The sequence below is a fragment of the Podarcis tiliguerta genome, assembly GCF_965153285.1.
Source record: "Podarcis tiliguerta genome assembly, chromosome: 5".
NCBI classification, from domain to species: Eukaryota; Metazoa; Chordata; class Lepidosauria; order Squamata; family Lacertidae; genus Podarcis; species Podarcis tiliguerta.
Window position 1 is genome coordinate 34,407,574 of NC_139538.1, and position 203,710 is coordinate 34,611,283.

Sequence of the window (203,710 nt, forward strand, 5' to 3'; positions counted from 1 at the left end):
GCTGGGTTTCTACAGCCACTCTGAATAGCTCCCAACAGAATATTAAACAGAATAAAACATCAAACATTAAAAACTTCCCTAAACAGGGCTACATGTAGATCCACCCTTTATTAAGGTTTTTCTGCCCCTTCTCTCAGAAATAGAGTGGGGCAAATAAATCTAAATCCCTATTGCCTGGACATGTAGCATTATACCAACCACACCCGTACAACGTGAATTCTATATGCCACTATGACTGTATGTGGCATACCACACAGTGCAGCCTGGCTTAGTTCATTATAAGCCCCCTTATTTTGACAGCTCAAGTCAAACAGCACAGCCACAGATTTACTGAGGACCTTGCAGGCTGTAATACAAGACCAGGTGGACTATAATACAGTGCCTTTGAAAAGAAAAGCTATGCCAGAGCTTCCCCAAACTTTCATGTTGGTGACACACTTTTGAGACATGCATCATTTCGCGACACAGTAATTCAGTTTTACTAGCAAACCGGAGGTTAAACTAACCCCTCTCCAGCCTTGGGAGGAGTGAAGGGAGTGTTGGTGCAACACACCTACACACTGCAGCCGACACACTAATGTGTCGCGACACAGTTTTGGAAGCTCTGGGCTATGCCCTTGACCACCATGGCTTTCAGCCAACAGTCGAACTGTTCAGCATCTATTCATATGATGCTTTCCCTTTGAAAAGCCAGTTGTGCTAGTGCTATAGCCTGTACCATTGTGCACTGCCATAATTTGAAGCATTAATATAATTTGCATTATTATATCTAATAGTTTACATGAAATGCTGACAATCTTGTTTATGTTTCTGCCAGGCAACTGCCAAAGGGGAGCTATATACACAATAAAGTGCTGTTTGTTCTTCCTTTAAAAAAAATAAATACCTGAGAAGGTAGATAATTGTGCAGGTTTGCTGTGTTCAGCGCCGGTTTATTGGCACTTGTTGCTGACATCTCTTGTCAGTAACAGGTAATTTTGCCAGTGTCAACAAAGTTTAATAAGTGTGAAAGTCCATTAGGATGAATCAAAGCCACTTAGAACATCTACTCACAATAATCAAAGCACTTGCTGGAAGCGTGTTTCATCATATGTAACAGTAAACATTTGACGAGAACCTAGGATAATTGCATTAGTTACTTTGTTGTGGACTGAAGTGTCATAAGCTGGGAGGAAGCCATTGAGTCTCACTTCCCTAGGCTGCTTAAATCTCATTGGCTTTAATGGAATTTAAGCAGCTAAACTACAAACAGGATTGCAACATTACTCTTCAGTGTTCGCCTTATCGAGTAATGCGGAGATTATGATGTGGCACAACCCGATACATGTTTACTCTAAAGTCGGTTGTGCTATATTCGGCGAGGCTAGGGAGAGCGCTTAGGATTGCAAGCTAAATCACGTCAGGAGATGCTGGAGATTATGACAATAATGAAATGGCAGAGTATAGGAATGAAGGTCCATGTCTGAGTTTGTGTCAGGTGTCAGCGGGGTCTTGAGCTGCAGTTGACAGCAGTCACAATCCAGCACCCGACCCTTTGCTGAATCGTCATGCGATTTTCACTGGAAACCTGGCAGACTGAATGTTGTACTTTGAAGGCTGCAGTGCCAACCTGTCAGAGCATCCATTTAACTGACTCCAATGTTTAGGGGCAGCCCCTCTTTACCAGGTCCTTAAAGCATCAGCCCCAGAGCTTGCTCCCAAGCACATGCATACAAAAGAATGTTTGCAATTGTTCTCTCTCTCTAACAATTGGGATTGGGACCACGAGGCAGAAGGAGGGATTCTTACCCTTTCCCCTATGCCATGTTCCAACTGAAAATTGCCACATTACTTGTTTTGACCTGAAGCTGCTATTTGCATGGAACAGCAGCTTCAGGGGCAATTGTTTGACATGGGCTTAAGCGTTAACCTTCCCCTTGTACTGCTGTTCCAGTCTAGACTGAGGTGCCTGGCATCTGATTTTGCTAAAAAGAGAGAGGCGGAGACAAGTTCAGTTGTAAAATCACATTTTAAAAGAGCATGGGTAGCATAATGTGCAGTTTGACTCACAGGCTGTGTACACATACATTGAAGGTGCATTTGATGCACATTGCTTCCCTGGGAACTATACCCTCTCTCATATAGAACTACAATTCCCAGCACCCTGGAAAAACTATATTTCCCAAGATTCTTTGGGGAAAGCCATGCTGTCAAGGCAAATTGTACACAGATAGCTCAATCAGTAAATCAATAATCTCATCCAACTCTGATTCATCTCTGGTGCGAATATGCTGTATATGCTAGTCAGATCCAGTCCAAGATGTTTTGCTGTCTGAGGTAGAACAGCAAATGGTTATACACACACTCTGACAAGATGTATCATACTCAAGTCTGGACAAATTATTTCTGACACCCGAAGCAGAAAATTGCACCAGTACCGCCCCCTGGGAGTAAAAATACAATAATAATAAATTAAATAAACAATTTGCTGCCCTTGCATGACACCCAAAAACAACCGCCTCAGGCACCTGCCTTGTTCAATTCAACTAGCCAATGGGAGGCTGGCCCCAGTTCCCCTTTGTTGCTTGCTGCCTTGGAAGCTGTCCTGTGTCTGGTTTTGACTACACACCCACCTCTGGCTTCTCTGATCTTTGTCTGCTGCTCTGGAACTTAACTCCAACTATTTTAGACCATGCATCAGTTTCTGGGCACCTGAGTCAGATCTCCTTGGCCCTGGAAGCCAACTACATGGAGCCTGCTGAAGCCTGGCACTCAATTTTGGGGAGAGTATAGTCTATGTATGAGTAGGGGGTGGCCTTTGGAAGAAGGATGATAGATGCCTCATCCTTTGTCCTCATCACATTTTGAGGAGTCCCATTATAAAACCATCTCCCTTGCTATGACTTGTGCTTTAAGGTAGTGATGTGTCCTACTAAACACAGGACTCCTTATTTGAAGGGCTATATGGCCCAATCCCAGTTTAAAGAGAAAGACCCCTAAGAAGGAAATGCAGGATCCTTGAAGTTGCCTATCAGCAGTTAGCACATGGGCAGCAAGCTGAACATATATATTAGTCTCAGTCTGCCCAGCTGTGGCAAGGCTTATATTTATTTAAAACATACTAATTATTTCTAAATTTACTGTGAGTGGAACTTAGGTGAAATCTATACACCTATTTTAAAAAGCTGTGAAAATGCTTTTTTAAAAAACGTTTTGAAAAATTTATTGAATTTGCCATAGCTCACTGTCGCCATCTAGTGTCATATTTGTATACTGCACTTTACAACACACTTAAAATGTTTTATTTGCAGCTGTATAGCTGAGTCCTTAGTTTAGCACCACACATTACGATTACATGTGACTCCAGCCAAACTATGGTTTTGCTATTCCTGTGTGTGATTCAGATTTGTGTTCATTCAATAATTCCCTGTCTCAAATCCTTATTTTATCTAATCATTGTTATCTTGTGAACTGCCCTGAGATCTTGTGATGAAGGGCTGTATATAAGTCACATAATTTTTTCATCCATATAAATGATGTTTCCTCTCTCTTGGTGGTGTGCTTCCTCTTTTTGAATGTGTTTAGTTAGCCATCCACCTCTAACCATCCACCTTCAAAACCAACACTTTGAAAGCAAAGGTTGAAAACCAGTGGAAAGAAAATGGGATATATTGTTTGATAAGCAAAAACCCACTTAGATTTTTACAAGTGTTTGGGAATTCCAAACCACACCCCCCAAATTACACTGAGACTGTTGAAATCATTAATACATGACTTGAAAGATTCATTGAAAACTGCAGGCTTTGCCTTTAACTCGGGGTTTTAGAAGTGTTGTGTAATGTACCTACATTTTTTGTAAGCATTTACCACTGTGACTGGCTCTTATACCTTGTAAATTAGGTACTGCTTTGAAAATGTAAAAACACTCCTACGCAGTTAATCATGGCTGTCTTTTCCAGATCTCTCAAGTTTGGTTTCAGAGAAATTGTTCCGTTAAAGATTTGATAGGAGCTTTAAGTATATATAGTATATATATTTCCATGGTTGTCCCTTACAACCGTTTATCCAATAAACAAGAGAATCTGAAGCCTATTTTTGTTGCTTTGATTATAATTACCATGGTACCATTTGGGCAGACTGGAAGTTGCACCCAAGGCTACTGGAACAAACAAACCAAAAAAGTTATCTCCAGTCCCTTCCCACAGTTTTGTTTACCCCGTCAGATATATTGGGGCAAAATCCCATTTTATCCTGATAGCCCTGAATGTCCCTTGGAGGAAAGTAGGATAAAAATATCACAATTAAGTAAATTAGATTCAAAATACAAATGTACCCAAATCACAGTGAATCAAAAGAATCGCATGGTATATACACCAAGTGCTGTAGCCCATATATATGGAAAATTGGCAGCATGAGAGAGTCAGAGTTATTGCAACAATTGCACTGCCCTTTGCATCAATGTGGTGCAACATGGTGGTGATGAACCTGGTTTGGATGCAACACCCAATGCAATCCATTGACTTTACACGAATGAATCTTGGCTACAGCTTGAAGTTAGCAAAGAGAAAGCCAGGCTGGGACAACACGGAAAGCCAAACTTTTGTTATGTCAGCATGATGCAGGAGTAGCAAAGCAGCTGTGTCACAGCCCTTGTGACATGCGAACCAAGCTATAGGTTGCACTAAACCACAGCATGTCCTTTTCAGACGTAACAATAAACCATGGTTGGTGTTAAACAGGAAGCTGATATTTCCAATTTCCTTCTCACCGTCACATCAAAAGTGGAGAGGGGCAGAATAATGTGCGCTCACAGGGCACGAGCAGGTTCACTTAGGTAAGTGTTTGTTTGGTATGACATCTGAACTGGACAATTGAGGGTGGTTGTCATCCGCATGCTGTGTTTGATAGCAACAAGAGGGCGTTTTATGGGACAGGGAGTGGAAATGTGACACAAACACTAGTTTATTTTACATTCTTCCATATGAACCAAGGGTAAGGAGCTTCTGGCCCTCCAGATGTTGCTGAAGTGTGGCTATCATCCCTGACCATTAGCTGACAGGAGCTGGACTCCAACATCTGGAGGACCGCAGAGCATAGCTGTCAAGCGTCCCTTATTTGGCAGGACAGTCCCTTATCCCAGCGCCATGCCCCGTTGCTGTCCTTTACTGATGATGTCCCTTAAATAATCTACTGAAGGTAATGGGGCCCTTTCTATGTCCAGCTGTCCTTTGTCAACAACAAATGGTTGCTATTTTTTTGTGTTGAATATATGCTATATGGTAATTTATGGACCTAATAGGTATCTAAAGCCATTTGCACGCAACAAAATATGTATTTTATCAAAGTAATTGTTGATCCCTTATTTTGGCTGCTGGTCCCTTATTTTCAAATCTGTAAATTGACAGCTATGCCGCAGAGTCCTCACCCAATAGAAGCCATACTTCTTTTGTTTATTCCAAGCAGCTAATTATGATTTAAGAGAGTATCAGCATGTCGACCTCCTGATAATCAAGGTAGCTTCCATCATACACTACACAAACCCAGTTAGGAATGACCCTATGATTTCAGCAGTACCAATGCCTATGACTGCAGGATTGCAGCCTTATACTCAATCCTAAATGCCTTTGCTTGGAAGGACTTGCTTCTGAGTAACCAAGTACAGAAGGCTCTGTTCAGTCATTCGAACAATGCCCCCCACCTAGACTTGGTATTAATGTTGTAGTTTCCCTTTGTGCATGTCTTTGTATGCTTACTTTTTCTGCCCAGGCCTGCGGAGTTCCCCTTGCTTTTTAGACACCACAGATTGTTCTTTCTGTGATGCCTACTCGTACCTTGTGCCAAGTGCTATGGCCCCTGTTTATCACCCCATCACATTGTAATGCCTGAATCAGCTGTTCAGGAGACAGCGTTTTCCCTTAGTGACTGACTGAGCAGTGCTCTTTGTGGCCGGATGGATTTTCTGTCTCTCGCTCTGTGTCACTGGCTTTCTCTTTGTTGGTCTCTCTCTTTATACATCTCCTTGTTTCATGTGCTCTTTTGCCCCCTCCCTTTTTCTCCTCTAGGTCTCTTAAGGGACAATTACCGTTTCACTTAAGTGACTGTAGGTTGCTGAAATCTACCATTTACGAGCCATTTCGTTTATATTTTTTTCACCTTGATTATCCAGTCCTGTCCTTTTATTCAAAATGCTGTGTTTTTCCCCACCCAGAAAAGGCTCTCTTAAAAATGAGCATCCTTCTCAGTGTGAAGGAGCAATATAATGCCTTGAAACACTTGTACAATGGTACCTCAGGTTACAGACGCTTCAGGTTACAGACTCCGCTAACCCAGAAATAGTACCTCGAGTTAAGAACTTTGCTTCAGGATGAGAACAGAAATTGTGTGGCGGAGGCGCGGCAGGAGGCCCCATTAGCTAAAGTGGTACCTCAGGTTAAGAACAGTTTCAGGTTAAGAACAGACCTCCAGAATGAATTAAGTACTTAACCTGAGGTACCACTGTAAACCCAAAAATAAACAAGGACAGCCACATGATTTTGTGTCCTGTATGTGTGTTTGTCGACAGAATGCACTTATTTATAATTTGATTTATATAAATATTCATGTACCACCTACTGCACTAAGTCTCAAGGTGGTGTACATAGATATACAGTGGTACCTCGGGTTACATACACTTCAGGTTACATATACTTCAGGTTACAGACTCCGCTAACCCAGAAATAGTACCTCGGGTTAAGAACTTTGCTTCAGGATGAGAACAGAAATCATGCTCCAGCGGCACGGCGGCAGTGGGAGGCCCCATTAGCTAAAGTGGTGCTTCAGGTTAAGAACGGACCTATGGAACGAATTAAGTACTTAACCCAAGGTACCACTGTATAAGGAAAATTCAAACAAAAAATTGCAATACAGTTAAATAAAGTGCTGATAACCCAACAGGGCACATTGACCAAGCTCTAGCTTTCCCACTGGATGTTTAATTCCTCTAAGTATATTTTAAAGAAGCACTGAAACGTCTTCAGTTTTGCTGCTTGTCAGAGCAGAGGGGAGTTGGTTCTGCAAAAAAGGAGCCAGTGCAGAGAAGTTGCTACCTTTTGTGATTATTCACAGCGGAATGGGTCAATAACAGTCCCAAGACACCCAAGCTGCAATGGTGACAGCCCAAAATGAAACAAAAGGCAATTGTTGGTCTTTTGTACCAGTAACAGTAAGGTGCCCGCTTCCTTTCCTCCAGGAATGATGGAGAACCTGCTAGACATGCCACTTTTCTGTAAAATCCGTGACTTGGCAGAGAGAGAAATGACTCTTTGGGGACCACTGCTTCTTTGGTCTCCCGTTTTGTAATTTACCTATATTTACCCTTTTCCTCTTGTCTTTTTGTAGGGCTGTGACTAGGTCTCCTCAACCTGGAGCAGCCAACAGCTTCTCTTCCCCTGAGTGTTGTCCGTTTTTGAGATGCTGCTAAGATTCTAAGGCTTGCTTTTAGAGCTTGAGCCCCTTGGCCTCAGAGCAGAGATGTTTTGAGCGGCCATTGACATTTTGAATCTGTGGGGATTAGTTGCACTAATTAGCTGTGCTTCTAGGCCTCAGTGAACTCATTGCCTCTAGCTGAGCAATCCAGGGCATATTTGCTTAGAAGTGATATTCAGTAGGACTGACTCCCAGGTGAGTGTGCGTAAGATTGCAGCCGTCTGTGCACAGGTACAATGGCACAGATATAATTCTATTCTCCTTCTACCATAACTAACCAACAGTCCCCCTTGATAAACTAGGAGTCCACTGCAGTTCCTCTGATATAAAGGAAAAGGTACCCCTGACCATTAGGTCCAGTTGCGGACAACTCTGGGGTTGCGGTGCTCATCTCGCTGTATTGGCGGAGGGAGCCGGTGCTTGTCCCCAGACAGCTTCTGGGTCCTGTGGCCAACATGGCTAAGCCACTTCTGGCAAACCAGAACAGCACATGGAAACGCTATTTGCCTTCCTGCTGGAGTGGTACCTATTTATCTACTTGCACTTGACATGCTTTCGAACTGCTAGGTGGGCAGGAGCTGGGCCAAGCAATAGAAGCTCACCGCATCACGGGGATTCAAACTGCCGACCTTCTGATCGGCAAGCCCTAGGCTCTGTGGTTTAAACCACAGTGCCACCCTCATCCCTTTCCCGATATAGTACGGTAAATGTCTTTTCTCTCTCCTTTTTTGGCAGAAACCTCACAGAAGTCTAATTTGTAGCCAACTGCACTGGTTCGCTGCAGCCTGCTCCCACGGCACTGTGGCAAATTGTGCACCCTGCAGGGCACAGGCTGTTCTTGTTCTGTACCTGGTGGTCTAACTTTTTAAACAATTGATACTGCAGCAAAGCACTGATATTGACACATTTGCTTACTTGGGGAACGAAGAACCTATTGGGAGACAACTCTAGATATGTCTGCCCTTGCTCACTCTCCCCTGCCTTCCTATTGTTTTGGATCTACAGAGCCCTCTGACTCAGAACGCATATCCCTGTCTGGAAACCAGGACTATAAAAGTGTTGTGTCAATTCGAATACTGTATGTTTTTTAGAGCAGCTCCTGATCGGAATCAACGCGTCGTAAGCCAGTCAATCACGATCTTAAGGCGATGCAGTGACGATGGAACAATAGCTGCTGCCCTCAAGCCTTTGGAGGCAGTTTATACAGCGAGAGCTTTTTGGAGTTGCGTACGTTGCACGATCCCCAGATAGCGGGGGAGATCCAAGATCGATCTCCTCCTGCGTGCGTAGCGGGGAGACTATTAGGGCCGATAACAGACAGCATTTCATCCTGTACTGTTAAAAGCGCCCCCAGAAAACTCCGGCACTAATGCGGTTTCGTAAGGAGACCACTTACTGGAGTTGGATGGGGGGGAAACCGCGCTTCACCTACCAGCCATGGAAAGCATGGGCCCGCAACCCACTGCCTTACTCTTTAGCAGAAGCGCGCCGGCCACGTGAGCGAGTGGCTGCCGACAAGCCTGACAATGGATCTCCCTCGCCCTGTACCGCCCGATTCCCCCCTCCGCCTCCTTCCCTCCCCGTCGCGATAGAGCCTTAATTCGCTTTGGCAAGACCCAACGCTTTCCGATGGGAAAGAGAAGCGAGGGGGGGGGGGGAAGGACCGTTCCAGAAAACGCTTCTTTCTTCCTCCCGTCCCACAGTAAGAGAGAAAGTTGCAGCGTTGCTTCGGATCTCGCTGCTGCTGCTGCTGCGCATAAACGCGCCGGTTGCTTCTTTGGGGGGGGGGGCCGCCTGCGACTCAAACAATGAGCAGCCGCGATTTCTGAAAGGAGACATCCCACGGCTGAGTATGTTGCTAAAGAGGGGGCGGAGCATAGGTTAGGGAGCGCAGGGGGGGGGGGACGCTACACCCTACTCTGATTGGCCGTCGGGAGGCGTGATGCCACGTCCGGCGGGGAAGCCCTGCCTTGCTGTGTGGAGCCTCCTCTTTCTGGGTCTGGCTTTCTTTGCAGGTGGTGCCGCCGCTACTGCTGCTGCTGCTGCTGCCGCCGCCGCCTCCTTGCAGCCACCGCTCGCCGGCCGAATCGGACGCGCACCGAGGCGCGTGCCTCGCGCAGTTGTTCGCCGCTGCCTGGGAACAAGCGGCAGCTCCTCCTCCTCCTCCTCTTCTTTCCAGCCTCAAACTTTCCCGGTCGAGGCTTGCAGGCGTTTGCATTTCTCCTCGGCACCCCCATTAACTCCCTCTCCACCTCGGGTCAAGAGATGCAGCCTGTCGTTTAATAACCATGCAGTAGTTTTAAGGGTTTTTTTAATATATATTCTACACACACAAAAAGGAGGGAAACCGGACCGGGTCTTCTATGCAAACCTGCCCCTTATACACTCATCCTCCTCCTCTCCGTCTGTGCCGTGAGAGCAGCAGCCGGCGCGCGGATTTAATTTCCTGGGATCTCCTTTTCGAGCGCTGCCTTCCAGCCGCCGCTTTCCTGAAGTGAAAACTCGGCCGCTTCTCTCCCCTCGCGCCCCACCTTGGAAGCGACTTGACCCCGCGGCTTTTCTGGGCCACCTTGCGCCGCCGCCTGCACCGCTTGGTTTGGCTGGGGATTGCATTGTTCCTTGCCCGCCCCTGGGGGTTTCCCCCGTTGCTTGTTGGAAGCGGAGCTGGGAAGGCAGGCAGAGGGAGGAGATGGCCAAGGGAAGGTGGGACTGAGCGACCGCGTCTCCCTCACCTCTCCGCAACCCGCCGGATCCCTTGTCTTGAGAAGAGAGAGGCGGCGGCAGCAGCAGCAGCACAGCGAGGCCGCTTTGGGATCGCCCGCTGCAGGTTCTTCTCCCTCTTTGGGCTACGAGGGCAGGATGCGTTTCTTCCCGTGGGGATTTTGGCTGCTGTGGGTCGCCGCCGCGTCGTCCTCGTCGGCTCGGAGCGACGGCGGCAACAAGCCGAGGAGCTGCGCCGAGCTCCGGCAACTCTATGGGGCCAAAGGATTCAGCCCGAGTGGGGTGCCCCAAGCGGAGATCTCGGGTGAGTAGATGCGTCATTTGACTAGTTCTCTGCCATCTCCGCCGTTATCGGCTTTTCTGCCCCAGGGCTGCTTCTTCAGCCCCTTTTGCCCCATCTCCGAGCAATGTGGGTAGCCAGGATCCTCAGCGGGATGCATGACTCGGGCAGGCTTGGTAACTAATCCGATGGAGGACGGAGAGGCGCGGGAGTAAACTGAGTCCTGTAATCCATATCTGAGCCTTGAGACGCGTGAGCCTATCCCTAAAGAAGACAACTGTCGAGCATGTGCAGAGTGCCACTCCTTTCCTATTGCATTTGTAGACGAACTCAGTGCTGGGCTCTGGGGGCGAAGGTGGGACTTGAAGAAGGCTTTGAGCTCCAGGATTTTTCGTTCTAAAACATGTGCACCGGGTGCAGGAAAGGGGTGCTGTGTACAGCAGATCCTGTATTGAACTCCACACTGCTTTGTGTTCTGAAAGGTAGCGGGGGGGGGGTGTGGAGTGGGGAGATCTTACTGATGCAATTTCTGTAATTCATCCATCTAACAAACCATTCTGATGTTGGTGTCTTGAGTAGCTAGTTTAGGGGAAAGACCCAAGGCTCTTTGCCTTTCTTCTCAACCCCCACCTCCCTCTATTCATCACCTTACCATTTTTCCATTTCCTTTTGTCAGCTGCAACTTAACCACCGCAGTATTTCCTGGAACTTTGTGTTGAGTTTGTGTTGAGATGGTTCTTGCAAAACCAGCATCTGCTGAAGATTCTGCTTTTGAAGGGAGGGTTGAGACATTTTCTCTGTGAGACATTTACTTAAAACCAGGTAGCCACCACCAAAACATATCATTCCCGGTGCCACTGCTGCCTCAAAATGAGTTTCATTTGTGGTGTAGAGGGCTCTCTTGTCTCCTGCTTCCAACCTCTTCTGCTAAAGGCGATGTGATATTGGGGGGGGGGGGGTCATTTGCTGTGCTTGTAAATAAACAAATAAATCTGCCCTTAGCATAAGGCTGTAATGCAGTCTAGAGGATTTGAGCCAGAAGTGTGGTGTGGATAATGAAAAACTCTTGTGATTGGTTTCAAAGTTAGAGAATGCCACAAGGTAATAAGAAAAGAGATGGTGTGCTCCATCTTTTTGAGAAGGAAGAGGCTTAAAGACCAGCTGGCAATTTTTTAAAAAGACACACGAATGCCCAGCTGTTCAAGGAAGTTAACGGAAGATGCAGATTGCGGTAACTCCTGAAAGTTCGTTCCAGAATTCAGTTTTATTATTTCCTTAATTCCTCTGTATGTATTGGAGGCTTTCCTTTTTTAAAAAATGAATACATTTAAAGGTATTTTCTTATTACCTGTATCGAAACATGCAAAATATGCAAAAATACAAAAGGTCTGGGGGAAATAGTTCATTTTAGCTGACTTGTGTGAACTTTCTCATTGCAACACAGCAGTAAGGTAATCTTAGGGTAGGCATCAAAGCCAAACCACAGTGTTATTCCATTAAAATTATGCTCTACAGTCAATTTCTGACAGTGGGTTGTATCCGCTACTAGGGATGCTTAAAGTAGACCCTTATAAATTGAAGCACAAAAGTAGCTTTAGCCCATTAATTTCAGTGGGTCTACTCTGAGTAGAATTTGGTTAGATGGAATCTGTTGTTTGCTCAGATGTAAATCCCACTGGTTTAAATTGAACTTGCTTCCAGATAAGTTTGGTTAGGGTTGCTGTTCAGTAGTATGCCAGGCAGACCTAATAGTTTTACATTAATGTTGAGGAAGCAGTTACATTAGGTGGTATTTTAAGTTTTGCTCAGAGTAGACCTATAGAAATGAGTGGAACTTAGTCATGCCCATTAATTTCAATGTATCTGAGTACGAATGATGGTGGATACATACAGCTCATAGTTTCCTTCATTGAAATATGGTGAGCTTTGAAAGAATGCCCCCTACAGAATGGTTTCAGTTGTCTTGTTAGTTTGCAGTTATTCACAGTCCCTCCTGGCTCCTTTGCTTCTTCAGGGATGAAATATTTTTAACTTTGATAGTCAAGCATGATGTTCATAAGATTTGGACAAATACTGCTTTTTAACTTTCTGCAGGGTGAGATTAGTTGCTCCCTAAGGCTGTAATCCTGTGCATATAGTGTTTGGGAGTAAGTTCTCTGGAAGTCATTGAGACTTGCTTCCAATTAAACATGCATAGGATTGGCCTGTGTGTCTTGTATTTGCAGCTGCTCACATGGAGTAAGCAGATAGTTGAAGCGGGATTTTCCTTTTCTTGGCCATTTGAACCAGGGGTGGGGAACCTATGGTCCTCCAGATGTTGCTGGACTTCCTTCAGCCAGCAGGAATGATAGAATTGGAATCCAGCAACATCTGGCCACTGCTTCCTTATCCCCGATTTAAACAAAGGGCTTAGTTCAGAAGGGAGTTTTATTCCTATAAATTATACCAAATGCAGACTGGAACTTTTTCTAGGTGTAGCTCAGCAGCATTAGGAGAAAACTGAAGAACTCAAGTCTATATGGGTGCAGTGGTGCAAGTTTTTGGTGCAAGTTTACCTATTCAGGATCCCATTACTTGTACATATTTAATGCAACTGTTTAGGTACCTTGTTACTATGTTTCATGTCCAATCGCTTGGCAGCCAAGTGGTTGGATTTAAATTGAGGTAGTTTAGACCACAGTTCTCTTAGAAATCTGTAAACATGCCTTAAACACACGTGCACTCCAACTGCTTTAAAGCATATTGGTTTGTAATTTAATAGACTGCCTTTATACAAACTAGGAGCATAATCCAAGCCCTTTGATCATGTGTCTACATGTCCTTTGCGCTGCTGAATTTGTGAGCCCCTTCCTCCTCAGTCTGATTAAACAAAACTATTACTCCCCTGCCACCCAAAAGGGAAATTATCCTTTGCCTATTTATGAATCTCAGCCAACCCATTTCACACACCCATTGACATCAGGAATAGCACGTGGACCAATCCCACTCCCAATCTCTTGAGGACCCCCTATCTCCAACATCTCCTCCATCTCCAACATCAGCTTATCTAATTGGGAGAGTGAAGGAACTGGGTTATTAGAATCTCAGCCAGAGAAGAAATTGGGCCATAATGCGTGCCCTCAAATGGAAAGAAGCATTTTGGTCTACCAGAGTTCATACACAATCCAAATTGGGCAACGACAAACTTCAGCAGTGTATACGTATATTACAGTGTGAGTGAGATTTCTGTCTTTTCCATCTCTGTACAAATGAAAGGCTATGAATCAGGAGTCTTAAATTCTGTTTGGCTTTGGTAGCCATCCAGAATTTGTGTTTGACACCAACTGTGCCCCTCACCTGCGAGAGAGAGGGGTAGGATATTGATTGTGGCGCCATGCTGAATTTTGAAAGCCTTCCCCACTGGGCAGTCAAGACCCAGTGTGATTATGGGGGAAGTTCCTTATCTAGCAAATGGGAAGCTGGGGAGAATTCTAGGTGGGGAACCCATCCCTGTTGCATTGAGGCTTGACGTTACGTTGTTGGTACTTCCCAACAACAGTTTGAGAACTGAACCCTTTATAGCTATTGGATAGTTAAGAGAGCATAAATAGGAGTAAGATTATCCATATGTTTTCAGCTAATGGTGTTGGTAAGACTGTATGCCTGTGATGACTTGTGGCTGCCTGGGTCCCATAGCATACCTACAATAACACAATACAATACATGGCTTTTTGTGTCATTCATAATGCAGTCCTCAGACATTTTTCTCCCCCTGGTTCTTTTTTACACAGAAAACAGCCTCTTAACTTGTTGCATGTGAGAGAAAAGGGCCATGATTCATTTTTATGATGAAGTTATAATTTTAGTCTTTGACATGCTTGTATTATATTCAGATTTTATTTTAAATAAATATAATTTAAAAATACTTACAGAAATTCTAAAAATCAGAATGTGATTCATATACAGTGGTACCTCGGGTTAAGTACTTAATTCGTTCCGGAGGTCTGTTCTTAACCTGAAGCACCACTTTAGCTAATGGGGCCTTCTGCTGCCACTGCGCCGCTAGAGCACAATTTCTGTTCTCATCCTGAAGCAAAGTTCTTAATCCAAGGTACTATTTCTGGGTTAGCGGAGTCTGTAACCTGAAGCGTATGTAACCTGAAGTGTATGTAACCCGAGGTACCACTGTAGTCTTGTTTACTTAAAACAAACAAACAAACAAAAAACACAGCTTCTAAAGTTTGTACCTACCTTGCTTGCCACAAAAGGTATATGCCTTCAGGATATGATCATGCAGTAACTGATTCTACACGCACCGTGAATATTTTTTGCTCAGGTATGGCTTTTGTGTGTCTAGTCTTAAATCCATTGTCTTATTCCAAGAATCTAGAATCAAGAACAGTTAGAAGTAATGGGTTGGGCTAATTATAAGAACCACTGTTGTGATGTCTGACGAATATATATGTAAATGACAAGGTGTTAAAATATACCTTTTGATAGCAGGAGCAGTAATGTTACATACATACCATTATGAAAGCTGGTAGAGGAAGTACACAGTGGAAAATGAGAGAATGAGAGTGTGCTGTCTTATGAGCCATCTGCTTCTAGCACTGCCAGCTGTGTACTTAAAAAGGAATTCTTCATGTTCCTAGTTGGTGGTTGCCATATGCACTTCAAATTGGTAAAAATTTAGAAAGTCACATCTGTGTTGTGCTAATATCCGTCTAGTGACTGCTATATAAGAGTCAGTGTGTTTTGATAGAGCATGTGATAGAGCACTGGGAGCTGACATGTAGAAGATTTTAAGGGGGGGGGGGTGTTGGCGTTTCCAAATGCAAGAGTTGTACTCAAAGTGAAGAGCTGTAAACTACCGTATTTTTCACTCTATAACACGCACCCGACCATAACACGCACGTAGTTTTTAGAGGAGGAAAATCCGTAGGCGTGCCACCCGTAGGCATTCCCTCCATAACACGCACAGACATTTCCCCTTACTTTCTAGGAGGAAAAAAGTGAGTGTTATGGTGCAAAAAATACGGTACTTCACTGCCAGTCCTGTTTCCAAACATACCGCTTTACCCACTGCACGGCACTGCCTCCTATTGCTTTACTCTTTTTCGTATCCAGATCCCCTCTATACTCACCTTCTGCTTTCCTTCAAAACCTATTGGCAGTTTCTTCCCATCCCAATCAAGTCTCTGCAAATGCTTTATTCTGATCACTGAATCCTAGACGTAGTGTTCCTCCTTCCTTTCGTCTCTGAGCTAGGCTCATGAGACTCCTCATTAGGTACCCTTTGGAGATTGCTGTTGCTAACTCCCTTTTTCCAGGCTCCCCCCAGCCCCACTATGTGGTTTGAAGAAGGAATTGGCATGGGGAGACGGCTCTCTAGAGTGCCTGCAAATATGCAAATGCATTGCTTATCAAGAGCTATTTCTGTATCTGCTCACTTTCCTGAGCTGTTCTTAGAGCCGTCTGAGAGTTCCATATGCTTCATAAACTACCCCAGTCCCTGTTTCATATGTTCTTTTTGTCTAGAAAGCTGCACACTGCTTTGCTTTTCTGCTGTGATGGCCCAGTAGGCATTGATGTAGTTGGGCTCATGAAAAACTTCTAAGGAAACCTAAGGCTGCTAAGAAAACGTAGCAGTCCTTGAACAAGCGGACAGATCATTTTATGGATTGCTTATTGGCAAGCTGAAGGTGCGGCCAGCCAGATGGAGAGCGTTCACAATGGAGAGAATTGAGCACTGATATCCCATAAGGATTTACATTGCAGGTGGTGGTAATTAATGATTTGCAGTCAGCAGTGTACAATGAGGTAATCACACTTGCTAATGATACCAAATTGCCCACCAGATGTTTTGCCTGCCAGCAGCCTGCACTTTGCACTAGTTGCAGCTTCTGAATAGCCTTCAAGGGCAGTCCCGCGCAGAGCACAGTACTACTGCCCACCCAGTAGTGGACAGTGGAGGGGATTCGTCAAATACCATCTCTGAGATATCCTCCATCAGCTCAGTCGGGGAGGCTGCTGGGCAGTGGGTAGGTGGTATGCCATCAGCATCCCTGCTCAGGTTTCTCACCTAATATAAGATACCAACCCTCACAATTGATCATAGAGTGGATTGGCTTCCTGGAGACAGGAATGGAGTCTCTATGGATGTTAGCAGCTCCCTACATTGGTCTGGATTGGTGCTTCACTTAGTACTTAAGCGGACAGAGCTAAAACTCCTTGAGTCTCAGTGGTGCACACCATCATATTTAAATATATAACACATTTATTCTACTATTTACAATTGCCACATTTTGAAAAGAGATGATAGAGCTGGAAAATGTGACCAGGGGTTTGTAACCCTTTCCATGTAAATAGACTTTAAAAACTTTCCTCTTTAAAATCTTTTCTAAAAAAACTTGTTCTCAGAAGTAATGCCCTTTGATTTCTATGGGATATATTCCCTTTGTAAGGCAGCAATCCCATGCATGCCATATTGGGTCATTTTAATTTAGAAACGAACAAAGAATCTATGATTAATGCAGAACATAATGCCAACTTTGTGGAGAGAGTGTATAGAAATTCTTTCAAAATTGCTAGAACTCAGGATGAGCCAACAGTGCGACGCGGCAGCTAAAAAAGCCAATGCAATTCTGGGCTGCATCAATAGGAGTATAGCATCTAGATCAAGGGAAGTTATAGTGCCACTGTATTCTGCTCTGGTCAGACCTCACCTGGAGTACTGTGTCCAGTTCTGGGCACCACAGTTCAAGAAGGACACTGACAAACTAGAACGTGTACAGAGGAGGGCAACCAAAATGGTCAAAGGCCTGGAAACGATGCCTTATGAGGATCGGCTAAGGGAGCTGGGCATGTTTAGCCTGGAGAAGAGGAGGTTAAGGGGTGATATGATAGCCATGTTCAAATATATAAAAGGATGTCACATAGAGGAGGGAGAAAGGTTGTTTTCTGCTGCTCCAGAGAAGCGGACACGGAGCAATGGATACAAACTACAAGAAAGAAGATTCCACCTAAACATTAGGAAGAACTTCCTGACAGTAAGAGCTGTTCGACAGTGGAATTTGCTGCCAAGGAGTGTGGTGGAGTCTCCTTCTTTGGAGGTCTTTAAGCAGAGGCTTGACAACCATATGTCAGGAGTGCTCTGATGGTGTTTCCTGCTTGGCAGGGGGTTGGACTAGATGACCCTTGTGGTCTCTTCCAACTCTATGATTCTATGATTCTATGATTCTAGGATCATCCCATAGAATTGACTGGATGTAGGATCAAGGCAAGCAAAAGATTATGTAGTATACATTGCCATGGAATAGTGTGCTGACGGTTGTATCCTTTATAATGATTTTTATTGCATTTTAGAGTTAACAATAATAACACAATTCTTACGTCTCTTGTGTGCACCAAAATAAAATAACAAGTAATGAAATTTTTAAAAATGGTTTTCATTGCATTTTAGAAGACGATTGCTTTTTAAAAAGAGTTTTAAAGGGGTCAAATTCATGGTTTTATGGCTTTTGCCTCTGAACAAAGATTCCATGTATATAGTCATGGGTTACAAATAGGGCTGTCAGATGACAAGCTGGGGATCCTGCGGTAAAAGTTGTCCCTATGGCCACCTTCTTCCACAGGTCCCTTTGCTTGCTTTTCTCTGTCTCCTACTTTTGCTACTCTAGGCAGAGGAAGAGGTTGGGCAAAGGAATTGATGGACAGTGAGGAAGGGTTGGTCTGGCAGCTGCACCCTAGTACAATAGAGCAGCAATCTGCTATGAGCTTCCTTCTGACAACTACCGTTAGCTGGCTGCCACTGCAGGCAAGATGGTGGAGTAGATGGATATTTGGTCTGATGTGACGCTGCTTAATTGATTTTAAAGCAAAACCTGTTCAAGATAATATATTTAAGAGGTAAGATTTTTATCTCGCCCTCTTTGCTGATATATACTCTTTTGTATGAAAATGGTTACCGTATTTTTCGCCCTATTGGACGCTCCGGCCCATAGGACGCACCTAGATATTTTTTTTAGGGCGGGAATAAAGGGGGGGAAATTCCCCCCCCCACAGGCACGGGGCTGGGGCGGGGGGAGCCTGAGCTTCCCCCGACCCCAGCCCCCAGAACAGGTCAGAGAGCGAGCTCTGCACAACCTTTGGGAGCCCAGAGCGGCTTCTCACCGGGCTCCGGAGGGTTGTGCAGAGCTGCGCCGAGCCCGGGAGTGCAGGCAGCTCTGCGCAACCTTCTGGAGCCCGGCGCGGCTTTGCGCCGGGCTCCCTAGGGTTGCGCAGAGCTTCCTGAAGCCTGGAGAGCAAGAGGGGTCAGTGCGCACCGACCCCTCTCTCTCTCCAGGCTTCAGCGAAAGCCTGTATTCGCCCCATAGGACGCACACACAATTCCCCTTCATTTTTGGAGGGGAAAAGTGCGTCCTATAGGGCGAAAAATACGGTACTTCCTATCTTTGTACTACATCAGACTCCATGGGTGATTCCTAGCCCCACCTGGAGATGATAGGAAATTGAACCTGTGATCTTCTACATGCAAAGCAGAATATCTATTACAGATGTAAAGGAAAGTTTTACAAATATTTCAAACAGTTGCTGAGGTCCACATCAAGCCTATTAGTATACAGTGGTACCTTGGGATGTGAACGGGATCCGTTCTGGAGCCCCGTTCGCATCCCGAACGGAATGCAAGATGCGGAGCGCAACTCGGACACGCTCAGCCCGAAGTACATTCAACTCGAGGTATGATTGTATAGGAGGTATAAATTACTATTATTAATACCATTAATGGTTATATTTGCACTAATGTTTAGGCAATACAGTCATACCTCGGGAGAAATGTGCTTCAAGTTAACTATTTTCGGGTTGCGCTCCGCGGCGACCCGGAAGCAATAGAGCACATGACTTCCAGGTTTCGCTGTGCACGCATGTGCAGACGGTCAAAAGGACGTCACGAGCATGTGCGGAAGCAGCAAAGCGCGACCCACGCAGACACAGGTTGCGTTCGCTTCAGGATGCGAACAGGGCTCTGGAACGGATCCCGTTAGTATCCCGAGGTACCACTGTATATTTTCTCCAGATGTTACTGTTTCTTTCGATGAGATAGGTAGAAAACATGCTATGTACCCCTTATACCAGGACTTTGGACAATTGTTTTTAAAAAATCATTACTAGCTTTACATGGCAAGCAAAACATTCTGCAGTGCTGGTATATAATTCCTTCTTGAATTAAACCTGCCTGATTATAATCTTCTGGGCAATCCCAGTATTTTCACACAGTTGCAAATTTCATCTCAGTGGGTTCCAATGAAGGGCTGACTTGCCCTAAAAACTGAGGAATTTTGTGATCGGGTCTGAAGAGTACTGAAAGTGTTCAGAGCTGCAATTTACAAAATGCAGACCTGCTTATGCAGGGGAGAGATTGTTTTTAAAACAAAATGTTTTAAATTGATTTGCTTATAAAGCATATTGTTTGAATTTTGCTAAACTCATGCACAAAACTCCCTTAGCTGTGTGCCTCCCATTTGCATTTTCAATGGGCCATTGGGCATCCTCTATCTTCCATGGGCAATTGGCTTCCCTAGGGAGTTTGCAAGTCTAATTGTTCAAAACACTTTTTCTCATGACAACCTTTGAACAAAAGTGGAAGTTGCCAACCAAATTGCTTACCTTCATCTTTTATAAAATAATTTGTCCTAGATGAATCCCTCAGAGTTTTGCCATGATAGTGTTGGAGAACCTCAGAGTTTGTGAATCCTCCCACTGAAATGAGGGGAAAGGACAAAATCACACAGATTTTAAGTCATGGGTGGGGAACCCTTTTCAGCCCGAGGGCCAATTCCTTTCTAGGGAATGTTCTGAGGGCCACATGTCAACGATAGACAGGATCAGAGTCAAAAGTGTGTGAAGGAACAATGGTAACATTTACAGTAGCCTAATTTCTACACATGCACCTCTCTGTCTTCCCTGCAGATAAGTAAGAGGGATTATCAGAGCTCAATGACATATTTCAACTGGGGAAAATCTCTGAGGGACAGTGATGTGGGCTGGGAAGAGGTCTGTGGGCCAGATAGTGTGGACTGGAGGCCGAAAGTTTGCTGCTAGGCCTGAGGTTCCCCAGCCCGTTCTAGCATATGAATTCCTATCTAGTTCTATTGCTCACCTTGGAGATTTCTCTTGCCTTATTCAAACACAGCTTCTATTTTAGCATTCATTGCACCTGAATCCCTCCCCATTTCCACCCACAAAGTGCAAGTATTGCTGTGACTTTTGAGATTCAGAATGCAATCTCAGGCATACCTAGCTGTGAGTAAACCCTGTTGAACACAGTGGGACACAGTAAGCAACCAAAGAATCTGGATGCACACCTCTTCTGTTTTAACGTGTGAGAATATTATGCAGTATTATGATACGAGACAGCAGATAGAACTGTTTGGAAGCATCACGAGATCATTGCCAGAGGGACATTGCTGATTTGCAGGACTATGTGTAGTGATGGCTTCTGACCATTATGAAGCAGAAGTATTGCTTTGTTCTACATGGTATTGACACTGAGCTCAGATATTAGATATACTTGTCCCTATCATAGGGGAAAATGTGCTCTCTACTTTATGCAGCTGACAGTACACTTTCCCCTTTGCTCAAGTATTACTCCATTGACTGCTGGCAGCCTTGAGTCGATTTTGTAAGAAAGTTAATGGAGTTAAAACTGAAAAGTCCCCTTTAAATCAGCTGTTCACACTTGTGGTTAAATTCCCATATATTTCAACAACAAAAAAGCAAAGAAAACCATATTATCGAGCATTGAGAATTGTTAAAATCTCAGTTCTGCTGCAGTGAAAACTGAGAAGACAACAGTAGGAATTCTCAGATTCTGGAGAGTGTTTGGCAGCATGTAGCTGAAATAAAATTAAAAATTAAAAAAAATTGTCCAGTAGTGCCTTAGAGACCAACTACTGGACAATCTATTATTATTATTATTATTATTATTATTATTATTATTATTATTATTATTTCAACTGAGTCAGACCAACACGACTACAGTGGTACCTCGCAAGACGAATGCCTCGGAAGACGAAAAACTCGCAAGACAAAAGAGTTTTTCGTTTTCTGAGTTGCTTCGCAAGACGGATTTCCCTATGGGCTTGCTTCGCAAGACGAAACATATTGCGCCTTTTTTTTAAACCGCCAATGCATTCCTATGGGAAACCGTCAATACACATTGGTGCTTCGCAAGACGAAAAAACTCGTAGAATGAAAAAACTTGCAGAACGAATTAATTTTGTCTTGCGAGGCACCACTGTACCTACCTGAATCTGGGAGCATGTAGGTTCTTCCCATTTAAAAAGCCTTATTAGGGCTGTCTAAGCAGTACCTGAATTTGGGGGCACCATGGAACATCTGATTGTAATTATTTTCAGAACAAACTTTTGTGAGCTATATTAAGTGTGCCTTTATACACCCCTTCAGTCTTCTAAGGAGTTGAAACTTAAAGTCTCCCAGGAGTAGTAAGAGTTCAGTTACACATTTTAAATTATCGTTTCAAGGTGTTGTCTCTGCCAGAGGAAAGATTACCAAAAATATGCTTGCTAGAACAAATTCAACCCAGCATGGCTAAACCAAATACCTGATACCATAAGATACTGCAGATGATTCATACATATCCCCCCCCCCCCCCGAAAACTACTTTCACGGATGATGGATCTGGAAAGTGTGCTTCTAAGCAGGAATTCAGACTGATAGGTGTGGTGTACATGCAGAGTGATCTGTCTCTGGCCGCTGCTGCAGACTGTCCCTGGAATATTGTGCTTTGAAAATTATTTAATGGTTTTGAATAAATACGCTCTAGAAAGCTCTCACCCATCTCGGGTTTCAGTTAATGCCCTCCACAGTTTTAGATATTGCAATACTTCTTACCATTTGCAGACATGGGGAAATGGAGGATTTGTTCTGTTGCTCTTTAACAGGGAATGTGAGGATCAAATTCCTCCCTGAGCTGTTGAAGCGAAGTGAGCATCGATCTTACTAAATAGGAGAGAAAGAGAGAAATGAAAAGATTATTTGCTTTTAAATAATGAGTTTAGTCAGAAAGTGCCACCCTTTCTTCTTAGCTGTGGCCATCCTGTCTCCAATACTACACAGCCACTATGGCCTTTTCCTCCGTGGAATTGCGTGTCGAGGACCCCCAAGACACCCCTGAATAAAAACACGTTCACACATCATTTTTGTTTTGGTTTTTGGCATAATTTTGGCCACAACTTTATTGAATTATAGTAAGTGAGTGGTGGCTTAAGCATTGGTTAGTGACTATCTGTTCCCACTTAGAGGTAGGAACAGAACTGACAACCACACCCGTGCGGAAGTCAGTAAGGGTAAGCAATTTTGGGAGAGGAAAAGCTGGGTGCCAGGCTCACACCTCTCCCCAAATGCTCCCAGGGGCTCTTGCATGGCCCTAGCCCTTTGTCAGGGATACGGACAAAAGCCTGGCGAGCCCTTGGATTCCTTTAACGGAATACCCTTGCAGCAGCAGCATTGAAGGGGCAGGCACAGCCAACCTCATCCCCTCCACCAACCAAAAAATTAACCAATGCCTAACCGCAACTTAGGGGACGCGGGTGGCGCTGTGGGTTAAACCACAGAGCCTAGGGCTTGCCAATCAGAAGGTCGGCGGTTCGAATCCCCACGACGGGGTGAGCTCCTGTTGCTTGGTCGTGGCTCCTGCCAACCTAGCAGTTCGAAAGCACGTCAAAGTGCAAGTAGATAAATAGGTACCACTCTGGAGGGAAGGTCAACGGCGTTTCTGTGCGCTGTTCTGATTCGCCAGAAGTGGCTTAGTCATGCTGGCCACATGACCCGGAAGCTGTCTGCGGACAAACGCTGGCTCCCTCGGCAAATAAAGCGAGATGAGCGCCGCAACCCCAGAGTCGGTCACGACTGGGCCTAATGGTCAGGGGAGTGATGTAATATGCCTGTGTTTGCTTGTCTGTCTAAATCACTGCAAACTTTCTATGTCTGTGCATGATGGTGATGTGTATCGAAAGGGATAAATCAGCAGGATTTTTATTTGTTGTTTTTTTGGCTGGAACAAATCTTTATCAGCAGTTAACCAACACAGATTTGCAGAAGCAAAACAAACATTGCCGAATGATTCCCTGTCTGGGAGTTTAGTTGGTGTGCACACTTGGCATGTCACAGGTATTTGTTCCTCATATCTCCATGCAGCCCTTTCTCTACGGTTCACTTGGGCAATGGAAAGCAGAATGTGGAGAGGCCACTGTGTGCTTATGCAGGTCCACAAAACGTGTTAAGTCTAAGGCGAGATGGCATCAGGACTCTGGCCAAGAGCAAATTCTGAACCAGGGACCTGCAGAAGCGTGTCAGTCCACCTGTATGTCACCACCACGCTGTGGCCAAATAGGCAGGTCCTACCAATAAATCAGGGACGCGGGTGGCACTGTGGGTTAAACCACAGAGCCTGGGACTTGCCGATCAGAAGGTTGCCGGTTCGAATCCCCGCGACGGGGTGAGCTCCCATTGCTCAGTCCCTGCTCCTGCCAACCTAGCAGTTCGAAAGCATGTCAAAGTGCAAGTAGATGAATAGGTACTGCTCCAGCAGGAAGGTAAACGGTGTTTCCGTATGCTGCTCTGGTTTCGCCACAAGTGGCTTAGTCATGCTGGCCACATGACCCGGAAGCTGTACGCTGGCTCCCTTGGCCTATAGAGTAAGATGAGCGCCGCAACCCCAGAGTCTGTCACGACTGGACCTAATGGTCAGGGGTCCCTTTACCCTTTACCTTTTAACCGCAACTTACAAGTTGTGACGATTTGCTACGCAGTAGGCAAAACCCAAATGGCACCAGCCAATCAGCCAAATGGTAAAATTCCTACCAGGCACCTGCTCCAAAGCAAATGACCCCATGACAGGCATAGCAAAGTAAGCGCAAACAAACCCTAAATAAAGGGAGGGTGGGTGGGTTATCCGATGTGCGCAGCGAAAAGAAGAAGCTCAACGCTGTACACAGGGACCAATATAGCACCTCCATCAATCAAATAAAATTGCAACAATCAATTTTCCCCAGCAACATTGGAGGTGCCCAATCAAATCCGTGGCCATCCAAACTAACCCGCCCAGCGATAGGGAATGTCATTGTTGCTCCCACCGCAAAACATGCTCTCCATGAAGGAGAATCCGCTTTGCCTAACCCTAAAGCAGGCATAGGCAAACTCGGCCCTTGAGATGTTTTGGGACTACAACTCCCATCATCCCTAGCTAACAGGACCAGTGGTCAGGGATAATGGCAGTTGTAGTCCCAAAACATCTGGAGGGCCGAGTTTGCCTATGCCTGCCCTAAAGCTATCCAAATTTATGGCCGTTAATATGGCTTGTGCAAATTCCATAGATTATAATGATGTCTTGCGTGAAATGCCTCCTTTTTTTTTTTTCCTGAACCTTTCAACATTCAGTTTCACTCGATTACCCCAGGTTCTAGTACTGTATTATGAGAGAGGAAGGAAACTTCTGTTCAATTTCTTCACACCATTCCTAATTTTGTACACCTCTGTCATGTTCTTCATACTTCCTTTCTTCCCCTCAAAAAAAAAACTTAAAAGCTCCAAATGCTTTAAAATTTCATTTCATGTTCCATGATAATTTTAGTTGCCCTTTTCTGAATCTGTGCACCATACTTTGAATGTTCTAATTATACACAAATGTGTTACGAGTTGTGGCTCAAACAAATTTGTCACTGGTTTTCTTGATGCAGTCGGAGGAGCTACTACTAATATATCATCGAATCAGCTCTTAAAAGTATCAGCTCGGTGTCCTGCGTTGTAAATGTTTTGAGGCATGTAGTAGTTTCTGCAGTGATGCCTTCTGCAGGCATCTGTCACAACATACTGCAATCAGTTAAATAATAATTCCATAATCTTTATTTCATTCTATTCATAAACAAACAAGTAGATTGCCCAGCTTTTCACAGTGTTAAGGTTTATTTTCTTCCTTTCCCCCATATGGGACATTCTTCTTATAATACATCTACACTGAAACAAAAATTTTAGAACGCTGTGTCAGTGATGGATGCAATAATGTCTCTAGCATTTCATTCCCATGGAGTCAGGTTACTTTGTCAGATTTAGTATTATGAGAAACAGGTGGAAGCTGCAACAAATTGGTGCAGTGTGGCGTGCTCCTGTTCAGGCAGCCAGCCAACCACTCCCCCTCCCAACAGATCCATCAGCACTCCATGCCCACTGGGTGTGCTCTGTTCTCATTGGACTGTTTTCAGTGGGTCTCCTTTGGGTTTGTTATACTTCTGCAAACCTTGGGCTACTCCTAAGCCTGCCAATACCTCTCTCATACCTTCATAAGGATCCATACTTGGATAATGGGTTTCGCATATAGGAATATGCCTCTTTAGAGAGCAGGCACTCAAATGCTTATCAGTGCATGATGAGTGACCAAACTGCAAGCTAGGGCAGTGACTGCAGTTTTCAGTAATATGTAGTCAATAAACTTTAAAAATAAAGCAGCTGCTTACATAACAAGATACTTAAAATGCACCAGTTAAATTTTTTAAAAGACAGTGCATTAATCTCATTTGTACTACTTGCCTAAAGGCCATAGAATGCATTTCTTTGTTCCTTCATGGGTTTTTTTTTTTATATGCTAAGGAGTATGGGATAACTTGTAAAAGTTTGGCTATGGCAGTGCATAACAAAAACATGCTTTCAAGTGCAACACTGCTGACTTTTCAGAAGTAGATTTTACAGTAGTTACAACGGGACAATTTGATCGCAGTTATATACCCTATCAACCGTTTATTAGACTAAAGCACAGATGCTTTATGGCAAGTGATGTTGGCTTGCAAAAATAGCGCTATTTTATAGAACTGTAAACTATGCTATATAATTGAGTCAGTATGCTTTAAAAAACATTATTTTATATTTTCGCCCTCATCCAGCTCCATTTGTGCCAGAATGGAAATCCCACCAACTGAAAGTAATTATCACCTCTTAGTGTATTGGCTAAAATCAAGTGTAATGTAAAAAGTATTTCAGTACTTACTGACTGCTGGGAGGACTGGCTTTTGAAGGGTGGGCGTTGAGAAGTAATTCTATTCTGTTAAACATTTCAGAGGGGATCATTTTTAGGTAGGTGGCTGCTAGGAAGGCCTTTTCCTTGCAATGGAAACCCTACAACACTCTCATGAGCTTCTCTTTGTCTAGCATATTCATTGAGCGACCATTCAGAGTTTAGCATGAATTAGGGGCATGTTGGCACATGCTAGTCAATTGCTTACACCTCTCTCATTCCTCCCTGCAGCTGGGAGCAACAAGCTGTGAGACGTGGCTTGCCATGACGTACCAGCAGTGCTTCATTGGGCTGAAATCCTATGTCCACCCTATCGGATCCTGTAGTTCTGGCTATGCAGTCTGGGGAAGGGGAGTGGGAGAAGAAGTGAGGTTTCAGCTGCTGGGCTAATGAAAGCCTCTCATTGTTGGGAACAATTGGGGCATTTGGAAATCAGTTTCTGTCCTTACGCTGCCCAAGGGCAAAATGTCAGGGTTGTCATTGCCCTCCCTGTTGCCCAGACAGCAAAGAATTTAAGCAGACGGCAAATAATTTTGCTCTGGAGGACTAATTGGAGATTTGCACCCCTACCTTTATTAAAGAATTGCACAGCATGAGGGTGCCCAGTCTGGCCCCATCCTTTGGCCAGCTGTGGGAAGCTTTCATGCCCACCATCACCAGAAAGAACACTACTGTAATGTTTGCTTTCTACCTATCTCCTCATTGCCTTTTTCTTTTTGTATTCTGCCTGTCAGGCTTTAAGCCTGTGGCTTACTTCTGAGTAGAAATGAGCAAGCTGGGGGGGGGGGGGGAGAGATATCTTGCATTTGGTTCCTCCTTTGAGATTTTAACGGGGGTTTTTTCTTTGATGGCACCGAGTTACTACAAGCTGCGTAAACTGCAGAGAAAGTTTGTCAGGTACAGTGCAGTCAGGGTGCTGAGGGAAGAGAAGGAGCAAGATCACATGGATTCTGTATGTAGCCCTGCAGGAAGTTGGAACCACGTGCCGTAAATTGAACAGATTGCTCTGAAAACTTTGGAGCCTAAGGCAGAAAACCTGAAAAGCATCACTCATCCACTGGTGCAAAATAAAAGCATTTATTTTATCATCTCTTGGTTGTTTTTTTAATAGTTTATCAAAACCTGCTGAGTAGTAGGTCTGGCTTTGGAAAATTTCACATGATTGAGGCTTAAATCTTCTTTCCCTTCAAATGATGACAACTCTAGATAGCTGCCTCACCAAATAGATGTTTGTGAGTTTTCATTTATATGGATGGGAAATACAGTGAGTGGTCAAAATTGACAGCACAGTGAATGTCCAATACCATCCTCTTTATGGTAATGGCTTGGTTATATGCAGTTACAAGAACAGTTGTATAACCCAAGTCTTTTGTTTAAAAAGCATTTGCTTCAGTAAACCACACCTTATGCCTTCAGTGAAGATCCCCTCCTCACTCTTTGGATAAGTTTCTAGTGGGATTCCTTGCTTAGACAGCTTTTTTAATATTAAAAAAATTGGTAAGGCCAAAACACTGTTAGCAAGTGTAAGCAGTAGGCAAGCAGTGATTTATGAGCACAGGGAAGTTTATTGTGAGATTAATTAATACTATTCATATCACTCTGCAGTGCTTGATGATTCATGGATGTAGCTTCTTAAATATATAAAACTTATCCTCCCTTTTCACTTATCCACATGCCCGGATCATATTTAACTTGCATCTTTTAATAGCTGGATGGCAGAGGCTGCAATGCTCCCTCGCTCCCTCTGTCAGATTCATGTTCCACTCACTGTCTAGGTAACCCCAGCAAGGAAATCATCCACATTAGATTTCCTTCCAAGAAGATGTCAGCATGCCATGTTTAACAGCATCCCAGCAGCATGCTGTAACACTTACGTCGTTTCTGCTTCCATCCAGTAAGATAGGGGATTCTGCTACATCCAGAAGTTAGAGTAGTAGACTGTCATATTGGTTACTTAGAAGTAAGAAGGACCTTTTTTTGGCTTATGAGTAGGGATCGATGGGTGGAATAGCATTGGGCAAGATAACCTGTGTTACTTGCTGGGTGAGGTATCTGATCAGTTATGGTGACAATGCAGCTATAGTTTTTGCCAACCAGCGCTTCCCAGCCATCGTTGAGAAGCCTCTGGTTAACAATTTTGGCTACTGCTTTGAGAAGTTCTCATTCCAAGCTTGATTCAGTTTAGGGTTAAAGTGAGAAACTTTGTTCGCATAATAGGTTTACAGAGCCCCATTCAAGGAAGTGGATCGTGAGTTCTTTATTTTATTCACATACTACATTTAGTGATGTTAGGTTGTAGCTTTGCTGGACATTCTTCATATTCTCAGAGGAACAAGTTAGAAATAAAAATAAATCAACTTTTGTGAGTGATCAGTAGGTGAAGGCTGCTGCTCTTAATCCCAAAGTGGAGAAATGTGCCTACTTTATTTCTGCCCAAAACGAGAGGATGCTTTGCTGTCAAACTGTATAATGTACCGTACATCTGTAAAGTAGATTTTTAATAAGAAGTGTATTCTCTCAGCACAGATTTTCTTTGTATTGATTGAGTTATACAGTTGTACCTTGGAAGTCAAACGGAATCTGTTCTGGAAGTCTGTTCAGCTTCCAAAACTGCAAGCCAAATGGAAGTCCCACCAGACGTTCGGCTTCCAAAAGTAGTTCACAAACCGGAAGTCACTTTCAGGTTTGTGGCGTTCAGGAGCCAAAACGTTCAGGAACTAAGCTGTTCAACTTCCAAGGTACGACTGTATATGGGGGAACTTTCCCCCCTCAACCACTTGAGGTGACCATTTGAAAGTACAGAATGCTACTGAAATCCAGAATCTCCTCATCCCTATTGGGTGTTTTAGTGATGTAACTGTGGGCTTCTTTCATGCATTTCGGAAGCTGGACGTGTGTGTGCATTGCCTTTTCCCTCCATAGTGGTACGTGGTACTCATGTAAGTTAGCTGCTGGTCTCATCATGTTGTTGTTGTTTAGTCGTGTCCGACTCTTCGTGACCCCATGGACCAGAGCACGCCAGGCACTCCTGTCTTCCACTGCCTCCCGCAGTTTGGCCAGAATCATGTGGGTAGCTTCGAGAACACTGTCCAACCATCTCGTCCTCTGTCGTTCCCTTCTTCTTGTGCCCTCCATCTTTCCCAACATCAGGGTCTTTTCCAGGGAGTCTTCTCTTCTCATGAGGTGGCCAAAGTACTGGAGCCTCAGCTTCACAAACTGTCCTTCCAGTGAGCACTCAGGGCTGATTTCCTTCAGAATGGATACGTTTGATCTTCTTGCAGTCCATGGAACTCTCAAGAGTCTCCTCCAGCACCATAATTCAAAAGCATCAATTCTTCGGCGATCAGCTTTCTTTATGGTCCAGCTCGCACTTCCAAACATCATTATTGGGAAAACCATGGCTTTAACTATACGGACCTTTGTTGGCAAGGTGATGTCTCATCATGTACTGCTGTAATTAATGATACAGCACAGTCTCAGCAGCCTTCGTGGTCAGGTATGTGAAGGCCATCATTTCATATGCTTGCTTCAGCCTGCCTGCTGTTGTTTGAAAACAATGTTCCATCTGAATTCCGAGTGGTGTTAACATAAATATTCAAAACAAAGGTTTAGGTTTGAATGATGGTGTCTTGTATTAACATTGGAAGCACGCTTATGGGAAAGTAAACAGTTCTGTATTCACCTTCTGGCTTGTACTTTTCCTTCTTTCTCGTTTGGATTTTCCTGTTGAGCCATTTCATCCAAAGTTGTTGAAATTTGAATGATTAAGGCTGGATTGAGTCAGCACTTTATTCTGTCTTCTTAGTGTTTCCTTACCTGTTAATTTCCACAATGTGAAGGCTGCTTCTGGAAATCTAGCTGAATCTAGCAGAAGTTTAGAGCATTTCTGTGTTAATTGTTTCTATACAAAACCATTTCCAAACTGGGAAACTCAGATTATTGTGGCAATTTTGTGTGGTATTTTCCTGCAGTTTTCATGGAACACGCCCCCACAGGTCACACAATGAAATTTTGGATGGCATTTTGTCACACCGCACCATGTGGGAACAGACACATGCATGCGCAGAAAGGGGGGTGACATACCCAGTGCTGTTCATTGTTGTGCCACACAATACTCACTATTTATCTACTTGCTGCTTGGTACCTATTTATCTACTTGCACTTTTGATGTGCTTTCGAACTGCTAGGATGGCAGGAGCAGGGACCAAGCAACGGGAGCTGACCCCGTCGCGGGGATTCGAACCACCGACCTTCTGATTGGCAAGTCCTGTGGTTTAACCCACAGCGCCACCCGCGTCCCAGGTTGTTTTTAGAAGTGTCTAATTATCACATATTAAACTAGCTTCAATGGCTCTTGTTTACTTTCCTGAAACTTCTCTAATTTTTCTTCCAGGGAATATGTAATATTTTAGAATATGTCATTAGTACAACTGACCGTAGAAGCAAATATTTCATCTAAGTGTGTTTTATCTTGCAAGTAAATGGAAAGCTGCTAATGTGAGATTTCTTTCTTTTTTTACCAATGAAATGTGCAGTGTACCATATTGCTTGTCACTGAATTCTGGGTCAGCTGTCTAGGGTGTTGAATTCTATCCTTATAAGTAACATTCCTTTTTGCATTGCAGTGAAGCAGTCTCATGTCATAGTCATAAATTAAATATTTTACTCTTGTTACTGATAATGTTTAAGAGAGCACTTAGGTCTGAAATTCCTAAATATAACTGCAACATAAGTCATGTGTCTGTATCCCACAGAAGAGATACCCAGCTTTATGATACAATTGCCAGCAGCTTTCCACACCTTGGCTTACTGAATTTGAATTGGCTGTTCAATTTCCATCTAGAAAACACCATTTATAAAGCAGCCCTTTAGAGAGGAACCCAAAGTAGGATAACTTGGTGTGAATCTAAGGACATATGAAATTCATTGATTATAAACAGTAATGTTGCTGAATTCTGGTGGAAGGTCAGAAACAACTATTTTACAATGAGTCAAAATCCCTTTGAATTTTGTCTAGGCCTCCAATTGTGCTTAGGCTACTCTCCTTCCCCAAATCTTACCTTCCAGGAGCAGGGAGAAAAGGCAAAGCATTGAACGGTGATTGTATAAAGCCAGAAAGCCTTACAAATAGGAAGTTTACAGTGAAAAGATCCATGACTGTTGTACTTTGCAATGTCTTGTGGACACTTGACAAGGGAACCACTGCTCTGTCTTCTCTCTAGTGCAGGGAGTGAGCAAAATCTCATTTTGGCCAAGTGTTGGAGGATGCAGAAACTTTTCTGTCTTGCCTGTAATTAATAACTTCCAAAGAACCTCAGGGAGGAATGTATGTGTTCTTGGGCAGCCTCCTCCTTGCTCACAGTGAATAGAAATTCCAGAAGTATGAGATTTGGAACATAACCATCCCTCACACAGACACACACTTTTGAAATCCAGGCCCATGGTGACACCTTCAGAATTTGGATATGGCTTATAACCAGGTTTGTTGTATAACAAGGCAAGGGGAAGGAGAAAAGCCCACAACGAAGACACCTCCCTAAGTTCTTGGCAGTCTGCAGCAGGGATGGTTAACCTGAGTTCCTCTGAAGGTTATCCATCTCCTGTCAGCCCCAGCTAACCTGGTCAGTGGACAAAGATGATAGAGTTGTAGTCAAGCCACATCTGGGGGGCCACAGGTTTCCAACCCCTACTCTCCAACGAAAACTTCTGAGCTTGCTAGAAGCATTGGCAAGTGAACTCTGGGACGCATCATTTTTCTTAATTCTTCTTTGCTCATCGAACAGAAATATTAATATTTTTTTAAATGCACTTCCCAGTGTTCTAATGGGACTTTGCAGAAGGCAGAAAAAGCCCAAACTTTCTTTTTTTCCATGACAATGGTTGGAAAGACCCAGTTCATTCTGAATTTGAGGTGGGTGGGTTTTGCTCACTGCTATCTCTGCTATCCAAACTATTTGCTTGATGGATAACACACACAAAAAAGTTCTTTTATAATCCACCCCCTCTTTAACTCCCCTCAATTACATTTACTTAATTACTGAGTTTAATTTGGTGACTAATGAGCTTTTCTTGCTGTGAGGCAGGCAGCATTTCAGCGTGTTTCAGAGATTGCTACATGCGGAACCTCATCTTTCCTCTAGAGCAGGGGTGGGGAACTTGTGAACATGTTAACTCCAGCTCCCTTCAGCCCCTCCCCTAAAGGCCAGTGGTCACTTGTGATCCAGAAACATCTGAAGGTCTACAGGTTCCCCTCTCCTGCCCAACAGGCTCTAATGAACTGATAAATAAATTCTGCAGTGTGCTCACATCATTTGAAAGTGTTGCAAAGTTGAAAAATGCTTAACACCACTTAAAAGAGATCCAGTTTTGATACCATTATGTTCTTTACCTGTAGGCATTCAAAATACGCCAGGCACCAGGCTCATTTTGCATCTGGCTATTGGCCACTTGAAAGGGACGCGGGTGGCACTGTGGGTTAAACCACTGAATCTAGGGCTTGCCGATCAGAAGGTCGGTGGTTCGAATCCCAGCGATGGGGTGAGCTCCCGTTGCTTAGTCCCTGCTCCTGCCAACCTAGCAGTTCAAAAGCACATCAAAATGCAAGTAGATAAATAGGTACCACTCCAGTGGGAAGGTAAATGGTATTTCCGTGTGTTGCTCTAGTTCGCCAGAAGCGGCTTAGTCATGCTGGCCACATGACCTGGAAGCTGTACGCCGGCTCCCTCGGCCAATACAGCGAGATGAGCACCGCAGCCCCAGAGTTGTCCACGACTGGACCTAATGGTCAGGGGTCCCTTTACCTTTACTATTGGCCACTTGTGACCAAGTGAAGATGCCCGGGTGCCAGGATGGCACCAGATGTCTCCACCATTTGAAGGTGCATGCCTGGGCATTCTTGGATCTTGACTTTTTTCACACACTAGCAACACATCCTATAGAGTTCTATCCGCTTATTCTATCTGCACAATCAGAATGAATTTCAGGAACCAAAAAGTTGTATTGAAAAATACGACTTTTGAGCCATTTGGCCCCAAAATGGCAACTAGGCATTCCGTTTTGGCGACTGTAACCCTTGTTTAAGGAGCCATTTGGCACCTAGCGTATATACCTGAGTTTCTAACACTTCCTGCAAGTTTCACTTGGTTAACATTTTGTTAGAATGAGCTTTGGTATGGTAGAGGAGACAAAAAATGTACTTGACTTTCCCATGAGATCTCTTGAATTCTAATGTTTTTCAAGATGTAGAAAATTTCAGACCTTTCCACTTGGTGTAAAATTCAGAATAATTTTTTATCAAGCAAAAAAGGGTGAGTTTAAAATAACAACAGCATCTTCTAAGTAGGGGGGAGTTAGCATGGTGCCCTTCACAAGCTGGATGGGACCCATGAGAGTTGTAGTCAACAACACCTGGAGGAGACTACATTTGCTATACAGTGGTACCTCGGGTTAAGAACTTAATTCGTTCTGGAGGTCCGTTCTTAACCCGAAACGGTTCTTAACCTGAGGTACCACTTTAGCTAATGGGGCCTCCCGCTGCCGCTGCACGATGTTATTTCTCATCCTGAAGCAATGTTCTTTACCAGAGGTACTATTTCTGGGTTAGCGGAGTCTGTAACCTGAAGCGTCTGTAACCTGAAGTGTCTGTAGCCCGAGGTACCACTGTACCCGCTTTGAAGGCTTCTAAGTGAAGAGGTGTTGGGCTGCAAGCTTTTATCCCAATCCAGTTTGTTGGTCTGTGGTTACTCAGTGGTGAAAGTTATCTCTGCTTATTCTCTATTAAGGTCTTTGAGTTGAGCACTGGAATTGAATACTGGTTTCAGGATTAAGCTCTGCTGAAAAAAGAAGCCCTTGAACTGGCTTTCAGGGCCCCTTCACATGTTGCAGTGTTAATGGGTGTTAAGCCACAGAGCTGGGTGTGTGTGTTCATCAAAGAAGGTACCTCTGATACACATGCCTATAGCTTTCACATTTGGAATGCCATAGAAACATGCTGTGAACAGCAATTGACTCCAGCTACCCAGCATGAGCTGCCGAGATGTTTGTAAGGTGAAAGTTTGTGTACGCATTTTGCAAAGGTTGCTGTTCTCTCAGGTACAGAATGTGAGCTTGTAATAGGTTATGTGTGAGGCCGCCCCGGCTGTGCAGTTAAAACTGCCTGGAGTTTTCAAATGGAAAAGAGAAGAATGCGGGTGTGAATGCTTACTGTTGCTAGAGTGCTCGAAGTCATTTAAAGCATTTTAACTTGTTGTGTGAACAAGCCCCTTGAGTCCTTCTACACATAAGTTGGGAACAGAGGATAGAGTTTAGCCCTTGAGTGTCTGTCACCTACCTTCTTTGTAGGCATCAGTGCATGCTGGCAGTTATTTTCATGGGTTGAAAAGATGCCTGGAGTTGTGTTATATCCATTGCTTTATTTGAAGACTGTTTTCAAGCCTATGGGAAGTAGGCCATCAGCTTATACTTTTTTTTTCTTGACAGAAAATATTGTTTAATAAAATTCAATAGTGCAGCTGAATTTCATTATTACAGACAACTTTGGGGAGTGAAATGATAATGATATTTTCTGACAATTCTGCCCCCCCCCCCCCCGGTCCCATGAAGGAACTTAAATTGTGTATTCTGAAGCTCTCTTGACACAAGCAAAGCTCTGGGGAGCAAACACCCCTGGGCCTGTTCAGAAACTGCTTCCCCCGCAAATAGAGAATTACTGCAAAAGCAGCAGGAACAAACCTCTGACTTAGTCACACCTCCTGTCAACTCTTAGCATGTGTAGAATATCACATTCAGAATAAGTTGCCTGCAGCATCTTTCAATCTCTCTTCCCAATCAGTTATCTAAAATATTTGTTGACTGCTTTAAAAGATTCTAGGGCAGCGGTTGAGAGGGAAGATGGTTCGCAGGATCAAGGAGGTCTTTGTACAGCTGGATTCAAATGTTTTACGTTCTGTGGCAGTTTTCATCTAGTCACGCCCATCTGCCAGTTGCAGTTGGGCCAAGAAAGGGTTTGCAGATTCCTTGAACCTGCAACTAACAGCTGATTGTTGGTGCTCCAAAGCAAAGTTCAGAGCTACCAGAAAGTGCAGATCATCAGCTGATTGTGGGCTCTGTGCAGCTGGTATGTGCTGCACTGGGGAGTTCCTAGTGGGAAGTCTATAATGCAGCCAAGTGTTCTGGAGGAAACAACTTGGATTCAGAGTGCTTCCTGAAGTGCTGTTGATTTGAAACTGCTTCCTCTGGAAAGAATGACACCAACCCCCCAGGCAGATCCAGTTCTCCACCCCTGTTCTATCTGTGGCTTGGGGCCAGTAGGCATGATTTTGCTCTCCTCAATATATTAACTGAATGTATGAAAATATGTCCTGGGACAAGCATCTGATCTGGCTTCAGTCCCTCTCTTAGGGCAGGAGTAGGCAACATGTCTTCCAGAAGTTGCTGGACTACAACTCCTATATTCCCATGGTGGCTGGGGCTGCTGGGAGTTAAACAACAACATCTGCCTTAGGGCATGCCATGCTGGTGAAAATTACGGTCAAATACTTGAGTAGACGTGTATGTTCTCTTATTTTTGTAATTCCTTTCTTTCTATTCTCCTTAAGTGCACTTTTTTATCCAGAAGTTGGCATTTAAGAAGTAAGCCCTAAAAGTTAGCATTCAAGTAAAGCATTCAGCTATAATGCTAAGGCTGCTTATTACCAAATGTGTTCCAGTGACATCGCAAAGGAGTTGTTTGTCAAAACAGAATGTGTACAGACACCCAGGGGCAAAAGCATCTTTATTTTCGAAGTGCCAAATCCCATTGGCCTTCATGCTTCATGTGTTTTGGAAAGTTAATAAAGTAGAAGCGATATATTTGGAAACATTAGGAGAGGTAATTAATGTAATAAAGCTAACTTCCTTCTACTATCAGGCAGAGGACTGGAGGAATTTATAAACAACAAAAGGAATAAGCTATGCATTAAACAGCTTGTATCTAAAGCATAAATGCAAGAAAAAGAAAACTGCAAAGGAAATTGCTAGGATAGGTAAATCTTGCTGAATGTATTCTGGTTATAAGACATTTTTGTAATGCCAACAATTTTAGAACTGTGAAGAAGCCATTGACCATATTGCAGTAGGAGAGACAAGTGTTCATATACAGCTTCAGTGAACATGTGAACAATCCTGAATGTGCTAGCTCCACACCTTGTTGCTGTTCCAAGCAGCCCCTATGAGTTGGAGGGTCACTGTATGCATGGTGCTGTACTCACCATGGAGGTTTTCCATACATTTTAGAACCCTGATTTCCCAAGGTTCTAAAATGCACTGGGGGCTTCCATTAATACTGGACAGTCACACATTTGTAGAGGGTGATGGGGTGGAACTAGTGTGTTCATTCCTGCCCCCACAGAAGTGAACCTTAATGAAAGCTCCGGAAAAGTCTTCATTCTGTTCATTAGTTTGAGATCAACTTGGACATACTGGTTAGGATACAGAACTGAAGAAGTTTTGGTGTCCATTTTGAAATTGTTGAGTTTAAGCTCAGCATCTTCAAAGGAGAGTAATTCAAAGAGGAAACTGAGGGTAATTCAAAATGAAAATAGATACCATTTCTAGCTTCTGCCGTATGAATGGAGAGAGCTGGTATCTTCAACCTTTTCAGACCCAAGACTCACTTTTAACCCAAACATGTGTATGGGAACCTATTCCTTAATCTTTTACCATATACAGTGGTACCTCGGGTTACATATGCTTCAGGTTACAGACTCTGCTAACCCAGAAATATTACCTCGGGTGAAGGACTTTGCTTCAGGATGAGAACAGAAATCATGCTCCGGCAGCGCGGCAGCAGCAGGAGGCCCCATTAGCTAAAGTGGTGCTTCAGGTTAAGAACAGTTTCAGGTTAAGAACAGTTTCAGGTTAAGTTCAGACCTCCAAAACGAATTAAGTTCTTAACCTGAGGTACCACTGTACTTGCATTATAGTAGTGCCCCACAACCGTCTAGTGGGTCCCATCTCACCCACTGAAGGTCAGTGTTACAGAGTAGTTGTCAAAGGTTTGAGCTATGGATGAAGTTCATAGTCACCATTAATTAATTATGTAGCTTAGGCAAGCCACTGTCTCTCAGCCCAATCTCCACCTGCAACATGGTGACAATCTCTAATTTAACAGGAGATTCTTAAGAGTTACTGACAATGGCCCATTTTGCACATGGGAGCAAACCATGATTCCTGGCTTAGCTTTACATTTGAACTGGTAATTGTGGTTTGTTTCACTCCCAACAAACCACAGTCGGTAGCAAAGTTTTGTTCTTGGCTTACCAATCAGTGTTTGTTTAAGCAAAACTGTCCATGATCTCTGGTTTGTTTCCTCTGCGTACTAGCAGGGAGGAGCAAAATAGCCCATATTGGTTCATTCATGGTAAATCATTAGTTAGCGTTTGGCATGATGTGTGAACTGAGCCATTGTATATGAAAGATTCTCAAAAGAATTTTATAGATGGGGGCTTCACTTTACCCCGCATGCTGTCTAGCATCAGCCACTTGCGGAGCTATCTGGAGATGTGGGCTGAGGTGGCCCCAGTGTGCATTGTGCAAAACAACAACAACCCGTTGCTGTGAATCTCAAGTGGGGAGAGTGCAATTGCATTCAGGCCCTGCGTGTGGAATTTCTGTAGGGATCTGGTTGGCCACTGAGAGAACACAATGTTGGACTATATGGGCAATTGGCCTGATCCAGCGCGGCTGATTTTATGTTCTGATCTTACAAATCCATATTCTTTTCTTTTTACTTTGGCTGCCTAACTTTTACACAGGAATGGCAGGAATGGCTTTGTTTTGTCACAGGGTTTGGCATGTTTCTGACTATTCTTGCGGTATAAAGAGGTTTAAAACATTTACACATGATTCATGGTGAAGGCCAGTCTCTGGAATACCTACTTCTTTTGCTTTTAGTATATAGAAATAAAGTTCCCAATACTTTTCTTTGCTAGAAAGGAGCATAAGCAGGTTTCAGAGTGCTGCAGAGTTAAATTTTCAGTTAAGAAGGCAAGAGATGGTTTCAGTTTTTGTCATGTGTAACAAATATAATTTGAGGGGAAAACACCCTTTTTGTACAATTATCCTTTTATACCTCAGACAGGGCATTGACGTACAGTTTAGTTTTTCCAGAAACATGTCATTATTACAAGATGTTCAGGTTCAGAAAAGCAGAAGCTGGGACTGGTGTAATTAACTTGAAGTTTTGACAGTCAGCGCCGGGCCTTCAATACAGAGGGTCCCGACACCCAGACCCTTGACAGGCAGTGGGTTTTGCTGATACTTCTCAGAAGATTTGCCAAGCTCTTTTTCATGCCTGTGTCATTCTTGTTTAACTACTTTCTGATGGGAAATTTCCTGTTCCCTCTACACAGCTGGCAAACAGGCCTCCACTGTAATGCTATGTAGAAAAACAGAAATCTGTGACTGTTGTGTTGGAAATCTTTCGAGTCATCATATCCCCGCGGATAGGTTCCTCCCACCTCCTTTACTGAGAACATAGGGCGCTTCTTAAACACAACTCCCATTTCAAACATTTCAAATTACTTTTAAGCTTGTACAGTGGTCCCTGCCTTATTTGCTTCCTCAGTGAAATTTTAGTTACAAGCTTCCCCAAACATCCTATAGGACAGTCTGCAACTATGTACAACCAGGAATGACTAACTGGCTTCAAAGAACATTTAATTAAAGGTTACATAATGTATTCTCTGTTTGGAATACAGTAATTGGATAAGTCCATAAGGATGGGAAGGATTTGTTACGTTCTTCAACAAAAATGACAAATTCTGGGCCGTTGTCTAGCAAGTTTCGTATTTAGGAAAAACTGACTTCCATGTTTTGTATAAACGATGCTGCATTCTGTGACGTTTCTTCCTATTTATTGCCTATAGCCCACTTTTTGTTCTAAGGGAAGCCCAAAGAAAGCAACTCTGTTACCAAACTTATCTGGATAGTCAATATAGTAAATACACAGCACATATAAAAATATAAAGCAAGTCAAAGTCACACCCTTGTCAAAACAATAATACAGTGGTACCTCGGGTTACATACGCTTCAGGTTACATAAGCTTCAGGTTACAGATTCCGCTAACCCAGAAATATTTTTTTTTAAAAAATGATATTTTATTATTTCACAATCAATAAACAAAGAATACAAATCAACAAATACATCAAAGAAAAAAGAAAAAAAACAATACATACATTGTACATAGACAAAAAAGAAAAAGAAAATAGAAAAAGTTAAAAACAAATATTGTGTCTTTATATTTTTCAGCATTAACTTGGCTCTGCGACTTCCCCATACCTTCCCACTCTGTATTCTAGATCTTATATTCTGACAGTAAACTCTTTCCCTCTGGCGTATCTTTAGTTCAACTTAGTCATATTATCTTAACAATCATTGCATTTCCATATGTCTTAAAAATTATTCTTTCTTTATCATTAAGTTTTTATACTAACATTCTTTTAAATTCAATCTGATGTTAGATTGAATCTAACCCAGAAATATTACCTCGGGTTAAGAACTTTGCTTCAGGATGAGAACAGAAATTGTGCTCCGGCGGCGTGGCTACAGCAGGAGGCCCCATTAGCTAAAGTGGTGCTTCAGGTTAAGAACAGTTTCAGGTTAAGAATGGACCTCCAGAATGAATTAAGTACTTAACCCGAGGTACCACTGTACAACAAATATTAATTCCAGAAGAATTCATTTGATGATTAGAGCTTCCTTCTGACCTGGATGGCGATTCTATGCCTCCACTGTCAGAGACTTTAAAGACTTTTTAGGGCTTTAAAAGCAGGACCTTGAACTGGTTCATCTTGGTTTTGCTACATTTGTCCACCTCCTAATAGATTATGTCCACCTCATTTATCAATGACTAAGAAGGGAACCAGTCTGGACCATTGTGCGCTGTATTGACATCTGCAGCCACCCAGGTCAAGAGTGAATAGAACATAATGGAAGATGCACATCTACTTGTAATTGTATCACTTGCCTGTGTGGTACCCACCCTGTTAGGTAACAAGGGGAGCACAGAAATAAAGCCGGTCGTGTGTACTTCAGCCAGAGCTGTACTAAAAGTTCTAAAGTGCCTTTCTGTCCAATCGATGCTCAAAGCAATTTGCGACGCAAACGTTTTGTTGAGGGAACAGTGGCATGAGATGCCAAGCTGTGCAAGTAAAGGGCTAGCATCCAGTGTTTCCAATTTCCAGTTCTTCCTTCCAAATGAATATTAGTCATTCTCGGGGAAGCGTTTTTGTCTCGTGACAAATGAGAGACAGCTTGCTGTGACTCAAGCAGAAATAGCTCTGCTGGACAGCTGGTGAGTCCAGGGTGGCAGGCATAAGCTGGGGGGGGGGGAGTGATGTAATATGCCTGGGTTTGCTTGTCTGTCTAAACCACAGCAAACTTTATGTGTCTGTGCATGATGGTGATGTGTATCGAAAGGGATAAATCAGCAGGATTTTTATTTGTTGTTTTTTGGCTGGAACAAATCTTTATCAGCAGTAAACCAACACAGATTTGCAGAAACAAAACAAACATTGCCGAATGATTCCCTGTCTGGGAGTTTAGTTGGTATGCACACTTGGCATGTCACAGGTGTTTGTTCCTCATATCTCCATGCAGCCCTTTCTCTATGGTTCACTTGGGCAATGGAAAGCAGAATGTGGAGAGTCCACTGTGTGCTTATGCAGGTCCACAAAACGTGTTAAGTCTAAGGCGAGATGGCATCAGGACTCTGGCCAAGAGCAAATTCTGAACCTGGGACCTGCAGAAGTGTGTCAGTTCACCTGTATGTCACCACCATGCTGTGGCCAAATAGGCAGGTCCTACCAATAAATCAGGGATGTGGGTGGCGCTGTGGGTTAAACCACAGAGCCTGGGACTTGCCAATCAGAAGGTTGGCAGTTCGACTCCCCGCGACGGGGTGAGCTCCCATTGCTCAGTCCCTGCTCCTGCCAACCTAGCAGTTCGAAAGCACGTCAAAGTGCAAGTAGATAAATAGGTACCGCTGCGGCGGGAAGGTAAATGGCATTTCCGTGTGCTGCTCTGGTTTCGCCAGAAGTGGCTTAGTCATGCTGGCCACATGACCCGGAAGCTGTCTGCGGACAAACGCTGGCTCCCTCGGCCAATAAAGCGAGATGAGCGCCGCAACCCCAGAGTCGGTCACGACTGGACCTAATGGTCAGGGATCCCTTTACCTTTACCTTACCAATAAATCAGTTTCATAAAGAAAACTCATAACAGCATTGGGCCCAAGCTGCCCTTCCCTATTGGGAATGTACTCTGAATTGGTTACAGTGGTACCTCGGGTTAAGAACCTAATTCGTTCTGAAGGTCCGTTCTTAACCTGAAACTATTCTTAACCTGAAGCACCACTTTAGCTAATGGGGCCTCCCGCTGCCGCCACGCTGCCAGAGCACGATTTCTGTTCTCATCCTGAAGCAAAGTTCTTAACCCAAGGTACTATTTCTGAGTTAGTGGAGTCTGTAACCTGAAGCGAATGTAACTGAAGCATCTGTAACCCGAGGTACCACTGCATTTTTCACAAATACTACAGTACTTCTTTTGGTGTTGGTAAGGTTGGGTTAAGACAGGCATAGGCAAATGTGGTCCTGCAGATGTTTTGGGACTACAGCTCCCATGATCCCTAGCTAACAGGACCAGTGGTCAGGGATGATGGGAATTGTAGTCCCAAAAACATCTGGAGGGCCGAGTTTGCCTATGCCTGGGTTAAGATATCAGATTTTGTCTAAAATCTCACACTAACCACCTTTACAGGTGACCTTCATCTTGGTTTTACTACATTTGTCCACCTCCTAATAGATTACATCCACCTCATTTATCAATGGCTGGATAAAATGTTGTCTTGCTTCACTTCTGTGCCATTAGTAACTTGATTTTTTAAGCCCTGTGTGGTGCGGAACTCTTGGAAGCTGCAGGGTCGTTCTTTTTCATGTGAGATTTCCCCCTCGTAATTATGTAAACTACGGATGACATACTTTACATTGAAGCTTACTTTTGATACTTACACTAGTCGATTACTTACCTGAAAGCATCTATGTGAAATTGTGGACTCTTGTCAAACAGGTTTCCAACTTGTGTGAGGCAGTCTATCTACATTCAGCTGAACCTGAGTAAGAGCCCTCTGTAGATCTACCCTGCTCGACATCTAATGTTGCCTGCAGTCACACCAAAACTCAAATATGTTGTAGGACAAGGAGGAGTGTGTGTGTGTGTGTTTCTGTGGTACTAACAGCAGCTCCCGGTGTTCGCTGCTGCTTTGCTTCTGACCTGGCCCCTTTCTGGGTTGGGGAGTTGTCAGCCAATTGTGGGCCTGACAGCACCAGCAGCACTTACTGCAGCCCCATAGGGAAAATAGTCAAAATTCACTGGGCATGTGCATGCGGCAGAACTATCAGCTCCTGGTGTTTGCTTCTTTTTGCCAGCCTTTGCTTCTGGGCAGTCTGGACACAAGCGGAGAGGCGATGAGAGGAGCACGTATCCGTAGCGCTAGCAATTGCTTGCCTTTCCCGCTGCTTTCAGAGCCTGCATGCACAATTTGACATGCTGGTGAGTGATGAGAGGCAGTTGGTGGCTCAGGCTGCAGCTGACGTGCTAAGAATGATTGGCGTTGTGGTGTGGTGGGGAATTTTGTTGTGTGTACCAGGGGAAGCAGGTGAACTGGGTTGACAGTGGGAGCCATAGGCTTCAGAGTGGGAGTCCACGGCTATTGGCACCTTTCAGCACAGTGCCTGGCGCTGATGGGAATTGTAGTCTAAAACTTCTGGAAGACCCCATGTTGGGGAAGGCTGCAGGAGCCTGCAAGACAAAAGCAAAACTGCAGAACACTGTGGCTTCCCATACCTCTTTGCCAGGGTATCGAAATTAGCAGGGCACTAGGCACATTTTGCACCTAAGATTATCCATTTGTGAGCACCTCAAAAAGTCTGGGTGCCATTTTTAGCGCCCAAGGATTGCCGAAACGTTTGTGCTTTGAAGCCTCAAAGTATATGTTAAAGATAGACAATATGTTAAGGAGTTTACGGAAGTTTTTAATGACTGATGTTTTAATGTATTTTTAATCTTTTGTTGGAAGCCGACCAGAGTGGCTGGGGAAACCCAGCCAGATGGGTGGGGTATAAATAATAAATTATTATAATATTATTATTATTATTTAACAATAAAGAGTAGAGTGTTTTGAAAACTGAAGTATGGCGCCAGTATTTTTTATTGTAAGCACCAAATTAAACATGTCTTAACAATTTCTGATAAAAATGTGGTATCAACATTGTATCTCTTATGGGAATTGGCTCCCCCCAAATGGCGACGAGACATTCTGTTTTGGCGAGCGCAGCCAAGGTCCCAGGAGCCATTTGACTCCTAGCTTTTCTCTTCGGAGAAAAAAAGGCAGTCTGCTAAAGCTGTGGCTTTGCCCAGTTGCCTGCCATTATGATTTCTTCATTCATTTTCCTGCTACTGAGACTTGAGATTCTTTGGCATTATTACCCTTCTAATGACTTTCATTGCTAATTTATTTTTAAGTGCTCCCAAGATGGTTGCAGCTTCAAAGGCTCATAGGTGGCTTGGCAGTTGGAGGAATCTTCCTTACAAAGGAGGTGCTTTGTTAAACGTGCTTGGTTTCACTTTGTTTAAAATAGACTGCTCTCTCTCTTTAGCCTTGGCAGTAAATTTAATATTTCAGTTACCATTCCTGTAATGCTAATTTCTTTAGATCTGAAGTACACAATGTTTGGAATTAATTTGCTAGTGGCCTCTTATGCAACATATAGCGGTTTATCCGCTGCTAAACCATGTAGGAGCGACAAATGAGTTTTTTGACCTCCTAGCCCCTTAACCAGTTCTAGCCTGTACCTTTTTAAAGCTCATCCAAATCACTTGAAGTGTCAGGCAAGGGTTGAGGAAACACATTGCTGGTTGCATGGTTGCAAGGATCTTGTCCGGAACACATCAACTGAAACTGATCCCAGGAAATATAAAAAAATAAAAAAAAATTGTCCAGTAGCACCTTGGAGACCTACAAAGTTCGTTCTTGGTATAAGCTTTCGCATGCATGTACACTTCTTCAGATACACTGAAACAGAAGTCACCAGACCCTTATATATAGTGGGAGGGTGGGGTGGGGTTTTTCTCAGGAGGGTAGTAGGAGATGGATGATTGACTCAATGGGTATGGTAAACCTGTTGACAACTACTGCGTATGGCATTATACTTCTTCTGCCTTTATACTTGAGAGTGGAGTGGAGCCCAGTGTTTTGCATTAAATCAAAGGTCAATTCATTGCCAAATCTGGAGAATTTTGTCTGAGCAGTTTCACATAAAACTCTTTGACTATTTTATTTGCATGCCACTATTGCAAGATAGGGACACGGGTGGTGCTGTGGGTTAAACTACTGAGCCTGGGGCTTGCCGATCAGAAGGTTGGCGGTTCAAATCCCCGTGACGGGGTGAGCTGCCGTTGCTCGGTCCCTGCTCCTGCCAACCTAGCAGTTCGAAAGTACATCAAAGTGCAAGTAGATAAATAGGTACCACTCTGGCGGGAAGGTAAATGGTGTTTCTGTGCGTTGCTCTGGTTCACCAGAAGCAGCTTAGTCATGCTGGCCACATGACCCGGAAGCTGTACGCCGGCTCCCTCGGCCAATAAAGCAAGACGAGCGCCGCAACCCCAGAGTTGGCCACGACTGGACCTAATGGTCAGGGGTACCTTTACCTTTTATTGCAAGATATGAAATTGGGAATGGTCATTTTGCTTTGAATGATACCCCCTAGAAATCTCTTATCTTTGGCCATCAAAATATGGTGCATTGACTCAGATAATATGGTAAGCGCACGTTTTCTTTTGCTTTAATCAGCTGGAATGTTAAAGGCACACAATATCATTTACCAATCGCCTTGTTGACCACAGGAAAACGGTAAGTTCTTGCAAGAGCATACATATGTTAACGTTTGAACATCAGTTGGTGTGCTGTCATTCGGCCATGATGTCATCGTTTGATAGCAGGAAACAATAAACCTGATTAAGACACTGTCTCTCTCATCAAAGCAGCCCAAACAGGAGGGAAGCAACGGAGAACTGCAAATAAAATGAAGTTAAAATGCATGCATAACATCTGTGCGGAAAGAAAGCAGATACGAGAGGCGTATTCTGAGAATATAATCCTCATTTCCACTAGCTTTAAAATTGCAGATGGAGGGGTAATATATCAAATATTTCTGAAGCGTGGGATAGGCTGATCCCACATCCATAAAAGTGCCAATTTGCACTGGAGCTTAAGAACAGATCTTTTCCACTGCATTCACCAAGTTAGAAATATGTGATAGAAGCCTAAGGAACAAACTCAAATTTCTGTTTGATACCATATTGTTCTCCCCCACCCACCCAAAAGAGGTGAAGGAGGCAGGGATGGAAAGAAAAAACAAGGGCTATATCATTGGCATATATTTAATGATGAAGCCAAAAAGGGTGCAATTTTTTTGGACATTTCCTAAGATAGGACCCCCTTTCAGAGTTTTTTAAGTAATGGTTTTCAAAGGGGGCAAAATGTGCTCTGCTGGATCAGACCATTAGCTGTTCTTACAGAGGCCACTTTGATGACTGTGGGAAGCCTGCAAACAGGACCTGAGAGCAAGAGCAGTCTCCTGCTGTTTCTGGCAACTGTTACTAAAGAGGCATACAGTGGTACCTCGAGTTACAAATGCTTCAGGTTACGAACTCCGCTAACCTGGAAGAGTTACCTCGAGTTGAGAACTTTGCCCCAGGATGAGAACAGAAATCGTGTGTTGGCGGCACAGCGGCAGCAGGAGGCCCCATTAGCAAAAGCACGCCTCTAGTTAAGAACAGTTTCAGGTTAAGAACGGACTTCCGGAACGAATTAAGTTCGTAACTAGAGGTACCACTGTACAACCACCAGCTGTACTCAGCACAAGTAAACTGTAAATCTAAACAATGGCAGGCCAGCTATGGCAGATCTGCTTGAATGCAGCAAGTTTGATTAATCTTTGTGGCTGGAAATCGATCATAAAATTTTTGCGTGATGCGCCAGCATTTGCTAATGCGTAATAATGGTGACGGGGATAGTAAGATGGGCATTGTGGATGGAGCAGTTGTGTACATGCAAACCCTGCCTCAGGCTTGCATGCTGCTCTTCAGATCTTGGAGCAATTAGCACAATGTTTGGTCGAGGATTTTTAAGCATGTTTAGTTGAGTATACTGAGAAACTCCCCACGGTTGGGAACCTTGAGAAACCAAGGTTCCCACCTCATGGGAAAGTTTTAAGTGCATTTAACTGGAAGACTGTACACATAAAAACTCTTCAGACGTTCACTCCAATCACACAAAGAACTGCAGAACAGCCCTGGGGCGTTGCAGCTGGGACCAGCATGTGAACCCATGCCCAGACTACAGTTTAATTATTTGCCAGAACATGGCTATTGACAGTACTGTAATGTACCTATAGGCCCACTAATTCATAGAATTGTGGAGTTGGAAAGTAGCATGAAGGTCATCTAATCTCCTGCAAGGCAGGAATCTTTTTGCCCAACAGGGGGCTCTACTAACTGAGCTATCTCAGGGATAATTCATTACAGCTTGCTTTCAGGAAGGGGCAGGTATCGTTGTGTTACCCCCATCATGCGTCTTGTCCCCCCTTTAATGCATAAGGCATCTTTGTAGAAATTAAACTCTGGCCTTCCTCTTCTTTTCCATGGACTTTGCTGCTGAAGTGGTACAAGGAGCTCGCCTGAGCTTCCCGGGACCAAGGAAGGTAGTATATGGGTATTTCCTTGACACCATTACATTGCGGTGTGCGTTTTCTCTTTATTTCAAAATGATCACGAGACTGGAAACTTGCGAGGGATTCTATCAACAGATACCTGACCCCCTCAGGTTACTGCAGCAAGGAAGTGGACTGTGAGCTGGCAGATGTTTCTGTTCGCTGCCAGTTTGCATTAATTTTAAGGGACTGGGAATACTTGTATCTGCTGAAACCACATATTTATGCAAACTGTACCTGTCCTTGCTACTCAGCTGAAACTTAGTGTCTTACTTGTTCTAGCCTTATGACATTTCTGGTTATAATCTCTGTTCTGAGCTAAATCTAGGCTATAGCTGGTGAAAACGCAATGCCAGCATGTTCGCCCATTGAATAGTTACTTTTGTGCATGTGTTGCTTTTAGATTTTTTTTGCCGCTAATATATTCCTCCTTTCTTCATTGAGTCCATGCTGCTTTTCAGAATATGAAGTGCTTTACAGCTTCACTTTTTTATTGATCCTTGCAGCAGCAAAGAGAAGAGTGTGTAACTTTCCTAAAGTGTACTAAAGTGACATATAGAGTCTCTGCCTTGACTGAGCAATACTGGTCTTCAGTCATAGAGCCTGCTTATACAGCATCCTCTTTTCCTTTCATCAGAGTACTAAGCTACTTGTCTTCATACACCTTGCCTGGTTTCAGCCCACTGACTTGAGGACTTGAATAGCATATTCAGGGCCAAACTGTGTGTGACATTAATTGCCCAGCGTATAACTTGGGTGCATAACTTTCATTTCAAAAATGGCAAGTGGACCTGTGTGTATAATCTGGATACTGGCTTGCAGGAGTGGCTATGGCTTTTAGCACTTTGCTCCTTGCTGCAGTCCTGATCTGGATTTCTCCCTACCCGGCGCCTTCAGTATGCATGGGGGAAATGTCCCTTTTCACTCCAGTGTTGGCTTTCTCCTTATGCAAGATTCACACATGGTGGCTTCAATACGGATTGGAACTGCAACTGGGGTGAAAGGGTTAAAGCCCTCCTTATCCTTTATGGCATGGGCGGCACTGTGGTCTAAACCACAGAGCCTAGGGCTTGCCAATCAGAAGGTCAACGGTTTGAATCCCCGTGATGGGGTGAGCTCCCGTTGCTCAGTCCCTGCTCCTGCCAACCTAGCAGTTCGAAAGCACATCAAAGTGCAAGTAGATAAATAGGTACCATTCCGGCGGGAAGGTAAACGGCATTTCCGTGCGCTGCTCTGGTTCGCCAGAAGCGGCTTAGTCATGCTGGCCACATTCTGTACATCGGCTCCCTCGGCCAGTAAAGCGAGATGAGCGCCGCAACCCCAAAGTCGTCCGTGACTGGACCTAATGGTCAGGGGTCCTTTTACCTTTAGCTATCCTTTATGTAAGAGTCCAGATCTGAATCACCCTCCCTCCACTTGATATTTCTGAAAAACACAATGGCATATGCAATTTGGCCCCAGGGTGCCCACCCATACTCTCCATTTCTTTTGTCTACAATTGCCATGTTTTATAGGTCTCCAGTTATATCCTGTGTTATAGCTGAAGCCTCAGGCAGCTAACACTGATGTATATTAAGAACAAGGAGTATTAAAAGCAACTAAGAGCAGCAGATGAAATGCAATATAAAAGCAGCAAATGTTTTTGAGGAGGCACTTTAATAATAATAAATTATTATTATTAAAATTATTATTATTATAAATATGCCTGGCACACATGACTCTGGGGAGAGTTCACAGTTAGGATGCCACCAACAAAAAGGCCCTTTCTCCAATAAGCCACTCTCAAGCCTGTGGCTTTACTGTAGATACTAAATTAAAAGACAGCGAAAGCTCAGAATGGCTTAGGAATTTGATGGTCAGAGAAGACAGTGCAGGCTCATTTTTCAGCCACAATTAATAGTTTTATCTTTATCAAAGTGTCTGGAAATCCTGACTGCCTGTGATGGTTGTTTTCAGACTATATCCTGGGAAACGCTGAAGTTCCTTGTAAGCATAAAGGGTTGCTCAGTTTTAAAAATCATTAATGGATGGCAAGTGATCCTGAAAGAGAGCTTGCCCACCCCTTCCAATGTCCTCCTGCAGTTTGTAGCATTGGCCATTCCCTCACATGCACATTCAGAATATGGTATATTTCTGATCCCCTCCCCACCTCCAATACTATACTGAGCACAACTCTACAATGGAGACCTTAGATGATGCACCTCAGATTAGAAACATAATGGTGTTGTACATAATTTCACATTAGACTATCCTGCATGGTGTATCTGACATAAAAACAAGCTATTCTCTTGTTCAGTACAGTGCTCACTTTAGGATTGCTTCTATTTTATCTCTGCCTAGGTACTGCAGTTTAATTCCACTTGCCTTGGACATATTAATGAAAGTCAATTTGGAGTTATTTGTCTGGCAGTTCCTGGCAGAGGAATACAAAGGTGTCTGAAAGGTTTACTTCATCCTAGACCGCTGGGGATTTCCGGGCTCAAAGGAGTTCATTCACTGAGCAGTAGTTGCATTGCTTCAAGTGATTTGGGTAGGAAGGAAAACTGATTCCAAGCTGCCCGAATGAGACTACAGGGCTGTTTTTTGCTGAATAGGCTACATTGACATCAGCAGGTAGACCGAGACCAGAGAGCTTGTTTTGTAACTATTAGCATGGCCCAATGGGGAACAGGGAGCAGAAGCAAGCAATTCAAGGTATCGGTTTCACCTTTTTACAGGAGGTCTTTTGCTTCCATTTAAAAGCCGATGTGCATCATTAAGCTGGCTACATTTCAGTAGTAAGGTAAGTGCTCCCTGTACAAATGGTTCATTTCATACTCTTTAGAATCTGCAAAATGACTCTGTGGGCTTTTGCTATGAGGAGCCATGATGGAGCCAGGGATGTGTTTGCTACCAACTGACTGTATTGAAGAAAGGAAGTTCATGTTAAGCCCAGTGAGAGCATCCATAAAAACCTTTAGAGAGAGTGATATCAGTAGATTCCTTGATTATATCAGTAGATTCCTTGTGCTATTGGCTGTATAGATTTCTCATTATACTGGCTGAAGAAAATGACCATAACTTGCTTATAAGTTTGCCTTGCATTTGCTTAGGACACTTAGGCTGCAATAATGAACACACTTTCCTGGGAGTAACTTATTTTGAACTCGGGACATAGGAAGCTGCCTTCTGTCAGACGTTTGGCCAATCTGTGTCAGTATTGTCTATGTTAATTGGCAGTGGCTCACCAAGGCTTCAGACAGGTGTCTCCCAGCCCAATCTGGAGATGCCACGATTTGAACCCTGGGACCTTATGCCTGCCGAGTAGATGCTCTGTCACTACGAAGGCTTACCTCTGAGCAAGCATGCACAGGATTGTGCTGTCAATACCCCAGCTATCACAAAGACTGATGGGAGCTTTGAGTAGATCCCCGAAATACCTTATTTTTTTCTTTAACTTCTCATCTCTCCCACCTCCCTCTCATTTTACAATACATTAAGAAACTGCTGCCCTAGCAGACTTTGAACAAGCTTCTTCTATTTTCTTCTTGGCTGTAGTTTTTCAGCTGGCCCTGGCTGTGTTCATCCTAACCTAAAGCAGTTTAAGGAAGCATTTTTTCCTGCACTTTGGCTAAGATCTGAATTTGTGTTTTTCTTCTGTGGCAAGTGATACAATGGATGAACTTTTAAAACAAAGCAAAGCAAAGATTTGTTCAGATAGAAAGCCTCTTCACTTTAAGTTTGATATTTAGTTGGCAGACAGGCACTGAGCATACATTAAATGCAGAGCATGTAATGAAAGGGGAAGGGAGGGGAGGAACCAGAGCAGTATTATGAAGCAGCCTTTGAGAAGATTGCATTGATTTTCCTATCAGTTCTTATATCAGTTTAATATGCCCAAGTAGAATCCAAAACAATCTCTATGGCAAGTGTTGCTCCATTTTATGGGGAGTGTGGCTAATCCTCTTCTTGAGCTTGGAGCTGAGGAAGAAGGAAGGTCCTCTTCCTATCTCTCATGATGCAGTTTTTCAGTGAGCCTCTGCTTGAACACCTCTGCAGCTTAAAGGTAAAGGGACCCCTGACCGTTAGGTCCAGTCGCAGACGACTCCAGGGTTGCGACGCTCGTCTCGCTTTATTGGCCGAGCGAGCCGGCATTTGTCCACAGACAGCTTCTGGGTCATGTGGCCAGCATGACTAAGCCGCTTCTGGCAAACCAGAGCAGCGCATGGAAACACCGTTTACCTTCCCGCCGGAGTGGTGCCTATTTATCTACTTGCACTTTGACGTGCTTTCGAACTGCTAGGTTGACAGGAGCAGGGACCGAGCAACAGGAGCTCACCCCATTGCGGGGATTCGAACCACCGACCTTCTGATCAGTAAGCCCTAGGCTCTGTGGTTAAAAGATGTGGGTTGCGATGACCACAAACTTTGACTAGGCACCAAGGCCAGCCGAGATTTGTGATCCACTGCACAGATATTAACACCATTTTTAATTCAGTTCATTTGAGTATGTTAATATTGGCAAAACATACTTTTGTATTAAATGATAACCCAGAAGACCATGTGTACTTAGCACAGAGCACTGCTTAGTGAGAAATAGCTTTATAGTTGTTATTTAAATGGGCACAACAACTGAAGTGATACATGGGAAACTGGAATGTGGAGATAAGTTATCAGTATACCAAGGTCATATATGCAGCACAGCTGTAGCGTAAGATTGCTAAATATCACTTCTCTTCAAGTTATAGTGCCATCATCCACATCTTTCCATTCCCTTCAGAAATAATGGATGTTGCTTATAGGGTGATCCTTATTTTTGAAACTTTAATTTAGTGACTCTTAGTAGAACGGGTTTTTTTTTTTAAATAAAAAAAAAACTATTTCCATTTCAGTGCTTTTGAGCAGAAACCATGTATATCACCCATCATTCTAGCAACTTAGCCTAACCAGTCTCAGCAAAAACATCATCTCAGTTGATAATTTTGAGATCTTAATGCCTCTAATTTTCGTGTTACATGGCTTTACAGTGAAAGCTGGAAATTGCATTAGGCATAAACCAGAAATATGAATTCAGCCTGCTGAATCTGTCCTAATCCCACAGGTTTCAGTAAATTTGTGCCAAAGGCAGACCACAATATCTTGGTGTTATGCACGGCTGATCAGCTCTGTCCTTCAAATGCTATTAACTTCAGCCTGGTTAATCTATACTCCTGTACATCGAATGCAGAATGCTGCTGGCTGAAGGATTAAAAGAGAATTAAGTATTTGTTCCCTAATCCTAAATGTTTATAAATCAGTATTAATTACTGTAGAGAGGGAAGCAGTCATATTTGGGTTCCTATAAAGGGCTTACATCTCAGTTTTTGCCAAATAATTTAGTGACGCAGCCAGCTCATAAATACAATGTAATATAAAAGCAGCAGAAGAGAACTCCTATTTCCTTTCCATGCAGTATGATCTGTGCATGCTTTCTTTGCTTAATTAGGACTAATTGCAGTCATTACGGAGCATTATAAATTAAAAGCAATTGAAGGGTTGGGTGCGTTCCACGGAGCTGAAGGTGAATAAGGATCACAAGAGAGCTGTTGGGGGGAAAAGGCCCGGAATAGAAAAGACATATGCAATGCACGCATCTCTCCGTTTCTAAGAGTTGGATTTATGTTTGTGCCCAACCTGCTCAGTCTACTGTGCAGGCTTAGAGAATTCAAGGACATAATTATTTCAGTCACATAGCAGATGAGATGTAGGGAAATCTATGGAAGATGAACACCATTGAAGTACTGCAATTTGTCACAATACTGCAGATGGCATCAGATGCATTACACTGTCACACAGTGGAGCCAAATGAAAAGTGGAGAGGGGTGTTTTTGTTTTACCTTCCCCCCATTGAGTAGAAAATATCACAGACAGTGTAAGGGACTGCTTCCAGCCCAGCCGAAAGGACTGGATATGCCACAAATCGAGGGCAGCGTCTCCTGTAGGTTTTGTCCTCAGTTGCAAAAATATGCATGAACCCTGTTAGTTGGCACAGATGTGATGGGTGGATAATGGGCATGTAAATTTCCACTTTCTCCTTTTCAAAGACATGGGAGCAAGAATAAAATGAATGTTAATGTGATTGCAAGTGCAGATTGTGAATATGCCACTTACTTTTGAAATTAATTACAGAAATTTTCAGCGTATGATGGGAAGACAGTAGAATGGAATGCAGGGTAGAGCCGATGCAGAACAGGGAAAACAAGGCCACCCCAATACATACCCCCTTTCATGCATGACCTCTTGTGATACTTAACACAAATAGAGCACTCAGAACGGTGCTATTCATGTGCTAATTCTGAATGATGATAGCAGGTAGAAAACCAGCCAGGTGGAGCTGCCTGCAGCTGCTGAGTGACAGTGGCAGGCAAATTCCCACTCTTTCCTTTCGGCAGGGATTCTCTTTCTATGAAGGCTTGCAAAAACAAGCATAGGTGCAGAGGTGTCATTTGACAGCTAAACTTCTCTTGTCTCAGCTGTCAACATAATTTTCTTAGAGTTGCAAGATACTCTGCATCTTTCTTTGGAACGCGTCTCTTGCTGCACATTCCCAGATTTCATAATAATGTCTGCTGCTGTTGCTCGCTCCCCTTTTAAAGTACTCTACTTGACCCTTCTCTGCCATAATGCCATTCAGCAAAGGCATGGTGTTGTGGTTACAGGATCAGATAAACACTTCATTTGCAACCCTAATTCATTTGACCCATCAACACCCGTAAAAGAACTTTGCCCTTGCAATCAAGAGGTCTTCTGTACAAGTTTGTTTTTTGTTCTAAGACATGAACTATGACTTTCGCATTATAAATGTTGGTTATATGAGATTGAGATTGAATGGGGGAAATCACAGTCGCTAAATCCTAAAATTAAGTATTTTGGGGTTTTTGACATTATTTTCATTTTATTTCAGTATTTTTGGTTTGGAGAGGGGCAAATGTCCCTCTATCTCGACATATCTCAACTGTGGTGATGTTCAACTTAGTTTCAGAAAACATCATATCATGGAGTGTTTGGTGAGGTTTAATCCAGAAGAAGGGTCTGAATGTCCTTTGGAAGACTGTGTCCTTGGAGGCCAGCAACATTCAAATTGTTGGAAATAATACCAATGAAAATTCAAATCCAATTTTAAATGTTTCATAGGTTGGTTAATTCAATGTGCTGTGCTGAGCAATCAGCATGTATTACAAAATTTTACATCAGAATATTGCAGAAAATAATAGATTCCCCCCCCCCCAAAAGCCCTAGTATAGATAAGTGCTATTCAGCAAGGTGGAAACCTAGGATTGGGTTTACACGATAAGATGTCTGGTGCAATTGCAAGCTAGAAACAACATACATATGATTATTAGGATTCCGTGCATCTCTTATCACACATATAGCACCCTATGTGACACATAGTGTGTGTGAGTGTAGGAGTCATGTTTATATTTACACTCCATGTAACACTGTAAACACATGGCACCTATTTTGTGTGCATAGCTTCTAATAGCAGTGTGGGAAAGAGCCCTTAGCTGTTGAAGGTGCTCTTGCACACACAGTTTCATTAGCACTGAAGTGGTACTGTATACCACAGCATGGTACTGTATACCATGTTGTATTCAATGAGCAGCCAGCACCAGTGCTGTATTCAGTGTGGGGCAGTTGGTGGACTAGTGCTGGCTTGAAGCGCTGGCATTCGTGGATTTGAAGGGCTCGGCTGTGTAGTGAATGAATGTGCAAATGCGCCATTCTTTTACAGATTCTATTGAAGTTAATTACTGTGCAAATCTACATCAACTGGTTAGCAATTGCCATAGTGAAGGGATACGAGAGCCTAGGAACCCTTACCTTTAATGAGCGCAGGAATGTTTAGCTTGAATGAGCCAAGCAGCAGAGAATTATATCCACCCCCACCCCCAAATAAAATGTACAAGAAGCACAGACTGCACTTAGTAATGAAAACATTATGAAAAGCAGCCACTCTTGTGTGCTCTATCCGCTGTGTCTATCACCTTATATGCCTGCTCATACTGGCTTATTTATGACACAGTCTAACAGCTTTCAGAGTTTGGTTGTTTAAAAAAACAAACTTGTTTTAGATGTCTTCAGTGTTCCTCTTCTAAAGCCCAGGAGACAAGAGAGCCTTAATCCTCTCAAATTTAAGATAAAAAGGTTTAAGAGTTTGTATTCTAATGAGTTTGGGGTCAGACTAAAATTGGTGTTTGAGATTTCCGATTCCCCTCCAAGCCTTTGATTTTAATCGTAAGATGAGATTTTGCAGAAACGGGAGACTGCTAAAATGGTCAAACCAGTTTCTTTGCTAGCTAGCCAGGTCAGTTAAATATATGTTTTTGTAGTGTAAGCTTAGGGCAGTGAGTTGTCACAGAAACTAATTGGCTGAAGACCTGTCTGGATGATGAGTGGAAGGTGATGTCATCAAGGTATTAAAAAAAACCACACACAGAGAGAATAAACTGAAAGTCTTGGAACTGAAGCTGAAAAGAGACACAGAGGCCGTACAAATTCTCTGGAAGAATCCAAAATTGTGGCACTGATGACCCCGCCCCAATAGAAAATTAATGATGGAGCAAATTCTGTTCAAGTGTTAATTCTAGTAATAAACCTTATATTACAGAAATGCCATAAGTCTCCAGAAACCTTCCTTGCAAAGAACCAATCCCAAGGTATGGGCTGGGACCTTTGAAACTTCTCACTGCAATACCATTGTTGAAAATACTAGTACGCCCATCCATCCGTCTCAAAACAATGGAGTGCTCTTCTGGGGGTGAAGTCAAACTGCTGCATTAACAGCACTGAAGTGACCTCCCGGGGTTCAAACCAGGGCAGTATGTCTGGAGGTATAGGGCCATCCAGATGAGAAGACCTACCTCTCGGCCTTGCTGATATGGAAACACCATTGTAGAAAATCCAATGTATTATTTTTATTTAAAACATGACTGAAATCAGCTGTTGCCAGTCTTAAAAAGCGACTTAAAGTAGCTGTCACCAACACTTTTGAGACCATGGACACATTTGCAGACTGGAGAACCTTCCGCAGGCACCGCACATTCACCACAACTGAGCACGACCACAGCTGAGCACACATTGTAGTCAAGTTTTGAAAAGCATGTGCTCTTGTAATTAATGACAGAGCATGGACTGATCAGTCATACCTTTTGTATGGGGCTCTAGGTATTCTAGGAAAAAATTGACTTCCAATTTTTAGTTAGTTGAAAGCAGTGTGCAATAGTATACTTCTGTCTACTTAAAAAGAAGACAATACCCTCTTCCCTAAGTAAGTTTTTTCTTCACTTGAATTGCTCTAAATCAGAACATTTTCAGGCAGTTCTAAGTCCTATAGAATAGAGAAGGCGAACTTTGCTGGCCTTCTTTTCAACCTTTCTAACAGATGATTTATGAAAGTTTTGGATATTGCAAAACAGCCTATGAAAAAGCGTTATTGAATTACTCTAAACCAGCCTTCCCCAACCTGCCGTCTCTGCTATGACTTCAGTCATCCCCAGCCAACATAAACAGTGGTCTGGAATGATGGGAATTGTAGTCCAAAACACCTGGACTACAAAACAGCTTGCAGAAGGCAGATAGAAAATAAAATATCTGCTCATATGTTAACTCGTGTTTTATAGAGATGGACGTTTCCATCTTAGGAACTATTTCTGCATTCTGCTTAGTACAAAAATGTATGTCTGCTTCCAAAATGAAAGCTTAATTTCTTTTTCTGGCTAACTCAAAATTGCTGATATGGTCATCAATAACACTAGTTCTATTTCGCTATTTACAGTATATGGGGCAAGTGCATTGTCGTTGCTACAAAACATTTATTCTACAGCATGCATAATTGCTGTCATTTTAAAAAATAAATATTGTGTATTTTAACCAACAACCATTCTCATGCTCCCCACCTCAAAATCAACTGATTTTGTAAGTTGTTCATAATTGGTTAATAAGCTAGTCAAATTCTGTGAGTTGGCATCTTTGTGTTATCTTTTCACAGCAGCCGTGTGTTAGTATTTCCATCGACACACTTTCTGAACTAATGATGAAAATGCACGATTAGATGTCAATAAAAGAAAGAACGCAAATTATGTAATTTCTGAACGACTGTGAAAGAAAAATGTGTGTATGAAAAAGCTGCAGGAGGTTGAGAGAGATTATATATTGGAACCTTAAAAAAATGGGTGCCTGATTTTCAAATCTAAATAAAATTTGCGGCTGCATTTTGCTGAGTGGTGTCCCAGATCACTCATGTATCAGGACATGACTACACAAAAAGTTCCTGAAATTCTGATTTGATGTTATAGTGCCTAACTAGAAACAGTATCTTTTCATCCGTAGTATACTGAAGTAGGAAGCCAGCCACGCCAACCATAGAGTACCCGCTGGTTCTACAAGGGCCTCTGATGCTCTGAATTAGAGCCATGCACAAAAACTAAAATGTGGGCAGAAGAAAAGCTTATACAGTGGTACCTCGGGTTACATACGCTTCAGGTTACATACGCTTCAGGTTACAGACTCCACAAACCCAGAAATAGTACCTTGGGTTAAGAACTTTGCTTCAGGATGAGAACAGAAATTGTGTTCCGGCGGCGCGGCGGCAGCAGGAGGCCCCATTAGCTAAAGTGCTTCAGGTTAAGAACAGACCTCTGGAATGAATTAAGTACTTAACCTGAGGTACCACTGTACTGTCTACTAGCAGGGACAATGCAGGTGTGCTGATGTTCCTGGTCTGGCTTTCATTTATTTGATTTATAGGCTGCTCTGTTCCATGGCCTTTGCGGTCCCCTTGTGTTTCTGGCATAGACTATATATAAAGCCTCTCCATGTAATGATGATTTAGACAGAGAAGTGACTTTCAGGAGCACTCTTATGATTGGAAAATGTTTCATGGGAAGCAAGCAATCCTCTGGCAGTTTTTGAATGCGTATGCAAGATGGAAGGCAATGGAACTCCTCTCAGGCATGGAAGACACTCAGTACTAAATACGGTACCTATCTTTAGAATCATTTCACACTACTGTGTTTTATTGGTCTTCTGAATACTAATTTAATAGAAATAACATCTTGGTCACCTGATATTTGTTCATTTGGAGTATTATTATTATTTATTCGCCTTGTTCCAACATTAACTAGCACCTTAAGCTTGCAGTGATCTGATGTTTTTTATGTTTTAATGGCTCTCTAAACCTTAGCAAATTGATTGATCTAGTGTGTGTTGCAGCATGTAAATAATATCATCATCATCATCATCGGGTGGATTCCCCAGAGTGGCTGGGGAAACCCAGCCAGATGACCAGCGTATCAACAACAACAACAACGTAGCAGAAGATAGCTCCGGGGCACAACCTTCTAGCCCAAGCTGAGCGTGTTTAAATGTCATTCATTTTCAATGGAGCTAGTTGTGGGACTGAAAAGCCCTTAAGTTTGACTGGATGATGTCCCAGCTGTCTAATTTAGAATTTGAATTGTTCATAAATAGCTCCAGAGTGGCATGGCAAATGTAGCAGGTACAGCACTTTTTCTTTTTTTGTTATTATTCTCTGTCTGAATTATAGCTATTATTAGGTTTGTGGGGACTCTTTATTTTCATCTTGGTTTTGTTCCTGGCTGTAGCCCAGCTTTTTCCTCTGTGAGAAAAGCCATTCTGCTGTCAGCTTACCTCACAGATCTAGTGAAGATGAAAAATCTGGAGGCTAAGCTTAAACAGTGCTCACTTCTGGTTTGTTCATTATGTTGCCAGATTTGATCTGCACCCCCTGGTGCTTTTCTTCCAGAACTCTGTTTCATTGTGAGATTTTGTCAGAGAAAAGTTTTCTCTTTTGGGAAAGGAAAGAAGAGGGAGGGGGAGGGCCGTTCAACTGAATGTGCTAATGCATGCCAGTAGAAAGCCATCCTTTCAGGGGCAGAATTTTTTTTTTAGTTTATTTAATATAAATGCAGCCCAACAAGATCTGGAGCTTTGACAAATCTGCCTATTTCCATTCCATGTTATTTTCACATATTATCATAATCTGCTTTTTTTTTTGCAGATTATAAAAAGCATGAAAAATTGCATTTAAACTGGATGCTGCATGTTATGCACATACTTCCCCTATAACGCAGTTTCCCATGAAACATGCTTCTTGTGTGCAATTTAAAAACCGAAACTACATCGTAAATTTTAAAGAAGTATGTAATCCAATGGACAGTTGAGTTCTAATCCACATATAAGTCCGGGACTGGAAAATTTGGTACGCTGTAAAATATGGAGTAAGATTCAAATAGATCTCCCTTAAATTAAGTTGTAATTTGTTTGTGTCAATGTTTTTGTGTTAGGTGTTGAACTTCATGCTACAAAACAGCTTGAGAAATCAAGGAAGCCCTGAAGAAATTGCAGCAGAGCTTTTCCTTCACACACACACACACACACACACACACACACCCTCCACACACAAAAATACTCTTGAGTGCTCTATAGCAAAGGTTACGCTTAGCTGCTCAGTTGTCCCTTCTGAATTGTCAGCTTGTCGAGGGATCTTGGTTATGGGATTCCACTGCAATCTTTTTCAAAGCAGGCCTTGTTGCACTTTTTATAAGGAAAATGTTAGCTCCGTGACCTAGAAAATGGCAAAGGTTTGTAGCTGCCAAACTTGTGCTTGCTGTTATATACTTTGTGCTTTCTTCTCCATAAGTTCCAGTTGATAAAGAAGACTTTCCCCAGGCTAACTACGCATTTTGTGTGTGGGGGGGGGGGGTGTATTATGGTAATGCATTCAAATTTTGGAAGTGCCTTAAAAGCAGTGATATTTTGTATTAACAGATGCGAAAGAAAGAGGGGGCTTTGCCCTGCCAGATTTAAGGTTGTATTATGAAGCTGCAGCTTTCTGCTGGTTAAAAGATTGGTTACTTCTTGAAGATACGGATGTCTTGGATTTGGAAGGTTTTAATAATGCGTTTGGATGGCATGCATATCTATGGTATGATAAAGCTAAGATAAATAAGGCCTTCAAGAACCATATTGTCAGAAAATCAGTTTTTAATGTCTGGACAAAATATAAAGACTTACTGGAGAATAAAACTCCGAGGTGGCTGTCACCCCTGGAGGCCAAGGCTTGGAAAAGAGCCAATATGGAGGCCAACTGGCCAAAATATTGGGAGATAATAGAAAAGGATGGTGACAACTGGAAATTGCAGAGTTTAGAAAAGATGAGAGACAAAGTGCGAGACTGGTTACAATATGCTCAGATTAAAGAAGTGTTTAAAAATGACAAAAAGCTAGGATTCCAAGTGGAAAAGTCAAAGTTAGAAACTGAACTGTTAGAACCTAAGACTAAGGTACTTTCAAGAATGTATAACTTGCTGCTGAAATGGAACACACATGACGAAATGGTAAAATCAACAATGATAAAATGGGCGCAGGATATTGGGTATAATATTATGTTTGAAGATTGGGAAAGGTTGTGGACCTCTGGGCTGAACTTCACTGCATGTAATGCGTTGAAGGAAAATGTGATGAAAATGATGTATAGATGGTACATGACCCCTGTTAAACTGGCTAAAATATACCATTCGTCTGATAGCAAATGTTGGAAATGTAAGGAAAATGAAGGAACATTTTTTCACCTCTGGTGGACCTGCCCTAGAGTGAAGGCCTTTTGGGAGAAGATATATAATGAATTAAAAAAGGTGTTTAAATACACCTTTACTAAGAAACCAGAGGCCTTTCTCCTGGGTATTGTCGGCCAGAGTGTGTTAAAAAAGGACAGAACATTCTTTATGTACGCAACAACAGCAGCAAGAATATTAATTGCCAAGAATTGGAAAACTCAGGAGCTACCCACTGTGGAAGAATGGCAGATGCAACTGATGGACTATATGCAATTAGCCGAGATGACCGGCAGAATTCGAGACCAGGGAGAAGAAAGGATGGAAGAAGATTGGAGGGAATTTAAGATTTATTTACAAAAATATTGTAATTTGGCTGAGTGTTGAATTGGATGCCAGTGCAGATAATTGTCTACCATTAAATTAGATTTAAGGCTGAATTATATGTCAAACCAAATTAAGATTATTAATTAAGATGAGTTAAATGATAATTTGTTTGAAATTAATTTAATAATGATGTAAGTGTATGCGGGAGGTGTGGGGGAGTCCCATGTAACAATTGAGAGATGTTAAATGGACAATGACAAGTTGTGCTTATCTAATATATGCTTTATTTGAAAACTTCAATAAATATATTATAAAAAAAAAAAAAAAAAAAAAATAAAAGCAGTGATATTTTGGCCATGGTGATGCATGCTCAAGTGACCTCCCAGTTGGATTATTGTAATGCATTATATGTGGGGCTGCCCTTAAAGACAGCCTGGAAGCAACCAGCTAATCTAGGCTATGGATGTTAGAATTTGACCTGGTTCATATGGGTTGCTTACATTACACAAGAACTCCGCTGGTCACCTGTTTGCTTCCTGGCCCAATTCAAGGTGCTTCTAAGGTAAAGGTAAAGGGACCCTGACCATTAGGTCCAGTCGTGACCGGCTCTGGGGTTGCGGCGCTCATCTCGCTTTGTTGGCCGAGGGAGCCGGCGTGCAGCTTCTGGGTCATGTGGCCAGCATGACTAAGCCGCTTCTGGCGAAACCAGAGCAGCACACGGAAACGCCGTTTACCTTCCTGCCTGAGCGGTACCTATTTATCTACTTGCACTTTGACATGCTTTTGTTAAAGGCTTAAATGACTTGAACATGAAACACCTAAAAGCATACCTCTCCCCAAAGCAGCGTGCCTGTGTCATGAGTTGTTCTGCTGAAGCTGTTCTCCAAATGCCTTCTTTATCAGAAGCATGCTGTGTGAACAACAAAGGAGTGAACCTTTTTGGTGGTGGCGTCCTGGTACATACACGATCCTTTTTTGGGCTCCATGTTAAGACATTTTATACTCTGTGATGCCTTAGTAGACTGTATGTTTGAATTCAGGTGTGGGGAACTGGAGCCTGCTGGTGGGACAAATCCTTACCTTACCCGCTGCAGGCCCAGTTTGACAGGATATTGGGACTGGCTACCTGTCAATTGTGGTGTCACGTGACCCATTCCCCTTTTCTCATGCAGATTGATTTCAAAGATGGAACACTTTGCAAGCCTCCGCTTATTAGCTGTGCATGCACACCCCACTTTTGGTACAAGCTATGTCTTTACTTGTCCCTCACCTGAGCACATGATGTGCAGGGCACGTGGGCATAGTTCGGCTGAAATGGCCTCACCAGCTAAATGGGGGAGCTGGGTGGATTAATTTGATCTGTGGGTCAGAGGTGTTCTCCACAGCTGTTTTAGCTGTTGCCCCATATCAGTGCTAATGCTCATATAATTGTTTTATTGTGTAATCTAGTCTTCTATGTTGTTCTGCACTGTGGGACGTGGGTGGCGCTGTGGTCTAAACCACTGAGCCTCTTGGGCTTGCCATTCGTAAGGTCGGCGGTTTGAATCCACATAACAGTGTGAGTTCCTGTTGCTCTGTCCCAGCTTCCGCCAACCTAGCAGTTCGAAAACATACCAGTGCAAGTAGATAAATAGGTACCACTGCAGCAGGAAGGTAAACAGCGTTTGGCCACATGACCCGGAAAACTGTCTGTGGACAAACGGCCTGAAAAGCAAGATGAGTGCCACACCCCATAGTCACCTTTGACTGAACTTAACCATCCAGTGGTCCTTTACCTTTTACCTTTTACCTGCCCTGTGGGAATATTGGATGAAGGGTGGTGTAATCCTGTTTAAAGTAATATAAAGAAATGATTGAATGGAGGGCTGGTGATGGTTGCTTTTCAGTATATACATTTGTGTGCCCATGTGCTTTGTACATGTTAGGTACATGTTTATACCTTTTTCTACCTTTATGTGTTAGGAAATCAAAGAATAGCTACAGATAAATAGAGAGATTGAGGAGTGCAGATACTACATCGCCTGTTGCATTTTCACAGTTTGTTTACAGGAATAAGGTGTGTTGAAATAGGAAGGCTTCTAAGCATTTTAAAGCGTCATTTTGTTAGATAAGTGAAGACATTTCAGGTAGCATGAAATAAGGCATGCCATTTAAGTCTTCATACTCCTGAAATTCTGATAGAGAGGAAACAAAATATTGCAGATAGCTACCCTTTAACCAGTGTTAATGTGCACAGTATGCTAAGGGAAGTTGTGAAAAATTGAAAATATGTTATCTTAGAGGCTTAAGATTGTACATTAGATTAGCAAACTGGGAATGGAAGAAGTTGAGGATTGATATGATGGAGAGTTGACTGAAGTGGAGGAGCGGTTAAGGGAAAGCTGGAATGGATCGGGACCAGCAGCTGAAGCACCAAGGAAACTGGGGAAGAAGACTTGCCCTCTCTGCCCCCTCAGCACTTCTCACTTGCTGCTGCAGCCCTCCTCTGGAGAGAGGGATAAGTCAGCTGTGAAGCATCTAGTGTAGGAGAAGACCTTGCGGCCCCCGAACTGTGTTTAAACTGAGCTGCTCTGGCCCCCTGGAGTGCAGAAAAATGTAGGATGCTTCTCGTTGGGGGGGGGGCGTGTTGTGTGACCAGTGCTGCTTATGAGCTCAATTTTTTTGCAGCATCCAAATGATTCAAGTGCCTGCCTGTATCTGCACCCCAAATTAATCAGGATATACTGTTTCCATGGAAAAGCCCGTCATTTTTTAAAAAAACTGTTGTCCATGTTTCCTTTTACAATATTTGGAAGCACTGCAGCATGTAGTGCAGGTTAGTGCTATTTCTCTGTTACCTTTGATCCCACTAAGTCCTAATAAGTCATTTTAAGTCCTAACAAGTCTTGCCCACTAAGTACTAATATTTTTTAAAATGTATTTATTTATTATTATTACCCAGCCCATCTATTGAATTTGTCCTGTGTTTGATATAGTTAATTATTTTGCCTCTCTTGAATTTGATAGGGTTTGTACTTTGATAAAAAAACTGAAGTTTGTTGTGAGCAGCAGTTCACTAACTCGCTAACGGAACAAAACTGATGTATTTTGCATTGTACAGAATCAAGTAATGTAACAAAGGTATAAATGCTCCTTTTACAACCAGACTGATTGTAAATGACTGATTCCTTCTAGGATGTGAATTCCTTTTTCTTCTTCTTTTTAGGTTCATCCCTTTTGCTGCTACAACTTCAGTTTAGAATTAGATTGGAGATAAGAACCAGTGTCACAGTCAGCCCTACACACATCATGCTAAGCCAAACCATGACTTATCAGGCCCGCATGGTGTGTGGACTCTCAGAGACAAGCTCACACCCACTTTGCTCCTCTGCTGTTGTTTCAGTCAGCGCAGCAGCTGAGCTAAAACACACTATACATTGGAAGCACGTTTTCCCTCTCAGAGAATTATGGGCACCTCAGTTATTTATGGTTTGCTGGGAACAGTGGCTCTGCAAAAGGTAAACCACAGTGCCCAGAATGCTTTGAGGGACATAGTGTTTTGAATGTGCTTTTAAGGTATAGTGTGTACGCAGCCTCACTGTGTCGTCTGAACCTGGGGTTGTGGTTTAGCTCTCTCCTCCTGAGTCACAATTTGTAGCCAAGAAACTGGTTTCCATTGCATATTACCTGCAGCTGTCTTTTAAAACAGAATGCTAAGTAAAGATGAGCAGTCATCAAATGTTTGTGTGTTTTTAGGATGTAGACACGTTAGGACAAGTTGAGTATATTAAATTAAGCTTCAAACAGTGCTTTCTTGGGAAACCCACCTTGGATATAGATAAGCCTCTCTCTAAAGGAATCATTTGAAGAATTGCCCCTTTGTAATAAGTTGCTTGAAGGCAAGATAATTAATTTAATAGTTCAGGAAGTGAAGGGTTAGCAGTGGCATCCTGTGTCATTGTGATTGCTTGCTGTGGGTGGAATATGCTATCTTCCAGGCTCATATATATATTTTTTAACGGAACAACGCTGTCTACCCTATGAAACCTGCTGAAAGAGTTATAAAAACAACTCACAGTTGAAAGAGTGCACTCAATTTAAGGACCACACCATGTTAACATAAAGCAGAACAGATTGAAGCCACCTTAAGGTGAGATAAAGCAGGATTGAATGGAAAGAACAGTGTGCTGTGATTTGTATTATTGAGTTCTCTAGTCAGTAAAGGGGTGTTCTTAGCAGGTTGTACAAAGCCAGGCGTAGAAAGGTGAAATCAGTGTCTTGTGGCTAGAGTGTTTGACTAGGACCTGAGGGACCGGGATTCAAATCCCCTCTCAGCCATGAAACTTGTTGAGATGCGGCACTCACTATTTCTCAGCATTAAAACATTAGGTTGTAGGAAAAACCATGTATGTCACACAGAAGCAGGGCCGTCAGATTCCTTCCTAGAGAAGATTACCGGTAAGGGCTTTGACAAAGCCCCCCATGATATTATTGCGGAGAAGCTGGTATTCTAGGCTGCATCAACAGAAGTATAGTATCCCAGTCAAGGGAAGTAATAGTCATATTCTGCCTTGGTCAGACAGTACTGTGTGCAGTTCTAGGCACCACAATGGAAGAAGCTGAAATGTGTTCAGAGGAGGGCAGCCAAGATAATCAAGGGTCTGGAAACCAAGTGTTATGAGGGACGGTTGAGGGAGTTAGGTATGTTTATCCTGGAAAAGAGGAGACTGAGAGGAGATATGAGAGCCATCCTGTTTTCTCCTGCTCCTGAGAGTAGTACCTGAGCCAATGGCTGATAACACCAAAGTCTGATCCCCATATGGGACATCTGCTTCTTCCTGCCTTGCAGGGGGTTGGTACCAGAAGATCCTCGGGATCCTTTCCAACTTTACAGTTCTATGATTCTAAGTTACAAGAGGGGAAATTCCAACTAAATATCTGGAAGAACTTTCTGATGGTAAGAGCTGTTAGAAAATGGAACAGACTCACTTAGAGGGTGGTGTACTCTCCTCCTTTGAAGGTTTTAAGCAGAGTTTGGATAGCCATCTATCATGGATGCTTTTGTTGAAATTCCTGCATTGCAGGGGGTTGGACTAGATGACCCTCGTGGTCCCTTCCATCTCTACAGTTATATGATTCTATGTCACTTGGAGCTCTTTAGGGGAAAGGTGGGATATAGGATGGGAAACCTGTATTCCAGATGTTGCTGGACTACAACTCCCATCATTGCTGGCTGTTAACCATGCTGACTGGAGCTGATGAGAGTCCAGCAATATATATATATATATATATATATATATATATATATAGCCACATCTGTATACCCTTTATACAGAGCCAGTGTGGTGTAGTGGTTAAGAGCGGTAGACTCGTAATCTGGGGAACCGGGTTCACGTCCCCGCTCCTCCGCATGCAGCTGCTGGGTGACCTTGGGCTAGTCACACTTCTCTGAAGTCTCTCAGCCCCACTCACCTCACAGAGTGTTTGTTGTGGGGGAGGAAGGGAAAGGAGAATGTTAGCCGCTTTGAGACTCCTTTGGGTAGTGATAAAGCGGGATATCAAATCCAAACTCTTCTTCTTCTACTACTATATAAGTGTATTTTATCACACATCTGACCCAGATGCATTGTAGGAGGTACAGTTCTCCCATTATGCCCAAGCATCCAGCTTGCAAAGGGCTATATGCACCCTTGTATCACATTATGATATACAGTCATACCTCGGGTTGAATATGCTTCATGTTGAGCGTGTTCGAGTTGCGCTCCGCGGCAACCCGGAGCGCAGTAACGGAGCGTGTTACTTTCGGGTTTCGCCACATGCGCAGACGCTCAAAATGACGTCATGCGCAGAAGCGGCGAAAAGCCGTGCACAGACGTGCTGTCGCTAGTTACGTTTGCTTTTGGATGCGAACGGGACTCCGGAATGGATCCCGTTCGCATCCCAAGGTACCACTGTACGCTATCATAATGTATCACATAATCGCCAATGGTTGCAAGGGGAGAGCTTCTTCAGAACAAAATAACAAAAACCCTCTTCAGTCTTGACCTTTCTCGGGCAGAAGGAGGATAGTAAACTCCCATCTCACAAGTTCAAATTTCAAAGGTCGACAAAAGTTCAGGGCGCTGTTTTGCCACACAGTTCTGTATGGTTATTGGAAAATAATAAGAAATAGTAGAAACAACAGGGGAAATGGCCATTTAATCACTGATGCTTAGTCTTTGTAATATATGGTTTTCCTCTAGGAGGCATCTATTGTTTGCTCAATGGCTCCGGTGGGCCCACCTCAGCAACTTTGCTTGATGCTGTGTTGCATGTACTAATTCATCTTCTTTTCTTTGCGCTTTTCACGGTGTTTTTTGTAGTTCCCTTCAGCATATAACACATGGATGTGTGTGTTTGGGGTTTTTTTCCAGCTTGTTTATTATTGCCCTTAATTTGACCTGGTCCTGGCTTTTATGGCAAATGAGTTTCTTCATAATATCTCACCCCACCCCATCTCTTGCGATTCTCATGGGTGACATCTAAGCTAGAAGTGCCCGAGGCCGGGTGGTAAATACCTGTTTTCTGAAGAGGCAGCAGAAAATATTGCCCATATATATTGTATAGCATCCAATTATCCTGCTCCTCTTGGATCCCTTATTGAAAGTTCTCGGCTGCTCAGTTAAACGGGTGGCGGGGAACCTCTAACCCAGAAGTCTAATTAGATCTGCCAGACCTCGGAGATTGTCCTCTCCAGCCAATTTGGGAAAATCATGCCCACCTTTCCTACACCTGACATGGGTAATCAAGTTGCAGGTAAAATAAAGAAGAAGAAAAGATATATGCTTTTAAATTTTCTGTACGCTTTAGTGTCGCCTTACATGGCAACACAAAAGGGCAAGGAATTTTTTTAAGTGCAGGATCTCGCTCTGCAAGAGTTGCTGTAAGTTTCAGTTCGCTTATTGGTACTTACAGCAAGAGCTCCTCTGCATCTTCTAACTGTTCTCTGATGCATCTCATTACATCCAAAAAGCAGCAACATTAATTTGTGTTTTTCCCATCTCCCATCAGCTGCCAAAGGCTGATCAGGAGCATCTAAAATTGCACACACCTCATATTAGTTCTGATTAATAAAGAGTTCAAGAAAACCATATAACTGCTTACTTCATGCAGAATATATATATATTTATTTGTTACCATCAAAGGCTGTGTGGATGTGGCTGCCTTGTCACAAGGCTGGAGATTCTTTTACTTTGCTTTATTTGAAACATTTCTTCACCTTTTGAGTGCAACAGAATTTCAAGGCGGCTTAAAAACTTACTTTTAAAACATATGAAAAGCTCATCGAACAATAAATTAAAATAGAACAAATAGGTAGCCGTGTAAAAACAGCAGTTGCTGAATTGCCTGGGCAAGCTACATTTTTGTTTGCTGCCTAAACACCAGAAGGGAGTGTGCTTAATATAGAAGATTTGTGGAAAGGGCATTTAATCTGACTGCCGCCACAGGTGAGATTCGTGTCCCAAATTACCACCCACCTAACCTGCATAGTTCTTGTATTTAGAGCCTAAAAAGATGGTCCAATGAAAGGGGAGCTCATATGGGCAGAATTTTAGAGAGATACTGATTTTTCTCATAGTGACACTGAAATGTACCTTTCATCCCCTCTCCCTGTGTGTATTAGGAGAAAATGCAGTAGCTATACATTATAATCTTCCTTTCTTTTCTGAACGGGTTCTGATGCTGAAGCTGTCTACTGATTGATTTAAAGCAAGGCGTTTAAAATTAATGGGTCTGCTCTTGAGAAGTCCCAAGGTCAAATGCAGACTTCATCTCCAGTTTGCTTTAATCTCTTCATTCTGCAAATGTCCACTCTCCCTGTGTATGTTTGCTGTTTAGCATAATGGGGTTGAAGCCCTGCTATAGGTGTAAATCCCTCACTCTTATTGCTGCTTTTAAAGAGAATCTTAACCTTTTCTTGCCTTTGTCCTCTCTTTTGACTCTTCTTTTATGGAAGATGATTGCAAGTCAGGTCACACAGCCCTTTCTTTCTTTTTGTGCTGCTGCCCCTGAATAAATCTCTTCCACTTCAAGAGGTTTAATGGTTGTGCACAACTTGCATATCACTGCTGCTTGCCTAACCCTGTAATCATGTGGGACAATAGTTCTCTGAACAAATATCGGGTGGTATTTGCCTATGATGATCCCTCTGCATATGCAGAGGCAGTAATTGCTTAACATTTCACATGACTGAATTCATATCTCATTTAGTCCCACAGCCTTCTCCTCCTAAATAGACTATTTGTTGTTTGTTTGTTTGCTTGCTTGCTTGCTTTTTTAGTTAGACGTATTTTAGGCTCATTCCATTTTTGTGTTTCTTTCTATATCTCCTCTTTTTAGCACACATTGGCTGGTGTATACAAAGCTCTGAGCCATCAGATACTCCTTCCTCGACATATGCAGAGCTCTCACAAGGAATCCTGTACCTTCATATTTTCAAATATACATCCGAAAAATCATTCAAGTCCCCATCCCAATTTATCTTAGAATCGTGGAATTGTAGAGTTGGAAAGAGACCACAGGGGTCATCTATTCCAACCCCCTGCAATGCAGAGATCTTTTGCCCAGTGTGGGTCTTGAACCCACAACCCTCAGATTAAGAGTCTCATGCTCTACTGACTGAGCTATCCCAGCTTTCCTGTTCTTAACACATGCAATTCTTCCCCCACTCTCTGTCTCTCCTCCCCCAACAATCCAGGACAGTTTTAAAATTCTGAATTTTACCTAGCTGTACTTTTATTTAAGCTTGACTCCTCAGCACAACCGTTGACTTTGGAGTGAATACAAGTAGCCATTTTACTCTGAGGTAACATGGGGCTGCTGCGCAGTGTTGAAGGTCCAAGACCCACCTCCCTATGTTGGTGTTTGCAGAGCTGCCTGGTTCCAGAAGGGATGCAATGGGAGGGAGGTGTTTTCATGCATGCACATAAGCTTACTAACCTTGCTCCTCCTGTTTAGTGCCTGTATGCAAGGCGGGACTGAGCAGTGGAAAGAGGAGTTATTGCTTCTTTTAAAAAAACAAAAACAACCCACATTAAAATGATTAAATTTTGAGCCCTGTGTTTGCTTAGTAACTAAAACATGGGCTGGAAACTCCTAGGGTTATTTTATACGGTCCTCAACAAAAATCAAAATCTTGAGGCAATGTTAAAAATGCAGCATGTTAGCCAAATTTGCCTCAGGTTGTTACTGGCCAAAATCTGTTAATCCTGCTGCCTAATGTTGGGTTTGTAGTATTGTTTCATAATTGATTTTTATCCAGACAGTTGTCTGCATTGCACAAACTCCCAACTGTTCTTGTTATTTGAGGCTCATGAGTGCAAAATAATTGGCAGATGGAAATGGCCTCCTTCATGATTGACACGTTCTGGATATTGGACATAATTTGCTTCCATATCTACGAAATGTGGCTGACATTTAGGGAGGGTGGAAAAAGGAAGGGGGAAAAGCAATAGGTAGCATTTCAGGTCTCACATTTTTCCTTTTCTAGTATTGTTCATCTTCAGAAAACTGAGATTTTTGACATCTTTCCCAATAATACAATTGAAGGTGTTCCCCCCCCTCCGCCCCTCTGTGGATTCTTCTTGCCAAAGGAGAGCCTTTTATTAAATTCCCCTCTTTGTTCTGGCATTAACTGGCTCTGCAATGGCATTGTGAATGTGCAAAGAAATGACTGGAGCTAGACTTACTTTATTAGTCTCTCAATGGGAGAGAATTCAACAGTCAAATAGGTTTGGTGCTGCATCTCTCATTGAAAAGCTTTTAAGTTTCCTAGACAGATTGTTTTCCCCCCTCCATACAACAGGCCACTGCCCTTCTGCTAAAAACAGGTATATCTGAAATCTGAACAGCTTTGTCTGTTCCCTTCCCTAGAGAGAGCATTTTCTTTCTTTCTTTCTTTCTTTCTTTCTTTCTTTCTTTCTTTCTTTCTCCTCGATTCATTGGGAAGCCTATTGAGTGCATTCAGGATCCATTCCCAAGTTGTCAATGAGTCTTTCTCTGTGTGCTTTGGAACACACAAGTGACCTTTGAAAGGCAGCCCCAGGGTTATGAAGGACATTGCAGTGTGTTCCTTAAAGTTTCGACCCAAAGCTTCCTTAAAGTTCATTAAAATTTTGACCCAAAGCTTCCCGGCCCAAAAGTTGGGTTCGAAAGAAGGAGACAGATGCAAAGTACCTTCTCCACTTCATCCCTAATACAGATCCTGAATGGGATCCCTTTCTTCAGAGACTTGAGGCTGTGGACTGTTCAGGTGGGTTAGCGATGGAAGGGCAGGCTCTCCTGGCTCTGCTTTTCAGACCCCGCTGCTGGAGAGGTGTGTTAGGGGAGAAAGTGCAGGTGATGTGGGATGGAGGCATCTGGTACTGTGGTGAACACGGCTCCTAAATTATGGGTGGCCATGTGTGCTACTTTACAGTGGACAATCCCCTGTCCAATTTGGACTGTCTGGTCCAAATACAATTGATGCTTTAAGAAAGGATAGCAGGGACCTTGAAGTTGCCCATCAGCAGTTAACACCTGGTCAGCACTATGGCAAAAAGTAAAAGGGGGGATGGGCTGGAGCTAGCTATGCTGTGTCCTTGTCAGGGCCTCTTCCTTTATGCCCCTCTTGGTCCTTGACCATGACCAAGGTCCCTGACAGTGATATGGCGAGAGGGGCATGCTGCGGCCACCCACCTCTTCTCATAAGCAGAACATATGGAGTCATCAAGCGTGTGTTGTGGCCATGCCTCACCTGTTTCTTCTCTCTTTCACACCACATTGTCCATGGGACAGGATGCTGTTTGGCCACCCCTCTAGCCTGCTGCCTGGCCTATGTGCCTCCACTTACCTCCCCCTCGATCTGGATCTGCAGTCAGGTGACTGATGTAATAGAGAGCTTTTTCTAAGGGCTTCAGCCTCAAGCACGCTCCATCTTGGAGGGTCCCAAAGTCCTTGGCTGAAAGGAATGAGGGCTGAACTTGGAAGGACTCAGTTCTCTTTTCCTTCACAAGGGTTGGTAGCAAACAAAGTGTTGCTAGAGCTGTCATGTGTGGTGGTGTGCCATTATAAGGATAATGAATTTTGAGCTGTGGTTTTGCAGTCAGGTGGCATAACTCTGACCCCCCCCAATGGCCACCCCTCTTGGGGCAAATTAATTACTTCTGTGGGAAGCCTCAGAGGTCGGTGGGTGTGATGGGGAGCTCGTATTCAACTCTGATTTTGAACTGAATTATTTGGAAGGAGGGCAGAGGGCAGAACGAAGAATGCAAAGGGCTGTCTTGAAGCCATGATTAGGTAAAACAAAACACTTCCAATTTTAGATCACTTTGAGAAGAAGATATCATTGGGGGTAGAGGAATACAGCAGAGCTATGTCTTGTGTTGGGATGTGAATGTTTGCATGCAGAGGTTGGCTATGCCTACGCTGACCTTTTAACACATGTTACTAATCTAAAACTCTGGCAGTGAGTCACAGAGTGCTTATCGCATATGCTTTATCTTAGGAATGAGATACAGCTGATCTGCAATGCTAACATGCCTGTGGCTATTATGTATGCAGAGAGCAAGATGTGGTGCTCCCTCCTATAGGCTCCCTTGAATGCTCCAATGTGTGTTCAGTGGTGTGAAGTTGTGTTGGCAGCCTTGCAGTGTTTTTCTTTGGCTTCTCACAAAACAAGTTGTGGGGGGCGGGGGGAGAATGGAGAGGGAAAGCCTTGCCAAAAAAAGAGCATTGCTGACTTCTAATTTTGTCTTCGCTTGCAAGGCTTAATGGCTGAGCTTTTTCAGACGGGTATGTGTATGTGCGTAGATGAGAGACAAGAGAGAGATGCAAGCTTTGAACCAACCGAACTCTTAATCACAAATTTGAATTTGCCCACTGATCAATGGGCGAGGCTGTGGAAGAGCACACCACTGCACACAGACACACTGACTCCCTCTTCCTTCTGCCAGATTTGATGAAAAATAATCTTTAAAGATGGCTTTCAGCTTGTAACCAAAAGCTAAAAAAAGACATTTCACATTTCAGGGTGAAACCACATGGATTTCCTTCTCCAGTGGTAAGAACCCACAGGCATTTTAGTTTGACAGCGCTCAGTTGAAATTGGTGGCCCTGGTCCAGAGAGATGCATTTAGTGCTGTGGACTGACTGTGAGGGCTCAGCTTTTCAACAGATAGCACTGTGGGCTTTGCCAGTACAGACTCCCCTTTCTCCCCCAACAGAAAGTGACAAGTGGGGACCTGCAACAAAAGGTTGCTGTGTGGAGTACCAGCCAGCCAGCCAGCCAACCAACCAACAAACCAACCAGGATACTTCATTCCATACACAGACACACCCAACATAGGTCTACAGTGTTCAGCCTCACTGGTCTGTTTTGGAGGGCTTTCTTCCTCTCTTAGGATGCTTTTTGTGCTTCCCCAAGCCTGCTTCTGTCTTGCTATTGTACATGGATGGCACCATTTTGGCTACAAAAGGACTGTAACTGATTGATTTCACTATTACTATATAGGATGGGGGGTTGTGAGCCTATACAGTGGTATCTCAGGTTACATACGCTTCAGGTTACATACGCTTCAGGTTACATACGCTTCAGGTTACAGACTCCGCTAACCCAGAAATAGTGCTTCAGGTTAAGAACTTTGCTTCAGGATGAGAACAGAAATCGTGCTGCGGCAGCGCGGTGGCAGCAGGAGGCCCCATTAGCTAAAGTGGTGCTTCAGGTGAAGAACAGTTTCAGGTTAAGTACGGACCTCCAGAACAAATTAAGTACTTAGAATCATAGAATCATAGAGTTGGAAGAGACCACAAGGGTCATTGAGTCCAACCCCCTGCCAAGCAGGAAACACCATCAGAGCACTCCTGACATATGGTTGTCAAGCCTCTGCTTAAAGACCTCCAAAGAAGGAGACTCCACCACACTCCTTGGCAGCAAATTCCACTGTCGAACAGCTCTTACTGTCAGGAAGTTCTTAACCTGAGGTACCACTGTATTGACTTCCCGTGTCCCTTGCATACAAGCGTTGGACGCTGTCAAGTCTGACAGTGTTGTGCGATGCCTATATTGGGAATCACACAAAACCCCTGCATGTTGGGTTGCCAAAAGTCCCCATCCCTGGAAACTTCATGTACATTGCCTATCTGCAGTTCCTGGTCCAGTGTGGGTGCATGTAGGGCAACACTTGTGGGATTGGATTGATAAACGATACACCCCTTAAATGTGGGTTTCCAGCAGAACAAAGCAGGATTTGAACTTTTGGCTCTGGTTTCTTGTTATGTATAGAATAGTTGGTATTTCCCAAAAGGATGGCACAGAACTTATGAAATGTGGCCTTCGTGACTTAACAGTGAGTGGTTGCTCTTGTGCCACAAGCAAGGAACTCTTGCTCAAAAGGAACTGTACTGTTCAATAACCTCAAGAGGCACCCATGTTGAGGTTTTGATGCTGTGTATGTTTATTTCGGCTTAATCAATTAACAGCTAAAATATTTTGTTGGTAAATAAGCGATAGTTTGTGGAAGTAGTTTACCTGGGAACAAACTTGATTGCACATAGTAAGACTTAATTTTGAGTAAACCTGTATAGGACTATGTTTCTTGGTGCTTCAGAACTGTTGAAGCCTGGAGAATTCTGTGTAACTCAGAATGTTGCCTCCAATATTTTAAAGTCTAATTTATCCAATAAAATACATTGTCTTGCTTGCTGTTGACTTGCTGTTTTGTCAGATGTCGTTATTTACCTTTCCTTTCATGTCAGTGAAACAAAATCTATATGTTTAGTGGGAAAGGTCACGTCTTTCAATTAGTGGAGGTCCAGATATTCATTTATTAAGGAAATCGTGCAACAAATCTAGTTCTTCCCCTTTTATAGATCAGCTGACAGGACCAAGATGGTGAGGAAAGAGACAGGCAGTCCTTTGCGATTTAGCTCTGAGAGGGCTTTTATTCATGTATGAAATTTTAGAAACATTTCCCACAAATGGGTTATGATTTTGTATTTTCAGAAAAGTCATTTTAAACTGTCCTCATTGCTGTGAACTGGTTACATTTTCCACAGGATTGCCCAGATAGAGTAACCATAAGTGTGCACACTAGGTCACTAGATTCTGCTGTTTTATACCATCCTGTCTGGAAAAGAAGTAATTGTACCATAATGCAGTTTGTTGATTAGTCTGAAAGACACCAAAGAGAGTGAAGGACTAGTCTTCCTTAATTGACCTGTTTCACACATAATTCTAAGCCATGGGTTGTTTAGTCTAAGTGTTGCTCATTTGAACATGTGAACTCATCCCAGAACACTTAACTGTAGTTTGTTTTCTGCCATCAAATCATAGCATGAAGCCGTGGTTTGTTATTGGCTTACGAACCATGGTTTGTTTTAGGTATGGTTTAACATTTTGGGCCAGATTCAATCAAAAAGTCCCTGCACAAGGACTTCCACTAGCACAGCAGAGCTCCCCACCCCACCCAAAATTTGCTTGGGGGCTAGGAGAGCCCCCAGAGCAGAGGGGTGGGGTGGAAAGGGAGAATCATTCTGTTTGGCAAGCTGAAATACTTGCACTGATTGAATGATCTCCACAGCACTATAGAGAATTCTTTGATATGTCCAAACCCAACAGCTTTGTTAAACCATCGTTTCTTTGGTCACCCTATTCTAAGTTTTGAACATGGAAAACTTAAGTTATGTTGCTTTACTGTACTTGGGATTGCCCTGAAGCACATTTATTATGGGTAAAGCATCTGTGGATTCAAGCCTGCTATGTCAGATGCATGAAGTAAAATGTTTGCTGGCAAGAATATAAAGCAGAAAATTGTAAGGTGGACATTAATGGCAGTGAGATGCAAAATTTAGTAATAATTAGAGCTTAAATATATGCGAAATATGGAAAAATATTTGAAAAATATGTAAAAGTCATACCTTTTACGGTAGCATATTGGTGAGATGATTGTTGATAGCACAGATATCCTGGCATTGATAAGCTGGTTAATGTGTGTAGTATGATTAAAAACCATTTGTTTTTATTTAACCCACCAGCAATGCTCAGTGACAGATTTCACTTCATGCATCTGACAAATTGGGCTTATGCAAAAGTCATTAGCCTTTAAGGTGTCACAAGACTATTATTTCCTATGTCCCTTTAAATGTTCTCTTTAGGCTTAAATTCATATGATCCAGCCAGTCAGCATCTTGCTGTTGGCTCCAGTAGGGGAATAAGAATCTACTTTATTCAAAATAGTTAACAAAGAGCTTGGCAACAAGGGATACAGTAGGGCTTTGTAATATGAGAGAACATAACACAGAAGGTTGGAGGGCAATTCCTCTTACTTCCCACAGATATGAAGACTGACTTCAAATCTGCAAGCAAAGGCTCCAGAAATAACACTTTAAATAAAGAATTTGGTTGGGAGCCAGGAAAAGGCACTTGTGTTCTGGCACTGGTGCTTCATATTAAACAGTGACAGGCAACATATTGTACTGCAGTTGTTAGAACAGCAGTAGGAAGCTAATCAATGTGCTAGGTGGAGTGGTTTAAAGGGAGGATTAGCAGGGAGAATGTTTTCCTTGTAGCCTTCCATGGTGGAACATAAACATGGGTCTCTTTTTAAAAAATGCTGTCTTGGGAGTTTTAATGTTCAGGACCAACAGAATGGATTTGCTCTGCTTGCTCATGCAGTTACTGGCAATTGTTTAATTCTGCTCTCGAGAGTTAGCCTTCTTTTTCTGTGCCATTTGCCTCAGTCTTGTTGGTCTTCTGCAGTTGATCACGCCAACTTCTTATTTCTCTTGTCCCTGGCTTGGATTGAACTTTTCACTTTTCCTTCTGACCAGAAGGCCTTACTTTTAGATGCCTGCCCCCTCAGCCCCCAATGTGGTTTGTGTTCGTTCCACCCCTTGTGCAAGAGAAATCATTGTTTTAACTATCAAGAATATGCAAAGGCACCCCAAATTGACAGGTGTCAATAATATTAAAGCTGTATCTTCCTTTCTTTTGGGGATGTTTCATAAATGCAGGGTGAACATGAGCGTTGTCAATAAATTTCAATCTCTGCTTTGGATTTGCTTGCTGGAATTCTAACACAGCCAGTAATATTGCTTCAGCGAGTATCTGATTCCATTTTATTGACTAAGCAAAGTGAGATCTTTGATATAACTCAACCATTCTGCATTCCATCTGTCAGTTTTGTTGTAATGCTACGGCTACATTGAGCGCCGAGTTATTGAAATGACACAATTCAGGACACGGCTCTAAGCCTGAAGTTAAAAATACCAGCTCAGGACCTGCACCTATTTTCAAAAGGAGACGACTGTATGCAAAGTACGGTACAATATAATATCTCAAAGTTCCAGAAATTGGAACCAAAGGTGCCATGTGCGTTCAGGGCAACGGAACACGCACACCAGCACCACCTTGACACCCACACTCATTTTTACGGGGGCCGTGAAAGATGTACAAAATAATGAGATAACTGCCCTGAAGACAAACAACATAATATTAATTTCTGAGAGATTAATTTTTCTCTTTGCGGATACAGGGAATAAAATTGGCTACTGAAAAGCAACTTGAGTCACTTTTTCTCTTTCCCAAGGGTCTGGGATATCATCTGCATAGCATCCTGAACTATGCCATACTTTGCATGAACATTTTGCCACTTACTGTCACATACCTGTGCTGGAATGTGCAGTAAAAGCCTGTTTGCTCCTTGACAGGATTATACAAGCAACCAAGCTACTGTGTCATTTGGCGTAAAAGGGCATATGGTTAAATGGTATGGGTTCAGATTCTGTTTTAAAACTCAAGCTTGCTCTAAAAGTGTAATGGAAAGAAAACCTTAGATCTCGCTGGATTTGTAGTTCTCAGAAATGGTAAACGTTAGCCTCACTCACCACCAAAGAAACACAAATGAACAGCAGAGAACCTGCACGAGCAACGCTTACACCAAACCCTACATACATTAAGCAAAATAGAAACATCCCCACCCCAACCCCTTCCCCACCCATCTTACCCCCCTCCACCCCTTTTCTTCCTAATGTCTCAACAAATGAAGCTGATTTGTAAAAATGTTACATGGAAAAAATACGAGAGACATTACACATACTTCTGTAAAACAAGAAAATCTTTAATAAAAAAAGGGGGGAGAAATGGTAAACGTTGTTTCTGGGCTGTACAGCTTGCAAGTGTGCGCCTCACTTGATTGAGCATACTGAGTAAAAGGCTACATCACAAACGTCTTCCTGGGTAAGGTCAGAACTCTTTCCCCTGGCATCTAGTTTTTTTTTACATTCGGCACTTTATTTTTGCAGAAAAGGAGCATTCACTCATGTTAGCCCTCACTTGCAGGCCGAAACCAGTCTTATTGCCTGAACCATTGTCTGTGAGAACTTTGCCTTAGATCCACTTCAGTGGGCCATATTTGAGCATGTTGCATGGGCAGCTTATTCCACTGAATCATTGCAAAAGCCACCCTGCAGATTGAAAATGTTATGCTTTCACCCTTTAGATAATATGAGGGATTTATGAAACGTTCTGCTATCAATACAGTTGAGTAAGCTGATCCAATCTAAAGAGAGGTGCTGACCAGCTTCTCAGCAAGTACTATTATGTTGGATAAGTGAGGAGAGTCTTCTTCAAAGCAAAGTGGCATTATGCTTTGTTGCCTCTTAACTTACACTGCTGTTTATCTGGCATATTCTGATTATCCCTCAAGGTTCCTCCCCAAGAATGGAAGGTTGCTGTGGTCATTGCTTATTGCTTTTTCTTGAAGCCATAAAGCACAATAACCTTTTCACTGACCATGAGAGTTCAGCAGTCAGAACAATTTCAGAACCGTTATTATTTCTTTGTCAAAGTAACCACCTTGGTTTCATCCTGGGAAGGTTCACTTCACAACCGGCCAGCATTTGCTTCCCAGCTGCATGCAAGCAGACATATTTCTTTCTTTGCCGCCTCCTCTGAAACACCCCTGGCCAGCAGCACTTTTGATTGATGTATCCTGACCAGTAGCGGCTGAACCACTGAACTCCTTGCTCCTGTTGCTGCGGTCACTGATTGATAGCCTTTTCCCCCCTCAGGGTTGCCAGCATCCTTGTGCATAAGAGGGTCAAGCTCTCGTTTGACACGGCCCTCTGCAGCTGATGCTTCCTAACGAATGGAAAGGAGGCAGAGGAGATTCTCCAGCGGCCCTTGTTGTTGCCATCATCATCTCTGTTACTGCCTCTGCATCTCCTTGGCCACTATCATCATTTTTACATATTCAACCTCAGTATGTGCGGCTGGGAGGGCACCTCAATGTTTGTGTCACAGTCCTCTATGCTAAGCGGGGCTAATTCGTTTTGCACTTCACAGTCATTCGCAAGCACCCGTTGGAGGATGTGAAGGTTAAGCTGTATTACGATGGATTGATTTCCAGCGCATGCACCCTCATATGTTCGGCTGAGAGGCATGCTAATCTGTGCAGCCGAGTCCTCTTGCAAACCTCAGGGCTCCTTCCAGGCAAGCACACCTTCATCAAGTGGTCACTTGAATGCAAGGCGCGCCTGCTGATGGGAAGCTGGCCTTTCAGAGATGCCCTTTGTTTAATTCCAATTGTCTGCTTAATTAGACATCTGAGAGTCCAGTTAATTGATTGATGAACAATTAAAGAAGCTTCAGCTTCTCTCTGAATAAGATGCATTCAGCAGCTAAGCCCTGAAGTCGGTCCCTTGGGAAATTTCTTTGGCACTTAGTTATTACCTGGGTCTGTTTTGGTCTGTAGCCTTAGAAACATGCTACACAAACACATTAGTGGTGCCTCTGAATAAACCCAGCATAATGTGTGGGGCTTGTTTGAAGCTGTCAGGATTGGTTAAAAACAGCAGTAAGAAAACTGGAGTAGAAGGGAAAGAGCCACTGTTCCGACTGTAGGACTTCCCAGCTTTGCTCGCGAGCTAAAGAGGATGGAAGGAGTTGTCATGAGACAAGTTTCACCTGCCCCTAATTAATGTTCTCTTGTTTTTCAGTCTTAATTAATTTAACCTTGGCTACGGCAGTTCATAGCAGTCAATTACCATCAGTGTAACAATTAGCTATGCAGATGAGTAGCAATGAAAGATGTTAAAATAAAAAGTTAGGTAGCCTAATAACTTAAACAACCCCCCCCCCCCAATTGTGGCTGCTGTAGCAAAAGAGATGATACCTGGTAGGTGTGGGTCTCAGTCGGCTCTGCTGTCGTACGTATTATGTGCAGCAGGGAACAGGAGGGAGCCTTGGACCACGCCAAACTGCATTTTGTGTGTGTTGGCCACTGTTGTGTGCTTTGGAACAGTCACCAGGTAGATGTGCTAGGAATAAAATTCCCATTTTCTTGCTGAAGGAGCCGGTAGTCCCAGCCCATTTTTTTCTGCAGCACACTGTGTTTTTGTGGTGGCCCTCTTTCTGAAATAGCACAGCATGAACTTTCCTCTATGTACACAACAGAACCACATGGGAACCATAGCAATGCATGGAGCACAGCATGCCCCTAGAGGTTCATTTCAGGAAAGGAGGGTAGCATGAATGTAGCCCATTTTGTGCATTGGCACAGCGCCCGAAAATCTGACTAGCAAATTGTCCCTTTGACTGGCAGGTAGTGACACACACTCAGTTCGACGTGAGTTAGCAAATGTGCAGCTTCATGCCCAAATCTCTTTCCAGCATTCAGCTCTCAGGAATAAACAAAGACCAGGCTTCCTTGCATGCAAATTTTTTCCAGCATCCATTAATAATAATTATGGGATGTTGAAAGAACGGCCAAGGCAGAACTGACATTTGACATGGTTTTTTGTCCCTACTGGTCAAGGGACCCTCCAATGGAGCTACAACTCAATTTGACCAAAGGATACGCTCAGCCCTGGAACCTACCCTGGCTGTCAACCTGTAGTTCTAAAACATGAGAATGAATTGGAGTGCCCATGTGCAGCAGCCACACAGGAAGCTGCCTCATACTGAGTCAGACCTTTATACAGAGGCAGATCAATATTGCCTACCCTGTTTGGCAGCGGATCTCTAGAGTTTCACACAGAGAGCTGTCGCATCCCTACCTGGGGAGATGCCTGGGATTGAACCTGGAACCTTTTGCATGCAAAGCAGATGTTCTACCACAGAGCTCATCCCCCCAAGTGTTCCTCAGTAAGTAGATCACCACAGACACAACATCTGGAATTGGGGAAAAGGTAATTCCTAAGCAAGCTCAGGTCAAAGGGCATCTCCTTTAAACCTTAGCAACTATATATGTTTCCATCCTGGCTGCTTTCTGTCTCCTCCCTAACTCTTGTGGTGTGTGTGTGTGTGTGTGTGTGTGTGTGTGTATTTCTTGAGACGAAAATCAACAGTTAGGGTTTTCTTTGCTAGAGTTTTCTGAATAAGAAAATAGATTTGCCAGGGAAATGTGCTGAGAGGCATGCTAGGTACATTTTATTCCACATCAATTTATTAACAGCCTGTGGTCAGAATACACAACGCAAACTGGCAACAGTCAGCAGGCTTTCCTAATGTGACTCTTTCTTTCTTTCCCAATTTATTTTATGTTTCTTTAACTGTAGGTGTTATTCACAGTAATGGAACTGTTTGCGGAACATTTCAGGAAGACTAATTTCTGCGGCTTTTTTTTTTTTTTGTTTCCTTTCCTTCAGCTTCCCATGGGTTTGTCTGGCTTCCATTGCTCGGTAGGCCTTCTGTCTCCTACAGCCATCCTAAGTGAACTCTTTGTTCTCTTTTGCCCAACGGCAAAAAAGTCCCAGTCAACCAACGGCTTGTGCTTTGCAGACTTTAGCCACAGATCTGGTCTAGCCTAATGTTCTGCAGCTATGGAGTGGAGCACTGGGCAGTTGTCAGATGACCATTTGCTAAATCAGTTTCAAAAAGTTACATTGACACATACAGCAGTTCTCCATGAAGCCTAGTTCTCCATGAGTTCTATGACACAATTTCCCCTCAAGTGCTGCACAACTTGAAGTTGTTCCCTTCCCTGGACCAGCCATTCAATTTGGTAGGTGAGGCAACCACTTCAGGTAACAATTGGCTGAAAAAGGAGGGTGCCCCTGAACCCCCAGTGTGGTGTAGGGGTTAAGAGCGATAGACTCGTAATCTGGGGAACCGGGTTCGCGTCTCCCCTCCTCCACATGCAGCTGCTGGGTGACCTTGGGCTAGCCATACTACTTTGAAGTCTCTCAGCCCCACTCACCTCACGGAGTGTTTGTTGTGGAGGAGGAAGGGAAAGGAGAATGTTAGCCGCTTTGAGACTCCTTTGGGTAGTGATAAAGCGGGATATCAAATCCAAACTCCTCCTCCACCCCAACCATTTCCCTTTGTTGTCACACAGCCTCTCCTGGGCTGCCCCTAATCTGCCCTGTTCACCTGAGATGTGGTGGGGAATGCTGTCCCCCAACCAGGGTTGAAGTAAGATTCTACTGCTAGTCCAGTTCAGTATGTGAAGTGGAGAGAAGACATCTTGTCCTTCACCTGCCTAGTCTAGTAGTAGTAGATTTTTTATTTATGATGTGTGTATGATTTCTGTACTTTTATAGCAGTGCCATGTGTCTTCCTGCGCCTCTTGTGTAATTCAGTTTGTGAGAGGAAACATGGGGGGAAAAACAGCTGTGGAAGGAGAGATGTAAAACAGATACCATGTGATGACAGTGGAATGGGTTGACTGCTCAGTAAGCTATGGGAAATGTAGCCATAAACAGGCCACAAAAAATACCAAACAAGCAAAGCAAAAATACACGAACATCTTATTCACTATAGACTACTGCCTCCTTGCAAACGGATTCTTTTTCAAGCCCTGAAAGTTAAACCTGCATAAAAATGGCTGAACTCTACCAGGAAACCCTTTCATGTAAGTAATGTTGTATGTCTGAGGGTTTGGACATGAAAAGGTTAATGGGGCCAGAATTAGAAGAGCTGCTTAAGGATGGTCAGACAGCGGCCACTCTCTTTAGAGCGGGGCTTATTTCATTTCACTTCAAAGTTTAGGCCTCCCCCCCCCCCTTTTTTTTTTAAGGAAGCTATTTTTCACAAAACACCCAAGTGTAATTAAGTGGAGGAGGCAAATCTTTTCAGGGCAGAGCCTGAAACCATTCAGAAGGAGGGCGCTTAAAATTGTTGTGGGGAGGACAGGACTTCTACCACCCTCCCTCCAAAAAGGGCTTTTGTACCCTTCCTTAAAGGCACTATTTTTGCCAACTTGGCAACAGCAGTGGATAAGAAAAACATGGGCCTAATTTGAATAGTAGAATGCCTGGCATTTGGTGGGCGGGGCATTTGTGTTTTGCTCCGGAATCGACCCCTCCCTTCGGGTGTTCAGTTAAGTTCAGTTAGAGAGACCAACTGTCATTCTTGACTCATGATGTAGTTTTGGCTTCTCTCAGATATTGTGTTATTTTCTTTATTATTAAAGCTTTGTTTGACATATACGTGAGCCTCTTATTTTGCTGAAAGAAGAGAAACTCTGCTGAAGAATGGTGGAATGTCCTAAACTGGTTGAATGAGGGGATATTCCCAGTCTGACAGGAGAATTGATTTTTTTATCACCCCCATCCTCCACAACATTTGTCCTCTTCCTTAAAGGCACTATTTTTTGCCTACCTGGCTGCCACTGCTGCTGTTGTCCTTCTTTTGCAAAGGCCCTCTGACTGTGAGACTACCATGCATGGACTCATTCATTGGTGTCCTCCCATGGCTTAGTGGCAGTGACCAGACCTCTGTTGATGCTGTCTGATTCCACCAAACTCATGGCTTTAAAGGTGTTTCCTAAAAATAAATGTGTTGTGAGTGGGTGGAGAAGAACAAAACAGGTGAAAACAGGGCGAAAATCCTCTCGGGAGGTTTTTTTTTGGGGGGGGTTGTTAGGGAGATTGCAGGTCTCAAAAGAGGACATACCTTTCTCTACCGCCTCCAGCAAAGAATAATATAATCTAGGTCTGTGAAAAGCAGTGGGTCCTCTCCCCACAGAGTGACTGAGGTTAGAGGTCTAGGCCTGAGCTCTGGAAAAACAACTTCTTTATTCATTTATTTCCATTTCCCATAAAAATCTCAAAGTGATTACACAATAAAAGCACTTGCACAATTTAAGATATAAAACCATTATAATAATGAAAAACAAATTAAAACCCAATACAACCTGGGATCAAGTTCTTTAAAATGCTTGTTAAAGAAGCAAGGTTGACATCTAGTAGCCACCAAGAAGGCGATAGAAAACACAACAGAATGGACCCCATGATATGATAGTTCTGCAGAGCACAACGATCCGTTGGGAGTATAAGACGTGAGATGGTCCTTTAAGAGTGGGGAATCTCTGCCTCTTCCCTTGCTTCTTCTTTTTGTGACCTCTGTTGAAACCCCTTTATTCAAAACTGTCCATAGCCTTCATTGCTAAAGAGAATAAAACTGAATATATGGTGGTTTCCAATGCGCTCCTCAATGCTGAGGACGCTTCTCCCCCCCATCCCCGCAATCAATTATTTTTTAGAGAGCAGATGCTTATTCACAGGGTTAAGTTTTTCAGCGGCCTCTTCTCTATTTCATGCACGTTGCACCCTTTCCCAAGCAATTGGTGTCTGGCTAACTGATTTAGATGGCTCTCTTCTCCTCCTTTCAGCTTTTAATTATAGTCTATGAGCACATACTAATAAAAACAGTTACAGAAGTCATTTCACTAATATAGGCCTGAGGCATCTAACTGTGAAAAATTAAGTCACACAGAGTTGCTCTTCCGATAGCCCCAGAGCTATATGTGGTTGTTTGATATTGAACATGGTTCACAGTGTTGCGGTACAAATGAGAGGGAGGGCACAGAGAGGGGCAATTTGCATTATTTCAACTATCATTGAGGGGGAGGACCCTTAAAGTGGCACAACACCTGGAGGGGACTACATTTGCTATACAGTGGTATCTCGGGTTAAGAACTTAATTCATTCTGGAGGTCCGTTCTTAACCTGAAACGGTTCTTAACCTGAGGTACCATCTTAGCTAATGGGGCCTCCTGCTGCCGCACCGCCGCCGCATGATTTCAGTTCTCATCCTGAAGCAAAGTTCGTAACCCGAGGTACTATTTCTGGGTTAGCGGAATCTGTAACCTGAAGCGTCTGTAACCCGAGGTACCACTGTATAGACATCGAGCATTTCTAAGTGAGCATTTCTTCCTCTCTCTAACAGAATTTGTGTGTGTGTGTGTGTGTGTGTGTGTGTGTGTGTGTAGTCAAGCAGAGTCAATTTTATTACAGTGGAGATAATGCTGCTGGACATAACTTTCATCTGGTGAAATGGATCTCTGCCCTTTTTAAGTAGAGCTAATAAAGTGCTTTAAAATTTTGCTTCTTGGATTTACAAAAAAATCTTTACTCTCAAACTTTATCCCTTCCTACAACCTTGGAGGCTAGGTGGGAAAGCATCCTGAGCCCTGGCCTACCTGGCAGCAAGTCAGTACATCATGTTTAAAGTCCAGGGACAAATTCACACAAACAAAGGTCAGGAAACGCAGGTCAGGGTCAGTACAAGTAAGCCAAGTCTGTTGTCTAGCAGTCAGGATTCAGTCCAGCTCCTGCCTAGTGTTATGCCTTGGGGGTCTCGTCTTGCTACACCCCATATTGTTTTATTGCTTAATTAAACAATTTAATTAACCTATCCATTAGAAACAAATTTCACGGTTTATTCACAATGACAAACCGTTCTTATACGGAGAAACTTTTTTAAAATAAGTACAGCTGAACAGTTCTCCTTGTGCAGTAAACAAAGGGCACAGAGTAAATGGCCAACATATTATTTTCCCTCAATTTATTAGAGCTGTCGAGTGATTATTGAGGGAGTATATATTTCTCCCCCTGCAGAATCTCAGCTCTGCAGTCGCAGGCCAAGAGCATCACCAGCAGCTTAATGCTTCTCATGAACCTTATTAGTTTGGTTGAATGCAACATCCTGCCGTCTTGGTGTTATCAAGGTTTCAGAAAGCTTAAACAACTTTCAGATTCACATTTGACCCTTAATTTACCTGCAGTATAGACAGTGCATCTAAGGTAGTTTTTTTAAGCTTCCAGACAGCTTCTGTCTGAGACCCCTGTGTCATTATTGTATTCTCTCTCTCTCTCTCTCTCTCTCTCTCTCTCTCACGCACACACACACATTACTAAGCTGGCTTATTTGCAGAGCAAATGTTAATGACATATATTCACTTCCCTTTGTAGTTTTTTTCTGGCATGTGCTAGATCTGCTACCATGCTTCAAAACTCTACTTGCTGCGCATACAAACTAGGATTTATAATGCAGTGTAACACTCTCCTCCTTCCAGAAGATTGTGGGGTCAGAGGACATTACTGTTTTATGGAATGGATAGCAGGCACATTGCACTTTTTTAGCACTGCTGGGAAATGTTAAAGTATTCGTTTTCTATTATAACATAATTTAATGATGAACTGTGCTCCTTAGTTCCTTGCTGATTTTAAAAGGGAAACCGCTTTAACGAATGTACATTGTGCTTGACCTTCTTATGTCTCAAGTTTGTTTTAAAGTATCCAAAAAGAATAAAAACTATCCTGTGCAAAAGAGAAACATTTGTTCATATAATACAGAAGTACTGTACTGCATTCTGAAGCTTTCCTTGAGAAGTGGACCTTTGAGTTTTCTCAAAGCTTCATGCAAACCGCAAGTGGCCTGGAAATTGCTCCCCAATTTTGTGATTCCATTTGTCACCTGTAAAATTGGGAATGAGTTTTCTACAGCGCTTTTTTGGGGAGTGGACAGCTCTTTTTTAAAAAAACTACAGATGTGAGGAGCATGGGGGTGGATTTATTCGTATTTCTCTTGTTAACTTCTTGGGTCAATGCCTTTTATTGTTTATAAAAACTTTTCCCCAGGTCCTGCTTATTTTCACAAAGGCCCAAGGTTCTCTGCACATGGATTCCAGCCTGCTAGAACTTTCTAGAGCAGCCATGTGACCAAGTGGTGCAGCAACGTTAACTAGGAAGTGTTGCCAAGCTGAAAACGTGTGCCACTGTGGGTGCATGTGGAGTTTTCAAAAAGTTTTTATGATCAATTAGATTTTGTGCAGAGGGTGGGTGGTCTTCATTGGCAAAGTTCTCTCCCCCCCCCCCATTTTAACATGCCCCCACCCCCTTTAAATGGCTGAAAAGGGGGCCACTGAAAAGTTCAGCCCAGCGCTAATCCACACTCCACAGTTGACAACTTCCTGTTGTTCAGTGAGTATCGTGAACAGCTCAGTGAACACAATCGAATTGCTGTGAGTGAGCAGCAGCACCCACATGGCATGAGTCTTGGCTGAATAGAGCCCTCTGAGAGGGCATGATTCGTGCTAATGCCATCTTCATGGAATTTACAGTGGCAAGCCATGACTGGTATATTTCAGCCCAGTGCCAGCTGCATTTAAGAGCTTCAGATACGCACATAATGTTTGCTGTAGAGAGAAACATTACTTTTTTAACTTACTGTAGCTCTAGTGGAATTATAAAAGTTCCTACCTTCTCTTCCCCACCCTCCCATAGCAGCCCCTCCAGTAATTTATTTCTGAGAGTTTTATCTTTCCACAACTTGCCTTTTTGCTTAGAATATGTGTTCTAGGATATATGGGACAGGATGTTCCAGAAGTGCCAAATAGCTTCTGGTTGTGGAATCTGCAAGCATATTTTTGGGAGTTTTAGAAGCTGAAGAGTGACATTTCTGTCCCCATTTTTCCTGGCTAAAACACTCTTTGTTCCCCTGTGCTGCTCCAAGTCTAACAAGAAGCCAGGTGCTGCAAGGAGCAAGGGTGGTACAGAAGAAGAAGAGTTTGGATTTGATATCCCGCCTTTCACTCCCTTTAAGGAGTCTCAAAGCGGCTAACATTCTCCTTTCCCTTCCTCCCCCACAACAAACAGTTTGTGAGGTGAGTGGGGCTGAGAGACTGTGACTGGCCCAAGGTCACCCAGCAGCTGCATGTGGAGGAGCGGAGACGCGAACCCGGTTACCCAGATTACGTGACTACCGCTCTTAACCACTACACCACACTGGCTCTCAGGGAGAAGGCTGTATATAAATGGTGGTAGCAGCAAAGGAAACGTTGAATTCATACAATCACTTTGGAGACTCCTTAAAACATAAAGCAGGGATGGCTCTCCAGTTGTTGTTGAACCTAAGCTGCTATCAGCCAAAGCTAGCATGACCAGTGGGCAAGGGATGATAGGAGTTGTAGTCCAACATCGGGTGATAGGGGGACACTGCTTCTCTATCCCTGATATATATCCTTGGTCATGGGCTCTTGTAAGTTGACACTTTTCAGGTATATCTATAAGATTCCTGCCTATTTGTGTTTTCTCTTTAGCATCCATGGTAGCCATGACTTGGGTGAGGCCATTTTGAATGCTTCATATTCTACAAATTCACCTGTGTGTGTATAACTGGTTCCCCCCTCCCACAGAAATCTATGACAGTACATCCAGCACAGATTTTCCACAGTAAGGAGGGAGGGGTATTGATTGCTTTATATTTCATCTTCCTGTGTGAAATGAGTGTTTCATTAAAAGGCGTAGTGGATCCAGATAGACTCTATTTAAACCAAACAGAGGGGAGAAATGCTGCACATCCGAAACACTGGCGATCTAAATGGGCCATTTCTTGTTAATGTAACTTCAAAGTATCTGGAGATACTTTTACTAGCCTTTAGTATGTACCGTATTTTTCGCTCTATTGGATGCTCCAGAGAATAAGACGCACCTAGTTTTGGGGGGAGGAATCCCAGTAGCCAGAACAGCAAGAGGGATCTGGCTTCTGGGATACTGTGTGGCTGTTCTGGCTTCTGGGATAACAGCGCCAAGCCTCTTCAGGGCAGCGGGATGAAGGCTCCCCCTGCCCAGAAGAGGCTAAGGCAGAAGCCAGGACGGGTGCCTCGCTGAAGGGGCGCTGCGCAGTTCTCCCTCTTTGCGCAGCACCTATCCTACGCAGGAGAGGCGCTGTGCAGAGAGGGAGAACTGCGCAGCGCCCCTTTAAGCAAAGCTGGAGAAGGAACAGAAGGAGACCCTTCTGTTCCTCCTTCGGCTTCCAGGACAGGTGCCTCACTAAAGGGGCGCTGCGCAGTTCTCCCTCTTTGCGCAGCACCTCTCCTTCTCAGGAGAGGCGCTGCGCAGAGAGGGAGACCTGTACAGCGCCCCTTCAAGCGAAGCTGGAGAAGGAACAGGAGGAGACCTTCGCTGGAGAGGCGCGTTGCTGCGAAGCCGGAGGAGGAACAGAAGAAGACCCTTCTGTTCCTCCTCTGGCTTCCAGGACAGGCGCCTCACTGAAGCTTTCCGCTGCTCCCCGCAGCTTGTGGGACTGGCGGTGGGGAAAGTTGAGCTTCCCTCACCGCCAGCCTTTTCTCTGCTCCCGTGCTTTTGGGGCTGGCAAGGGAAGCCCGGGTCACACACACACCCCAGCCCCAGGGACCACACATTCGCTCCATAAGACGCACAGACATTTCCCCTTAGATTTTAAGAGGGGAAAAGTGTGTCCTATGGAGCGAAAAATACGGTAAGTTCCATATCCAGGAGTAGGTAGTTTCTGCGAGACACTGGCCTCTGTGCTGTTCTACCCCTGTTTCTAAAAATCATTTGTAGTCATTTCATAGTTATAATGTACTGAATACATTTGTCAAATGCATCTCATCAGTGGGTTTTTTCAACAAGATAAAAATTGTAGTTCCTGTGGCCCTAGTAATGGATAATAACTTTTTTCTGTGTTTAAAAAAGGTGCAAGATCATTGCACTGTATGATTTCAGGATTCCTACGAGGGGTTTAATGAAATTACACCGAGTGTACTTGCAGCAGTAGGAATGTTGACAGAACAAGACAGAATGTAGAAAACTAGTTATATCTACACACTGCCCCACATGAGAGAGAGAGAGAGAGAGAGAGAGAGAGAGAGAGAGAGAGAGTTGAATTGTGTATGTGAGATGCTTGTAGAAGTTTCATTTACTGTTGTATGTACACTCTGCACCCTTCACTGTACTCTTTTCAGACCTGCTAAAAGCATTCCTGTTTAGACAAGCCTACCCAGATGCTTAGAAAGTTGAGGCAATTTTAATCGGTTTTAGTATTTTAACTTTTGTGTTCTTTAAAATAGGGTTGTAAATAAATAAATAGGAAATAAGTAACTGCATTGGTTCAACTGGAAGTCTGCGCCTCCCCCCCCCCCCAAATACCTCTAAAGAGGTATTTGCCCCCATATCTGGCTTGGTTAGAGCTGTGCTTGGGAATACTGGTCTGTATTTCGAAATATATTTTGTGCCTCAACGTTTGACATATTTTTAAGCGATTAGCCTATTTTCAGGTTTTTGTCATAACCGTGGTATCCAACACCACATGTGCACCAAAATCCAGGTCTCTGGTTCGTTGGAAATAACCAAAAAATTCCAGCACTCAAGTGAGTGAACATATAATGTATTTCAAATTTTAGAATTTCTGGCTAAAGGAGCAGTGTGATGTTGTTAAAAGCAGGTGACTGTAAACACCTTTATTTAAAAGGAAGGAAGGAACAGCAGACTTATTGCTACGCAGAGCAGCTGGTTTTCTAAACTGCTGAGCCATAAGCTTGAGGGAATAGAACATGGCTCTTCTTGGATTTGTGCACATGAGTCCTGGAGTGCAAAAAACCCACTACTATAATAAGAGCTCATCAGTCATATTCTCCTGCATCCCTTAGCTGGGATGCTGTGGCCCCTTGTGGTTTGCCCAGATTTCCCTGGTTTATTTCTGTTGCTCATAATCAAAATTAGAGTCCAGCATGCTTAGCTTACTGGTTAGTTAACAGGCATGTAATTCCCATTTCTTGTTACATCATTTATTTTGCTAAAACCCGTAAGGATGCTTTCAGCATTGGAAGTGATAGGTCAGATTATTATACAACCAAAGTAGAGGCGATATGTACACTTTTGCACGTTCCAAGCTCAGGGGAGGTTGCTATTAAGGGCAGTCTATAGAAAACATTAGTTATATGATCACATTTCTGCATATATTTTAAACTGCAGCTGTGGTGCTCCTGACTGGGGCTGGAGGAAGTGGGTTTAAACATTTCCTCTTGTGACATTTTTTCTGACAAAAATCACTGGGAAAATGGCATTGGGAGAAGGGGGTTCGGCTCCTCTCCCACTATGTCATGATCCTCTCTGATAGCTGATAAATGTGATCATGTTTTTAACATATAGTCTAGTTTGATCCTTAGACTCCCAGTACTACTACTACTACTACTACTACTACTACTAATAATTATTATTATTAATAAGGCCGGGCTCAGAGCGGCTTACAAGCAAAATGGATGATTACAACTTAAAAACAAAAGTAAAATACAACATTAAAATAATGGAACATTAAAATATTAAAATGTAGCCTCATTGCAGGAGGAGAAGGAAAAGAAAAAAGAAAGAGAGGGAGGGAGGGAGGGAATCAAATTGGCTCCAAGCCAAAGGCCAGGCAGAACAACTCTGTCTTACAGGCCCTGCGGAAAGAACTCAGATCCTGCAGGGCCCTGGTCTCATGAGACAGAGCATTCCACCAGGCCGGAGCCAGAGTTGAAAAGGCCCTGGCTCTGGTTGAAGCCAATCTAACTTCCTTAGGGCCTGGGACCACTAGGGTGTTGTTATTTATGGACCTTGAGGCTCTCCGTGGGGCAAACCGGGAGAGGCGGTCCCGTAGGTACGAGGGTCCTAGGCCGCGAAGGGCTTTAAAGGTCAAAAACCTTTACTAGAGTCTAGTGTAGATGCGAAATTCCCAATATTCTAATCATGGCTGGGTAATTAGGAATATCTGGTGTGCTTTTTTTGCCTTTCTGTTTCCAGAATTCTCCCCCTCTTTCTCCTATGGTTTCCTTTCTCCCTGGCGTGGTGGTACATTTGCATCAGTACTAACAAATGTAGCCAAAATTGGACCGAAATGTATAAATAGTCTTTCCTTTTTACTGGAAAGAGATGCTTTCTCAACTGTTGTTTGTTTGTTTGTTTGTTTGCTTGCTTGCTTGTTTTTAAGACGTGCTGCCGCCTGTCCCAAGCTTAGCTGGAATTACAACATGCAGGTTATTCTGCATGGAGAGTGTTTTTTGTTTTTGTTTTTTTTGCTGAGGGTTCGATAGTACACAGATTGTAGATGTATCCATTATAAATTGCTTTGGAATGCAAATAAAAGATATATTTCCTTCTCCACTCACAAACAAGAGCATGCAGGAGACTGTTCTTAAAACCTTTACAAATGTTATGTGTATTTCTATTTTTCAATGTTTTCATGATGTTTTAACTTCTTAAATGTAGAGCTGGAACTATAGTGGTACCGCAATGAATGTAAGCTTGGATTTCTAGAAGAATCTCATAAATAGCAGAGGAAATGGAACTTTGTTGTGACGATTTTATGTGCTGATAAGATAGAATCAAATTACACAGTCCTCCCCCTACTCAGAATTTGTATAGCTTGCTTTGTTTCACGAAAAACCAAAAGGAATAGAACACATCATCTCAAAACAGGGAGAGGGCATAAGCAGTGAATAATTCAGATTGGTCCAACCTCTCAGATTAAGTGGGCCGCAAGAGTACATCTACAGAGAACCCACGGGCCACACACCAAATTAAATTTCCATCTGGTTAATTAAAGTGCTCACAATATAGTTAATATTACTTAATATACACAATTAATATATTTATATTATTATTGAATCTTCTTTCAAATTTCTTAATTACTTCGTTATTTTTTTCATTGAATTAGGAATTAGGATAAGTGGTTTTGTATTGAAGAATAGGTGAGAACTTGTAATATACTTTCTAAAGAAGTATTCCACGTCAAAAGAGAAAAAAGTTTGTTAGTATCACATATATTTGCTGGGCTGAAAAATACCCTCTGCAGAACCTCCTCTGCGAAAAGAGCAGAGCAAACAATGTCTTAAGCTAGAGACACTACATTCCCCACCTCCTGCACAGCATTTAGCTTTAAGCTACCTTTCTTTTAGGGGTGCGGCTGGCGCTGTGGGTTAAACCACAGAGCCAAGGACTTGCCGATCAGAAGGTCGGTGGTTCGAATCTCCACGACGGGGTGAGCTCCCATTGTTCGGTCCCTGCTCCTGCCAACCTAGCAGTTTGAAAGCACGTCAAAGTGCAAGTAGAGAAATAGGTACCGCTCCAGCGGGAAGGTAAGCGGCTCTGGTTCTCCAGAAGCGGCTTAGTCCTGCTGGCCACATGACCCGGAAGCTGTATGCCAGCTCCCTCGGCCAATAAAGCGAGATGAGCGCTACAACTCCAGAGTTGGCCACGACTGGACCTAATGGTCAGGGGTCCCTTTACCTTTACCTTTACCTTTCTATTGATGCTTAATTTTGAATATAAGGTTCCTCATTTGCTGAAAGTTGCTTTCTACCCTATTCTCAAACCCGACTGCACTTCTACCTGCTTTACAGCTTGCCTAATGAGTGTTTTTGAACTTGACATCTGAAAGGTGGCTGTGATTGGTGTAACGGAGGAGATTATTCTAAATCTGGGAATTGGGGGTTGTGATTTGTAGCTCATTTCCTCTACCATTTCTTACCTAGTTTTCAGTTGTTCTTCAGTGTCAGTAGTAAATTCGTTGACGAACGAACAACAGTCTTGTCCATTTCCCCCCGATACCTAATACAGTGGTACCTCTGGTTACGTACTTAATTCGTTCCGGAGGTCCGTTCTTAACCTGAAACTGTTCTTAACCTGAAGCACCACTTTAGCTAATGGGACCTCCTGCTGCTGCCGCGCCGCTGGAGCACAATTTCTGTTCTCATCCTGAAGCAAAGTTCTTAACCCGAGGTATTATTTCTGGCGCAGCGGACCACTGTACTAGGGATTCAGTGAGTATAACTTTCACAAGGTACAGAGTATTTTCCAGTTTCTTGATTTGCTTGAACACTGCATTTGTCTGCAGAGTGGTGATATCGTCTTTACTTGTCACCAAGTCTGCTCATTTTGGTTGCACAGTTAGAACACTTAAGTGTCATTGGCCTTTGTTATGTGTGTTGTACAGAACTGACAAAGAAGGTTTTTGTTTCAGAAGTTGGGCTTTCAGCAGTGCTTTCCTTTTGCCTTTAGCATTTCCAAGGAATATGGATTGGAAACTGGCCAATGTTTGCCTTGGACAATGAACAACGCCAGCAGCTTGCTATTCTTTAAACGCTGGGATTCATGCTCTCATTTTCAGCCCGTTGTCTCTGTAGTTCTAGACTATGTGTGCTAAAAAGGCTAGCTGATAATCCGAAGCTGTGGTGTTGCAAAGAATTAACCCAGGAGGCCCAGGGCTTCCAGTGGTGCTTGTTTCCTCCTGTAAATAGGAGTGTTTAAAAAATGAGGCAGCACATAACGCGCAAGATCAGTATCAATGAATTTTACCCAGCTTATTAAATGACAGAGCTAAATACATCATTTAAATACATCATTAGCATGTTTTGCCTCTCTGCACAGTGGCTGCTGTGATCAGATATCGTGAAGGCAGTGACGGAATTCGCAAATCTCTGGACCTCCTACCAAGAAGCAGTTCTTTGGCAGATGGCTGCTTGGTAACAGTGTGTCCTACAATTATCACAGTTTCTTTGGTGCTCCCTGCCACCTTTCCAATTATGCTTTCAGCACCAATATTGAATAAATGTGATATATGAAAATTTGCATCTATTTATTTTACATAATTTATAATGATCCTGCTGCCCGCAAGGGGATTGAGATGGAGCACACCCAAAGACAGCAGATCTCGCTTCTCGTCTTCTTTTGGCTTCTGAAGTCTTAACCATGCACTGCCAGCATGTTACCAAGAGGACTGGCAATTCATTGACTGCATTTTACATTTATTTCTTCTGCTGTGATGGATGTTGGCCTCTTTTGGACAGGCAGCAGCTACACCGCTGTGCTCTGCCTGCATCCCTGGTGGGGCCTTGAAATATCCACTCTCAGAGTTGAGAGTGGATTTCATGTTCTTTATTCAGCTCATAGTGGTGAGGAGGAATGGAAGTTCCCCCAGAATGTCTGCTTTATATACATTATTTACACAATGGGCCCCACGTGATTGGCTAATTCTGGGGTTCTCCTGTAAGCCAATCAGGTTGTGGATTCACTTCCACCTGGAGCTGGATTGGGTGGCTCCTGTGGACCAATCAGACTGCTGCATTCTGGATCCTATTGTTCTAGGACCAGTAAGACTGCTGCATTTTGGATCCTATTCAACTCAGTACATAACAGGCCTTTTCCCTCTCATTTTGCTGCTGCTATGTAGCAACCTCAAACCAGTTTCATCCTTCACCATTGCCCTCCATATAGAAACAACACTACATTGGGGCAGAATTAAACCGGTGGCTCCCTGGCCTGCTGTAGCTGCTGAAAGCTCCTCTCCACGCTGAGCAGCAAGGCAGGAAACATTGCCCTGTGCAGGCAACTACTATTAATGGGGAGAGATTGAAGCAATGGCTTCCTCCTCGCTATGCACAGCGTGCCTCTCAGTGCCATATCTACTCCTTGCCCCATCCCCAACATTACTGCTAGCTCCAGCTTTGTCGCCCGGCAAGTTCTCTAGTTACAGGACAATTGGATGGGAGTAAGCACAGAGGACAGCTTTCCTAGAACCTCTTCAGTCCAGAAGCCATCTCTGGACAAGCCCATGTGGAAAGGCTTTTCACATCACCAAACCTAACAGCAAGCTGCAGGTGGCAATATGAAAGTATTCAGGACTCAGAAACCACTCTTCTATCAAAATGCAGCAGCAGAAAGATGGATTGAGATTCAAAAGCTGGATACCTCCCTCCTTTCAATTACCACTCCCATGATTATCTGGTCAGTTACAGAGAGGGAATAGAAAAGGGTGAATTGCTGTGCAGCTGAAATTCTAGGGCTGGGACCTGGGAAACATAGGTTCCCTTTCTGTTCCCTTTAATTTTGGGATTACAACTTTACTTCATTCCTATCCCTACCAAAGGCCCTGGTGAATTTTAAATACACATATCCATTTGTTTGAAATCTGGAGACACAACCACCATGCAAAACAGTGCTTATTTAGGGCAGCTGTTTGTGGATGCCGTTGAAGTTCTTTCCTTGGAATGTTCTCATTCCTTTGTACCATTGCATTCATCTTGTACTGTCCTTTTGTTCAAATTGTTTCCCAAAGTCTATGGACAAGGGACCTGTGACCCTCTACATGCTGCTGTACTCAAGTTCCCATCAGCACCAGCCAACCTGGCCAGTGGTCAGCGGTGATGGGCAGTTGGGCTGCTAGCCTGGATGGCCACAGGTTCCACACACATGCCACAGTCCATGCAACATTCACCAATACACTGCATCCTACTGTGGCTTGTTTGGAATGTTCCACTAACTGTCTTGAGTACAGGCCTAGACTGTCATATGTGCTTCTATTAATGAAGATCTGCTAAGTAAGTGCAGCCTTGTGCTATCTTTACGGTGCTCTTTAAATGCAGCTGAACATCAGAATAAAAGTGACGATGAACAGGACTGGGGAATAGCAGAACTGAAGTAAGCGAGAAGGAGTTCTCTGCTCCTTGAAAAGCTTCAAGTAACGTTCAGCAATAGCATCATTAGTGCAAGCATGTTGCCTCTTGCAACCATCTTTGGTAGTTCAAATGGATAAAGCTATTCCAGCACCTCAACACCCTCCAAGATTTGAGTTATTTGAAACTGACAGCGTCTGTTGCTTCTGTTCCAAAATTGCCCTTCTGTACTGCATGCACATAACAGAAAGTTGCTACCAATTCTCCAGACACTTTAATGATTGCTGTTCCCGGACCAATCTGCTCTCTCAACTGCCACCTCCTCACAGCAGAGCAGATAGCATGATAAAGAAAAACTGTCAACTGCCAGTTGTCAGAAAGAGATCAAAAGCAGCAGCATTGTTATGAGAACATGGCACACTGTGACTTGCAGAGCACAGATTACTTACTCATCTCCCACACTCTGTCAGCGCAGGAGCAGATAAGAGGACACCACTATGCATTGTGGAGACTCTGGCCTCTTTCTCGCTGCAGTCGTAATCATGTGTCCAGGTTATTTGACTTCAGAATGCAGATTGAGGTTGACATGGCTGAACGCTTTTCTGTACACAAAACCCCCTCCACTTAGAAGACTAGCATATCATGGCAGCAGCTAAGCTAGGACCCTTCTCCCTGTCATCTAGTTTTATATGTGCATTGATTGATTGATTTAATGTATGGGGAAGATTCAGTCATGTCAGCTGACATCCGCTGTCTGAAGTGCTACAGCCCAGACCTTGGTTCTTCTCTTCTTAGTGGTAGTTTGAGAAGTTTTTAAACAACATCTGCATGATATGGCACTTTGGGCTGCAATGAATGTGCAGGGGGAATAAGAAGTGGGAAACTTAGCTCTTGCAGCGCTACTAGACTGTCCATTGATAAGGTGCACCAATTTACTTTGATTCTCCAATTAGCTATACTTTGTGTTTTCTTTACACAAGAACAAACAAACAGACAATCTTTTGGGCGCAAGTGAATCATGGGAGCATCACTTGGAAATCGTTTAGACTATTTCAAGAGGGTTAGCCGTGTCAGTCTATTGTCACACAAACAACAGAGAGCACTTTGTGGCTCTCTGAAGTGGACTGTAGCCCACAGAAGCTTATGCCATAATAAATGTATGTTAGCATTTTAAGGTGCCACAAAAGTTTTGTTTTCATTTTATTCTGCTTATCTTGTACGTTCCATAAACTTTTGTAGTTCAGGGCCATTTTCAAAAGCAAAAAAGCACAATGGCTGCCAAAATATTTCTATGCCATTCAAGAACTGTAGCAATATTGGGGCCTCTAGAAATGAGCTAGCAATAATTGCCAATTTTTTTAATGTAAGAGTTTATACTTGTGCTTTATCACAATGGTTTCCAAACAGATAAGCTGGCTCACTTTGAAAGACTGTTCTGTCCCAGGGGAGAACACTAGGTCCTGTCCTGGGGAAATGAAATTACGTATCATAGAAATTATGTGGCCCATTGTTCATTCATTTTTTTATCCTTTTCACCTTTGCGGAATCCAAGGTTTCTGTGGGCTAGCTAGGGTATGCCCAGTTCAAGGAGCTAGTTGTAGTTTAAAATAATTGCAACTGAAGCAAGTAGCTTTCATCTCCCTTTGTTACATTATTCTCACCCTATTCAGTCACTGCTCATCAAATGAAGAAAACAGTTCAGTGGGGCTGTCGGGTCGCACTTTTAGCCCCACCCTTGAGGTCACGCAAACTCCTCACATCTTTAGAGCGAACATCTGCCGCAGAGAGCATTTTTTAACTGTGGAGATACTTAATCACTCAGGTGGTTTCGGCAGATACAATAGACTCCTCACTACAGACATGCACTCCAAACATACAAAGGTCCAGGAAGAAACATGCATCTATTTTCTTTTTTTGAGGAGTATTGCCTGAATAGAGCTCATGTCAAAATGTATACAGTAGTGGTCTTTCAATGACTTGTGTTTCACAGTCCGGGTTTTCAGTTGTGTTTTACTTGTGCTTTCAGGATTATTTTCATTTTTAATAAATTTTTATTTATTTTATTTTTAAAGTTATACTCCTATTGTAGGGGTGGGGAATGTTTTTGGCTTGGCAGGCCAGATCTTTATCTCCACCTGCCTGTCAATCTTCTATAATTATGCCATGATGCCATGACTGACAGGTGGGTTGTCCCACTTAGCTGTCATCACTGGCCCATGGGGGTGTGGGAAGATCTCAACCAAGCTGGATTGAACTCCCATGCCTTAGATGATCTGTGAGTCCATCCTGGTTTTGCAGCTATTTAGATGCTCCAGCAAGTTCCCTGTGGGGAATTAATGCACCTGAGCCAAGGAGGATTGAATTCTCCACTCATCGGCTGATAAGTTGGAGTCTTATCCTGTTTTTTGCTAACCAGACATGTGATGCCAGGTGTGTGGCAGGTGGCCATTAAAAAGGGGAATGGTCAAATGGGGAAGCCCAATGGGCCAAACATGGACCTCTCCCCAGCTTTATTATCCTATGCTATATTTTAATGCAGGCTTCCTCAACCTCGGCCCTCCAGATGTTTTGAGACTACAATTCCCATCATCCCTGACCACTGGTCCTGCTAGCTAGGGATCATGGGAGTTGTAGGCCAAAAACATCTGGAGGGCCAAGGTTGAGGAAGTCTGTTTTAGTGTTTTGCTTTGTGAGCCACCCAGAGTATATTTTTTTTTAATGGGACCACTAGATAGTTAAGTAAGAATTTGCAGTACAAAATGCTTGCTCTGCATCTGCTTCCCCCCCCACCCCCACCCCCCATGCACACACACCATGGGATAGGAAAACACCATAGATTCAATTATCTGTCACAAAGTATCTTAAGGTGTTGCAGCCAAGTAGTGTTTGTAGGTAGCAATGACAGACAGCTCCAAATTGTACTTTGTAGGCTTGAATAGAGTTGTTAAATGGCATCTGAAGGACTTTAGCAAGGGCGATTAGAAAACGATGCTATCGTCACGTCCCAGAAGACTACAGAAAAGTGTGTTTTGATGGCTGAATACTGAAACAGTTTCATCCTGGAGTACGGTCAGTTTGTTCTTGGTTTATCTAATGCCGAGGCTTTCCTTTTAAAGCAAGATTTCAAGTGAAATTTAATTATTTCAAGGAAACATTGTTGGTGCTCTGCTTGGTGTCTTGGGGCCGTTCACTTGGGGGCAGTAGTATTCACTAGGAAGTGTAGCATGTACCTGTGAAAGCACACTTGCCCTCGCCCCCCCCATTGAATTAGTCCTAAGACACAAAAGTGTTATGTGTATAAACATGAGTTTGTAAGCAGGTAGTAAGAATGCTCTTGAGGCCTGTAATAGGACACAGTTCCTTCATGTGTGTCCATCTCATGTTTAGACTCGCAGCTCACCTTCACATTTCATAGGGCTGAGACAAAGACTTGCTGCAGACTCCCTAAGTGTGAATTTGCCCTCAGGATCAAAACAAAAGAGGGCAGGTGTTTCTAAAACTGCTTGAGTTTACAGCAGTACATTGGTTCCTTGGGGATGGTCTGTTTTTATACTAGTAGAAAAATATTAATTAATATTGTTGCATACACCAGATTATAGTTTGTCATTGTGTTCTCTGATCGTCTTCAGAGTTTCTGTTTTAGTATACTGCCTACAACTCTTTGGTCTTTTTCGTTGTCATTCTTGCCTGCTGTTAGTGACCTAGTTTGCACATAAACCATAGAATCATAGAATTGTAGAGTTGGAAGGAACCACAAGTGTAATTTAGTCCAACCCCCTGCAATGCAGAAATCCTTTGTGCAACGTCAGGCTCAAACTCACGACCCTGAGATTTAGAATCTCATGCTCTACTGACTGAACTGGTTTGAGCATCCTAAATCAGCCCAGGAGAATAAGCATGGTTTGTTTTCTGGCCACAAACCACAGTGTGAAGGCACTGTTGGCTTTTGAAGCATTATTTGTTTTCAACTATGGTTTGGCATTGTATCTAAACCAAAAAGCTTTGCTTAGTCATACTATGTTTGTACACCCAACTCCAGATGTTCACAAAGGCACAAGGCAAGAACAGGCGGAAAACAAGCTGGAAAAACAAACCATGGCTTGTTTGGTATTCTGTGAGATAAATTGGGATTTGTTGAACAAACCATGGTGTGGCATTTGCCCATTCTTTGGGGATACATTTGTATTGGGGGGAGAAAGGGTTAATAGGTTGACCAGTAAGAAATCCCAGAGGTGGAGCCTACCTGATTTTGAGGCTCAGCCCAGAGGTTTTGACAGTTAGTTCGGTTGGTTCTTATGGGGGGGGGGGAGATAGAGAGAGGAGTCAGAGTGAGTTAGAGACAGGGACAAGACTGAGAGGGCATAGAGCGACAGCGTTTCGAATATATTTTAAAACTTGTTTGTGTTTGAAATAAACTTTAATCTTCATTGTTAACTCTACCTGACTGAGACTCAATACTTCACCGGGGAACCCTGGGTTTTTCCCACAAAATTGGTGGCAGGATAAAGTAGTGGTGTACAGGTCAATAGTCCGTGAAACGACTGGGGGGCTCTGTATGAACACCACACATGGTTATTTGTGAAGGCAGCCATCAGAACACAGCTTAAAACTATGTATGACTCATAGTTGCCACACTAAGATGAGGGGTTTGAACGTAGTTGATTATTCATTCCTCCTTTTGGCCCTCATCTCTTTGAGGCAATCCTTCTTTCATCAGAATACATTTTTCATCACAAATAAAAAATCTATCTCAATCTTCCACCTTTTATCTAATAAAAAACAAAACAGAAAAGAAACAGCAGGAACAGAAAGTATGGAGGTTACCATAATCCAACTAAGCTTATGGGGCCATGATAGTATTATGGGAATTGTGTCAGAATGCGTGATCCATTTTCATTGCTGAGGAAATGCTTCCCTGTACCCTCAGGCATCTTCTCATGATTTATTTTAGTTCTTGCCTTATGATGCTATTAAGTCTAGAATAAAGGGTAAAATTAACATTATCTTATATTTTATAATTAAAAGATATACCCATTTAAAAAGAGAGTGAATATTTAAATGAAACTACAGAGCAGCTGAAATAAGAACGCACTATTTAAAATTTTAAGCTGTGCTTCTATTAATTAAAAAAAAGAGTCTTTATAAGAAGGGCCTGGGAATGAGGTCAAGTTACTGAATCACATCCTCCTCAGTAGCAAAAATTGTTTATCAGTTAGGTACAGGTTCTGGAGACTGGAAAAGGGAAAAGGTGTTCTTATTCCTTTCCTCTCCTTCATTGTACCTCTTATAATGAGGAGGGAGATTTGGTAATTCCATGGCGCACATTTCTTCAACTACAATCCTCCCCATAAGAATACTCAACAACAAACTCTCAGGGATCTCTCATTCACCCTTCCTTTCCTTTCCTTTTTTGCTTTTGTGTTCAAATAACCCTCTTAACATTCTGTGTCTCACCTGCTCTCTACCACAGACATAATTGATAGACTCGTCAGTGAAATTAACTCTTTATTCAAGCAAACCGCATACAACTCAGCAACACTTCCCAGTAGGTCTTGCTCCTATGGAGCTCCTATGCCAGGACTGAAGGTCCCTGCCTTCCACCTTTCCTAAGGCTTCTCCCCTGGATGTTTCCCAAGCACAACTGTGTCCCTGCACCTCTGGCTTCTGTTCCCCTCTCCTCATTATCCTGCACTTTCTTGGAGACTGTGTGTGTGTGTGTGTGTGTGTGTGTGTGTGTGCTTGTCACAGCAGGAGAGGGAGACTCCCTGGATACTCCAACAGTTCCTTGATCCCCTTCCTCCACTTCAGCCTCCGAGTCTGAACTGCTCCCAGTCACCAGCTCTTCCTTCTCACTAAACCCTGTTGCTCCTTCAGCAACCAGCCCCTCCTCCCAATCTTCTCCCTCTGACCCCTCCTCAGTGTCCCACCACCAATCCCCTGGCTCTGAGCCTTCCTGTTCCAGGGTTTCCCTTAGGGATTCCCCAGCTGGTGTCTCTCACCACTTCTCTTTGTCCAGCCAGTCCCTGGTGAGCTTGGGCCAGTAATGCACTCTCGGCCACACCAACCTCACAAAGTTTTTGTGAGGATAGAATGAGGTAGGGAACCATGTACACTGTCTTGAGCTGCTTGGAGGAAAGGCAGGGCATAAATGAAACTAGCTGTCCTGACATATATACATATACACACCCTGTTTCCCCGAAAATAAGACAGTGCCTTATATTAATTTTTGCTCCCAAAGATGCACTAGGTCTTATTTTCAGGGGATGCCTTATTTTTCCATGAAGAAGAATACGATACACATATTCCAGGGAGGCCTTATGTCCGGGGAGGTCTTATTTTCGGGGGATGCCTTATATTACAGCGAGAGGCAAAACTGGAAGTAGGTCTTATTTTCGGGGGATGTCTTAGTTTCAGTTCAGGGAACATATATATGCATATACATACACACACACACACACACACACACACACACACTCCATGAGGACTCTGCCCAACTTGCCCCTCACCCTAGTTGTAGTAAGTGAAAATTTTACCACTAGAGATGTATTTAGGAAGGGCGATGGAGGGGATGAGGGGCATGGAAAAGGAAGTTATCTACAGATCTCTGGTTCTCTCACAGTGTACTGTACCTCTGTTCAGGCAGGAGATCTGTCCCCTCGTAACCTCTCTCTGAATGCTTGCTGGCAGGGGATGTTGAATTTACTGGGGATTAAAAGAAGTAAATCATGTGAACTCTGTGCAAATCAAGGCTGGTCCATGTGATTGAGCAGAAAGATACTTCAGATGGATTTCTGTTTGTTTTGAACCATTTCATGTAATTCTGTCTTCAGACAAATTCTTGGCAGCTTTCAATGTATCTGTTCTTTTGAGGAACCACATGTTTTGCATGAGCCAAGTTGCTTATGTAGATTACTGAGTTGCTTGACGGCGTTATGCTTAAATTGGACCCTAGAATGGAGAGAGATTTGCAAGTGGAAGCTCTCAAAGAATTGAGGGAGCGCCTGTGATGATGCCCTCCAATTTGTACACCTGTCTTTATTGCATTATTCTGTTGGTTATAAGCCAAGGTTCTTTTGTGGCTCTATGGATTATTTTACAGATTTCAAAAATATCACACGTGCTGCCTGAATCTGGATTTGGCCAGGTGGGATACAGAATAAATATAAGCACATGGTATCCTAAATTCAGAACAGCCTGGTTTCAGCCAGTATTTTCTATAATGGCAAAAGTGTTTAACACGCCTAAATTGTATAGAATAGAAGCAGAGTTCAGAACTGGTGCTGATAAAAATTGCTATCTAATTAACACTGCTGTTGAATGACATAAATATGGATACCATCAGAACCCATCCTGCGGTACAATCTATATTAGGTTCTCCATATCTCCATCACTTGCAGATCTATGTCTGAAATTAAAAGTAACCTCTGGAGCTTATAGCAGAAATTAATGAGACTTGTGCCTTCATTTCTGCAGAAACAGATCTTAGCTTGAGTGTGTACAAATATTACCAAGGAAAAGATTGGCTCAGGGTTTCTTTTTCCTTATGTACAGCCAAAGTGCAAAGTTCGTTATTCCTTGCCAACTCATTAAACAGTGATAGTGAGGCTTTATTTCATCCTTCCTTTATCATAGGGGAGCAATTGAGAATTCGTCATCCCAAATGAGCTTAGATTTTGCATTCTAATGTGCCTGAAATTGTATTCTATTGTATTGTATTCTAATGTGCCTGAAATTGGAGGAATGTTGTTCTATTTGTGACTCACGGTGTAAGTCGCTAAGTGTAAAACCAAGTTACAAAACTCTTAGAAACACTAGGAGATTGCATCTACCACCTTTTGAAACCAGCAGGGGGTTTTGCCGTTGACTTGCGAGAGCTGGCTCACTCCTTAGGTGAGCATCAAGTTTAAATGAAAGCAAATGCTTCCCATCATGTTGAAAAGAATCAGGATTTTTGAAAAAGCATCTCCTCTGAAAGGAGATCAGATAAATTCCCGTTTGCTCGCCTCGTCAAATGCAGCTTTAGAAGTCTGTAATTTCAGCATCTCTTCTGCTTAAGGCAATTGCTGATCAAAGTGCAGCTTTTTTGGTTATTTATAAATATCTTATCAAGACAGATGTAGAGCTCCTCGAGGGCAGGGTGGGAGGGGCTGGGATTGATTTGTAAGGTGGGAAGCAATGCTGAAGGTGAAGTGTGAAGTTTAACTGTTTTCCAGGGCAGTGATTAAATCCAATTGAAATTTGTTGTAAGACGAAACCATTAGGTAGTTGGAAAACTATGGACCATGCCAAGGGCTTGAGCTTATTCAGCACCAGATTGCACATGATGACCTAGACCAGGGGTAGCACCAAGTTTCAGGGGACTCTGGGCATAGTGCACTCATTGGGCCCCTCTCCACAGTAGTGCCAGTCTTAGCTGACTGTACCTGGTGGGTAGGACTTGCTCACACAGCCATTTCAGTTACCCCACAATGCAGTACCCACAACATGTACACCCAGTGAGTGACCTCATCACTCCTTTTAACACTGCTGGAGGGGTGGTAGCAACGGCACAGCAGTGCCAGGCCTGCAGAGCTAAACTTGCTGCTGCTGCCATTGAAAGTTTCCCACAATGCAGTGCCCACTGTGTGCGCATTGTAGGCATTGCATTGTGGGGAAATAAAAATGGTGGCAGCACCAGTGAGTCCAAATATACAGAACTAGCACTCATGTTGGTGATGAGAAACACAGAAAAGAGTGATGCAATGAAAATTAAGGAGCTGTAATAATAACTGTTATGATAGCTGTGTTTGTTTACCCCTTTAAGCTCTGCAGTTTAGGAGTTACACCCTGTCCAATATTGAAAACAAGATCTTGAACCCCTTCCCCACCAACACTCCAGCTGTTTGCTCAGCTGTTTCCCCATTTATGTAGTAAACACAGCGTATTTGTTTTATTTATTTAAGTTATTTATACCGTAACCTGCTTTCCAAACTGGCTGAAGGGTTGATGTAGTCACAGATGTTCTAAAGCTCCAATATCTAGTCGTTCCAACAAACACAGAAGCTCCAGAAAAGTTGGTATTACTTACCAGCTTGTAGACGTTTTAGCAAATAGAAACTTCAGACTTTCAAACTGTGTTTCAGCTGTGGGGAGAGCTATGGATAATTATGTCTGGATGCTGCAAGCACTCATTTTGGTTTGGCAAGATGCACTGCTAAATGTGGATGTAAGCCAGTGCTTTCTAGAGTAATAGAGGAGGAATAAACTGTGAAATTAAGCTTTCTGACCTATGTAAAAAGTATGCATGTGGAATATGCATGTCAGATGGAAAGTGGCTTTCGAGCTTTTTTAAACACACACACACACACACACACACACACAGGATATTATACTTTCTGCTTTCATGCCTAATCTTGAAACTTAAGCCATGGAAAGCCGTAAAATGGACAAGGGTTCCTATGATCATTCCTTGATTGTCCCTACTTATTTCCAGAAACCTATGGGGCAGACTATCAGAACTATTTCTTTTCACCATGTTCTCTACCCCGCCCATCCCCTCAAACTATTTGGTTTGTTCTACAAAGAGAAAAGGCTTAGTAGAAGATCCCTGCCTTGCAATTAAAACGGGCCAGTTCAATCTTTGGCATCTCCATGTAAGACTTGGAAAAGACTTTTGTCTGAAACCCTGGAGATACGCTTCCAGACAACACTAAGTAGATGGGCCTAATGGTCTGATTTGGTATAAAACAGATTCCTGTATTCCTAAAGTACATCACATGGAAAATTACAAGGAATCCAGATAGCATTTTTGTCTTCATCAACAATGAAACCTAAGCAGCATAAAACATTCCTTACATTTTTGTATGGAAGTCACCAGGAAGATGTTAGGAAGTTTTTACCAGTAAGTCTGTGGTCAATGGAAGGAGTACTCCTTGAAAAGGGAGAATAGAGGCACTTTTGAGGTGGTAGGTGTTCCGTCTGTCTTAGAGCCCCAGAAAATGCCTAACCTGGCCACTCAGCCTTGAGGGGTGTCACATGTCTCTTGTGCAAGGTAAATTGCCTCTCTGAACTTTAAAAACTAAAACCCTGAAAGCACTCAGTAATGGCTGGGCAAAAAAGGATGAATTGATTCTTAATTTTTTTAAGAAATTCATTTAAAGCAAAATGGATATGTCACCAATAAAAATCAAAAATCTTGCTTGCACCAGAACCTTTCTTGCCAAGTTTCATGGGAGGGTAATTTTGCAGCTGAGCTATAAACTTTTCTAAGGAAAAAACCCCATGTGTCCTTAAGTGGAAACCCTGACTAACTCTGTAACTACATGGTATTATGAACAGAGACACTGTAATTACTCCCCACATGATTTTACTGAGACCTGTTCATGCTACAACTTGTGCATTCCCCACCCCCCAACCCGGTTTGATGGTTTGGAGAGCATGTTTTATTATTCATTTGACTTCTGGCACACAGATTTCAATAAGTATTTTTCTGATGGGAGCAGTGCAGACTGCTATGATTAACCACAAAATGATTGTGCAAGTTGTTTGTCAAAGTTATATATAGGATCCCACAGAATCCCAGCACTAATTTTGCAAAACGACCAAAGTTAGTAAGATTTCCTGGTCATACGTTGATGCTTTTCCATACAGAACAGCTACCTCCTGCTCTGTCTTAAGACTCAGCACATTTTCATTAAGTTTGGAAATGGCTGTTTCCTAAAATAACTTCTTTTTGGGGAGGAATGTAATCTTGAGTTTTAAATATTCTGTACTAGCTTCTAACTGAGCAGAAACCAATATAGAGGCTTTGGCCTATGCCAATCTTTTTGGGAACATAGTGAAATTGTTTCATGCCCCATTTATTGGAGAAGCCTTCCTACTCTTTAATGCCTTACCTGCGACCCTGCCTACTGTGTTTAGATTTAGGAAACCTAAGGTTGCCAGGGGGATAGGAGAAAACATCAAGTAGCGACAGTAACCCTACCAGAAATTGGCTATATTTTATTTAGTTCCTTAACATCAGAGAGCCTCCTAGGTCATACGGAGGTATTACACTAGTGTGATTTGGGATCACTGTCTAGGAACTTTGACATATCCTGGGGTAGTTCAGCTGTATGACCTACATGTTGAAAATACCTTGTGAAATCAATTTGACATGCCACTTCCCAACTTGCACCCTGAACCCACGTGTAGTGAAATAACTAGTCAATGACTGAAGATATGTGTCTTGCTGCATAAGAGTCAGAGGAATGAACAGTACAGAAGAGATTTCCAAAATTTGTGTCTGTTTCTGACTTGGGGAGTACTTTGCTTGCCTTTGTTCTGAAGTTTCCTGCAGTTGCAGTCGTGCCGTTACTCTGCAGTTACTGTTGCATTATGTTCTAAAAATATATTTTAAAAAATGCTTATGTACCCATTCGTTCTACCATTTTCAAGAACTGGTACATTTGAAATGGGTACGCAAATGCTAAATCAATGCAAGTCTTGGTCCACATCGTGTCAACTTTTGTGACCCTTTGTCATGATGAGAATGATCCACAGGAGTTAGGTGATCAGGGCTTTCAATCTGTCACAGTTGTAGCTCTGCCCCAGTTAGATCTCTTAGCTGAAGCGACTATTCTTGATAGTCCTCTAGTCCTCGTTCAATAGATGGTGACAGTTGCTTATTTATAGTGCATATTAGCTAAATTTAGTCCAAGGGGTCCACAGTTGGGACTGTCAACCCCCTCATTTCTCAGTCTCTTGCCCCACAGTCGCATTGGGCCCTGGAGGGGGTTGCGGTGTCTCCGAAAATCATCATGATAGCGCAAGCAGAGCTCTGCTTCTTTCCTTCAGAGTAGGGGCAGGGTCACCAATGAGCATATACTTGGCTGGCTACGAAGGCTAGTCAAAGCTTGAGAATTCCTGATATAGTCCTAGTGATAAATCCACTGTAATGGTTCTCCTTAAATAAATCCAGTTCCCAATTAACTCTCGCATGCCAGAGTAAGGACTCTTTTGAGCCTTTTTTCCTGCATGCATTTTCAAAGCCGGACAGTGTTAACGTTGACAGACTTTTTGTATGTTCAAGGGAAGATGAGAACATTTAGTAAAAAATAATTTTCTCTCAGTTCTAGACTAATGAAAGAAGTGAGCAGAATAGCCCCAGAAACCCTTGTCGGGCAGATCAAAATATTTTATGTCAAGCTTGATCTGTGAATTGAAATAAGCCTTCTTCTGATTCCCGCTCTCTCCCACCCAACCCTGGCCCCAATTTCATGTACAGTGGTACCTCGGGTTACAGACGCTTTAGGTTACAGACGCTTCAGGTTACAGACTCCGCTAACCCAGAAATAGTACCTTGGGTTAAGAACTTTGCTTCAGGATGAGAACAGAAATCGTGCTCTGGTGGCCCAGCGGCAGCGGGAGGCCCCATTAGCTAAAGTGGTACCTCAGGTTAATAACAGTTTCAGGTTAAGAACAGACCTCCAGAACGAATTAAGTTCTTAACCCGAGGTACCACTGCATGCAGATTTTAGGTGTGCTGATGGTTTGGGTGCGGAGGTTTGTCCAGCTATAAGCAGCCAAAGCCGTGATCAGCTAGACTTTCAGAAGCATTCAATGATCCATGCCCATTTCCCCCCAGGTCCTGTACAGCAAATCACTTCCTCCAAAGGTCTGCCCATTGGTATCCATTTAGGTTGCTATTAAGTTTCCTATTCATAGCAACCTCTCAGAACATGATCCATAAAAACACAGCAGAAAAACGCTGGGGAGCTACTAAGTTGCTGTGAATCGAACATTGCACTTTGATACCCTGATGTAAACTAGGAGTGGCTAACTTGTGGCCCTCAAGTGGTTGTTTGACTCAGGCCTCCATAACCCCCTGCCAGCATGCCCAGTCATTGGGAATGATGGAAGTTGTAGTCCCAAAATCATCTGGAGGGCCCCAGGTTCCTCACCCCCATCTAAAACTGCAGTAGTGCAGCTGGACAGCCGCTGCTGCAGTTCAGATGCCCTTTGAAAATGCTGTGCTGTTTTTCTAGTAAAAGAGGGCCCGGAACTCACCATGAATGCCTCCCTTGTTCTCTTATGATGGCAATGAAGCCCACCCGAGAGGTATCACAACTGAGTTCCAGCTGAAAAGATGCTGTGGAAAATGCTGGAATTTGAAATCAGCCTTCCTTCCCAAGATACATTAACTACTCCCTTCTTTTTAGGTGTGACTAGTACAGTCTCGGGGATGCGGGTGGCGCTGTGGGTTAAACCACAGAGCCTAGGACTTGCCGATCAGAAGGTTGGCGGTTTGAATCCCTGTGACAGGGCGAGCTCCCGTTGCTCGGTCCCTGCTCCTGCCAACCTAGCAGTTCAAACGCACGTCAAAAGTATAAGTAGATAAATAGGTACCGCTCCGGTGGGAAGGTAAACGGCGTTTCCGTGCGCTGCTCTGGTTCGCCAGAAGTGGCTTAGTCATGCTGGCCACATGACCCAGAAGCTGTACGCCAGCTCCCTTGGTCAATAAAGCAAGATGAGCGGGCAACCCCAGAGTCATCCACGACTGGACCTAATGGTCAGGGGTCCCTTTACCTTTAGTACAGTCTCAGCCTTTACCTTTAGTACAGTCTCAGCAATTGGTACAGCCTTGCTTCAGCCCTTATGTGCTTTAATGAGTCAAATTTCTCTAAAGGCCTGTCATTGGGGGGGGGGGGGGAGTGTTACAAGTCTCCAACTGAAGTTGGCTGAAACAGAGGGTACAGCTTTGGGTGGCTGCCCAGTTTGCTCTCAGGGGGATTTTCTACCTTGCAGGAGTGCCTGTTCAATTTGATGGACTAGGCAAATGGAAGGCAGCTTGGGGGGTGTCTGAGTTTTTCTATAAGCTACCTTTACAACACGGCTTAGATTTTTGCAGAAAATTGTGTTCCAGCTCATCTTGAATTAATCGCTCCTTTTGGAATGCCATGTGTCAGATCATCTGCTTCTGGAGAAGAAAATGTGGCTTTATTACTGATGGATTCTCTTTGCTCTCCAGGGAAATGCAGGCGATGCGTTTCTATCTGAATTCACGCCCCCAAATGCAAACCAAATGAACACAGTGTTACATTATGTGGGCAGAAGAACCCTATGGCTAAAAGGGTTGCTCCCCCTCCAGTTCCTCTGATCCTTTTGCTTTAATCCTTTCATTTTACTGTTCTCAAAATATTTCATTGCAATTGGCGTAGCTATTTTGCTTAGTCAGCTGTGGCCTTGGAGATGGAAATAGTTGCCCTGGCCCAAGGATCATTGACTGTTAATCATTGTGAGACTCTGGCTACAATCCCAGTGTGAAAGCCGCTACTAGTCTGGGCGATTGCATGCTTCTGAGCAGCGAAGGAAGACACCCCCTCCCCACCCTCCACCCCAGTTTCCTTATTAGAGTGCCTTTTCAGCAAAGGAGGAATGACAAAATAAAGCCAAATGATCTGAGAAAGCAGAACCAAGAGCGCAGTTAATATTTCGTCGGCCAGCTACGAAATGACAGGGAACCACCACCATTATGGGGTCAGATCAAAAACTAAAAGATGTCTTTGAAGACAATTTCCTTCTTATATTGTGCAATAAATTTGAATTGCAAAGAGAAAATATGAAAACTTTGCTTTCCTCTCGAGTTGAAATGCTGCGATACCAAATGGCACAGATACCCTTGAATAAGTAGAATAAGTATTGAATTTTTTTGAAAGAGTTGATGCTGTTATTCAGGCTGTCTAGAAATACTAGATGGTAGATTAATTGCTAATCCAATTAATAGTAGCAACTAGCTGATGCGCAGATCCTTTTGGACCTGGAAGAGGGTGGAATGGGGCGTGGTATGAATGGTCACTTCCTGTACTCTTCAGCCTGTATCACCACCCCACTCCCCAAGAAAAATATCTTGTTTCAGTGTAGCCTTCCATATGTTGTTAGACTGAAACTCCGTTCAGCCTCAGCCAGCATTGCAAGTTGTATGGTATGATGAGAATTGGAGTCCAACAACATTTGGAGGGCCACGGGCCCCCAACCCCAGGCGTAGTTTAGTAGCTAAATTTACTGGATTGCTGATGTCACCTAGGGTGGGTAGAATTTGTTGAGTATTCATTAAGGGTTTTGTGCATTATAATTACATAAATAGCTTCTCCTTCCTCTGATTGCAGGGGAGAATCTAGACTCTGAGGACAATATGTACCGTTACTGCTTTGTGTTTGGTGTTGTGGGGAGGGAAGGGGGGAGAGGAGGACAGAGCAAGAGCTTATGGTTCTCCAATGCTTGCCTGCTGCTTTCAAAAGGGACTATATGCAGCAGTGAGTCTTGCAGCCTGGTCTTCCTGCTGTGGATCAGAGAAAAGGGATTCAAGGCAGGTGTAAGCTATTACCTTGTAGCTGCCAAGTATTGAATGCTTATCTATCCAGCCAATCTGAAATATCACTGGCAATATTTTCTCCAGCTCCGCAGTTTACACAGTGAGTTACAGACCAAGGCAGATTCATCACTTCCAAGAAAAAGAGCCCTAAAGGCACTTGGTTGTGAGAAGTATGCACTTGGAGGAGCGTGTGCAGATTCCAATGGCAGCCTCCCCACTTGCAGGGCTGCCTGGGTTTCAAAACAGACAAGATGAGGCACGATTTTCCCAGCCGTTCTATAAAAGCACCCGCAGGATTGTGGCCATCACAGCCAAATTACATGATGTGTGTTGACTTTTGTAATTGGATTATTTTAGCGCATGGATAGACAAGATATGTTTTGGGTGCCTTTCTTTTAACTGAGTGAATCCCTACAGTATCAGCGAGTGAAGAGGAGGAGGAAACCGAGGTGTGTGTTTGCAGATGTACAGCTCTGGTTCCTGAATGTCTTTAAGGTTGCTCAGAAAGGAGTGGGTTAGCAATCCTTGAAATCTGGCTCTACGTGGGGCTACCTTTGAAGGTGACCCGGAAACTGCAATTAATCCAGAATGCGGCAGCTAGACTGGTGACTGGGAGTGGCTGCTGGGACCACATAACACCAGTTCTGAGAGATCTGCATTGGCTCCGAGTACATTTCTGAGCACAATTCAAAGTGTTGGTGCTGACCTTTAAAGCCCTAAATGGGCTCGGTCCTGTATACCTTAAGGAGCGTCTCCACCCCCATCGTTCAGTCTGGACACTGAGATCCAGCGCCTAGGGCCTTCTGGGGGTTCCCTCATTGCGAGAAGTGATAATAATAAATTATTATTATTATTATTATTATTATTATTATTATTATTTCCAAATGAGGTGCTTATTGTGGGATGGGTGCTCTTCAAGAACCCATTTTTATTTTTATTTTTGCAGCACCAGCACAATTCCATTGGCATAAAAATGCCTGCCTGTATCTCTTCCCCACCCCATTTAATTCAGATTTACCCTTTCCGGGGGGAATCTGGTAAACTGAGAAAAACCCTGTTGCCAACAACCCGTTTGCAATAACTGAATGACCTATTTGCCATGCTAAGTCCCCATCAGGAATCATCCACGGTTAAATACCTAACTGTGCCATGCCCTCCCTTCCTCCCTCTCTCACACACACTCACACTTAGAAATGCCTTGTACATGAACTACTATAACAAGCCACATTTGTCTCTCTTGTTTTCAGGGGAACACTTGAGAATTTGTCCACAAGGCTACACTTGCTGCACCAGTGAGATGGAGGAGAACTTTGCCAACAAGAGTCGGCATGAATTTGAAGGCATGTTGAAGGAGGCCACACGCTCGGTGCAAGTAATCTTAACAGCCCAGTACAAGAACTTTGATGGTAAGTAATGCAAAACGTTTACCGGTTGGTCCAGTTTGGAAAAGAAGGTGCCGTCACTTTGTGGTGTTATACCCCTTGCTTGCTCCTGCTTCCCCTCTCCTCCTGCCTGCAGCTGGGCAGAGGACTTTGCCAGAGTTTAGTTTCACTTTCAAGGAATCCCCACTTAGTGCTGTGTTCAAATTGGATGTCCTGACTCTGGCTTGTTCAATGGTTTTGAAACCAGCTTATTATGAAACGATCAGAATTTGTTTTAAACCAGGATTCCTGCTTTGAAAATAATGCTAAACTGAGTTGTTGTTTTTAAGTAAAATTGAATCCAGACAAATTCCTCTCATCCACACGGTGGGAGGCAGGAGCTTTGCAAACCTGGTTTGGGGATTGTACAGGCTCCTCCACATAGTGCTAAACCATGGTTTTCTGTTATCTGCTGTTGTTGTTATTTCACAGGTATGTCAAAAGAGTACTGGAAAGTGTATCTTTTGTTGAAAAACGGTCTTCAGTCACTGAAATCACTAGTTAATTCAATATATTTGCTTGAACTGACTTTTTCCTGTATTTATAATGTACAGCCCTCAAACAGAGCCTGTCTCTTGTCTTTAATGTAATTAAAAGCAGAATTTACTATATAATAAACGACAAGCCAACAGAGATCGCCTGATAGGGTTGTACATTGTTAGATAATTAACTTCCCCACCCCCAATGAAATACTTGCTTCTATCTTAAAACTACTGACTGGAGTTGCATGTTTTCCTTATCTGTGTTTTTCCCAGCAGTTTAGGAATATTATTATTATTTCTCTAGGACGCATTTTATCTTGGTCCTGAAGCAATGTATGTGTTCAATTAAACAAACACATTCTCAAACTATAACATATAAATCACTGCTTCTCTGTGGCAGCCATAACCTCAGTGGATGCTTTAGGCTTGTAAAGATGTTCCCTTCTCCCATCACATCTTTTTCAGTTTCCTTAAGTAGTGCCGCAATTAGTGTTTGGTATTTGATTTAAGTAAGATTATTTTGAAGTTACTCATGGTCTGATTTTTCTAGGACTAACTTGTTTAAAGTTGTACTTCTGCTTTTTCAGTTTGCTAAATATTTCAGATGGGAAAAATATGATACTGTTAGGTAAACTGTGGAACAGAAATCTGGGGTGTCAAGACAAATATGTGTATAACCTGTGGAATTCCCCACTGTCTTATGTTAAACACTACATTCAAACATGTCATCTGGGCTGTGTTCATGCATAACAAAAAGCCAGACTGGTTTGGCATTGCCCATGCATACCTCTCCTGGAGTGACAGGCATAAACAAACCAAGAAGCCCTGGTTTTGCATCACACCTGAACCAGGGCCTGCAATTTATTGCTTCCTACCAAGCCATGGTCAGCAAACCAACAAACCATGGTTTCAGATTAGTTTGTTGGGCAGCAACAAACCACAATACTTTGTTTGGACATAAAGCAGAACCAGGGCTTCCTGACTGTTTATCCTACTTACTTCAGAAGAGGAGCAAAGGGGGAACAATCTGTCTGAACCATCGTTCTTGGTTAAATTTTAAAGCAATAATTAAGAACCTAAAGCAATTTAACACCAAATTGTGATATTATTTAACAACATTTGACTTTGCTAAATCAACTGACAGGGCACACAATGAGAAAATACAGCATGACAACATGAATTTGCTTTCTTTAAAAATACACATAGTGTAAAAATACACACTGATACTCCTATTAGTTCTCTGGTAAATGAACCAAGGAAGAAAACTAGCAAGAAAACGAGTTGCTGTGCGCTCATGTGGCTTTAGTAAAATCAGTGTCAAAAGAAATTCTTTGCAAGTATCTTCTTAATTGGAAAAAATAACTACCATTCTATTTATATACATGGGAGACAGACAGAGTGGCTTGCTCTGATGTCGCTACGACTGTGTTTTATCTTGTTGTTGAGGTTACATTTACATTGCTGTGATTAAAAATGGTGAATTAAGAGCCTCTCATCTTCGAAGGACTTATTTGTTCATTCTCAATACACACACACACACACACATGCGGCCTTTGATTCACCTCTTAAATGTATAAACAAATTGGAAGGCGAAATTGGATCAGGCCATTGTCATCCCAGAACAGTTGTTTGTATAAACAAGCCTTATGTAAGGATAGTCGGACAAAATGCTCAGCTGGTTCTTGCCACAGCAGCATCTTTAAAACAACTTACTGGATCATGTTTAGTGATTCCGATATAGAAGGTGCCATATTGGCCAAGAAGCCATTAGTTGGTTCCACATCTCCATTACCACCCTTTTCTTGCTACGTGGATCATGGCATCATTGATAGCATTAGAGAGACAATTCCACAAAATGTTTCAAAGGGTTCATTGCCACCAGCATTAATATATACTGTAGGAGCCAGCATCAGTTTTGGGGCTTCTTGGGGAATAAATAAAAAAGAAGTCAAGGGTTAAAGGCCTTTCACATATCTGGTACCTCCCAAGCAGGGACACAGGTGGCGCTGCCGTCTCAACCACTGAGCCTCTTGGACTTGCTGATCCGAAGGTTGGTGGTTCAGATCCCCGTGAAGGAGTGAGCTCCCATTGCTCTGTTCCAGCTCCTGCCAACCTAGCAGTTCAAAAGCACGCTAGTGCAAGTAGATAAATAGGTACTGCTGTGGCAGGAAGGTAAACAATGTTTCCTTGCACTCTTCTTTCCGTCACGGTGTTCCGTTGCACTAGAAGCAATTTAGTCATGCTGGCCACATGACGGAAAGCTGTCTGTGGACAAACGCTGGCTCCCTTGGCCTGAAAGCGAGATGAGCGCCGCAACCTCATAGTCGCCTTTGACTGGACTTAACCGCCCAGGGGTCCTTTACCTTTACCTTACAGTCATCTCCAGGAGTATGCAGGGCTGCCAGTGGGATTGTAGGTTGGATAGAATCCTACAGATATACCTGTTTTTGAACTAGCCATTTCTCATTGTGGTTGGTCTAAAATCCTAAATGTTGCTCAAGTGGTATGGCCAGAGCAGAGCCTCACTGAGAGTTCAGTACCCTCCAGCTATCCAATTAGATTGATTTTCTTCTTTGCCTAGCCACAGTTCTGACTTAATCATACCTTCTACCGGCAATCTGAAATATTTAACTTATCTGCAATAGTGATACTGGGAATTCCCAGTGCTTTTAGTACTCGGTTTGATTGATTTACATCCTGCTCTTTCCTATTGGCTCCGAGCAGCTTACAGCAGTTTTTCTAAATGTTAATAGTTTTGTCCCCAAGGGGCTCTCAATCTAAGGAAATCAAATGGTTTGGAGGATAAAAGGAGCCAACTTGGGGAGGGGGGGGGGTGCCACTGTAAATATAAAAAACTGGGTGTGTGCTTTTAAACTTCAAATAACCACATCAAAAAGCCATTCAAAGAACAATGCTTTTTCAGGCAGTCATCTGCTAAATGTCTGTTCATTAAAGAGGTGAAAGAATAAAAAGACTGTAGCTCAGTGGTGGATCATCTACTTTTGCTGAAAGTCTAGGTTCAGAAATAAGCTAAAGGGACCAATGGCCTGAGTCAGTATAAGGAGGCTTCCTACGAGGAAGTGCTGTAGAGAGGGGATCCCAGCTGTTGTGGCGATGGTATTTCTGCCCAGGATGGTAGATATTCCCTCCCAGATCCTGGAATACTCATCTTCAGCAGCTGTGCAGTCTGGCAGTCTTGACTATTGGTCTGACAGGTTGGGATGGAGTAGACAGGCAGCTGAACTCAGTTCCCCCTACAGAGTCATCATAAGTATTCTGGACCCCCCAAAAGTGGCAAAGCATCACTTTTTTCTCTCTCAGAGTGATTCCATAACTTATCAAAAAGTGATAGGGTGTGCCCTCTGCTGGTTGTTAGCCAGACTTCAGCTGTGCCATCTGCAATTCAGTAGCCACAGAATTCTTAATTTTGCCTGCAGTTACTTGGAAGTAACTGTGCTTCCTTAAAAGAGTGCACAGAATTGTAACCCTAACTGCGGGTTGTCTTATATGGACCTTTGTCTGGGCACCTGTGTATAAGATGTTTTTGAAACAGCTTAATATTTGCAACGTGTTCATCAATAAAACTTTGTAATAGTTTGGTTTTGCTCCAAAATGTTAATGGAGCAAGTTAACAATATGACATATGCACAGAAGTGTAAAAAAATTGAGATCAACACAGAAGCTACGCACTTTGAACATAACCCACAGGACTAAGGCTAAAATCTTAACCCCCTGCTCTATAAGGCATGGATGTAACACTAGGCACTGTTGGCCTCTGTGGAATCCTAAGTTGATCCATTTTCCAGCGGGGGGGGGGGGGTTGGGAGGGAGCTGATGAACTGTACCATTGAGTTAGGATAGCAAAAAATTACACACAGGCTGCGCCCCCACCCTTCTGCCTTGGCTGACATAAGCAAACAGGGTTTCAGGTGCTGAAGTTGATCGACTGCACTGTTGCTTCCAGCCAGGGTTTAGGATTGCTCTTCCCACTGTGGTTATTCCAGCAGTAGCCCTAAGACTTATACACCAAGGAGCTGTCGTACATGCCATGGTAACGTAGTTGGTTAAAAGCAATGAATGCAAAAGGAGTTTGTCAACAGGAAGTGACAACAAGGGGATCCACGCTGAACATAACAAGGCTGCCGTTATGACATTAATCAAAGCTCAGTTGTTGAGCTTCAGTATCTCCTCCCTCCGCCCCATTTCTCTCCAGTCGTAATAATGTACTGTTTCTCTCTTCTCAAATACTTGGGTGCAGTTTAGTTACAAAGACCATATGACAGATGACCTTTATCCGAGAGTCGGGACATTTTCATTTTCAAAATTATTTGGTCCTTTAAAGGAAATGTTAGCGTGCAGTTTAAAAAATAATAATCCTGTTTTGTTTAAAAGCCCGGATAGTTTATAGACTAACAGTTTAGTTTATTTGTGAGCTATTTCGTTGCGAATAAATGTGGTTCTGTATTTTTAGCACACTGTCTGCAAAGTCATTTGGTGTCATCTAAAAGCCTTATTAGCTTTAACGTTCCGAATGAATGTGTTAATAAACAAGGGGAGGGGAGGGGAGAACATCTGAAATCATGACTATGGCATTTCATGTGGACAGTTCCATATTCTCTTAAAACTGAATCACTACTTCCAGACATTAAAAGGGAGATTATGCTGGAAGTTGTCACGAACTGAAGACTAACCATCTGACTATTAATAAATTAACAGTGTTTTCCGCCGCTCTTGCATCAGATTTCAAGCCCAAACAAATGCTGCTTTGTAAAAGGAATTCATTTACATTAGCATACCATTTTGGACACGCTACATTCTTTGCTGTAGCCCTTTTATGGAGGGATGCAGTGTAATTCCAGTAGTGTAGGCATGAAGGATTTAGGAATGAAATGATCAGTACAAAAATAAATGACTGTTGAGCTGACATTTCAGTGGACTGGAAGATAGGAGAATGGTTATATTTTTTTTCACATATTTCTATTTAAAGCAGAAGATAAGTGCATGAAATGTTATCTGTTGGATCAGATTAGATTGGTTTGGGCCAAGCTTCATAGAACTTGCTAAAACTGGCCACCAATGGCCTATTACTTATGAATGCTACGTACTCAGTACTCAGTACTCTTTGCTTTTAAATGAGCACATGAGTAGGAAAATCACATTGTGCCATGCACTATACTTTCATGTATTGTCCAAAGTCACTGCCCTTTCATATCATAGGTACAACATCTATGTTGCTTTTTGTGCTTGAGAACGCAAATCCTTTGCCACTGTTTGGCCAAGATGGTGTGCATATTGCAGCTGCTAGTGGAACAATTCTGCTAATGTTTATAGAGAGGATGGGGAGACAAAGCAAGAAAGATTCAGAAGAAATCTTAAGGCCAGTCAGAACTGTGTGTTGTGGGAGAAGGAAGCTGGAAATTTGGAAGTGGGGCAGACCCTGTGACCCTCCAGATGTTGGTCATGCTGACTGGGGCTGATGGGAGAACCACAGGTTAACTACCTTTATTCCGGAGCTCAGCCAAGGAATAAGTGGGACAAACACTGTAAGCTGTAACAGGGATCTAAGGAAGGGAGAGGTTAAGTCAAAGAAAGAAGAAGCCAAGGAGAAAGTTGATCTGAGGCATGGGATCTTGGAGGCAGAGGGTCTACACCCCAGTAGTAGGAAGGCAGAAGAGAATACATGCAGAAGAGAATCAGAGGGCTGGAACAAAGGGTTGTTAGATAATTACAGTATTTGATTAAATTTTCCCTGATGTTTAAACTTAACAATTCAAGGAAAACAGAGCAGCTATAGAACTGCTGTTTTTGGCTCATTTGAATGTATTCATTATATTTTGTAGTACCCAACCTGATAATGTATTTGATGGGTGTGTAATAAATATACAGTCTAGACTAGCATTACCCAACTTTATACAGTCCAGAAGTTTTGACCTATGACTCTCATCCTTGGCTGGGACTGGTGGGAGTTCTGGTCCAAAATATCTGGGTCACCTGATGTCATCACAACATCAAGTGATTGACTGGTGGGCGGGGCTGTCATACTTTCTCCACTGGTGTGCATAGAGATAAGGATCCAACCTACCGGCCAGTTTCCATTCCCCACCCCTGCTTTAACAGGTGCATTTAAGCAGAATTCTGTTCACTGTAGTTTCTAGCGGCCAACAGGGCCATTAAGTAAGAAGTAAAAGCTAAATTTCACATACAGTACTTGTCCCAACTAGAAAATTAACTGGCAGTAGACTTTCTAGTTCTGCTATAGATGAGGCAGATTCTGCTTTGTTTTACAGTGCAGCCACCTCATTGGCACAACAGCAACTGGAGCTGTTACAACACATGTAGGCAGCAGCTTCCTATGATCCTGGCCATACACCGCAAAGCACAATTGAGAACAGAGCAAATGCAGCGACTTGCTCTCTGAAATATCCTCATAGTCTTTGTAGAAAGTTTTGCCAATCCAAGCACAATGTGCATAGCCCATGTCAGCCCCCCATTATCCTTGGGGATTAGTAGGGGGTTGTTGTTGTTGTTTAGTCATTTAGTCGTGTCCGACTCTTCGTGACCCCATGGACCAGAGCACGCCAGGCACTCCTGTCTTCCACTGCCTCCCGCAGTTTGGTCAAACTCATGCTGGTAGCTTCGAGAACACTATCCAACCATTTCGTCCTCTGTCGTTCTCTTCTCCTTGTGCCCTCAATCTTTCTCAACAGTAGGGTCTTTTCCAGGGAGTCTTCTCATGAGGTGGCCAAAGTATTGGAGCCTCAGCTTCACGATCTGTCCTTCCAGTGAGCACTCAGGGCTGATTTCCTTAAGAATGGGTAGGTTTGATCTTCTTGCAGTCCATGGAACTCTCAAGAGTCTCCTCCAGCGCCATAATTCAAAAGCATCAATTCTTCGGCGATCGGCCTTCTTTATGGTCCAGCTCTCACTTCCAGTAGGAGGTTAATGTGGGTCGAAGAACCACATAACCGAAGCTCTAAAGTAGCACAACCAACCCCTTAAATTGGTCTTACCCTCTTTTAAGGCTGCATCAAATGCTTCTACTAGAAGATTATGGTTTATTTCCAAAAAAAATATTAATTTTCCAAATTTATAACAAACATATCAACAAATATAAAAAGAAAATATCAAAAAACAAACAAACATACATACATCCTAACTGTAATAATTCCATTTTTGTTGACATTGTTGGGTGACTTCCTCAAACCCCCCTGGCTGAGTTTCCATATATATCATTGTAGCAGTTTTCCAAAACTATTTTCACATATAATTTACTTAGTCCATTAACATCTTTCTTTCTTTTCGTTTTAGCTTTTAATATAGTATTCTACAGCATCACATATTTAAATTCTAGGCCTATCTGATACTCGCAAGTAATTCTATTTAAGCTATTGCACTAGAAGATTATGAGCCCTGTGTAGAGGGGGGAAAGGTGTGCATGGTGATTTGTGGAATGTTTATTCTGCAGTTGCGCAAACTGTGTATTTGTGTCAAAATGCGCACTTGTACAGCACTTCCCAAGAGGCGCAGGGTCAGGTGCACTCCAGAGAGCTTTATGTCAGAAAAGTGTTCCGTGAGAAGTGGCTCATTGCCTGAAACTCCCATGGAAGTCCTATTAACCAAAGTGTGCATGGGTTGATTCAGTGACTGAAAGTGCCTCCAGAATTGGTTCTGTAAATTCATCCCGCTTTCTTGTGTTGTGGCTGTTTGGCTGTTTTTGAACTTGACAAGCACAGTGTGTCATCCCACAAACTGGTAAGTCTGAGGCCTTATGTGGGAGAAGTAAACAAGGCTCAGAACAAAGGGAAATAAGACCCTTTATTCCTCTTGGAAGCTAGGCGATAGGAAGCCTTGAGCGGTCCTGCTGTCTTTATGGTGTGGAGAAAGTGGGGATATCTACCTTCAGAAAAACACAAACAACAGGAAGTGATTTATGTTGATCCTGCCGCTTTCAACAGGAATCAAGCCTTGGCAAAGAGGCAATTCCTTCTCATGCAGTGAGCAGCAGCTTCCCTCTCAGTGTTTAACTAAACATGGGGGCGAGATGTCTATCAAAAGCACATTCCAGAACTTGGGGAGATTAAACCTGACAGAGAGCTGCCTCAGGGAAGCAAGGGCTTCTATTCACCTGTAACAGCTTGAGCACCTGGAGGTTTTCTTTCCCTACACAGCCCCTTCTCCTCTCATTAAAGCTGCCAGCTCCCATTGTAGGCTTACGGGCATGGTTTAGTGTGCGCGCAGCAGTTTGTTTTAAAGAATGACACCAGCACAATCTCTCTTTCTTAAAGTCTGCTGACTGAACGAGAAGACAATGCTTCTGGGTTCACTGGACAAGGAATAACATACCTAAAACAGAGAGCAGAAAGCTGACATCTATCATGAGCTGCTGTGTTTAAAATAACTGAAATTTAGGTCAGAAGAGCAAAGTGTTTTTCTTCAGCTCTGTACACAGCGGGGAAGCAGATGTTACCATGTTGTGTCTCAGATGGATCTGTGGTGTTCAGAAAACAGTGGGATGACATCTGTTTTGGGACTTCAAATGTAGATCAAGCTTTTCTGTGATATGCGATTGAGCTTGCTAAGCTAATGAAGTACTGTCAGTTGTTTCAGAGGACAGCATTGGTGGAGTTCACTTTAATGTTCAGAGGGACTAATGTCTGAACCCCCTTTGAAACCGCCTGTATTGCAGAGTATACAGTCAATCAGTCCAGGTTTGATTATAAAAATGTGATGTTACCATCAACCACTGAAGAGACATGATGATGAATACGGTCACAGTCATCCAGCTGGCTTGAGCTCAGAACTGTAAAGTGAGATAGGATCAGCTAAATTCCTTCTGCAGCCTTCTTCCAAGAATCCTGTTACACCAGCCAAGGTCTGATGCACCAGAATTTGATTAGCAGTAATTAACACCAAGATAACAGCTTCTACCATTCTTCCCCACCCCCTTGCCCCCAAGTAATGCAGTTAAACGTTGTTCCTCATGAGCGCTGCAATATAATTTATAGTAATACTGATACTGGGGGTCTGTGTATGTGTGATTTATCTATTGTGTAATACTGCTGTTAATATAGTATTATGCAAAGGTTGGTTGTAGGGGGGGTTGGTGTCCCATTTTACAAATAAAAAAATGGAGGTGCCATTTGACAGTTTGCCCTTCCTCAGATGCATTGTAGGGGTGAAATGACCACTGATAACAATGGCTCTCAAAGTGAACCATTCACAGTGGGATCAGGTGTTAAACAGGGTTGTGTTATCGCCTCAACTCTATTATTTTCATTGCCATGATCCTACACTTTGTCGAAGGGAAACTCCCCGCAGGAGTAGAAATCATATATCAAACAGATGGAAAGCTCTCTAATCTTAGTGGGCTGAAAGCAAAGAGTAAAATTACTGTAACATCCGTCATAGAGCTTTAGTATGCTGTTGACAATGTAGTGTGCGCACACTCAGAGGATGATCTCCATACCATCCTAAATATCTTCACAGAAACTTACGAAAAGCTTGGCCTATCGTCCAACATCCAAAAAACCAGAGTGCTGCACCAACAAGCACAAAACAACACCTCTGCAGTGCCACAAATCCAACTCAATGGTGTAACTTTGGAAAGTGTTGATCACTTCTCCTACCTGGGCAGTTATCTTTCCACAAGGGCTGACATTGATGCTGAAATCCAGCATTGCCTGAGCTCTGCAAGTGCAGCTTTGTCCCAATTGAAATGCAAAGTGTTTGAGGACATTCACAGGAAAACCAAAATGCTTGTTTACAAAGCTATTGTATTACCAACCTTACTGTATACTTGTGAAGCATGGACCACTTATAAATGCCATTGCCAACTCCTCAAAAAATTCCATCAGCACTCAAAAAAAAATTACACATCACTTGGGAAGACAGGTGAACTAATTCCAGTGTACTGGAAGAAGCAAAGATCACCAGTTTCAAAGCAATGTTTTTTCAACATCAACTTTGTTGGACTAGTTTGGCAAACCCTCACCGTGATCAGCTCCCACCCAGAAACCTATGTCCCCACTGTGGAAGGATATGTGGCTCCAGAATTGGCCTCCCCAATCACTTATGGACTCACTGATAAGACTGTGTTTGTGGAAGACAATCTTACCCGGCTACAAGCAATTGCCAAAGAAGAAGATAAAGAAGGATGACTGCCTCCCTGGGAAAGTAGAAAGGGAAAACAAAAATGGTTAAAAAGAAGGTAGCTCTGGCCATTCTACTGCCCCTGACTGTTTAAAAATAAAAATGTAAATCCTCTGTCCCCACAAGTGCTTCCCCATATCTATCAGAAGTTCTTCACCCTACTTCTTTCTTCCCCTCCACTTTGGCCTCCCTCCGCTCCTGTGAATGTGTCATAGCATTTGTCCTGAGAACCATGGCCCTGTGGCAGGGGCAGGAATTGAACCGGGGTGGCTCAGTTTTCAGGTGGAGCATCAAACCTATTCAGGAAATATACTCCCAGTCTGGCAGATTCTTCAGGTGGCAGGAATTGATGGGAGGCAATTGCAGAAAAGGGAGAAAGGTAGTGGAAAAACTGACCAGGATCCAGGAGTGCTTGTGTTTAGAATCCAGATGGCCTGCTCCAATTAATCAGAGCTTCACTCTGAATATGTGAACAAGCCATTAAACTGTAATCACACTGCTTAATCAATTAATTCCTGCAACCCTAGTCTTTAATCATTGAAAAGCTTTGACTTAGCTGTTTTCTGGACTTCCGGGCATAAGGCAAAAGAGATGTAGCATTGCCTTATCCTTGGTTTCCATGCAAAGATTCAACCTGAAACCGGTGCAAAAAATCTGGAATCTTTCAACACCTTTCTCTTTTGCTCCTTCATGAGAGTGAGGAAGAAAAAGAAGAAAGGCCTGTTGACCTTGGCTGAAGGAAGTTAAGATATTTTTGCAAGGCTTACCAGCTTTAAGGAATTTCTCATACTTTGGGTTTACTGTACAAGCATGTTATAGTACAGGAACCCACATCATACCTTGAACCATGTGAACTACATCAATTCCACACTGGTCACATACCATCTACATTCCTGATCAGCAGAGGAAGTCATCACTAGCAGAAAACCTGGATGAGTGGTGAGCAGACTTTGAAGGTTTCCTGGACCGTTCCTTGTTATTACTCCCATGCCCTTGTTTGTGCCCATACAGTACTCAAGTGTGATGGGTGCTGTGTACCTAGTGAAAGTGTAACATCCTGAAGAGGCTATAACATCTGGACAGAAAAGGCTATGGGGAAATAGGAAAAGCAGAGAATGGAACCACTTATTCTTTATAGTACCGTCAGAGACATAATAGTAGACTAGATGGACTTTGGTCTGATCCATCACAGTACTACTACTTCTTTTTTAATTACCATTTTGCCTAACTGCTCAGATACAAGCAACAATTGGTAACCACATGTTCCCCTAACTACATATTCTCTTGGTACTGCGTAAATTAGACGGTAAATGGCACTGGTGCATGAAATAGTGTAGCCTGATAAAGAGAGAGTGTGTGTGCATGCTTTTCATGGAAAGGTCCGAATTTCAGTCCCTGACAGCTCCAGCTAAAAAGAGGTAGGAAGTTATGAGTAAAGTCTCTGTTGAAGAGCCACTGCCACCCAGAGTAGACAGTACTGGGTTAGATGTACAAATAATGTGACCTAGTGTAAAATAGCTTCCTGTGTTTTTCAGAGTCCTTTGAAACATTTGTGAAAACAATGCTCATGACTCCATCTGTGATCACATAAGAAACTGCTTGGCGTGCTCAGTTTTACAATCAAGGCTCCAACAGCAATGTTCCTCTTTATTACTTTTTGTTCACCTCTAGTCTTTGATGACCTGGGCTATATATATATAGCTAAGATCTCCTCTCATTATGGAGATGGGTAAGGGATTGGGTTTTCTTCCAATTCCCTCTCTTCTCACCCAGGTGATTGCTGAATATGAATGACAGTGTCATGCAGAGCTTTTTTTCTAAAAAAAATGTTTAGGGGTGCTCTCGTTTTCCTACTCATATTGAAATACTGCCCCTTAATGAGGCCAAACTTAGATTTTCAAAATGTTTAGGGGCATGCGTACCCCTGCGTCCCCCCAGGAAGAGGAAAAAAAGCACTGGTGTACTTGTTAGGTAGCAGGGCATGCACTATAGCACGGCTACTGAATCAGGGCCCTTAGAAGAAAATCATTAATCAAGTTTACATCTCCCTTAAAATGAATGTCAGTCAAGTTAGTATAAAGAAACAACAACTAAAGGTCATTTCCTCCATCGTGCAAAATGCTAGAAAATATTTGCTACAGTGTCTGGATTCAGGATAGAAACTGCTGGAGCCAACTCAGCTGTTAAGATGGCCTCAAACAGCAGAGTGGTTTCCTTGTAAAACATAAAGCCCTGTTTTAATGCCAGTAAAAATGAATAAATTGGTCCTTGAAGAGTAATAAATGGCAATAAACATATTTCTTTGCAGCATGTGGTAAACTTGCTATTGAGATTCACTTCTGTAGGGAATGGGCTGCTGTTTGGTTAACACGCACCTCTGAAGTAGTGGCATCAAACTGTGTTATCCCATTGTCCTTTTGTTCTTTAGCAAAAGTCGTGATTCCTTTTCAAACTAAACTTCAAAATGCCAGTATTTTAAATGATGCCAGCTAACATCAATTTCCAGGTGCCAATAGGTTTAAATCAACACTGTTCTCAACTTTTTCTGTGCCATTCTGCCTCTCCTGCCAGCGTGGTTTAAATGAAGAAGACTTTGAGAACAAAAGCAGCCCTTTCCTTCCTGGCATGCCCTTCTCATACCTCATTCCCCTTCCTTCCATGCAAAACATTTCTTGCCAAAATAATTAACTTCACTTGGTGTTCAACAAAAGGGGCACCCCTCCTCTGTTGCCTTCCCTTAGGTTGGATCGCCGCACGAAGCAGAATGAAGGGGAAACTCCTGATGTGCTTGGCTCGTAAGGGAGTAGACTGTACCTCTCTAGAATACAACTTTTGCATGCTCTCACGCTGTTAAAAGCAACAACCCCATATATTAGCATGTTAGGGAACGAGGTTTTAGACCAGAGGCATGGTTTAGGGGGGAGGGCCCAGCCTCTCCATCTGACCCATGGCTCCCTCCCCAAGCGAGAACCCCTTTCTTTTGCTTTTGTTACTCAGTAAAGCAGGAGTAGAGAAATTGAGGCCATCAAAAGGTTGTTGGATTTCAACTTCCATCAACCCCATCCAGCATAACCAATGATCTGGAATTATGGATGTTGCAGCCCAGCAACATCTGGAGGGACACAAGTGCTCCAGCCCTGCTATAAAGCATCATACACATTGATGCTGCACTGATGATGGAATCATAAGGTGGAAGGGACCCCAATGTTTGTCTAGTCTAACTCCATGTCAATGCAAGATGATGATAGGCAGAATAGATTTGTCCCCTGCCTGCAGTCTGTATCAGACTTACTGGAGGAGCCATGACTTGTGCATATATTGGAGCTGTCCGTCACCCTTTGGCCCACCTATTTTGGCAGTTTGTGCAGGAGGGTTGTAATGGACCCACCTTTTTGCTGTTTTTTCATTTTACAAAGTTTATAGCTTCTTTCTTTCTTTTTTCTTAACTTGATCCTTTCAGTTGGGGAAACTGTATTTTTGCATTTTGTTTCTAAAAGTTTAGAGAAGTGGCTCATTTTCCACTGGCTGCAAAAAAAAAAAAAGATTAGAAGAAGAGAATTAGATAATATTGCTATGAATTGTTTTGGAGACTCAGGCTTAATCTGAACTAGAGGTAGCTTGGTAGTACTTCTGATTTTTCTTTCTTTTATATTATTTGTGCCTGTTATATTATTACTATGTTTGAATTTTGTTCATTATAATGCAATTGTCATGGCCTTTAGCTAGTGCAATAAACTTATAATGAATGAATGAACGGTAAGTGGTTCTGAAATGTTCAGCAGTTTCCCGGTTTCCTTTTGGCTGAGCTTAAACTCTAGTCTTTTTCATCATCACATACATGCACACATATGTGCCTAGCTCCACTTCATTGTGCATGATATTAGTTTCATATGAGTCCAGTCATTTCGTGTAGGCACTTAATGGCCTTAAAATACACAATTATTGTTATGTTCTTGCAATTAATGTGCAGAAGGTCATCGGCTGATTACCAGAGTCTCTGTGTTGATTACTTTTTTTATTACGGAGAGATTAAGTCAGCTATATAAATATGTTTTATGTCCTTGTAATAAGTTCAGAAAACCATGGAATACAATTTAAAAGATTCTAGCCTATGCAGCCACAGAAACAAAACATGGAATAAAATGTCTGACCTTTCTTGCCATTGGTGAGTGGTAAACGATTGCTTACTAGTCTTGACATTCATTTTCTTACTCTTTGGCTTCATTATAAGAACAACATATCAAGGCTGCAAACCAGTCAGATACAAATAATAAAATTGCTGTTGTTGTTCACACTTGCCTGGGAGTGAGCCCCACGAAAAATAATCTGACTTTCTCCCAAGTAAACATGCCTAAGGTTGTGCTGCAAATCACCCATTTAGGCTCCAATCTTCAGCACGAAAGAGACCCATTGAATACGGTGGGATTTGCCTTTGAGTAAACAAGCATAGGATTCCACTGCACAGCTCCCAAATGCTCCTTCATCTTGATTTTCTGAAATAATGAGACTTAAAAAAAACCAACAACCAACAACAACAACCTAGCTCTAAACTAGGCCTATATTGTGTGAAACAACAGGTTGAGCACGACAAGATGCTTTAGTGTTCTCGTGCATGCATTTACATATATTTGCACATCATTTCCCACTCAGGGATTTACATTCTGGAGGTTCTGGGGAAGGAGCTGAAGCCAGAAGAACGGCAACTGCAGCAACTCACGTAAACAACATTTGTTGTTTTCTGGATGGGTACCAGAAAATATGGGAATGTCCCTGGTAAACAGGGACATATGTAACATATGGCGCTCACTGGACCAGTTCAAACAAGTCTAATGAAACTTTATTTCATTCCTTCTTTTTTGGAGGGATGGGGGAGGGGAAGCCCTTTGCTACCTGTCCCTTCCTCTGCCTGTGTTCTTGGATAATCTGCTACGAACCTATGAATTTATATGTATTTTAACCCTTTATTTGCTACTGCACATGCCCCCTCTGTGGGCTTTCTCAAAGGCCAGGGCAATTTTATTAGAGATGTGTTGGTCTGTACACACAGATGCTACCAGACTGTGAATAAATATAAAGAATGTGCCAGATTGATTATTTCTGAAACAGATGAAGATATACAGCTAGAGAGAGATGGGAGGAAATAGTTTCAAACGGTGAAAAACATTTAAAGGAATAATGAGTTACAGCAGCATGTCAGTGGGCAATATTTCCTTTTTTTTCAAAGGACGAGACGATTAATTTTCATTGGAAGGATTAAATAGATTGGAATCTGTGCTGTCATAAAAATGGCTGCCTCCCTCATGTGCAATATATTTGAAAGGGACAACTGTTCCAAGATAACGGTTGGTATCTATGCAGACCACAAAGAGCAATGTGGCTGAAATGTTTCCTCACCAGAGCAGAGTGATTGGCTGTGGCACATGGACTGAGCATTCTGTCATTCGAACTGGACTGTTTGATGTTTTCTTGTGTGTGTGCACATGCGAAGGCTGGGTCCAACAGTCGCAAATTTATAACCTTTCCGATCCAGACAGTGTAGTTTAGCGTATACAAATTTTACAATAAATCTGTAAAGTGTTTTGCGCAGTGAATTAGTCCAGAAATAAAGGATTCTCAGTGGAATGGTGAACTACCAAGTATGCAAGTCCATAAATAAAGCAGTTTCCTTAAATTTACGTTCTGAACGTAAGCGAGATCTATGGATGAGGAGCAGTATACAATTGTTGTTGTGGTTTTCGTTTTCTTTCTCAGATCAGCTATCACTTGCCCCAAATTATAAGCAGTTTCAGTGTAGTTCACAAACCACCATTTATTGCAGAATGTTAGGCAGCATTTATTCAAGGAATTGAGGAGAAAGTGTTGTTGTGTGTGCTTGCAGCAAAACTATTCTGTAATAGTCGTCCAATGAACTCATGTCTGAGAACTTGTAATTGCTTATTTGCAGATCTTTATACTTGAGGAGAGTCTAACATTCTAATGTACCAGAATAGCCAGCACAGACCAAATCAATGTTTACAAACTCAATAGTACATTAGGAAATATATAGGAAATCTTTTGAATATATATATACACAAACCTTCTCCAAATTGCTTCGATTTCTATAGGTTAAATGAATGATTCATATTAATGTAAACAAGAACATTTGCACTTGGATTCTAATCCTAAATTCAGTAATGAGGAAGGAAGGAAATCTCATTGGACTAGATGAGAATTCTAGTTGTCAGTTCACATGCTAAATTCAGATCGCAGTTAACTTTTGCCCATAGTTCCTTTCTGTTTTATTTTAAGTAGGAAAGATTTCATGTCTGTTTTAGCACCCAGATCCAACAAAATTTAGTTGTGGGTGAGGCTCTAATCCTAAACACTCTCTCTGGAGAATAAATCCCCAATGAATTGATTGGGACTTACTTCTGTGTAAGCATGCATAGAATTGCATTGTAAATACCATTGAAACCACTGAACTATGCCATTGAGACTTAGTTGTGATTAACTTTAGCTAGGTCAGCATAGAGATCTTCACAGGTTCATCATCTGCTTCATCATCTCACTTTGCTATACATGGAAGACACCAGATAAACTATAGCTAATACAACTATGCATCTTTTTATTTTTTTGTATAACAATACTTGTAAGCCTTTCCCTTTCTAGAATGGAATGCCCCTGCTTTCCATGTAGATACATACATCCCCAGCCACATGGATTCAGAAATGTACAAAAATAGTTTTCAGGCCCTTAGTCAAAACTGTTGTTGGGGGGAAATTACCGATACATGAGGATCCCAACAAGTGGGAATGTTTGCTGCTCTTTTTTTCTGTGATGTGCCCACAATGCCCATGTGAACTGTAGCTGTCAGGCATATTCGGTCGGTGCACCTACCACTCATAGGTGCCCCAGGAAAACAAGTGAAGTTTAGGTCACCCAAGAAATCCTATGTTGGTATTTCACGGCAAGCACAAATGCCCATAAATGGACAATTCTTGATGATACTCCCCTTTTACAGCACAAGTAGGGTATTCTGGGGTGTTAGGTTTGTTGCCAAGCTCTGTTGGTATTGTTTTCCTATCACAATCCATTTTCGTTGTTATTGGGATCATCATAATCTTCTCCAATGTATTGTTTCTGGAGCCAGGGATTACACTTAGTCCACCCAATTGTTTGAAATTGCTATTTTTGCTTGCTGTTTTTTCCCATCACGGCCCTACATTCTCCGTCTTATTTTACACATAATAGGCATTTTTTTCTATTCCTCTAGTTTAGTGAAAGACCATGAGGCTTACTAGGTGATATCGTGCAAGTCAATTGCACTTTGCTTAATCCACATCGCAAGGTTGTTGTGAAGATAACATATGGAAGATCTTTGTATGCTACCCTGAGTTCCTTGGAGGATAATATGTCTAAAAGTTTACATGTAATTGCCGTTTATATTTCTAGAGACAGTGCTAAACTGCATGGTGATAAAATTGTTTTACTTGCAATTATTTAGAGTTAATGATATTTTTAATTACAGAAAAATCAAAGTACAAAATACAATATTAAATTCTCATTTAAAAGTAGCTTCATTGTAATACTTACAATAAATCTTTTTAAAAGATTTGTTAAGTCGGAAGATTAATGTGCCTTATTTCCCCAAGAATTTGGAATGATTTTCATTTGTGTGAAGGACAGATTAAAGACTTATACAGGAACAAAAGAAAATCTGCTGAGATGCTTGTGGAATTCTTTCATTGGCTGGAGGATGCCTTATATGCTACATCCCTATCCAACCTATCTTTTTTGTTTGTTCTTTTCTCTGTTTATAGTTTAGTTGTCATTGGAGAGGTTTCTGTAAATTACAAATAAAAGTAGCATAATACAGAAAGAAGATGCACTGTTCATCTGATATATTATGAATGCTAAAGCCTTTTCTGCGAGTGTGTGTGTGTGTGAGAGAGAGAGAGAGAGAGAATGTGAAAAAATGATGAAATATGACAAAATATTTTTGGTAATCTAAGAGCAGCTATAGTTTTAAAAATCAGTCCACCCACCCCTCCCCACTTGTAGCTTGAGACTGTAGCATAGTGCAAGCTACACTGCCATGTGCAAGGAATATACTTTTCTCTTCCTCTCTTCAAGCTTGATGAAATGTTCTGTGAAACGTGATGTTATGTACTGAAGTTCTCACCCTGGGCCAGCAGGGGGATACTGTGTAGATAGTACAGGTCCACATATGCAAATAAGGGATGAAAAGTGACGTTCAGTGATTGGATAGTTACAGAAAATGGTTACTGTTGCGTTCTAGTGGAGCTCTATATAAGCAGGCTGGCTGAACCCTTCAGTTCAGTTCTGTTCTGGCCTGTGAATAAATAAGAGCTGTTTGAAGAATCGCTGTGTCGTCTGATATGTTCACCCACAACTTATCACCTGAAAGCTTACTTTTGTGCTAATCTTAATAAATGTATTGCATTACTCTCCCTGTTTTGATTTTTTTAGTGGACCAGCACATCTGTTTTTGAGAAGAGGGAAATTAAAGAATATTACCATTTCTGAATTATGCTTTGCAGATATTCTCAACTCCAATAATGTGACTAGATGTGTACAAGTTAGGTTCTGATCACACACTGAATTTTAAATGCCTTTGTAAATCTCTCCAAACAATGTGCTGCCATATATTTGAAGATTATGTCTTCAAGAGAGACTAAATAATGTTTAGCCGAGCTAAATTAACATACTTAAAAATATCTCCCGTATAGAATAGCACACTTCTGTACCATAATGTGTTATGTGCTTTCATAGGCCTTTGAACTATAACTCTAATTGTTTTTTGTTGAGTATGCTTTTATAAATAATTTCTGTCGTTGCAGACTATATGCTGCTTTCTTTGATGACTCTTAAGTACTGTAGTTTCTGTGAGATATGAATGAAAGCTTGTTGGATCAGTTCTATGAAAGGTTATTACATTAAAATGTACTTCGTAAGGTGATAGATACATATTTTGAGCCCCCCCCCAATTCTTTCTGAAAGACTAAAATATCCTCAATTTTAGTCTCACAACTTAGTTTCTTAATTTCAGCTACTGAGCTTTAACAAATCATATAGAATTGCATGCTGTGTACAGCAGTGGTGCAGGGCAAGAGCTGAACATCTTGCAGGGGTTTTTTTAATAGCTGTAGATTACATTCAAAGTCACATTATTTTCCTGACCACAGGTCATATAACACAAGCAAGTGTACAGATCAAGGATACATTGGGTGGTATAACTTAGTTTGGAGGCTTAGTTATAATGCTATTTCCTCAGGTGCAGAGGCCCATACTTTTCAAAGTTATTGGCTTTGGTTTTTTTAATCCTGATAAGGTGGTATTGAATTTTGACATAGTCTCTGAAGCATCTTCTCTCCTTTGGTTCCAAAGTTTAGTAATAAAATGCTGGAGACTAGGTATAAAATCTGGGTTTAGAAAGGCATCTTGATGTGGGTGTGCAGGGTTTTGATCTCCACAAAGCTCATTTTCAGACACATGCTTCCCAACAAAAGAAGGAATCCAAGGTGCATGTGTGAGTTCACTTGAAGAACAGCTCTGAGGAGGTCAAGAGGCCACACTCTTTCATCTAATTGAGTTTAGAAAAGGTTATATCAGGCAAAGGAGAAGGTGAGGCAGAGTCATAACAGATGAAAATGATAGCCAGGCTGTACCTTTGTGCTGAAAAAAATCAAATTATGCACCAAGAAATAAGAACAAACATAAGAAGAGCCCTACTGGATCAGACCAAAGGCCAATCTCATTCATCATCCCATTTCCCACAGTGGCCAACAAGTTGCCTATGAGAAGTCCACAAGCAGAACATGAGAACAATAGACCTCTCCCACTGTTGTTCTCCAGCAATTGGTATTCAGAGGCATGCTGTTCCATTTTCAGCAGGGTTGAAACAGAGTGCTGGACCAGAAGGAGTTCTAGCATGACCCTGCTGACAAACACCAGAGTGCAACACTAGAAGGGGCTCTGACACAACCCTCCTGGTGTCCCAATTTGGGGGATGAAAATTAAAATAATGCTGACGCTTATTGAGACCTGTGCATGCAGTGGACACATTGCTCTTCTCTGCAGATGATGGAGGGCAGATGCACATGCCTGGGCTGACATTTTTAGGAAGGGAGTCTGAAGAGCTGAAGCAAATAATGATGACAAGAGATAGGCCTCATTGATAATTAAAAACCAGCAAATCACTAAGTACAGATGACATCTTATTTAAGAGTTTGTAAAGAACTCAAATGTGAGATTGCCGACCTTCTGACACGTACCTTGCCCCTAAGAATGGCCTCTGTGCCTGAGGATAAGAAAATGGCCAGTTTAACATCAGTTCTGTAAAAGGAATACAGTGGTACCTCGGGTTACATACGCTTCAGGTTACATACACTTCAGGTTATAGACTCCGCTAACCGAGAAATAGTACCTCGGGTTAAGAACTTTGCTTTAGGATGAGAACAGAAATCGGGGGGGGGGGGGCAGCAGCAGCGGGAGGCCCCATTAGCTAAAGTGGTGCTTCAGGTTAAGAACAGTTTCAGGTTAAGAACAGACCTCTGGAACAAATTAAGTTCTTAACCCGAGGTACCACTATACAGGTTGAATGCAAAAAAATTACAAGTCATTTCACTTACCATCTGTTCCTGATAAAATAGTTAAAACCATTATTAAAGATTAAATGAACAAGCATATAGAAGGACAAATCATCCTCAGGAAGAATCAACATTGCTACTGCAAAGGTAAATCCTGTCTTTTAGAGTCAACAAGCATGTGGATAAGGGTGATCCAGTAGACATGGTGTACTTCAACTTTGAAAAAGCTGTGTACAGTGTCCGGGCTGCTTATGGATCAGCCAAAGAACTGGAAGCAAAGGGTAGGAATAAATGGATGGTTCTCACAGTGGAGGAATGTAAGAAGTGGGGTCCCCTAGGAGTCAGTATTGAAACCAGCGCTTTTTAACTTGCTTATAAATGCTCTGGATTTGAGGGGTGAGCAAGTTTGCAAATGATCCCAAAGCATTCATGTGGAGAATATGGATAGAGAGAAGTTCCTCCCCCCCCCCCCCCACTTCATAAAACTGGAACATGGAGTCATCTGATAAAGCTGAAGTGTGGGAAATTGAGGACAAAGGGGAGTTATTTTTCACACAGTGAATAGTTGAGCTGTAGAATTTGCTTCCATGGGATGTGGGCATGACCACCAACTTAGATGGCTTTGAAAGAGGATTTAACAAATTCATGGACTATCAGAGGCTGCTAGTCACATTGCCTGTATATTTGCTTCTGGGAAACAGGATGTTGGATAAATTTGGCCTTTTGTTCTGATCAAGCAAGGCTCTTCTTACATTCTGGCCAGCCACTGATCTTTCCAGAATTTCTCTCGGGAACCTGGGGTCCCTCAAACCCCAGATATTAATGTTTTCCCACATCTGCCTTACACACTGATGTATGTAATGGGAAAGCAGTGGTTAGGGGAAAGTGAACAATACAGACATTGGTCTGTTTCACAAGAGTCACTGAGCTGTCTTTTGAGAACTGCCTGGGAACTGCCTTAGAAAAAGCAGAGAACCTGTTAAATGTCTCCGTTTGAACCGCTTACCCCCAAGCATTATCTCCAGAACATAACATTTTTATGTAAACTGACCCACTGTGTTGTAAGGCAACAGAGTTACTCCTGATGAATCTCTGACTTAGAGAGTAACTGAAAATTGTTACTTTTCAAATGAAAGACTTGTAATGGCTCTAAATAGAGCTGGCCAGTATATTGGCTGTAACCTCCTTGGTCTAATTGTTAGTTGTTGCTTTAGAGCTGCCTCTGGGTTTTAATTTGTGCTGTGTATGAATACTGCCCCTTTACTGTAAAAACCAGATGCCTCTTGCTGCAGATAAATTTCCTAGACCTTGTTAGAGTTCTAAGAATGTTCTCATTCCCCACACCACCCTTTCGCTTTAGACCCACCCGTCTCTGAGGTTCCTTGCTCCCTACTGAGCATTTTTGTCACCCCGACCATAATGTTTCACTCCTAGAATGCCACACAATAGAAGCTCACTATTTCAGTGGTCATTTGTAATGAAATCTATTTTTATTCTTTCGTACGATGTCTTACATGTTTGGTGATACTTTAGATGATGAGACAGAGAGAGGGAAGCCTTGTTTTAGAAACCCATTTAATTTCATATATTTAGGCCTCCACTTTAAGGTACCTCCTTCCTCACCCACCCCCTTTTTAATAGCTTGGGCAGCATAACTAAATCTATGGTTCTTGGAATTATGGAACTTCCCTTTTTTATATATATAAAAATGTTGTGGTAGTTGGTCTAATTTCTTTGCTTAAAACCAACAGCCTTCACAAATGAGTGGGGAAAGGGTACATAAAAAAATCATAAGGATGAAACATATCATCCAAATATAATTTCTCTTTGTAGCATAATACCATGTTCTGCAGCATATATATCTCATTTGTCTATGTGTGCATGCCATGAGCACAGAAAAGCTTATACATAACAAGCTTGTTGGTCTCATAAAACAAAACCACTTTAGTCAGAATAATTTTTTTCAGCAAACCTTCCAAGAATTCCAGCTGAAAATCTAGGCACTCCCAACAAAGCTGCATAACACAATGCCTTCTGGGAACCACACATGCATCTATTTACGTATTTCCCTTTCAGATAAGCTGTGGGCGTAGCCTGAAACTGGAGGGCTGTAGAAGTCTTCGTCAGCTGGTAGAATATTGTATTAGAAAGATAAATTTCCGAGTATTTCAAGAAGTAAAAATAGCATATTAAAAATACACCTATTCATCAACCAGTTCTGACCTATAAACTGATTTGTTTCATGGCTGTACAGTATTATAAACAATGGGTAGGATTCATCTTGTCCCAACAGGGCAAGGATTTCCACTTGCGCAGTGGAACACCCCTCTGCTTCTCCTGTGTGTGCCCTGTGGCCTCCCCAGATCTGCTCCAGAGGGTTAGTGTAATCCCTAGAAGAGATTTAGGGAGAGCACGGGTAGGGAAGGAAAGGGTGATAATGTTCCACTGTGGAAACAGAAATCTCTTCACTGATAGAACAAGAGACTTAGTGCCGCATTGGATTACATCCATTGCTGCTCAGCTCATCATACATTGACATCATTATTTCACAGTTCTTGTTTCAGTTATTTTGGTTTTGGCACTGAGACAGCTTTGGTTCTCTTTTTACTATAGAAAAAGGGGGGGGGCATGTTCCAATCTTGACCAGGCTGCCCACTCAGAAGGCTTGAAGTTGGTGCCCATCACATGATGGGCTTGGCCTTAAACCTTACTTTCTTCGTGGACTGGCTGTGTGATTGAATTTCCCTCAAGGAACTCTGTCATGCAGCCAGCCCAGCCATGTCTCGAGCTGCCCCACACCTGACATCACGTGGACTCATGCTGGGCCAGTTATGACCTTATAGGATGCAACCCATGCCTTATAGGACCCACCCATGCCTTATAGGATGCAAAGGGTGCTGAGGTCATTCCATTAGCTATAAGGGGTCAGTAAACCAAGGTTTTGTGTTTCTGTAATGAAAAAATATATGCTTGTTAATATCACTCTTGTAAAAGGTCTGTTGAAAGGGTGGTGCTTACAGAGATGTGAGTATTTGTTTGAGAGTGATAGCTCTCAGAGTAAAGAAATATTGAAGTTTTAGGATCTGCAGTCACCTTAGCTATGGTTTCTGAAACAAGGATAGCAGTGAAGTTTCAGGGGGAACAGTGGGATTCCAGTCAGGAATTTTCCAAACTGCTCACTGGAAATACCACATCTTATGAAAATGTACCAGCATGAAAAAATGTAGTAAAACCATTTTGTAATATTTTACAATAGTAACCCTTCAGAAGTCTACTCTGCATTGCACAACTGGGTGTTTTCCTTGTTCTTATTAATAGAAAGGAGGAGAAATATTAAATTCCTTTGAAAACTGAAAGTTTAGATTTCTTATACTTTCACTAATAAATTCAAGATGTTCGTATTAGTAGGATTTGGTGTTATTCTGGTTTATGAGTTCCAAGCAATTTAACCTGTAATTCCCTAGTGATAATTTCAGAGGTCACTAAATTATGCTGGTATACTTTTATATAATTATATTTTTTATTACTTCTCAGAACTCATATTTAGCCCTCCCCAGAGCCCACCCATGTTCTGGAGGTGTGGAAGCCTTTAGTTTGCTCCCTTTGAGAGTGCGTAACATCTGTAAATTGTAGTCTAATTATACATAAATCAAGTACATATAGCTCAGATTGTCCATATACCCAACATTTTACAACACTGCTACATGAATGAAAGTCGGTAGCTCAGTCAAGGTGTGACTTGCTTTTGTGCTGCAATTCCCCATTTTCTGGGATCCAAAGTACCACACATACAATGTTACACTTGTGCACAAGAGCTTTCTGAGTCCCATTCTGGTAGCAACCCCCTGCACTCCTGCAAAAGACCACAACCAAAGAAAGGGGCCTTCAAGCGTGGCAGTCTACGAAACAACCAGAAGGACTGTGTACACATCATCTTCAGGCAAAAGTACACATTGGAGGGGAGGAACTGAATCTCGTCTAATATGTAGTTAATAGAACTTGTGACAATGTTCATGCAAGTATTATTGGCACATAAGGCTTTCATGTGATCTGTGGGAGACTGCCAACCTATAGATATCAAGAAAGGCACCAAGTGTTGTTTGTTTACATTTTATATCTGCATCAGGCATCTACATAAACTTTTTGGTTTAAGGGACGCACCACAAGACGCACATTAGCATAGTTAATGGAAGGTTTTCACAGAATTGTAGAGACTACATTCTGTTCTTTTAATGCCAATGATACAGCAGATAATAATGAAAAGTCGTATCTGTAAGAACTTGCAATTTGTACATAATGTGCTGCAACCTAGTGAACAATTAATTCCAGAACAGAAGTTCAACAGAAGTTTTTAAGCAGCCCTGATTTGCCCTGGAAGATGCTCGAATTCAGCTTCTTTTATTGAAAAACCAGAAAACTTATAATTTTCCAAATCGTGGTGGGTGGGTGGTGCCACACTGTGGGTTTTGTATAACCAAACCAGCAGACGTCACCTCGTAACATGAATCATGATGATACCATCGTGTGCACAAGAGGCTGGGACAAAAACAGTCACTCAACTCACATAAACAGATGACCTTTCTGGGTCGTTTTCCTGCCATGCAGAATGGTGTCATTGTGATGCATGTTAAGTTTAGGATTGAATCAGTGGCCTCATGGGTCAGAAGGAAGCTACTCACTCAGAATATATAGTGATATAATTTTTATTTTATGTTTTTGGTGGTTGGTGGTATGTGTTAGAAGAATTGTTCAGATTATTCGGAATATAAAAACTTAATTAAATGCACAAATAAAATTATCAGCATACTGACATTAAGATCAAAAGTTGTGTCCAACACCCCAGCATTCTAGGCTAGCAAGTCATCCAAGTGATTTATGTTTGCATATGACAAATACTTTAACAGGGTCTAATAAAAACTCATGTTTTGTTCAGAACTAAGCCCTGTTTCTCTTAACTTTTTTAAAAGGTCATTTCCTTCAAGCATGGAAAAGAGTTATGTTGTTTTCTCTACTTAGTTTTGACTCAACAGTAAGAATCTTACCTTCTTGATCTTTTAATCCAAACTCACTGCTTTGCATCAGCGTAGGAATGAAGATGAAGCTGAAAACTCACAATCTTGCAAATCATAGTGGTTGGTTGGTACCACACCTTAAGCTTTGTAAAATCCAGGCATCTATACCCCAAGCTGCACAGTTCAAACATATATACTTCAAATTTAGACCTTAAATAGCATTAGGTTGTTTTTGTTTTATTTGCCTGGAGGAAATCATACACACACATATTCCAGAAAATACAGAAACATTAATTGCATCTGTCATCTTGCATAATTTTCATTTACTATGGAAGGGAGGCGTGTAGGATGCAGTCTGCTAAAGTACACCATAAAACAGTTTGACTAGTGGAGGAGATCATGACAAATATTTAATATATAAACATTGATTTTTATATTTGTTGGAAGGTCATTTGAAAGCAGCATGATTTGTTTCAGCAAACATATTTCTACATAACACCTCTCACAGCTGTTAACATCCAGCTGTTTCTGGAATGTGATATTCCTTGTTCTGTGCTGTGACTTTTGAGGATAAATTATGACATATTTTCCAGACAGCTAATTAAGAACAAATAGGCTTGTGCTGACCCGTTATGTATTCTTCACTGCTGAGAGCTATACATAACTGCAGCCAAATTAAGTATCATACAAGCCAGTCCTACCATCATAGATTACCCATTTATTCTGTCTTACTTGGATTAAGCAGCGCTCAGCAGGGCTGTTGCTTGTTCTTGTACAAGGAACCCACCCATGGCTGGAATGGTAAGAAACTTTGCCAATGGAATCCATCCCGGAAAAAAAGAATGAGGAGGAATAACAAAGGAACGATAAGTCTGTGCATAATCTTGAATTTTCTCAACACTCCCAAATAAGAGCTTTTTGTAACATAGCAAAGTGCATTCTCATGAATCACGTCTATGCCATAAAAAAACATAGGAAGACAGGCCTGCTGGATTGGACCCAAAGGCTTTTCTAATGCAGCATCTTGTTTCCCACAGTGGGCAACCAGATGCTTATGTGAAGCTCACATGTAGGACATGACTACAGTAGTCCCCTCCCATTGCTGTTCCCCAGCGACTGATAAGCAGACGCGTGCTGCCTCCGACCCTGGAGGCGGGTATACAGGAGGTAGTGTATCATGACTAGTAGCTATTGAAAGCTTTATCCCATTTTTAAGCTGACCAAGATGATCAAGGGTCTGGAAACCAAGCCTTTTGAGAGAGCTGAGTTTGTTTAGTCTGAAAAGAGGCGACTGAGAGGCAATATGATGGCCATCTTCAAATAACACATAGAAGATGGAGAAAGCTTGTTTTTCTCCTGCTCCGAAGGGTAGGACCCAAACCAATGGCTTCATGTTAAAAGAAAGGAGATTCCCACTAAACATTAGGAAGAACTTTCTGACAGTAAGAGCTGTTTGACAGTAGAAAGACGCTCCACTGGTAGGTGGTAGAGTCACCTTCCTTGGACATTTTTAAGCAGAGGCTGAATGGCCATCTGTCATGGATGCTTTAGTTGAGATTGCTGCATTGGAGGCAATTGGACTAGATGACCCTCAGGGTCCCTTCCAACTCCACAATTCAACTCTGAATATGACCTACATTGGATTTTTGTGTAACGTGATATGAAGCAAGTAGTTAAGGCTATAAAATGCTTGGTGAATTAAAAATGTTGTATAATTGACCGATGCCTGCTGTAACTCTGGTGCGGAGGAAGTGAAACAAGCCACAGAAAAATTGGATGACACCTTTAATTCCTAGTCTGATGCATGTTTTTGCTCTCAGTTGGATGTTGGCAGTGTTCATATAAAACCACAGTCAGCAGATTGCAAACACAACAGAGCAGCTTTCGCTGAGATGGAAACACTCTTTAAGGCCAGGTCTTAAAACAAGACCACACACACGCTGATTGCTTTGGGTGCGGTGAATTTATTTTGATGTTAAAATGTCACCAAACATTTTGAAGTTATCTAATATCATTTTGTTGATTCCCATAGTCATAATGAGTTGTACCTATAATGTTCTTTTCCTGATAGTTCCTTCGTGAAATAAAAATAAAGGGGTCTGTGCACCCAGTTAAGCACAACTGAGCACACTTTGTTTGCCAATATTCTCACCATGACTAATGGGAGAGCAACTGTCATTAATCCTAGATGAACACTGGTTGAGCATTCTCACCAGAATGTAATTCCTGAATGCACCCTTATACTAAGCACAACCAAACTGAGTAAAATAGGTAAATGATTGGAATTTTACATTAGAATCAAGGGCAGGGCAATCCTACAAAGGTCTTCCAGTTGGCCTTCCTGGGAGCTTAGGATTGCTCTCTGATGATAGGAATTTAAATGCTTTAATGATTCTACTTTTTATTTTTGAAGATCTCAGTTCATTGTTACTAAAAGATTGTGGCCAAAGAATTGACTGGTTAAGTTGTTACATATATGAAATTCAGCATCCTGCCCCATTACTTCTTCACTGTTCACTGTCACCTTTCAAGAATTTCTCCTTTTTGTGCAATTCTTAAAGGCAAAGGAGGCATCAAAGAATCTGGACTGAGCAACCAGGTTCCTAGTCCACAGCTCCCAAGCCTGTTCCTCAGGACTCTGTCTCTTCCACCTGCCCTTCATGTGGATTTCTGAATTGCACAGCACTGTCTGTCTTGCCCATTTGGGCTCTTTGCCCTTCATGTTGCCTGCTTTCTAGGGTTTTTTTTTTCCTAGTTAGCATTCCTCCTTAGCCTTCTTCATGCATGACCTCCTTCCTTAGGGCCTGTGTTAGGTGTGAAACCAAGCTACACTGACCACCACTTCAAAGACTGTGGGTTTATTGCTGCTGACAGCTTTGTTCCCTGAGCAGTTGGTATCTTTATGAACCTTCTGTGAAATCACACCAAGTCAACCAATTAGTGTTGGAAGCTTTACTACCACAAGAACAATGCTGTATAGAATTGGATAGGCAGCATCTACTCATTAGTTAACTGGAATGGGGTCTTTTTCTTTCATCATTGTAGAGTATATACAGTCACTTTTTTTAGAAAACGTTATTGATCTTTTCGTAGAAGTACATTAGAAGATTCCACTGTGAATACCACAGAACAACTTTGGGATGCTAGTGGCCTGGGAAACTATGAGATCTATTAATATAACTAATGAATATAAACCATGTAATGTCAACATTATCCTGTTTTGCTTTCTCCTCAATGACTCGCCTATATTGGGTCAAATGTTCAGGTAATATTATGTCGTCCCCCAACTGTACCATCCCTCCTTTGTGGGCACAAGAGCCCCTCCCAATGACTAGCTGGTTTCAGTCGTGCTGCGCCTGCTGAATAATAATAATAATAATAATAATAATAATTTATTTGTACCCCGCCCATCTGGCTGGGTTTCCCCAGCCACTCTGGGCGGCTTCCAACAAAGATTAAAAATACATCAAAATGTCATGCATTAAAAACTTCCCTGAACAGGGCTGCCTTCAGGTGTCTTCTAAAAGTCAGATAGTTGTTTATTTCCTTGACATCTGATGGGAGGGTGTTCCACAGGGCGGGTGCCACTACCGAGAAGGCCCTCTGCCTGGTTCCCTGTAACCTCACATCTCTCAGTGAGGGAATCACTAGAAGGCTCTCGGAGCTGGACCTCAGTATCCAGGCAGAACGATGGGGGTGGAGACGCTCCTTCAAGTATACTGGGCCGAGGCCGTTTAGGGCTTTAAAGGTCAACACCAACACTTTGAATTGTGCTCGGAAACGTAGAATTTTTGGCTTATTTTTCTGTAAACTACTGACTTGCATGCCACATACTACGTTGCTTTTGAATCACATTTCCATTTTGAAAGCAGTTTGCCATTTCATGGTGAGCATTGCTGTTCAAGAATATCCAATCAAATACTTATTTCCTGCTTATTTATTACATTTGTGGCCTGCCTTTTCACCAAAAGGAGCTCAAGGCAGCCAACAACAACCAGTGAAAAAACAACAATATAAAAATTTAAAAATAAAATAAAAAGCAAGACAAGTAAAACATTCATATAAATAAATAAAAGCAACTAGTTAAAAGCAGTCGTGACATATTTAGAGATCAACTTAAGACAGAAAGGCCTAGCTAATTTTTTTTTTACAATTGTCTGTTGGCTACCCTAGGCATATTTATTTGGGAGTAAAACATATTGAATACATTGGAACTTTCTCTAAGGATAGACCGTTTAGGCTGCACAGCTCCCTTTGGTTTGATTAGTTTCACGGTCTTTCAGTCTTGATCCAAGTCTACAGCAGCGTAAGAAATGCTGACTAAATCCTACCTGCTCTGTGATTGCTGAGTGGTGAGAGAGAGCTGGTATAGATTTGTAAAAACAAAAACAAATGGAGCATGCTCCTCAGTTAAGACGTGTGCTTATGTGATCATTTGGAACGAGGATGCTTTAGAGAGCAGAGGTACAGTGGTGCCTCACAAGACGAAAAGAATCCGTTCCGCGAGTCTTTTCGTCTTGCGGTTTTTTCGTCTTGTGAAGCAAGCCTATTAGCGGATTAGCGCTGTTAGCGCTATTGGCAGTTTAAGGGCTATTAACGCCTATTAAAGGCTTAAGGGATTAGCGGTTTAGCTGCTAAAAGGCTTTTAGCAGCTTAGCGCTTCAGAAAAAGGGGTTTTGGAGCGGGAAAAAACCTCAAAAATTTTCGTCAATTTTCGTCTTGCGAAGCAAGCCCATAGGGAAATTCGTCTTGCGAAGCGCCTCTGAAAACAGAAAACCCTTTCGTCTTGCGGGTTTTCCGTCTTGTGAGGCATTCGTCTTGCGGGGCACCACTATATTGATAAGATCTTTTTCAGTGCAGTTTTTGACAGGGCTCCTTCAACTTCCTGCTTTTATCACTTCGTATTTAGACACATTCATCGTCATGGGAGAGTCCTTTTTGGAACTTGGAAGGAGGGCTTTCGGCAGCTTTGTGTGGGAAAAGATTGGAATGAGAAAATATGCTTCCAGTTTTTGTAAGCGTTGTTCTTCATGCGAAAAAATGTTGCTAGTAAAATATTGTCTGCTTCCCCCCTCCCTCTTTAGAATGCCTTCCAGAATATCCCACTGTACTAGATAAATATCATATTCTCCCTTTGAGCAAACCAATATTGGCCGGATTAGCAGCTGAAGAGAGCAGTTTATTAAATAGATTCCTGAGACTATCCCACCCCAGCTGTATTGACAAGAAATTATGACTTGGGTTTAAACAACACGCCTTTGTTTTCTGAGCATGATCTATAGCTACCATTGAAAATAACCAAGTGATATCATATTGTCGAGCAAAATTCCCTTAGCAACTGATTCAATATTTATGGGAATAGGAGGCCAAACAAGGAAAGCCAAACTTGCTGCCGCTGCATCAACTTTGTTACCATACACTCATTTGGCTTGGGCTTATTTTGTGCATGAATTGCTGTAAAAGCTTTCACCATTCATGAGTTATTACTTTGTGCTGCTTGTAAAAGAGCAACTTATCCCATTTTCACTTAACAGGCCTTCATAGGGCTGTAGCTTGTCTGAGAAGATAAAGCACTTATGTTTGAAAGAGAAGGTACTTCAGGGGAAAGCATTCCATGTGGGTTTGGTGTACCTCCAATCACAATAATTTCCTGTATAGGTTAAGGAGATAAAGGTCCAAAATATGATTGTAAAGCTATATTTGGACTTTGTTAGTTGAAAATTAAAGTTGGTTAATTTACATTATTCTCTCTCTCTCTTTGTTTCTTGATTATTCTAGTAATTATTTGTGTTAATTGTGAGAGATTGCATTGCTGTATAACAAAATTGTCATCTTGTGGTTCACCTGACCGTTCCTGTATTCTGATATTCTTTTTCATCAACCAGTGGGGAGTTAAAGGCATTATTCAAAACCCTGCTATTTCCTTGACAGTGGAGGTTTGTGCCTAACAACTGCATGACATGGGGAGAAATTCAATAGGGAGAAATTCACCCCTTACCACAGAGCTGCAATGATGTGAAAGAAGCACCTTCTGCACCACTTGAATTTCTTTCTACTTTTCACTTGTTAAAGGTTGTGGAACCACAGTCTGGAAAGGAGTTGGCAACCCTAATTTGATAGCTAAGCAGAGGGCTAGAGTAAATAAACGACCACTCAGGCCCCTAGCAGCTATACTGTTTCATATTTCTGTCAACAGTGTCTGGATGGTAATAGCTAGCATTATGGACAATCACAAGTAAAGCAATTACAGTCTGTGCTGTATATATTTGAAAAGGCACAATCTACCAGGATGTAGTTCCCATTCCTATCATTCCAGTGGAGCGTCTTCAGTAGGACTCCCTATAGATCATAACCATAATCTATCTATTTCCAATAATACTATACAATTATAGAGGAAGTATATTATGATGTGGCTTCCCTTTAAGAAAATACTTGTTTGTTTCTTTTTAAAAAGGGCACCTCCCTCTGAAATGGGATATAAATGACCAGCTTCAAAGCCAGAAAAAAATAGTGATTTTCACATACTGACATTTCAGCTTTAGAAACCAGTGTTTTTATTGTAATTTTTTTCATAATTTCTGCCTTGTCTATTTTGTGTAAAATTATAAGCATTGCAAAAGTTCCGCAAAAATCTCTAATGTTTTGGTAACTCTTGTGCAGAGATTATGTGTTAAAGGATGTTTGGATTGTTATACTTGTATGGAAAAATTGCTGCAATCATCCACTTGTGGTGGCATGGTGTCAATAACCGGTGTTTATAGCTTGGGAAAACCAGAGTCAAATAAAGTTCTTTGGGCCCTGAGCCAGTAGGGATTAAGACACTTGATCCTTTGTGCCACCCTAGGATTTCTAAAGCCACTTGCCTTAATCTGCTGCATTGGAACAAGAAACAAGGTGGCGACAAACATTACTGGACTTTGTCAAGTTATCATCCAGATAAAAGGATGCAATGCCACTTCTTTCACCACATATAGACCTCCTCTGAAATTCAGAGATGAGATGGCACAATGAATTGAGCACCTTAATCACTTCTGGCTCAGACAGCAGAGAAAACATATTGTTGCTTTCCATTTCTCCTAGGAGTGAGAGATCTAGGAATGGGACTACTGGTTTAGTTATACTTGAATGAGAGGAAGCATAGATACCTGTGATATTTGCTGTCCTAACAGATCCTCAGACAAAGCCATTTTGAAGCAGACATCCTTGAAGTTGGCAGCATAGGTGCTAATCCTGCACCAGATCTAGTTCACAGATTTTTTAACAGGCACATTAATTTTGAAATTGGATTTTTGCACATAACATCCTTGTGTTTGGAAATGGTTTTGTTCTCTGCTGCAGGTTATTGAGAGAATTTGTATTTATATTTTGCACAAGTCAACTAATTATTTGCAGAACTTCTGGATTCTTCCTCAGGCAGCTGTTGTCTGTTAAGGTATAGCCTCTTGGGGTGTACAGCGTTGCCCAGAATACAGTGCACAGAGATGGCTCATCCTCCTTTGGGACAAGACAGCACAGTGTCTTTGATGCTTAGTAGAGCTGTACTGTTTTGTAACTGCCTAAGGACATGGCTCAAAGACTACCACTTCTGTTGCCTTGTTTTGTATAGCTATCTGTAGTCATGAACACAGATGGAATAAAAACCTTGCAATTTTCTGTTGCAAACCCACTAAAGAATAGGAGAGCTTCTTGCAAAATGCCTGGTAATGTTTACACACACTGAATGCATGAGGTGTTCCTTTATTACCAAGAAGTGTATAGAATAAGAAACCAAAGGAAAATTTCCCAAGCAATGGCTAATAAACCATGAATCGTCTATAGGAACAAAATTTATCCTGTCAAATAAATCCTTAATTACAATAGCTTCCATCCATATGTCACTTTAATTCATCTCGCAACGTGAAAACATCCTCATCTTTATAGTACAGCTTCCCTCATCAGATTGAAGGAATGATCTAAATGAGTATTCTCTATCTTATTTACTAAATTTGTCCCAATAAGTACAAATACTGCATAGTCAAGTATATTCTTCCAAGCACTTCTTCAATTACAGTAGGTCAGGGGTTGCCATGCTGGCACCCAGAAGGTTCCATGAAGGCATCCAGTGGTAACCCTGAGCAGGTGTTCCAACATAAGGTTGTCAGGGCTAATTTTGTGCTATGCCATGCCCCATGACAGCCATTTAATGTTATGCTACACCTCTTTAATGGCAGCCATTTTGTGACTGGTGCCCTCAGCACTCTTTCAGAACTTGAAATGTGTTTTTGAGGTTCCTTAGTATGAGGGACCAAACACTGACATTCTATTGTGATTCAGATTTTATTTCCAGGACTGTCAAACACACTTCATGGGTATATGTCCAGAATCCTTTGTGAATTCTGCTTCCTTTTTAACAAGACTGGGAGACCTCCATCTAATCAAACACAGAGGAGACCCATTGATTTCAGAAGGTCTATTTTGAGTATGACTAACATTGGACAGCACACACTGGGTTGAATTTAACAAAGTCCTGCTCATAGTAGATCCATTGAAATGAGTGAACCTAAGTTAGTCATGTCCATTAACTTCACTGAGTTGGCTCTGTGTAGCACTAGTGTTGAATGTTTTTACCTGTTGCACACAAGCAAAGTTTGGAGTGGATAGCTTTGAAAGATGTGGGGAACCAAGAGCTTTATATAGTATGATTCAGTTGTAAACAAAAATGTAATTATTAGATCCATGCAAGAATATGAAGCTGCAGAATTACAGTGGCAAAGACGGGGTTTTTGTTGCTGTTCTTGAACAAGTTAAGTTTCCTGATTTTCCCACAGCATCCTCCAGACTTTAATTAAGGTTATTCCACCTAATCTACTTTCTCTTGCAATTACACATTTTCTTTCCATGACTCATATTCTGAATATGACCTTTGGCATGCAACAGTGCAAGTATCAGATAATCTGCCTAGAAAGAATGTTCTGCCCATCTGCATGTCGTTTTAGTAATACAGGGGGGGCTGTTTTATTGTCCATTAGCAATCAATTAATGATGTATGTCCTGATCTAAGGTACAGTGTACTAGTGGTTCTCAGGGAATTTTTTTTAAGAGAGGGAGAAAGATGTTCATGCATAGATATAATCATCATTGCTCCCATTTTGAAAATCAGGGTCCAAAATCTCATAACACTGAAGACCACAGTCTTAGACAAGATACTGTATATTATTATTCCTCTGTTCCTCTGTATTTTTTTCTATCTGTGCTAAATTGGCCTATAAAATTGAACTTGCGTACACGAGTCAAATAAAGCAGGCTGTAAGTGCAAGATGGAAATAATCCGTACTCCAATATTTACTTAAATTTTGCTTTGAGTAAAAGATGTCTCATCATCTTCAGCAACAGTGGTCATGGATGATGTTTGGCAACATCTGAAGGTCCCAGTGTTCCCCATACCTCATGTGAACAGTGCCTAAGGCTGCAATCCTATATACATTTTTCTGACAGTAAGCCCCATTGCATTCTTCTGAGTTTACTTCTGAGTAGACATGTGTAGGGTTGCTCTGGAAATCCCATTGTAATCAGCCACATTTAGTTCTAAGTAAATGCAGCTATCCTCACAAAGGCAGCTTTCAACAACCTCAAGAGTTGGAGAGGCAGTCATAAGGACATGGGGACAACAGCATTTTACATTGTCATCAAAGACCACAGAAGGCGGCTTAATGAAAGTAAAAATTACAAGTCCTGGTTCTGAGTGTGGCAGCATTGCTTTGGCCAGATTCCAGGTTTCCTGTTGGCAGGCCACTGTATCATTCCTACTTAAGAAATTTATTTCTGTGCTCTGGACTGTTAGACACCATCTTTGGGGTGTGGTAGGTGAGGGTGAATTGAATCCATCTTCATAAATTTTTCCAAGCCTTTCACAGATGGAGTGTAATTCTTCGCCCTCCTTTGCCTAGCATTGCCAGTTGGCATGTCTCTTAGATTATTCATTGTCAGTGCATTTGGTAAATCCTCCTCAGCAGGTGTTGAACATTAATATAAGCCAAAGGTATCTGAAGAGAGTTCCAAGCTCCCCCGTTGGTCTTTTCATCAATTTTCTGTGTCCCGGGTCACTTAGTATCACTATACGTGTTTGCAATTTTAATGAAGTTTCTAAAGTAATGCACATAGAATCCTAATGCACACACATTCAGAGGCAAGCTGAAATTGCTACACCTTGATTTCCAAGATGTTTGAGTATAAAGAAATAATTCTATACTCCCTGAATATGCATGGATCGCTGCAAATATATGTATAACATGGGGCATGTGACTCCTTACATATAGAAATAACAGGTGAGACATGTAACAAAATGGTACAGTGTTGAAGGTTCTAGTTAATCAGCTGTCCATGCCTTCTGTCAGAATACTCCATTTTATAGCTGTGGTTCACAAACTTTCCTCCCTTCATGGACCATTTGAAATTTGCTGCGGGTCTTGGTGAATCGCTTAATTCTTTTTCAGCCCATTGTGGCAATTGTGAAGCACTTGGCTAGATTCTGTATGATTTTAAATTGTATTTTTATTGCTTCTTTGGTTCTTTAAATATTTGTATCCCACAGGGTTCAAATTGTAATGCAATAAAATACAATACAAGAAATAAAAAGAAGCATTAAAAATACAATTAAAAACCAATATGAATATTTAATGGAGCCATGACACAAACCACCTGAGTGAAGCTGACGGACTACTTGTGGTCCATGAACCACAGTTTGGGAATCTCTGTTTTATACCAGAAGATGTGTCATTGCAATCAGCTGTTTTTCAGAGGGAAGAAACAAACATTCTCTCATAATATTTTGAACCATGTTATTGTATTAAAAGGGGCTATTTTTCTGGAGAGTTTATATCAGACTTGCATGGCGAATCAAAATAGCAATTAAGGACTGTGTGTGCTGCGTAGAGACTGCTAGTTGATATAAAGCTATATTCAAACATTCCTTCTGTCAATGGTGGGCCTGAGATCTACTAGGTTGCTGCTTTCCCCCCTTTCCTTCAGCCTTACTTTTCAGTCAGGACATGGAGCATTGCATCAGTTAGAAAGCACGCTAAGTCCAATCTCCCAGCACAAACCAGATGACAGGAATAGAGCCATATATCTGATTACGCTTTGATTATGGAACTGTCATCAGTTTGGCAGTCTGTGATCTTGCAGATGTAGTTGTAATGACCATGGACAGTCTTGTCTGCAGTGCCAACAGGAGCTGACGGGAGCAGTTCTGAAGAGGCCAAGGGGCGCACACTCTTATTGAAAGATGACACTTTCCCACCCTCCAGCAAAATGAAATATAAATCTGTGCAACCCGTGAAGAAAGTGAACACATTCATTGTGCAGAATTCAGTGTGACTATTCTTAAATTGCTTTAAATGTGCCAAAAGCAAAAAAAAAATTTAAAAATGCTATGGAACAGGAAGGCATGTACCAGTAATAGTAGCTATTAGCACTAACACAGTAGAATATAGAAGTGATTCACCCATAAACTCATTTTTGGATATTCCCATACTCAAATAGTTACTTGAAGACAGTAAACGTCTTCCAAAGAGGTTCCAAAGAGAGGACAATTTTCATGCAGCTGTGCTGGCCTTTCTTCAAATGATGTGCACACTTTTCTTTGAAGGAAAAAAGGAGTTTGTGTCCAGTAGAGTGCATCTGCGTAGTTCCCCCCCCCCTCGCCCCCCGTTTGTACAAGAAAAATAGCAGAAGTCTGTTACCACAGGCTGAAGACTTTCCCAGGTGTCACATTTTAAATCTTCTTGTAAATACAGTGGTACCTTGGGTTACATACGCTTCAGGTTACATACGCTTCAGGTTACAGACTCCGCTAACCCAGAAATATTACCTCGGGTTAAGAACTTTGCTTCAGGATGAGAACAGAAATCATGCAGTGGCGGTGCAGCGGCAGCAGGCGGCCCCATTAGCTAAAGTGGTGCTTCAGGTTAAGAACAGTTTCAGGTTAAGAACAGACCTCCAGAACGAATTAAGTTCTTAACCTGAGGTACCACTGTACTATAAAGTAGACGTATAAAGTAGTAGTAGTGTGTGTGGCTTTCCTAACTCTACCACTGCGGGTTGTGTGTTCCCTTGGAGAAGTTGAAAGAATCTTTGTGTGAATAATCGTGTGTGTATAAAATGGCGCGCACACACACACACTTCCCCAGCCTATACTAACAAGTCCTCAGGCTATACAGAAAAAGCTAGTTCTTCTAAAGCAGGCTTCCTCAACCTCGGCCCTCCAGATGTTTTTGGCCTACAACTCCCGTGATCCCTAGCTAGCAGGACCAGTGATCAGGGATGATGGGAATTGTAGTCTCAAAACTTCTGGAGGGCCGAGGTTGAGGAAGCCTGACCTAAAGTAAAGGTGGGGAGATGGTACTTCAACTGGGCATTCTCTAACAAGTTTGCGCTGTTCAGACTTCCAGTCTGAAGGTTTAATTTGGGTTGAGCATTCCTTGAGTTTCCTCTTCTCTTCCCCACAAAGGTCTCCTGAGACATTAGATGTTATTCAGTCTAGGGATGTTATTCAGACTACTTACCATGGAGTAAATTTCATTGAATTCAATTAGGCTATCCTTTGAGTAGACATGTGTAAGGGAGTACTCTGTAAGAGAAATCAACGTGATTTGTCTTTTAAATGATGTCTCCCTAGTTCCATTGTTTGTATGGTTTGGATTGCCTAGGAAACCATAATAATCTTGTTACAATAAAGATTTAATCTCTCTGTGGTGCTAACGTTAGTTCAGAAAGTCAGGCTCAGATGTGCTGGTTGTCACAGTTGGAATATATTAGTTCAGAAATGCTCAGTTTATTGTGAGTGGGTTAGTTCCAGTTCCTTGTAGACAGACCTTACAGGGCCTGATGGAGGTAGGCTTAACACTTGCCTGAATACTGGGGAGAATGAACACCAAGAGGGACCAGCTGCGCTGGGCAGCTGCGGTCAGTATGCAAAGCTAGATTATTATGATATGAACAGATGGAAGGAGCTTTGAAGAGCTCCAGGTTAGGACCAACACAGTTGCTTGCAAAAGGACCACAACCAAAGAAGCAAGGCCAGCTGTAGCAATCCAGTTGACAGCTGTCTGTCATAATCCCTTTTACTCCTAAAGAACAGACAACTGTGGCTGCATTCCTCTGCATGCTCCAAATTAAGGCTTGGTTGTTTGATCTTTTACCCAGGAATTCGCTATTCATCTGTCATTTAAATTTATTCTGGTCTTTGTGTTTTCTGCAACTGAACAACAGCATTGCACATTTAACCAAAATGTGATAGTCACCTCCCTGCTTTGATTTTTGCTTTGTTTTATATTCTCTTTTGACATCTGTTTCGTAGTTGCTTATGTCTCCCTGCTAGCTCCAAGTAAGTGTCACAGATCTTGTTTCAAACTGGCCAGATTCAGATAAATATTGGACATGGAAATTAAGACTGCAATCCTGTGTATATATATTTGGGAGTAAGACATATTTTGAACTCCATAGGACTTATTTCTTAGGTGATGTGCATAGGCTGAAGCTGCACAGCTGCAATCCTGCACATGTTTACTTGGAAGTAAGCACGGTGGAACACAGTGGGACTTAATTTATGAGTGGTGCAATTTCTAAGTTATTATTCGAAGCACAGTGCTGCCCAAGATAAAAGCTACCTAGGGCATGAAAACACTTTAAAGTCCTATTGATTTAAACTGGAGAGATTTGAAGCATGATCTTAATTCTGTCATTGAAATCAGTGGGCTTCAAAAGTGCTTAATTTTGCTGGAATGTGCCCCTAATGTCTTTCAGTGAATTGATTCTATTGGAATAGTAAGCAACTTTCTCAGTTACACAAAACTCTTTTATATAGAATAGTATAATTTTCAGCTCAAAATTACACATTATGTGGATTCTATTATCCTTTTCTCTACTTATTGGTTAGGGTTTTTTTTTTTGTTGAGGCAGAGGGAATTTAATCCTGAGCAGCCTGGGACATTTGAGCAGAAGGCTGCAGAGAAAGAGATTGTGATCCCTTTTCTCCTTTTAATGGTTTCTAGTTCAAACCCCACTCCGCCCAAGTTTCTTATTCACTTGTGGGCAGCAAATGGAAGTCTATGGGATGCCTGTGTCTTCTGCTTATCACTTCCCTAGTGAAAAAGCAACTTACAAAGGGTTCTTTTTAGCTGAAAAACTGACAGAGAAAGGGTTAACCAGTGTTTTCTGTATTAATTCTTAAACATTCACTAAAAGCCTTTCTGTGCCTCCAGGCTTATGCAGACCACTAAAGAAAAAAATCTTTTTGCTACAGCTAGGCAGTGATCTGCAATTTTTGTTTTGACATTATTTTTATTGTATTTATATCTGCTATATAGATCTCTGAATTTTTTCTTTTTCAAACGGCAACATAGAAATATTTTTTAAATTAAATTTAAATAAATAGAGCAGTGGTCAATTCTTGTTGAAAGGGCACATTGTTAGGCTATTCAGATAGTGACAACCATGAAGCTTCCAGCATTTGTTTGAACAGTGATCATTGTCTCAGTCAGGTAGAAGCCCAAACAACCTAAATCTCTGCTTTAATGTACTCGATTCATTCCTATGGCTACAATCACCCACTCCCTCCCCTGCACAGTGAATCAATCAGAATATAGTCCCATTGATTTAAGTAAATTGAAATTAGAGCTGAGGCAAAATTTATCAGAGAAATTTTTGAGATTGTTTCTCTGAGGAAAAATATCCCCCAGAAAAAGAAGTCCCTGCTCTATGTCTTCCTTGGATATTTTGCTTGTCGGGAATGCATCCTTGAACTGTGGTAATACCTCTTGCTTGTCTGGATAGGACAGGTGTGTGTAGAATCTTCTGAACTTTATGTGGATGTGATGTCTCCTGCTTTACCTGTTGTTACACCCATTTTTGACTCTGACCATGGCATACCCTCCAACACAATGTGGCCCAAATCCGGGGGACCATCTTCCAGGTCTGAAATTCTGTGTGAATCACGTGTCCCGCATGAAATTGCATTGGGGGCATGGTGCCCCAAAACACACATTTGGGGGCAACATGTGAGATCTTGGCTCAAAATCGTGAGATAGCGTGGTACCCAAAATGGCTGTCATGCTCTCGCAGGGAAAACCTGCAAGATGTCCTGTTTTTTTTCAGGGCAGTGATGCCACGGCCATCACTGGCATCACACCCACCCACAATCCCCCACACCAGAAGGTTGCCTATGAGGCAGTGCATTCCTGGGTCAGAAAAAGGGTTTCCATCCCATGCCCTAGAACAGCGGTGAAATGGTTTCTTTCGCTCATGCCCCAATTTGCAGCCCACAAACAGGTGGAGAATTTCAAGAGTTTTCTCCACAGCTTTAGCTGGAATACAACACACAAATGCTCAATTGTGATCATGACGATGAAATTTTCATGTCTCACTAATTTCCAACAGCACATGACCCATGCTTTTATGTTTTTCTGAACATATATATTATGTTCATATAACTTCATATATTAGTTTCACATGCCAGTGGATAATTGATATTTTTGTTATTTGAAAAAATAAAATCATATGTCTGTTTGCCCTGAAACGCTAAAATGTGGCTTCTTCATGGGTGATGTGCACTTTGACGGAAAGTTTAGAAAGAAATTGGTGGTTTTATTTTTGAAATGTAAATGTTTACATTGTAAACCATATGAAGAGAGACTCAACTGCAGTCAACAATAGAGAACTCTGCTCTATTCTATAGCTATGAATGACCCATGAGAGCATGCCTAGTATCCAGCTTATTGTTTTCAGAATGCTGATTATGTTTGGAGAATGGGTTTTAGAAAGCTTCACTATGTGCCCAGATCGAACTATTAGTGTGCATGTCACTTTTACAGCATAAACAAAAGCAATTGGTTTCCAGCCCAAGGAGCTTACACTGTCTACAGGTTGACGGTGGAAAATGAACAGAGAGAAGGGAGGGTTGGGAGAAACTGTCGTTTCAAAAAAGGTGAATGTAAGAATATACTTGTACTTTCTTTGCAACTGGGAAAGAAGATTGGGGGTGAGTGAGTCAATGAAGTACTTGATAAGAAAGCACTGCAAAGACCCCTAAGTGGTGGGATGGTTGTTGGAAGACGTGAATGTCATTACTGTAGAATGAAACATGGACAATACTTCTAAGTGGAAAGAAGTTTAAAAAGGAAATAATACTTATGCGTCCTATTCCATAGGGTAATGGGAAGTGTTAGACATCCTGTAAGGTAAATGGTTTCTGTGATAATTTGCATGAAAATCATAGAATTGCCCTCACCCAGCCAAAACAACAACATGTGATCCTTACGAGAGTGGATAGCCGCTATCTGACCTCAGCACTTCCCATGCTGAGGAGAATCATAGAGCCTGGACTCGTTTAAAACAAATATAGGGTTGTTTTCTTTTCATTTAGACAGAATAATGTAGAATAAGCTTTTCTCATGTTCTGGGTCTTTTAGGTTTTATTGTCTATTTGTTCTGCACAAATTAATTCAACATGTTTCTGAGCCAGAAGAGGCAACTGAGCTCCACCAAAAGTCAATATCCAATTCAGTAGCAGATTCATCCCCCCTCCCCTTTCCCTCTCCTCCACTAATAAAACATATTAAAGTGCAAGGCAAAGAGCCCCCATAGGGAGAATTTAATCTCTGGCCTCTGGGAGCGAGGTATGGAAAACCTTGGGGCAGACAGCCTTGAAGAAACAATGAGATTACATTATCTCCCACTGCTGCTATTCGCTCTTCCCATTATACTGAGAGCTGGGTTGGAATCCCCCCTCGCCATTTCCTTGAGTGGTGATTCCATACCATGCCTTGACTTTTATATAAAATGGCTGGGGGTGAGAGTAAGGGACATTCTTTTTGCATTTCTCTTCCTCCTTCCAGCTGTTCTTCACATAATCAGAATAATAGAAATTTGGAGTTGGAAGGGTCCACGAAGGACATTTAGGCTAACCCCCTGCAATGCAGGAATCTTTTGCCCAACATGAGGCTCAAGCCCACGACCCTGAGTTTAAGAAATTCCTGCTCTACCAACTGAGCCAGTAAATTGATATATTTTTAAGTGCTGCACTGCCTTAGGGTAATAAATATATTTCAGGGGCATGAGTTTGTTTATTAATACTGCATATTGAATTATATTTATCAAAACTTTCTGCTTAAAAAAGACCCCCCACCAGTCTTCAAAGTTGCTTGCAGACATTAAAAACAACTTAATGGCCAAAGCACTACTTAAAGCTCTTAAGAAACCCCTATAAAATCAACAGAAAGCACACTATCCAGCAAATGCATGAGAAAATGACACTGTTTAAGTCTGCTGCCCAAAAGACAATAAAGTCAATGCTCCACAGATGTGTCTGGGGAGCATGATCCACAGACTGGGAGCCACCACAGGAAATACCTTATACCCCAGTAAACACCTGCCTAACACCTGCCTTCAGGAGTGGGGAACTTCTTGCAAGAGAAGGCAATCATCCATAGCTGTGTTCAAAACTCCAAAGCAATTCTGATATTATTGAATCAACATACCACCATAGCAATTTTCATGACTAGCCTAGGAAGCTGCCAGAGCCGGACTATTGGTCCATCCAGTTCAGTCTTGTTGGCATTAACTGGCAGCGGTGTTTTGCATGCAGTCATGCTCTCTACCACTGAGCTATTGCCCTTTTGCTTTGCAAGACGTGTCTCATTGTGAATGGTCCCTTGTGAGCCTTGTTTAACAGGCAGCCCTGTTTAGGGAAGTTTTTAATGTTTGATGTTTAAAAATACATTAAATACACTCTGTTGGAAGCCACCCAGAGTAGCTGGGGAAACCCAGCCAGATGGGCGGGGTACAATTATTATTATTATTATATTTTGTCATATTCCTAGCTGAGCTTACCATTAGTTTCCCACCTTGTCCAAACTAGAAAATGGCAGCAGGTGCCATCCTGTCCCATGTTTCTCCCTACCTTCCCAGTCACAAGGTAAGTTTGGGAAAGGAGAAAAGAAGTTTGAGTTATCTGGCTATGATTTGAGCTAATCACTATGTGGTTCAGATGTCAGAGAGGAGTTTGGTTCTGTACAATATTTTTTCCAAACAGCAGGATTCAAGTTAGAGCATCCTTGTAGTAAGAGCTTTACCTTTGAGTCAAGGTTCTTCTCCGAATTGCAATAAGGGCTGCAATGATTAATTGGTTTGATTAATTGTTTTTAAGATTTTTAATCAACTAAAATAAGAAGCATTTGTCAAACTGCCTGTGAGGGCTACCACTAATGGTAGCCTCTCTTCTGTGCTGCTTGCCATGTCGTTCTGTTGTGGAGTAACACAACAGAAAGCATTTTAACCAAGTCACTGGCATTACTATGAAAAAGTTCACTTTAAAAAATAATAATACAGTGGACCCTCGAGTTATGTACCGCTCTGGATACGTAACTTTCGAGTTGCAAAGGTGGCAAACACAGAAGTTTATACTTCTGGGTTTTGCCATGCGAGCATGCGCAGAAGCGTTCTGCACGCCATGTGCATGCGCAAAAGCAGCGCCTCCAGTTACTGACTTTTCAGGTTAAGTACAGACGCTTGGAACGAATTTAATTCGTATCAGGAGGGTCCACTGTAGTTGTCTCAAAAATTTACTATTACTCACAAAAGGTCCTATATAATTTGGAACAAAACAGTGTGAGAATGATACCTGGCTGTCATGACATGGGATCCCAGTAAATGCCATGACGAAGAAGAAGAAGAAGAAGAAGAAGAAGAAGAAGAAGAAGAAGAAGAAGAGGAGTTTGGATTTGATATCCCGCTTTATCACTACCCGAAGGACTCTCAAAGCGGCTAACATTCTCCTTTCCCTTCCTCCCCCACAACAAACACTCCGTGAGGTGAGTGGGGCTGAGAGACTTCAAAGAAGTGTGACTGGCCCAAGGTCACCCAGCAGCTGCATGTGGAGGAGCAGAGACGCGAACCCGGTTCCCCAGATTAGGAGACTACCGCTCTTAACCACTACACCACACTGGCTCTCCCTAGGGTGGATGTCAAGCACAGCATGCACCTATGCTCACATCCTTTGTCACTCTGCTTACACAGTACATGTTTCTGATGTCTGAGAGATAAAAATCAGGAGTGCCATACCTGCGTGCTGTAATTCAGAAGTGCCATGACTCTGAAGCGATCGCATCACGTGCCCAGCTGACCTCAGCCTGCTTAGTGCTGAGTCTACAGAAACGCGTTCTCACCATCACAAGCGCAGTGTATCCACGGTTGCTTAGCCGCTAGATGTACCCACAGTTGCAACTACAAGGCCAGTTACACCTAGCCTGGCCTGAGGTCAAGAAGTAACTGTCCTGTAGCCAAGAAGAGAATACCAGACTTTGTCCATGCACTTTGTCCATGAGCTTTCCTGGCCAACAGTGATACAAAAGATAATGTGTTTGTGTGTTTATGTGTTTACTACAATTCTATAAATGCTTTGTGCCTGCTTTGTTCAAGGCTCAGTTATTTCTGGAATTATCCTGTCGATGCCTTCTAATGCTGCAGCTTAGAAATAAACTTTTTTTTACCTTTCTACCCATTGTCCCTTATCATTGGCCAGGACAGCATTTTGGACTTTTGTTCTGGTAAGAAGACAAATGAAGAAATCACATATTGGAAGATGATATAGAAAGACCCCCTAAACCCAACAAATTAATGAATGCCAGAATCTTGTTAATATTTGTGGTATTAAAGGGAAGATTCCAGGGCAGTGGACAAATACAGGCTGAAAACTGGGGTGCTCTCTGGGCGAGTCATTGGACCCACACTGTGCTCTCCCCCCCCCCCCCAGTGCTTTTTTTGCAGCAAAAGGGCTGCATGAGAGAGCAGCACCCAAAATGGCCGCCAATATCTCATGCGGAAAAATGGGATGTTCCTTTTTTCCCCCAGGACACTTGGCAGGTATGATAGAGGTGTTAGCATGACAAAAGGAATCCTTGGGCCCCAGGCTGACAGAGGTTGCCAAGCTGATAGGGTGGGTGTATGTGAGGCATCAGAAGAAGGGTGTCTTTAGCAAGGTGTGTTGGAAACAAGAGGGGAGAACAAAGGGAGATCTGTTTTTGACAGGCTGGCTGAAGGGAGAATGGGAGAGAGATGCCTGGGGCTTCAGTGTTGCACTGTTGTAGCCCCTCTTGAGATGACTATGCAGTTCAATCTGGATTCCCTCCATCCAAACTCAGGTGTAAATGTGATATGAAATGTGAATAAATCCTATTTCTTAAAGCTGCTACAGTCTCCACTGTCTCTTGATTCCCAAAGGAACACAGACCCTGGAACCCCCCTGGAATCTTGCCCCAGCTCGGCATAGATTGGGGGTGGTGCCCAACCTTTGTATCAATATGGAGAATAAATAAGGAAGCCTAAGAGAAATTCCACCAGCTTGTGGCTACATGTCATGATGACTCTGCAGTGCTATAAACTGCTCATTAGGTAAACAAATGTAAGCTAAGCTTCAGTGTAGACCTCCCAGCATAAAAGTACATCTATATGTAGAAAATATATCTTAAATGAATGTTCATGAGAGATCAGGGAAAAGGTCTTTTCAGCTGTGGTCTCTTGCTTACAGATGCTGTTCCCGGGAGACTCTTAAAATGCTGAATTGCCTTTGCTGTTATGCTGCCATTTTTAGCTTCTGGTGTTATTATTGTATCTGCTCTTGCTATTTTTGTGTAATGTTAGTGCTGTCTTGTGGTTGCTTTAATATTTCTTTTAACTTGTAAACCAGCTCATGTTGGTTTTTTAAACTGATGTTGATGTTGTTTTTTTAAACTGAAAAGCAGAGTAAAGTTTTCATTTATTCCCAAATAATATTCTGGTGCTTCATCCAGAAAAGAAAATGGATGGGGACGCTAGAGGAACAGCCAGCAGCCAATCTCAGATCATCAAGAAGTGTGATTTATTTTTCTTTCCTTCGCTTTCCTCCACCCTTTTGATTGATGAATCATTTTAATAGACAGAAAATATGTTTACCACAGATAGCATAACTTAAACAAAGCTACTGTTCACACTGTCCATCTTTTCACCACATCACACTACTAATTAATATATATGTGAAATTAGGTTAGTTCTTCAGCCAGCTGGGGCTATTGCTAAGGGAGGAGAGAATTGTAACTCAGACAGGTTAACTACAGTTCCCAAGATCATAATCATGACTGTTAAAGTGGTGTAAGAGTGCTTTAAATGTATGGGTGTGGTTATGACCAAAATGTACATCTTTTGTGAATAAGGAGAACTCTGTGGCTTCAAGTAAATATGTTGCCCTACTGTCAAGCAGTGAAAGGTTTCTAAAAACTTTTTTTTTTTAAGGCAGATCAGTGGTTTTCTTGTAATTTCCTGGTTGTAATAATCTTTAATATTTTGAGAGTGATTTGGTATGTTTTAAAATCATACCCAGAAGCCTTTGGACATGTTTAAAATAGTAATAAAAGAAGCAGAAAACTGAAAATATACTTAATACAACACTTCCTCTTCTCCCCTTCTCTTTGTCTTGGTCATTCCATCACAAAATCCTCTACAGCTTATGAGTCCTAGCAACTTTTTTTTTTAAGAAGAAAAAACCACCATCAGCAAAACAGCATGTCATATTAATCTGTGTGTGCTTTGAAGGACAGTTGTCTTAACAGGTGTTCATTGTCTCAGCATACCAACATTACTATAGCATCTCCTAAGACTTTCAGAACTGTGGATTAAATATTATAAGAATATTTAGGGGGGAAATATGCTATATTTGTGTTTAGGGAATACTTCCCTCAAGTTCTGTGCACTGGTTATTCTTAGGGTATACTGGATTTTTTGTGTGTGAATAAAATAGTATGAATTCATGGAGGGCGCAACTGTGGAGAAAGAGGGGCATTGAGTTGCATCGTTCTCTCTTTTTCTTCTTCCCTGCTGTTGAGTAGCTCTTAACCTATATTGCAGTTAGCACACCAAAACATTTTTTTAAAAAAACACCAAGTCTTGGAAATAACCATTTTCTGTGTGTTTATATTGGAACTGGAATCTGTGCAGAGCACACAAAATACAGTGAAGGCTTCTGTGCATGCAAAATGCTTGGCTGCACATGTCAGCCAAGCATCCTCAGTTAGGAGACTCAAGTTGTTCACACAAAGCTGCCATTCAGAGTGTGATCGCACCATCCAATAGCTGCCTCTGCCCTCTTCCCCCGGTCTCTTTTTATCTGTGTGTTTTGATAATGATATACTCCCAAGAAACACCGTGTTCAAAAATCAGATCACTTCTCTTTTGGCAAGCGCATATGATGTCATTAAAGGAACAAGCAGGGCCATTTGAAATGCAAAAAGAAACCTTGTTGGAAGCACCAGATGAGGGTACAAGACCAAGAGTTTGTCCCTTGCCCCTTAGAGCAGCATTCCCTAACCTGGTGTCCGCCAGATGTTTGCTGGAGGCAATATACTTCTGAATACCAGGTACAGTGGTACCTCAGGTTACATATGCTTCAGGTTACATACGCTTCAGGTTACACACTCCGCTAACCCAGAAATATTGCTTCAGGTTAAGAACTTTGTTTCGGGATAAGAACAGAAATCGTGCTCTGGCGGCGCAGCGGCAGCGGGAGGCCCCATTAGCTAAAGTGGTGCTTCAGGTTAAGAACAGTTTCAGGTTAAGAATGGACCTCCGGAACGAATTAAGTACTTAACGCGAGGTACCACTGTACTGGGGATTGCTAGTGGAAAGAGTGTTGTTACACCCTGGTTCTGCTTATAGGTTCCCAGTTGTCATCTGGTTGGCCCCTGTGAATGAGGCCATCATCCCTAATAGAAATTGGGAGACAGTGAACACCAGATCTCTTGACCAACACATTTACTTGTCTGATTTCAATTTTGTAAAGTCTGGACCTTACCTCAACCAGTACGTTTCTGTCAACATGCACCTGCTCACTTGACTCATGTAATACACGTCTGTTTTCAGAATAATATTTATCTCTCAAGCACTGAATTCTGAAGTCCTTAATCTTGGTGGAAATGGACAAATGACTTCCTGAGGTGAACGTGTGCTTGCTGGTTTTAATATATGCAAAACATAGTATCTTGAAACTATATGCAACATAGTATCTTGAAACTATATGCAAAACAAATAGTATCTTGAAACTATTGCTTCCAAAATTCACAGTCTTCCAACACAGAAGGAAGGACTAACTCACGATCGTTCTGTGAGCCTCTTCTTTGTAGGGTGCCAATCATCGTACCTGTTTTCCGCTTTCAAATGCTTAGAGGTAGAGGAATGGGAAGTAACCCTTCTGAGCTCTCACGTCTTTAACTTGGTGGCAAAATAGCACAAACTATAATGTGAACAACTCTAGTGAATGGTGCTTTGTGCTTCTATGGAGTTGCTGATCTTAAAAATAAATGTGTGATCCTGCCTCTGCTTCCAGAGCTTTGTGGTGAAATATTTGTGAGCAATATCCCATATAGATTTTTTAAAAATAATAATCAGACATGTTTTCAAATTTTAATTTTGAAAGAGGGTGTTACATTTTGAAAACAAAAAAATGCTTAACATTATTTAGGGAAGAACATTTGGAAGGGAAGGAAAGTGCAGCATATACATCTAACTCACTTTGAGTCAATACATTTATTTTTAGCTTTGAAAATGTGGGCCTCTGTAGTGTCTCATCTTCATAAAGGACTTTTATTCTGAGTAAGAGCACAACTGAGGATATTTAGCCTGATACTGTTCATGGAGGCAGCAAGTGCACTCAAAGAGACAAAAGAACTATAAATCCACTGTGGGTTGTAAGTAGAATACAGTGACATGCTTATATTGCAAAAACAGCTGCTTGGAAACCAAAATCCAGATAATTGTCCCCAAAGTTTACCACCGCACAGACTTTTAACAGATTAATTTAAGCATTTTGTCATGCAGACATACTGAAAAATAAAGCTCCTAATGATTCTGCTTTTGAATAGCCTCTTGTCCTGTCTTGTAAGGCTTAAAGTCCCTCCATCCCACATGCAGATGCAGAGGAGCAGGGGGATATTTTTGAGGATGAAAACTAATGGTTTTAATTATCAGCTTCTAATAGCAAAAACTCTTCTGATTTTTTCAACTGGAAAATCCCCAGTGTGAAAGAGGAGAAACGTTTCTTGATTACTGGAATAGCTCAGCTAGGCAGCCAGGATATGTTAGCCTATGGACAGAAGTGAACATTATCTGGTGGCTGCCCCTTTTCTGTGGAATAGCATTCCTCTTGAGATATGACACGAACCCACTGTCCGCACTTTGCGGAAACAATGGGAGATATATTTTATTTCGACAGGCTTTCCCAGCTGGATCAATGGGGTTTTACCACAAGTGTCCACTTGTTAGGGTTTTAGTCTTGTTTTAAATGTTTGTTTTTAACTGTTTTTAATTATATTATGTGTAAATCACCTTGCAGCAGTGGCTAGGAAGCTGGTTGATAAATAAATGGTAAAATAATAATAATAATAATAATAATAATAATAATAATAATAATAATAATAATAATAATAAATCTTTATTTCAATGATCCAATTATTCTATGATTTCAATACAAAACGCCAATGGGAAACAAACTGTAGATGTGATTCTAGGGCTCCATAAATCTTTGACAGCTGTCTGCTGGAGGTTGGGGAGCTGTTTGATCCCTGAACTTGTCTGACTAGACTTGAGAATGTTCTCCTATCCAGCTGAGCCAAAGCTTAGGCAGAGTCCCTTTATATACTTTTGTTGTTGTTTATCGTTTAGTCGTGTCCGACTCTTCGTGACCCCATGGACCAGAGCACGCCAGGCACTCCTGTCTTCCACTGCCTCCCACAGTTTGGTCAGGCTCATGTTTGTAGCTTCGAGAACACTGTCCAACCATCTCGTCCTCTGTTGTCCCCTTCTCTTTGTGCCCTCCATCTTTCCCAACATCAGGGTCTTTTCCAGGGAGTCTTCTCTTCTCATGAGGTGGCCAAAGTATTGGAGCCTCAACTTAACGATCCGTCCTTCCTGTGAGCACCCAGGGCTGATTTCCTTAAGGATGGATACGTTTGATCTTCTTGCAGTCCATGGGACTCTCAAGATTCTCCTCCAGCACCATAATTCAAAAGCATCAATTCTTCGACAATCAGCCTTCTTTATGGTCCAGCTCTGACTTCCATACCCTCACTTCCATACATCACTACTGAATATACATACATCTATAACTGAATAGTTATAGTATGGCAAACCCATCAATCCGTGCAGCCTTCAGCACGCCAGGCACTCCTGTCTTCCACTGCCTCCCGCAGTTTGGTCAAACTCATGCTGGTAGCTTCGAGAACACTATCCAACCATTTCGTCCTCTATCGTCCCCTTCTCCTTGTGCCCTCCATCTTTCCCAACATCAGGGTCTTTTCCAGGGAGTCTTCTCATGAGGTGGCCAAAGTATTGGAGCCTCAGCTTCACGATCTGTCCTTCCAGTGAGCACTCAGGGCTGATTTCCTTAAGAATGGTTTGATCTTCTTGCAGTCCATGGGACTCTCAAGAGTCTCCTCCAGCACCATAATTCAAAAGCATCAATTCTTCGGCGATCAGCCTTCTTGATGGTCCAGCTCTCACTTCCCTTATATATACTTTATATACTTAATATACTTTATATACTATTCCAAACTTAAAAATGGAAAGCATAATGCTGGTGGTCAACAAAAGAGGTTTAAATACTGTCTCAAGGCAAATTTTTAAAAAATGTAGTATAAACACCAACAATTGGGAAACACTTGCCTTCGAGCACTTCAGTTGGAGAACAGCCTTTACCAATGGTGTTCATGGGCTTTGAAGACACTCAAACTCAGGACGCAAGGGAGAAATGTGCTAAGAGGAAGGCATGCTTGACAAATCCACACCGTGATCAACTCCCGCCCGGAAACCTATGTCCCCACTGTGGAAGGACGTGTGGATCCAGAATTGACCACCTGAGTCACTTACAGACTAATTGTTAAAACCGTGTTTATGGAAGACAATCTTACTCAGCTATGAGTGATCGCCAAAGAAGAAGACTATCTAAAAGCTATTCTATGTGATTGCACACTTAACTGGAGGGGGCTGATGCTAGGCCACATTCACACCATACATTTAAAGCAGCACTTTAAACAGTCAGTGCTTCTCCCATATAAAACGGGGAGCTGTAATTTGTTAACAGTGCTGAGAGACCGCCCCCCATTACCCTCTGAAAGCAACTATTTACGGAGTGGTTTAACAATCAATCCCCTTCTCACAGAACTCTGGGAATTGTAGCTCTGGGAGGGAACTAGGGGACTCCTAACAACTCTCAGCACCCTTTACTACAGCTCCATATTCTGTGAGGGAGTGTCATGACTGTTTAAAGTGCTATCATTGTACTTTTAATGTATGGTGTGAATGTGACCCTAATCACATGGGCTAATGAAGGGCATGCAGAGAGCACATATTCCACCTAAGCTGTAGGTTACTTCAGTTGGAGCAGTTCTCCCAGTTTGATAAGACATATTGAAGAGATTGCTACAGCCACTCACATCCAAGGCCTGAGCTGTGTCTCGTAGGCTAGCTCTGATCCATCCACAGTTTCTTGGGAGCCAGAAGAACCAACCTTCAGTGGATTTTGTACAGCTCTTTCTGCACAGTTGGAGGTGGCCAGAATACAGAAGAAGAAGAAAATAGATGAAATAAGTGCACACAAAAAATCCATATATACATTTTGACAACAACAACAAAATTGAAACAAAATGTGTTTCTGATTTACAATCAGCTTTAAAGCAAGTGGCAAGCTGTTGTCTGCATTGGCCCATAAATCATATCAATAATTGTCTCGATAGAAACACAAACTTCCCCAGAGACACCCCCCACCAGCAAGGCTGGTGACGTTGTGTGGTTGAAGATATCTGCCAAGTTAGCCCATGAATAGCTATGAGGGCAATCGCCACATAGAGCAATGCAAGGTAAGTTTCAGGAGATGTTTCTGTCATGTAAACTGACATTGGATTACAAGTTGGAAGTCTCAGTTTGAAAATTCCTGATATGCGTGATAATTATTATGGTGGCTGCTTCACTCTGTGTGCTACTACATTTTTTGACATAAGAATGCACAGAAGCATCAGTCATCTTAACTCATTCAGTGTACCTGACCTTGATATTTCTTACTAAATCATCTTTGCACATTTTGAAACTTTGAGAGTGTTGGAACATGCAATGAAGGCAGCCATTCTGATAATACTTTCTGGAAACATCCTAGTTTCTAGTTCTTTCCAAATAAGAAAGAAAGTGTGTTTTGATAGTATGGGCAGAGAGATAAAATTGTGTGAGGCTATGACAAGAACAGATAATACAGGGAATGGTGACTGAAACAGAAATGTTATTCCAGCGGCTGGTTTATCCTCTCCTTTTCTCTCTCTGGGGAGAGTCACTGTGTCAGAGACACAGTGCAGCACAAATCTCTCTTTAGCCTTTTTGAGATGCTGGATTGCTTAAAGGCCCTGCTTATTTCTCTTGCAATCCTCATGGCACAAGGAAAATGTGTCTTCTGTCCAACTTAAAGCATCAAGACAAGACAAGCATATTTTCATATCCTCTTAAACTTGTGTTGTGAATTGCTTATGTGGGCAATGTTTCTGAGAATGGGAATGGATCATTCCAAGAAGAGAAGCTTGACTATTTTATTAAACTATTATATATTCTACTTAGTTTTTGAAACAAATACAGTGGTACCTCGGGTTAAGAACTTAATTCGTTCTGGAGGTCCTTTCTTAACCTGAAACTGTTCTTAACCCGAGGTACCACTTTAGCTAATGGGGCCTCCTGCTGCCGCCACGCAATTTCGGTTCTCATCCTGAAACAAAGTTCTTAACCCAAGATACTATTTCTGGGTTAGCGGAGTCTGTAACCTGAAGCGTTTGTAACCAGAAGCATCTGTAACCCTGGGTACTACTGTATTGTCTTGTAGAGCAGCTCACATCTATCAAAATACTAACAACATTAACACAGACTCAGAAACTACAATATATCCATATTTTCTTGACAGATATCGTTGGCATTTTGCTATTGTAGTTTTGCTGATGATGTCTTGTTTGTTTGTAACTATGTAATGACTTGTTGCAAGTGATGGGGCAATTCTGTTTTATTGCTGCTGATGCTTTGTCAGTATTAGCATACTATATGTAAAAAGGACAAGGCCAGCTCAAGACATTTTGCTGCACATCACACACATTCCCATCAAGGTGCATAGTGCCCAGGGCTGGCCAGGTTATTCACACACCTGAAACATAAAATCCCCAAAGTGCCCCTCCTTACTTGACAATACATTAAATAATTAACTATTCACTGCCCTTTCGGGATACCTAGTCTGAGTTGCTTTAAAATGAAGTGTTTGTCTCATTCTGCCTAATGGTAGTTCCTGCCTGGAAATGGATTTTTGAATGTTGTAAATTTGTTTTTAGTTTCATTTGAATTATTATAGATAGATTTAATGTGCTATAGAATGACAACATGATCCTTGTATATTTTGGCAGTTCTGTGGGTTGTAAAATGCCTCGAATACAGTGGCATAGAAAGGTGGTATAGCTATTGAAAAATGAAATGAAATGAAATGAACGCTTGTGAGTTTTATGGAAGCATCTGACCGACCGTTGTTGAAAATAAGGTCCTGGTGTGACCCAGCAGGGTTTGTTACATTTTCACTAAAAGTGAATGGCTGGTTGCCACACAAATGTACAAAAAAGACACAATTTGATTTTCAAAAGGCTTGCGCTTATTTTTTATTTTTATTCTTTTGCCTCCATAATTTCTTCTGCTGTAGCATGAAAGCCTGTTATGAGAAATGTGTTGGACACAACAGGGCATTGGAATTTAAGATGATAAACACTGACTTCAAATATGCTTCATGCTGATGTAGCTATCTTTCCAAGGGAGTTTTGAAAACTACAAAAAAGGAAGAGCTGCATGTTTCTTTCTGCTTTGTTAATATTATATAGGGCACCTCACACTCTACTCTTCCTCCTCACATTCTTATAAACCAAAGATTATTGAGATATGATAGCAATACTGATGTGAAGTATATTTCACTCTTGTCTCTTTCACTGCGGTAGTCTTGGATAGAAAACCTTCCTTGGCATCCATACATTTCTGAAAGAGTTCCATTCATTTTGAGCTGAGAAACAGTGATACAGCATTTGATATCTTTCTGCTCTGCTTTTCTTTGTAGACACTTCTTTTCAGAAATGAGCTGAATTCTGTATCGTATTTGCAGTTTGATGTTCTCTAGAGAGTTAGACCACTCTGACACAAAGTCTTAAGACAAACTGACAAATAACTGTTACCAGTTACCAGTTTTTATTTTATTGAACTGTTAAAAGCAAGGTTCGAGCAATTTTAAATCTATCTGCCATCAGAATGAACATTTATAGCATTTTTATAAGGGGTCAGGGAGTGCAGAATTCAGATAATATCCTGTGTTACTCATGAGTATGACTATCATATTGTTGGGTATCACTTTCCATTTAGTTATTATTTAATAAATATTTATAGTATCCTTCAATAAATAATTAGAAGTGCAGTTCACAAAATAAAAGCAATAAAATAATAAAACCAGGGCAATCACTAAAATAGCAAAGAATAAAGCAATCAAAATAACAAAACTCATCAGATGTGAAAAGCCTGGGACAATTTAAAGGTATTTGCCTGCCACCAAGAAGACATTTTGCAATTCAGATGAATGCAAAAACAGTGAACTCTAAGGACAGCAAGCCAATAATGAAACCATGTGATGTATATAAACAGAAGATAAAAAAATCAGAAGCTGATAGCATTAAATGGAATTCAGACTGTAACATCTAGCAATGAGAAGTACCTGCCATTGTGTAAAAAGGAAGTAGGCTTGTTTTGCTGAGTTAGCAGCCTTGGAAAATCCCACGCTGAGCTTTCTGGAGCAGAATTTGTTGCTAAGCTCCTAACATTTAAGAATGGCGCTGCCCATTTATAGAATGTGCTTAGAGCAGAATTGCTCAATATAACAACAGCTTTATGAGGAGCTTGAGAAATGGCTTTGAAAACCTTGTCTACAGTAAGTTCCTTGATCCAAATTAATTCCTCATAAACCAGTCAGAAAATCCAGTAATTTCATGTTTTAACTCTCACTCTTTCTTTTCTTGGTATAAGCAGGTGTCACGTGACATGACATAATAAATACGAAAAGCTGTTAAGTAGGTAATCCTAAACTGCATCTATAACAAAATTTGTTAAAAATGCAAATATTCTAATTATTTTAGATAATGAGCGAATAATGACCTTTCTGAACTGGTTAATGTATATGCTATGACATAGACAAAATTGGGACATTGATTGGCTTATTTCATTGTTTCAGTTTAATTTTAAATTTCTCTATGTTTTCTTGGCTGCAGATTGTGTTTCAGGAAGAGAAAACTTAAGTCACAATCCCAAATTCAGATGACACGCTGTGCCAAACTGTGGCTTAGCTGCCATGCCATACTAAGCACAAAGGACTATGGAGGACCAAAGTGGGTACGAGCTGCTCTCAAGGAGCCAGCCCATTTGCACAGCTTACCACGATGCACAAACCAACCATAAGGCCTTACCCAACACTAACAGAGCCACTGACAGTCAACACTGATTTTAGTATTTTTCAGACCCATAGACAATGTAAAGGTTCTTTCAGCTAGCATCTGTAATTCCCAATGGACGTAAACAAAATAGAAATAGCTTTTCTGTGGGACGCTTGTCTCAGGGATATGCTAGAGAAAATAGAGAATCAGATGTATTTTATTGGACCAGCATATTCCAAGAACTGTGCAAGGTTCAAACCTGCAAAACGGTACTGTTTTCAGTAGGCTAATAAAATGTGTGTTGAAGTATTGAACTCTGTGTTAACCTTGCCTACGTTACGGCATCAACACCAAAGAAACAGATGTGTAAGTTATTTGTAAGGAGGTTCTTTGAAATAAAGTAATTTTGTTTAGTATGGGGATTGGGTGCCAATCAGATTCACTCATAGCAAGCTCTTTAGCCGAGAATAACATGGAGAAAGAGTTGACGAGTTATTTAATAGCAGCAGGCATGCCTGAAAAACCGTCTTTGGATAAACTATCAACTAGTGGTTCATGTGCATTCATTGCTCATTAAGCCAACAGATTCAGCAAAAGCATCCACTAATGCTTAAGCATCTGATTTTTCTTACTGTCGAGAACCCTCTATCGTATTTTTCTAGGAGGCTCAAATATTCCCAAGGACTTCTTGACATTATGAAGACGGCTGTGCACACACACACTTTCAACGGGGCTTTCAAGAGAGAAGCAAATAAGCATCAGGAGAAAACAAACCACATTATTTAACAAAAACACATTTCTAAATAGAGATTCCAGAACTCACATTCAGTCTCCCAGTACTACAACTACTCTAAGCATCATTGGAGCTAGAGACCGAAATAGAAGCAGGGGTGCGGTTTGTACATCCATCCTTGTCAGTTCCTTTGCAAGTTCCATTTGGATGCTGCTTCCCAGCCTCCTGGACCTCTCTACTTAAGTTGGAAACCAGTGATTCCACAGGTGACCCTTCACTTCAGGTGACAGGCGGCACATGCAGTGCATCTGCATTTACCATAGCTTCTTTGTGTTAATATATAGAGGTCTTAAGAAACTTACACTTCAAAGGGAAACAAGAAGGAAAGCCACCCATCCATCTAGATGGGTGGTGTAGCTGAACTAGCTTTCCACTCCCAAGTTCCTAAGGCCCCTGCCTATTTATGTTTGCCCTACTTTTATATCCTTTCCTCCCTGAATTGGTAGGGAATGGGTAGAACAAACTTTCTTTTTCCTGCTGAAAAGCACCTCCACCTAAAGTGCTTTTCACTGCAATCTACATATTTGTGGGTGGCATCTAATTTGCTTTTATTTTATTTTCATGTTCAATTCTAATTTGCTCAAAACATGTTTAACTTGAGCTTCAGTTTCAGATTCTGTTTTCCCTATTGTATGCTACTAGCCCTGCAACCCACCAGCTGCAGTTTCTCGTGGGTTTGGGTTTGGGTTTTGTTTTTTAGCATAAATATTTATATTAAGGTTACCAAATTTTTATCAATTAATCCAGAGACACTTTTCAATGGTTTTTGTATGGGGACTGATTTGTAAATCCAGGGTCTGTCCCCGGGAAAAGGGGACGCCTGGTAACCTTAATTTATATAGTTCATTAAAGTTATTGGAATGTCAGGGCCACACTACACGTGATGCTAAATATGTTGCTACCAATCACTTTTGATAGTAATCATGTAGGGGGATCAGAACTGCAGTTTCCAGGGATGGGAAGTGTAAGAACACAGCATTTGGGAGTACAGTATATTGACACAAATGGGAGTTTTTTTACCCTGTCACTAATGGTAGTTGGGGGGTAATTTTCATGGAAATTATACTTGGGGAGGCAAGGGTATGGTCTCTCCTCCCCATATACTACAATCCCAATAAAAACTGGAGGAAAATGAGAACTTACTATTAAATAAACATAAAACACTGATATGATTGCAGTAACACAGTTAATATTGTATGTAGTTAGACCCCAATAACAACATGAGAATTGTTATACTAGTTTACATCAACGGTCCAAAGAGCTCAGTATTAACTCTGTCAACAGTAAACAGAAATATGTTTTGCAAACCGGGCATGGTACCAATATGCAACCATTTTTCTCCTGTTATGGCACATGGAAAATAGGAATAAGAGTCGCCAAAGCTAAACCTAAACAAAACTGAATTCAAATAGTTAGCAAATAACTTTAAGAAAAGGTGCTTTAATTCAGTAGCTTACTACTGGACAGAATGAAAGATAAACAGTGCTGCATATTTATCCTGCCATACAGGGGTATATGATACCATTTTTAATGTTTCAGTTAAAATACCTATAAGACACCTTTCCTTGTAAAAACCTCTGGAAGAATTCAGTATCACAGTATTTTATAAAGCAGTAGAGCCCAGGAGAACAATAAAATTAATCAAAAGCAGCAGTCAGTTTGTTGTGCTGTTGAAAAGATCCCAAGGTTTTGCTCAAAGGGCTTCACAACACACCTTTTTTGAGCAACTCTGCTTGAGCTGATGCAAAGGAAAAGTGCCTTTAAGCAGAGAAACAGTCTATCATCTAACAGCAGGAGAAGAAGGCTAACTCAGAGTGGCGCTGTAAACTCTGAAATGTTCATGGTCTTGTGAAGGTTGCTTGAGGGAAGATATGACTCTAGGAATTAGTATCTGCATATTTAAAATTGGTCCCTTGGGTTAATAGAAGAATTTGCTTAGGAGAAGTACATTAGAGCGCTTTTGGAGATCTGAATTTATAGCCTGTACTTTGGTGACAACTGGAAATTAGTTTTCCTGCTTGCATCTGTAAGACTGCTTATTTTCCGGCTTCTTCCAATGTAAATAGAACATGTAAGTAGTTTTAAGGAGCACCAGGATTCTCAGTAAGATTATCCTTTTCAAAATAAGCTTTTTCCGTGTACACAGCATCATCAGATAGAACTTGCCTCTCCCAGGTTTCACCCCCTTTTGTAGCAATTACAAATTGTCAGCATTCACAAAAGTTCATTTTTAAAATATTGGCATTTTGATAAATATCTAACTGAAAGAGGTACCAGAACTCTTGATGTTTTCAGAATGGAGGAAATATAATGCTGACCCAGCAGCTTACAAAGCTATTTCAGAATTAGAAAAATAATTTATGTAAAAAGTGCTTCAAGCACATTACGTTTTTTAATGTGAGTTCAATTTGTAAATTTTACTTACTCACACACACCTGTGTTACTAATCTTCATTTGTTTGTTAAAGGTGGAGGCAAGCTTCACCAAGACAGGATTTTCATACTGTATTTGAGAAGTCTACCATCTACTGGACCAGACTTTAGGATATATAGATGTGGTTGTGGTCCGAATTGTAATGATTCCCTTGCACATGGTAGTGACATTGCTAGGATCTGGAGATATTTGTACCTGTTGCCATGTTCACAGTCAGAAACAGACCAATGATTTTCTTAAAACACCAATGATTTTCTTACAACAGTTTGCATTCCCATTGCTCCAAGCATTTCTGAACCACGCAGGGTTCATTCTCTTCTAGAAATTTGATTACTTGTAATGAATCTCCCCACACTCTGCCATTCTCCCCTTGCCTCCAGTAAGTATGGTTATGAGGTAGGGGTTTCAGAGGCTGCCCCATGAGTACTGTGGCAAGGACTGATGCCTCTAGACCCGACCAGATGCTGATGATGTCATTGTATTCCAGAGTAGAGGCTGATCCAAGCACAATTTCATTCAGTTTTCTGGATTTCAGAGGATGTCTCTGAAGTCAATGTGGTTACTTTGGATTAATGCCAAAGCGAATTTGTGTGGGTCCACCCATCCTTAATTATAACACATGCCATCTGCGCACTTGTGTTTTAAGCTGATATCATCATGCATATTGTGAGTGTCTTCAGGCTTGATGACTGCAATACCAAGTGATGACTTGTGAATGGCTGCATGTAAAACAACCACCATAAATCAAACATCATAATACTTTCTTAATCACTTGATGTACCTGAAAACAACACTTTCCTGTAAAAATAATCCATGTGTTCAGCTGCAAGGCACTGAATGCTGAGATAGGCATGCTTGAAATAACCCTTTAAATCTTTCTGTCCTTTAGTCAATAAACCAGCTTGTGCTTCTTGGTTTTTCCAGTAAGGAATATACCCAAATTGCTGACTTCTTGCTTATTATCATCACACATTTCTCCTGTTCTGTTTGCTCCTCGTGTTTTTATTACAGGTAGTTTTATTTCCTTCCTGTGCTAACTTGGCTATTAGTCAGGTGCACTTTGGGGACCTAATTAAAAGGTTCTGTGAGTGCTCTGGACTCAGACATTTTTCCCCAGTCAGAAACTACCATGTGTATTCCATTAGTGAATATAGGATAGCTACTAGCCTTGTGCCCCTAGGATTGAGTTACACAAATGAGTTTAGAATATTTTATTGTAACCTGTCTAGATAATATAGGCACCTCTGCACAAATGGCCTTTGATGCATTATTTTTAGGAAATATGTTATTTACACAGGTCTCGGGTTGTATATTTGCACAAAATTATAGAAGCTCTGAAATAGCTGGCTTGCAACACTATGAATTGCTTGTAAGCAGGAGAAGGAAGGGAATAGGGAAAGAAAAATAGTAGGGGGGCAGTAATATACCAAAATATTGCCTCCTCTTCCACCTTCATATTTATCCATGTAACAAGATAAGGGCTTCACGTTTTCGTACTAATGAACCTGTAGACCAGGGCTGGGCAATATCTGAGTTTTCGACATCGCGTTGTATCAACATCGTGATATACTGATGTTTATACTGATGTCAGTATATCACAATGTCTGAAATGAGGATGGAACTATGTAGAGGCAAACAGTAGGACTGAGTGATATCTGGTTTTCAACTTTGTGATATATTACAATGTCGGAAGTAAGGATGGAGCTGTGTAGAGGCATTTGCTGGCTTCACAGTTTTTCCCACTATGTGATTTTTGCAAAGCACACCAACACATATATCATGATTTGCAATATATTGCCAGGTCAAAAACTATGAAACTGATATCACAATGTGGACTTCAAACTGGTTTCGGACAATGTATTGCTATATTCCCCAGCCCTAATGTAGACATGGCTTTATATCACCGTGCAATCAGGGCACCAAAACTGGTGAAGACCCTCTTTTTCACTGGGGAAGTACATGGAATTTGGACAAATTCTTGCATGGTTGTTTCCCTCTTATGTTTGAAGTACTGCACTGTGATGTTCTAACAAGAGCATTTCGTTGGACTTTTAATGACTCCTGGCCACAATGTTCGCTATTCCAGTGTGTTTTGAAAGGAAATACTGCCTCAGCCTAAATGTCAACAGCACCGTAGCAAAATACTCTGAAAAGACGTAACATTTGCGCTCTTTTGTTAATTATGAGATTGGCAATAATGCAGCAGTTAAATGTCTGCTGAGCCATTTCACTTGAAAGTGAATGTTTTGTAAGGTGTCAAGCGCTTTTTCATGTCTTCTTAAAACTGAGAGCAAGTATTAAGATTTTAAGAACTGTTTGGACTATTTCCCTGCACATGTTAATTTTTTTGTATATTCTCTTAAATAGGATTGTTAGCTTTTGCACATGAGTTCCTCTCAGGAGCAATGGCATGGAAAAGAAGCTTTTAGCATCTTTTAATCCTGTCAGCCTTTTGTCATACTGATTTACACAGTGATTTGCATATATTATCCTTAGGGATTAAACAGTCAGAAGAAGTGTGATTGCATTTAAATTTCACTGGTGCCTTTTGCCACCACCCTAAAATGTCCATGAAATATGTTTCATCACATTTCACATTGATGAATTTGTCCATCAGTTTTTGCCAAACCAGGACCTGTGGCCGGTTTCCAGCTGTACTTTAACCCAGAGAAAATATGGTGCTTTGATTTGCAGACACACGGGAATGTTGTAGAAATGCATTTTGGACACTGGCCTTTTGGAAAATACTCTTTTGCTGATAGGAGCATTTGCATATACATAGGGTTGGAAATAAGTGAGCAGATTACAATTAATGTTTCCTTTTCAGTGCCTGAAGAAAATACAAATACATTGGAGAATATCTACCATATGCTAATGGTGTAATAGGCTAATCCAAATATAATTTGAAGCATCCTATTTGAATGGCCCCTCTTTCAATCTTTCTGGAAATTTCCGATTTTCACACTGATTTGTTCCCCGTACTTTTTCTGTTTGCAGGTTATTTCCAGGACTTGTTGAATAAGTCCGAGAAGGCCCTTTACGACACATTTCCCAGTATGTACGGAGATCTATACACCCAGAACTCAAAGGTTTTCAAAGACTTGTATAGTGAGCTGCGGCGCTATTACCGGGGTTCCAACATCAACCTAGAAGAGGCTCTCAATGAGTTTTGGATTCGCCTGCTAGAACGGCTCTTCAAGTTGATGAATCCTCAGTACTACCTTCCGGATGAGTATGTGGACTGCATGGTGAAGCACTCTGAGCAGCACAAGCCCTTTGGAGAGGTTCCAAGAGACCTGAAATTGAAGGCAACCAGGGCCTTCATTGCAGTCCGCTCCTTTGTGCAAGGACTTGGTGTGGGCAATGACGTCGTCAGAAGGGTCTCTCAGGTAAGTCATTGGTGAGAATTCCTGGGTGGTCACCTTGCCTGAGGCATTTTCAGGACTCTGTCTTAATTAGCGCAGGTGATAATTATTTTAACAGCTCATTTTAACCTAGCAGTTCGAAAACACACAGTGCAAGTTGATAAATAGGTACCGCTCCGGCAGGAAGGTAAACGGTGTTTCCATGCGCTGCTCTGGCTTTGCCAGAAGCAGCTTAGTCATGCTGGCCACATGACCCGGAAAAACTGTCTGCGGACAAACATCAGCTCCCTCGGCCTGTAAAGTGAGATGAGCGCTGCAACCCTAGAGTCGTCTGTGACTGGACTTAACTGTCAGGGGTCCCTTTGACGTGCTTTCGGAACGGCTAGGTTGGCAGGAGCAGGGACTGAGCAATGGGAGCTCACCCCATCGTGGGGATTCGAACCACCGACCTTCCGATCAGCAAGCCCAAGAGGCTCTGTGGTTTAGACCGCAGCACCACCTGCATCCCTTTTAACTGTAAATGACTGCTAAAAACATTGGAAAGGCCGTAAGGCGACACATTTGCTACAAAGAGCACCATGCTCTTTTTTTCCTTTTTGATGCTGAAACACATACTCACATACTGCAGTTTATAAAACTAGGCGTTTTACAATGAAAAACTTTTCCTTATGAAAAGTGTTTCACTTTCCGAGCAGAAATACACTGTGCTGTGTCATTTGTTGGTTATTCTTATACAGTGGTACCCCGCAAGACGAATGCCTCGCAAGACGGAAAACCCGCTAGACGAAAGGGTTTTCCGTTTTGGAGGTGCTTCGCAGGACGAATTTCTCTATGGTCTTGCTTCGCAAGACGAAAATGTCTTTTTCCGCTCCCCAACCCCTTTTTCTAAGGCACTAAGATGCTAATAGCCTTTTAGCAGCTAATCCGCTAATCCCTTAAGCCTTTAATAGCCGCTAATAGACGCTAAACCGCTAATAGCGCTAATCCGCTAATGGGCTTGCTTCGCAAGACGAAAAAACCGCTAGACAAAGAGACTCACGGAACGGATTATTTTCGTCTTGCGAGGCACCACTGTATTATCTATTGATCTCATCAGACAGAATTGTTAGTAGAAGGGGAGCATTCTTCGGTGCTCTAAGTTCAAATTCAAGAGAAACATTGGGAAGTTGACAGTGGCTAAGTTTTTAATTTATAAATGTGGTATAAAATCGTTCAAAATTGGTTGTACATCCTGTTCTCATGACCCTTCAAGTAGTTTTTTTTAAGATTTAAAAAAGCAGGAAAATGACACAATTCAAGTGAAAGTAAGAAAAAGCTTATTTGTTTTTTTAATTGATATCAGTAGTCTTGTTCTAGGCCTGAATAAATGACCTGGCCACTTTTAAATATATTTCCCTCCTTCCCTCCATTCTCCTGTGCCTCTAGAGTCAGATGTGTGAAGATAAAATGAATTAAAAGGCCCACTGTTGGATAATTATGGGTGTGAGGTTCCAGGAACCACTGTTTGGGCATCCCAAGCAGGAGTGGGGGCATCATGGCTTGACTTCTACAGACACCCCGTCTTTCTATCGATTTCTTAAAAGTTGAAGGTACAGCGGTACCTCAGGTTACATACGCTTCAGGTTGCAGACTCCACTAACCCAGAAATAGTGCTTCAGGTTAAGAACTTTGCTTCAGGATGAGAACAGAAATCGTGCTCCGGCGGCATGGTGGCAGCAGGAGGCCCCATTAGCTAAAGTGGTGCTTCAGGTTAAGAACAGTTTCAGGTTAAGAACAGACCTCCAGAATGAATTAAGTACTTAACCCGAGGTACCACTGTATTCAACCACCTTTCATTTCAGTGGTTGCAGGAGCATTCCTCATATGGAACAGCTGTTTCCATTGACATTTATCGGAGCAGCTTGCACTTTCAAGAACTCCCATGTATGTATCAAAGAGCATGCAGGGCTCTTGACTGTGGATTGCATTCATGCCTCATTTGCTCTCTGCTCTTGTGGTACAGAAGTTATAGACTCTATTACCTCCATAGATTCTCCTTCTTCCAAAGATTGACCTCCAGTCACCAAGTAAGAAGTCTGCTTCCAGCAGATGAAGTAAAGTGTCATCAAACAAGAGGCAAAACATAACATGCAGGAGGTTGAAGAATCACTCTGTGTGTCTTGTTGGCAAGGCCATTAGCTATTAGCTATTCTCTTATCCTAAAATATATTTGATGTCTAAGCCCAGGAAATCAATTTGCATTTTGACCCATATATGCATCTTCACCAGCAAACAAGGATATCATCCTATACCACTCCTCTTCTTTACAGCCATGATGATTCCCCTGTAAATTTAGTGCAAATAAAAGGAAGGGAAATGGGCTATCCGTAAAAGGGAATAATAATAATAATTAATAATAATAATAATAATAATAATAATAATAATAATTGTCCAGTAGCACCTTATAGACCAACTAAGTTTGTTCTGGTATAAGCTTTTGTGTGCATGCACACTTCTTCAGATTCTTCGTGTGCTACTGGACAATTTTTTTTTTAAATTTCGACTGCGTCAGACCAACACCAGTGGCGTAGCGTGGGGGGTGCAGGGGGGGCTGGCCGCACCGGGCGCAACATCTGGGGGTTAGGGTTAGGGGGCGCAAATTACTTGCCTTGCCCCGGGTGCTGACAACCCACGCTTCGCCACTGACCAACACAGCTACCTACCTGAATGAAAAAGGTATGTGAGAGAGCCAGTAAATAATTGGAGAGCTGGAATATGTCAGTGGCCACATGACAAGCAAGACTCTTTTGATTTACAGTGGTACCCTGGTTTACGAACTTAATCCGTTCCAGAAGTCTGTTCTTAAACCAAAACCGTTCTTAAACCGGGCCGCACTTACCCTAATGAGGCCTCCTGCTGCCAGTGCCCTTCCGCCATTCGGATTGTGTTCTTAGACCGAGGTAAATTTCTCAAACCGAGACACTATTTCCGGTTTTGTGGAGTTTGTAAACTGAATCGTTCTTAAACCGGACTGTTCTTAAACCGAGGTACCACTGTATTTGTTTTTAATGACTTCTGCCTCCACGTTTTGCCTAAGCTGAAGTTCTTTCTTTGCCACCAGCTGCTGGACCTCATATCATTCTAACATTTCAGCCATCACCCTTTTCAATTTGCACTTCAATAGGCTCTATATATTGCAGAAGCTCTTGCAGTGATTGAAAGGCATGTGTGCAGAGAGAGAAGTGAATAGAAGCTGCTCAAGGAATCACACATTGGAGGAGACCCAGCAACGCAAAAGTGCCCAGAGCCACAATTTCTCTTTTCCAGAAATGGCATTCAGAGTTAGTTCTCCTAATAGTCAGTAGAGGAAAAAGGCATCTTTGATGAAGGAAAAGCATCATGTTAGATTTGGAGCATTCATAATTGGGTCTGAACCTCTTCCTGATTATTTGTTGTAACAGAAGAGTGGGTGGGGAAATGATTGACAGAAGGGGAATATATTGGATTGGTGGCCTGTGACAGTGTGAGTGACAGATTGAAAAAGACAATGCAAGTGAGGCAGAGTTTCTCATCATACATTTAAAGTGCGAAGATACCAGTTTAAACAGTCATGACTAGTGATGTGAGGTGAGAATATTCTCCGGAGAATATTCTCGAGAATGAGAATATTCTCAAGAATATTCTCTGCTAGAAAATTCTCCGGAGAATATTCTCCACAAACTGTAAATTCTAATGTTAAGAACCAGTTTTACAAGCCACATTTTAAAAATTTAGTAAATAATAAGTCAAGCTGTGATATCTGCAGTGCAAGTATTGAATAATGATCTTTCTGTTTTATTTTCTGGAAATAATAGCATTTATTTTAAACTTTATATTGATTTTATTAGTGCTGCACTGAAAATACTGTACCATGTAGATATGCTTATTAAAGAACATACTCAGGTAGCAGACCTGAGTTTTTTTAATATTCCTTTTACTTTAAAAGCTACATTTCATACATACACAACATACCAGGTAGTTATAATTCAAAGTTGATGGTAAATATACGGTTAGTGGCAGGCTTAGTGATTAACGTGAATCATTCACGTTGAATTTTCAATTTAAAGTTTGGTGCAAAAATTCAAAGAATGTGAATTCACTGCATTGCCCCATTGAACAAAAGTATCTGTACAGGTAGGTAGCCGTGTTGGTCTGCCGTAGTTGAAACAAAATAAAAAAAATCCTTCCAGTAGCACCTTAGAGACCAACTAAGTTTGTTATTGGTATGAGCTTTCATGTGCATGGTATCTGAAGAAGTGTGCATGCACACAAAAGCTCATACAAATAACAAACTTACAGTAGTTGGTCTCTAAGGTGCTCCTGGAAGGAATTTTTTTATTTAGTATCTGTAGAGTATGTATTTCTAGAAATGCTGCGTAGTCTGCGTTTCTGCAGCATTTTTAGAAATACATATTCTACAAGTATCTGTGCAGTTTTTGGTTGCCATCTGAACAAGTTTACCCATGAATAAACATGTATATTAACTAATTATATCATTTTCAATGCATTAAAATTATATCATTTTCAATGCATTAAAATGAATATTCTCCTATTTTAAATGAAAATTCTCTAATATGCTCATTAATCTAGAATATTCTCCAGAAGATTATTCTCGTGAATTTAACATCACTAGTCATGACTTCCCCCCAATAATTCTGAAAGCTGTAGTTTGTTAAAGATGCTGATCCCCTCCCACAGCTACAATTCCCAGAGTTCCCTTTGATGGGAATTGATTGATCAACTACCTTAGGAAGTGTTTTTGCCAATATCTGGGTCCCAAACCATTTAGGGCTATAAACATCAGAGTAAGCACCTTGAATTGGGCCTGGAAAACAGTTGGTAACCAGTATAGCTCTTTTAAGACAGAGGCAATGTGCTCATGGTCTGCTTCCCTTCCAGCATTCAAGCCACAGCATTTTGCACTGGTTGTTATTTCCAGGTCATCTTCAAGGGCAACCCCACATTACAGTTGTCCAACTTGGAGATTACCAAAGCTGGGTTAACCATGGCTAGGCTATTCCTACCAAAAACGGCCATTGTAGTTTGGCAGATTTAAGTAAAACAGGCCAATACCACAGAAGAGGCAAGATGATTTTTTGTCAGTCATTTCAAGTGAAAAACCCAGCATGCAGTGGTGCCCTCAGCCATTTACACACCTTTATATGTACACTGGATTTTTTTTTAGGGTTAGCGTGATAATTTCCCTATGTGTATTGATCTCTGGAGATCAGTTTGCCACCTTTTCAGAGGTCTGAATAGGCAAATGAAATGAACTGTGTATTCACCCCCATTTCTAGTATATTTTTAGCTCAGACAAAATGTGTCCCAGTGATAAACTGTCTAGGATGGAAACGAGTTGGTCAAGCACCAGGCTTCTGTTGGAAGATATATGCTATTTAAAAAATGATGCTCCGGATTAACAGAAAAATATTACAGTCTGTTGCAGACTTTATATACTAAACCGTTTTGTAGATTCCTCTCCACTCATCACATCTAATTTGACTACAGCCCTATCGTGATTCTTGGAGACCCCTGCACATTTTCTCCTTCGTGATAATCTTTTCATTTATCATTTGTCTTGCCTCTTGGTCCTGTTCTCTAAGGCCAAGTTTGCTTCCCCACAATAGGTGACTATTCAAGGACAGTTTTGCAGAAAATGAAGGGTGTAAATGGGCTGAGCCAATGTAACTTTTCCAAAACAATAATGGGAGTTGGGTTAGGAACATCCCCCTATACCTTATTATCTTCATTTCTGGATGGCTGTTCACGGCCACAGTATTCTCTGTTACTGTACCTCCTCTGGAATCATTTTCTGTTTTTTGCTCACTATGTAATCCTGGTTGATTGGAGATCACATAGTGAACAAGATGATATCACACAATTTTAATGATTTCACATTGCTGTGCTGCCAGAGGGGGAGCACTGCCCATTTGCTTAAGGAGCTGGGTGGTGCTGCTCTCTTCCAGCAGTACACAGTGAGAGCAGGTCACAAAACTTCTTAACACCTGGGAGTAAGCCCCCATTGAATTCATTATGACTTACTATGGTTAGGATTGTGCTGCTGGTGTATTTTGGTATGTCCTCTTCAAGCCTGTCTCATAACAGCCACTTTTTAAGGCTATATTTAGAAGCTCTTTCAAAAAGCTAAATAACTGCATCTAAAGCAGGAAACTTAAGATGATGATAAAGAAGATCTAAATGTATTTCTGCTATGCACACACATGCACGTTCATTTTATATCTTTGATTTGGATAAAGCAGGGTAGGGTGGGGGGGAAATAAATCACTCTTCAAATGCAAAGGATTATGATGCTTTGCTGTTATTGCTATCTCCAGGTGCGCCTCTCTTCCATAGAATATCTGCTGGCTTTTTCCCTTTTTTGCACGTTGATAATATCTGTCAGACAGAAAGCCTTGGAGCATTAGTCCCTTTAAGTGATGTATCATGAGTTCTCTGAAGTTTAAGATTCTGCCGCCATGCTAGATGGGACATGCGTTTTTCTAAATGCTCTGAATTGCAACTGACCACTCAACAAGAAAACACACAGCCAATCAAGTTTCTGTAGTATTTAACGGGGAAGACCCACATCTCTCCCTCCCTCTTTTTCTCTCTCTCTCTCTCTCTCTCTCTCACACACACACACACCTTTTTAGGCACGTCTCAGAGAGATGCTGAGTGCATCTCTCAGTACTGATTGTAACTGTACAATAATGGCTGGTGACAGCCTTCTTGAAATGTCAGTGTTTATCAGGAACAAGGTGCTATATCAAGGGGTGTGCTTCTGTCGCATTAGCCTCTGAAATCAACTTCATGTTGTATCAAACATCAGTATAACATCCTGACTCATTCTGTTTTGTGTACTCTTGTGTGTATGTCCCCTTGTATTGACAGACCATTAATTCACTAACAGGGCAATCCTATGCATGTATACTTGAGCATAAGTGTGCATAAGATTGCAGCTTTAAGGGGCTTAACTACACATCACCTTAAATGTGTTGCCTGACACCTTAAATGTGTTGCCTGACCTGACATCAGGGTGTTTAACTAAAATCAAGAGAGGGGAGGCTCATCAAGATTAGGACCACAGATTACGACCATTAGGAGGGGAGGTTTAACCCTTCCCTTTCCTGCCACAATTCAAAAGAAATTATCCTTCTACCTACATAGAGGAATGGGGAGAATCTCTCACTGGTGCCAACTCTCACTAGTTTCACTGTTTCTATGCAGAGGGACCTCCCCCCCTCCCCCCCTGGATGACAGTAGCTAAATATTCCCTCTCCATGTGCTGTAGCATCAGTCTAAATCCCATCCCAACTTGGTGTCACTTCAAGCAGTTTAAAGTGATGTAGAGAACTAGTTAGTTCTCTAATTTGCTCTTGTGAAGTTTTAACAAAGGCTGAAGTGATTTGAAAGTGAGGGAAATGACCCTTGAGTCATTAAGAATTTCTGACTCATCTGTTTCGGTGGAGGCTGTTTTCATCATTACAGACCATGAACTGGCAACCCACAAGTGTTCTTGATGGTATAAACAATCCTTTAATGCGTCCCATCATAATATATTTATTGTTTAATGCAGGAACTAGTGAAATGGCCCATCCTTGTGATGGATAGGGTATATGTAGACATTGCAGACAGAGACCCCTATGTACTGGGGAGAAGCTCACGGGCCTGTGGTCTTTCCCCATCATTCCTCTTGAGTACTATCCATTGAGAAAAATATGATTTGTAAAGGCCCAACAAGAGGCAGTTCAAAATCGGAGGCAGGACAGAGTAGGACATAGTGAAAGAAAAAGGTAAAAGAAAGTTGGAAATAGACAGCTGTCTTTGCCAGACAGAGTACAGTGGTACCTTGGTTCTCAAACTTCATCCATTCCGGGAGCCCGTTCGACTCCCAAAACCGTTCAAAAACCAAGGTGTAGCTTCCGATTGGCTGCAGGAGCTTCTTGCACTCAAGTAGAAGCCACATCAGACGTTTGGCTTCCAAAAAATATTCACAAACTGGAACACTTGCTTCTGGGTTTACTTCATTCAGGAGCTGATTTGTTTGACAACTAAGCCGTTTGAGAACCAGGGTACCACTGTATATATGTCTGTTAGTAAATACTTTTGGTTTATATTTTTAACCCAGATGGTAATTTATTCTTGGCAATAGATAACTGCGGCTTGCACAATGCCAGTTTTACACACCTGGCTAGGTCAGCATGGCGCTGAGCTTGCACATCAAGTTTGACAGGCGAGTGACAAAAGGTAGATGCTCCTTGATCATATGTTGAGTCTTTGTCAAAGTTAGACTGCCTGTAACTGCCCTTCTCCCTCCGAGTCAATTGTTCAAAAGGACAGGAAAGCAATATATTCTTGTGCATTTGAAGTGAACAGCAAACCTCTGGTTGACTCCTTAGTTAGAATACCTTGGCATGAAAATAATGAAATGTGTATATTAAGAACATATCAGATTACATTTGCCTTGATCTGTTACTTATCTAAATTATTTATTCATTCCCAAAGGATTAATGTGCGTACGAACAAAGAAATTCTTCACTAGGAAATTTAGACAGGTCTGAACAAGTTTTTTTTTAAACACCGATCCCTCCCTAATATGACCCTTGGAAAATGCCTCTTTAATTCCCCTCAATTAAAAGGTAAAGACAGATTGCAAGCGTCTGGCAGAGCTTTCCTCCACACCTGCTCAACGAAAGCATGTAGGAACACATCTCAGTGAGAGAGATGCCCACTTGCCAGATTTTATCTGCCGCGACTGCTGCTGAGTGAGACCATAAGGAAGAAATTTTAGGAGAACTGTGTTTGCATAAAGATTGCATTGTTGTTTCTCTTCACTGAGTTGTCAAGTGATATTAGAAAGGCCTTCACAGTCCTGAAGATTTGACCTGGTATGAACTGATCTTCATGAAATTCTTGTCTTAATGAAAGTAGCATTGAACAGAAGTACACCCAGGTATTTCAGCAGATGCGGTTACAAGAACAGGATTGATGGTGCTTGGCAAAACCATTCGCTGTCATGTACTGCATTCACACTGCACCAGATTGTTTAAAAATGGAACAAATCTTGTTATCCTTTGCTTTGGCTACACTCCTTGTGTTCTGATTTCCATGCACCCAGAAATGACAGGCTTTAATCTGATAATTGTTATGTTGATCATTGAGTGTTTTGGTTTAAGATAGTCCTCTCCATTCCCGCCTACGTAACTTTTCATCAGTTTTGAATTAGCAAGATAAATTTTACTTGGCAGTGTTTGAGTGAAAAGCAGCATTTTCAGAAATATTCCAGCTATTCAGAATGGGAGTCGGGTATGTTTTAAAAACAATTTATTGGATCAAAGCAGCACTTTCTGCATGTCATGAGGATGATCCAGCTAATCAGCCCTTTTCAGTTCCACTGATTGCAGTAGGAAAGGCTTGTGCATATGCTGAACTCTCATATTAGAAGCAATGAGATGTGTCTGTTCAACTTTGACTTCATTGTACCCCATATTGACATGTTTCCCATGTTTTTATTGATTGGTTGATTGAATTTATATACCGCCCTATACCCAGAGGCTCAGGGCAGTTCACAGAATAAAATCAAAATATAAGACCACAAAATACGTAATCAAAATAAAAATATCAACCCAATAACCCCTGTCCTCCATTTATGACCTTTCTTGTCTGGTTGCATGCTGGAAGTTGCTGCGACAGCTGGTGTGCACAGGAAATGTGTTTTGTGAATTAAAAAGAGAAATCAGTGGAGTTACAGCTGTCCATAAAGACTTAAGCCATTTCCACACGCAGACAGCAAATGTGATGCCATCTTTTCCACCCATCTGCATGTGTTCATTGAATGCATGGAGAAGAATCCAATAATTACAAAAGGTCTTTAGCATGTCATCTTTGATTGGTAGACAAACTAGTGACAGATAGTCATCAAATAAAAGAGGAGTCGGTGGGCTGACATTCTCTGGCATAATTTGGTGATGGAAGAGGTTACCTGCTATGTAAAAGTAGGCAGAGACTGAGCAAGACCAGCTGACTTCTTAAGGCTTCTGATCACCTCTCCTTAATTATAATGAGATTCCCAACATATTTTGTTCCAGCCCCAATATTTCCCCATGGAGGGACCATGCCCAGTGGCTGCTTGTTGGGAGAGTCAAAGAGTGTTGTGACTTGCTTGACCCAGTTCTTACAACCATTTGGGGAGTCTCCCTCTGCCTCCTAGCAATAGGATGCAAGGACCAGCATGTCATCCTCCAAGCGCTGTGTGCCTGAAAATGGGACTAGTGGTACACCACTATGTGCTGTTGTTTTCCATTCACACAGTGCTGCTACAAGCTGCTGGAATCCTCTTCCTTGTTTATCCACATATGCACATAGAGGAAAGTGAACAACAGCCTGGACAGCTTGTGAAATACTGAACGGTCCAGTATGAGAAAGCACAGTCAACTAAGAGTTGTGTAAGGAACCATGAGGGAGCTATATTGCATTTATCAAATACTACCTGAGGAATACTAATGGCTGCAGTTGGAAACATTTCTCAGTACCAGTAGCAAATAATGACTTATGCAGAGGAAGATTGCATGTGAAGCATAGACTGATATGAATCTTAACTTCTTAAACAATGATGCCACAAAGCTTAGATAGGGGGTGTGGTTGGTTTAGGATCAGAATATTTCCCTAAGGTCCTGAAACCCTGATTTCAATCTTTGCTTTGTGGTTGCATCCATTGTAGGAACTTGATTAGGACTCTTTATTCAAGTAGATGAAATTACTGTTTGCCTGAGATCCCTTTATGTCAGGACAAATGCAAGTTGATATAGACGCTCTCCACTCTACAGTCTCCATTTGACCTAAATCAAGAAAGTATTGGGATCCTTACCAGGGCTAGCCCAATACATTTTGCTGCCTAAGATGAAGGACAAGATGGAATCGCCAGCATTCCACAAACAGATGCCATCCTGACTGGTAATTAGACCTTCCTTCATCACTGCACATGAGGCATGAGGTCATTTTAGGGGGCCCATGTGGCAACAGAGGAAAATGACTGGGGGCTCAGGAGGAATTGTAGGGGGTTGATGTTGCTGCCACCTGAGGTGGTTACCTCACCCTGTCTAATCGTAGAGCCAGCAATCCTAAGGAATACTGAAGGCTGCACAGATTGATGGGTTTGCCATACTATAACTATTCAGTTATAGATGTATGTATATTCAGTAGTGATGTATGGAAGTGAGTGTATGGAAGTGAGAGCTGGACCATAAAGAAGGCTGATCGTCGAAGAATTGATGCTTTTGAATTATGGTGCTGGAGGAGACTCTTGAGAGTCCCATGGACTGCAAGAAGATCAAACCTATCCATTCTTAAGGAAATCAGCCCTGAGTGCTCACTGGAAGGACAGATCCTGAAGCTGAGGCTCCAATACTTTGGCCACCTCATGAGAAGAGAAGACTCCCTGGAAAAGACCCTGATGTTGGGAAAGATGGAGGGTACAAGGAGAAGGGGACAACAGAGGACGAGATGGTTGGACAGTGTTCTTGAAGCTACCAACATGAGTCTGACCAAACTGCGGGAGGCAGTGGAAGACAGGAGTGCCTGGCGTGCTCTGGCCCAGGGGATCACGAAGAGTCGGACACGACTAAACAACAACAACAACTATTCAGTTTATAAGTACCCTAACACCAAGCATTAATGCACATTTCCAAAGACTGTGTTTCATATCTGTCTTCTCGAGGAACTTCGGTTTGAACCGGGAGTTTCACTCATGATACCTCCATGGTGGCTTTGTTTGTTTGAGAGCCTGATCTCGCAATTGTACTGCTTTTTCCCATGCACTTGCTCCAAACTTTGGCGCCAGCTCAGAGTGCCTGGATAATTCTGCGGAATGCTCTGACCTGGACATTGTGTTCTGGGCTTTGATGTACAACTGAAAAAATAGCTTATTCTCCAGGAATCTGTTCTGTACACTAGTGCTGGATTACATTAGAAACCAGAACTGCCGTGGAACAATTCCAGCACTTGCCTTTCCGTATCTGGGATAGATCTGAAGATGATTCTGCATGATCCATGCGCACAGAAATCCATTTCAGGTGGAACTGGTCTTTAGGCTGTTTGTACAGCTGCACACTGGGGGTATTTGTCAATCTTTCCCTCCCCTCTCCTTTCAGTCTTTAAGAATATTATAAATCTTCTTGGAATTCAGATGCAATATACCCAAAACCCATTCTGGGAACTCACGTAAATCCTATTTCCCTGTTCTGTTTTGTAGTCTGCCGGTGCATGTCATGATTCTGTTTAGACTCTCAGGTCTCCACTTTTACATTAGGCTGGTGGCATGGGAGCTATTGAAGCATATTTCATTCCCATACCTCTGAAGCAACATGGAACACTCGCACTCCATCCCATGCCAACATTGCCCCAGTTTACGAGAAAGGAGGTAAAATGCATGGTTGCCTGACATAGGGCCTTCTCAAGTGTGACTCTCGTGACTATAGAATGATCTCCGCAAGGAGACCTGTCCTGTGTTTTTCGATGTATTTTTAGTGCTAGGTGAAAAACTTGAGTTTTGTAGGCCTTTTTCGATTTTAAAGTTTATTTAGATTGTTGTTTTAACCTGCTCTGGTACTAATATACTTTTTATTGCTCTTGTGCCGGTTGTTTTTACTTCTAAATCTTGCTTAGCCTCTCTGAAAACCCTTTGGCTGAAGATCAGGAATAAAAAAGTCCCAAATAAATAAACAATAAATACATGTGGGTTGCTTCCTTGCCAGAGGGTATCCTGCTGGTCTCCACACCTGGTGGTGGTCAATCTGATCAAAAACCATGCCTAGAATACTTTCAGACATTCTTTCCATAGGAAATTCAGGTTTTGAGCATTTGGTTGTTTATTAAAAAAGAAAAGCCTTTTATCTTTGCAGCACCTTCAAGATTAACTTGTTTTATTTTAACTCTGTGAGCTTTTGTAGACTCCAGTCTGCTTCATCGGATTCTGAAATGGACATCTAGGGACAAAATGAAAGTGTATGACAGAGTGAACTGTCTATGAAAGCTCATGCTGGCAAAATAAAATAAGTTTGACTTAAAGTTCCCACAAAGACCAAGCCTTTTCTTTTAAAATATCTCCATAATAATCATTCTTGGGAATCGAATTTGTAACTGAAAACTGTTAACATGGCAGTGTTAAGAAACCATAAATAAGCTTTGGAAAGGCACAAGGAAGAGGAACAAACTAAAAGGCAAGTAGTTTCTTGCTACTGCTTTTTGTCATACACACAGAATGATTTTCACTACTTATACACAGTGATTCTGTAGGGCTGTGTGTTTCTCATGTGCCTGTGGTCATGTTCTCTTCCTAATGAGGTGGATCATAGCCGATGAAAGCATATGCCATAATAAATTTGTTAGACTTTAGGATGCCAAGAGATTCTTAACTGTTTTTGCTGCAAGAGATTAATGTTCCTACCCTTCTGGAAATGGGGTCTTGTTTTTGTTTTTCTCCATTAGGGCAAGCTTGGTGCAGGCCCGTTTCTAGAAGACTGGTTAGCTGGGAAAGGGAAGGAGCTCCTGCTCTGTAAACTTTTCCTCTGAGCAGTCCCCACTTTTAAATCATGACTATTTTTGTTTCGCGCCCTTAACTTGACATCACGATAATGCCAAATGAAAATAATGAAAATCTTGCATGTCAACACTTTTAATAAGTCTTGGTCTTTTAGATTTTTTTAATCGGTGGGATTATTGTGTGTGTGTGTTGTTTTTCTCTGGTTGATTAATTTCTGTTCTTTGAAACTATTATCCTTTGATTGCCTTGCTATTTACAGAAGGACTGAAGCGCCACCCAGTGATCACCAGAGGGGACTGAAATGATTCCGACAAATTTAATCCCAGGCATTAAGACTCGTATGCCTCAATCCAGTGCCAATCCAGCTAGGAGCACTGCATGTGTGTGTCCCTAGCTGAATTTGGAAACCTATGTGGTCTGGGTGAATGCCTAACTGTGTCCCAGTAAGCAAACAGATGCCTCTGGGAGCCTGCAACAGGGCATGAAGGTTGTGTCCCAGCCTTGGTGTTCCTTAACTTGCAGATTCTAAACATGGAGATTCCCTATCTAGCTGCCACAACGGGCCTCTCCTCCACTAATTTATCCAGGCCCCTTTTAAAGCCATTATTCACATGTTGCACTGAGCACAGGTATAAACTGTGGACAACTGTCTGTGTGAAGCACTGTGCACTTCTTGATTTGTGCAGCTCAGACTTTACACTCGTTCTTGTTAGTTCTTAACGTCCCACAAGGCTCTCAGTTGTTTTTGTTGCAGGCGTCTTAACATTGATATTTTATGTCACTGTTTGGCTTTTGACAGTATTTGATATTTAGGTTCAACAGTTTTGTGACAGTTTGAGCCATTACCCGGAATGATATTTAACATTTTATCGTTGTTGTCATTCTTAACAGTATTTAGTAGCCGGCAGCTTTTGACACTTGCTTTTTCATACCTGGCAAAACCCTCAAGAGAGAAATCTAGAGTGGCCTGCAGGCCTAAGGGACTCAAAACATTGATTTTCAAGGTCACATTTTAGTCAGATTCTGCATTTAAGAATTTGAAACATTGAGAGGTTTTTCGTTCTGCTCAGCTCTAATGATAGACTTAAATTTGAGAAAAATTTAGCCATATCCGTGAATTTCAGATAGTAAATGATTTACTGTTCTCCTTAATGAGCACAAGGATTTGTTTTCAAATTGTACAGATTGCTGTGTGTGTGTTTCCCCCCCCCCCCCTTTTCCCCAAATCCCTTCTGTTTTCTTTGTGTGTCTGTTTGTTTATTTAGATTGTAAATCTGCAGGCAGGACTCTGTTCTCTTTTATCCTGCATTTTATATTGTACAGCTGCTGCTTCTGTCTTTCATTTTCTTTTTCTGGTGGCACTTAGGAAATAATGGCTGTGTTCTTTTAAAGGTCCCACTGAGCCAATATTGCACTCGGGCTATTATGAAGCTGATGTACTGTGCACACTGCCGGGGCATGTCCAACGTAAAGCCCTGCAACGGCTATTGCCGCAATGTCTTGAAAGGCTGCCTGGCCAATCAAGCAGACCTGGACCCTGAATGGAAGAACCTGATTGGTAAGAAGAGCAGGCAACTGCACATTATTTCACTTTGGCTGGTCTTTTGCATGTAATTCCCGCCCCCCTTTTTTTTCAATCAATAGAGTGCCGTTTTGGAGACCAAACAGATCAATTGATAGAAGCATTCACATTCCCTTTGCACTAAATTCTAAACACTATCGATATGTGCAGATGTTCCTGAAGCACCACTTCCTCCTCTAGACTAAGTGCATACCTGCATCTCGGCTTCCCATGCTCTGGGCCTGGATGCTTTTAACTGCTAAGGATTTGCAAAGCGGCCTTCTAAAAAGCTATTTCATTCTAGAAGACCCCAGATTCAGCATTTAGCACTGGGTTACACAAACTGTGTCGCTCTTGGCAGACCTGAACTTGCCTCTCTCTGTAGTGTGAGGAGAACAAACAGAAGCATGGGCTAAAGAAATTTGGGTGACCATTGGGTGATCATTTGGCCATTCAATACCCACCAATGTTTTGGTCAAATAACAAATTTCCTTGTGAGAAATTTGAATAAAACGAATCACAGTTCGGGAGCAGCAACATCTTTTTTCTCCCGAAAGCTCTGTGCGTATCTGCAATTATACAAGCATTTAGGAAGAGTGGCATTCATCAGAAGAATGAACAGGACAATTGCTGGAATCGCCAAGGGAGAAAAGACTAGGCTAGCTTTGCAGTATTTCCCCTTAATTAACTTGTGAGTCCTGTGGCAATAAGTATGTGCTTTAACACACGGAAGGATTAGTGGGCTGTCTTTGTTTTTGCTTTTATTATGTATTTTGTGTTTTTTATATTGTGGGTTTGTTTTTGTTGTGAACTGCCCTGAGATCTGAGGGTGTATACAAATTTAATAAATAAATAATAATAAATAAATTGACAGAAGGAATCACCACCCTTTCTGTAAGACCTTAGAAGGCTTTTAAAAAGCAAGTTGCTGTTCTTCGTTTGCCCCATTGTTATAACCAGTTAATTTTAGTACAGTGGTGCCTCACAAGACGAAAAGAATCCGTTCCGTGAGTCTCTTCGTCTAGCGGTTTTTTCGTCTTGCGAAGCAAGCCCATTAGCGGATTAGCACTATTAGCGGTTTAGCGGCTATTAGCGGCTATTAAAGGCTTAAGGGATTAGCAGATTAGCTGCTAAAAGGCTATTAGCAGCTTAGTGCCTTAGAAAAAGGGGGTGGGGAGTGGGAAAAAACCCCCAGGAATCGCAAGACATTTTCGTCTTGCGAAGCAAGCCCATAGCAAATTTGTCTTGCGAAGCACCTCCAAAACGGAAAACCCTTTCATCTAGCGGGTTTTCCGTCTTGCGAGGCATTCATCTTGCGGGGCACCACTGTACAAGCAGGAGGATGAAATGGAGTCTTAATTCCTGATACTTGAACCTATGGGCTTGACATCTTTTGTTGGTTTAAGCTTGTTCTGGAGACCCACTGAATGAAGTTGTTTGTGTGAGAAATAGACATACTACAGCTTTTACTGCATGTAGTGCTGACATGGTATTGAGAGGCAGCATGCTATAGTGGCTAAGTCTGGGGAGATCTGGGTTCAAATGCCTGCTCGGCCATCAAGGTCACTGAGTGACTTTGGACCAGGCACATGCTTTCGTAGCCTCACCCTGCATCACAGGGTTGTTGTGAGGATAAAGGTGGAGGTGAGAATCATGCCTGCCACCCTGAACTCTTTGGAGGAAAGGTGGGGGTATAGATGTAAAATAATAATAATAACAATAACAAGGCTAGGAATAGTTTGTGAGACAAGCTTGGGCATTGCTGTTATGACTTCATGCTTCAGCCATGAAAAAGGAATATGCTTTTAAAAATAAAAATTCCTAGTGCATATATGATACTGTAATCATGAGAATGTGGGGATAAAATTGGTGCTCCTTATAGGCTAAATTCCACATAACTCACAGTCTCCCTGGGAATAAATGAATATATAGAAGAATCCATTGAGATACCCTACATGTCCAGTGCTGGTATATAATTATTACCTAGGTTTTTGAAATATTATTTGCATGACGCATTCTTAAATGGTGTCTGTTATTTACCCTGATAGATTCACTGCTGTTGGTGGCTGACCGCTTTGATGGACCATCCAATGTAGACATAGTCATTGGTACAATTCATACCAGGATTGCAGAAGCCATTTCAAATATGCAGGAGAACAGAGAATCTATAAAAGCCAAGGTAAAAGCCAGACTGCAAAAGCTGAAAATGCAGTTTACTTAACAGCGATATTTCATTTATTGTATGTGTTTATATCATGCCTTTCCTCCATGTTACAAAGTTTGCCATTAAGACATGTATCAGCCCTGCTTAGCTTCAGCCTTCAGATCATGCCCTGGGAGCTTTTGGCCTCCGCCATTTTCATATCTGCCATCTCAGGCAAAGTAACGCCAAGAGAATTTGCAACAATTTCTGCTGAATGACATTAGAAGTGCTAGGCCCTGGGTCCATGAGTACTGGACAGGCAGAGATAGCCTGGTTATCTTGCCTGTCTTCTTTACTTGCACATCTTTGCCAGAGCCTATCTCCCTTCCGCCATAGGAGCTGGCCGGCTTCCCCTGAGAATCCCACCTGTCTCTCCTTCATCCTCCTTGATTTCAGAAGATTTTCACAGCTGCATTTCTGAGCAGAATATGATACATTAGCCCTGCATGGAGGGAATTCGCTCCTTCATCAGTCCTAAAACTGTGCAGCTCCCCATCCAACTGAGTCAGATGTTAACAGCGGAATAATTTGTGCTCCTGAAGCCCAGCTGCTTTCCCCATGATTCCTAAGAACTGTAACAAACAGGTGCTGATGGAGAATGAATCGGGAACTGACTGGCAAGTAGATAAGTCACTGATAGGCCAGCAGGGATGGAGGAAACAGCAGTGCTGCACAAAATACAGTGTTAATTCAACACAGAAATAGAGCCATCAATTCAGGGAGAGAGAGAGAGAGAGTGCACACACAGGGGGACGAATGAATCTATACCTCCCAGAAGGTATTTTTCATTGCTCTTGCATGTTTTTATGCCCCTAAAAGAATTGCTTTGTAATAACCACAGTAATAAACTATAAATGGGTGAGCTACAGTGATGAAGCTGGATTCATTTGTCTCTTTCATAAAACAAATTTGGGAATATTTTATATACAAGCATTAAAAAGAAATGGCTAGCAAGGCAGTAGGCTCACCTTGTAAATCATAGATATGGGCCAAAGTGCACCATAAATGACATCCACGTTGTCTATCATTATGATGCAATTAATCTGAAACTCTGCTCCAGGGCAAGTTAGCCAGGTTGTTGTCTTCTGCAGTGTGAGCACCCAAAACCCAGTTGACCATTCAGCCAGCTAGAGTGTTGGTAGCTGTCACACAGAATTATCACACAGAAATGAGATCCCACGTTGGTGGCAGCATCAGAAGTCCTGATTTTTAAAGGATTGTTCTTCTACAATCCCATTTTTCTGTTCTTAAAGGGAAGTTACAGCGGTGGAGGGGTTATTGTTCCCTTAAAAACAACAACCAATTATATATATATCTCAGCTGTTTAAAACAGCACATACATAAAACCTGGGATAAAAATTTCTGTTGAGAAAGCTTTTTGAAAGAGAAACATATTTAGCAAGCGCTGGAAGGGCAGTAGAGAAGGTGCCTGGCAGGTATATAATGGGAGGGAGTTCCAAAGAGTAAGAACACTAAAGGCCCAATTCCAACATCATGCAGAATGGGTCTCCCTTAGAACAGTATTTGTGGGATGCACTGCAGAACATAGTGATCTGTTGGAGAGCAATCCTTAATTCACTGGCTCAATTGCAGCTCAACTGAGATTTGATTTGTGTGAAGGGCCCTAGCCCAATGGCAGAGCATACGACTTGTATGCAAATGTACCAGTCTTTTGCATTTTCAGGTAAGACTGGAAGAAATATGCACCTGAAATTGTGGAGATCTGCTGCCAGTTACTAAACTAGACAGATCCATGGTCTGAACTAGTACAAAGCAGCTTCCTATGTCCCCAAAGCAATGTGATATCTGAAAATTGGATTACTATTGTGTTAAAATTGGTATGTGTGAGCAAATGTGAAGTTAGGAAGAAATGTGATTAACAGGGGCATATTTTACAGCTGTGACTTATTAGATAAATGCTTTGCTATTAAGTTTCGTTTATTTTCTCCAGACCTTTCAAGGTTGTGGAAATCCCAAACTCAACTCAAAAGCTTCCAGCGCTGAGGAAAAGAAGAGGCGGGGAAAGTATGTCAGTGAAGATAAACCTTCAGGGCTTAGTTCAGAGAAACTTGTAAGTATGGAATTTAGTTCTGACTTTTTTAGAAATGCTTCTGTATGGAAACAATCTGTGTGGCCTGTTGCTTAGAATAGCACTGGTTCAAGGTCACACAGAGAGCTTCCAGGTTGACTGCTGGTTGGAAAGCCAATCTTCCCAGTCACAGTCTGACACCCCAACACCACGTCACCAGCAGAGCTCGTCTTCCTGGTTTAATTATACTTTCAATTATGTCGTTGGCATTTTTGAGATACTCTGCTCATAACAATTTCAGGGCAAAGTGAAATGTGGGCTGCCACTGCTTTGCTCCTTCCACTCAAGCACTCACAGGCACTGTCAGTATAACCCAGTCTGTCTCCTGAGTGAAAATACAGCCTCGCTACAATGCTGTTGCAACTTAATATTTAAGAAACTAACATGAAAAATAAGTACAGTCATACCTTGGATCCCGAACGCAAGTCGAACGTTTTGGGTTCCAAACACCACAACCCCGGAAGTGAGTGTTCTGGTTTACAAACATTCTTTGGAAGCCGAACATCTGATGCAGCTTCCGATTGGCTAGAGGAAGTCGTGCCTTGGTTTCCGAACGTTTTGGAAGCCGAACGGACTTCCGGAATGGTTTCCGTTCGACTTCTGACGTACGACTGTAGTGGCCTTTCCCTTGCTTTGATTTTGGGACCTCTCTCAGTAATGTCAATGAAGTTCTAACTCTTGTTCCAGCAATGCAGGTTTATCCAGTCATTACTCAGCCTTACCCAGTGCATAATGGTAAAGGGACCCCTGACCATTAGGTCCAGTCGTGACCGACTCTGGGGTTGCGGCGCTCATCTCGCTTTATTGGCCGAGGGAGCCGGCGTTTGTCCGCAGACAGCTTCCGGGTCATGTGGCCAGCATGACCAAGCTGCTTCTGGTGAACCAGAGCAGCACATGGAAACGCTGTTTACCTTCCCACCGGAGCAGTACCTATTTATCTACTTGCACTTTGATGGGCTTTCGAACTGCTAGGTTGGCAGGAGCAGGGACTGAGCAACGGGAGTTCACCCCGTCACGGGGATTCGAACCGCTGACCTTCTGATTGGCAAGTCCTAGACTCCGTGGTTTAACCCACAGCGCCACCTATGTCCCTTTTTTTACTGGCATACGTCAATGTTATTAGTCACCACTAGCCACCTTCTTGAAGAAAGTTGGTCTTCAACTTAATAATACATCCTGACAGTTATGCACCCACTCTCCTTCTTTGCCAAGCTCTTCTACCATTTTAGTGCTTCTGCTCCCAGGCCAGGCATTCTGGATGCTCTGGGTCCATTTCTCCATCATAAGTACATAGGAAGCGGCCTGTTGAATTAAACCAAAGGCCCATCTAGACCAGCATCCTGTTCTCTCAGGATGCCTGTGGAAAGCCCACAAGCAGGATACGGGTTTGAGAGCTTTTCTCTTGATTTTTCTTGGGAGAACTTAAATAAATGTTGTTTTGATAGCTTTCTGCTGTATAAAATAGCAATTTCGGTAAAGTAGCCTGTCTTGAATTGTGTACTAAAAAACAACAATGGAAATTGTGGCAGTCTTGCATTGTTGCAAGTGGATTAACAACTGCCCAGCGTTTGAACCCATAAGTTCTGGATCAGTTTATCATGACTGAGCTTGGAATTCAAAATGTCACTTTCAAACACCTTCCTCCTTCAGCTTTGATTCTTCTCCATCTGGCAGGTTTCAGATGCCAAAGGGAAGCTGAGAGAAATAAGGGACTTCTGGGTCGCCCTCCCAAGCACACTTTGCAATGAAAAAGTTTCCTCTGGTTCTGTGAATGAGGACAGGTGCTGGAATGGAATGGCCAAAAGCGGGTAAGGCTGGTCAAAATGTGACGGAAGTTCAGCAGGGTGAAGTACACTCACATACCAGTTTCATTAAGCTTTGTAATCTGTAAATATGAGCCCCATTATGGGGTAGATAAGAAAGGTTTGCCTAGTCGAGAGAGTCAACATTAGCAGTCATTGGGATCCTGTCCTTTTGCTTGCTTAGACTGAGCCCCACATAAACACACACATGCTTGGGCAAAAAGATGGCTGCTGGTGCTGTTATTCCCTGCACCTGGTTCAAACGTAATGCTGAGCCATAGTTTAAGAAGCCAGTCACAGGACTGAGAGATCTTTCATCCCACCCACCCCCAATCTCTGGTTAAGGGTCTCCCTAAACACCAATTTAGAACTAGTATTTCTTTTTAGAAGGGTTATTTAGCAGTGTTAGAATGCCTTTAACCAGGGTTAGGGGCAGACATAAAGCCAAGATATAACAGGGGGAGGCAGAGGGCAAGTGGAATTTGTGCCCACAAGATCAATTCCTAAACCATGTTGTCAGAATTCTAGGTTTGATGTTATGATCAGAAGAGTGTTGAAGGCTGCAGTAATGTTGGTGAGTTGCAAAGACTTAGATGCGAGTTAAAGATAGTGACCTAATTCCAATGTAGCACTAAACAGTAATGATATTATGCGCATGAGTAGCAGCAGGCCTTGGGTTTGCATCTTCCCTGCTCCCCTGATGTGACACCATGGAGATTTGAAACATCTGCTTCCTCTTCTAGACAACAGTTTGGTCCCAGCTTTTATTGAAACAAACCATAGTTTAAACTAACCGAAGTCAACCTAGTTCTGACATAATAACAAACTTTCCGAAGCAATGGTCCTCCTTGTGACCATGTCAGAATGCGCAAACCAGGTCAACGTCTTAAATCAATTGTGATAATGTTTGATACACTAAAGTTGGCTACTTGCATGAACACACGTGGCTCTTTGCAGGTATCTTCCAGATGTGATGGGAGACGGACTAGCCAATCAAATCAATAACCCAGAAGTTGAGGTAGACATTACTAAACCAGACATGACTATTCGCCAGCAAATCATGCAGTTGAAGATTATGACAAATCGACTGCGCAATGCATATAATGGGAATGACGTGGATTTTCAGGATACAAGTAAGTACGGAGCTGAGAAAAGGCAACAGGGTTGTGCTGTGGAGGTGGCACAATCTATATCATGCATACTTATATTATATGATTTAAATGATTAGCAGTTGAAATAAAGAGTTCTGCAGGATTCCATGTTCAGAAAGCAACAGAACATAAAAGAGGTTCAATTCACAATTCTGTTATGCCATACTTAATGTAGAGCCAGTGCATGGAAGCAGTGGCAAGTTGGCTGCTACAAGTATTGCCCTTATTTGCTGACACCCAAGAACTGGAGTGCATGAGATCTAGTTAGTAACGCTTGGTGATTTTACTCCTTCCTCTCTAGAGTGCTGGCTGCTACATCCATATCTTTATACAGGCATTGCCAAGACTTGTGCACCTGAGATTACCCACCGTCTTCCTAGGGTTTCTTCTCCCTATCAGTCCCTAATGCCTCATTTCAAGGGACAAACTCCAGCTTTCCTCTGACTGTTCAGCAGGGGCTTCAAGCTTGGGAGGATGCTGTAGCTCAGGATGGTACAGTGGTACCTCAGGTTACAGACGCTTCAGGTTACAGACTCTGCTAACCCAAAAATAGTACCTCGGGTTAAGAACTTTGCTTCAGGATAAGAACAGAAATTGCATGGCAGCAGTGGGAGGCCCCATTCGCTGAAGTGGTGCTTCAGGTTAAGAACAGTTTCAGGTTAAGAATGGATCTCCAGAACGAATTAAGTTCTTAACCCGAGGTACCACTGTAGTTCAAAATATTGCTCCTTTCTGTAATTGGTTCAAGTCCTCTTGTAACTACAGTAACAATGAGAACATGTCCAACTTCGGTTTGCTGAAAATGTGGATTGAAAGGCTCCGCACAGAATTTGGTCCACTCATCCCATTTTCCCCACCAGCTTTTGGGTGGTTTGTTAAATGTGGGCAACGTTTAACAAGGGTGAGGTGAGAGATACACCCCTGCTTCACTGCATTCCAAATTCTTCATTTGCTTTCCCTGGCTTTATGGCAACAGCAATGCACATGGTGTGGTTTAATTTGCAAGCTCTTTTGGAACTGCCATGCTTACTTGAACTTCTGTCTTGCCTAGGTGATGACATTAGCGGCTCTGGAAGCGGCGATAGTTGCATTGACGACATCTGTGGCAAAAAACTGTCCAAGAGCGCTAGCACCAGGCCGCCAGAGACGCACCCAATGCCTAAGCAGTCTGGACAAGGTGTTGGTGGAAATAGCAGCAACATACTTTTGCCTTCTTCCTTCCTTTTATTACTTTCTCTGGCTGCTGTTGCAGCACAGTACCTGCGGCGGTAACTCATTTGTGCAGCCGTGAAAGAGACTGTGGGTGGTTGTGGTCTTAACTTTGCCAAAAATGTGGACTATATTTAATTCATCTTGGCAAAATGAGGGAGATAAAACGTTCTTGATTGTTTGTGATGACCTGGCAGTGCTAGAACTGGTCTTTTCCCCCCTCCCCTTTCTTTTTTGGTCTTCTTTGAATGCTGGGGCCTTCTTTCTTTACCTCTTTTTATCATTAATTTGCCACAACGAGACACTTAGGAGCCTACAACAGATCTTGGCAGATATGGGTAATGGGTAAAAAGGACAAATGACCTTCAAGGCCACATCATTTTTATTGACTCCAATAAAACACACAAGTATCTCATATTCTTATTTAGCTGTAGCCAAAGATGTGCTACAGTAGTTTAAAACAATACACCTTTTTTAATTTAAAAATTGTCCGAGTGCTGTCAAAGTTCATTATTTTCCATTAAGCAAGTGGCAAATGGTCCTTCCTGTATACCAGATTAGCAAAGGGATTATGGTGGAATTTGGAACGAAATTACTTTAATTGGCAAATACCTCTGTTAAAATGAGTGGTTGAAGCCACTTAATATTTCTCTCCTACATCTAAATGAATTAGAGTGAGATTCAAGTTTTGCATGGTCCTTTGAAAGTAGCATTCAAAATTGATAAAATGCAATACAGAATTGTAATATGCAACATTATGCTAGAAATATGCATGGGGAGATTTCTGCCCGGGAAGCATTGTTTTCAGTTTGAGGCTGAAAAATTTCCCGTTATTAATAGTGACAACAGTTGACTTTTACCAAAGGGATGATGCAAAGAAACTGCTTTGTGTATTATTACTGATCCTGTTAGCAAAGCCTGGAGGCGACTAATTGTTTGGCCCAGGGAACAATTATATACTATCAAATACCCCAGGGAATTTCCATGGCTACAACCTGCCCAAAGTACCACCAATTATTCCGATGGAAAGCAGACCCAAGCCATAGTTTGAGTCATCAAGTCAACCAGCTGCTACCTTATTTCATCTCACATCGGCATAGTTAACCTTATGTTCTCTAGTCCTTGTTTAGTAAAACTGCTTCACTTCAGCTAATTTTCTGATTGTTGCTACATATTTGCCAGGAGTATTGTCTGATATCAAGGTGGAAGGGGTTGGAGGAAAGAGGGGCTGTCCAACCACATATCTACACCAACAGATTCACGTATGTATTTCGCTGTCGAGGCACAGTTCTCTGCTTTGGGTTCTTTTTGGTACAGCCATAAACTTTTTTTTTCCCCTCTTTCAAAAGTATCTAGCATAGAAAGGCCAATCCTATTCATGTTGTTGAATGATAGGAAGCCTTCGACACGATCTTTGCTGTTGATTCACTTTGTTTTATATCATGACTTTCCTTTTAGGACACAGGGATTATGAAAGCATATTTTTTACATTTAATATATAGATATATGGGCTTTGCATAAATGTCAAAAACATTTCTCTTCTGCATCAACGACAGCATTCGAAAAGGCAGAGTTACAGAATCAGTTATAAAACATGCAGAGTTAGCAGGGAAGCCATTCTAGTATTGTGGCACATGAATTAATGCAAGCAAATTAATTCAAATGAATTATCTTTCCCATTCCCGGCCCTATTTGTTTTTCTACAACACTGGGAGAAATTAATTTCCTAATCACTTCCATCGGTATTGGAGGCTGCCAAAAACATCACCAGAATGTTGAAAATACGCTACTGAAGTCTGGCGCCAGAACGAATTCGTTGCTCCAAAGAACACCTGCTTTTGCACACATTACTTTCAGTCCCTTGTAAGTAGAACAATACACCACCCCACTTTCATTATTGATCTCGTCCATCTAATATATTTATTTTTGTTCTCAGTTTAGGCCATTCTTAATAATTCTGAATACAAATGAGGCATGAAAAGCAAATATCCTGCCTCCTTTGAACGTTAAGTTCAAATGCCTGGGAAAAAATGGAGTGCCACATTCAAATAGCATTATATATATAGCCTTCTGTTGGTAGAAATGAAATGCTATACACATTGAGGTAAAAATGAAACAGCTGCCATTTCCTTCCCCCTGAATGAAAATCTTCTGCCAAACTGCTGGAGAGCTGTAAACTCAACACAGTCCTGGGCTCAAACTATGAGAGAAGTAGGGCCCGGTGCATTTACTCTGTTGCTTTTAACTCGGCCTGCCACATCACATCTGAAACAGAAACTGGCTGTGTGAAAATATTTTTTCTAAGAGGAATGTGCAAATAGGGACGGATGGCCCTCGCCCTCCACTTCCCTCCCCAAAGCCTCTCCCTCCCAGCCAACTTTACTTCCCATATGAGAGCCCAATTGAGAAAAACATGACATTGGGGAGAGAGGCTATGCTACAAGGAAGCAGGCCGTGAGGGGTGGAAGTTTTTAGCGCCCATTTGCTCAATCCTGATTTTTATACGCAGTTGGGCCATCCCGTATTTAAATAAATGAGTCTGCCACTCCTTTGAGCCTCATTTGTCATTTGAGCCTCGGTCTCTTGATAAGTGCCGAATCTAATGCTCTTAGGATCTGAAGTTTTGTGATTTAAAAAAGAAGTTTCATTCATATATATATATATATATATATATGTATGAGAATGACATTGCTCTGTTTTGATGTTTAAAAACACCTTACCATAGGGCATGTGGATGGGCAAAGGAACATAACACCCAAGCCCCTTTGCAAAGCTGTCAGCCAGAAACCTGTCACGGTTTTTCTTTTTGTGCCACAATGTCTTTTTCAGTGGAGGGCTGAGGGTCAATAGAGGCTTTAAGAACACTGATATTTATCATTTACAAATGACAAACAACCTATAATTTTCTGGTGGGCTTGTTAGAGAGTTATGGTACAAATATATCCAGATACACCTTGGCTTTTAAAAAAAAATGCAGTTCTATCTGCAAAATTAAGATTTATTTCACTTACTGGCATTCTTGGCCATTTATATATTTCTTTTGGTTACCAAGTTCCTGTAACTATCTTGCACTGTTGAACTATGTTCTTTGAATCCTTGTATAAATAAATAATAAAAAAGGCTGGAGACTTAAATCTATATGAATGTCCCTTGCAACAACATGCTACTTTATTTGTTCTGTTTTTACTGATTTTCAGCAGGTGCCAGACTAGCACCATGAAAAAGTATTTGTCAACTTGCTGGTGATAATAATAGCACAAAGAACGATCTGCCATACCTGTATACTGTTAAAACAGATACATCTTGATTAATTTTGCTATGCATTTACTCAGAAGCAAGTCTTAAGTT

The 203,710-nt window shown here is 42.1% G+C and overlaps 1 protein-coding gene across 1 annotated transcript; it reads left to right on the forward strand.

Moving 5' to 3' along the window:
- Window positions 1-9,437: 9,437 nt before the first annotated feature.
- Window positions 9,438-203,496, forward strand: GPC1 (glypican 1). The gene is made up of 9 exons (XM_083442787.1): window positions 9,438-10,468; window positions 113,266-113,424; window positions 176,422-176,813; window positions 191,740-191,905; window positions 193,957-194,087; window positions 196,063-196,182; window positions 197,875-198,008; window positions 198,960-199,135; window positions 200,205-203,496. The coding sequence occupies exons 1-9, from the start codon at window positions 10,303-10,305 to the stop codon at window positions 200,423-200,425; spliced, it is 1,665 nt and encodes a 554-aa protein (XP_083298913.1). The 5' UTR covers window positions 9,438-10,302; the 3' UTR covers window positions 200,426-203,496.
- Window positions 203,497-203,710: the final 214 nt, after the last annotated feature.

Coding starts and splice junctions, on each gene's coding strand:
- GPC1 (XM_083442787.1), top strand. CDS start 10,303: ATGCGTTTCTTCCCGTGGGGATTTTGGCTGCTGTGGGTCGCCGCCGCG. Junction 10,469..113,265: donor GCCCCAAGCGGAGATCTCGG/GTGAGTAGATGC, acceptor TCTTGTTTTCAG/GGGAACACTTGAGAATTTGT. Junction 191,906..193,956: donor TGAATGGAAGAACCTGATTG/GTAAGAAGAGCA, acceptor TTACCCTGATAG/ATTCACTGCTGTTGGTGGCT.